This window comes from Oenanthe melanoleuca, chromosome 21 (assembly GCF_029582105.1).
Source record: "Oenanthe melanoleuca isolate GR-GAL-2019-014 chromosome 21, OMel1.0, whole genome shotgun sequence".
Classification (NCBI taxonomy): domain Eukaryota; kingdom Metazoa; phylum Chordata; class Aves; order Passeriformes; family Muscicapidae; genus Oenanthe; species Oenanthe melanoleuca.
This window is the reverse complement of record NC_079354.1, coordinates 4,631,395-4,915,081: the sequence shown is the minus strand read 5'-3', so window position 1 is coordinate 4,915,081 and position 283,687 is coordinate 4,631,395. Positions and strand designations below refer to the sequence as shown.

At 44.4% G+C, this 283,687-nt stretch overlaps 10 protein-coding genes across 19 annotated transcripts; 5 read left to right on the top strand and 5 right to left on the bottom strand.

The window, feature by feature from the left end:
• The first annotated feature begins 64,988 nt into the window (after positions 1 to 64,988).
• RER1 (retention in endoplasmic reticulum sorting receptor 1) lies at positions 64,989 to 72,678 on the top strand. Of its 2 annotated transcripts, XM_056508171.1 has the most exons (8): positions 65,355 to 65,417; positions 65,769 to 65,886; positions 68,545 to 68,630; positions 69,155 to 69,259; positions 70,117 to 70,216; positions 70,737 to 70,815; positions 70,922 to 71,057; positions 71,837 to 72,678. In XM_056508171.1, exons 3-8 carry the CDS (start codon positions 68,550 to 68,552, stop codon positions 71,924 to 71,926), a joined length of 591 nt encoding a protein of 196 aa, XP_056364146.1. In that variant the 5' UTR covers positions 65,355 to 65,417; positions 65,769 to 65,886; positions 68,545 to 68,549; the 3' UTR covers positions 71,927 to 72,678. The 2 variants fall into 2 exon arrangements, with proteins under 2 accessions (XP_056364147.1, XP_056364146.1); XM_056508172.1 differs by lacking the exon at positions 65,769 to 65,886 and having other exon boundaries at positions 64,989 to 65,417.
• Positions 72,679 to 74,926: 2,248 nt separating this feature from the next.
• PEX10 (peroxisomal biogenesis factor 10) lies at positions 74,927 to 77,955 on the bottom strand. The gene is made up of 6 exons (XM_056508170.1): positions 77,745 to 77,955; positions 77,526 to 77,606; positions 76,680 to 77,086; positions 75,863 to 76,038; positions 75,446 to 75,581; positions 74,927 to 75,157 (listed from the first exon to the last, which is right to left on the bottom strand). Exons 1-6 carry the CDS (start codon positions 77,851 to 77,853, stop codon positions 75,086 to 75,088), a joined length of 981 nt encoding a protein of 326 aa, XP_056364145.1. The 5' UTR covers positions 77,854 to 77,955; the 3' UTR covers positions 74,927 to 75,085.
• Positions 77,956 to 80,400: 2,445 nt separating this feature from the next.
• On the top strand, positions 80,401 to 153,684 carry PLCH2 (phospholipase C eta 2). Of its 2 annotated transcripts, XM_056507894.1 has the most exons (24): positions 80,401 to 80,745; positions 88,830 to 88,954; positions 89,047 to 89,533; positions 124,416 to 124,562; positions 124,890 to 125,133; positions 125,626 to 125,755; positions 126,744 to 126,914; positions 128,731 to 128,824; positions 132,404 to 132,607; positions 133,581 to 133,701; positions 134,938 to 135,109; positions 135,365 to 135,472; positions 136,648 to 136,806; positions 137,540 to 137,632; positions 138,097 to 138,197; positions 138,488 to 138,585; positions 138,897 to 139,079; positions 139,447 to 139,554; positions 139,722 to 139,846; positions 140,239 to 140,323; positions 140,810 to 140,956; positions 141,862 to 141,941; positions 146,069 to 147,116; positions 150,721 to 153,684. In XM_056507894.1, exons 3-24 carry the CDS (start codon positions 89,422 to 89,424, stop codon positions 152,433 to 152,435), a joined length of 5,445 nt encoding a protein of 1,814 aa, XP_056363869.1. In that variant the 5' UTR covers positions 80,401 to 80,745; positions 88,830 to 88,954; positions 89,047 to 89,421; the 3' UTR covers positions 152,436 to 153,684. The 2 variants fall into 2 exon arrangements, with proteins under 2 accessions (XP_056363869.1, XP_056363870.1); XM_056507895.1 differs by lacking the exons at positions 80,401 to 80,745; positions 88,830 to 88,954; positions 89,047 to 89,533 and adding an exon at positions 119,141 to 119,333.
• Positions 153,685 to 153,818: 134 nt separating this feature from the next.
• LOC130261562 (probable glutamate receptor) lies at positions 153,819 to 167,261 on the top strand. Of its 4 annotated transcripts, XM_056507897.1 has the most exons (12): positions 153,819 to 155,211; positions 155,298 to 155,386; positions 156,522 to 156,616; positions 158,211 to 158,242; positions 159,257 to 159,316; positions 160,603 to 160,782; positions 161,537 to 161,763; positions 162,025 to 162,122; positions 162,595 to 162,812; positions 163,273 to 163,498; positions 164,440 to 164,687; positions 165,619 to 167,261. In XM_056507897.1, the coding sequence occupies exons 1-12, from the start codon at positions 155,209 to 155,211 to the stop codon at positions 165,718 to 165,720; spliced, it is 1,578 nt and encodes a 525-aa protein (XP_056363872.1). In that variant the 5' UTR covers positions 153,819 to 155,208; the 3' UTR covers positions 165,721 to 167,261. The 4 variants fall into 4 exon arrangements, with proteins under 4 accessions (XP_056363872.1, XP_056363874.1, XP_056363873.1 ...); XM_056507899.1 differs by lacking the exons at positions 153,819 to 155,211; positions 155,298 to 155,386 and adding an exon at positions 155,590 to 155,677 and having other exon boundaries at positions 156,512 to 156,616; XM_056507898.1 differs by lacking the exons at positions 153,819 to 155,211; positions 155,298 to 155,386 and adding an exon at positions 155,595 to 155,677.
• PANK4 (pantothenate kinase 4 (inactive)) lies at positions 167,241 to 184,797 on the bottom strand. The gene is made up of 19 exons (XM_056507896.1): positions 184,608 to 184,797; positions 181,960 to 182,042; positions 181,293 to 181,501; positions 179,679 to 179,862; positions 179,077 to 179,169; positions 177,758 to 177,911; positions 176,876 to 177,057; positions 175,396 to 175,477; positions 174,187 to 174,287; positions 173,385 to 173,540; positions 172,451 to 172,563; positions 171,895 to 171,982; positions 171,470 to 171,621; positions 170,955 to 171,010; positions 170,435 to 170,484; positions 169,170 to 169,277; positions 168,928 to 169,028; positions 168,395 to 168,463; positions 167,241 to 167,642 (listed from the first exon to the last, which is right to left on the bottom strand). The coding sequence occupies exons 1-19, from the start codon at positions 184,723 to 184,725 to the stop codon at positions 167,429 to 167,431; spliced, it is 2,313 nt and encodes a 770-aa protein (XP_056363871.1). The 5' UTR covers positions 184,726 to 184,797; the 3' UTR covers positions 167,241 to 167,428.
• LOC130261563 (uncharacterized) lies at positions 184,687 to 189,059 on the top strand. The gene is made up of 2 exons (XM_056507902.1): positions 184,687 to 184,776; positions 185,575 to 189,059. The coding sequence occupies exon 2, from the start codon at positions 186,659 to 186,661 to the stop codon at positions 187,841 to 187,843; it is 1,185 nt and encodes a 394-aa protein (XP_056363877.1). The 5' UTR covers positions 184,687 to 184,776; positions 185,575 to 186,658; the 3' UTR covers positions 187,844 to 189,059.
• Positions 189,060 to 193,788: 4,729 nt separating this feature from the next.
• LOC130261733 (transcription factor HES-5-like) lies at positions 193,789 to 194,804 on the bottom strand. The gene is made up of 3 exons (XM_056508264.1): positions 194,739 to 194,804; positions 194,266 to 194,449; positions 193,789 to 194,054 (listed from the first exon to the last, which is right to left on the bottom strand). Exons 1-3 carry the CDS (start codon positions 194,802 to 194,804, stop codon positions 193,789 to 193,791), a joined length of 516 nt encoding a protein of 171 aa, XP_056364239.1.
• Positions 194,805 to 199,703: 4,899 nt separating this feature from the next.
• Positions 199,704 to 206,392, top strand: LOC130261667 (transcription factor HES-5-like). 4 transcript variants are annotated; one of them, XM_056508138.1, is made up of 5 exons: positions 199,704 to 199,814; positions 204,190 to 204,258; positions 204,524 to 204,853; positions 204,997 to 205,177; positions 205,306 to 206,392. In XM_056508138.1, exons 3-5 carry the CDS (start codon positions 204,791 to 204,793, stop codon positions 205,545 to 205,547), a joined length of 486 nt encoding a protein of 161 aa, XP_056364113.1. In that variant the 5' UTR covers positions 199,704 to 199,814; positions 204,190 to 204,258; positions 204,524 to 204,790; the 3' UTR covers positions 205,548 to 206,392. The 4 variants fall into 4 exon arrangements, with proteins under 4 accessions (XP_056364113.1, XP_056364112.1, XP_056364114.1 ...); XM_056508137.1 differs by lacking the exon at positions 204,190 to 204,258 and having other exon boundaries at positions 199,714 to 199,814; XM_056508139.1 differs by lacking the exon at positions 204,190 to 204,258 and having other exon boundaries at positions 199,724 to 199,814; positions 204,731 to 204,853.
• A 4,200-nt stretch (positions 206,393 to 210,592) lies between these two features.
• Positions 210,593 to 233,758, bottom strand: MMEL1 (membrane metalloendopeptidase like 1). The gene is made up of 23 exons (XM_056508121.1): positions 233,244 to 233,758; positions 232,939 to 233,102; positions 226,448 to 226,507; positions 225,701 to 225,862; positions 225,225 to 225,305; positions 224,631 to 224,726; positions 224,266 to 224,384; positions 223,558 to 223,623; positions 221,244 to 221,378; positions 220,561 to 220,650; positions 220,181 to 220,317; positions 219,629 to 219,722; positions 219,274 to 219,402; positions 218,908 to 219,006; positions 218,452 to 218,535; positions 218,090 to 218,193; positions 217,345 to 217,403; positions 215,319 to 215,438; positions 214,200 to 214,333; positions 213,718 to 213,783; positions 212,650 to 212,745; positions 212,300 to 212,376; positions 210,593 to 211,601 (listed from the first exon to the last, which is right to left on the bottom strand). The coding sequence occupies exons 1-23, from the start codon at positions 233,291 to 233,293 to the stop codon at positions 211,502 to 211,504; spliced, it is 2,322 nt and encodes a 773-aa protein (XP_056364096.1). The 5' UTR covers positions 233,294 to 233,758; the 3' UTR covers positions 210,593 to 211,501.
• Positions 233,759 to 247,163: 13,405 nt separating this feature from the next.
• Positions 247,164 to 259,308, bottom strand: TTC34 (tetratricopeptide repeat domain 34). 2 transcript variants are annotated; one of them, XM_056508337.1, is made up of 7 exons: positions 257,746 to 259,308; positions 257,408 to 257,633; positions 255,617 to 255,809; positions 254,058 to 254,224; positions 253,348 to 253,615; positions 252,624 to 252,838; positions 247,164 to 247,822 (listed from the first exon to the last, which is right to left on the bottom strand). In XM_056508337.1, exons 1-7 carry the CDS (start codon positions 259,272 to 259,274, stop codon positions 247,304 to 247,306), a joined length of 3,117 nt encoding a protein of 1,038 aa, XP_056364312.1. In that variant the 5' UTR covers positions 259,275 to 259,308; the 3' UTR covers positions 247,164 to 247,303. The 2 variants fall into 2 exon arrangements, with proteins under 2 accessions (XP_056364312.1, XP_056364313.1); XM_056508338.1 differs by lacking the exon at positions 247,164 to 247,822 and adding an exon at positions 249,600 to 251,256.
• Between the last annotated feature and the right edge of the window lie 24,379 nt (positions 259,309 to 283,687).

Here is a 283,687-nt window from a genome sequence, read left to right as displayed (position 1 = left end):
TCTGTGAAACTCAGCATGTTTTTTTTTGTGTGAACTTATAGATGGCAAAATACAGTAAATTGTTTTAAAGTGGGATTAAAACCAAAAGCAAGATAGACACATTATATTTTCTAAGAATGAAAGATTTGAGGCTAAGACTTCCCCTAGACTTTAATCTGTGGGACAAAGGTCCTCTGTGATGACTCAAGTTGGATTCTTTTTAAATGTTCTTTTACCAGTTTTCATTTTCACCCATTGCAATAACTAAATGACTAAAGCTTTACAATCTATTTATGATGCAGGAACACTCACACTGTGCTTGTGATCTAAACCCTCTAAAACCACTGACCTGGCAGTCTCTGATGGCCCAGACTGTTCCTAACTATGATTCATAATTTTGATGACACATTCATCACTTCTGGTGGAAGAGCCCCATGTGGACAATGAGTATTTCTACAGAGCCTAAGGTAGTGTGAATTTCATGAAATTCAAAATTTGATCAGTGCCCAAGAAAATTTCAGATAAGCTATAACAGAAATTCAAAATTAGTAATTGGAATTAACCCTCGGCTAATAAAGAGGAAAAGTGCTTTCCAATATCCTGCAAAGTCTGAATAATTCAGCATCCAGGCAAAGGCATTGATGTGGGAAGAAAGCCAAAGGATGCCTGCCCAGGCTGCCATCCTGGGAACAGGAACTGCAGGACGTACTTCAGGACAAAAACCAAAATCCAGAAACCCAGACTTTCAAGAACTTTGAATTATTTCCTTAAGGATAGATAAAAGAATTACCTTTTAATATCATACGGTTTCAAAAAAAGAGAATGACAGAAGCACTGATTTCAGTGACCCATTTTTATCAGGACTCACTGTTTCATCCAGCCCAAAGAATGACACACAGTCATTAAAGGCACCAGGAGAAAAACTCACTGCTTCAAACCCAGGGCAATGTGGGACAACAGCAGCTCCTCTAAGAGCAAGCAGAGGAGAGAAGGGAAAGAGAAAACTGCTGGCCCTGCATTGTCATAGAATCACAGAATATCCTGAGGAGGAAGGGACCACTGGGGTCATCCAGCTCCTGCACAGGACAGCCCCAAGAATCCCAGCATGCGCCTGAGAGTGCTGTGCAAACACCTCTCCAGTGATTATCAGCAAATACCAGTGCAGGAGTGATGAGATCCCTGATTTACAGTGCAAATCACTGAGGCCACACCAGTGTAAATCTCATGAGAGTGAAGGAAGAATCTGGCCTGAGAGAAAATGAAAGGAGAGGCAAACCCTTGGCCAAAGAGGGTTCTCTGCACCGCCCAGGACACGGTGTGGGTGGCTGTGGCACAGACCCATGGCAGCAGAGCACTGCAAGTCTCTGTGTCTATGGGCTCTACCTCTCCAAACCCTACATCTCTGAGGGGAGTGGGGAGAAATGAACTGGATGTGTCATGGGAACCCTAATTTCCAGTTAGGAGGATGGTTTGTGAGAGAAGGTGCCTGTCTCAGCTCCCAAAGTGTGGTGCCACCGCTCTGCCCCTGCCCTGGCCATGGCACTGTCCCCTCCCAGCCACGCTCCCATCCCTCTCACAGTGGGCTCTGTGTGTGCTGTTTCTTTTGAAATGATTCATGACTCCCACTTCTCACTTCATCTGCCTTTGTTTTGCTCTGCAGTGAATGTGTCTGGTACATGGCAAAACGTGCTGTGCTCACGCCAGCGCTGCGAGCGCTCCTCCAATGTCAAGGTAACAACGTCTGCAGACACAGCCCTGCCATGCAAATGGGCTGCACAGGCTTTGGGTTCCACTTCTTTGGCCTTGTAAAATTACACAGAGGAGAAATGCAAGCACTCTCCCCACTGAATCATTTTTCTTTGGTTTGTACTTTCTGCTGCTTGCACTACTGTGCTGCTGAACTCATCTTTAGCAAAAATCCCTTCCCAGTGCTTCAGCAAATGCCTCCTTCTTGTGACAGTGAAATCCAGATGTCACCCAGTATTTTTCTACACCAGCTCTCATATGTCTTTACAAAGAATCAGTGACACTCTGTAAGGATGGAAACACTGAAGCACAGAATCAGAAAGTACTTTGGCTGAAAGCACTCAGCAGGCTGCTGGAAGAGCGAAGAATAAAATTATGATTTCCTGATGTTTAGTCTGATCCTCTGTGAATGGGACTGCTCACGCTGAGAAGGTGCTCAACGATTAACTTTATTTATATATTTACTATTCAAACATGCCATGTTCTCACATCTTTTTTATTTTCATGTTAATCATGTTGTGGATCTTCTCCGCCCACCTCCCATTTCCTTTGGTACATTTGTTCTGTAGCTATTTGTGTAGAAACCGAGCAATTTCTGCTCCACCTGCTCATAAACACAATGAGAGAGAGAGAACACTGTGTTACAGCACAGCCACTGCCTTAGCAACAGATTACAGCATCCCTGGGAAGGAACAGGGACCTTCTGGAGAGGAGAAGTGCCCTTTATCTCCCTGAAAAGCTACCACAGGCAGGTTCTGCCTTTAATGGTATTTCTAGTGAGCCCCTCCTCAGCTTTAAGCAATCAGTAGTTGTTAAGAAAGAACCTAAAAACTGAGCAGAGTTTGTTCCTCGCACTCAGAAAAGCCAAAGTAGGGCTGGTGAAAGCTTGTGAGCAGACAGGCTCCAAGAGAACATGCAGACACATATTTGAGCACTCAGTCACTGGTGTAAATAATTCATTCTGCTTAGATCCCAACCCCCTGGTAGCTCCGTGTCTGGCAGGACAGCTCTCCTAGGGATGTACAAAAGGCAAGTACAGCACAGCCCACAGCCCTGTCAGACTACCAGCAGCTCTTGTATCTGGAATATCAAAATATATCAAAGTCAGGAACCCTCTAGCCTACAAAAAGATGCTGAAAAGCATCAGGCTGAAGTTATTTGACATAATGGGATGTGCAAGGGCTGATCTCCCAGGGGATATATGACATGAAGCTCACCCCTGATATATCCTGTCAGAAAATTAATCACATCTTGACAGACCAGTCATCTTAGTGCCATCTGAAAGTATTTTTAGAGAGGAAAATGTTTGTTTAAGAGCCAAGCTATTTGATTTTAGCCTTCTCCCAATCAATTTCAGTAGGTCACACATTTTGCACTGGGAGCTGAGGGTGATGTTTCTGTGTTTGCATTAACAGTCCTGATCCTGGAAAAGGTCTCTAGATGACATAACACAGCCCTACAGTAATAATTTACAGGTACAGGAGGAAAGTAGGGTCACCTACATTGGCAGTGATTTGTTAAAAGGATGAGATTTGGGCCACTTGACCCACAAGGAAGACAAAAGTCAGAGAACCACATCTTCCACATTGGAACCAGGGCTCTGGACTGACACACGGAAGCGATGATATAATGGTGAGTTATATAAAAGGTCAGTAGTGACAAATAACAAAAAAACAGACAAAAAAAATCTTCTTTTTCATTGTCTGAGGATTAGCTGTTTCATTAAGCTGTCTGCCCATATTAGAGAATTAAGCCTATTATCTGTTGAAGGATTTTGATGCCAAAGAAAAAGAGGTCTGGGCTTACAGCTCATCTAATCTTTTTATGACTGGAAATATGAAGCAAATAAGGACGAGGTAGGAGGCAATACAGAAAACCTCTGGCCTGAAGGCAAGAGTGAAAAGGTTGTGGGAGAGCAGTGAACTTGGATTTGGTGTTTAATGTTCTCATTTTATCTCTGACCCAACAGAGCCCCTGCAGCTGCAGAGTACCAGACCAAAGGCTTTAGGAGCTCTGGCCACACCACCTGAGGATGGAGCCCCTTTGCCCAACACAGAGAGCAGTGACAGGGACCCAGCTGGGACCCCCTGACCATCCCACCGTGTCCCACTGAGGGCACACGGCTGCAGCAGGAAACTTTCCACACTGCCGTGGAAAACGAGGTTTTTGTGCAGCCCCTGGCTCGGCTGGGCTGCGCTCGGCTCGGTGCCGGCTCGGGGGGACACCAGGGCTGTCTCACAGGGAGAGAGGGGCACGGGGCAAGGATCTGCATGGGCAGCCCACAGAACTCAGCAAGTGCCATCTTCCTGGAGGAAGTCCCTCCTTTGACGCACTGACACCACCTGTCTCTTTACACTTGATGGCATCTGTTGGCATTTTTTGTGTGCCAAGGCATTAATATCAGAGCGGAGCAGGGAAGGAAGATACCGAGCTCTTGGGGACTTGGAGGTGACAAACACCTCGGCTGTGCTGCATCCGGGCACGGGGCTGGCCGTGGGACCTCTTGTGGGAGAAACCCCAGGGGACAGCAGCTCTGGGGTTTGTCTCCACTTACTGCCACTTACACAAAGATAAATGGCAGAGGAGTGAAATGTTTTGCCATGGAGGAGTTGGGGGAGGAAGACAAATGATCTTAAAAATAATAAAGATTATAATGTCAGGATCAGGTGCCAGATGGGGAGTAGAGAAATCCTTGACTTGTCCCCAAGAAAGGTAAAGCAGACAAGCTTTGCTGATATTGCTCAGTCAGCCATGAGGAACCACCAAGAAGAGGCAGATGGTCATCCCAGCTCTGAAACTATCTGGTCCTTGGCCTCTGCTGGGAATATTTGTTGAGGTGCCAATTACCAGCACTTTGAATAGTGCCTTTTGTGAGCCAGCCATTAATTTAATACTGTACCAAGATCATAAAACTGAAAAAATGGTAAAAAAGGCAAGATACCAACAGGTTTTGATAAACATCCAAAATAAATAGTTACAAACCCAGCCAAAGACATCAAAAATAAATCAAGAAAAAAAAAGTGGAACGAATTGGTGCCATATAGCTGACAAGCAGTTCCAGTGAAGATCATGAGTCTTCTTTTAATAAGAGGAAACAGTTCAGAAACCCCTAATGAACCTCTAATCAGAAAAAATAATTTGAAGAGACAACTTCGTTCTCACTCCCTCAAAACATCCTGGAGAAGAGAATGTTTTTCAGTCAGGACAATTAGCAGGCAGGTAAGCATTGCCCCTTCCCATGGTGATTTTACAGACAAATGCAACAGTGCAGCCTCTAGTGCTGTCAATATGGTTCCTTTCAAAATCCACTAAAGTTTGCAAAAGATTAATGAAAGAATCTGAAACAGACCTCACATTCTGGTGCCACCTGTCAAGCCTGTCCTTGTGTGAAACTGCTGAATAAGTCAACACTCCCTGGTTTTTCCTTTGACAGGGAGGCATATTGCAGCGTGCTGTGCTGGGGCTGCACCCCAAATCTCCCTGTGAGCTGAGGCTGGTGCAGAGCAGGAACAGGTTCCCAGCACTCCAGGATCCATGCTGGCACCCTGTGGATTTATACCTGGGGTCTCACTATTTGCTGTTGACCAAGAGCATGCAGAAAATCCTCCCACTCTTTTCCTGGAGAAATTCTTCCTATGGGGGTGTCACTGCCTGGGAGGATCCATCCTCTCCCAAGCTCCAGGAACAGGCATTTCATGATCTATTCTGCAACAGCTGACCAAGGTTTAACCCATCATGAGGTGCAGCAGAGTGTGAGAGGAAACAGCAGTGCTGTGATTTTCTGTGCTTTGGGGCTCAGAGGTGGATGCACAGGGAAGGTTTATTAGCAGATACAACATGACTTCCCCAGTGGGATTTATTTCAAAAGATGGACAAGGATGATGTCTTTAGATAAAAGGAATCTAAATCCCAGTGCTATGGGATTTTCATTGTCTATTTAAAAAACAAGTAATGGCAAATTACAGCTTGTCTCCTACTGAGTTTTCCAGGTAGTTTTACATCAGGTTCAATCTTGCAAGGATAAGTAACAACAGTTGGGAAGATGCAAACATTTCAGCTTCTGAGCAAAGTCACCATCTGACAGCACCCTGGGGGTTCTGGTCAGGTTTTTAACAGACCACACTCAAGTCTCTGTGGTTGTTGCTCTGTCTAACTTGAATTGACTTGTGTATAAAACAGTTTTACCTGCCATGACAAAAAACTATTGATAATTAACTGAAAATAAAATGGCAATTTTGGTCTTTGTACAAGGTATTCTTCCACGGATGGTAAAAAAGAAGAAGCTAGATTTATTGGTTAAGATTTTCCTCTTACTCATTCTGGAAATCCAGGAAGTAATAATGTCATGATGGGACAATCTACTGTCATTAAGGGGGGAGTACAATCACATTAAAGTTCAGAGAGGCACAAAAATTCGGTAATACAGAGTAATACAGTAAACTGACAGCAAAACATTTGCAAGGAGAGTGGAGAAGAAAACCAACCTCATCTACCCTCAGTTCTCAGACCCAGGGTGGCCATTAGCACTATAATAGGAAAATCAAGTTGCTTTACAAAACAGCATAAATTCAGTCTGAACAGGACCCCCTAACTTCTGCAAAGACACAGGGAATATATTAATTAATGGCTTTAGTCATAGTTCTGTTGCTGGTAGAAGATGTTGAGACAAATGTGTAAACAGAGGAGCCCTGGGAATGTCACAGTAATTTAAAGTACATAAACCTTCAAAGCACTGCCTTTGATAGAGTGATACATTGTCTTATAATTGGGCAATTGCTTTCCTTCCATGATATAATTAGCACACAATTATGGTTATGTGAAAAATTGCTCCATCTCCCTCCCTTCCAATTTGTGCTGCTCAATCTAAGCAGAGAATGTCTATTTTCTGCTGTGTTTCCAGCAGGTCAAGTCCATCCCCAGTGCTCAGCTGCAGTGACACAGCCTCTTGCCTGGCCAAAGGAGTGATCAAATATTCAGGAGAGGAACTGGAATCAAGCTGTTTGTATAAAATATTTGCTCTTTTTTTTTTTTTTTTTTTTTTCCCCCCATCCTAAAAATATACCTTTGGCTGCAGCAAGATGAAGTTCTGTGACTCCCAGCACAAGCCCCAGAAGTGCAGCAGGATTTAGGTGCCCCCAGGGCACTGCCTGTGCTCTCTGTTCAAGGCTGGGCTATAAAGGCCACTAAAGGTTACAAAACCTTGTCTGAGGGCTGGTGTTCTATCAGCATCATGGAATCACTGGGGTTGGAAAAGACCTCCAAGACCACTGATTCCCGTGTGTGCCCAATCCCCACCTTGTCCCCAGCCCAGAGCCCTGAGTGCCACATCCAGGAATTCCTTGGACACCTCCAGGGATGGGCACTCCAAACCTCCCTGGGCAGCCCCTGCCAAGGTCTGAGCACCCTTTCCATGGGGAAATTCCTGCTGCTGTCCAGCCTGAGCCTCCCCTGGCACAGCCTGAGGCTGTTCCCTCTCCTCCTGTCCCTGTTCCCTGGAGCAGAGCCCAATCCTCCCCTGGCTGTCCCCTCCTGTCAGGGAATTATGCAGAGCCCCCCTGAGCCTCCTTTTCAGCATTGGTGTGATGTGAAGGAATGTGAAAAACTTTGGTGCTCTGAATGGCAGAAATGTCATTAATGGGCTGATTTCACACTGTGTCTACTGTGTCAGTGTGTGGAACACTGTCAAGAGCTGCTCCTCTCTTTCCATCACATCTTCCCTCTCTGGTGAATGAAATACAAGGAGAAGCTGCATTGCTTCCTCAGCCTGATCCAGAGCAGCATGTGCCAGAACTGAAGTTGAAATTCAGAGCTCCTGGGTTCCAGGAAAGCACTCTACAAGGTTATCTTTCCTACAAAATGCAAATGTTTTCATAAACCTTGTGATAACCATGTGTTTTTAAATCAACACCCTGTGCCCAAGTTACGACTCAGGTATTGTACCCTTGCTTGTTCATAGATATATTCTGTTTGTACTCTTGCCATAGGCTGTCTCTGCCAACTCTCATTTGATTCACTCCCTCAGAACATGCTCTGCTGTGAGGTTTCTGTGTTCCTGTGATCAGCACAGGATCAGGGCACTCTGGACACCTTGGACAGCACACGGTGCAGAAAACAATCCTGAGCTTTAATGGAATTACTGTCATTTCCTGCTGAGAGTCCTTCACCATGTGGAACTCACCTCTGCAACTCTTCAGGAGGAGTTTTTATCTTTAGCAGAACTGCCAGGATTACTCTTAATCAAATCCTCAAACCCCAAAATTCCTGGTGTGCCTGTTTATCCTGCAGAAGAGATTAATGCTGCCTTCACATTGCTCATAGACACTGACAAGCCTTTCTCCACAGATATTCCCAAAACTAATCCTTCTCTCTGCAAACACATATGCACCTATCACCAGATCCTCCTTTTTTTCCTTCCCACATGGATCCATAAAGAGGGGGCAGGCACATACAGAAATTTAAGGAGGGGGAAAATGCATTGCCGGTGGAAAAGAACAACAAAAACAACCTCTCACACTCTCTACAGTCAATCCTGTGGGAGATATTTATCCATGGGAAAAGCTTTACAAATTCTAAGTAAACGAAAAAAAAAAATTATATTTTCATAACATTTGGGAGGAAATGCATCTTAATGGAAAATAGCTAGAGAAAAATAATAGCAGCTAGTGAGCTGAAGGAACTATATTCTCCCTGACATGCAACAACAATAGCAGCTAATGCGAGTCATTTGCAGAAGGAAAAGTGAATAGCTGTGGCATATTTGCAAAGAATATATGGCAGTTTACCAAAGGCAAAGCTCCAAGGAATACCAGCTGGGACATAAGAAGGGAGCTATCAAAGGAGGAGGGAGGTATCACAGCATCATGGGATGGTTGGCAGCAGCTCTTTGGAGCCTTTCATGGAATGAGACAGAGCAGGGCTGGGAAATCAAGGTGGGGGTGTCACCCATGGGGGCTCGGGCAGGGGGCCAAGGGGTGCACCACAGCCACATGGGGGCTTTGAGCATGCCTCACATTTACCAGTTATTGAACCAGAGTTGTGAATTAGATTTCATTAATAACGAACCTCCTATTTTAATCAGAAAACATTTACTTCAAATCGTATTTAAAAATCAAATCCTTCTAATTAGAACACATGTCATTTGTGGAAAATCACATCCTGCTGGCTTTGTACTTTGACCTTGCTATCTGGAGACCAGGATGGCCCATTGCTTTGTGCATCAGCCTTGCCTCTTAGCAACACAAAGCTTAGTAAATGAGAAGGCGTCCAAAATGCCATAGTAACATACCATTTATCTGGATGCTTCCAAAAAGTTGATTTCCATGTTTGGATTTGTCTAACTAAGGAAGCTGCCTCTGCAATAAAAGAAAAGTGCATCCTAAATTTTGAAAAAAAGAAAAAAGGATTGATAAACTTATTTCTAGCTGAATTCAGACTTTAAGCAGCTCAAAACAAATTGTGCATGATTTCCACATCCCAAATAGCATTAATTTCCAATTCCTCAGTATTTTGTTTTCTCCATGAGATAACTATTGCAGTTATTAATAATTTAGGCTTTGAAAAGGGAGCTGTCTGGATTTGCAAGGGAAATTTCTCCATCATTTATGCACAAAGTAGAATTGGGAGAATACACTGGATAAGAGTTCACATCCAGGTGATTTCAAGTTTAGCTTCCCTCTGAAATGAACAGACTGCCCCATCTATAGAGGAGCTCTTGGACTCCAGCTTCTGTCCTTGGGGGTCAATTTGTCCAGATTAAATGCATCACCTGTAAAGAGAGAGGGCACTGGGGACAGATCTGAGGGACTGAAGAGCCCCTGAATTAAATTTAGAGGCAGGAAGGAACTGTCTTGCAGTCAATCCACTGCTCTCTGTCCTTCATGGCTGCACCTTCACCACAGAGCAGCACAGAACCTGGCCCAGGGACAGCGGCTGCCAGAACTCAAATTATGACACACTCAAATCCACTCTTAGAAGTTCTGAGGGTCTGGGTTTTATACTCCAGGATATTAGTGACAGTATATTTTGTCACTTCTTAAAGAACATTTGGCTACAGCTCCAGGATTCCTCTTTTTCAGAATTTCACCAAGGGGCTCAAAAATTGCAACAAATAGCTTCGAAGAGATAAAAAAGAATCCTGTCACTCTGCTGATTGTAGTTTCAGTGCAGTTCAGTGCAATGTGATAATTAGTCTCCTGGAAATCATTCCTCAAGTTCATACTGTGATATAGCATGAAATAAATCTGAGCCAACCATATAGTTGTAATTCCAGTGTGCTGCCATCAACTGGTACGTTAATTCCATTAAAATGAGCTTGTTGGTGAGAACAGAAGTTACACTGGTGGGAGGAAAAAGGAGGGGGTAAATTTCCAAGTATCAGTAGAATCCACTTCACACTCACATCTACAGCTCTCTAAATTACAGAGACAAGATCTTTGTTCAAATTACTGACAAGGTTACCAGCTGGAACTTTATACTCAATTCAATTATTTTATATTGTACCTTCAGGCTCCATTCCAAAGCGACTCTTAAAGAATAATCAGACTTATTCAATAGGCAATCAAAATGGAATTACTTTATGTAAGTACAACAAGGTTACACACTTGGTGCAGTCTATAAGTTATGTGCTGCTAATTTTCAATGCTCAAAAATTTTGACTGATTATCTGTGATGGGCAGGCAGCAGCCAGGACAGAATTTCCTCATAGTTTCACTGTAATCTCTTTGCACTGGAACACCCTGGATAAATAGGTAGAAGCCAACAGTGCAAATAGATTACAAAGCACTTGAAAGTGATGCTTTATCTTGTAGCTACTCATAGAAACAGCCCTTGATGGACTGGTCTTCTCAATACAGGCATTACCCAAACCTAACTCATACCTGTCATCCACAGAAGCACCTTATTAAGTTATTGTTCTTTGGTTTAAACTTCCAGATACTGCAATGATTTGAATAAAAATATAAAATTATATTCATTTTAATATGAAGTTAAGGTTCAAGCCTTCACAGTTTGATTTTGAGCCTTTTCAATGGGTGCCTATGGTAAAACTCCCAGAAGGACTGCTCAGGGGAATGTCCAGGAGCACATAAATTGTTATATCTTGGTTACCAACAAAAAATTCTAATGTGATTTTATGCATTAAACCCCTCTGCCTCTCTTTGAGACAATGGGAAGCCTTCAGACCTACAATGAATTTGTGACATAGAGAGAGAGCAGGGATGTTCAGCCATGCTGAGAATACAGAACTCCCTGAATTTTCCTATCAGCACATCCAGCCATGGCCACCAGAGCTTCTGAAAGCCCTTGAGATGTGCCAGTACCACACAGGAGGGATGAGAGTGCTTCAAGCTCTCCCTAGTGTACTTTTAGCCCAGGAATCTGTCTCTTGGAAACAAAACAATCCCTAACACTGAATTTCATGCACTATCCTGAAGCATTCCTGGGCCCTGAAACCGAACACCGAGTTATATTTGGTACGAATGGCAAATACCTCCCAGTTCTCTGCAGTGTGCACTCCTCCCATCTAAAATAGCATCTTTCACATGAAATAACAAACAGAAAACCCACACTCCTTCCCCAGATCCAGCCCCACCAGACTTTTTGGATGCACACAGCTGATGACATAGATCCTCTCCTCTGTACAAACAGGACAGCCTGTTTGTAAAATCACCTCATGGCAGGCAGACCCAGCCTCCATTAGCTTTGTCACAGGAATTCTCTTCCTGGCTTGGATGGCTCCACTTCCAGACTACACCAATCTCAACTCCACAGTCTAAAACTCCAGAAGTCGGGAAGGAATCCAGGCTTTGCCAGTGGGAAGGGATGCTTGAGCTGAGAGCACCCAAGGAGCACAACAGGCAGGAATGGTTGGGAATTTCAGCTTTGTGGATCTCACTCAGTCAGTGGCCCTGCAGCTTTTCCTTCCAGGAATGTAAACAGCTCTCCTTGCAATGTCTCTGTTATGTCTCTGCTCCATTACAATTTCCTGAGCAGGGCTGCTGCCAAGAGCATGGGAGTGGAGCCACATGAGGAGTGGCTCCATCCCTGGGATCTGGGATCCCTGATCCTGCAGGGCTGGAGCCATCAGTGGAGATACAATGAGAATTATTTCCACTGCAATTTATGTAAAAATGGTGAGGCTGGGTTCTTGGGCTAGTGACTCTTAAAGACATTCAGGAATGTGCTCAGATGAGACAGCATCCCTGTGGATGTACCCTGGCATCCCTGTAGAGGTGTTGATGCCTTATGATTTTAGATTTTAGATTTTTCATATATTTGTAAACCTGCAGTTCTTTAGTGTAGAACTCTAAACTCCATGTACAGCGTGAGCTGCACATTTCCCATTTTGCTAAGACACAACAATTCCTCTCTGGGCTGGGAATCAAGGACTCCTCACTGCCTCAGGCCCTGAGAAATGTAAACAAAAGTGAGCTTGGGGTGGGGGGAAACTTGGGGTAAATGACTTCATTACCTGGAGCTGTAATTGGAAGATTAACCCCCAGTCTGCAAATGGACCAGACTTATAAAAGAGTGAAAACCTGTGACCTATGGTGCATTTTGGGTGCAGCCCCTGAGAGGCTTCCTCTGCCCTAAATGTACCTGAAGGCCCTTCAATAAACAAAAGTCCTTTTTATTCTCTTAATTTTGTCTGGCCTCTGTTTTTAGGTAGCCCCAAAAAGGCATCAGTATCCCAAGGCTTTTATCCATCCTCTCCTGGCCACATCCCTCCCTGGCATTGGCCATGGGCTAAGGCTGGGTGGAATGAGCAGATCTGCTCTGTTAGACTGGCACAAAGAGGTGCTTGCACAGGGCTTGCTTGCGCACTTTGTTTCATCTATTTCAATTGCATTAAAAGGCTATAGAAAATTAATAATAAAAATGTGAATGCATATTAGAAGTGGTATTTTGCATTTATTTTGACTAAAAAATGGGACTACACAAGATAAGCTATTAAAAATGTTCTTAATTTTTGGATTAGTGGGATTAGAGGTCTGAATTTTTGAGAAACTTAGTAGTTTAAATGCACTGTAAAATTACAACATAACATTTGATTAAATCCATGAAGCTTTACAAAAGCTCTCATATTCTCTGAGACTCAACTATTGCTTTTGAAGGCCACAGGATGTGCAAACCCAGAGCTTAATGTGGTTATTATTTCCAACCAAACTATAAGGATAATGAAAAATTAGCCTTTGAATTATTAATCCTTATCCTTAAAATTACTAATTGTGTATCATTTTGATAAAAATTTATTAATCTGACTTTGACAGTGGCCATAAATAGGCTGAACAGTTTTCAAAGAATTTGCCTGTCCTCCCACACAGTGCTTTCCTTCATGACAGCAGCTGAAAAAACCAAACTCATTTTCTTAATACATTTAGACTTTAGAAATACATTTTCAATTAAGGAACCCATTCTTCCTCTTGGTCCATTGGTAATCAGGTTTACTGGCAGTGAAGGATCCACTTTTCCATCCAAATGGTTGCCTGCAAAGTGAGGGATGGAGCTGGGTCAACGAGCTGGACAATCTGATCCTCAGTTTTAGGGGAAAAAAGAGCATTTGCACAGGGGCTGATGGTGCAGAGATTTGGTTGAGGTAAGGCTGAGTCTGTCATGGTTTCACTGGTGGAAGGGGAAAGGAAAAATGAAATTATTTGCTCCCTCTGCCATGGTTCATGAGCAGGGGGAAAACCACCTGGTAAAGTCACTCATTTTAATGGAAAGAAGAGAGAAAAATACACAGTAATTAACAAAATTGGCTGAGATAAAACATCCCAGGCTCTTCATTCTCACCTCCATTTTGAGGTGCCTTCCTTGCCCTCACAAGGTTTATTCCAGTTTTACATCACTTGGGGAAGTTGTTCTGGCTCTCCTTTTTTCTCCATTTGATACAAATATGAATAATTTCTCTATCCCTCTTGTACACTTGGCTGCTTCTCCTGTTTGTAATCCTAACTAAAGATAGTTGGAAATAAAGACTTAAAAGATAAGTTCTCCTTAAGTTCTCACTTCTCTCTTTTAGCAGTTGTCTCAGAATTTAGTCCTTTGCCATTTAGCTACCTCCACAAGAAGTTAATGGCAACAACTTTTAAATTTGTGGATTTTTTCATTTTATGTATGCAAGCTGATTTAGCAGGAGAATAGCAACAAATGAGAAATGGCAATTAACACTCCCAGAGCAAAGCCTGTTATTTCTCCTGTTCCTCAGCCTTCCCTCATAAAATGCTTTCAGAAAGAAGGCAGCTGATTCTAGCAAGCAAGAATACACATTTCATAATTCCAGTCCACTGCTTTTCCAAAAACAAAAATATGTGGGAAGAACATTTCAGTGTAACTAATTAGCAGGCTCTGTGTCCTCATCCTTGTTAATTCAAGGGACATCTCTAAAAGCCTCCTCATCCAAGTCTACTTCAGGTAATAAAATGACAATGTTTAAAAGATTAAATTACAAATTTTTTTTACTAAATGAGAACCAGAATGATTTTGGAAAATGTAGGAAACATGATTCTCTGATACAATTTCCTTCCATGAAAGTCATAGAAATGATTTCTTTTTCTTTATGTGCTCACTAACTTGTTCCCCTCCTGCCCTGGCAGGGGGTTGAGGGCTCTCTTTGCTGTTTCAGTCATCTTTGGCTGCTGCTACAGATCCCCCATGTACAGAGAGCTTTGATAAGATCCAAAGAAGCTTCAGTGTTGTGGGAGTTGCTCCAAATCAATTATTTGGAAATTTCAAACCTTTTGAAACTGGTCCATCATTAATCTCTGAGATAACATGGCATGGAATAATATCTGCTTCACGTAGATCACACAAACAGGGGAAACATCTGTGGCCCTGTGCCTAAATAGTCTTTGTTCACTGCTACTTTGAACAGAGCCACGACACGTTTGGGTAGGGAAGAAGAGCTTAGCTTAAAAAAAAAGAAAATATTTGGTAATGCAGAGAATTTCTGTAAACTCCAAATCACTAGAGACTTCTGGGGCCATTGCTGTTTACTATCAAGCAAGCCAAATCCTCATTTCTGCATGCAGTTTATCCGTGCTATCATAGGCAGGCCAGCCACCAGATGCTCAGAAATACTCATTCCTCTGCAAATTAGTTCACCTCGTTTTGTGGCCAAATCACTCACTTGTCAATTCCCCCTTTGGCCTTTGCAGTTAATGGGATCTGCTCTCTGTCGGTCTGGGGGGATTTCTTACTCCCATTATGAAAAAAACCCCAAACCGCTCTGAATTCAAATGGAATTCATCTTCCTAAATATACAACCACAAGTTGCTGCTTCAGACTCATAGAAATGGGAGTGTTTTACATTGATTACAAATGAAAGATGACTTTAAAACTCAGAATGAAAAATGTGCTGGGTTTCATTCAAGCACATCCTGAAATGAAATTCTTTCTGGCTTTTTCTCAATATTTTTGCTTTTACCCCTCCCTTCTCTATCCAGGGTTAAAAAGGTGGGTTTACCTCTGGATGTTTTACAGCTGGTAAATGCAGGTTTGCAGTGTTTGCAGCAGGACAAAGACAATCCCTAGCACTGGTGTAATGTATCCTTATCCTTATCAAAAGCAATGTATGTTTTTGATGGTTCTCACCCTCCTGTGTGCTGGGTGCTGTACTGGGCCCCACACTTGGCACCATCAATACAAAGGACCTTGAGGGAGCTACTTCACAGTATTGAAAGAACCCCTGACACAGGTTTGTTCTCCTCCACTCTGCTGAGAAACTCTGCTACAAGCTATGGCCAAGAGACCCCTCCACTTTACACTTTAAATCTGGCTTTTGAGCCCTTCATGAATCAGGCCCAATATTTCATGCCAGGCATCCTGCCATGTGCCTCATGCAGTTTATAGAAACCTCCAGGGCTGGCTTTAATCTGCTTTTCCAGAGCCCCTGGGTTTGGAAATGTATGTTAGCAGGAAGAAAGAGAAGGGAAGGAAGGATAGACAAGAAATCAAAGCACAAAGTGAGTTCACTTAAAACCTCAGCCAGCCCTGATGTGAGGCTCATTTTGCTTTCAGGCCTCACCCTGAATCCTGAATCACCTCAGGTGCTGGATGAAGGGGGGACTGTTTTCCCCTCTGGACTGCGTAAATGAGGAAGCTGTTGACTGGTCCTGGAAAGACAGATGTGCTTCATTAGCTGGATTCCTTGTATTGTTTCAGCTTGTCGTTGCTGGCTGGGAACACGCAGCCTTGAGCTGTTCCCATTTTTAAAAAGCACTTTTTTCTGCTCAGGATTCTTGCCAAGTGGAGATTTAAGTGCACTATTACTTTTATAGAGGACTATTAAGAGTTATTAGATCCCATTAGAGCAGACTATGCTCTTTTAAAAAAAGAATACTTTCCTTTATTTTTGAACAACCATTTATATTCATTTAAATCTGACAGAATGTTTGTATCAATGCAAACACAGTTAATTATATCTTAGATCTATGAGAACCTTTCTTGTTTATTTTTTTAAAATGTTTTACTAGTCTCCCCTAAAGACTTGTGTGTTTTACTTGTGTGGCTTTAAAGCAAGTCTGAACCATCGTGGCTGTGAGGTGCACTGGGTGTTCTGGCAGGGATGGCATGAGAACACCTCGAGAAAAATGATGGAAACTGGATCACAGGATGATCTGTGTCCATGTTTTCAGCAGTTTTGGATGAAGTCCTCAGCTCACAGGCACCATCAAGGTGAATATTCCTATCAGTAGAAGCAGGATCAGACCCTACATTTCAGTGGGAATATGACCTGATTTTACTGGTAGAAGTCACTGCCTGTAAGAACTGCCCACATGCCCCTTCCTGGTGCTTGTGTTGTTGATAAGAGTGGATGAATGCTTGCACTAATTGCTGGCCCTTTCCAAGTTTACTTCATGCCTTCTCCTTTTTTCACAGTTTACATCAATTTCCCCAGATTTCTCTGCATTACTACTTTGTCTCAAGTCAATTTCAAATAAAATGAGTAAAAATTGTCTCCAAGGAGTAAAGAATTAGATGTGCTGACACTGTGTTTTCTGCAGAACGTCTGGGAGAGCAGCTCTGACGTTATCCCTTCCCTTATGGCAGCAGTTGCTGTATGGAACATTCTCAGCAGCCCAGCCCTATGGGTTTGAGCTGCTTAAACTCTAATTTGTATAACCCACTTTGGGAAGAATGATATGTCTTCCTGGAAAACATTCCATTTCCCTTCCCTTCTTGAAGACACACTGTGAGGAGATGACTAAATGCTGCCACAGGAGGGAGAAAAACAAACAGGAAAGAATTAAAAGGCCTTCGGATAGGGCATAAATTATTCAGCTTTTCCCCTCCCTGAACCCAGTTGCAGCCAGCACATGCACAGCACCTCCCCTCTGGATGAGGCTTTGGCATGAAGAGCAGATCTCAGCTCTGCTCCATCGTTGGCGATGACGCAGGATCCTCCCTCCACAAAACTCTGCAGGAACATGGCTGGAGGAGGCAGTGGAGGGCAGGGAGGGGGACAAACACCCTGCTTCCCTGGGGAATCATCTTTGAAATGGCTTCTTGGAACTTCAGGAAAGCCTAGGATTAGAAGGAATGGTTTAAAAATTTATCTGCCTGGACGATCACCTGTAGGGTTTGTGCAGGAATGAATGTGGCCCCTGTTTTTATCTCCCTTTTGAAGGCTGGCTGAACCAACTAATCAGCCACACAAAATAGCAAAGAGCAGAATCCTCACATTTGTTGTTTGACTTTGTTCTTAAGACATGGAAGACAGTTTAAAGCATGGAAGTTTTGTCTGCCTTAACTTGGTCCTGTTGTGCTTGGGTTTTAAAGCCCTTTGGTTTTGTCTAGACTAGGGAAAGAGTGATTTTTTCAATAATTATAGCTGAATTGAACTCATTTAACTAAACAAAAGCCAGCACTAGAACAGTGTTAGGATCATGTTTTAGCAGCTTTACCTCAGTTCAACAGCTGGAATAGAACCACATGAGGTCAATGCAACAAACTTCCTCAACTTTGTCCTAATTAGACAGTGTCAGACTGAACACCTCAGGAAACCTCTGAGCACAGACCAGGCTGGGCTTTACCAGCTTTCTTCCACCTGGTTCCACCTGGAAGAACAGGAAGAGGGAATCTTGACCTCTCAACCTTAATCTAGCCAGCAATCTATCTCTAAATTTGGTTTTTATCTGGCATTTGGGCATTGCCTGGCTGAAAAGCCATGGAGGAAGTAATAATATTTTCTAGATTACAAAATACAGTGGTAACAGGGCTGAGACCCACTTGACTTCTGTTCTGCCGGAGCCCTGGATGAGTGAATCATTCCATTCTTTCCACAAGCAGGGACAGTGCCATAGGATTAGCCTTTCCTCTGCTGCTCATTTTTGTTTTGAAATCTTCTCTCAGAAAATGTACAAAGTAGATGATAAATTATTCTTCCTACGCCAGGAATTTTCCATTTTGAGTTTTATCTGTTGCTGGGTTTTGGCACCATTAAACTGTTAAGGGTAAATTTAAAAATAATTGAGAATCTGGCTCCCTGGATTGTAGTTTGGGGCTTTCCTGCAGAACAGGAAAGGTTTGTGATTCAGGAAAACTCTTTGATTTTTGATGATTCTCACAAGAATGTGTTGTCCATGCAGATAATTAACTCCACCTGGGTCCTGATTGCCTTCCCTCTGCCTTCCCAGCTCTGCATTCTGTGGATTTTCCAGTATGACTGATCAGTTTCAGAAAGGCAGAGAAGAATTAAGACAATATGGAAAACAGTTTGAGGAGAAGGAAACAAGCAAGGAGCCTTCAGCAATGTGCTGCAAATCCTGAAACTTGAGTTGGAGATGCCAGAAGAAGACATGGAGCAACCCAGTTGAAAAGTTTTGGAAAAGAAAGAGAACAAGGATTTAACATAGAGGTCAAGAAGTAGATCTGGGAGAGTCACAAAACCTGGAAAGAATCTTGAATTAAGTGGAGAGCAATTTAAAAATATTTCTTTTGTATTCTAATGGAGTCTGGAAGTGAATATATCACTGTGAGTGATAATGTGCATGTATATGATCAGGAAATTAGTATTGCTTCAAAAAAGATTAAAGAACTATCATCTAATATCAGACCACAGGAAGACCAAAAAATCTAGAGTAGAAATCCAGCAGAAAATACCATTGCTCTGGGGCAGGCCCCACTGCTTTCCACTGTCCCTCAAATTCTACAATACAGATTTTTAAAAGAGTTTAAACTTCATATCCTTTACTTTCCTGACTGCTCTGTGTAAGCTGAAGGGAACACCATCTGGACAGGTCAGTTCAGCAGGAGTTTACAGAAACTGGTACAAATATTGGAATTATAGTTCTCTTTTTTCCTAAGGGAAGGAAAGGAATGGAAATGGAAAAAATGTCGGTGAAAAAAACCATGCAGGGCCCAAACTTCAGAGCTGAGGAAGTGTGCAATGGAGAATGTAGTTGAGACAGCTGTGCTGAGGCTTACCTAAGCTTGGGCTGACCAAGGGACTTCCATGATGTCATTAAATGAGCTCGTTGCTCCAGCCCTTGCTCCTGACACCTATTAAATCTACAGTGCTTGAGTTTGGGGTTGTCAAGGTAGCCCTGCATGGGACACCAACAGAATCCATTTGGGGAATGAGACAGGCCCTGCCCAGAGGCTCTTTGCTCTTTTCTTGGCTGCCTTCTCAGGGTATTTCCTTCTACTCACATCCTGGGATTGGTTTGGACAACCAAAGGAACAATTTACTCTTTGTCCTCTGTATGTGCCAGATGAAACTAGGGCAGCTGGTCTTGGGGCTAAACTTTTTGTTTGTCTTGTAGGAAATATCCCCCTTGATTTCAAAATAATAGAGAAAAAACAATTTCATTCCACAATGTTTATATTATTAAAATGTCACATAAAGGGTTCATCAATGTTTACAATAGTCAGAAGACCTTGCAGGTATTTGGTGTCTTGTCCCAAAGGAACCCAAAGTTTACTGCTCCCCTGTAGATAACAAGGATCTTATACAATATTCCAATTTCAAGCTACTTGCTACCCATATCACTTCTTGGACACAGGTCCCACCTCCTTTTCTTGCAGCAGGAGATCTTCTAAAGGATGCCAGAACCTTCTCAGTGACAGGCCCACACTGTCCTGAAACTTCACAGAAACTGTTCCCAGGGAACAGATGAGTCAAGAGAGTCAGTGATGCAACAATCCTTTCAAATGCATCCAAAAAGGATGGTCAAATGCAGACCTTTGACTTTTATTTTAATTACCCTCAATAAAGTTTTCTTTGGGTTGTCCTCTGAACATCCCTCAGTGTCTCTTGTTTCTGTCCTCCAGAGAACAGTTTCTCACTCCCTTGTTTATTTTTTCCCACAAACCTGAGTTAAAGGTGGAACTTGTTCCATACCCTCATTCGTCTGCCACCAACCCTAAGTCTCACCATCTGTTTCCAGTGGCACATCCAGAAAGTGCATCCTGCTCCTCTGTGGCTGGAGAGAGAGAGACGCAGTCTTGCAGTGGTCATTCTTCTTGACAAAGGTCAATTAGTTTGAGGAAGCCTTTTAATGGAATAAAAACTGACTAGGAATTAGGAGTCTGACTAATAAGTTGCTTCTCACTTCCACCAGGAGCCTTGAAGTGCAGGACAGAATCCAGGAAAGATTTTCTGGAAAACGAAGAGAGGCCCAGTAAAGTCTCTAAGCCTGGGCAAGTCAATAAACTGTCACAGTTGCCCAGAAGGAATTGGCTTGTCTTAGATAAACTTACAAAAGGCCCTGAAAAAACAGAACTTTTTTAAATGGCAGAGATTAATTTTCTGACTTCAAAGTAGTATTAATGCAGAGTTTGGCTGAGGTTTCCTGTGCAAGCAGTTTCCCCCCAAGCACTGATTTCAGAATCCGCCTTGTTTTAAGGCTGGCATTTGCTGCAGCTGCAGACCTGGAGTATTTTCGATCCCCTCTGAGTGCTGGAACACCATCCAACAATTAAACCACAACCCAAAAACAATCAAACATCTGTTTGGAGGCTGCTCAGTGACTGACGCTCTCCTGCCAGCATAAACACTGGAGCTGCTGAGTGATTCCTGTCTTGTGTGTGTGTATGTGCTGCTTGAGTGGGTTTTTGTTCTCCCAAGCAGGAAGATTCTGTGTGTGTAAATATGCTGAGGAGCATTTCTATTGCAATGCATGAATGTGCCCAGATAGTTTATTTGGGGAAGTGTTTTTGTTGACATGAGCACACATGTTTGAATATCTGCTTGAGATTGGTGTGCTGGAGGTGGCTTTGGAGGAAGCCCAGGAGGATGTGGACTGGGAGCCTGGGATCAGGTGTGTGGTTATGCAGTGTTGTGGGTGCTGGTATGTTTATTTATAGGCATAAATTGGTTTTTATTTGGGGAAAAATTGGCTTGTTTTTAGGTAAGAGTGTATTTTGAAGAATGTACATGTGTGTGTGGAGTGAACATGTGTGTATGTGTACAACTGTAGCACTGTGTTTGTGCTTTTTGGTGGATTTTCTATTTGATCTTTGAGCTCTGCCATGGAGCTGATGTCCATGGGGAACATCAGGGGCCAGGGGAGCTGATGCCTTTCACTGCAGGCCCAGGAAGGGACATAAGAAACTGCTGGCAGCAGTTCAGATCTGGTTCAGGAGAACAGTGAAGTCTGGCCCTGATGTGATCTCAGGCTCTCTAAATTAAAACCCACTGATTTCAAGAACTCTCTTGATTCTCTTCTCTCAGAGAATTTAAGGATGAATTGCCTCCAAGGCTTTGGGAACAGGGATGGGGTGATGAATACTGGTGTTAGGCCTGCCTGCCTAGACGACAAATTATTCTCCTTCCTAACAGCACTTACAGACCCATGCAGGTTGCTGCTTTTGTCCTTTTTTATTTATAGCCTCCAAATAACCACGGGCTGCTGATGGCCAGGGGAAAGCACCATGTAAATGGCATTCAATCCCAACAGGAACTCCCTCCCTATAAAACCAAGACCTGCTTTTGGAAAACACAATTGCTCCCATTCTGAGCCAAATGACAGCTTGTGCTACTCCTACCAGCTCCCCCCAAAGCCCCAGGGTCTCCAGGCTGCTCCCTGTTGTTCCTGGTGTCCCTCTGTCCCTCACTGAGTCACTGCCCTGGGAGAGGGAGAACAGCAGCACCACAAGTGACAGACTCTGGGCCACCCACTGCTGTATTCTGGGAGCATTCTGCTGGCCAGGAGAGAGCAGCTGGAGATTTTTGCTTTAGCCCATTTCTCAAATATCCTATTGCTGAAGTATAAGAACAGGCTGTTACAGGAAAGAAGGATTGGATGATCTTCCCACTGTGAGTCCTGCAGCTTAACTTATTGTTCTAATCACCTATTCTTTTGCAGCAGTATTATTTTTGTGTTTGCCAGTTCAATCTGAGAAAGTTCACTAGGAAATAGCTTTGCCTCAGAAAGTTCTGTTGCTTGGAGAGGGCAGAGCACAGAGGGCAGCAGCAGAGCACAGGGAACCAGAAGTTTTCTGTCATGGCTGCTGCCCAGGTGCTGCAGAGCACAAACCTCAATTTATCTCTGGTGAATAAAATTTTTGTACCTGTCAAATGGGGAAAGGACTTAGTGTGATGGGAGAGAGTATTGAGCAACGTTTTCTACTTTGAAAGAGTTGAACTCAAAAAAGCTACAGAAGAGCACTATGGTATTAACACACTGTCCTGCCTTCAGTGCATGGCTGTGCACCTGGATCAGAGAGAGCAAGTGCTGTCCACCATAGGACATGGAATCACGAAACGTGATGGTGGGAATCTCACTCCTCCTTTTTCCAACACAAGACCCCCCAACAGGGTATAAGATGATGATCATGACAAAAGGCCCCTCATCAACATTAGCAGCTGCTCAATTTCCAGCTCTTGTTTTCCCACAAACTCCAACTCCAGAAAAATATGAAGTGCAACTTAAGGAAGCTCTCAGCTGTCTATCACTATGTTCATTTCCATAACAGATGTGAAATAAACTTTGGTCTCTCTTCTATTCCTATCTTGTCTGTCTCTAAATTTTGAGACCTTGGAACTTTGAACTTTTCCTTTGACATTTATTCATTACTTGTTGCAAGAGTTTTGAGTGATATTTGAAACTCTTTTACTTTGTGGATTAACATATTTGTCTTTCCACTAATTAGTCTGAACCTCAGAAAGCCTCAAGTTTTGACTTTCAACTCAATATTCAGCCAACCAATAAATAATGTGAAAATGTAAAAACAAACAGTATGAAAAACTTACTAAGTGTGTGATGTCTTTAAAATAAATACAGTTCAGTGAAAATATAACAGGATAAATTCAGGAGCAATGAAATGAGACAAAGCAATAGGAAATATTAGTGTAGGAATAAAGTGTTTGAAGCTAGTGGAATAGTCTCCCATTGGAAAGGACAAAAAACAAGTCACTTGAACAGCTATGAACAAACTAATAAATGCTAGAAATGACATAGTTATGTGCAGAAGTTACTTTCATAAACACAGGCTGGAGTTGCAGCTCCCACAGTCACAAAAATCAAGCAGAAATTCCATGTGCTGCCAGCCCTTTGCTTCTCAACCCCCTGACATGCTCACACATCCTCAGCCACACTGTTTGCACATCCTGACCATGCTATATACAATTTCTCTTGTTAGTCAATAACCTGGATTGAAAATCTGTGTATTGGTTTTGCAGTTTGCTTGTATTATAAACTGCAATATTTTATAAAAGCACCCCAAGACATTCTGACATTCCTTTTGGGAATAACTTGTGTGAAAGAGCACCTGACCATCTGCTGGAGGAGCTCAGGTTATTCAGGCCTGGAAAGGTATTTGCCCTGCTAAGGCTCATGGAGGCTGAGAAAGCAGCTTCCCCTCCTGAGCCCTGGGGGGAGCAGGGGGTGTCAGATCCTCACATCTGCCACCCTCCTGCACAGCTGTGAGCTGTCCAGGGAGAGCCATCCCTGCTGGCCCAGCTGCCCTCCCATTCACTGTCACTCAACAAGGAGCTATTTCACAGCCCTTACTGGAAACAATAGGACCTTTCAGGAATGAAATCAGATCTTGACTCTGATAGGAAGGCAGCTGGGAGACACATGAAAGCTTCTGCTCAGTGTCTCTTCCTTGTCTCCCAAGGTTTGGATTCAAGGAATCAACCCCAGCCCTGCCAGAGAGGCCAGTGCTGCTGCCAGGGAGCCTCTAAAGGCACAGTGTCCTGCAGGAGGATTTGCAGCAGGCTGATAAACACTGACTTGGATGGATAGGGGAGGGGGTAAGTGTACATGGAAACAGTTCACAGAATAGAAAGGAAAGCAATAGGCTGAGAAAGAACATTGAATTTCACTGGTTTTGGATCCCTAAAGAAGACCCCCTGCTTATGGCTGTGAGCATCACTGTCCTGTCACAGCCCTTCTTTGATTCACTGAGTACAGGTTTGGGTTCCCAGCTCTGAGCTCAGGAGCTCATTCATGACCCAAGGGAGGAGCTGCTGGATCCCACCCCAGACTCCTTGCACTGGCTTCTCACCATCAGCTATTTGACCTGTTATCCCATAAATCTGATTTGGTCCCACTAGAGAGCTCACAGTTCCTCACACCAGGAAAATGAACGTTCCTTGCTCAAACTTGTTTGAAATGGGTTGAAAAACTGTATTACAGTGAGTGATTTCAATCTTTGTTCTGTCTGCTGAAGGCTCCATGCTGCCAGAAACACACAAACAAAACATTATTCCTGTTTACAGATGATACCAATCATTTTTTCCCTCAATAAGTATTGTACCTGGCATAATGGAAGAGTGAGAAATGAAAATAAATGTATTTAATAATAAAAAATGAGTGGTGTTGGAATATTATTTGTTTGCATTTGTTTTGAGAAATTGAAAGGTGGATCAATAATTCACACACTTTCTGCTTTGAATGGACGATTTCACTATGACAAAAGGAATTATACAGCAAAAAACTCAGAGAGGAAATAAAGTAAAAATGTGAACAATAATTACAAGTTATATAACAGCATTTACTTATTGAGAAGAAAGGCAATCTCACTAACACAATGTTAAGTTAGTTAAAACAAATAAAACCATTTATAAAACACCAGGGATGCAAAAGCAATCACAGAGCTAATTCTACAAAAACCATGGATGAAATAAGAGAAACTGATAGCAACAACTATAAATTAGAGAGTATTAGAAAGTGTAGGGAATTTGTAACAAAACCAAAGGGAAACAAGGAGAATAATGAGCAGCACCTATTACCTATAACAAGTATTGTTGTTCTGTGAGATTTATACAGAAAAAAAATGTGGAACCTTCACTTGTCATGACTTCTCTTCATGACTTGCATAGTGGGATTTGAGCAATGGGATCTTACTGGGAGGTGAAACTGGACAGACCAAAACATTTTATTTCCAATGAAAGGGCAGAAGGGTGATGTGAAAGTGAAATCCTTTCAATCTCATATAAAAGAAACAAATCTCTTTAATCTGAGAAAGCTGTTATAGATAATTTCCTTATAGCAGAGGAAAAAAATGTTCTCAGAAGATCTAAGTTGTTGTTTTGTTGTTTTTTTTCAAAACCACAAACTTTCCAAAGTGCAGAGACTCCTGAACTTTTTAGCTTAACTCAGAGCACAACTGCCTTTCCCAAGAGCACAACCTCGTGCCCTGCTTGCAGTGAGCTCCTCTGGCCCTGCCTGCTGTGCTGAACAAGACATTGGTCAGGTTGTAACACACCATCTTAGACTCTTTTATTGTGCTTTCAGCTTTTTGGGAGCTTTCCAAGAGTACCAGGCAAGGAAATGAAATCTTCATCCCAAGGAAAAGATCCCTTTCCAAAACTGTTAATCGTTCCTTACGACACATTTTGGAATACAAACATATCCAGAGGGGGTTCGCTCGGCAATGAGCTTGTTCATGTGAGTGATCAAACTGGGGCTGTTACACTGGTACATGTGTTAACAATAATTCAGACTTTTATTTGCCCTGTTTCACCACCACAGCTGCTCTTGGTTTTCCTGATGGCCCCACCCAGGGACACTTGGAACACAAGCAGACACACGTATGTATTACAGGGAGTGATGCTTTACATCGTTATTAAATCTAGGCTTCCCTTGGCATGCAACATTATCATAACAAACTCATGACTACACAGTTTCTGTCACTGTATAAATTCCATTTCTGCTGCCATCAGCAGAATTAGAAAGCAGATTTGGTTTCTACATATCATTTCTGATTAATTTTTCCATTACAGGGACTGAAGACAATTCCAGAGCCTCTGGATGATCCAGATTCCAGCCTTTTGCAGGTCTGTCCCACCAGCTCATTAGTGAAGCCATTTTAGGGCTCTAAAGAAATGAATAGAAAAGCAAAGACAACAGAGACTGATTAAGTTTAATATTAAAGTGGTTTTTAAGTGATGAGTATTTCCTGAAAAGAAATTGGAAAGATTACATACAATACAAAGAACTAACACAGGATGAAATTATTTGAGGTCTGGAGAAAATTGCTTTTACTAAGATAATTATTAGTCCAAGAATGTTATTTAATATCTCAAAAAGATGACTGACAGGTGACTTAAATAGATCATGGAGGATGGGAAGATATCATCTGACTCTTGAGCTTAGGAAGAAGAAATAACTTTAAGATGAAGCCAGAAAAATTCCAGATTTGAAACAGAATGTTTGGATTAAGCATTTCTTGCCCACAGAGATAGACAATTCTCCCAAGGTGAGTGTTGAATTCAGGTGGTTATTTTCTCTAATCTTTAACCTGCTTTTTGATGATTTCCTGCTGGGTGAGACCTTCTTTATAGGAATAGTTCAGGATTCAGCACTGGACTGGTGGCTCCTGCTCATTGTCTATCCAGGCTTTCATTCCAGCTTCCTCCCACTACCATTTCCCCAGCTGAAATCCCTGAAGAAACATCCAAGGAGGGAAGTCTTTGTTTGTCTGTTCAGAAAGAGAAAGCCTCAAATGGCCCTTGTTTTGTGACTGGGAAGTCAAAGGACTGAAACTCATCCCATGGCCAAACATCTCCTGAAGTGCTTTCCATGGGCTTGTCACCAAACTGCTTCTCAGTCCCTTCTCCTTCCCCATGGCATGTGTCTTCAAACAAATGAAATGCTCTTGTTTGCACCCAGGTACCACTGCCCCATCCCAAATGTCAACAGCTCAGAAATGGAACCCAGGAATGAGGCAAGATTCCAGTGGCTGAATCAACCTCTGCTGCTCTTCCAGGGATAACTGGGCTGTGCTGGGGTGGTGGGAGTGTTCACAGGGAGTTGGACATGTCAAGGAGGGATTTTTTCACACAAAGCAATTCCACAAATCCTTGGGCAGTGCCCAGAAGGCAGCACAGAGCTGGGGGAAGCTGTGCTAGGAGTCCTGTGTCTCATCTCAGCCCTTCTCCCTGTGCATTAAATAAAAGCACTGATTTAGCCCCAGATTGACTCTGCTTTGAGCAGCTCCTCTCTTTGTCCCTGCCTTGGAGCTCATTAGATGTTGTTTGGCCTCGGTGTAATTGCTGCTGTCTGCTGACAGGGCACTTCTGCCAACCAGATGGTTTTTATTTTGAGGCATGGCTATTTGATAAAACTGTTCTTAACTCATAAATAAAGGAGGAGGCTGTGGCAGAGGTTCTATTCCTCCCATTAGCAATTGAGATTACTGGATATAAAAAAAAGGTCATGGATTGAATTTGACATTTATGTGAAAGAACCAACACTTTGTATCAGTTAAAATGTTTCTGTACTTTGGTGGGCCTTGCAGATTCCCTTAATAAGTATTAATTTCTTGTTAGATGATAAAATGGAAATATCTCATGGATCTTGGTGAAAAAATATTTGCTGGCAGCAGAAACAGTTTTTGTAATATGCAATGCAGATATAGCTACATGGATGTGAAAAGCTTTTCAGGTTGAATCAAAAGTGAAAATCCCACAATCTTGATATTTCTCTCACTTTCCTTAATGCTTGTCTTCTTCACTGTTATTTTCTGTGTTTGTCCTGTGCTGGACACACTGGATAATGATCTTTAATAAGATATTAATTTTTAGCTTCTGGGACCATACAACTTCATATGTGTATACTTTATATCTGTATACTTGACTCCATAAAGTCAAACAGAATATAAACTAAATTTTTCAAAATAGCCAATATTGACAATTTGTCATTACTTAAATTTGAATGAAACAAATATTCTAATTTGGCACCAGGTGACATAACCAAAGCTTATTATTTTACATTGCATTTTCCCACCAAAAATATTTTTGTCACCCTGTTGCTACATGAAAAACTAATTGGAAAATAACACCACAGAAGAAATGTGGGGTGGCTCTTCCTAAAGTGTACATCCAGCAGACGTTAAGGAAGTGATGTCTTAAATTAAAAAAAAAAAAAAAAAAAAAGCATGAAAAAGTCATCCAGTGTATCCTGGAGGAGTCAGGATACCTACTGAGTGCCCAGAAAGGTTCAATACTCCTGGTTTTTCTGCAAATATTTACTCATTTTACCAAGGGAATGTTACTTCACCAAAACCTCGTTACACAATGTACAGCAGAGCCTGTGGAGCCACGAATAACACTTAATGTTATTTGGTTTATTCCAACTATGGTCTTCTCCAAATAAAAATGAATTATGCACTTGACTGGTTGGCTGTGCATTTTCCTGAAGTCATCTTACAGAAAATAATCCCAAGATGAGAGAAAATGAAAATAAATTAGACTTATGAATGATAATTGCTTTGGAAAAGGGAAAAGCTTATTGCCAGAGACAGTGAGGAGGCAAAGACCTTGGAGTAGCCAGTAGGGCAGATTTTACAGATTTTACATTTTTCTTCACAGGACTTTCCCAGGAAACCACCAGTAGTGGCATCCCAACCAAACATCTTACTGACAGCAATCTTATTATAAATAGATTTGGATTGCTAAAAACTATTCTTCCACAAATTAAATAATTTAACTCAAACCAAAATAAAAAATAGACTAAAAATGGTTTGCAAATGGTTGTCACTTGGAAAAAAGTACCCCTGAGGTTTCACAAAACTTTAACTATTCCCCAAATGATGTAATTATTGCAATGAATTGTCTGTGGAATAAGCAGCTGCTCAGTAGGAATTAGTGAGGACAGAATGGTGGAAAAGGTGGTTTCAAGGATGACTGTAAGTTCCTGATGCCACCTTGGAGAGGTTTTGCCCAGGATTGTTCCATGGCAGTGCCAAGCTGCTCTCCAGGCAGGTGACAGAATTTTTTTTGCTGCAGGTCCCTGGGGACAGTCACACCATGGGAGGATCCAGGATACCCTGGCAGACACAGGGGCTGACAAATCCCAAGGAAAATTAACCAACAGCAACAGAACCTTTTCCTACCACACACCTGAACATGCTAAGACAGCTTTCCACAGAGAACTACCAAATGACATGGGATGATCATAGGAATATTCAGGTTTAGGTAAGGATGACCAGTTCCTGGCTTGGTAGTGACATCTTTTAGTCTCTGTAAGAACCCTGCAGACACTGTGATGGGCACAGAACCCTCACAGTGCTCTCCACTCCCCTGTCATACTGATGAATGTGCTTCAGTCTTACCATTCCCAAGGGCCACCCAAAAATCTACCATCCCAACATCAGTATTTTCTACCTATAAATCAGAACTGCAGAACGACAAGTGACAAATGACCATCTCTATAATGAAATCTGATGAAAGGACCTACCCTCCTCACCCAGTTTTCTATTCACCAAGTATCTTCCTAATTAATTCTGACTTCAGTGAAAATCTCCAGCCCCTGCTTTGCAGAAATTCAGAGCAGATGATGATAAACTGGTCCTGTAGGTACTGGTCTATAAATCTGAGTTTCAGAGCCACATTTGGCAAGGGACTAATTAATGTACAGTGGGTGCCACTTTGCAATATCTGATTACTGCAGCAGCCCAGTGACAGAGGCAGAGCCACCCCTTCCAGTGAAGAAATCCTGAATATTAGTCTGAAGTCAGGAGCAGAGTTTGCTGAGTGAGATGGAAGCAAGTTCATTTGAAGTCCTTCCAGAATGATCTACATAAAGCATGTAGCCTGTCTAACAACATCTGAAGAGCTACAAAAACAGTCAATAGCTGCAACAGCTCTGAGACAGGAGTCCCACTGAGTCTGGACAAAATCATTACAAATGAGGAGAACCATGTTTGTGGAGAGGAAAGGATGGAATTCATTAGAAGAGCAGCGACAGCTCATATTCCTGACAATGAGGAACCAGCAGAATGGGAGTTTTGTTTGTTCCTTTGTTTATTAGAAAGAACTTACAGCAAAAAAAACCACTGAAAATTGAAAAATAGTTTACAGTGATGAACTCTGGTAAATTCAACCTCTTTTACAAGGGAATACCAAAGCAGATTTTAAACATTTGGCAGCTTATCAGGAGCCAGAGGAAGATTAACTATGTGAGTGAAAAATCAGGCTGAGAAACCAAAAACAGCTTTTCACAATGAAGGAAAGCCAAGAAGGAACAGAGTCTAAAAAGCATTTGTAAAGATATGGTAAGATCATCACACTCTTAGGAAACAGATCATCAAAGCAGGAGGAATTTGAATTCCTTTTGGAAGTGTGCAGGTATTTTTTTAAGACTTAGGCTGTCTAACAACACAGGGTCACTCAGAAACAATCCCAGGTGTAGTGGTCCTGCCAGAGGTGCTGTGGCTGGTGCTTTGCACAGACAGCACAGACATGGAGTGGTTTTGATAAAAGTCACCAAAATGGAGTGCCTGGTGCTCCCAGATTCCCTGTTGGATTTGGCAGAGCTCTGGTGAAATGCTCTCTCTAGCTGGGCTGTGTCGTGCTCATGGGATCTGGGGGTAGGAAAGGCTTCCTTCTGTGTGCAACAAAACACAAAATCCATTGCCACTTGATGTTATTAAAGAACAGCATGAAAAGTTTGGGTTTCCAGCTCAGTATTCAATTCCAAATACAACAAACATATTCCACTTCCTACATTCCCATGGAAATTCCAAAGCCTACAGACTCTTCACTTGTTTTTAAACATTCGTGTTTGATGTTTAAAAGCCTTGCCTTCCCTTTCAGGGGTGGGTGATCCCTGCATACCTCTCTCACTCTTTCCTAGAGGAGCTGGATTTGTAGAGTTCACAACACACTTGGTGCTTTTAGATCTGGATGGCTGCAGACACTAAACCACATCACTGTGTCCCTGAGCCCGTGTGGTGCAAGAGCTTTGAGAGTCCCAAAGATAAACAAAGGTTCCCAGGAAAACCTCCAACTTGCTGTGTTCCTTTTAAGGAATTTTAGATTTTCCAGTGCAGTTAGACGAGGCATTACACACATTTCAAACACACTTCTTCACATGGTAGAAAAAAGAGAGAGAAGGGAAGGGGAGCCAAAACCTCTCTGACTTCTCTCTGGCTGATCTCAACCATAGGAATTCCCCAATCATGAAAATGCTGGGCTCTAGCTAAGGAAATGCTGTTGATTAGGGAAAAACGTTCCAGATGTTAAGTGAAAGCAATTTCAAGAGGAAGGGAAAGTGGAAGAGGGAGGAGGGGTGTGAGGTGACCCCACCCTCGCAGGGAGCACAGCAGGGTCTCGTACCCTCTCAGGGCTGGGGAGCAGCCAAGTGGGAGAAGCTCTCATACTCCCCCCAGACTGTTCTTCCCCCTCCAGGCACCAATTACAGCTCCAGTTTAACCCCATCCATCCTTTGCATCCTTTCTGGTTGGCATTATTAGATAAAAACATAAATAAATCAGAAATAAAGTTATACAGGAAGAAAAAGAAGGACCAAATTTTCTTCACAACTCCCACACAATTTTTTCCATACATCCTTATTAGCACTGTGTCCTCAACAAACACAGAGGTATCTCCAAAGGTGTGGATAGAGTTAAATCAGCAAGAGAAGACACTGCAGTCAGAGTGAAGAGAAATGTCTTAGTTCTTTGTAAAGTTAGTTAATGTGATTTAACTCTTTGTGTGCTTAGGAAAGCAGCCAAAGCAAACCAGCTGCTCATTTCTCTGGGCTGAACTACCAGTGCCCACTGAGAACTCCTTGAGGCCTCACATCTGCACATTACTGCCTATCAGAATAATGCTGCTCCAACCAGATATTTAGGGAGAAGGAAGAAAAGAGCAAAGAATTAATCTCAAGCACGTTCCTGGGACAGCAGTGGCTGGGACAGGGGTAACTGAGGTTCACTGTAGCCCTGTGTGAGCAGAGTCTGTTCCTGTTTTCTAAAAAGTTAAAAGAAACTTGAGAAATTGAGCTCAGGAGTGGCAATGACTCGTTCTCATGATGAGACTGAAGAGTAAAAACAATGTACTGAGGGTGTTGTTCTATTGGAACCTCCAAATTTTAATGCAGGACATAGCCACAGTATTTTCCAGAAATCCAATCTGCACCTGTCACATAAGACTAAAACCAGGCCACTGAAAGATGCCCACTGAGAATCCTGGGAAAGGATTTCAGAGGAACTGTCCAGAACTGAGCTCAGCAACTCCCTGGAGAACTTCCTGCAGGGAGGCAGAGAGAGCTGGCAGAGGACATGGACAGGATGACCTAATAGGTTTTTTCCATCTCTGATGTCTGTGATTACGTAATTGCATCTTGATATGGGACCAGAGGAGTTGACAGTTACATCTGTAGTTTCTTTTAAAAAGTTATTGACTCTACCCATGCAACAGATCAAAAATTTAAGAGGAAAACATCACATGAGTATTAGGAATTGAGGGTGTGTATCACATTTGAGTTAATAATACTTCTTAAAAGCCATAAATGGGAATGAAGATGCAAAGAAAGCAAAGATTGGTCTTGGTTTAAGATATGATGAGATGATATTAAGCAGAAAGATGCTTATTATGCACAGTTTACCACTGCTACAAAGCCATGAATAATGGGTTAGAAATTTTGTGTTTTCCTCAGCATATAAAAGAAAATGTCTTTTTCCAAAGCAGAACTCATGTCCAACATTTCAGAACTTTTCTGCTCCTGCAGGTGTCCTTGTGTAATGTATTTTCTAAAGCATTTTTAAAATGAAAAATAATAAAAGCTCTAATGTGCTTTCTTGGCTATGGAAATCGGAGCAGTTATGAAAAGCAATAAAGCAGCCTTTCTCCTTTAGCTGCCAACAACTCCAGAAACATGTTTGCTGGAACTCTGACCCCTTACATAGAAAACATTAAAACAACTGCAACTTGATACAATTAACTGGTATTAGATTCAAAGTTTGTGAGGCCAACTGGCTTTTATGATATATTTCTTGGTACTTACATACTAATGGAAGAACTCCAAACTTTTGAAAAATATATTCCAGATAGGCTGACTGTTAACTTCCATTTTTAAAAGCAAATGCTTTAGCAACTGCTCATCCTGTCTGCAAAGAAGGAAAAGCAGAGACACAGAATTCCTCCTGCTGTACACCCAAGAAGCTTTTCTGTCTTATTCAGCCCTCCCTCAGAATCCATTAACAATGGCAATATTTGAGGTGTTATGGATAAAGCTTTCACTGCACTTCTCAGAATATCAGGGTTGTAACATTTCCCAATCCTTCCCTTCATTCCCTGGCTTATATTAAAGGAGGTAAATAAATCTCATTCTAAATCACAGAATGATTTGGGTTAGAAGGAACCTGAAGGGTCTTCTCATTCCACCCCTGCCATGGCAGGGACACTTTCCACTGCCCCAGGTTGCTCCAAGCCCTGTCCAGCCTGGCCTTGGACACTCCCAGGGATCCAGGGGCAGCCACAGCTGCTCTGGGCACCCTGTGCCAGAGCCTCTCTACTCTCACAGCCAGGAATTCCTTCCCAACACTCAATCTAAACCTCCCCTCTGTCAGTGTGAAGCCATTCCCCCTCACCCTGTCACTACATGCTCTTGTAGATCAATCAATCAATCCATCAATCAATCAATCAGAAAGGTTTCAGCTGTGGCCTTTCTCTGTGATCCTCTCCTGTGTGACAGGACAAGGGTGACATGGTCAGTGGTTACTGTGGCAGGATGATGTCACAGAAATGGAGACAGTCCCAGAACTGTAACTCCTCTGCATTCCTTCCACCTGTGTGAGGAAACAAGAAACAGTGCAACAGCTCTGAAAGAAATATCTTTAAGATACTGCATAGAAAAAGAAAATCCTACAGTACACATCAATCAGACTGCAACCCTGAAACCTCTTCCTATGCACATCTTCAAGGAGACTTTAAAAGCTGCAGCTTTTGGTGTTGGTTCTGAATTATGAACAGAAAAGGCATTTCTTATGGACCTGTGAATCTGTGGGATGCCAAATGAAACAATCCAACATCTTCTGAAACTCAGCTTTTCCTGCCTGTAATATGTGGTTCTTTGCTTCACTTTAAAAGGAGCAGAACACAGGGGATTTACTGTGCCCCTTATGGAAAATACCTGCCAGCTGCTCTATTTTGGGTGTGCTTTATCCAGAGGAAAGTCCTGTTAAATATTTGTACACCATGTGCAGGATAGAACTTGACCTACCATATATTATCTGTATCCTGGAGAGAAAACCAGAACTTCAGATTATTTGTTCTCTGGTATTTTTGCAGACAACAGTAATTTAACTTTTTTATCTGTTTCTAATTGCAGGGTTATTGTTTCTTTGTTTGCCTGGGTGTTTGCTGATTTATTTGTGGACTTTTTTAGAGTGTTAAAGACACAAACAGAGAAGAAGAAAGAAGGATGCTCATGATCAGATAGAAACATTTCAAATCCTGAGAGAAGTAAAACTGAATGGAATTCATGAACAAATTACTCCAGCTCTTTAAGTAATCAATTCCAATCACTATTAATAATATAACTTTTCCTTCAAAGAATTACTTTCACCTTATAAAGTCAAAGCTTGAAACCTCCTTAATCTTTAATAGAGCCTGCAACAATTACTACAGGCAGAGAGGACCCACAAATTGGAAGCCCCATGTGATTCTCTCCTTCTCCAACCAACTCTTCTGATGATCATAAATAACAGTAAAATTACCATAAAAATGAATAGTACTACAGTTAAAGAAAATCATTATGTAAAGGTTTATGAATTTTGCAGCCATTAATAGATATAAGTTAATGAGCCATAGGCCTTCCAGAATATGATATCAGATATTTTTCCACCAATGAAACTTTCAGAGTTCCAAATCCTTCAGAGGTCACCAACTTCAAAAATGGAACAGAAAGTTACTGTTTAACACTAATGTGAGTAAAAATGGAACAGAAGTATTAGGGCAAGTATCATCCATGGCAATTTGAAGAGTCTAAAAGAACAAGGTCAGGAAATCTACTGTGTCAACAACTTGGAATGAAGAAAGACAAAACTAAAATATCCAAGATGAATAAGTTGCATTTTGAACACTCTGTGCATTTTCAATTCACTTGTACACATCATCATTTTATTGTTGAAAACCTCTTGGCCATTAAAAGATCTTGATTGTAGAAGGCAAAGCCTCAAGACTGTTCTATAATGAATATGAGACTGTATAAGAATAGCATTTTAAAAATTATAAATCAATTTGAGATTCACCATTAAATGCAGGTGGTAAGAATCATACACAAGTAAATATAAAATGGTTTGTATGTCCTACTTCTTACACTTTGTATTACAATTACAAAAAATCAGATACCACATTTTAAACATACTTATACATTCAAATTTTGCATGTGCATTTTTTATGGTAAAACACAAAAGACAAAAGATAAAAATGGCTTCACTTTAAAGTGAAGGAAAAAAACCCTAACCCACCAAAAAACCCACCCCACAGGTCCCAAGAGTCAAGTTAAAGATTCAGAAGTCACAGCTAGGAGGGAAAAGGAAGATAAATAATTTAGCACTAAGCATAACTAAAGCCTGTCAGTCTGCCAGCTTTAAGAGAAATAAAAAGGTTTACAAGGATCCTGAGAGTTTTTACAGAGCCTCTGGGGGTTTGAAAAAATAAATCCAGAACAAGAAAAGAGTTTTGAAGTATTCTGCATAAACAGATTTTAAAGACGCTGATTAGACTGTGAGAATAATAGTAGGGAAAGATTCCTTTAGTTGGGAAAAAGGCTGTTCCCTGGGGTTTGCTCTCCTGTGCCATCACCAGCTGCTCCATCCGTGGATTCTCCAGGAGCTGGGAATGAGGAGCTTCCAGGAGACCAAACACTCCAGCATCACAAACAACAGGGATGAGCCCAGGTGTGGCAGCAAAGGCACAGGCACAGCATAGCAGAGACACAGCTACTCCTGTGCAGTGAAACTGCTCAAACTGCAGCTCTGAGTGTCCCTGAGCTGAGCCATTCCTGCCTTTTGGAGCGGCCATGGCTCAGCCAAGGCAGAGAAGGAAAGAAAAAGCTCAGTAAGCTTTAGCCCCACTCTTTTATGGAGGTGGCAGTGCAGGGGATGAAAGGGGAAATTTCACATAATTCCCTCCTACTTTAATTTTTCTTCCATTTTTTCCCCCCAAGAAGAATCTCTAGTAAGGTCCCTCGAATTGCAGAAATCCAGGAGTTAAACTGCAAAACCTGTATGTAAAAATGTGAATTCCAAATCATGCTCAGTTTTACTCCAAACTGAGATGTAACCTTGTACTTCACTGCTCAGACAATGTTAGCTGTAGGAGAATCATGGGAAGGAACCAAGTTCATTTAAGACATAAAGCAATTTTGAATTGCATTGATTACAGTGATCAGTCTATCACTTTAATGTCATCTCAGCTGACATTTATTAAAAAGACATACATGTGACAACCCATTGATCCTGAACACTGCAGCTGAGATAAAAAATCTATTTGCAAAGGAAAATTACTTCTTTAATTAGAAATGGAGTATCATTTTCTCTTTTCTTTGTTAGGACCTCTGCAGCCACAAATCCAACACAGCAGAGTAGTGGCTGCAGAACCTGGAATCTTCTTTGACTTAAGGATCTTCATGGTTAATCATTTAGAGTTGTGCAAGTGAGCCCTGGAGATGGGAAAGAAAAGAGTTTATTCCACCTGTGTGTGGGGACTCCAACTCAGTGTTGCTTGGGAAGGGTCTCAGATGGAGTAAGGCAGCAAACAAAATATTCCACAGAGTTCCTTCAAGGTTTCAATGAGTTAACTGTGGTTAGACATTACACCTCTCTTAATGACCAATTATTTGATGAAAAACAACCAGCAAATACTGCCAAGGAATAAGCTGCAGAACTGACTGAATACTGCAAGTCATTTAATGTATATACAAAAATTTATCTCAGTCTACCAGATAAAATAATAAAAGTGTCTGACACACTGTGAATGAAATGCTGCTCTAGAAATTCCAGGAGCATTCCTTGTTGGTGAACAGAATTTTGAAGCCAAGCTATTTAGTCTATGGACCTATAAATCCTATTTTTAACATTGTTTTCTCTTTGTACAAATCCAAAATTACATATTTGGAAAATGTTACATTTCATACAGTGTTGGTTGTAGCTCTAGGGTTGATCAGTCTGACCCTCTTTAGAGAATTGTCTTATTTCTATAAATTATATGAATAATTTTCTATCTCTCAGAAATGCAGGGGCACCTTCACATTCTACAAATGTAGGTTCCACTCTTCTGTCAGTTGTATTTTATACTCTACTTGAAAAGCATGTAATTCAACAGTTCTGGGTTTAATTTTTATAAGTTTACAGCATGAAAATCACAAGCTAATATTGAGGTATACTAGACAAGTAAATCTCCACATTCTTCTGTTTGTAGACTTTTTATATCAAGTGACATTAATTCTGGATAAACAACTCATATTGCATTTTCTCTAGTAATTAAAATCAGAAAAAATCAATGCCCTGCTTATGTCTTAGCTAAACACAGAGTCTATATGTCTGGCAAAAAATGTCCAGACTGAATGATTATTTACAACAAAAGTCTTCAGATTCTTCAGATTCTTTTGTACAGTATGTAACCTTTCAGATTTACTTAAATTGCTGCCTACAAATAAACTGACAGTAACTTCTCATCTACTCATAAAAATAACTTAATTGGATTGCTATTAGATATTTAATTGTCTTCACAATGTTGGTACAGTGTCTGCCTCTAAAACTTCAGATAATATTGCCTTAATTCATCTGAGTAAACTATCAATTCCCTTACAACAATAGACAAAAAATCTGCATTCATCTTTTAACTTTCCCCCAGGCACAGATTAAAACTTTCAGGTGGCAGATCTTTATTTTGCTATAAGCTTTCCAAATAGTTTAGAATTATGGAAAACTTTCTGTTCAGGGGAGTGGAATGATTTGAGTCAAACAATTTTTATATCCTTGGTTTACAAAAGATAAATTATTCCTGGAAGCCTGGGACCGTACAACAGAACAAGAGGCACCAAGAGCCTCAGTGCTCTAAACACAGGACACAGCTGAGTACAGAAGGAATGTGTAAAGTTGTGTACAGAAAGAATGACTTACATGAAAAAATTAATGGGTGGAATTCATACCTGCTCCAATTCCAGAGCCTTGTGTGGGATGATGCTAATATAATCTAATAATATCAGGATCAAAGATGAGTGGAATAAAATTCCAATTTTAGATGCTCTTTATCTGCAGGTGTGAATGTATAATGAATTCTCACCACTGGCTCCTATTATAAATCCAATGATTTTGTACTCTGTGACAGCAGTTTCTACAATTTTCTTTTGGCACAACCTGCTTGGAAGATACGACAAACCCGCGGGGTGCCAAAACGCTTCTCTAAATGATCTACTTTGCAAGACAGCTTCCAAGTGTGACCCTGATGAATCTTATCAAACTCTTGGAATAGAATAAACATGAAGGAAAGAACCCACGTATCATTTACTTAAGTGGGTATTTCATTGGGTTTTTTTACATCCTACTGCACAGCCATGCCAGAGGATTCATCCCAGCATTTGGAGCATTTTAAACCCAGGTTAAATAGAAAACCATTACTGGGTGGGATAGAATTGCACTGTGGCTATTTTTGAATCTTGCTGCCTCAGACAAGTGCAATGAATCAGTTGATGTCACCTCAATTACCGTGTTAGCTCTAATCAAGGAACTGCTCTTCCCATCCATTCTGTGTAGGGAACTCTCTGAATTAGATGGCAGATTTTCCAGGGGACAAAGCCACCCTCTGGCAGATTACAAAGGTCAGGATTTGACAAAATAAGGCTGGATGACTCTTTTTTAATTGAATATCAGATAATTTTAATGCTACAGGAGGCATTTCATTGCCACTCATAGTGACAGTTCAGTGTTTAATTGGGGAGAAGCATTTATGTGCAAAAGCTACACAAACATGGGGAGGGGATCATTGCACATCTGCCAAAATACTGCTTGGAATTAAGGCAGATTCCAGTTTGAAACACAAATTTCCAAAGGCTTCTCATTTTTTTCACCTTAGCATGCCATGCCATGCTGCAAACACCAAGGACTAGACAGTGAGGAGCAGCAGAATGCACTGAGAGGGTTCCCTGTACACAGGTACAGGGAAAAGTGAGCATGCAGAGAGTGAACTAGGATTGTTCCCTCCTCCACTGTTGGTGTAGGAACCCTTCCATGTGCTGTGTTCTATTTATTATTTCTGCATTGCATCAGGGGGGAAATATTCACACTGAGCCACGGGGATTAAAGACTGAAGCTCTAGAGAAGTCGGATCACATCCGTCATATCCAGCTGTTTTCAATTCCAACACCTCACACCTGCTTTTATTTATTATTCCTGGGCTAGACAAGACAGGGCTCATTTTTCAGTCTTTACAAGCTTTCCTAGAAAAGACACAAATCAATCTATTCCTTCCCCTTTTGCCTCTGCAAGAGAACATTGCAGCAAACTCCTGACACTGTGCAGAGCTGACCTACAGGAGCCTCTCATATCCTGAGGCTGGACAGCTCCCTCTCCTCTCCCAGCATGGGGACAGTGGCCCAAAATGGAACAGAAACATCATCAGCTACAGAAATCTGTGTCAGCACAGACTCTTAACCCCACTTACTCCCACAGATTTCAACTGCCTTGTCTTCATCTTGCATTGGAGATGGACTCAAGAGGTTTGAGTGGTGGTGAATGAACAAACTGATTCATGGAATACTTTAAATAATGGGTTCTCCACTTTTACTCATTTTCAACTTCCATTCCAGGAGCCTGATCTGGATCATTTTCCAGTTCTTTATCTGGAGATCACACTGCCTGAGCATTTGATTGTCTTTTTTATCAAGTACTTGATCCAGAGGGAGACTCACAAGTCATTCCTTTTGCAACCCTCTCTCATGTCAAAGGTTAGTCTTACATTAGGATCTTTATGATGAACTGTTCAGGAGTAGTAATCTAGACACATTTAAAATGCAAGCCAAATGTCCCAGGCCTCCTTGTCCTTACTGCACAAACACTTTCACAAGTGCAGTTGTTCCTCTCACACATCTGGCACACCAGGTTATTATTTGATGCAGCAAACTTGTGTCTTGATTGCCACTCATCCACCTCATTTTTTGAATCAACCAAATACATAGAAAACCTTCTCACACCATGCCCTTAAGTTCTTAAAAAAATTGAAATTCTTGCATGAAATTTAGCACTGAAACACAAAGTATTATCTTCTGTAATGAAATGTGTTAGGAGATGCTGAATACACTTGCTTTAAAAGGCAACTCTGCCACATTACTCATTAAAAAATCAAAGATACTCCATAACAAGAAGAACTGTCAGTCTGAATTCAAAACCAATCTGATTCCCTAACATTTGAAAGCTGTAATAAAACATACCTATAGCTGCCATAACACTGATGTGCTGTAAATCTACCCAGTTTTGGGAAGAGCAATGCACTTACCAGACAGACATCAAGGCAATTGCCCATGATACAATGTTAAAAAAAAAAAAATAGCTTGTACGTTTTGCAGTAGCATCAAGTCTCTATTCAAGTGTAAAAAAATTAATTGACTCCATCTGTATTGGCCTAATGACTGATTAAATGACTAATCACGGAAGTCTTAATTAAAATCATTTTTCTGTACAGAAGAGGATGGAGGGAGGAAGGCAATCATTAATGTGTTCTAATGTATGTCAGATTCCATTTGTGCCTTTTCCTAACAGCCACCAAATGAGTAATTACACACAAGGTCATTCTGTAAACTTTGTGCTCAAAGCACTGATTGGATCTGGGTTCTGCACGGGGCTGCTTCTTCCCCATCACAGAGCAGGTAATTAATAGTGCTCAGCATAAATAATAAAGGAAGCTGACATTTCCTCTTCCATCACCAGCCAGCCCAGATTCACACCCAACTTCCATCCACTGCTGGTGAAGTCCCACACCTCACACACTCCATCAGAATTCAATATTCACCATGCACTGACAGGAATCCCCATCACACAGGGAAATTCCAGGAATTTTTCCTGCATGAATAAAATGACCAGGCAATTAAAAGAATTCTTCTCAAGTAAAGCAGGATGGCAGTAGGAAACTTATTTTAAGTTTTATTTGCCAGCCACCTGACAACCTGATGCATAGTGACCTTTGCTATGGAAAAATAACAAGCTGCTTCCACCTCAACAGCTGAGAAGAATCTATTTAAAACAGAGTATTAAAATGTGTCATGGAATAAAAAAGTGCATCTTGAGAATGGATAAACCAACTTTCCACTGGCATGTAACCCTTACACAGCATCTACACTTTTTCATGAAGCATTGCATATAAAATATTAAAGTCCAAAGTACAAATTGTAACACAAAATATTTTGTTTCCTGAATGCTGTCCTGAAATTTTAGAAATTGTTATTTGCAGCCACAGCAAATCTGCACATCACCAGCTGCAACAGTTTTCCATATCCCAGATGACAATACATTATCACATATAAAATAACGGGTTTTATAAAAATAAAATCAAATGTTTTAATGGGGAAAAAAGGAGTTCGTACAGCCCTGTCACTTTTATCAACAAATATCCAGTTCTGCAACTTTATTTTTCTTCAAAATCCTAAATTCAAACGTGCAGCACTGCTGTGAGCTGCAGGTACAGACTTAGGGGCCAAGTAAGTTCCAGTTCTTCTAAAGTAACTGAACCAACATTTAATACGGACTGTTCAATTACTGTTTTTCCTAACCAGAAGGATTCTGACCCACAATCCTGATGAGGAAGATCTCTGCAGAGCCACTGGAAATGAACATCCTCCTGTGAACACACAATGTGCTGCTTTAGAGTGCCCAGCTGACTAAAAATAGGGCTCAAAATATGGAGGGAGAAGCTAAAGGCACAAAAAATATGAAAAGAATCTTAAGTCATTACATGACTCCATAATGTCCAATTACACTTCCAGCATGATTAAGCACTACCCTGTCTAAACCATTCAAAATCATTGAAGTCACAGAACAATGTAAGTAAAGCTACATCAAGCAGCTTCATCCAGATTTCAAGAAAATACGATTTTCAACTGCTCTGAATTAATTATAACACAATCTTGACCCTACTTACCACATAACAGAAGAAAACAAAAATATGTGACAACAACTCTCTGCTTGCAATAACTGTCAGTGTCACATATGAAAGAAGTTCATTTTACTAATAAAGGAAATAGAATTGAGTGATAGATTTAAAATTAAATTCAGCTATTCTATAAATGTCAATCAGAGTTTTAAGGTGGCTCTCAAAGCTTAAAACTAGTGCTGAGACTCAAACATGCCACTCTCTGGGCTTCTAGGGAATTAATGAAGCTCAGTTTCATCTTCCTTTGAAGACACACACATTTAAAACAACCACAAAATCCATCACCAGCACACCAGAACACTCCAAAATAAACAACATACAGATGGCACAGTAAATCTTTCAAAACCTGAAGATATTTTTATGGAATAATTCAACACAATCTGCACTTCTCTGCTAATGCAAATGAAAACTTGCACAACTACCTAAATTACAGGGTGGTGTGCCATTCTTAATCTTCTCAGAAATGTAGGAGTTCCTGTTTCAATCATTTCTATTGTTTGAAATGCACCCGGTGATAATGGAGCGGCTGCCACTGCAGGCAGAGAGCGACTTCTGGGTGAAGCAAATTAAAAACTCAGCTCTTGCTGCTGGCTGGAAGGGATCAGTAGAGAGAGGGGAGGATCGAGGTGTGAGAGAGCTGAGAGTGCCCTGTCCAAAATTCAGCACTGTGCTTTGTCTGCATTGATTATTTAGGTTACTCCTGGTCCTTAACGGTGCAAAATATTAAAAAAGTCAAGAATTTCAAGTGTTTCATTTCAGGGAGCTCTCAGGTAGATCCCCTCAGCACACAAGGACAGACCCTTCCCATCACAGTGTGAAAGCTGGATGAATAACACCCTTTGTACTTCTTTGCATTTCTTCAAGAATTAAAAAGTACTAAGAAATCTTATGGCCAAAGACAGACCACAGAGCATGATGGTGCCTTGTGAAGGCTGTTCTACATCTATAAATCTGGGAATTTGCAACTCTTTAAGCCATGTAATTGGATAAGGCAAATAGGTTCAGACTAAAGGGTGTGAATGCATACAAGTGATGCCATTTAAGGAAAAAATTCCCAACAGTCTACACTCAATTGCCTGGTCACACTGTAAAAATTAGGGACACAGTTGCTGCATATGGTAAATGAAGCTTTTTTGAATGTACTTTAGATAGTTCATGGAAACATGGAATCCCAGAATGGTTAGGGTTGGGGGGACCTTAAAGCCCATCCAGTTCCATCCCCTGCCATGGGCAGAGATTCCTTCCACTATTCCAGATTCCACACCTTGATTTCCACGATTTGCCAGTGCACATTGTCCCTTCTCTTGTGACCTAAGCATGACTTCTCATACTGGTCGAAGGTGAGAAAACATCTTGTCTGCAATAGAGAAACTACTGCACCTCAGTGACCCAGCCTGATCAGACGCTGGGACCTCTGCTCCTGGCAGCCAGTCCTGTTACCATTATTTGATGCTTTGCTATTGGCTGAACTAGTGGCAAAGGTGGAGAAAACCATCAGGGCAGACTTGCTCAAGTATTTTGAGAGCTTGTAACCCATTCTACAGCAGAGAAATTAAAGCAGACACTGAAGAAGTTACCAGTAGCAGGCTGGAGTAAAAGTCACTTTCATCACAACCCAAATAATGGGAAAGTTAAACAATACCTTTCTCTGAACTGCTGCAACTTCCATACATGTCAGAGGATTTCTATCTCCCTGCTCATTTTTTCAACTAAGAAATGCAAATTAGCTCTGCCCAATTCTTCTGTTTGTTTTGTACAGTGAGCACAATTTCTGCCTGAACGTCCAACAGTATTTCCATCCTCTTTGTGTCACACAAACCTCATTTACCAGTCATTCTTCTCCACATGAAGAGATCTATAATGAGGAGTCTTTCTGTCATTGCCCTGCTCCTCTGAGTCAGGAATTTTCATTTCCCCCTAATACTTGCTGCTGTAGCTGCAATTTCATTTACTGTCATACCACAGCCTTAATGTGAGCACATCTGTGGCTGGAGCATGGAAAAAATTCGGGATTGCTCTCTGAGCTGCCTATTGATTAAACAGTTACAACAAACCAGAGGGTTTATTTACCATGCTCTCACATGGTACTTGTAAAAAGGAAGGTTTATTCACTGTACTTGAAACGACAGTTTATTCTTCCAGTTACTTAATTCTCTCCTAAAGCAGAAAAGTGGAATGCTGGTACTGTTTTCAACCTGCAAAATGCACTGAAAATCTGCAGCTCAGGTTAACTTCTGATTCATTAACACCACAAAGGCTCATTATATACTTTCCACACTAAATTACATCCTAAATTTTCAGTAAAGTCAAACTAGTGCACCGTGGTGGTGGTTTGTTTGCTTTTTTTTTCTTGAGAGCAGGAATTTTCTGTGATCAAATAAACAATAATTTTAATATTAATCAAATAAATAATGAACATTGCCATAGTTCAAACCACTGTTGCAGAACTTCAGCAACCTAATAAGTAGAAGAGAAGGTTTTCTTCTCTATGTAATTCTTTTCCTTTTAACTATCTATATCCTATGCAATGCAATTTTGGAGGTTTGTTTAAACATGCCAGTTTTAAAGTGGCAAAGTTAGGTGTAATGGCAAGGTTGGATGGAATTACTCAAGTCTCATCAGAGCAGATGGTAAAACTTAGCTAAAAGGGCTTTCTCACCTTAAAAACATGTAAAGTAGATCTGATGACAATTTTAAAGGTGTGGTGAAACCCCTTCCCCAACCTGCTTCATTTGAGTGAAGGGGAAAAAAGCTCTACTAAAACAGGAAAAGCACTCAAAATCCCCAAGCACCAAAAGCCCCAAACCTCTCTAAAGTGAAGGACTGAAAGATGAAATTGCAAGCACAAGCCCAGGCTATTAAGGAGGTAAGAGGTGTAATGGAGTGAAATGTGAAGGGCAGTGTGACCCCAGAGTGCCCAGGTACCCAAAACCCAGGGCCTTGTCCAAGGGGACAGCAGCAGGGAGGGGAGGTGCCTTGCAGGGGGATAGAGGTGCTTGGGGCAGGCAGCAGCCTCCAGCTGAGCAGCAGCAATCCTGATTCACACATACCTGCTGCCTTCCCTCCTCTCCTGCGAGACTGTCATCTTCTCAGCTTTCTCAGCAGATATCCTGCCACTTGGCTTTTTGCCTCCTTTCTGCAGGAAAAAAAAAAAAAAGTATTTCTGTAGTGCTTCAGGGAAGTGCCAAAAATGGTGTAATTTATGATGTGCTAGTGTTTTCCTTTGCATTCTTAAGTTAAGAACAAATGCAAAATCATCAGCACTTTACTATGGTGGGTTTTGATTTACATACATTAAGATTCTCTTGTGATTTCCTATTATTTATTTCTGTAAACAAAATTGGATCCTGGTCACTAAACTATCAGCATCCCCTGCAGTGTGAAGACAAAAGCCAGAATGTACAACTCAACAGTCAAAAGAATTTGAAACCAGAAGTTGGAGCACATTATCTGATCTGAGACTCTTATCTGCTTTTCCTTTTTGGAACATTCTTACTGGGAGTGAAGTAAATAATTCTCTATAAATAGTAAATAGTTCTCTATAAATACTAAGTAGTCATCTATACCTGAACTTTGGGATTTGGCATATCTTACTTTCTCAGTTTGAATAATAGGATCTAGGCTTTTCCTCTAGAATATTCCCAATACAGCTTCAGCTATTTTCTGAACAAGTTATTTTCTGGACTATTTCCTGGAACTAAATGCATACACCATTGCTTTGCTCATTTTAGTGTATTGTATCCATGCAAACACAGAATTTTGCACTAAGGTTGGCACAGACAGCAGTTTAACAGCTTTTACTTTTCTTCCTTCCCCGAAATCTCTCCAGGATCTCACTGTAAGAAGTACTGCAAAGCCTGAGGAATTCTGTTGATAGAATTACACAAAATTGGGGTTTTTTCCCCCTTTTCACTCAGGTGTAATGAAATTGATTCCACCTTGCGTGGTTTTTGTCAAAACCAACACAGCAAGCAATTATGGAACACTGTGACCCCTCATGATAATTTTATACCAACACAGTCTGCAGGGACCAAAATTTCCCTATTAATTAACTTCTATTCCCTGTGAGACCTGCAGAGAGGCTGCTTTGGTCACGTCCTTAATGGGTGGGAGCTTGCAGCAGCATTTCACAACACAAACCAGAAGCCAGGAGAATGTTGGATGGGTCATCCCCCATCCTGGCAGGAATGTCTGGTGTTGGAAAGCTGTTGTTTAATATGAATCATTAACAGCACTGCTTGCCTCAAATTTTGTGGGGTAAAGTGGAAAGGAAGATCACGTTCTGCTGCAAGGCTTTATCTGAGCTAGAAGACCTTAAATAAGAACTTGCAGTTGGCAGTGCTGCAGTTCCCTCCACAGCACCATAACTTTATCATTATATGGTGTGATAAAAGTTAAGCCTTTGCCTCTGCAAGGACATTAAATAACATCTTTCTCCCCATTAGCTTTTGCTGTAGTAGCAGTATTTATTCTCTGGGCAATGAGTGAGAACCACACTCCTTACAGAATATCTCCAGGTTCTTAATGCACTAACAGTTTCAGAAAGGTTCCTGTGTCACTAAATTTAATGTGTTTTTAATATTATTATATTATTAATTGATAGCTCTTGTGCCACATGGCTTTAAAGGAAATGTTTAAGAGCCTCTTAAACATCAGTGAAGTCCTACATGTGGATAATCCATTTATTTAAAAAAAAATAAATTCTTCATGCCAATCTTTAGCTGAAATAATCTCAAAATAAGCAGCTATTCAAAGAAAGGTGTTCAAGATCAATGGTTTTGAGGTCCTGACAGGATTTCACATCAGTCCTATATCAAACTTACACACCTCTAGTGATAGCTCTGTGGTCCCATATTACAGAACACAGGAGTTTCAGACATCAAATGAAAATGTCTTAGGCTGATCATTAAAATAAATTCCAGTTTCACATGCTTTCAAGTGAGGCTAAAGCATCCAAATCAGAGAATCATTCCTCAAATACCCCCTTCATGTTAATTTTAATTACAACCATTATTACTACCAGCAAGACAAGGCTCATGTGCCACCTTGGAGGGCTAAATGCCAGCAGAATGACTCCTTCCATAACAACCCTTCAAGATAGGGCAGCCTGACCTCTCTGGGAGTGAAATATCAATTAATTATCTTTTTACAGCCAATTCAATTACAGCACACTAATCACTTGTGTAGGACATCAAGCCAGAAGCTGAGGGTGGGTGGGTGAGTGGTTGGGGAGAGGAAGGAAAAAAAAACATTGGCAGGGAAGGACCCTCAGTGAGGCTGACAGGGCAGTAACCCCACAGATGCAGCTGGCAGGTTTGTTAACATCCCACAAAGAGTTATTATCTGTTTGTAGCAGAATAAATGCTGCAAAATCATCCTCATTAAACTGGAGGTTTTTAAAAAGAAAGAGTTATTGGTCCTATGGGTAATAGACATTTCATTTAAAGGTGACCAGACACACTGCATTAGTCTTTAATGCTGGAGTCAATTCACCAAAGAGCTTTGTTCATTCAGGGGAAAAAGAAAAAGATAAAAGATGATCTATTCAGCAGAAAGCAAAATATATTTAATTTCTGTTAAATGAACTAGTATTAACTCAAGTTACCAGGGACTATTTCACCACTGTACTGTTGCCAAAGAAAATTATCACGTGTGATGTATCTACAGTAATGCACTCAGCAGAAGAACAGCATTAGAAGCAAACATGTTTTAGTTTATGACCCCATTAGCATTGCTACAGAGGCCAAACTTCTGAGAGCATGAATAAACACATTAGTATATGCAAACAACCCCCAAAGTTGGCTCTATTTCATTGATGGCATTGGCAAAATAAAATGGGGAAGTGGGTGTCCATCCCTTGTCCCAGGTAACAAGGGACAGGAGGAGAGGAAATGGACTCAAGTTGCACCAGGGGAGGTTTAGAAAAAATTAGGGAAAGTTTCCTGGGGCTGACCAGGAGCTGGATGGAGTTCTCATCCCTCAAAATGGTCAAAAAGCTGTGGCAGGTGAGGCCATGGTTTGGTGGTGAGCCAGTGGTGGTTTTGGGTTCACAGCTGGTCTTGGTCTTGCCCAACCTCAACAATTCTGTGATTCTGTGACTTCATCATGACTGTTCACTGCCTTCACACTTTTTAACACAATCCTTGGGAACCAAAATTGAATTCAAGTGGTTTTAAATGAAAAAAAAAATATATATTACAGTGAAGAATATGAGAATCTTCTATTTTTGACCCTAATTTTTCTTTTTTTCCTCTGTATAGTAACTTCAGCTCACTCAAGATATTTTTTGTGAGAATGACTCTCATCCATATTAAAGCATTCTGTGGAAACAAAGACTTCACTCAGGGGAAGGGTTCATCAAACCCACTAAAATTATAATCATTTAATAAAAGTAATGACTAGTCTGTATTTAAAATATTTTCCCAGGCAGCACTTTAGCATATTGTGTATTCCAAACAAAGTGCTGTTGCATAATCATTAAATCTGCACCATGGAGATCTTATGAAGAAAATAATAAAGATTTTAGTAAAGTAGAGTTTTTATATGGATAGAAAATGCACCCAAATGCCCACAAAGATGATAGGAGAGAGTATTGCTGGAGTTCAGAGCAGCCACAAGGGTTTGAGATGGTTAAAGGAAAAGCAATGTGTTATTTTATCCTGAGAATAGCAGGGCTGGAAGGAAGCAATATGTCCAGTATCACTCAGAGGAGCTGGGCTCAGAGCACAAGCCCTCTCTTTGCCTGCCATTCCCATGTCACATCCACTGCATTATGATGTTACACCAAGCAGCCTTCAGGAACTACCCCAGAAAATTCCTGCAAACGTCCAGGCCCACGGGGAAATGTTAAATACAACACAAAGGCTGTTGAACCTGAGAGTCTGCCCTGTGGAGAGGGGTTTCAAACTGCAACTATGGAAAACTGTCTTAGCAATTAGAGGAAAAATGTCTCCAACTCCTTTCTTTATGGTCAATATAATGTAAGGCTATCTTCAAATGCCGGATTTATTTTTTTAAAGTGTTCTCAAATCCAATTTGAAAAGAATAGTTTGAGACATCCACGCTGAAGCCAGCAGACAATAACAGTGCTGCAATTACCAGCACCTGCATTCCAATTCAGTGGATTGACATTCCCGAGGGGCCGTGGCAGATTCCCTACTGACAACAATTAGCATCAAAATGTTCCCCAGTGTAAAGCTGTGGGTGGGAATTACAAAAGGTTAACAGACTAAATATAAAAATCTTTTTGAATATAAAATCAATGCTCTTTGTTACCGAAATCTGGGTACTGTAATTTAACCAAAATAGGGATTAGAGTCTCTGGCAATTTTCCATGTGTGTGAGCTTGGCTTTTCTTTAAGCAAAATGCTAAGCAGCCAATCTGAAAGTTTAAAACAAAACAAACCCAAGAGCCAAAGGAAAGCATTCTATAGTTTTGGTTTTTTTCATTTTCCTTAGCACCAAAAGGAACACTACTCCTATCAAGGCTCACAGTGATCCAGTTACATGGTCAGACTCAAAATCTCAAATTATTTTAGTGCATAGTTTAGATAGGGATATATGTCAAAAGTGATAAAAAAAAGTGGTCAAAATCAGCCAGAAGTTTCTTTACTCAAATAAATTCTAATAACACACAGTTTTTTCCAAAGGTCATCACTACATCACTATATCCATATAGTGGATATCACCATATCCACTATATCCAGAAATGGCTTCTAATTCTCTGTAGCTACCAGGGACAATGAAAAAAAAAAATTATATGTTTTTATAATGCAACCACAGCTTTGCTTTATTTAGACTGAAGTTACAAGAAGAACAGATGAAAAGAAAAAAAAAATTGGTCATTAAAAATGAAAATGAAAACATTGAATTTGATGAGAATATGGAATTGTAACAGATATCAACAAGAAGGATGTTCAGTGAAAATACAGAGTTGATAAGTTTAAATTTATCTAGGTTATCCTTTTTGGTTTTGATTGAGAGGATAAGTGGCCATGCAGGAACTTTGGATCTAGATAAATTCAAAGTAAGAGCTTTGACATGAAAGATTAATTCCTGTTACCAAGCAATAAATGATCTTTTTAAAAAAAGAGTTAACAAGTCTCAGAATAACAACATGAGAGATTTATGCTGGGCTGTGGAGGCTGCAGTAAAGCAGAGCAGGTACGAGATTTGTACAGCGAGAGTCTGACTCCAAATTGATGCCTCATTACACTGAGTTAACGTGGATGTGCTTGGCACATGCTGGGACCCCTCTTATCCCAATCAGTGCAGCAGCTCCTGCTCTCCTCACATCTCTGAGAGAATCAGCATGTGCAGGACCAGCCCAAGGATTCTAATTGCTAAATCAGCAAACATGTTAATCATCACTTTGTTGTGAAATGAGATTACAGATGTGTACGAGAGATTATAGAGGGGAATCTGACAAATTGATTTAGCTGCAATTTCAAAACAGGGCTGCAAGGTGCTTCTCATAATTATATATTTTTAGCTGTAGTTCTGTAGGGCTCCCAGTGTGCAAACAGGTGGCTGAATGGTAAAATACCATGTGAGGTAACATGTTTTATAAGAAACTAAACAAGCACAGCACACACACACACATGTCTGTATGTACACATTCATACATAAGTGTGGTGCATTGACCTGTCATGGCAGGATCATTATTATTACTTATTTCAGAAATTGAGATGAGGGTTACCCAGGGTGGGCGCATTACTCCACACAAGCTTTATTTTTGCATTGCCAAAGCCTCAAAGTACTTGGAATGAAGTAGAGGAAGATGCAAGCTGGGAGGGACTGAAAGGGACATATTTGATTCCAACAGTAGAAAGAAAATAATGGTTTCTGGTTTGGTTTTGCCAAAATACAATTTCAAAAAGTAATTACAGATAGAAGTAATTATGGATAGGGGTGGTAGTTTTTTATTTTACACCTACTACAGATATGTCTGAGCTGCTACAGAGACCCAAAGCCATTGTGCCCTGGCCATGTGATTGTATCAGATCTCTGGTCCTGACACGTCTCCAGGGAGGTAAACGTGTACATTCAAATTCACAGAACTTATGTACACTAAGACTAATTTGTTCTTTCAAGCAGCCACCGTGTGGTGCTGAGAAATCCGTGGGAAGCAGTGCCTGGGGGAGGGCTGCATGCACAGCCATGAAATGCCTGACCCTGGGCTCCTACAGGGGCTCATTATACCCAAATGTCTTTCAGGCTCTTAAGAGAACTCAAAGAGAAACTAATAAGAAAGTAAAGTTATTGTAGACACTTTAGATATCAAATTTACATATTGTTGCTAATGAAAAATTACTTCTTCTTAGAGCACATTAATTTACATGAGTCCAACACTTAGTATTTCTTTTTCCATGTCATATGTGGAGAAGTCAGGCTTCTTTACTTTTGAAATATGGTAATTACTGCAGTGATGGCTTCATGCAAAATTCCAGACAAAATTATCAAAATTACAATAAATATCTATGGGCTAAAAGAAGCAGAATTGTTTGCTGAAATGCAGGTCAGATAAGAACAAAGCTGAATAATAAAATAGAGGGTAAACCTCATAAGAGCTGCAATTATTTTATATATATATATAATGACTGGACATGGGTCTCAGTGCTCTGGGCTGGGTGACAAGTTGGGGACTGGTCACAGGTTGGACTCGATGCTATTGGAGGTCTTTTCCAACCTAATTGATTCTGTGATTCTGTGATTCCCTTTGCCCTAAGCCAGGAAAATATATGAAATGTCAGAGTTAAAATAATCTGATTCTGCAGAAATTCTTTATTTATCCTTGCCCGCAGGAAAGAGAAGGCAGAGTCAAAACCTTTTTTTCAGCAGAGTATTTGTCTGTAGTGGAAATTACTACCAAGTGTTCAAGGTCTCTGATGATCCTCAGGCTACCTCGAGTCAAGTGTTGGCACTGAGGACTTCAGCAGATGAGGAAACATGTCTGGGGAAGTGGCTGTGAAGGAGGCTCAGAGGGGCTGACACAAAATAGAGAATAAATCATGTCAAGGCTTGATCACGCAAACTCCAACGTCAACAGTAAAATTCCTGTTGACTTCAGACATGAGCAGGATCAGTTCCCCAACAGTGAGCCTCCAAAAAGAAAAATCAGTAATTCTAAAAGGAAAAACGAGTGTTCCCTAATTTGTTAAGAAATCCAGTCATCAGGGTTGGGAGATTTGGTTTTGTTTTTAAATATAATTTCTTGCATTATTGTTTCAATGAAAAGGATCCTCTAAGAAGAACAATCCTATTTCTGAGATCAAATCCTTATTTGAATAGGAGAAAAATCATTCTTGCCACCCATGAAAAGTGTTCCTGCTTCTTCACTGACAGCACCAACACACATGGACTGACCCATAACATTTTCTTTTAAGATATTCTCTCTCTTGGAAATACAAGTGGTGAGTCAGTTGTTATGGTAACTATTTTTCTTTTTATTTTTTTAACTAACATATGACAGCCTGTGTGTCATCTGATGCTGTTCCTGAATTCAGTTACACACTCACTTTTGTCAAATAGTCTAAAAAAGGGCTTCTTGGATGAAGAAATAGTAGGGAGAAAACAGGATATTTTCCCCCATGCACATGGTTTCAATCCATGAAACCACTGATTATGTGATTAAATTTACGCACCCAGTCAACTTTTTCTAGTTCAGAGCTATGACATGATGACGTAAGGAGTAGGTCTCATTTGTCACCTTTTTTGTTAAGCAAGCTGCTGACAATTCCATGAGCTCTACTCCTGGAAATCCAGTTTTGTTTGCCCTGTCTCCTGATTAGCCAGTCATTTGAACGTGGGCCTATCTGAGTTATGATCTGCTTCATTGACCAAATAAAATTATCAGTGATTACATCATCTCAGTGGGTTTGGTTTCCCACTCAAGTCCAGTGTTATCAGTTATATACGCTGATGTTGCAAAATATAATTGGTAGTGGAATACTCACAACTGTAAATTGTGAAAGAGGTGATCTATTCAGTCCTAAAGAACCTTCAGGAAAGGATCTCAATTAGATAAATTTTAGTGGAACTCAGTGGAGACAGTGGGTGAAGGATGAAAAAGCATCCAATGCTAAGTTTGAAATAGATGGCAGAATACTTAAGGACAATACTTGGACCTAAAAACAGTAGGAGCCAAAACCTGAAATTTTTCCAGCTCCAACCTCCTGAACAATGACCCAGTGATGTGTTTGAGTTGGCTCCACACCCCAGCTCTGTGCATTCCCAGCCCTGGTTTCAATTGAAAGTTTGTTACTCAGTCTTGTAAATTCCCGTAAATTTAAGATACATTGGACCAGAACATTCTTCAGTCCAGAAAAATGAAAAATATTTTCGCTGATACAGCAGAAATATGATGATATGGAGCAAATGCAAACCAGAGGGATTACAGTGATCTGGACAAGCAACAATATTATGTCACTGCTATCAGTGCCTAGAAATTGTTTTCTTTATTACACTCTGATATCTTGTAATAACATCAAGAATCTGGAGGAGAACATTCCTTACCATGCACGCATTGCTTCCATCAGTGTGGCAAACTGAAATAACCAAAGGAAAATTGCTGCTCCAAGTCCATTTAGCAATGTATCTCATCCTACTTCAAGAAGCCTTGGAAAATAATCAATATCTTAACAAAAAAAAAAAAAAAAAAAAAAAAAAAAAAAAAAAAAAAAATTCAAAAATACATCACGAGTGGTAAGAGAAAGAGGAAAAAAGGAAAGAAAAAACCTAAAGAGCTGCAAGTGGAGGTCACTTGCTTGGCCAACACCATGAAACTACCAGAAATTAATTTGTAAGCTTTAAGATGTGTTACTAAGTAGTGACAAAAGAGGTTTTCCCTTTCAAATAACATCAAAAAGATCTTCCATGGGCTTGGATCTCATTACCTATTTGAAATATGAAAACCATCCATATTTAAACTATAGCTACACAGATATTATTACTAAACAGCAAAGCCTCTTGGAACTCTTTCACTGACAGTTCATCAATACTGGATGAAACTGGATGATTCTCCAACACTGAATGATTATATCCATACTACAGGCAGTGGTGCGTGAATGCCTCGAGGATCTCATCATTTACCCACCAGCAGAGGTTTATTCCCAAGGTATTTTGAGAGTTAGCCAACATTTCTCTCCAAAAGCAGAGATGAGAAGAATCAGAAGGGAAATCAGTAAAGCTATGCCCAGAGAAAAGATCTTTGAATAGATTTGAATAGAACTTTGTAGTCATTCTTATTTTTCCTTTTTATTTCCCTCCTTTTCTTTAAGTCCCCCAGGTGTTCCCAACTCCTTCTGCCCCCTCTGCCCGACTTACCTTCCAGTGCCAATTACCCCAGTGTCCCTGGCCAAACTGAAATCAATGATTAGTGAGCTCTGAAAAGCCCCAAGCTTTCCTGCCATGAACACTCAGAAAGGACAAAATACAATCACATGCACAGGAACACCCCCGAGCAGTGACACCAACACCCGAAATAGTTGAGTGCCCGTAACAACAGGATGACTCCAATCCCCAAAACAATCTTTAGCTCAGTGAACTATGTAAAACAATGACTGGGTTTTGTTCTGAAGTCCTAATATTTAAAGCCAAACACATTTTCTACATTTTCTCTCCAATGTCATCTTTCCAAAAACACCAAACTGCCTCCTCCTAAAGTGCTCTTTTTCCGTTGCAACATATGGTGCCCCATCCAGAGAGTCACAAGATATTTTGTTTCTAATTGATTAAATTCATGAGTCACACACAGGATTTGCAAATGAACTGGTTGTTTTTCAGGGCTTCCACACAGTAACACAGGTGGGACAGTCACCTCTGCAGCCACAGCCACCAAAAACCTCCTCAGAAGCATCACATTTCAAACTTAAAATCAAAGTCATCAAGCCTTCTGGTTTTTTTTTTTTTTTTTGTTTTGTTTGTTTTTTGTTTTTTTTTTTTCATAGCCAGAAGGATTTTGTGTGGTTTATTTTCTTGTTTGTTTGTTTTGGGTTTTTGTGTTTTCCCCCTAAACTTTCTGTTGCAATTAGGGCATCAAGAGAAAGTGCAATGTATCCAGCATTATAGTTTAGGAATTCCAGTGTTGCAAATCTCACAATATAAATAAACAGAACCCAAATCCACCACCTTTAGAATCTCAATACAATTAGCCAAATCGGGTGTTCCTGAAGGAAAAATGATTTTTTAACACTCAACTTCTCACTGCTTGGAGTGGCTACTCCAGCACCAAAGTAATTTCCAGGTTAAAATGGCTGTTCAATCACCACGAATTACAGATCAGACAGAACATTAAATCAGGAAAAAAAATATCAAACATTTCTGCCTCCACCATCTGCTTGAATACTTTGTAAAATGTGAAAATGGTTTTGCGTGGACATAAAAGCCTACATGCCTGAATATTCCCGATTTTCCCTGAAAGTAGAACTCCCACAGTTTAAGATCCTGTAGCTGTTGTATTTATGGGATCATTTCACAAGCCAAAGCTGTTATTGAAAGTATGTGAAGTACCAGCAGCGTTTCTGAACATCAGTGAAGGGAAAAATTCTGGGGTCCAGATTTACGTATTAGGTCCTATTTAATTTTTGGTAAATGAGTTAAGACTGCAGAAATTATTAACTTGAACACTTTTGATCTTATTGCACATCACTCTGTTTTGCCTGAATAAAATAACAGAGCAGAAACCCCAGGAGGGAAAGATTTCTCTTACAGAATGAAGTCAATGTCAAAAAATTACCATGTTTGTATTTATTGTGAGGAATTCAGCACTCTGCTAAAAAAAATCCTGCCTGTTTGTGTTACAAAGGTTGTTTCTTATACTCTCAAGTTATTTTACTGCAATGCAAAGATACTTTTTTATTTTTCAGTTAACTAGAAAGCTGAGCAGTTGACTAATCCATTATCTTTACTCACCATGCTGGCTGCTCGAAGCATCTCCTGCTCTATATTGGGTGTCAGACCCAGATTCTGGCTCTGTCTCCCTTAGGGAATGGCAAATCAGCCAGTGCAAATCCAGAATTGCTAATGACAAAAACAGGAGATTTCAGTTCCCAGCTTCCAGATGCAACATATGTCAAAAGATAGCTTATACACTCAGAGCCAGGGAGAGAAAACAGTTTTGACATTTTTGTTTGTTTGTGCTGATGGGTTTTAAATCTTAATTAAGTCCAAATATAAGGAAAAAATTCACCATGACATCCATTAGGTGCTCAGTATGTAAAATTTACAGCTGGGGATCCAGCAGAAAATATACATTAAGCATCTTATTGAGAACTACCTCTCCTACAACTTAAATCTATTAAGTTGTGTCAGACTGGAGATAGAGCTGACAAATGGGAATTTAGAATAATTTAGATGCCATTTTGTGTTTTCCAAGTCTTTTGAAATGCTGCACAAACTTAAAGTGGTGACTTTCCTAATAAACAAAGAATCAAGTTTCACAGCTTCAAAGAAATATTTCACTGTAGGGTCTATTTAATCAGGTTCTGTACTTCAAATAATTATTGTAGAGTATTTACATTCTGACATCAGCTATTACCCTTGACAAGGAAAAAAAAGAACAACATTGCTATAAAATATAGAGAGAAACCTAATGCTGGGTGAGATTTTTGAAACAAGTTTTGGTGAGGTTTAAAGGCTCCTGGCTTCTTAAAAGTACTGATATATTCAGCAGTTTCCAGGGACTTAAATACTTCAGAAACCAATGATTAATTTAGGACCACAAATCAGTGTTTAGAAGAATGATTTTTATGGTCCTAATTATTGAAGACAGAACTTGCTGTAATTCCTTCACTAGAGAATCCTGCCTTGAGCTGGAAACCACCAGCTGGGGCTCGGGAGGGCAGTGAAAAACCTGAACTCTTTAAAGGCTGAAAATTATATTATGAAAGTACATTTGACAATGACAAAAACACCTCAGCATGTAAAAAACAGTATTTTCTACCATTTTTTGTTGTGTAACACTTGTATGGAAGCTGTAATTTATGAAGTTGGCTAATTAACTACCTGGTTTTAGAAATCTGCATTTATAAATTAATGATGGGAAACATAAAGGAATTGGCTGTTCCCCACACCTTGTACACAGAATTTAACTGTTTTCCTCTGTTTCTTCCAAATAACTCAAAGCTGGTAGCAGAACTCGATGGAATTTTGTGGTTTTTGATGCAACCCTGGATTTCCAGATCATGACCATTCACAGCTGATCACCAAAAAACCCAACAAATAATCAGTTATAACCTGTGTAGTAACCATCTCTTACTGTTACCATGGCACAATGTTACAAGCTGAGGGAAAGCTTTTAAGTCAGAATATAAAACACTTTTACTGTACTTTTTACTCAAAAAGACAACAGAACTCTTTATTTTGGCCAACAGCATTAGATAGAGGAAGGTCAGTGGCTGAAGATGATGGAGGGTAAAATTAAGAGGGTTAAAAATTATGACTCAGGTGAAAGAAAATCTCAACCAAATCTGAATTAATTAATAGAATGACCCATTGAAGCTTTATTTGTTATATCCCTCATAGCCTTTGTGGTGGGCTGCCCAAAGCTGGTTGCCAGGTCCCCACCCACCTGTGCTCTCATTCCCTGTTCTCAATAGCAGGGAGGAAAATGAGATGAAAAGCCTCATGGTCAAAATAAAGATATGGAGAACTTTACTGATTGCCACTGTGAGCAAGACAGGCTCAGGGAAATTATTTATTACAAATTAAATTATGTTTGGACAGTCTTCCTGCCCAACTCAGGCCCTTTTTTCCCAGCCTCAACCTTATTCCTTCATCCCCTCCCCACAGGGGATGAGGAATGGGGGGTTGTGGCCAGCCCATGACATTCCCTCTCTGGGGCTCCCTCCTCCATTCCCTGCTCCAGCAGAGCTGCTCCACAAGCCACAGTTCCCATCAGGAAGCTGCTCCTGCTTTCCCTGGGCTGCATTTCCTTCAGGACACCTCCCCCTGCTCCATGGTGTGAATCTGTGCAGCTCTGGTCCCTCCTCATGGGCAGCACACAAGCACCTGCTCCACCACAGCTTCTTCCAGCCATTCCACAGGCTGCAGGAGGAAGATCTGCTTTGACACCTGGTGAAACTCCTTCCCCTCACCTCAGTCTCCACAGGGCTGTTTCTTGCTCTTTTTTCCCCCAGGTCCTCCCTGCTGTGCAGTGGTAAAGCAAACCTGTCTTCCCAGAGGGATGGAAAGAAGACAACATTCATTCCTTTAAAGGCAGTTTCTTCACAAAAGCCAAACTATCTCTCTGCCTGACATAATTATCTGGATGTTTAAACTGAAGTCCTGTGAATAACCTCAACTTCCACAAAAACGCATTTTAAAAAGATTTAAAAAAAAAAACAATTACGTTTTTGCAATAAACAGGAATATCATGCTTTCTTAATGCAGAATGTAAATGATTGCACTGCTGAGAAAAGGGAAAATTAAGTCTTCTAAGTACCCAATGAACAGGAGTGGAACAAATTTTCTCTCTTCAAATATATCCTTATAGTAATCTGAAGAGAATACTCCCATGATTGTGTAGCGATTTCTTCAAGACCTATTCAATTCCTTATTGTTCAGCATACAGTGCCAGAAAAAAGGGCCTGTTAAAGTTAACATCTGCTAACTAATCATGGAACAGACCATCCCAACATTCCACAGGGTATGAACATTGCTATGAATTTTGATTACTATCAACTTTGGCTGTATTAAAGAAGCACTTTACTGTGAGACTTTTGAAACTTATGAAAACTTATTCCTTTAGAGGAAATGCTTCTAAAAAGAAACATTTTCACTTTTGGTTCAGAACACGACCTAGCATTGCAAGCATGTCTAGTATCAAAGGTAGAAATAAATCAATCTGATGAACTATCATCCTCTGATTTTTTTATTAAGTATTTAATTTTGAGTGTGTTAACATCCCACAGTAGATTCTGACATGCAAATATTGTTTGGATGGGCTACTGTACAGATAGGTTCTTCTGAGTTCCATTCCATGTGTTTTGCTTGCCTGACACTGAGAATACATCCATATTTGCTGGATTCCCAGGTTTGGGGATCATTTTCTTTGAGGTGATACATTTATATCTGAGTGAGGCAATCCAAGAGATACTTAGGAGCACCTCTTCCCCAGCTGTGCTCCTGTTGGAGCTGTGTGTGCTGTGCAAACAGACCCCCTCTAGAAGTCAATTGGATTAGACAAGCTTCCTATGAAGCCATGGATTCCATATCTCTGCATTAGGATGGGATTCATTTGTACTTTATGCTTGACAAATTACAACCTGCTGAGCAATTCTTTACTGTTTCCAGTGTATAATGTGTAATTTACACTAAATGGGATTATTCTCTGAGAAACACACAAACCATGCATGCACACTCAGAGCTTGCTTTTTTCCTATTTTTCCAACTTTTTGATTCCAAAGTACTTTCCTTTTAAAATTATAAATCCACAGTATTAAACACAAAAACCACTCCCTCATTGCAAGAATAAAAATTCATTAGAACATTGGACACCTCACTGTACTTCTTTTAAGTGTCTTTTAAGGAATTTAAGTGGAATGAAGCTCATTCCCCTCAGGAAAGGTTTCTGCTGCTCCAGAGAACCTTGTGTTCTGGGAGAGCTGAGCACTCAGGATGCCAAACACTCCAGTCAGATCATATCCATCAAAAGAGAGACAGCCAAAGCAAAGTCCTGCCAGTAACTGGGGAGCAGAGTGAAGGGACGTCCCAGGCACTGAGCCCGTCACAGGTGTCACCACCACAATCGACCACAGCGTCCCGTCCATCCAGCACGTCACTGCTCCCCTGCCCCTTGAACAGAAATACACATGAAACTGAAATTTCGACACCACAGCTAAATTATAAAGAAGGGATTATTTCAGCCAATTTTCAATAGCAAAGTGGGTGGTCCTCAAGACTTTTTATAAATACCCTTCCAACATTTGTGTGAAAAGTTGAATAGGAGACCACACAACAACCAAGGATTATGTGGCATTGCTCTAAAGGGGAAAGGGAGGAGAATCAAACATTTCTTGCCCAAGGTTTGTTACTGTGGGATACTATTATGTGAAGCCCTTCAGTTCATATAGAACATCGCATTAAATTACATGGCAAGGATGAATAACTGCTTTGTCGCATACAGAATCACACATTAGTTTGCTTTTTAAAGATTGTGAAAAGTGAAATAGTGTACCAAACTCCATTCCAAAAAGCTTTGGTTATTTAAATCTAGTCTGCATTTCACTCAAGGTATTCCCTTTGCATAAAATTTTAAGGGTTCTTAAGGCTGAAAAGCCAAATACCACAGAAGTTTAGGTATGAGCCAATTAAGTTTCCAGCAATGTTAAAACTGGACACGTAAGTGTGCAGCTCAGTCTGACGTCATAATGAACAGTTTACAGCCACCATTTTAATGGCATTAACTGACAGCAGAGCCAACCAGGACAGGAGAGGTCACGCTCAGGAATACTGGTTTTAGTTCCTGCTGGGAGAAGAAACTAAAGGATTGTATATTGTGGGACAGCTCTGTTCCAAGATACATGTAAAAATCATCTTGAAGCCCAGAGCACTGAAATTTAGTGTGAATTGTTCCATATTATTGGAAGACTTTAGAATAAGAACTGAGATGGAAATAATCAGACAATGGTCAAAGTGCAGTCAACAGTCCAGGTATGGGAAATAAAACAGCTCAGTAACAAACCTCACTAAATCCTGTTTAGCCACCAGGCAACATTCTTCCAATCTCAGAGTGCAGAAGGAACTAGAGAATAAGAATATTTAAAACCTAAAATGATCATCCTTCTATTGTGTTGGATATTTGGCTTTTTATGTGATAACAGCAGAGGTACCAAAAAAGGGCTTCTACAATTCTCAAATGTGTGTGAACCCAGCTGAAGCACCAGATGGATTTAGTAGCCAAAGGTATAGCTGGGTTTACACCTTTAGCAGTTACAGGTGTGCTGGGGATGAACAACAAAGACAAGGCACTTCTTTAGAAACACACTCCTGACACCCAGTACTCTGCTCCATCCCCCCAAAGCACAGGATGTTTTCCTCAGCAGTTATCCCAGAATAGCTACTCTGATAGTAACTCGTACAAAATCATTGCAACTCATGTGTACAAAATCTCTACAAGCAACAACTCCAGTTTCAGGCTTCACTGGCAGTTCACAGCCTCCTCTATTGTAGGGGAAGGACCTCTAGACAGCAGCCAGCCACACTCCTGGATGGACACAACAACTGGAAGATCTAGAAAAGATGCATTTTCACTGGAACTGTATCTAATTTATAAACTGAAATCCCAGAGGCCTTCATCTTGCATCATGCAATGGGATGCAGCCAAATTCTGCTTCCTGCAGGGAGGGAAGAGGCCAGGGTGTATAAAATATGCCACCTTTCCCAGAGCTTCCTTATCACTACCTGTGAAGCATTGTGCCTGCTTTCAATCACTTCTGCTGATTGCCTACTATTAATGTCACTCATTCTCTTAAGCAATTAACCCACCTCTTTCTTAGATGTGCCTTTGTCTCTCCCTGGCACATTTCCTTGTCTAATCCTCTTTTCCAGATGGCATAAGGACGCGAGATAAGTGTTGCTAAAAGTTGCTTAGCAATGCAACACATGCAAGGTTTGGAAATGCTGACGTCCACATAAGCACTATCTCTACATCACACATTTCTGCAGAGAAACAAAGGCGTGAACACCCGCAGTGACACCCGGGCCTCCAGAAAAAGAGCCACCGGTGCCCAAAGGGAGCAGGGAGGGAAAAAGGGAAAGCTCCAAGCTCCCAGTGATGGGATGAGTTGTACAGCAGGGGGTTTGTTTGTGTTTGGTTTGGATATTGTGCTTTGAACACATAAGACCCCTTGTGTTTTAGCAAGGCCCTGTGTTTTCTGTGATTTAGAGACACGGGATGCCACAGACACAAAGCTGCTGATAAAGACCAAGCCAGAAATGGATGCTCCATCCCTGGAAGTGTCCAAGGCCAGGTTGGTCAAGACTTGGAGCAGCCTGGGACAGTGGAAAATGTCCCTGCTCATGGCAGGGATGGAACTGGATGGGCTTTAAGGTTCTTCCCAACCCAACCCAGTCTGGGATTCTGTGAGGAGTTCATGACAAACAGGAACTGATAAAGGTAAAGCTGTTTATCATCAGCTTGGTATCAACCCTACAAATCCTCCTCTTCTAAGAATCACTGATAGGGAATTAATTCCTGCAACTGCACCATGTAATTGTGGATTGTTTCTAAACTTTGCAGTAAATGTGTTTATATGGAATTTATTTAAACTACAATTAAATGTTACGGGTAATAAATAAGAACATTTAGTACATGAACAGTAGTAATTTCACAGGGTCATATTATCATATTAATTCATTTCTGCAGCAGCCTACAAAAACAGGTTGGCATGACTCATTTAGTGTTTGAAAAACCTGAGATGTTACGAATTTATTCATCATGGGGAACAACTTTGAAACAGCTAGTTCTGAGAAAACAACTGAACAGTAGTAAATGAATTACAGAAATTCACACGTAGCTTTACTCAGGGTAGTCTCTTACTAACCAGAAGTTACTGGTCCCCTCCAAAAGCCATTAAAATAGAGCTCAGCACTTACTAGTGGGGAGATTCATTCATGGTCTTGAAATCAGAAATAGTTTTTTATATATATTTACATCATATATCCTTATGTTGTAATCATAATCACAATCAAGATTTGGGAAGATTTATTGTATCTTCAAATGTCCTACTACCTACTCACAGGCAACCTAATACTAAATAATCAAAATTGCAGAAATTTAAATAATTTGCACTGAACTGAAGCCATGAGGAGTGTTCTGAACAGGTACCTGAGATGGATTCCTGCAGGTGAGGAAGCCCAGAAGGCTGGGCACCTGTTTGTGTGGTTAACAGGTGTGTCAGACAGCAGGGCTTCCTCAGGAACGAGGACAAACCACACTCAGCCCAAGCAAACAAGGAAGCAGCCACAGGGACAGAATGGAACGAGGCAGCAGCCAGAGAGGAGGGAGCACAGGGAGGAAACATTTTTATGGCAAAAAATGAGTGTTTTCCTTCATTAATCTCTGCAAACTTCATTCATGTGTCATTGTTTCCTTTCATTCTCAAACCTGTGCATGAAAACCAGACAGGCCACCACAGGCACTGGGGGGTTTATCTAATTATTTTTAAAATCAGCTTTCAGAGATTCTGTTCCATGTTCCCTATTACTTAGTTATAGTTTCTGTCTTGCACCTCTTCACAACATTTTTACTAAATGCAAAACCAGTTTTACTGTTAAAAAGTGGATAAATCAGAGTTGTTTGCTATTATTGGTCTCCTCTGTTGATAATTGTAATTATTGCATGTTTACTGGACATTTAATCGACCTGAATCTCTGAAGATTCCCAGACTGCAATGTGCTGTTAACTGACAGCATCCACTAAAAAAATTATTACTTGCAATAAATGATCTAAAAATCTGGCCCTGATGCTGCTGCAGCTGAAACTGAGGACAGATTAAACATTCATGACATGATTCAATCCATTTTATACCCACAGAAGTAATGTTGGGATACCCTAGAGCTTGAAATATTTGCTCACTTTTTCTTGCTCTAGCAGATTACTTAAGGATGTCCACTGTACTGTTTTGGGAGAGGGGAAAAAAACCCCAGATATTTTCAAAATCTGTAGAGTTTTACACATTTTTCAGGCACAGAACTATCTGTGACATGTCTGGGTGCACTGACTGATCAGCAATAACATTTGGTGTTCACTGAGATAATCTGAGCAAGGAAACAAACTTCAAAATCTCACGTGCAAAACCTTATGAGCACAAAGCAGACAGAATTTCCAGATCCATAACTTAGAAGATTTGCCCTTTTTCAGGCACTGAACCGAGTTTTGCCATTTATGTTACAACCAGGTTTGTGTCCCCAGCCATAATTCCTCCACTGATGAATCTTTAAGGTCCCTTCCAAACCAGATTCTTCCAGGATTCTCAGTCTTTCCCATGTTTACTGTTTATTTTCCAGAAGGCTGGTTAGCTCTCCCAGAAATCTATGATAATCTAAGCCAAGTAAATAAATATAGAATCCTAAACAGCTTAAAAAAAAAAAAATCAAAACCATATTTAAACTATTATTTTGCTTGAAAAAAGGGTATTTATGTTCTTATTGTTTAATGTTAATCTATGTATTTGAATGCAGTATGTGCTGAGGGATCACTTGTATTAAGGGAGTATCTTTAAAATTATATATAATTATATACAATTATATATATGTATATTTGTGTAAATATATAAAAATAGTTATATATTTTATCTATCTATATACATATTTTACATTGTTTAATTTGCATATTAATATATTTTTATGAATTAACTAAATAAGTATATTCATATACTTGCATACTATAAATACTAAATCAATAGATTTTCAGAAGTGTCAGAACTGTTTTTCTTGGCATCTTGTCACTTTTGAGTGCAAACTTTAGCACTAAACGCTGCAGCCCCGGAGCCTGAAGCATTTACTGATTCAGCCCCAAAACAGATGCTGGAGAGACGCCCAGCGGTGCCCAAAGGCGCTACAGAACTGCTCGGAACAGCCTCGTGGCAGCGAATCCGGGAAAATAAATTATGGTCCTTGGGGTTGGCTTATCAGTGTTTCTGTTCCACGGGAACAAACGCACCTCAGCACGTGTAGGGATGTTTGTGTCATCGAATTTGTGTCAACGAGTATTTCTTGTCTTCTCCTTTTGATCTTGATTCCCAAATGTTCACGTGCTCATGGAATAAAATAAACTGAACTGCTTAAAACTTTAAATCTTTCAACAGTCTTGGCCTCATCCCGTGAGGGGGCTCCGCTCGGCACGGTTCGGTTCGACTCGGCGAATTCCGGCTGCGCTCGGCTCGGCTCGGGCTCGACTCGGCCCATCTCGGTAGAGCTCGGTTCGGGCTCGGCTGAGTTCGGCTGGCCTCGCTTCGACCCCGCCCTTGGCTCCGCCTCCCCGCCCGCTGCCGTCCTGCCCTCTCCCAGCAGCCGCTCCCATTGGCGGGGGGCGGGGCCTGGCGCCCCCTCAGGGTAGCAGGGCGGGGCTGTTCAGCGGCGCGCCCCGTGCTGTCCTGCGCCGGTACCGCCCGGTCCCGCCCCGCCTCACAGGCCATACACACCTCCCACCTCTCCGCCGGTAGCGCCCCGCCCGCTCTCCGTCTCCCCTCACGGACTGCGCACGCCTCCCGCCGCCCCGCCCGCTCCGCCGGCGGCCAATAGCGGGTCAGCACCGGCGCTGTGCCCCGCCCCTGACCCCCGGAAGCGGAAGTGGATCCCCGTGCTGCCGCCATATTGGTCTGTGGAGGGGCGGGAGCGGAAGGCAGGACCGGCCCGGTGGCCTGTGAGTACCGGGACCGAGCAGGGCCGCAGCGGGGTGGGAGCGGGAGCGAGCGCTGCGCCTCGGGGCCGCCGGGCGCGGCGCTGACAGCCGCGGGCGGGCGGGGGCCTGGAGCGAGCGGCCTCTCCGGGAGCGCGGGGGCTGCTGCGGGCTCGGCTCCGGCCGGGGCCTCCCGGGGCTCGTGTCCCCCCTGCGGCCCCGCCCCACTCCGTGCCGAGCGCGCGGCTCCTCCCGGTCACGGTACCGAGCAGTGCCCGGGCAAGGGGAAATCCCCGCTTGCGGGCACAGGCGAGAAGCGCAGGTGCTGCTCAGCTGCTGTTGCAATGGATAAAATTAAACAGTGCCTTTTTTTAGTGTGAAAAACCAATCTGAGCGACCAATGGGCCCTTTCCCCGTGGTTGTCCGTTCACCCAGTTCTTAATAAATCACCTTAGTGTGTTGCTCTTCAAAGACATTTCTTCTATGAGATAAGGTAACTTGAACGAGCAATGTGTTTTTGTTATTTACTTGCTTCATTTATATCTAAAGTCTAAGAAAAATCTGTATCATGAATAGAGTTGTGCTCCAATTCTGCACTTCTGTGTGGTGATGTGAGGCTTAAAGTAAATATTCTTACTGCCGGAGGTTCTGCTTTTCAGAACTCAGTGTTTGTAATGAAATTACCATAACAATTGTGGGGAAAGCATAATTGTTCAGGCTGTACCTTCTTTAGCCTGGTGTTTTCAGTAGAGAAAACTGCAGTAATACGGTTTCGTTTTAGCAGCAGCCTCAGTTCTACTGGTAGGAAACTGTTCCGTCGATGTTTGTGTTAATCTCTGTGTGTCTGGCTGAGTGTTGGCTGTGCTGGAGGGGCTGGAGAGAAGCACAGCTCCTTGGGCTGGGCTGGCAGTGTGATGTTATATTTATGAGATAGATGGGGAGAGGCTTTTCACAAAGGCCTGGAGTGACAGGACAAGGGGGAGTGGCTTAAAACTGCCAGAGGGCAGGCTTAGATGGGATATTGGGAAGAAATCCTTCTCTGTGAGGGTGGTGGGGCCTTGGCACAGGGTGCCCAGAGAAGCTGTGGCTGCTTCATCCCTGGAAGTGTCCAAGGCCAGGCTGGACAGGGCTGGGAGCAACCTGGGATAGTGGAAGTGTCCCTGCCCATGGCAGGGGATAGAATGTGATGATCTTTAAGGTCCCTCCCAGTCCAAATCATTCTATGATTCCATGTTTATGAAAGAGAAATTGCAACTGTCTAGGTTTAATAATTTCTTTAAACCAACACAACCCAGTATTCTTAACTGTAAGCTGCCCTCAGAGCACTGCTAAGGATTCCCTCTCTTGATAATTGTTCATTACAAGTGTTCTCCAGCAAAGTTTTAATGTGATAAGAAGTATTACCTTAAATTCTAGTGTGTGTCTTGTGTTTAAACAAGTCCCAGAGAGGTTTGTCTTCAGTAGAACTGTTGTATTTATTGGTCTGCTCTGGAAGAACTGTGTGCATGATAAAAAATCATACATAATCATATAAAATGTAATATTTTACACCAAGCAAGATCCCTGCTCCAGCTTAAAGCCTTCAGTACTCTTACACACATGATTTTCCACTCGCTCTGCCCAGGGTAATATTTACAAGATTGTCTTGTAAGGTCTGCTTGTAGCCCATATTTGCTGTGAATGTATCTGTAGAATTAATTTTGAGACTATGAGAGTTTTCACTGGTCTCTGATAAATTATTCTGTGATTCTAATTAGTTGAATAACTTTTTGTTACAGCTTTATACTTCAGGACATTAAAAAATACCCCAAAATAAAGCACCAGATGATGCTCAGCTGAGAACACTGAACAATTTCTGCCCTGCAGAGAGTGGAGAGAAGAATTTTTTTTTTCTTTTTGCCTGTAATGGAAAAGTGTGTGTGTTGTATGACTTTCTACTTGATTCTTTTCTTTTAGCTGTAACTTGAATCAAAGTGGACTCAGCTCTTGAAGCCTCCTAATGAGGCCCCTTGGCTTTTGAAGTGTAAGAGGGATCCTTTTTTCCCTATTTTCTAATTATTCCATAGGATGTAGTTTTCAGATGTTTGCAGAAAAAAATACACACCTTTAAGGTTTTGTGCCTCCTCAGATTGTACTTGATCTTAAATTTTCTGCAGCAGTCACTGTATTGCAGCATTTAAGACAATTTACTTTTTTTTTTTTAAATTTGTGAATGTTTTGTACAGATTTGTTATTCTCTGAGGCTCTTGAGTAGGGCTGAATGTACTCCCAGTATCCCAGAGTTACATAGTCCCACCCACAGATGAGGATTCCAGGAAGTAATGCCAGGGATTGCACTTGGTGATGTGGCAAAATGTTTCTGTTTGGGATCCACTTTATTTGGCTTCTATCTTGAAATGAGCTATAAAACTCACTGATAAAGCTTTAAAGCTCTTCAACTGGTAGCAGAGGCATGGATTGAAAAATAATCCCCTTGAGTAACTTTTTTATTTTAGTTCAGGCTCTTGGCCCTTTGGTTGTACAGTTTTGCCCTTGTATAAAATTTTTCTGTCACTGCTCAGCTCCTGGAGTTCAAGAGACAGAGAAACTCATTGAATGATTCCAGCGTGGGCAGCATTTTGGGTTTGGTGCTCTGGCAGAGTCTGAAACCACTGGTGTGCAGAGGCCTGAATTTATTTCTTCACTGTGTAGTTACTCAGTATTTAAAATACTAAGTAGCTTTAAAAAAAAAATCTACTTACTCTGCTTTTGTTCTTTGCCTTTGGAGCCTGAGGTGGCAGGAGGGAGGTGCTGCAGTTCATGTCTCGCTGCTGAGGACTTGTACCTCAGCCTGTGCCTTAGCAAGGTGACAATGTCCAACTGGGCTCTTCCTGAATTTCTTTATGGACTTCTTTATTTTCTTCCCCAAAACACACTGGATCCTGTCTTTTCTTTGTAAAATGCCCTGTTCTTTGCTTTATTGGACAAGGAATTTTCATTCGTTTTGGTATAAATGTCCTCTTTTTAAGAACACTTCAGAATAATTTGTTTCAAACAGGACAAGCCAGAAAAATGTTGTGTGTAAATGCTGGTTCAGAGAATGTGCTTTAAACTTCCCTGAGCTTAGATTTTGTTTTTCAATGTTCCATTGTCCCATGTTTTGTTTCCACAGCCACCATGTCAGAAGGGGACAGCATTGGGGAGTCTGTGCATGGAAAACCTTCTGTGGTCTATAGGTTTTTCTCAAGACTTGGACAGGTTGGTTTTGTGAAGGATTTTTCTGACTCCTTTAGAAGCAGATCTCACTGCAGCTTCTTGAACTCACTGCTTGTTGACTGGGTTGTTGAAATGCTACAATCTATACAAAAGATTTCTTTTGAAGCCTTTTAAAATAGATAAATATCTATAATAAATGGCTTACTGGAATATTTAATGTGACATTGCACAGTGAAATTATGTTGTTACTGTCAGAAATGAGGAGTGAGTTCAGATTTCATTTCAAATTCATCTTAAGGGAAGCAACTTGCATAAAATCCAGAAAATTTAAATTGGTTTATAGTACCTTAAGCATTAGGAATTTTTTTTTCCTTTGTAAAAAATATAGAAGCTTTTAAGGATAATTCTGTATAATTTATTTGTAGTAAAACAGATGTTTCATGTTATTCTCTTTCCCAAAATGCTCCTCCCAAATGCTTTCTTTTGCCCATACTACCCTCAAATAAGCTTTATCCATTGTGCATCAAGTATTTTACAGTATTTATTATATACTTTGTTTGCTCCAGATCTACCAGTCCTGGTTAGACAAATCCACCCCCTACACCGCAGTGCGATGGATTGTAACGTTGGGGCTGAGCTTTATCTACATGATTAGAGTTTATTTACTGCAGGTAAGAGAACTGGATTTGAAGCTGAAGTAGATCCAGATATTATTGCTGGTCTGATTTTGATGTTAAGAGTGTTTATGAAGTGTGCTGTTGCTTTAGAATCATGTATGGTATCATTCAGCACGTGGCAGAAGGTAAACTAGTGTGAAGAGAGAACACACCTCTGGGTGTGGAAGCTGCTGCTGCAGAGAGAAAAATGTGAGAATACCTGAGGATGGCAATCTTAAATCAGAAAATAAATCTCCAAAACCTCTTGTTATGAAGTTTCTGCTTTTATATTAAAGCTGTGTAACAGCATGCTTGAAGCCAGGGGTTCCTTTCTGTCATGAAAACCATAAAGAATGGCTTTGTCAGCATTTGCCTCCCTGCAGCCAGGAGCAGACTATTCCCCACTGATCAGATGTTTCTGGTCCATGCCAGTCTTCAGTTCAGTTAAAAACTTGGAGCTGTTACTCCCAAAAGCTGAAGATTACAGAATGCAAAACATTTACAGGTGATAGTAGCAGGAACATTTCAGACACTGAAGGCTGCAAGAATGATTTAACAAGGGATGGTTTTATGCTCTTTTCTACTTTTGAAGTCCACATCTTGAACATAGAGAAGCTGGATGCCAGACCATGGTTTCATGTTCAATCTGTCACTTCCTGAGAGGTTTGCTCTCCTGTCACGTACTGAGACTTGTTTTGATCACTGAGAATTCTTGATATTTTTACAGGTCTAGAAAACTTTCAGTTAATATGAGGACATAGAAAAGCTTCTCAAGGAAGCAAAAAACCCCGGGTTGTTTAATCTTGTTTAAAAATCAGTATCAGAAAATGGTTTTCAGGAGGATTTTACCCTTGTCTGTTCCTCCCTTGCAGGGTTGGTACATTGTGACATATGCCTTGGGAATCTACCACCTCAACCTCTTCATAGCTTTCCTGTCGCCAAAGGTAGACCCCTCTCTAATGGAAGATTCAGGTATGAGGAAAAGTTCCTTTTTACCATCATTTAAAACTTGGTTGAACTTCCAGCTCCTTTTGGCTGACACAGTAGTGTAAAGATAATGCAATTTGAGCATTACATTGTATTTTTTAGACCTGAAAAAAATCTATACAACTTAAGATCAACAGTTGCTATAAAATTTGTCCTTTTTTGTGGAAGTTGAATATATTCCATATTGTACTAGTTTTCTGTGTTTTGAAAGGAGGTTTATGTGACTTAAGCTCTCCCCATAGTAACTCAAGTGGCTTAGCATTCCTATTCCCTATTTTCTTTAATAGAATCTATGTTAAGTTTATTTTAAGGAGTCTGTATGAACTTACATTAAACCAGCAACTCCTAACTGGGTTCTACATGTAACAATGAAAATTTGGTGTGATTTTATTTTGTGGTTATTTTTTTTCTTAAGATAGAAAGTAAAAGAAAAACTGGAGTCTGAAAAGTGTAAAAAACTACTGTGAGGAGATTTGTGGTTTGGTTTCTTTTCTGTCATTTTTAGATGATGGTCCTTCCTTACCTACAAGGCAAAATGAAGAATTTCGGCCTTTCATTAGAAGGCTCCCAGAATTCAAATTCTGGTGAGTAGATCCACCTGCCTTTGTTTTGTTTTTGAAAAATACAAATGTCTGCATGACATAAGTGATGACTGGGCTTGAAGGATTAATTGTTACTATTATTTTTCAGGCACTCTGCCACTAAAGGAATCCTGGTTGCTATGGCTTGTACATTCTTTGAGGCTTTCAATGTTCCTGTGTTTTGGCCAATCCTTGTGATGTACTTCATTATGCTATTTTGTATCACTATGAAGAGGCAAATCAAGGTAACTTGGCAAGAATGGAGAATTTGTGATGTCAGGATTTACAGCGTTGCTCCAAACTGGCTATTCAGGGGAGCCCTTCAGGGCTTAAATGTGCTGCACACACTTATTTTACTGCAGGAACTTCAATAACTAACATTAATTAATGAACATTAATTGCTCAGGTGGGGCATGTTTACAGTGTTGAGGAGATTTTCCGAACTTTATTCTTGTTTTCAAAAGGTTTTGACTTTAGAGTGCAATGTCAGGGTTTTATGCAGGTTCTCATCCACTCCCCGTGGCTGTTTTGGATGCAGAGGTTTTGAATCATCTCTGATGGGTGAAAAGGGAAGTTCTCACAAGGTGGTGTGAGGAAGTAGGTGGGGGAAAGTGATTCAGACACTTCTAACAAGTCACTTAAGGTTTGTTAGCATTTTAAAAAATAATTAATTTTTTCCCCATACATTCAGAATTTTGGACAGATACTGTGATTCAAAGGGGTAAATTAAAGATGAAAGGTAGTAAAGAATTAGTACCTCTGTGCTCTCTCTAGTTTCTCATGGTTCCCCAATCAGTAGTTTTCACTGTAGTGTACAATTTGTTGGGTAACCCAAAATCTGAGATTTATAAAACTGCTCTCATAGTCCTATTTAGATTAAACTTCTTTAGAATTGGCTATTTCATTACCTTTACTAAGAACTCTCTTTCTGGAGGACTCAGTAATTTGCAGTGTGTATTGTAAACCATTTTTCTAAATATTATGTAACTTTCTTGCCTCAACATCTGCTGTTTTCTCTTTGCAGCACATGATAAAGTACAGATATATACCCTTCACACATGGCAAGAGGAAATACAAAGGGAAAGAGGATGTGGGGAAGACCTTTGCTAGCTAGGAAGAAGCAATCACCTGTTGACCAATTCTACTGCTCACTAAAGGAACGATTTTGAGCCATTGTAACAATGCCTTTTTTCTTCATAAAAGTGATTAACAGAGTGGTGACAAAGCAGTTGAATTTTCATTTTATGAGGATCTTGCTATTTTTATCTGAAGTATCAGTTTCTTGAGGAAACTGGCATTCTAACCAAATTGCATTGAGTTTATTCTCTTTTGTAAGAAGTTGGAGAAGCTTTGGATAATCCCATGGATTTGGGATAACGCATTTCTTTCAAGATCCATTGCACTGGAGAGGTTAATGGGCTAGAGGTGGATATTTTTACATGGTTCTCCTGCTCAACATCACCCTGAAGTGCTGTGCACATCTGTGGAGGAAAGTGTAAGCTGGCACACGTGATGCTGTTTTCTGCTTCATGGCCGTGTGCTGTTTTCATAGAAAAATTCAGTAGACCTAAATTAGATGCAGAATTTAAGCCAGTTTCCTAAATGCATGGTATTACTGAGTTATAACCAAACAAGCATAGATAGGAATAAGAAATTACTAAATTATGGGGTTTGCAGTAGGGCAAAAATACTCATTTAGCTTCTAAAGCAACTCATTTGTGTTGGGTTTTAATGCCAGTTTCATTGTTCCATCTCCCAGCAGATGCTAAAATTGGGCTCTTTCATGATGACTCAGAACTTTGTTCAAACTTTATCACAATTTCCTTTGAGGACCTGGAATTATAAAAATATATATTTTAATTGTTATTAGTTGGAGTTTCTTTCATACTTAATGGTTTCTTGAATAATTGAAGTTGACTTCGTGCAGCCCCACAGGATGTACCCAAACTGGCCAGAACAGACAGTGGTGGGGGTTTTAACACAGATTTTCTTTTTTTTATGGGGGGAAAAAAAATGAGAGATAAATGACCTGCATGTAAACTTTTTCATGTGATACAACTGCAGTTTTATTAAGTGACTTTTTAATTCCAAAATTTATTAAAAGACAGTGTTCCCCTTTACTTGTTTTCTATCTTTATATACATCTCTTGATCTAACACTATTCATGACTCCTTTTCAATAATGGCTGCCCTCAATTTCCCTTCATGCAATGACTTTTTCAACTCTTCAGGGAGCATTCACTTGCAGAAGGTAGGAAGAGATTAGCTCTTGGAAGATTCTGAATGGAATTCAGCAGCTTCAGCAGACAGCTAACTGGAAAATGTATGTAGGCACATTTTCCTCTCACCTTGTCAAATGGAGGCTTTGTGGATCTCTGAAATTCAGTAATCCTGGGAAAGAGACAGGTAGTTTTAGCTCACATTGGCCTGTGGCTCTTTGTTGGTTTGCATGTGTTTGTTTTATTCCAGGAAGCACTTAAAATTAGTGAGACAGCACCCAGAATGGGCATTGTAAAAGTATCAGTGGTGGATGCTCATGGTTTGTTGCCTGAAAATCTGAAAGCTTTGACTTGGAGGAGCTGTTTTCAGACTTGCTGGAGTTTCTGAATATGGATGAATGAGAAAGAAAAATGTGCTGTTAATACTAAAATTACCCACTGAGATGACTCCTATGGAACAGGAGTGTTAATGACATTCATTGCAAATCTGACAACTTTACCTAAACTTTATTTTGAGGTTTAATTAAGGCAAGTTTAGGTTGATGCTTTCCTTTTGGGAAGGCAGATGTCCTGCATCCAGTGGGATTAAGTTTTCATTGTAGGAGCTTTGTGGCCAACAGTGCAATTCCCCAGCTGCATCTCAGCCTGCCATAGCCAGGCAAGTCTGATGGCATTTTGCTAAACTTTGCTCTGCTCTATCACTTAAAAATGTTAAAAATTAATTCCCCTTAAAGAATGCATGAAAAACTTGGCTGGACAGCTTTAAAAAGACTTCCTAGTCACCAGTTCCTTCCTGTTTGTTTACATGTGCAGCAAAATGTTTTTCCTTACTGATTTAGGAAGGAGCTGAGGCAGTGATTTCCTTAGGTATCTGTTCTGATTTGTCATATGGATTATTTTTCTTCCACTGTTGCCTTGACAGTTCAATAGGTAAGGAATGCCTCAAAGTTTTCTGGTGTGAGAAGGGATGGTGTCACTTTCGTACTGATGATGAAATGTTCACATAGTTACCAGTAACTGTTTTTTATTCTATTTATTGATAGGATGAGAAGTTAAACTAAATTTACCTGGTTGTTATAATACTTGGAGATTTAATTATTAGCTGGATAACCAGGATCTCTGCAGTGCAAATACCCATCTTAAAAGTGCTTTTTGTGTAGCACACCTGGCCCTGCCCCCGCCCCCGAGACCACATTCAGTGCCATTTTTGACAGATTTATTTAAACTGTAACTTATGATGCACAGTCTGGATCACCTACCTGTACTTGGAAAATACATATAAATTGATCTTCTGTATCTTCTATCATGCAAGAATGACAAGGTATGTTAACTAACAGTCTTTTTCCCTGTGCCTCAGGGATATTGGTAACACCCCTGGGCTTTGGAAAACACACCTTGTTACATTTCTATAGCCTCAATGTCTGGAATACTTGCTGAAAAGTCTCCATTGCTAATAGTGATGGAAAAAAATGAGTTTGGAAGCTGAATGTTAACAGATCAGTGTCCACTATCTATATTACTTGGGCTTTGCATTTGTTGCTTCTCTCGATCTAAGCAGATTTCAGTTTGTCAAATCACAGAATCCTGCTTTATTGCAAACACAATGGCACATGGCATTTATAACCAAAACTTCCACTGCTCTTAAACCCAGGCTTTGTGTACAGCTTCTGTTCTTTGCTTCTGAAGACCACTGCATGGATTTGATGATGTTACAGGAGAAAGGGAGTCTTATGATATTGCAGAAGAGTGGAGGACTCATTGTCTACACTGGTATTTTGAGAATGAGAATTTAAGTTTTCTATTGTCCAAAAGGAAGAAAACTATTAAACTTGTGTTAAGCATTTTTTAGAAACCCATTTTTATTACCGTCAAGAGACAGCAGAAGAGCCAGAAGGGTGGAAGAAGAAATAGCTTTATTCTGCCACACAGGAATGTAGAGCCACCTTGCACAGGGAGCTTCCAGTTTTAAAACCTTTTTCTCAGACCAACCCAAGCTGTAGGACAAGTATGAGAGGATGAGCTCGGGCCCTTGTCAGGAGACAGAAGAGGTTCCCTTTACATTTGGTAGTGCCGTAGGTAGATCAGTTTCTGAGGATGAAACTTCTCTCTGCACAGTGGACATTCTGCCTACAGAAAGAAAAGGGAGTAGATGGACAGACTGAATGGTTCTATTTAAAAATATGAATAGAACTGCTGAGCTACTTTTAAAAATTAATTTTTCAGTCCCAACTGTGGTACAAGCTCCCCTAAGCCAGCCCAGTTTAAAGTGTTCACCTTACTGCCCTCACCTATGTAATTGTCATAGTATTTCAACAACTGCCTAGGTGCTGGTCAGCTCTGGGTGTCCTAGTGAGCGCCAGGACACAGGCAGCCAGGCTGGGGGCACGTTGCAGAGTGGCTGTGCTGTGTACTCACCCTGGTGTTGCACCAGGCAGTGATGCACTCCCAGCAGAAGAGGTGCCCGCAGGGGGTGGCTGTGCTGTGCCTCCGCTCCTCCAGGCACAGCGTGCAGCGCGACTGGCGCCCGGCAGCCGCCTCCTTGCTCGTGCTCCTAATTAACACAGGCACAGTGGGGTTAATTGCACTTACCTGCTCGTCAGAAATGCTGGATAACACCATCCTGAAGTAAACCCCGTGCTCAAGTTTCAACCCTTTTCATAAAGGTCTTAAAAACATAAAAGCATGAAATCCAAGACATGCACAAAACCACGAGGAATAGTTTTGCTAATTAATTAAATGTTACATTACATCAGATTATAACCTAAACTGGGGTGTCACTCCTGTGCTGTGACATTCCCACCTCTTTCCTAGGAAGTAAGGACCACCTCTTACTTCTGGTGAGCGAGGTTGCGGTGCAGCCTCCACTCCTGCCTCGCTCTCTGCTTCTGTTTGAAGCTGTACATCTGGACTCCAATGGTCAGCAGAAGGTGGAAAAGGGAAATTATTCCAAGAAACTTGTAACTTGATCGGATACTCTGGTCTTCTCCTTGCGGTCCTCCAAAATGCAGCTGCAGAATTGAAGAGAGATGTTTTGTTACTGTGGTTTTTAGGAAACTTCCCCCTCTGCAATAAACTTGATTTGGGATTCTCATTATGTCCAAAAAATTGACATTTTAGGGGTCTCAACCAGCTGTCTTTCAGCACAGGCTGGAGTTAGCTGCTGTCTGCCCATAAAAATTGCAGCTTTAATTGGTTTGGTTTTCTTCTGTATCTCTGAGCAAACAGACACCTTTTTTTCACACTGATGCTGGGAATTGAGAACTTTTTTTTCTATACGCATTTCTGGGCCAGTATGGCTGATGTTTTTTTGGAAAGATACAAAATGATCTTCATATAGAAAAGTGCTACCTAAATTGGGTCTTGTTTAAAACAGTATTTCCCATGGATTTGTCAAGTCACCTCTCACTTCCAGTGTATGTGTGGTAGACAGATTGAAGTTACACAGGTGTTAACTTGTGACACTTGCCATCATGTTTATTACCTGTAACCTCTTGGCTGCAGGGACTCATCACCCCTCACATAAAGCAAAACTTTCCCTCTCATCCCTCTACTCTGCCTGTGTAATCAACCACAGCCAAATTCCTTATCCCTTTTACATGTGTGTCACCTCAGAAAAGGCCAAAATTCTGCATTGGACAAAACCACTTACATATGAAATCCCTGTGATCCTTTTGGACAGGTGGTAGAAGGTGCCCTGGATGTAGAACACTGCCAGGTGGAGCCGGTGCAGCAGAGGGATGGATTGTTTAAGGACATACACAATTTGGGAGGCTGTTTTCTTCTGTTGCTCTGTGAGCTCCCCAACCTGCTTCCGAATCCAGCTGCGAATTAGGGTCCTGCTGGGGAAGCCAAGTGCTGGGGGGTTCTCTGGGCTCCTGGATTCCTCAGCCTCCATCTGCAGCTCGTGTTCCAGGTGCAGCAGTGCCTTTTCCAGGCAGTAGGGTACCACGGTGTGCAGGGAAATTAAGAGTGCCCGACGAAGGAAAGAAGGCACCTTCTTCTTGCTCGGGTCAACCTGAATGATGTTCACATACTCTTCTCCCAGAGTCTGATAACCTGAACGATAAAACAGAAAACGGTGAGAGGGCAACTGCAAGATCATTCTGGTGTTCAGGCCACAACTGAGGCTCTGGAATTTGGAAATAGTCAATTTTTTTCTGTTAAATTAAGTTAAGTGTCATGGTGACATCCAGTATCTGCAGTTTTAGGCTTAAAGCCGGGATACTTTTCATGGTGTCATCTCTTCCTGCTTTTTTTTTTTTTTCAATTGCTTTTAGAAGTACATCTATCTGTGTTGATAAAGCGTGTTTAACCCAACCTCGACAATTTCATGGTTTCATATTTACCAGAAGGCATTTATCCAAACCAAACCAACTCGCTCTGCTGCTGGGCAGTCTCAGATGGTGATCACCAGCGCAGCAGCCGCGGCACCGGCCCCTCAGCTTTCAGATGTTGGGAGAAATGATAACAAATTATAAATGACAGAGGAGGGTACCTGACAGCGTGGTCAGCACGAAATAGGCCACATCGGAGAGCAGCTCCACCTCCCTCCTCCACTGCAGCCACGGCCGGGCACCTGCGGGACGGGGTCACTTTGCACCGAATCCGAGCCCTGCCCGGCCCCCTCTCCCCCTCAGAGCCCCATCCAGAGCCGAGGGCAGATCCCGGAACACCCGGGAGGGCTCGGGGCGGATCCAACCCCCGCAGGCATTACCCGCCAGCCCCCGCAGCGCCGTGCCCGCCCCGCTGCGCAGCCCGGCCCGGTACAGCTCGTCCTTCTGCCCGCACCGCACCAGCCGCGCCGGGCCCGCCGCCGCCGCCATGGCGGGCGGAGGGACACGGGGCCTGAGGCGGCACCGCGGCCCCGGCAGCGGCGGAGCACCCGCTGCCCGCGCAGGGATATCCCGTCAGTGCAGGGCGGGAAAAGGGGCGGGGCCGCGCCCTGAGGGGGCGAAAGGGGCGGGAAAGAGGGCGGGACAAGGGGCGGAGAGAGTGGGAAAAGAGTGATAAAAGGGGCCGTGAGGGGCGGGAATGGGAGCGAAGGGAGTGTAAGGGGAGGGAAAGGGGAAGGGAAGGGCCTGTGAGGGGCAGGAAAAGGGGCGGGAAGGAGGTGTGAGGGGTGGGAAAAGGGGCGTGAAAAGGGGAGGAAGAGCTGTGAGGGGAGTGGAAAAGGGAGGGAAAAGGAGCGGGGAGGAGCGCCGCGGTCGCAGCTGAGGTGTAAGAACACTAAAAATGAGATCTTGGGCCCCATTCAGAACAGTTCACAAATCACCGCTCCCAGGCAGGTGCAGCACTCCACGATCTTGTACAAATCCTCTGTCCCTTCCGCAGCCCGGGATCATTCAGAGGGAGCGTATTCAGTGTCCCTCCATTGCTGTTTTAACAGCTGCGGAAGCCTCCTTGCATCCCTCCAAAGACGAGCTGTTTATACGGGGAAACTGAACAAGCTGCCCTTTGTTTGCTGTCGAACATGAGGCAAACAACAAACACCACCTCCACACGGCAAAGCTACAAACACATCAACATGTCAGTGCATCCATCTCCAAACTCCTGGTACCAGGGGCTGCCAGGGTGTAGCAGAACTGGTGAGTTCTTCAGCAAAAAACAACAACCCAAACACCCCATTTCTTAAAAAAAAAAAAAAAAAAAAAAAAAATTTGACAAAGGTAGAGGCATCCTGTAAATGTTCACAACCTATACATATGTGTGTGTATATATATATTTACACTCTGAGGTCTGGTACATACATTTTTGCCAAAACACGTTTTGTTTTGGTTTTTTTTTCCCCCTAGCATTGTTATAAATTCAGTTTTGCAGCACGCTAAAGTGAAGGCACAGTTAAACATTTCCACATTTAATTAATTTATTTGACAAAACTATTTTCACTGGAATTAAAGTAGGTGTTTTTGTGAATAATTTATAGACTGATATGGCAGGAACTCACTGGAAAGTTCTGGGAGAGCCGGAGCTCGGTCGGTTTTTTCTTTCTTTTTACTGAGAAGCAAAGAAAGGCTCCCTGTGGCCAAACATAACCACAAATAAACTGGATATTTGTAATCCTTTCAGTAGCCTATTAGTGCCACATATCGTGGCATCAAAGTTCTAATTAAACTGCACCAGAAGTTGTGCTTGATAAGTAAACTGTGATGAATCTCACAGATAATCAAAAAATTCTTAATCCCTCCCTCCCTGTTCCAGGCGCTGCTCAGTTTTTATTTGTTAGGATGTATCGCATCAATGGAATCTCGGATTGTTCCCTCTGTAGCTGTGAAATTAATGGAATTAGGGGAAAAAAAATTACATTTTCCGTCACATAACATTAGGGGGCGCACCTGCATTAGGAAATGTCCCACGGGAAACTCGATCTGGAATGGGACAATTTCACTATTAAATCTTAGGGGCCTGCTGTTAAATAAGAAACTCGAAGCTGCCACCTTAAATTATAGAATTTTAAAAATTTACAAAATAAAAACTCGTTGGCCAATTCTTGGGTCGTTTTCTTCAGAATTACAGTGCGATCTCTCATGTTTGGACTTTTGTTTAAAGGCAGAGCTGTGTCTATCTCACACGTCCAACAGCTGATAAGAAAAATACCAAAATTATTTGTTGCCCTTTTACTGAAGTGGATAAATTTGATTTTCTTATTTTGTGGGTCAAGAAACTAAAGAAGTTATTTTATTTGTTTGTTTGTTTGTTTGTTTTTGTTTTTTGATTTTTTTTTTCCTAAGCTGAAATCTTGACAAATAACCACTTAATTATTAGATTGGAAACCATTTATAAAGCTGAATGTCCGACTCTGCCAGCAAATGTTAAAACATTAGAAGAGTGTATGTTCTGTGTATATGCCCATTTTGACTTATTATGTGGATTTTATTATATTCTAAAAGCTGTTTTGTGATGTTTTGAAGGGTGAGGCTCCTGTCAGTGTGTTTTGAACTGAGGAGGTGCAGCATGCCAAATAACCTTCCCATTTTGTGATATGCTTTCATATATATATTCATACATAGATATAAACACACACATACATAAAATGCTAGTTGTTACACTATGATCTGCCAGGAAAATCTGATTCTTCTCCTTTGTGTTCTGATTGATGCTGGTGACTTCAGAAAACCTCCATTATCTCTTAAAACGCAGCAGCTGTGCTTTTGATTAAGTTTTTGCAAGCCGAGCTTCTTGATTTCCATGCCATGCTTCTCTGCTTTTCCTTCTAACAGACTGACAGGGGAACGAGCTGACGTTACCACAAGGAAGCCCAAAATGTAAAAAAACCTCGGTGCTCAGCAATGATTAACTTTTCCTCCCACAGGCTACTTGTCTGTGCATCATAAAATCTGATTTTGCCTCTGCAGACCTGTTGGGAGACAAGAGGTTCGGAGCGCAGCTTTCAGCCAGGGCAGCGGGCAGATGTTTCACTTTCCAACCTGAAGAACAGGTTCTGCGGATGCAAAAGGAGCGAAACGTCTGCTCGGCATTGTTACCACCCTCCGATTCCTTTTGCCTCCTCCCACTTTGAACTTGTTACCCTGGAGCTGAGCTGTTTGAACAGTTTGTAAAGCTGCTTTGTGCCCGGAGAGCTGGGAGCCCTCGGATGTGAGATCCCGCCGCGGCTCCGCGCTCGCTCCTGGAGCCGGGTCTGTCCCGGCGATGAAGGCTGGGCACAGGAGCGGGGACAGGGACAGCCCGTCTGCGCTGCTCGGCCCGGGGACACTGAGGTGTGTGCCGCGTTCCCTTCCCGCTTGCTGCGCTCCTTTCTCCGGCAGCGATCATTCTGCTGTGCTTTCACCACTGGTGCTCACTCTTGGGCGTTAGAAACGTTTATAATTATAATAACAGCCTTATAGCTGTAACAGAATTTGTTACTACTTTGCACTTGTCTTTTTGAAGGAGGAGGGAAAATCGAAAGAGCATCATGTCTAATGCTTTTTAAAATTTTATCATGCTTTCTCCTGTTCATAAAAATGATCAGGAATCTTGGAATTCTGATAGTCCTAAATTTTTAGATTCTCTGAGCTTGAAGCTTGAGTTTAGGGATGAAGCAAACAGCATTTGTGATTCAAGTTTAGACTTTTCTAACTGGAAAACTGCTCTTTAAATGGAAGACTACTGCATTCATTCAAAATGATAACCTGAGCCTTGAGCTTTCCCAGGTGTATGGAGCCAAAAAGAAAACTGACTTGGATAAAAGAGGTTGGATGTAAAATAAACTTCAGATATTCAAATAAAATACCAGTTTAGCAATAGAACATGGCTGATTTTGACTGAACAGCCAAGTCTTAACTTGGGAGAAGAGACATGCATGACTTTGAAAAGGAATGCATGTTTTTATTTTTGAAATTTTAAATTTATTTTTTAAAAATTTGCTCATTTTTTTTATGGGCTGTGGAGAAATAGTTTCAGTTCTTTACTGGCATAAAAAATTGTGTAATGATTGCAGAGATGTGGAAAGTAGTAAGGATGGATTGCTGGGGCTATGTATGCTCCAAATGCCTTAGGCTTCAGGGTTCAGATGTAGGTCTTAAATACACCCTGAATCCTCGGGGTGATGATTTCCAGAATCATGTTCTGTTTCATGGTAGAGGTAAGCTGCCTGTTATAAAATAAAACAGAAGTAGATTAAGAGTCAGTGCTGATTGTGGTTGGTTTGAGGTAGGAAGTTGATGCCATGTTCAGAATGGAGCTCAAAGTTAACTTATTGTTCAAAAGAATGTGGTGAAAGTTTTGTCTACTGGGAAAGCTTTTTCTGTCCTTACTGAGGGTGCAGAAACCGTGCTGGGGAGAATTGCTTTTTGCCCAGTGAGATTAGCTGTGAGAAACTGTTCAGTGTGAGTGAGGGGGTCGGTGAGTGCCGAGGACGCTGAGTTATCTAAATGTGGGCAAGGCTGGGTGGTGTCAGAGTCACTGTGTCCTGGTGGCCTCAGGAATGGTGGGGGGACAGGGAGAAATGTTACCTTGGCTCTGCTTGTTGCAGACTCTCTGCTTCAGGCAATGAGGGTTCATTACAAAGCATACATGCCATGACCAGATACAGAAATATTTGTCATGGCAGAGCTGTTAACAGTGGGCTTTTTTATTCAATAAGCAACATTTCACCAGAACTGCTTCTGTCATACCCGATTTTATAATATAAACCTGTATAACTGAATCTTGAAGCACTCAGGGCTCACTGACTCTTATGTTTAATGACTCTATTGGCAAGATGAGCTCCTATAATGCAGTGTATTTTGATTATTCTCAGCCAAAGAACAAGTTTATTCTGGCTTTGCAAGAAAGGATGATAACATTCCAGTTTATAGCCATTTCCTTCTACACTGTCTGAAAAGACTTTTGTTTTCATTCATTGTTTCTATAATTTTTCTGAATTAGAAGCTACTCCATACTTAACCCAAGGCAACTGAGAGCATCTTAGTGAATGGTCCTGCAGGAACAACAGAACAATAAAATATGTGATGTGCAAGGCTCTTCTGAAGTCCTGTACACATAGTTTCAAAACAACACAATCTCACTTTTTTGAAATAAATGTTTTGAAATAAATGGTACAGAGCCCTCAGTTCCTAAATATAGCTCAAAGGAGACAACAAACTTGTGAATATCACTGGAATTTGTTCTTGTTATTGTCCAGAGCTGAGAAAATTACTGTATAAATGAATTTGAGTGGGCTAGAGGATGAGGCTGAAGAGATTTTTCAGCAAAGATAGCCTTGCAGTTATTAAGGATCATCTGAATTCACTGCAATACAATTTTCATGCACACAAATATCTCAGTTCTGCATTAGTTATCTTTAAAATGACCCACTTCTTCCCATGATAAGCTTAAATTGATCTGATCTTAATATTGAAATAGATTATCCAGTGTTTTGCCTGAATCTTCTTTCACTTCCACTGTCTTGACCACATTTGTGAGTTCACTTCTCCCATTGTCAGCTCTGGCCTCACTGGATGATGGCAAACCTTGTGTCCATCACTTGTGACAGTTCCTGGTGGCAGCTGTGACACGAGCAGTAGGTACTGACTGTGAATCCAGGCTCAGCTGGCAGAGAAGGAAAGCCCTGGATGACCTAAGCCAAGCCCTGCTCTGAGGGGACAGCTATCCATGGCCACTGTGTGCAACTCCTCAGCCCTGTTTTTGCTGCAAATCACTGAAATTCTGGTCTCCACACCACTGCTTAGGGCACAGACTCTAAATCTGTAGGGAATTTCCAATCTTTTTATTCATTGTTTAATCTGTCTTCATTTTGTGGGGGTGGAGCACTTCCCCTCACACACGTAGGTGCACAGCAGAGTCATGGAATAGGTTCCTGCACAGTGCAGGCTGTGACAAACTTCACACATGCTGAGACAAAGTTCTCAGCTTCCTCCTGCTCTTTGCTATGAGACTGTGCAGTCCTGAGAGACATTTTGGGTGCAGACATCAAGACAGGCATGACCTGAGTGAGGATTTCAGATCCATTTGCATCACAAATACAGCACGAAACTTGAGAGACTGATTTTGGTGTAGCTGGTTCTGATCTTGGTCCACATTTTTTATTTAATTAGGGAATGGCTCCTATAGAATCTTCTGGATTGCCTCAGACATGACAAGGGAAATCAGGTGGGAAGGTGAGGGATCTTTCCATGTTAACATTCCTGGGAGAGATTGGAAGTGCTGCACAAGCTCTGGAGTTCCCAATTCCTGAGGGTGTTTGCCAAGGGCTGTTATGTAGGAACTTGCAACAGCACTTTTTGTATTTGGTCTGGTGTTCAGAGGATGTCTCCTCTCAGCTTTCCTTGCAGGATTAGTTACTGTAAAATAACAGAAGTTCCTCCCTGCCTCTTCTCCCCTTCAACATAACCCTCCGCCCCCCCACCCAAGCCCTACAGCTTATTATTCCAGATTTCCTACTGCCCTTAGATGCTGGAATGAATTCTCTGGAAGTTTTCTCTTCCCTTAACTAAAAACATGTAATCTGTGTTTTATTTAATTAAAAAAAAAAAAAAAAAAAAAGGTAAGGAATGAAGCCTAAAGAAACAATGACAGCTGTAATTGAGGTGCCTGGAAGAAGTCCTATAGCCTGCAGAAGTGAACCTCAAAAACACAACTTTGGGATCAGTTATAATGGCATTATTGAATGGGATTGCTGCAAGGACTAAGTGAGATATTTTCTATTTAAACAACTTAACAGGCTTTTGTCTCCTACAGTATAAACTGACCTATCCCACTTCTTCCCCTCCTGTAATATTAGACTGAGTTAGATGAGGTTATTGAAGTAATGTTATTTATTGACTAACCAAGTACTAAAGTCCATGATAAGGTGGAGAGTGAAGCAGAGCTGTACTTTGATATTTATTGGATCAGGCCCTAAAGGCTTGCTGCCTTGTAATTCCCATGTGTGCACGTCACTGCCCTCTGTTTGACAAAATGAGGATGGATTAAGTGGTTCACAGACTCATTCCTGCTAATAGAGAAGGAGATTCATCATTTAAGAAATTGGTTTGGATATTTGGCAAAAAAAAAAAAAAAAAAAAAAAAAAAAAAAAAAAAAAAAAAAAATCAAATGGCAGCATCCTCTTGAAGTTGCCAAGCACAAGCGTGTTTTTCCTGTTTGCAATATTCTCCCAGTGTCTGTCTGCTGTGCTTGGGCTCTGGTGCTTGGCCCTACCAGGCATCCTCAGGAGCAAGCTGATCATTTGCCACTGACTTGTGAAAGGGGAGCACAAGTTGACACATTTTCTCTAACTCCCCCAGTATAAATTACTCCTTAATATCCAAGAGATTCATCAGTGCAGCAATAAGCTGCTGTACGGAACTGAAGCAGTTTGATTAAAGACATTGTTCTTAAAAGAAATTCCTGCTCATTTACATGGAATTGAAGAAAAAAAATTTAAAAAATCAGACTTCTGGAGAGTGACCAAGACTGCCAGCACAATTGACAGCATGAGCATTATTAGAATTATAGATCTGATTACAAGTGGCATTGGAGCCCATAGCCTATCCCTCCTCAATATGACTCAGAAATTCCCAAGTGCAGCAGAACCTTTTCCAGGAGTCCTCACTTTCTGTCTGTCTCCTAACAAGGAGATCTTCCTCCCCTCTTTTCTTCTCTGAGGCTTTTTGTTTTTTGTGGTCCAGAGTATGAAACTTTTATTTTCAAAGTTCTTTTGAGCCAAGCTGTTGGATGAGATTTAGGGCTTTGCTTAATTAGTTCCTTTTGCCTCCTAATAGAAATTGCCAGTTCTCCCTTGCTAATACAAAATGCAAATGTTCTTCAGAAGCAAGAGGCTGCTGTGTTTCCATTGTCACTTCAGACAGGTCTGGGAACTGGCTGGTGACAAGGAGTGATGGTGAAACCGAGAGGGGTTTTGGCAATTCAGGATAAATAGGGCAGGGGATTGCAAACAAGTCTATTCCTACAGATAGAAATCGTTAAAAATTTCACATTTTGTTTCATAAAGTGAATGCTAAGCTTGTATGACGTGGTCCATACAAACCTGAAATAAGTAATTTGGATTTAATAACAAGTCTGCTTACTTGCATAAGGAATATTCAGTTACATCATTCTACAAAAATGCAGAGCTCCTGCATGTGCAGCTCCAGCTCAGGCTGTAAGGGGCGGGTGAGGAAAAGCTGACAAATGTTAAGTGCTCCTTTCAAGTGGGATGACTCTGTTCTGCGTGAAGGTGAACACACCAGCCTGCCAGAAATGCATTCTGATGTCTCTTGACTGCCTTTCTTCACTTTCTCCTTTTTAACCGAGCTGTTTGCCATGGGACTGTGTTGAGAGTGAGCTCTGTCCCTTGGGAAGAGGAATGCGGGCTCACACCCTAAGGTGTGTGCTCACCCCTGGCTCCACGGGGCTGCAGCAGCCTCCTCTCCTCCTGGAGCAGCCCGGCTGTGCTCTGGCGTGCCCGGACCTGCAGGTTATCTCCTGCAATTCCCGCTGAATGGAGCTGCATTCCTTCAGATGAGCAGCGTGGCAGAGGCAGCCACACTGCAGCTTAAAAGCAAATCCCAGCTCTCACATTTAAATGCTTTAAAGTATTATTTTTTTTCCTCCCATTTGGTGGTACTTTGATCTTTTATCCATTGATCTGCTTCCTGATCAAACTATTCAGGTTTAAGTGATGACTTGGTTTTTGTGTGTTTCATCCACGGTATCAGTGTATCTGTCCTGGGAGGATATCAGAGCTTGTCTGAGTTCTGTGGATGCCACTCAAAACCTCCCTGAACAAAAGCAGGTCTTGTGGGGTTAAGCTTTAGATACTACAGTGATATAAAAATGGCTAGAGAATTGTTAATGGTGTACACAGCTTTTATTGTCTGTAAGTGATACAGATCCTGCCTCTAGGGTTTTAAATCCTCTTTTCCAAGGGAATACAGAACCTCACACAATAATCTTAGCCTGAGCAGACAGTTTAAATCTTGTTCATGTGGTCTGAACAGATACAATTGCTCTTTTTTGGCTGTTTGATGTCTTCTGTCAATGAGCAGTGCTGTTCTCAGAGCCACCGTGGTTCCTACTGTAACAGAGGTGAGGTATTTCCAGCCAGTGCAACTGAGATTTTCCATCACACAACCTTCACAACAGATTTTGGAGAAAAGCCAATTGAGCTTCTTTCATTTACTTTAATAGGAAATCTGGCCCCTGAATGTTGTTCTGAGATACCAATCTGTATTTTTAGGGATTCGTTGTGTATTTTTCCATTGGCTGCTTAGGATTTATGGGGATTGGTTTGGGAAGAGGGGCTCAGCTTTAATTTTTTTACCAACATAGGTATGCTGAAGAGAGGGAGGGGAGGAAGGGGACTCTGAGGACCCGTAGGAAGCTGTAAAAGGTGGGACTGAGTGCAGGAAGAAATCTTTTGCATGGAAAGTGAAGACATTCAGAGATCAGCTGCCTCAAAGTAGCTTCACTTTCAGATCATAACAAAGCATAAAGAACATGAATTTGACGTAACTCGAGATAATAAAATATTTAACAAGCCACATCAATGTAAAGCTCACCTGCTTTCACTGGAATGATGCTGCTCTGGCACCAGCAGGAGCACCCGTGCCCATTCAGTCTTCCTTGCCCTCATGGAAATGTTCTTTGGTGTCTAATGAGTCACTGATTGAACTTCCTACAAAGGAAATGGCCTTTCAAAAAAGCCCTGAAGCAAAGAGGTGAGAGAGTCTGCAAGGTAACTACCCACCAGTTCATCTTTCTGCAAAGGAAACGGGCTGATCTTGTCTTGATGTTAAAACAGTTTCCTCTGTCCTGTAAGCCTGTGATTCCTGGATTAATAATTTCATAATTTCAATTCTTGGGTTAAACACTCAGTGCACAGGTACCAGAAATGGCACTTTGTGGCTATAAAATTGTGGTCAGGAGTTGCCCAGATGACCAAAGCAGATGATAACTGAGGCAGTGCCTGTCATCTGCAGAAGTGCCTGCTCCAGAAATGCTGTTGGGTGCAGTTTTGGCTTTTTCACTGGACAAGTTGATTTAAATCCTGACATGCCTTCTAACATCTACTTTGGGTTCCATTCTAAATAAACAAGTCAGCTCTGTGTATGTAAGTGCATTTTGTGTATCAATTCAAGGATTAACCTAAAGGAAAAAACCATTAATTTTGGGATTCACAAAATGAATATATGAAATGTATTAAGTGAATACATGGAAATATATGAATTTATTTTGCTCAGTCTAAAGCAGAATGTTTGCTCTGTATTCTTTTACCTGTTTATGTATATGTCAGGAAATTATGAAGGGATACAATTACAGGTACAGCATGTTTACAGCATGTACAAAAATGAGTATTTGGGGGGCACAGGATCTTTGATAATCTATTATCTTCCTGTTCTCTCAATCCAGTCAGCTTTTGAAATTTGCCCTAAGTTTGTAATTTGGGTTTTGATTACTCCAGCTGTGCTCTGTAATAAAGATATTCCTTGCCAAATGAATGTCACTCTCTGAGATGCCCACAACTATTGCACAGCCACAGGGTGTCCTGTGAGATATTTAAATGTGGAAACAAATGATTGTAATGATACTGACTTTTTACAGGGTAAATTACCAAGTATTGCTGTCCCTTAGATGAAGTTGTCATGCATTTGGCTCCACATAAGGATGTTACTTCACTGACTGATGCTCCCTGTGAGCAGCTCGAGAATGGAGAAGGTGGGGCTTGGTGAAAAGATAATGGCAGGGAGGAAGTGACTTCCCAGAGAAGCTGAATGAGGGACCAAAGACAAGGAGAGAGGTACAGCTTCAAGCAGGCAGATGCTCTAGCAGGGCATTCTCTTACTCATTTTTTTGCTACAAATGTCTCAAACCCCCTCCTCTATTTCTAATCACTTTAATTAATAATGAGCTTCATTGCCCTCTCTCTTTAAAATAATGTCAAACTGGATCTGTGCTTTCACAACAAAACAAGTTAGGGCAATGTTTCAGAGCTCAACTTGTAATTACAAACTGAAGGAGACTCCCAGAGATTCAAACAGTTACCAGCACTAAGTAGGATCCCAGGTTTCTGTCTGGTGTGATTCCTGTTTTGGAGGGAGCTTTCTTTGGCCTCCTTTCTCCCACTGAAAGTTTTGGAAAGGTGAGTCCTCTGTATCCAGGGGGAAGGGAATGCCAGACAGTGACAGAGATACAGGATGGAGACAGCTGACAACAGGTAAGAGGAGCAAAGAGCTTTAAGGGAAGAGATGGAAGTGAATGAAGGAGCCCTCATCAGGCAGAGTCCTTTGGGGATGTACACAATACCTGCACTTGTTGTGCAGAAAGACTGAGTTAGAGTGTGTGTACATATTATATCTCTGTGTGTTTGTGTGTATAAAGTAATTAACCCCAGCATGAGTACTTTGGCTCCTGGAGAAGTTGCTGCTGGCCAAAGTGGAGCTTCCTCTGTCTGTGGAAAATCCTGGGGTGAGGGAAGGAAGCGTTGGTGCCTTCTGTCTGCTGAGGTCAGTCCCTTGTGCATCACCTAAATATGTTCCTGTAGCAAATATCTCACAGTTAAAGTAACTTCCACTATTTACAAAAATGTCTTCTCCAGGGTAGCCACATGCAAGAACCACTGGGAAGATACATGGAATGTTTGTAACTCCTGTGCTCCTGGGAAGGGCCCTCACATCCATCCTGCCAAGACTGAGCTCCGTGGCTCCTTCTCCACACTGATACTGCAAATTCAGTTGTTCAATGAGTGGAATATGTGTCAAAAGAATTAAACCAGGACAGTCTTCTGAATGTGGAATTCCAGAGAAGGCACTCACTGGCACTTCCAAAGCAAGCAAAGCATCAGCATCCTGAAATTGTTGCTTTTTCTTGGATATTTTCATTGCTTGACTGAAACTTTCTGCAGATATCTGCACTGAAGTGCTGTGTTTGACTTGGAGCAAGCACTGTTGCTAGGCTGCTCTGAAAGTTTGAGATGGCTGTGACTTCTCCAAAATCTGCAGCAGGGGATTTGACACAAAGAGAAGAATCCATTCTCCATGAGGGAAACTGCTGCCATTTCCTCTCTGCAAACATCCTCACAGTAGGTGAGTGGAAGGGGCCATCCTTTCATCTCATAGTTTGGTATTGAAAATGCACTTTTTTCTTCTCCAAATTTATTTCTATTGTATTGATATTTTGTATGGGACTGCTAGTTTCCCTTAATTTTGAGGGAACTGTGCTTATATATTCCTCAGTCCCTTTTTTCTGTGTAGTTGGTATTGTGACTAGGGTTTGGGTAAAGCATACTAAAAAAAATCCCCAAAACAACCATTGCCCTGTACACTGAGGAAAACTTTAAATTGTTCTTTCTTCTGTCCTTGCTTGTACAGTCTGTGAGGTTCCAGTCGTGTGAAGGGAACTTCATGTGTAGAATTTGTAAAACTTGTAAAAAATGTAAATTAGTATCCTGGGATGAGACTGACAAGAGATTGCAACTTTTTTCCTTGATTCTTTCCAGTGCTTCTGGAAAATCTTTTTTGAAGTTGATGAGACTGGGATTTATAGTGCCTCAGGTTGTGGCTCTGTGCCATGGAGTTGTCTGAACTGAGCTGGGAGATGCAGAGCTCAAAGAATAACTCTTGTTGGCTGTTGCTCTTTTTTCAGTGTTGACAGCTTGCACAGGGGAAAATGAGCTCTTCTCTTAGGAAGCTCTGGAGATTACAGATGTGATTGTGCACATCAAGTGTAGACTGGAGATTGGGTAGGAGGGAGGGAATTGTGCAACTGATGTCTGTGGCAGATGAATTTGTGCTATGGGAGACATCTGAGGGAGGAGAGGCTGGAGTTTTTTGCATTTAAAATAAATAAAAAAAAAAAAAAGAAAAGATTATTTAACTTATTATTTAAATCAAAACTTCATTTATTCAACACAGGACTCATTTACTTGAAATGCATTTAATTTACTGTCTACAATCATGAAGTAGACAGCACTAAAATTTTGGCTGGGTTTTCACAGGACCTAATTTTGTACTTTGGTTAAATACCCAGCAATTGTGAGATCAGCTTTGCCTTCTGTCGGCTTACAATTTGTACTGATAAGTATATTTTTTACTAGCTGTATATATTTATATTGAAGGTGTATTAGAAATAGCCTGTCAATGAAATAATCAATCCATGATTGATTTTCATTATCCTACTTCTTATCTTTCTCACACATTTGCTGATGTTACTTTTCCAAGTAGAGCCATCAAGCTGGTATAATTGTCTAAGGGTTCTTCTTTCCTTATACTGATTTGCAAGGAGTTTGGAAAAGCAAAGTGCAGAAATTTAGATGTGAAATGGGTGTATTACATCATTTGTGTGTCCTGGCACTGCAGAAGTGAGGTGATCTATTCCAGGTATTGCTATACCCATAAACTGACTGTTAGGGAACTTGTTTTTTATTTGTAGGATGGTGGCTTCTGAATGTGCATCACATATTCCTGTACATGAATCTCTGTCAGTGTGCAAACCTAGGACAAAGTGCAAAGAAAAGGCAGAAATAGCTGGAGGGAGAGAAAGTCTGCATTGTGCCTGAGCAGCACTTCCAGCATTCCAATGCAAGTGGGTCTGGACCTAAACAAAAGCTGGTCTGGGCTCAGGAATCCCTTTGCAGGCTGGTTCAGAACACCCACTTGAGCCTGGCCTTGAGTCCCTCATTAACTCTTTCCATGGCTCTGTTGAAATGCAGCTCTGATCTGGTTTTCTCTGCACTGTGACAGACTGAGGCACCTGCACAGACGTGGCAGAGACACTGCTGAGCTGCTGCCTTCAGAAATAACATCTCAGCTCTGTCAGGCCCAGGCTGCCAAATGCATGCTTCTCTTTTTGTATTTGGGTGAGTTTATCTGCCAGAAAACTTGGGAAAGGATGGAGCTGGAGAGTTGAACCACTGGTTGCAATAACTGCCATGGAGTTAATTAAGTGCCCCTCAACTGATCATTTGGCCCTACAGTGTCACAGGTACCTGCAATCTCCTTCTGTGCTTACTCATTTTCAGTGGCTTGGAACGCTTGGCACTCTTGTGCAGCTCTCTGATGTTTCATCAACTGAGACACTTTTAAAACCTATTGCTTTTTTGCTGTAAAATCTCCACTTTTCATTGTAGGTTGTACATGGATGAGGAAGCAGATCGCTATGTAAAAGGAAATCTGAGTGGAATGCAATTAACTTTTACATAATTTGGTTACATATAATGTCATTAGTGCTTATAACAGCAGCATTGGGAGAGTCCAAAATCAAGAAAGTATATGGCAAACTCAGTAATCCTCTATTTTTCAAATATGCTCTGGCATGTCTAGACTCACTTTTCCCTTGTAATCTGATGAAAGAGTGTTGTGCACAGACATGCAAAATCCTGTTTGCTGAGATATGTGGTACATCAGATTAGCCTGGAGAAGCACTTAAGCTGGCCTTCAGCTGGGGCTCCAACATCTGCCTGCCTGTGAGCAGCTGCTGTCATGGCAGGGCTTGGGCTGGGGCATCTCCAGAGGTCCCTTCCAGCCCAAACCACTCTGTGGCACAGGCTGAGCTGCAGAACAGACACACAGGTGATATTTTGTGAATTGGCACCAGCTGTCTGACAGGAACTTCAGTTAAAGTTAGATTTCTGTGAAACTGCCTATCAGCTAAGAATAAAATGTGACCTGATGCTGCAGTTTTGCTTGTTCTGTGTGTACAGGGAGTGAAGGAAGAATGGGACCTGGTTTAGGTTTGGGTTGTGTTGGTGCAGTTTGAATCCAGTCTGAACAGACACACTGTTATTCCTTTAATGACTGAACTCAAACATGTCATTCTCTTCAATTTGGTATGACACAGACAGCGCTGCTACAAAATTGTCACACCAGATTCTGAAGGTTTTGCACAGTCTCAACTGACAGTTATGTTTTCAACACCTTTATTCCTTCCTGAATGGAGGACAAGGCTGTAGTGTAATGAGCACTGAGAGCTGCTGTTTGTCCTCCCTCTTGCTGCAGAGGCAGAAATGCACAAGTGAGGTTTGCAGAATGCACAATTGTTTCCTTTGTTGGCAACATCAGCTTATACACATTTATGTTAATGAGTCCACAGACTGCTGTAATGAAGATATGAATCTAAGGACACAATACTGGACTGCTCAGCAAATCCAGATCCTAGTTCTGATTCTGCTACTGCCTTGTTGTTTGGCTCTTTTTGTAACTTCATTTCATCCTTATGTTATCTCTTATTCTGATTATAAATGGGAACTGCTGTTCCTGTACAACAGACACTTCTCACTCATGTTTAGGTATTTTTTATGTGTTCTGAAGTACAAATAATAATAATGTCCAACCTCAGCAATTCAGAACTGAAATAACTCTGGTAAGATCTAGAGAGTGACAATAGTGGGTGCTGGTATCAGCTGCTTGGGAACTGTTCTGCAACATGCAATTTGTAGAGCACAGAGGAGTTTGAACCCTGCAGGTTTTTAATCTTGGGTGGTGGTGGCCTGGAATTGATCTGAGCACTGATGGAACAGAGAAACTGAATCAGTTTTCAGTTGTTGAAAAGGCTGATTTTGGATGTCCAGGCTCATGTAGAATTATTTAACACTGTTCAAGTCTTAGAAGGAAAATTGTTTGAAAGCATTCAATCTTTGAGCATTTTAATATCACATTAAGAAATAACAAAATTGTAAGAAGATTTTAAGAAATTGTTCCTTTCTGTGAAGCAGAGTGCATTGTAAAGGACAAGGATGTGTCTTGAGGTCACTGCAGGCAGAGGTGACCTTGGCTGGGGCTCAGCACCCAAGGGCAGCTCTCAGCTCTGCCCATTCATTCACACTCCATAAATACATCTCCTGTACCTGATGGAGGGCAGGGGTTTGGGGATCATGTATGCCACAAGGAACCTGAAGGATGTCTGGCTCCTTGCCGCCAGCAAAGGGCTGAGCAGGAGGCTCAGGCTTAGGAGTCCAGAATGAATCACTGGAGCTCAGAACCTTGAACTTCATTATGACTGTGCTTAAATATCTTATCTTTCAGCTGATGTGACTCAGATTCCTTTTTCCTATCTTTGAGGAATGTATATTTGTTTCCTCAATGATTTTAGCTTGAATCAAGTGAACTTTTCAAGCCTTGCCATTTAACACAAATAGATTCAACAGGTAATGAAAATGTCTAAGGCTTTCTAGATTAACTTATTTCTTAGTGTTTTTTGGTTGGGATTTTTGTTTGCCTGTATTTTGGTAAAGTGCATTGTCATGTAGTTTTTGGAGGCTCTGTGCCAAGATGCCTCAAGGTGTTTAGTCTCCTACCTCCTATTCAGGCTCAGACATTCCTGCTGCAATCTCTTGGAAGGAACCTAAATACCAATGAATTGACACCTGCTATGGGGCAGGGAGGTATCTGCTTTGTCTCCAGCTCACACAGCCTCTGCCCTTGGTAGTGATTTTGTTTTAGCATCAGGAAATACTAATAACCACCTGTCTTAGTCTCAGTGGAGTTTGTCAGGATAAATGTTTAGAAGGTTGGAAATCTGACACGGAAAGCAGTGGGCACCACAAAGGTGCTTCTGACAAAGGTCTCCTTTGTTGGTCCTCTCCATGGTCTGTAGGAATATTGCAGTGTGGCCTCACCTTTCTTTGCTCTGTGCTAGTGAATCATGAGGCTGTAATAAAAAGGGGAGCGTTACCTGGATACTCAATTTATGTGATAGCTCTGCTTCTCCTGTAAAAGTTAACTGAGGAAAACGAGGTAAAAGGCGCTGACTGAACTCTGTTGCAGAATCAGTGATTTTTTTTTTTCTGAATTAGTAACTGAATCACCTGAATGTTACCATCTGTTTCTTCTTCTCTCTTCTCCTCTGCTCCCTCAAGTGTTCCTGCTCTATCTCATGTATCTGTAAAGATTTTGGACGCGTGTGGTGGGAAGTGGGACAAACCCAGCAGAATAAAAGCTCCGTGCGCTCCGCGTTCCCGGTCCGGGACGTCGCTCGTGCAATGGGCTGTGCTGCTGTTGCCATCTACTGGGTGAACCTGTGCTGTGGTCACACAGCTCCCTCCTGCCAGAACCCGCGCCTGGGAGGTTTCAGTGCCCTGTTCCTGGAGCTTCTGTACCTGGCATCCCTTGGGGGTTATAAACCAGGGTAACTACTGCTTGTAACCACTGCTCCCTGCAAGGCAGAATAGAATGGTAGATGTGCCTGGTAGCAGGGAAGTTACCCTGGTCTAATCCTAATAACAGTGAAACAGGTAAAAATCACGCTCAGTCAGATGGTTGGAATAAGTACAGTATGTTTAGAGGTAGTAAACCAACTTCTGGATTGACTGAACCAATGCTGGAGCAATTAAAAATAAGGTCTTTATAATGCTGCGAGAGGAAAAATATGTTCCTTTCATTCATTCATACGAGTGCTCAGCCTGTGTGTTGTCAGAGATGGGAGGGGAGCAAATCCAACACTCTCCAACAAAGTGCAACGATATTGGCATTATCTGTGGGAAGTTCTGGAGATGCTGCCATTAGCTGTGAATAAGCTTGTCAATCAAAGCCACTCAGGAGGATGCTGCTCTGGGAGGCTCTGTAAACAAGAGCCGAGTCTCTCCCTCTTACATTTTCTCACAAGTAAATTATTTGTATGTGCTGATAGTTCTGGTAAACTTAATCCCCCTGAAAGCCACCAAATGCAGGTACAGCCAAGTGACTACTAACCTGTGTGCCTTACAGCATGACTGGCTTTGGTTTGCATCTGGAGTTTGGCAAAGGATTATTTTAAAATCCTAGCACAATCCCTGACTGTGATACTGTGAACCTCCCTGGCTTTTGGTATTACTCACCTTCCCAAACATTCCAATGCCCTTCATCTCCAAGCAGTGTTCTATTTATCTTCACATCAGTATCTTATCTGTCAGTTTGATCTGAGGTTAAATGCTTCATCAGAGAGAGGAATGCTGTTTCTTGAGAGAACAAATGACTCCAGTTGTCTTCTGAAGCAAACCATAGTGGTTTTCTACAGTTATCAAACTATGAGGAACCACTTGATCTGTGGCTGCTGCCATCTCCCAGGCAAATCCAGGATCCTTCAGCTGCATTGCTGGCTCTGTAGAGAAGAAACAAGAATATTCTTGAGCTCATGATCTCAGAAGTACAAACCATGAGTTAAACCTCACAGTGTAGCCACTGTGAAGAGAAGCTGTTCTATTATGGCTCTTCTATGTTGAAAATGCTCTGCACAAAATAGAAGAACTGTGAATAATTTAGAGAAGAGTAAGTGAGATTATTTCTGACAATATCAGAACCACTGATATTTCCCTGAAGTAATCATCTTTTTCCCTGCTGAAATGCAATTGGCTCAGTGAAGAAGACAGAAGATTTTAAACCTGTTTGGAGACTATTCTAATCCCCTTAACTGGTGTCCCTCTTACTGAACTGAAAGGGGGGATGTTGATTCCCAGTAGGCCTGCAGGATTTGTGACTGGATCTAGGGAAGAAAAAACTTGAGGTTTGTGTCACAGTGAATGAACTGTGTGTTGACATATGCAGGTACTTAGAGCATGTGGGACCATCAGTGAAAGTCAGAGGAAAGTCATTCCAAGAAAGTGTCTCCAGTACCAGGCAAGTCTTTGGAATAGTGACAGATGCAGGAGCTGGGTTGCTGTCAAGATAATGCTCAAAAATCAAGAAATGAAGCTTAATGAAAGTTCAAAATGCTCATTTGCTAGAATTAAATATGAAAATAGAAATATGTTAGACGCATTAGCATTCAGATCTATGATTACAGAACAGGTTTTGTCCTCATTTACCAGCAGAAGAAGGAATAGATGGACTACAAAGTGCTGTTTGAAGTAGAGGGGGAAAAAAGGGTTTGTACTTAATCCTGCATGCTGTTCTCTGGAGGAAAATGGTTAGTGGGGAAAATCTAGTTAATTTGATTCGTTTTTCTCATAGACCTCTAAGTAAAAATTTGCATCAGAGAGGTTTTACTGTGGGCAGGGATTAAAAAGTTAAAACTCTCTCAAGAGATGCAAATAGCTACAGGGTTTTATATATACATACATACATATATACATGTATTCATTTATTTTTATGTATATCATAGTTCTCCCAGGAAAACACTAAATTTGGGGAAACTCTTGCTGACCTGGTTGAGTGTGGAACTGGTGATGGGGTGGTGTCACTAAACTGAGTTTCTTTTTTAGAACAGGTGGTTGAGAAAGTGAAGCAAGATCATTTGTTCTTACCTTACTGCAGAGGGATGAGCAGGATTCTGTTCTGTTACCTTGACAGTGTTTGGGGATGAAGGTGGTATGCACAGGTGCATCCACATTTCATTCTTCTAGCAGCAATGCATTTGGTTTTGTGGCAAATAATTCTGTTCAGTTTTGGATGTTCAGGGTTAGAGGTGTTAAATGCTTTACCTGAAGAAGCAGCAAGCATTAGTTGGTGGAGAATAAATCTCTATTAGAGACCTCTGTAAGTTTTAGAAGCTGTAGGGACTGGGGAACAAAGATAACATAAAAAGCTCAGAGATTTTGTGCCCCTTAGCCCCTCTGGGGCAGCTCATGTGGTTGTAGGAAATCCTGGCTGTGGTGGTGTCTGACTGTAGTTCCCAGTTAAGCAGTGGAAGACAAAAGCAGAGGAAATCTTAAAAGAAGGAACATGAACATTAAACATCTGTCAGAGAGAATCCCCTGTTGCCTCAGAGGAGCAGACATTTCAGTGTCAACTGACATGAGATACACCAGGAAGGAGCTGTCAGTCAGTGAAGAGTTAATTGTTCCAGCAAAAAGTAGTTTAGATAAAATCCTACCTCTGCTCTCTCCCCCGCTCCCTCAGTGCTGTGGAGAGGAAAGGAGCTTGTGCATCACAGAGCAGGCAGTGATTCCTCAGTGCCTGAGCTAATACACGGGATGAAATTCAAACTGCCTTCTCACACGGACACACAGAGACACTTGCAGAAGAGGGAGCAAGACGGAGGGAAAATGCAGAGTATTTTGACTTCCTAACACAGGCAATTGAGAAAAGCACTCATCTCTACAAGATGATGGATTTAGGAAGCCCATCGCAGAAACACAGTAGGTGGATTTATTCTTTTTACTGCATCCACTCGAGTTTTTGCTAGAAGATAAATTGTTCTTGTGCTTATGGGCTCAGTTGTTGTTCAGTTGTACTTTCATAACATCACATTACTCTTCCTTTTCCTCACTTGCTCAGAGGCATTCAGTCATTTGACCCTGTTTGTTAGAGGATAATATTTTTTAGTTCTTATCAGCTCACTATCATTTCAAAAGATCTTTTATCTTTAAGAAGGCATGTTTTATTAATTATGGCCATAGTATCTAGATAAATACAAAGACTGCTAATAATTGAAAATCCATTCCACTTACAGCAAGTGAAACATGTATTGCTTTGGAGAAATGATAATGCTAAGGACAGAGCAATTCCCAATCCTCTGAATGAATTGTTTACTCCAGAGCAGTTTCAGTAGCTGTAGACATTGTATTGGAGTGTGCTTGCAAAGATTACTGGTGGAGGAAGGGTAGGTTGGCTTTTAAACAACAGAAACTCCACCACTGTGCACTGTGCTAAACTCTGCCCATCATTTCTTACTGTCATTACTCACTGCTGTGTGTATGGAATGATTTCTGCTGCTGCACAGTGCTGATGGTCCTGCATCCTGTCAGTGCATGTGCAGGAGTTCTGCTGGTGTAGAGTATGCTGACCAGGTTTGATTGTGTGGTCATCTCCTCTTTACCTGTGGTACACAGTTCATTAAAGCCATTCCTGTGTGCAGTTCTCAGATGGTTCTGCAGTGCTGTGTGTTCCTGGGGCTCAGTACATGCATTCATCAGCTGCATGTCTCATGGCAAAGTGTGTTTGTGCAGTTCCTTGGGTCTATGTCTGCTGGAGGACCATGCTACTGCATCTCTAATGATGGTTGTAACACTCCAGGTACCCTGGGTGATGAGCCATTTGGAGGAGATAATTAATCATGTAAATGACTGACAAGTAAATTACAGCCAGCACTGAATGCATCTCACTGTTAGAAACACCTGCAGGCATTCAGGTGCTGCACAATCCAGGTCCTCAGTTCTATTCTGCATTTTCCCTCTCTCTGTGGGCTTTATATAACCTTCCCCACTCATCTCACATGCATTTGCACAGTCCTACTGAGATGATTAATCCTCAGCTGGAAGAGCTTTTTTAATAGTACAAGTACCAGATATTAGATTCAAGCTTCTTACAGACAACGTAGGGATAAAGTCTGGATTCTCTGCACAGTGTATCGTGGTTGTGACGTCCTGTGAACGTGGCTGCGATATCAGAGGGACTGTGCCAGTAACTACCACCAGAAAGTCTCTGGGTTCTTCACTGTCTGGTTCACAGCCTGATTTGCTTTCCTCCCTGAGTCCAGGTGGCTGGACAGGCAGTGCTCTGAGCAGTTTGCTCTTTGCTTCTCAGTCAAAGTTGTGAACTGACTGCAAGCACCATGCAAGATGTGCAGGTTTCCTTCCTTAAAGTTTAAAGCAATAATAAAAGTTAGAATTGTGAGGGAGTTGGGAAGATTCTATGCTTCCTTTTTGTTGTGAAAGGTGCAGCAGAAATAGGTGATTTAGGGACAAGAGACAATGCAGTGACAGATTGTGCCATTCATTTTTATAGCAGAGAAATTGCTGTTTTATCAGTCTCCAGCACCTGAACAGATGATGCTTATCTCGATGGGTCAGATGCACTTACTTGTGAGAAGAGAGGAGGCTCGGTCAAGTCCCTGGAAGACACTACCTGGATTTGGCACAGCTTTTTGTGTCCTGTAGTTCATGCAGCGCGCTGTGCACTGAATTCCTGTGCCCTCCCACCCGGTGGGACATTCGCAGGTCGGTTTGCATTTCCGTGAGGACCGAGCAGCCGCTGGCTGTGCTGCTCTCGGTTTCCCCCCGGTTTCCCCGGCCGGGAGCGGCTGGGGCGCGGTGAGCGCTCCGTGCGCCCGCAGCGCATCCCGGCGGCGGCGAGCGAGAACCGCGGCCGTGGGCATGGCCAGTGTCCCCTGACCGTCCCCTGGCTGTCCCCTCCTGAGCCGCTGCCGAGGCCACACCGAGCTGGGTGCTCCTCAACACACGGGGATGTTTCCAGCCTGACATCCAGCAGCGCTTGGTGCCAAGTTACAGCTCTGGAGCATGTGATGCACAAGCTTGTTATAGACTTAGAAACTTCTTCAGCAGCTCTTCTTCACTTTTTCCTTATTTGCAGACTTTATATTTTCAAATTGCATCAGTTCCCCTGACTGAGAACTGTTAATGAGAACTAAAAACTTATTTCTGGTGAGAATTATCAATTCACTTGTGACCTTCACTCCCAGTTCAGACTGACACAAGATAGCGAAGACCTTTGATACCCATGTGCTTCTGGCAAGTTTTTCACTTGCTATTTCATTCTTTCCCCGTGTTTCTGGGCCAGCTTTCATGCCATGCCCCTGCTGCTCAGCCATTCATGTTCATAAGAGGCTAGTTCCAACCCTCTTAAAAAATAAAACCCAGCTGAGGTCAAGCCTGGCAGTACAGCTTTGATGCTTGCTGCTGTAGCAGAGAATTCAAAGTTTAGTCCCCCACAGTTCTCTCCCCTCAGAGCAGTCTCTTCATTTATTCATACATTATTAACTGGTGATTTGAGTAACAGATGCGTATGGGGGGGCATCCATAATTTATTACAAGGATGAACAAACTGTGGCCTGTGGACAGTGAGGACAGGCTGAATTCCCTCTGCTGGTGGGGGCAGGGGATTTCCTTAGAGAGAGAGAGACAGGAGGGTTCCATGCTCTGGGACTAAGATCAGCTTTGAGTGAAAATTCAGATCCTGGACATTTCCAAGGGCTGTGCCTGAGAGGGCAGAGCAAACATGAAGTGGGCACAGGGTACCACTAAGAACAGAGAAGCTGCTGCTTGCAGGTTAATTTTTGGCTGCTCACACTGGCTAATCAGATAAACTGACTTCTGTGTTTTCATTTAATCAGTGGCAAATAGCTGAAAGGAGTGACTGTAATTGCAATGTAGCAGTGACAGGCAGAGATGTGCAGAGAATTGACTTGCAGCAAGCTGCTGTGCTGAGGCAGGAGCTGCAGCACCTCTGTGCTGTTTGTAGGACAGCCTGGGATGTGACAAGGCCTAGACTTGTGTCTCTTGAGCCCTCTTATTTGGTCTGCTGGATTTTGGGTCAGTTTTATGTGGTTTTTTCTGTCTCCAGTCAAGAAGTACTTGAAAAGTTCATCTTTTAACTGCAAGACTCAGGTCCAGAAAAATTTTATACTAAACATATGAACTAGAGGTGGCTTGAGCAACTTGAATGAAATCACTTACTTTGGCTCTATGGACCTTCACCAAAAGGGAAATACTTCGTAGAATAGAATTTTTTTTAGAATTTATCATGTCAGATTTAAAAGAAAAAAGAATTTCACTGAATGTTCAAATAAACCTATTTTTTCAGTTTTAGAATAAAATATGCAGATTTTTTGCATTGTTTTAAATCATCTCATCTCATTTCATTTAAATTTAAATTTAAATTTAAATTTATATATATCTAATCTATACTACATACTGCCAGGTACATCTAATCTATACTATATATAAGTAACATATACTATATACTATCTCATGTGCTTTTTAAGCCAGTAACTATTTTGATGAACCAAAACATGTTGTGATTCAAAATACATGACTTATTTTGGGAACTTTCCTTAGTAGAAATCCTGAAAGAAAACCTTCCCATCTCTTTTCACAATTCTCTGCTGCAACACTGCCCACTGATTCTTCCAATACCTGTAAGAAATCTAAGCAAATATAGTTGTTACAAGACATGAACTGTGACTTGTAATAGGAGTAGAATAAATAAAATTGCTAAAAGAACAAACCCTTCCAGTCCCATATGTTTTAATTCTGCCTGTGCCAGTCTGCATTTGTGTCATGGCTGAGTCTTTGGTTCCTTCATGAGGTGATCCAAAGGAAGACTTTGGCACCCTTAGTGGCTCTTGGAAAGAAACTTGAGTTTTATTCTTGAGTCTCTTCCATTTCTAACTTGAAGCCCATCTGTGAGAGCCCAATATCCTGGGTTAGGATTTTTCAGCACAGATCTGTTATAATATTCTGATATTTATGTGCAGAGGTGGCATTGAAGGAACTGAGGCACAGTCAATTCTTTCACTGTCAGGTTTTATTAATGAACAGCAAAGATCACAATGTCATTTTTAATGATGTTCTCATGGCAGTGTGTGTGTTAAAACCAGCATGTCTGTACAATTCAGGTCTGGAATTGGAGCAATCCTGGCTCTGTCCACACCCAATATGTGGCACAGCAGCCCCTGCAGCAGGCTCTGTGAGGAATGTTTGCACCCCAAACTGGAGAAGGACACCACATTCCCTGAGCAGGGCATTACCTGGTACCTGAGCACCAAAAATCCACAGCTGAGGGGAGAAAATGGGGGACAGGGATTGCAGCCCCCCAGAGGGTGTGTGAGAGCCCAGCAGGAGCCACCTGGACAGGGAAAGGCTCGGGCAGAGCTGCCTGGGCACATGAATGCAATTGCTTCTCACAATAAAATGGACTGGGTATTTTGTAATAGTCTCTGACTGACAGCTGGGAGAAGGGGGATGAAAGGCAAGGCAGGTGAGCTAGCTTGTAGGTATGAAACAGAGCTCAGGATTTTAGCTGTGTAAGGCGGTTTAAATTCCACATCTCTCTGCATCATGCAGAGAAACCTAATTTTTTTAAATCTCCACAGGCTTCTCGGAGACAGAAGATGCTAATTTTAGAAATGTGGCAGCTCGTCTTCTTCCCCACCCCCTTCCATTTGCTGCCAGAATGCTTAACAATCCAGTAAACAAGCTGTAGGAAAAAGGGGAATAACCTCAAGAGCAGAGGTTGGTGTTGGCCTCTTGTCCGTGGCATTTTTGGGGAAGGATTTGCCCCCTGCCTGTGGGTCTTGAGTTTGAAACCGATTTAAAAATAGAAGAGTAACAGTTGAACTGACGGTGAAAGGAAGTATTTAAAGGTGCAGTAATCGTGGCTGGCAGCCCCTTGCTGACCTGATTAATTCTGCACCAGTACTCAGGATAGTCTAAATTAAAGCATTGCATAAGGAGAGTGCTGGGAAGTAAAGGGACAAGCCCGAAAATTTCACTTAGAACTTGGATATCTCATTTCTGATTTCTCTACACACCGAAAACCTGACACAGAAATCTCATGTACCTGCTATGGGAGTTTGTTCTGATTGCCAAATACAAAGTACACTGCAAGAAGGTCTGATTTGAGACATCTTCTTACTGTGCAAAAAGGTGAGTCAGTTCCTCTTAATGAGTACCCAGAGTCCTCATTAGTGCAGATAGTGAACAATCATTTCCACACTCTATACTGATCTTCTTGTATTAATGCATCTTCATCCTCTGCTTCAATCTTGTGTGGGCAAACAAAGTTTGGACAATGTTTATCCAAGCCCAAATGAATTGCAGTTGCAACCATCTAATTATCAGGCCTTAGAGTGCAAACTGTCTTGTTCTCATTTTGGCAACAGGTGGAGTGATCTGAGTGTGTTAGGTGGAATTTTCGTGATGAAACTTTTTTATTTCATAAGTTCTGATGGAAAGTACCCAAAATTCCTTTGACTTAAAAAGATCCAGCACATCTCCACTATTATTATGCAAGTCTTTTATTGTACCTGCTCTTGTGAGCACTTGAAGCTGTGTGTGCATAAATATATAGGAAAATGTTTAAAATTAGGCATTAATTGCTGCTTCAGAGCATCTGTATGACTAAAACTTTTGTGTTAGACCTACATAAGACACATGTGTGTGTCCAGTCTAGAAAATCTGCTATTTTTAAAGTAGGAAATGTGAGGCAGTGAAGTGTTCATTACATTTGGAACACGTGGATAATAAATCTGCTTAAATTTAACATGCATCATAATTTCAAACACCCTCGAGTGTCTGGAAAGTTTAACAAAGCATGAATGCCTCATCTACTTTGTGCCTGCACAGAGCAATGCATTTATCTTTTCCAATTTATTTGGGACAATGGAGCAGAGTGCAGCACAGCTGTTTTCTATGGTTGCAAGCATATGTGTCTTCTATTACTAATTAGTAATCGATTCCACCCCACCGTGCAGTTTTCATGGCTCAACTGTCTGAGAACTGTGTCTGTGCTCAGAAATCCATGTCACAGTTGTGACTGAATGAATTGCAAGTTTTGATTTTGGGAGAGAATTAGCTCAGGAGATTTTGTCATATGTGTCAGAGTGCTGTCTGCTGAAAAATGAAATGATTAATTTATTTCTTTCCTCCATTCCTGTCTTGGGTATCTTGTATCTTGTCCCCAGCACACACTGAAGATGTGATTCAGCCTGAAGCAGGTTTTTAAGTGTTCATAGGGACAATCCATGTAGTTTAGGCAGCCATGATTCTCTTCTGGCTTGTGCTTGTTTTGTGCCTTTTCCACAGCTCTCCCACAGTGCTGACACTGGATTCTCAGAGGCAGCAGAGCTTTGCAGACAATGGGCTGCAGGGTGGAAATGTGTCAAAAGCAGTAACAGGAGCAGGAGCTGTGAGCAGGCTCCCTCCACTACTAACAGCAGAAACATGGAATAAAGCAACTGTGCTGGGCTGCACTCGAGCAAGAATATTAATGCATTTCTATTTTTAAGGGGAGAAAAAAAGGTTGCGTGGAGAAACAAAGGGATCTGAGGTAATTGAACATTAATCTTTGTGAACTGTGTCTCTGTTGCTTGGATGCATCTGGGATAACCAGACTCACTGGAGTAACTGAGGTTTAGCACCTCACAGGGGGAGTTGACAAAACCAACTAGAAAAGACAGGGAAAGTATTGTGAGGGGGGAACTACAGTCCCAGGGAAGGGAAATGATCTCCAGGATTGTACTTCAAACACAACTCCTTCCTAGGACACCTGGAAGATCTGCCTGCCCTAAGGTGTCCCAAGGGCAGGTGAGTGTTTGCCTGACAGCTCTGGCTGTACAGAATTCCTGCATTTGGGAAACAGCTCTGGCTGCAGGTGAGGCACTGCCAGGCAGGGCAGCTTCCACCTGTGCCTGTGATCTGCCTGTAGTTTGTCAGGGATTTAATGATCCCACAATGAGAGCAATTGTGCAGCAAGATATGACACAGAGTTTGGCTTTTCAGTTATAAAGCTTGGAGGGACAAAGAGGAGCAGCAAGCCAAGGGATTTTTACATTTCCCTTTTAGTGCTCTGAAGAGAAGTAGCAGGAATTCCAGCAGCAAACACGTGTCTGTCTGCAGCTGTCACTGCAGCACCTCCAGATTTGTCACCTGCACACAGTACAAACTACTTAGTGAAGTGTTTGTGTCTAAACAAAGCTGGCCAGCCAATGATCTTCCCCTCATTTTCAGATTGTTAGTCAGAAGTCTGAAAACGTGTTGAAAACTTGTTTATAAAACACTGCAGGAAATAGAAGTGCTGCAGAGAGGCTCATGGTGTGTGGGGCTGGGGTTGTGGTGCTGTGGACTGTTCTTTTCACTGAAGTGGTTGAGAACTCAGGACTGGTTCAGTCTGGTTGGTAGCTGAGCTTTACCTCTAAAGGCTTTCTAAAACCCTAAGATCTATTTGAAACTGTTTTTGCTTTCTTTCATTACTGCCTTTCCCCTTTCTCTGCTAGACATGAGCATCTTCCCATCTTATGTAACACAGAGTTTATTGGAAGAATGTGTGTTCCCTGAAAACCTCAAACAGCCAAGATGATTTATGGGTCTATAAGAAAATAGGCCACCAAAACACTCCACTTCTTCTAATCTCCAAATCAGAAAAAGATCTAAGACTGAAATAATAAAGATTGTAAATGTTTATTCCGAAACTGTGCGGTGAAAAAGTCAAGTTAAACCAGCTTGGTTCAAACAACTTTCTCAGTGTTCTCTTTCCTTCTGGTGTTCAGTAGAAGTTTTGGAGAAGGGGATGAAAGGGAGAGGCAGAGGAATGGTTGATATCTCAGAGAGCCAGAGGATGGTTGATATCTCTGTGTTATAAACAGGCTGGTGAGCCCCAGGGAGGTGAGCTGGTCAGGGACAGAGGTTTCAGGAGCAGGTACAATTTAGCTGTTAAGTTTTGGTTGCTGTTCTGCTGTTGGACACATGACAGGATGTGAACCTGAAGGACATTACCTTGGTTCCTCTGCCTGAGGAGAAGCAGAAGGCAATGGACAGCACACAGTACCACAGTGTCTGATTTTATTACAGAAAGAGTCACAAAACTTATTTATGCAAAGCATCTCCTTGGTATTTACAGCACATTCAATGCAGTCATTTTGCCCTCTATTTGAGTTGACAATGGAGAAGTTATTACTTGCAAGCTGTGAGAGTTTTGATAGCAGCCTTTGAGTCAATTGTTGTTTAGGTTGAACAGACTGTTGGTGGTTGTTTTTACTGTTTCTATCCCACAAATATGATTTTATTTGGAGAAATCTATCTTGTACACAGTATGCTAGGCCTCTTCACCTTTTCTCTGCAGAAAGTACATGGGAAGATATCCAGGGACCCAGGGAGAATTTCAAATTACAAAGACAAAATTCTTGCTGCACTAGATTGTGCAATCCCATGGCATCATCTGATGCAGGGCTGGAAATTGATCATCCTACTGGATGCTGAATTTATTGTTGACTCAGGATTAAATGTATGGAAGGATGTTACAGTTTTCCAATCTGATAGTGTTTGTCTTAGTTACTGTCTGTAAACATTTTACAACAAAACCTTAATTTGAAACTTCCCAACTCTTCTTATGTTAAAAGAATGGTGATTTTGTTCTATGTCTTGCCACCTGCTGTTCTCTTCTGTGGTAAAGTACATTGGTAACTATGGGAACAAAAACTTAAGAACAGACACCCACATGTGTTGAAGTTGATTTATAGAAGGTCTTGAAGTGATGCCACGGATTGTGAGAGATGGAACTCTCTGGATGGAGTTTGATGGCTTTCAACGAGGGCTCAGCATTCGACTTTCAGAAGTTATTTAGAATGTCCCTGGTGTTGTGGATGCTCCATTCCCCATTTAACCATGGTGTAATGTGGTGGTGCTGCATTTCCCAGCTGGCTCATTCTGCCCCCAGCAGGGCTAACACTCCTCCCCTGTGCTGGGCAACAAGATCTCTGTTATTTCTGCCAGGAAATAGATCTTAGGATGTGATAAAATGTGGCAGCTGGAGCCTTGGGATGAAGGATGTATGTGTAGGTGAATGTGTAGTCAAATGATAATGCAGCCTTCTAGTGTGTGCCACTGTGACCTGACAAAGCTGTGCTGTCAGTGGAAGCTCGGGTGATTTGTGTTTCTCTGGGAGTGCCCTGTTCCTTTCCCAGGCAGCCAGGATGGTGCTGTGGCTGTGGCAGAGGTCTGGGACAGCTCAGCATCCTGTGTGGACAGTGCAGCCACACAGCAAGGGCAGATCTTTGTCAGGCTCAGCTCTTCTAACCAGGCTCAGCTGCTCACTCTGGGCTTTCTCTGCATATCTTGGAAAGTCCTGGCCCCTTTTAGTCCCTTCTTAGGACTTAAACCTTTGTGATGTGACAGCACCACACTACAAGTCACTCTTCTGCTCTGGTTGGTAGAGCTGGAGAGCTGGGAATGGAGGCTGAAGGAATTAGGGCATGCTATGCTTTGTGGAATATGGAACTGACAATGGGGTGAGTTTGCTCCTGCCAGCACTGTGCTTTCCAAACTGGAGTGCTGGTGACCTTTCCCAGTCACAAATGAACTTCTGGTGTGAACCAGAGTCCACAAAAGCCAGATAAAAGTTTGCCACTGATTGTAAGAATCAGCAGATTGTCTTTGCACAGAGAAATTTCCTGGTTTAGACCAGACGTTACTTGGAATAAGAAAATCTTTTAATGTAAAATTCTTTGGTCTCGATGATAGCACAGTCTGTGTTCTCTTTATTTCAAAAAATTTGCATGTGTTGTGAAGGCATTCAAATGTTTCTCTGACGTTTGTTCTGTGACCCTGTTCTAACTGCACAGCAAGAAACTCCCAGAGAAACAAAACATTTCATTTGATGAAATTGATATTGTACAGTAATTAGGTACTGGTTCTGAATCTCTAATGGTCTCAGATGGGAGTATATTTTTCTTCTAAAGAAAGCATAACCTGGTGAAGCATTAAGCTTTGCTCAATTTGGTGGGATAATTAGTGAATTAGTTGATCATCCTTAGCTGTTACCTTTAAATTTGCTCTGTTTGTTGATCAGGTTGTGAGAATAGGTGATGTTGAATGGGAGGTTTGTCTCTAGGCACTGAATTGAGCCTACCCTGCAGTGTGAAGGTTTCCTGCCCTGGGATTCCCCAGAGGAATTGTCTGACAGGCATTTTCTGGGCCTCAGCACTTGCCCATCTTCTCCCTTCTGATATGAGACAGAGATTTGTTGATAACCTGCACTTGCCAACAGGAAATAAGAACAGAAATGAGAGTTACTTTTAGGATGAACCTGGCACATTCTCTGCAGTGTTTGCCCTGATAAACCTGTGTTAAAGCACAGTGGCTGCAAGAGGAATTGCCCACATGTAATGTGGTGTAAATACATGAGGCCCCAGAGGCTCCTGCAGTAAGTGCTCCTCAAGTGCTCCTGGATGGGTTGCTCAGGAGATGAGAGCTCAGGGGACACAGCTAGTGCTGAAAACCACTAAGCAAATAGGATAATGTTTTATTGAAGGTAAACTTGAGCCAAATCCCAGAGTCATTCCTTAGATGGCAAGGACCATGGGATTCGTGAAAACTGTAGAGGATTGTGTCAGATCTTGTAAAGATCTTGATCTTTCTGCAATAGTGACTAAAATGCAAAGATGGTGTAGGGTGGAAAGTGCAGGACAGCCGAGCTGCAGCAGCTGGGAGCTGTGAAGGAGAGCCAACATTCCCAGTGTGGAGAGCTGAGTGGGGTGGCAGAAAGGTGACTCTGTGAGATTGCACAGCACCTCATGTGCTGGAGTGGGTCAGGATGGGGAGGTACAAGGCAAGAGGGCACAAACAGATTGGCTCCAGTTCATGCAGGCAGGTGGGGCGAGGATCCAGAGGAGCACTGATGAACCTGTGTGAGGTCACTGCCTGCAGGGCTCCATGGCAGATACACCCTGTGATCCTGCCTACCCTGCCCCTCAGCACCATTCCTTTCCTAGAGAGGAGACTAACTTTTTTCCAGTCTTTTGTCATTCCTGTTTAATTAGATTTCAAATCCTCAAAGGAACAAATTGTTTTATTCTGTGTATTTCAGTGGCATGTAGGAGGGGCAGGAACTATTCCTGGTTGGAATTTTTAGGCAGCATCCTCATACAAAGATGCTGAAATTCTTCTCCAGGATTTAGACAGAGCTCAAAGGTCTGTGTCTGTCAGCACTGTGCATTGTTTCCTAGCCATATCCCATTAACTCTGCATTAATATTTCCTTGCAAGTTAAAAAGGTGGAAAATATATCATCTTTTCCAAGAAAAGGAATTAGAAAGAAATCCAAAGAGAACAGCTTGCCTATTTTTATCAGTAGCTGTAGACTTGCTTTCTAAACTTAAGCAAGTCTGGGAGGATCCCATAACAATGTGTAGGATGCTGAATGGACACAGGGGAGGCATTAACATAAAAAAGAGCTTGGGTTATTTTCCCTTCCTAAATGAAGTAGCACCTCACTGACGTTTACTGCCTGCTGCAATACATCCCAGAGGAAATAAAAGTGAATTATCCTCTGTGCTCCTTTGCTGACATCCACAAGTTTTTCCTGCAGCTCTTTTCCGAAGCAGTAAGGCAGAAGACATCCCTGAGAGCAGGGAGGCAAAGAGTTAACAAACAGTTATCCCAGGTGGCTGAACACTTGAGGTGCAGGGAAAGGCTGGGAACATTCATTGAGCTCCTGTGCTGGTTTCTACCTGGCAGCAGCTCCTGATGCTCTCCTGCACAGGGAATAGAGGATGAGGCTGCTGAGAGCACGGGCAGCACACAGCCCTGGGATGCTGCAGTGAAACCACGGGCACTGCTCGCCTCCTCATTCTTCACAAGAGTCTTTGGAAAGATCAGGGATGTGCATATGGTCCTTGCTGCTTCCTCTGGTGTTTTTACTTGAATCTCTCACTGGAATATGGATGATGCAAGCACAATTAAATGCCTCAGCCCAGAAAAAGGTAAGGGGGGAATGTTTATTTTAACCACCTTTCTGAGGGAAATTAGTTTTACTGTAAAGTGTAGTTTACAAAGCTTCCTTGGACACTTCTCTTATGTTTTTCAAACTTGAATGCTTTGAACAAATACAGCAGGTTCTTAAGGGAGCTTTTGCTGTACCTTTGGCTCCTACTATCACTAAAGCTTAAATAATAAATGCATCTCTAATGGCTGTTTCCTCCTGTATAAGGTGTGCAACGAAGGAGTGCACCAGGTATGTTCATGTTCCTTTTCTGCTTGCTTGACTAGCTGCTGTCACCATAAGAAAGGCTTTCTATTTTTAACCAGAGACCTTCTGCTACCCACATTAGAAGAGAGAAAAGAGACTCTAGTACTGTTGTGAGTCAGCTGTATTGTTTTAATTTTTTAAAACAGGTGATTTGCTACTGATTAGATGTAGTTTCTTTACACCCATCCAACAGGAAGAGTGCAGAGAATCAGTGGGGGTTGAAGTTGTCCCTGGTGGGATTAAACCAGGGGTAAAGTCAGGGAAGTGCCTCGAGCTGGGAAAACTGTGCTGCAGTGTCCTGCATGCTGAACTTGGAGCTCATCCCTCCTGTACTGATGGCTGCTGAGGGAATCTGTGTACTCAAGACCAATTCTCAAAAGCCCAGTTTTTATTTTTAAAAGCTTTATTTCCTCGTGGATTTACTCAGGAAAAGCCCTGAGAGAGAAACCTTTCCCTGTGATGTATTTTAATTGACTCCAGTGCCCAGTTGCTTGTCTCTATGCATTCTGTATTTTATGCCTCGTAGGCATGTGGCTTTACAGGAGTTATGCAACAAGTAAAGAAGGATGTCTTGGGTTCTGTGTGCTCAGAAAAGCTGCTCTGGACACTGGTCTGGACCCTGGTGTCTTTGGGAAGGCAGAGCAGTGTCCCTCACTCCCTGTGTTTCCAACTAATCAGTGCTTAGTGCCACGTTCCTCAATCCCCTTTGAAGGAACCACTCTTTAAAGTTCTCTATTCTCTTCTAAAAATCATTTCTAGATGAAAACTTTACCAAAGTGGAAAAGTGCTTGACTCTAACCTCATACCTGTGAGCTCTGCTTTGGCTTTGCCGTGTCCTCTTTACAAAAATAACAAAAATAAGCTCCAGCATTGCCATTCACTGAGAAAAGGACAACAGGTATCTCAGAGAGGTGTGGCTGTACCTGTGCAGTCACTCCTCACTGCAGCAAATACTGCTCCAGTAACTGAAGAAGGATGTGCATGTGAAAATTACAGCAAATTGACTTTAAAAGGCCCCACTCTAGAGCAGAACTGTAATAAAAAACAGAAGAGGGTGGCCATAGAACATCATATGGGAATTCTGTTGTACATAGAAATGGTCATAGTTTTATCCATAGTTTTATGATAATTTTGGAAATAGTTTTATTTATTTATTAAATTAATATCAAATCCAAGAATACTTCTAGGCTGCAACAGATTTAATGAATCTGAGAAGTATGCAAACAATTCAGGTAAATAATGAGAGAGTCTCCATGTGCATCACAACAACAGACAAATGTTAACCAGTATTTCCTTGGAGATTTGTTGAGAATGAAGCAGAGATGATGAGATGCATTTGGGCATTGTCAATATTTATTTAAAAAGCAAAAGAGCAGATTTTAAAACTTGGCATAAGAATTTATTTACCTGTACCATATTGCTGGCACAGAAGCTGGAGATTTGGGAGCGTGGAAGCTTTAACTGAACAATGTGCTAAATGGGGAGAAATGATTCCCTATATACAAGAACTTTTCTTGTTCCAGGGAAAGAAGATGGCTTTCTTAAATCTTTAGAACCTGTAAATTCTTTCCCAATATCCCATCTCACCCTGCCCTCTGGCTTTGGAGAGCCTTAACATGCTTTTAATGATTGCATTTTCTAACAGAAGTGTTTCAGGAATGAAAACCAGAATAGTTTGGTTCTGCAAATGTCATGATGGAACAGCCTGGGTATTCCTGATCCAGTTGCTGTTCTCTGAAACCTGATGTACCAGTGTGCATCAAACAGACAAGGTCCTCAGGGAAGGTGTATTGGAGCAGGAATTGTGTCACCCAAAGTCCTTTTGGCTTCTTCCTACTGGGTTCACCTTCCAACTTCTGAAAACAGGAATGAGAGAGGAGGGCTCTCACCTGAGGATCTCCCTGCAGATCATCCAGGCAGCAGTCACCAGGTTTATTCCTTGCTTGCAGCAGGGAAGTGCTGAGGCTGAGATTGAATCTTTGTGATGAAACCAGCTCAGTGTTTCTGCCAGATGGTGTCGTTCTAAACCAGCGAGTGGAAACACCTAGAGAACAAATGGGGCACCTGAAGGGAGCAGAGGTTCCATGGTCAGGGGCTTCTTGCTGTCATCTGTAGCATTAAAAGGAAATGGGATTCTCCTCCCACTTGTATAAAACCAGCCATGATGCAACTGAAGGCAGTAATTTCCAAGTGTATGGAAGCCTCCAGAAGCCTTTATATGATGATCTATTCAAACATTCATTGAGGCACCAGCATTCAGGCTCTCAAGGCTTTGGTGCTCCAGTGACTTGCCACTCTCTTTTTTTCTGGCTGACTAGAGGCTAAGGAGTCATTCAGATCATCATTCAGATGATGATCTGAAATATTCCTTGCTTCCAGTAATTCTGAAATGTTCAGCTATCACTGAAGAAAGAACTGGTAGTGTCAGTGCTATTGGGAGAAGAATGAGCTATGTCCTGAGAGAAGCATCTTGCCTGGGAAAATCCTTAAAAAATGTGGCAGTCAGCAAACGTCTTCCAGTGGAACAGCTCATGAGATGTGGCTGCAGAATTTCAGTCTCCAAACTGCTCCAGACTCCCAGGAACAGCATTTGCACAATGTCTCTCACTGGGGAAGATCAATATTCAGGTGTTCTCTGGTTCTCCAGCATCATTGCTCCTGATTTTGCCTTGTACTGAAGATGCTGTTTGTGCTGGTCTAACCCTCAATTAGAGATGGTTTCCAGATGCCTCATCTTCAACTTGATTTAAAAAAAAAAAAAAAAAAAAAAAAAAAAAAGTAAGGAAACACTGCAAAGAAAATGTCACATTAATGCTAAGTGGACAACTTCAAATTAACTGGTACCATACGTGCAGATTGCTGTGATTCATATCCCTTCTGTCCCTGACAATCATTTGTGGGGAATGTGAATCAAGTCCAGCCAAATGGGAAAGCTTTCCCACTTCAGGGAATTATAGAGGGATAATCAATATTGGCCTCTGCAGGATAATCAACACTGGCCTCTGCAGGTCTAAAGACATTATGTGGCAGAGAGCAACTAAATTTTCTGGCATGATGTGATCTGACATGGAGTGAACGTGGACCTGCCAGTATGAACAAAGTCCAGAACCACTGTTAAATGTGGATCTCTGTATGATATTTTCCTGAGAGCCCATTTTTCCAGTTCAGCCAGCGAGCTGACACTTTCATCAGCCTTCAAATGCCTGCTTATCTTCTGGCTCTAAGCCCTGGGGAGAAATGAATCTGTCAGGATGCTTTGTTTCAAGCTGAGGTGGATATTGGAGGCCATAGCAAAAGATAGAAATACATTTCCTGTAAGAGCCCAGGAGCAATTACTTTACTTCCTGTACATTTACCTGAGCCCTGCTGAATCCAGGACCAGATGAAATTGGGCAATCAGCTGTGAGACTGCAGCCCCTGACCTTGCTGTGGGCTCCAGCTCAGCACCCTGCACTTTCTGAGCTGCTTTCTGCTGCTAACCATCCCCTCAGGGGTTACAGCAGGTGGCTCCTGCTCAAAGGAAACCACAATTATGGTCATCTTCCAATCTTCCACACAGACCTGCCATTGGTTTCTGAGATTTACAGATGCTGGGTTCTGTTGAGTGATAATTTTTTGGTAAGTTAAGGAAAATTTAAAGAACAGTCTCAGAAGGCTGTCTCTTGGATGTCACAGAAGCTGAGAAAAGCACTGAATGAAGACAGACTGAGTTATTCCTAGAGCCATTGCAGCTCCTTTTTTCCCCATCTTTCATGAAACTGGTCTATATTTGAAGGAATAGGGAGTCTGTCGCATATTTCAAAACGTACATGGCACAAAAGGAAGGTCTAGAAGAGTTCTGAATTTATACAGATAGAATACATTAAAATTCATCCCAAATAAAGAAGTAAAATTTGTGAGTTAAAATCACTTTGTGGTGATTCATTTCAGTATCAGGTGTCTTTTCTGAATATCTTTCAACCTGTCTTGGATTCCTGTGCTCGTTTTGCTTTGGATTCTTGAATTCTTAGAGGGGTTTTCCTAGAAGGAATAATCATGTTGATGGATTGCTTTCCTCCCAACCTGCCCTAATCTCCCTCTCTGTGTTTATGGCCCATGGCCCTGAACAGATGGTCAAGCACTGAAAGACCTTTAAATGTAAAGGGTTTATGATCTTACTTCAATTAAGTGTGTAGGGACATTTTCTTATACGAGTTGGTGGTTGGAGACAAGGTGACCTTAGAGCACCATTTATAGTCTTAAATTCTTATTTTTATGCTGACGTTTTTCTACAACTGACAAAATTTGTTTATAACAGCTTTGCCATGAAAAGACTTCAACAGCTCAAATCACAATTAAAATAATTGAATCATTTTTTTCCAGATGAGGCCAGGAGAACTAAACATCATGGCATGAGGCAGAGTAATTGTTATTAAATTAATGCTCTTGCTGCTAATGGGCCCCCGTTCCACAAACAGTCTTTCAAGTGAATGAAGTAATTTAAGGGATTTCACAACTGGCTCATTTTAATAAGGGGACTTTCTAAACAGTTTTGGGGAGCCCTGGGAAGGTTCATGGTTGTGGTTGCCTAAAGCAGCTGTCCCACTGTGAATTCCAGCAGGAAAGGAGCACCAGGAAAATGTGAAGTTACAGCCTGTCCCAGTGGAATCACTGCCTTGTCAATGGATGGAAACTGAAAACAGGTGTATTTCAGACAAGCTAAATAACTTGTTGGATATGCTCTGAGCCAGTGCACAAATTTATACTTGGAGGCCTGGTGGGTGAGGCACAGAGGCCAGGGAATAACCTGAATTCCACTCGATCTGGGCAAGATGTGCAGCGTTAATCTCGAGGGGGGATTACTGTGCTTAGAGGTGCTGTCCAGATGGTCAGGCAGGCTCTGCCTGTGCCCATGGCACAGGGCAGCAGGGTGCAGCTGGGCTAGAATTAGGGAAAAGGCAGCTTATGCACAGTTGGGGAAAGGTTGTGGCCCAGCAGGTGCTCTGGCCTTTCTGAGCCAAAACCATCTGAAAGCGATTGGTTTAGCCAATCCTTAACAGAACTTACACAGATGTTTTTAGTTGAAAGACAAAAATATAAAATGTGACAGTGAATGTCTTCTCCATCAGCATCTGCTGCCCAAATCCCTCTCCTTGGGAAGAGACCACACTAAAAACATGGGCAGCTGTTGCAAACAGACACAGCTGTGAAAAAGCAGGGAGTGCATTGGAAACACAAAGGCAAATGACTCCAGCAGAGAGAAGAGAAACTGCAGCTGAGCTGGCTGATCTGGCTGCCCAGTTCATGCTGCTTTAGACTTCCTGGAAGCAGCATTTCTGGGGAAAAGGGAAGAAACATAAATCACATGTTTAGAAGTAGTGAATGAGCATCATTCACCTTTGGTTCATCAAGTCCAGTCATCTCGTGCTGCTTGTGTTTGTGTCCATGTATGTGGGGTTTTAAACTTTAACTGAGAGTATTCCTGGCTTGTATTTAGAGATGTGCACATCAATGAGATGGATTTGCTTTGGTATTTCAGAAACATGGTTGCATTTAGTCCTTCAGAAGGTGGTAACAGGCTGACTAACTCCCATGAAGATCATGGGTAGCTAAGATGTGGCTGTAAAGGGAGTTTCTGCAGTTTTTACAGGTCTTCTGACTGGGGTTTAGAGCTGAAAGTGCAATGGGGAGGGAAATGTAAATGAGAGAGAGAGGTGTGCCAGAAGGCACCAGTCTCTTCTGTTTCCTCCTTGTATTTTATGACTCTGTTGTTGGCTGGCAATCATTTTCTTGGGGTTCTACAACCATTAGGAGCAAGATTTCCCTGGGTGGGAAGTAGGAAATGGGAATACCTGTATCAGAGTTCTGTGTGTCGCTATAGCTGCCCATGAGTGGCCCAGGGTTTTAGAGCCAGCCTCTTGTGACAAGGTCAGTTTGTTAATCTGGCAAACTGGGTCTGCAGTGTCCATGCACAGGTAGAGGGGTGCATGGCTGGGAAGTCACAGGTCTAGTCCTGGTGGTTAAATGCACTGCCAACATCCAATGTCTTTGGCAGTCAGGATATTGAAATTTCTAGTTTTGGTTTTTCTACTTTGAGGGCTGCAGCTGTTTCCCTATGTGTTACATAACTGTTCACACTTTTTCCATCCCTCAGCAGCCAAGTGAATCCCTCCATCCTGAAGGACTGCATTAATGATAAACCCACTTATCTCAGGAGGATCTCCATCCTGTTCCCTTTTCTCCATCTTCCAAACCATATGTGTGTTGTGCTCCTGTGTCTTCCTCAAGATGTTCTTTCTGTGGGATGGAGTCTGGCTCCTCTGGCACTCTCCAAGTGAATTTCTTCCTCTGCAAGTCTTTGACATTCCAGCATTGTTCAAGTGTTCTGAGTTCCATTTTTAGCTGAGCCACAGGCCAGCCTGGAGACTCAGACATTGTTGGTTTTAAAATCTATTTCGTGGCTTGAAAAGGCTTTGTTACACTCAGACAATAATAAGTTCCTGAAGTGCTGTGGAAAGAAGTCTTTAATCTCTGTGTTGTGTCAGGTGAGCAAGATTTCTCTGAGGATGTCAAGTGAGGCAAGAATAGAAACCCATTTCAGTAGGCTTAGATCCTAAGCCCTCAGCTCAGTGTGCTTAAGAGTTGGGAGAGGGATTGTGTCCAGTTTAACCCTTTGTTATTCACTGTTCCTTTTCCATGCTGTTATCCAGTGTCCAACATAATAAATGGAGGAGCCTTCTGAAAGATTTTATATTTCTCTGTTTCCATGATGATTTTCTTAGGAGGCCTGAAGGGGTGTATGGATAGTGTCAACTGAAATAATTTAAATTAACCTCTGTGTGGTCTTAGGATTAAAAATCTAGCTTTAACTTGGATATTGTAATAGTTCTTTTCCAGCGCTATAGATCATTGGCATTTCTCTCTACTAAAATGAAACTAAATCCACATTTGAAGCTCTTCTTGTGCAGAATTCTAATTCTGAACCATCAATCCAATATCTTGAGCAATGCTGCAATGGGAGTTACATTTCAGTTTTCTCCTCTCTTCCCCTTGTCCCCAGGTTGATATCACATAAATGAATGCAGACTCTAGGATGTCCTAGAACAGATATTTGAATTTTGAAGGGAGTACCTTCAGCATTCTGTGCCAGCCACTGATTTTGTTGCATGTACAGTCTGGAAAACTGCAAGGAAAAAACCTGATTAGTACTGCAAGAGGGGGAAAAAGGAGCTAACCAGCTGCAATACTTTGGGTTTATGCAGAAATTTGCCTTAACTCTGTCTTGTTGTAATTGAGAGCCTCCAAGTTTAGTTCTCTCTCCTTCCCTATGAGGTACAGCACTGACATTCTCACAATTTAAGGTGTTATTTCTCAAGCAGGGACATTACACAAAGATGTTATGGGTTTATTTGAGGAATTCAGAGAAGCAGGTGAAAGAGAATGCACCAAAAATCACAGGTCCCAGCTCTCATCCTGGCCCAGGCATCACATGAAGAAAGGATTAGGATCTTCAGGACAAAGTTCCCTTTGTTCTTCCCTTCAGGGCAGGATGCACATATCCTTCTGAGCATTTTACTGGAGAAGTTGCTCTTTCCCTGATGACAGTTTGCAGTCATCTCACTAAATTGCTCTTGAAAGATGCCTTAGGAGGGTGGAAGGCTGTGGTTGAAATGTTTGAATAAATAGTGGCAAGAGTGTACATAGCATCACTGCCCCCTGTGGTGCAGACCCAGTTTGGTTCTAGTTTGGAATTAATTTGTGGTTAAACTCAGAGTCAAGCCCAGTATAAGAACTCTAGGCATAGGTGGTGAAATAAACAACTTGTAATTGAGAGTGAATCATCTCCAGAATTAACTACTCCAAAGCTTTTTTCAAACTGTGAAAGGAAGAGTAGGAAGCACTTAATAAATGTGTTTTTAAACGAGCAATTTGTGTTTAGCTCATCAGGGTAGAAGCATATGAGGCTCCTTGTACAGATCACAGATGGCAAGAGAGGTTGTCTATAGTATTAAAAACTTAATGTAGCTTAAGTGGTTGTGATAACCTAAGTGACAGATTTCTGTATTTGGAGTTCAATGGGTGCATTTCAAATGGAATCAGGTAGTGACTTAGTGCATTTTAAAAATTAATCCTCACCTGCTTTTATCTGTCAGTCTTGGAGCCCCCTCAGTGCTCCTGGTTCTGTTACAGCATTTCTGGGCACAGGAGCTGCCTGGCTCTGCCATGAGCAAGATCTTCCATGGCTGTGTCAGCTTGCAAAGACATCCCTAAATAGATTGTGAGATGGAAAGGTACTGGGGAAGAAGGAGAAGAAGGAAGAGGAGGAGAAGATGGAGAAGCAGAAGAAGAAGGAGAAGAAGGATGCACTTATTTGAAACCTTTTTTTTTTTTTTTTTTCAGCTGTAACATGTCACCTAAATCCCCTGACTGGATAGGGCAGGAGCAGGGTTTAGGATTAGTGCGTATGATGGATTTAGGATTTGAAGCAAACATGTGTTGCTGTGTTTCCATCGTATCTAGTTTTTGCTGCCTAGGGAGAAATGTGCTTTCTGTTATCAGAAATGTCCATTAAAATAGTGAGGAGAACCTTCAGAGGAGAGGAGAAGACTGGCATGAAGATATTTTGAAGAACTGTATGAGAAGAAAATGTGATTATTATTTTTTTTCCAGCCCTGGAAAGAGACTGAAGAGCTTATGCACCTGGGCAGATCCCCAGTGAAAGGCAAGGGTGGCTCAGGAGGGCAGAGAGAGGAATGGATTGTGCTGTTAACTGTGCATTATTTACTGCAGGGGATGGTGTTGGTGGGTTTTGAAGAGCAGGTGGAGGCCTGGAAAGAGTGGGACCTGCAAATCTGTTTGTAACCAAAGAAAGGAAAGGGTTTTCTCTTTGTGGGAGTCGCTGTCAGGAGGAGGAAGCGGTGGAGGAGCCAACAACTAAAAATTGTTGTAATGTCTTGATGATGCCGAGCAGTTGGGAAAATACCAAAGGAAGAAGAGAATCAGCAGGAGGAAAAGAATATCATCAGGAGGCCTTGCTGTCCAGAAATGGCTCCATCTACATGCCAAATTGCCTCATGGTCCATCATGTGTCTTTTTAAAATCTTGAACTGAAGCCCACCCGATCCTCCAACGTAGTCACAGGTACATCACAATAAAAAGGATTTTATTGGGATTTTAATGTTCTAAATCAGGACTGTGAAAGAGGCCTAAATTAGCTGAGAAACTGCTCTGAAACAACCTGAAAAATACTTGAAAAATACCACTGGATTTTGGAAATCAATGGCTATTTTCTATTTTTCTGATAATATCTTTATTTTATTACATGGAAAATGTGTCCTACAGAGTTTTGATACCTCCTAAGGCCATCAGTGCTTGTTTTCAGCCCAGCTCTGAGATGGATATCTCAAAATCCCCCTTGCTTCAGAACAAGTTCTCAGTGGCCCGTCTGGCTGAAGACTTTTTCTGGGTTGGTGGCAGCATCGTCGCTTCTCCGAGATGGAAAATCGGCCACTTTGGTAAGATGCTGAGCCCTGAATGGGATGAAATGCTGACAGCTTTAAATCTTTCATGGTGAAATCTTAGTTAGTGGCAGCGTCTTTGCCAAATCTTTGTGCAGCAGCAGCGTGGGGAGCAGAAAGGAAGGAAAGGCTTGAGGCAGCCCTGGTCAGATGTTATGTTGCTTGGTTGGTAGTGCAGTTCTTTTTGTCTTCAGCAAGCCCTCACTTATAATTTCAAGATTGATTTATGTTCTTCAGGACAAGCTAGAGCAAAATTGTACATTTTGACATGTTCTGACCTTTTAAAATATTCTGTTGCATAGGTTCAGTCTCCTTCTCATTACCCACAGCAAGACAGGTTTGCCATCTGCCACTATTGTACACCTCTAAACTCTTACATTTTATTTGTAGTTTAGAGTTTTAAAAATGAGCATTTGGAATTTTCTGTGCTGTCTTCATCCACACCAGGTCACTGGACTGTTTAGAGGTTTGTTTTCTGAATACTGATACACAAAAATCTCAAGCTTCACTGTTTCTGTGAGGAGGATCCCCTTTGGGTGCTCACAGCAGCCTTTCATTTAAATAGCTAATAAACCCAGCAAACCTAATTAGAGATGGCCAGAGAAAACAGATGTTCTAGTAAAAGCTCTTTAGTAACAATCATCTTGAGCCACTTCTGCATGTCCAGTGAGGAAATCTTGACCAGAACCACCCGTTCCCTTGGGGCAATTTTGTGTCCTATTTGTCTGTCAGCCTCATCGATCAAAGAATACTTTTTTACAAGAAAGTTGGACACACAGATAGCTCAGCAAGTGCTGGGAATTTTTGTAGAGCTCAAGAAACACCACCCAACTCTGCTTCTGCATTTCCCTGGATGCAGGTGCTGATGGAGGATGGAGAGCTGACACCTGAACTGGAATCACGCCCTGATTTCCACAGGGTTAAGAGCATCTCTTCTCCCATTAACACCTCATTTATTCGGGGTTGTGTGCTTTAAGGATGGATTCCATCATCTCTTGTATACATTGTCCCAACCACTGCTGGCAGAATTATAGAGAAATGTTCTTTTCCAAAGAGACTTTCAGATTTTTTTGGTGAAATGAGCAGAACAGTAAAGAGTCACGGGCTTCAGTGAAGCTTGAGCCATTGAGAGCCAAAAAGGGGGAGAAAGTGTGCTAGGAATAAGATGGTTGGTTTAAAACCTGTTCATTAATCTGGAGGGATGCAAAATGAAACAAATATGGTTTAGATATAATCTATTTTTTTACTGGACCCAGTGTAGTGATGTGAGTGATCCTGGTGCACCTGGGCCAGGAGCACCACAGACAGTTCTTAGGCAGGACTGGCAAAATATCTTCTGGACTGTTCAGCTGGACAGAATTCCCAACACACTCTGCTGGATACATTATGTACTTGGATATATTAAATATTTTATATCATTATATTGATTTTAAAAAGGATTTTATGCCTCCTGTCTAGAAAGAAAGTGATATTCCTGGCAGGAATGGCTGGAGCCAGTCAGCTCTTTGGTTTATGTATTGATGAGCCACTTATAGCTGTGAAACCATTTCCAGTGAGACTTGAAAAAAATGGGGCAATCATTATGTCTTCAATGGATTGGCAGTGCTGAATGTGTGACAAGTGTGGGAGTCCTCTGTGTATGTGTGGGAGATATTTTAAGGGAACAACTTGCCCTTCTGGTGCATGTGTACTGGGGGGTTCCTCTGGGCTCACAAAAATCTTCTGGAAGCCCTTGAGAGAAATAAGCTGCTGGAACCTGTTTTCCTCTCCTGATGTTGTTTAGGGGGTGGTTGTTGTGAGGCACACAAGTAGGATTCATCCCTCCAGGATCTGTTCATGGGGCAGAACTCAGCAGAGGGTTTGATGCTCACTGTCCTAGGGCTGGCTGGGGCAAAGGTGTGTGACACAGCCTGGGGCTGCCTTGAACCCAGGGATGTGGATTTTTGACAAAGCTGGTCCATGTACAAAAATACTCAATGACTCAATCTCCTGACTTCTTTTCATCCCCACATGCTAAAATACTCCCACTCCTTCACACATTTATATCAAACTCAGAGACTCCTAAAAGACAATAATGCTACTGAACCATAAATAATTAATTTGCAGACACTAGAACATCTTTCTAACAATAGGCATGAAATTGGTCTCCTTTTCCCCCCCTTGTTTCAGGACAAATTGTAGGGTTTATGGTTTGTGTAGTTTTGCTATTTATTGTTACTCAAACACTTTGTGTAGTAAATATAAATGTTATTAAGCAGCATGAGAAATCACTGTGAGTCTTTTTGCTGCATCAGGCCGGTGTGGAACTGGGTGTTCCACGTTTCTATTCCCTGCTCTGCTCTGACAGAGCTCTGTGCTGCAGTACAGAGATCCATCTTCTCTCCACAATTTTTTTTTTTCCAGATGCAAATTGAAGCAACTCATTAGATCAGAAGAGAGCTGAACATAAGCTGAATTCTGAAAAAAAAAAAAAGGAACTAATGAAGTGCAAAACAGAAAAGCTGTAATTCAGCCTTAATTGAAGATAGTTAAGAGTCATTTCTTCAAAAACCTGATTCATTGCAAGATTGAGAGATTTTTAAGTGAAGTATAGAAATGAATCCTTAAAGAAGAATGTGAACAATGGCAAGGAGAAGCAGTTCTACTTCTCAGCAGTGTGCCCTTTTCACTTGCATGCTGTGAAAGACTTCAGAAAAAACCAGTATCATTTTCTGTTTGATATAAGCACCACTAGGATTTTTTTTCCCTCCAGTCTCTCTAAACTCTCAGTCTCACAGGGGAGGGGTGTGTGTGAGTGCCACACACAGGGACAGGTGTGGAGGTGTCCCTGCTCCATCTCCTCCTCCTGCTGCCCCCAGCCAACACCTCTGTGCTCCTTTTGGGGTTTTCCTTCCCACTGCATTGCCAGGATCCAGAAAAGCTGCTGCTCTGACAGGAGGAGGAGATTTCTTGTGCCCTCCTTGCCTGTGTCACCAGCCCCAAAAAGATGGCAACACTGAAATGCTGGGGCCGGTCATGGATCACCCAAGATGAGCTGGAGCTGCAGCAGGAGGCTGTGAGGTGCTCAGGGTGGCTTTGGGTGAGAAATCCTGCAGCATTCAAAAAGCAATCCAAACATGCTTATTAAAATTTTAACAGCAGGGAGCATATTACTACTTCATGCAAAAGTGTTTTGCAGAAAGTGAGTGCTTTTATTTTGGTGCTTCTTCTTATGTTCTGCTTTGTAACAGGTGTGATCTTTGATACTTTTCCCATTTCTACTCTTCTCTTTTTTTCCAATAAGACTATTTACTGCTATAATTCCCAAAGAGGAAGTTGGAAATTTAGTGTGATTTGAAGTGTGTGTGATTAGTGTTCAGAGAAATTCTTTTATTAGCTATTCTGATGGATTTTTTTTTCAAAACCTCTATAAACTTTGTGAAATGAAAGTAAGTTCAAGCTTCCCATAATTCTTATCTCAGTAAATCTGAGAAATATTTATCTTCTTCTGAATTGGAATGAAAACAGATATTGAGAAGATTGAGTGTCTGGGAGAGGGTTGGGCTGGGTTTGGTTCTGATGCTGCAGTGAATTCCAGTGATGTTTCTGGCACAGCACTTGTCTTTATGGCTGATACCTGCTGAATATTGATTTTCTCTAGAGGCATCTGTGACTGAAGCCAAGGGCCCAGCTTTAAGAAGTAAAATGTTACACGAGGGATTATCTTGTTCTCAATTCCACACTTTCTCCCCATGAATATTTTATTAACATGGACAATGAACTTTACAGAATTGTGCCTTTAAATTAAAATTTCCTTTTATTGTACAGGTCTGCCTTCAAATGAATCTATTTTGCTGAACCTTTTCCAGAGTAAATTAATTGACTTTTTCTGAACATGAGCTCTAAGGCACAGGAACATCAAAGCTTTTTCCCATTTCTTTTTACTTACCTTGCTTTTGCTTTTGTCTGAGAGGTGGACTTGAATCACCCCAAAGAGCTGTCTTGGTGCTGATGAATTTTGGAATACATGGAATGAGTGTTCTCATTTGGACTCAGTTTCATCTTTAATCTTGACTGATAAAAGACACCTGACCTCAGAATCTCCTTGCATTTATTTATGAACTAGAATGTGCATTGCATGTATTAATTCTCATTCTTCAATTAAGAACCTCAATAGTAATTTTCACTTCTCATCTCTAGCTCTGAAAAAAATGTGTTGAACACGGTAATAGTTTTAATTTTACTTAAACAGATCAGGCAGAAAGTCAGAGGAAAATCAGGTCACAGGCTCTGCTCTGTCATCAGGGGAAATAAATAGGAGACTTGGCAGAAAATGTGAGTCTGCATTTATTCCTGGGACAGAGCCAGCTGCTCACAGTTGGATTGAAGTTGTTGAGCTTGGTCCTTGCAGCAGCTGGAGCTCAGAGCAAGGCCCTAACCCGGCTCCCAGGGGCTTCCAGGGCCAGAGCCTGGCTTGGCAGCAGCTCCTCAGGAAGGGCAGATCCCTGCAGGGGCAGAGCAGAGCTTCCCCAAACACTCATGGCTTCTGGGGCCACTGCCTGCACTGCCTGGGATGCTGCCAAGCCCACAGGAATGGAACAGGTCCTGAGGACCAGAGGCAAAGGATGACACAGGTGAGAGGTTCCTGCTAGGAAAGTGTGGGTTTGGGGGAATCTAGAAGATGAAAAATCTGTGAGGTTCTTGCTAAGAATATCTATAGGATGAGTGGCTTAATCCACAGAAGCAGTGGGACCTTGCTGGCCAGGGATTGCAGTTTCCAGGTGAAATTTCACCATGTTGCAGGAGCTCAGAGTTGAGATGGTCTTGAGAAAGGTACATACCTTGTACTGGTTCCAACATGTGAACATTTCATATAAATCAATAAGGGAATGAAAACTTTCACATTTACAGGTAAGTCCACAACCACCAAGAATCTTTTCTTTTGGATCTTAACTCCTGACCTCTTATAGCAGACACTACAGGAAACCTTGTCCTTTGACTCGAGCTGTTCATTTGGCAGCTGCTGATGTGTTTTCTTCCTGTAAAGGCAATTCCAAAGGGAGCAGGTCTGACTCACTGCTCTCACTTCATTTTTCTCAGTGGAAAGATGCATGAGCTCCATGCAGGCAGGCACCCAGATGATCAAACTCCGTGGTGGCTCCAAGGGGCTGGTCAGATTCTACTACCTGGATGACCACAGGTCGTGCATCCGCTGGAGACCCTCTCGCAAGAATGAGAAAGCCAAAAGTGAGTGTTAGCCACAGACCCTCCCCTCTGACCCCTCCTGGGACCTTGTCCTCTTGTGAACGAGCAAGAATGAAGGGTCTGCCTCAATGGGAGGTTTTAAAGGGCAGTAAATGACTTTATGATGGGTAATTTATGAAGTTGAAGTTGCTGCAGTCGGCTGTGCAGGTTGCAGGGGTGTGGTGTGCTGTAAATGAGCTGGAGGCTCCTGTGAGAGCCCTGCAGGGACATTTGGGCTCTCCCTCTCTGGGATTTCTCTGTGGGATGAATGCACCTGCCCAGCCCAGGTGTGCTCAGAGCCATTAATGAGCTGCACTTCTGTCCCTGCAGTTTCCATTGACTCCATCCAGGAGGTGTGTGAGGGGAAGCAGTCAGAGATCTTCCAGCGCTATGCTGATGGCAGCTTTGATCCCAACTGCTGCTTCAGCATCTACTATGGGGACCACATGGAATCCCTGGACCTGGTGTCCTCCAGTGCTGAGGAAGCACGGACCTGGATCACAGGGCTGAAGTACCTGATGGCAGGGATCAGTGACGAGGACAGCCTCTCCAAACGCCAAAGGACCAGAGACCAATATCCTTCCTGTGCTGCCTGGGGGCTTTCCCAGCTGTGGAGAGTTGTGGATGAGCTCAGGATTCCTTACAGTATTTGCTTTGCTGCCAGTAAGCACCAGGTTCAAAGCAGTTCCCACTGTATTCCCTGTTTCCAGAGACAGGATTGTTCTGGGCAAGATTTGGAGACGAGTGACTGCAGTGGAGTGAAAAACACACAGATATATTCTTCAATCTCACTCCCAGTGTAAAACCATCTGTTTAATTTGGTGATGTAACACTGAGATTCACTCAGAAGTTTCTCTTCTGTGCTGTCAAATAGGCACAGAGCACATGTGGCATGTTGAGCACAGCAAGTTCTCTTACTGAACTAACATGAGGAGAGTTAGATATTAGCTTGACCTTTCATTCCCAGTCTCATTTGCAGTGTTTCCTAATGTGAAAAAAATAATATATCCATGATGTTCAGTAATATCCTTCGATACTCCCTGCTGTTCCTTAACTCCTGTTCAATGTGGTTGAAGCAGACATTTGATGAGGCAGATAAAAATGGGGATGGCAGTCTGAGTATTAGTGAAGTGCTCCAGCTCATGCACAAACTGAATGTGAACCTACCCCGACAGAAAGTCAAGCAAATGTTTAAGGTAAGAATTTTTTCTTTTCCTGAAAAAGCAAGGATTGAACAGGAAACCCAGTAGGAGAGATTGCAAATACTTCAGCAGCTGGTTTGTTTCCACTCTGCTGAGAGATACTACACAGCCCATTTGGTAAATTGGAAAGAGCTCCAGAAACACGTCACAGATAAATTGTTATGCACAGAAAAAGGCAACACACCAGGTACCTTCTGGTGTTACATAACATGAAAACACACAGTACCAAGACTGCTCTTTTGCTATACCTTTTTGATCAGAAACTCAGTCATGTTTCCTCCTCTGATTATGTTCTCTCTAACAAATCTCTAACAAATATTACCTAATAAAGTATCCAATATCCTATGATAGCTGGTACTAATAAAATACCCAGCATGCAAACTTCTGATTTTTGCACTGCTAAGAGCTGTTTGTTTTACATTGCATTCTGCTGACCTTGGCCCAGTTTAGTGAGCAACAATGGAGATGTGTAGCTTTTGTTATCACAAAGTCCCTGCAGGGACCAGCAAGCCTTTATGTGAAATCCCTGATGATTTTTTCTTTACTTGCAAAATTAGTATTCTTCCAGATCTTATTAGTTTATGGCCATGGATTTAACAGATATCCTCTCAAATCCTGGGTATAAAATTAATTTCAAGATGATTTGGGCTCCAATGACCTTCTGAAGATGTGAGTGGATAATCTGCCACACACATACATTGTTTGAGGGAACCTTGTCTTTATTGATTGCCACAGACAGAAGAAATTCTTCAGTGGAGTTCTCTGCAGAATAATTAAAACCTTCAAAATTGTTTTTTGGCTCCTGCACTGATGTATCCATAGGAGAGGTTCAAAGCTGTGCAGAGGATTCCTGTGACAAGGCTGATAGATCAGTCAGGCAGCTCCAACTTGCATTTAATTCCAGCACTTCACTCTCATGCAGGGGTTTGTTTATCTAAAATTGGTGCAGGCAGTTGGGCTCCTGACTGTCTCGTTGCTGCAGGAGGCTGACACAGATGACAACCAGGGCACACTGGACTTTGAGGAGTTCTGTGCCTTCTACAAGATGATGTCGACGCGGCGCGACCTGTACCTGCTGATGCTCACCTACAGCAACCACAAGGATTACCTGGACACAGACGACCTGAAACGCTTCCTGGAGACTGAACAGAAGGTAGGGCCCAAGCCAGGAGCAGAATTCCAGCTGCATGCCTTCCTGCCTGCCATTGGGAATGAATTCCCTTCTAAAAGGAGTGAGGATTTTGATGCTGTGCATGTTAAAAATGGACAGAGTCTTGTTTTCATCTGTAGGCTGGCAGGACTATTTCTTGAATCTTCTGGCTCTCACTACCTTTTTTTCCCTGTAGGGTCTCTTGGTGTGCCCCTAAATACAATCTCTAGAATTGCTTTCTCTTTTCACGTGTTCCCCTCGAGCAATCCCATCAGCACCTGTCTGTTCCCAGTATTCAGTACCTTGGGGCAAAGCTGGTGTTCCTGGCTCTGCTTGTGACCTAGTGCACAGCCCATGATGAAACTCTGAATTACTTTGTCACACTATCTCAGTGTGCAAACTGGAAGATTATCTTTCAAAGAGCAGTTGAGAGGATGATTAATGTATAGGAGAGTTTTTGAAACACATTGTAGTGCCTAAGAAATTTTTCTCTGAGTGATTTAACTCCAGTGCTGCAGGAAGAAATGCTTTGATTTATCTTTGCACTTTTCATCTCATGGTCTCCTCTGAAGCTTCATGCTTGTAAGTCATAAATGTCCAGAGTTTCAGTCATTGTCCATGAAAGGAATGAATAAAATATCCACCTCTCTGGCAGTTACCTTCTTAGATAAGGGGTGTGTTTCCATTTCATTGGTCAATTGATCCTCCAGATGGTGAGGGGAAAATGAACACTCACCACAGGACTCAAATCAACTCAGCTAATTACTGATATGTGCAAATCCTCCCTGGGGGGCTTCTCTCCCTTGCCATGGTTCCTCATACAACATGGACAGGGAAAAGATCTTTACTCCATTCCAGGAAAACCTGGTGTTCCAGAGCTTTATCTCTGGAACCCAGTATCAGTGATGTTCAAATGCAGGGTTAGAGGTTTTTGTCTTCTTCTTTTACTTTTATTTATTAGGTTTTAAATTATCTCCAGAAAAGGCATTGATCTTGTGGTAGATGTGCTGGTGGTTTCATTTTCCCCCAGGCAAAGATTCTGTGTTGCCAAATTGATGGTCACTTTATTGCACTCTGATGACAAGGACTGTGTTTTCATGCCATGTACAGCACCTAATAGAAAGGATTTGCTGGACCACTCAGGACAGGAGTGTTAAATAATATCAGGATAATTGAGAATACATAAACAGTTAATAGCAGGAATATTAACTGTGTTAAAATTAAGTTACTAAAACATTGCATTATGTAAAAAAAGTTACAGCTCAACATTAATGGCCCTGGTTTCATAAATGACAACATTTACAGACATATATTTCCCTTTGTACTTTTTTTCAGTTGAGAATGCAAAGCAACCTTGAAGTTAGCAGATTTCCTGAGAACATTATGTCCAGATTCTGTTTCCCTGCTACTAACAGATTTTTCTGTCTGCTGCATAAAGATGAGACATTTTCTTGTTTTATTTTAAAGGAAAAAAACCCTTTGATAATGCAAACTAATCCTCTAATCCTACAAGAGAAGAAATCCCATTGGTTTGTGACAAAGCTCGTTCTATTTGGATGCTCTGTGGTGCCTAACAACAGATCTGACCTACAAAGCAGAACTCTGTCATCAGGCAGCTGCCAATAGCACAGAAACTTTTCACAGAGCACTTCCCTTCTGATCTGACCTGACACTGATTGACAGGAGTGAGAATCCCACTGGGGAACTGGAAATCCTGAGTCCCACTATGGATAATCTGCCCAGTTGGACTGGAGGCAGAGGAGAGAGCTCAGAGAAGCTGTGATTAATAGTTAACACTGCATTTTTGCTGCTGTTACAGATGACAAATGTAACTAAGGAACATTGCCTGGAAATCATCAGCAAGTTTGAGCCATGCCCAGAGAACAAGAAGGAGGGAGCCCTGGGAATTGATGGTAAGCTGGCTGGTGCAGATTTGTGGGGGAAAGAGAACTGTGTCAATGCTCAGGAGAGCATTGCTGCTGCTTGCAGAATATATAGCTGTAGAATTTTGTCATGTTGTATTGAGCATGTTTCCAGTCTTTTTTGCTATTTTTTTTTTTTAATATCTACCATTTACTGAGGAACCTAAAGGGAAATCAGATCTCCTTGGAGGAGTTTTGAAAGGTACATATCAGGATGAAGCAGCAGCCATTGAAAGTCAACTAGAACTGGAGGTGTCTCTATCTGTGCTTTTGCAAAATACAGTTGAATTTAGTTGCATCATTCCTGCAGGTATTTTTGGAAATCATTTAAGTCTTAATATAAGAGGAGTGATGTGATCCAGAGTAAATGTGAGTGGGATGATAGACAAAATTGGTCCTGCCTTCCTGACCTTTGCTGCTGAAGCCTTCTCTCTAAATATATCAGTGCTGTACCACCAGGCTGGTAGCTGTTATTTTGGGGGCTGGCTGTAAGTCCTTTCCCCTAAATAGTAAATCTTCAGTCAGATCTTATCTTATTGACTCCAGGAAGGGAATACATTCCTCAGGAATTAGGTTCTGTGCAAAAGTTCTTGGACCTTTAGAAAATCAGTCTTGTCCATTTCTGTGGGTGTGTTGTCATCCTGAAAAGTGGCAGAACAGAAGTTGTTTGGTTTTCTGCAGGAAGAAGTGGGTAGTTTCTGGTACAATGTGTAAGGTGGTTGCTTAGGATGGGTCAAGGTCTGTTCTACTTCCAGACTAAATTTTCAATTTATTTTAAAGCTTATGCTAATGCCAGTGAGACAGCAGATGACATTCTTTTCATTTTCTGGCTTTTACAGGCAGTTGCAGTCAAATAAATAATGAATAGGCGAGTTCATTATCTTTCCTTCCTCATACTTGCAAAAGTAAGAGTAGGCTTTTCAAACTATTGTAAGTTTCCATAGAGGAAAAACAACAAGAAAAAAAAATCTATACAATTGCTTTACCTCAGAATGGATGATAAAACATTAGAGACTTTGTGGGCTAGGATAAGAGAGAGTCCAGCATGCTGACATTCTTCTGGTGTCTGCTACAGAGCTCCTGATCAGGGGAAAGCAGGAGGTGAGGAACTTTGGAGACAATTGGAAAAAGCTTTGTGACCTTAACCCCCCCAGTAACTGGCTGGAAGTGAAGCAGAACTGAACAGATCTAGTCTAGAGCTTAATTAATGCAGGAGATTCCTGCTAACATCCAACCAGAGGGGACTGAGGAGCTGGCAGGGGAACACTGCTGGGCTGGGCTGACAAAGGAGGAAGAGCAGCTTAAAAATGATAAATCTGTGTCTGCATGTACATCCTGTATGAACATGTGCACACACACACACACACACACACACACACACACACACACACACACAGGAGCTATTCCTCTCTTGTCTTTGCGTGGAGTTGAGACTTTAGATGTCTCCTATCTCCCAGAAAACAAGTCCAGTGTTGCCCTGGGGACTGAAATGCAGAGCCCTGGAAGCTGAAGCTGCCTGTTTATTCCTCAAATGGGTACAGCCCCGACAGGAGCATCCTGCCCACACTTGGCTGCACTTCAACAGTGGTGAAATAACAGTACAGGGTTCTTTGTCCTTCCCTGTTCATTCATGTGCCTGCACTGCCTTGTGTCCTCAGCTGTGCTGGCTTTTGTCATGGAGCACCTTGGACTGTGACAATGGGCTCATACACATCTTGTAGAGAAACCTTTACCTTTGTCTGCTGATCAAAGTGACACCAGAGCACCTTCCCTGATGTGACACTGCATCCTGTGGGACACCCTGACAGCACCTTCCTTCACTCCTGTTTCTTCCCCCTAGGACTGATAAATCCAATTAGTGTGAACTCATTACAACCATCATGACATCATATTTTAACAAGAGCTTAAAGCAAACAATGGTGGTGTTGCAGCAGCTGCCCTCCCAGTGCTGGGTGGAATTAATTTTGCAGCAGCTGATTGGTTTGCAGGAAGAACTGACTGTGTTTGCTGACACACTCTCTGCTCTATCCATTTTCCACAGTGGCTGCTCTGCCTTGGTTCATCTTTTGTTTTCACCCTGGCTCTGTCACTGATTTGCTCATTGATCATGGTGTGTGCTCCAAGAGACTTCAATATTCAGCTGGGCTGAGCTGAATTCCCTGGCACTGTGTCCCAGTGTATTGTTCAAAAAATTTTGGCTGCTATTTGTGTTTATCAGCTCTTTTCCTTTCATAAAACTTTTAACACAAAATGTGTAGCCTAGAAGGGCCATCATAAAGGTGGCATTTTATTTTGTCTCAGTCAAAGTGTGTTAAGACCTTTGGAAGTTTGGCAGGATGAATGAAATGTCAGGAGAATTAGAAGTCTTGAAGCAGAAACCTATTGATCAAAGGCATCATCACTGTCAGCAAAGTCAGGGTGTGAATGGGAATCTGGGTCTTTCCTTGGTGGTGAAAGAAAAACCTTTGGGAGAGATTTGAAGTGGAGTTACAGTGCTTCAAGAAGTGTCTGTGATATGTGCACAAATGCCTGCTGGGGGTCTGAGAGCGGCAATTTCACACAAAGATAAAATCATAACTTTATAAAACTTTGCTTCTGAACAAGAGTAGTGATTGCAATACACAGAGGTGTATTGATGATGTCTGCAGGATTTACAAGCATCCCACTGCTCTGAAAATAAATTCTTCTGATAGCATCACTGAAAGCCCCACAGAAAACTGATATTTCAGTGTCAAGTCTGGAGTGAAATTCAGTCTCTGAAGTGACATTGGTGCAGTGCTGCAGAGCTCCCCACTCCACAGGCAGGTTTGTGTGTCATATCCAAATTACAGAGTGTAACTTGTACAAGCCAATGTGCACTGCCATTATCCTGGTATTTTTGGGAAAATACTGCAAATACTGCGAGAGGAGAGGAGAGGAGAGGAGAGGAGAGGAGAGGAGAGGAGAGGAGAGGAGAGGAGAGGAGAGGAGAGGAGAGGAGAGGAGAGGAGAGGAGAGGAGAGGAGAGGAGAGGAGAGGAGAGGAGAGGAGAGGAGAGGAGAGGAGAGGAGAGGAGAGGAGAGGAGAGGAGAGGAGAGGAGAGGAGAGGAGAATCTCCTGTTGAGCCATCAAAAAAAAAAAAAAAAAAGAAACCAAATACATCAAAACCTGTCTCTTTGCAGCCCAATACTGCAGATCTTACAGGATTTCACTGAGGAGCACCTCCAGGATATGACTGCAGATTTTTGGAGGCTTTTATATGCCATGTGACCCAATGTCCTAGCAGAATCTTTTGACACAAGTTGTAAGGCTAAGCAGTTTGGATTAAATAGACATATTTTTCTCTGGAAAGGCAGAGCAGAAAAATGTACAAAGCAATGAGAAAAGCAATAATTGCACTTGGTCATGGTGACAATTTGGGGGTAATGGTGCTATTTCTTTATCTTAAATGTTGATGAATTTAAATTAAAATTAAAATTTAAATTATCTTAAATGCTGGTGAATATAGGCATGCATTTTAGGCTGGTTTTAGGAAGATTACAGCAACAGAAAGGATGAACCTGTATTATTTCCAGTGCTGTTTGTTGGCAGGTTTCACCAATTACATGAGGAGTCCATCGGGGGACATATTCAACCCAGAGCATTACCAAGTGAACCAGGACATGAGCTACCCTCTGAGTCACTATTTCATTACCTCTTCACACAACACCTACCTCATGGGAGATCAGCTGATGTCCCAGTCCAGGGTGGACATGTATGCATGGGTGCTGCAGTCTGGCTGTCGCTGCGTGGAAGGTAAAGAGCAAAAGGAGCTCTCAGGGGGCTCTGTAGACTTGTTTCTCCTCCCTGAAGAAAGATTTCTGCAGGACATGGTAACTGAGGAGAGGAAAAAGCCTTGGGAAATGGTGTCTTCATAAAGAACAACAAAATAATGAGATAGAACAGAGACATTTTATTGAGCGTGGAAATAAAACAGATATTTGAGGAGTGGTGTTGCTGGTAGCGAGGAAAAAAGTTATAAAGCTCCTGTTGTAGAGAGGATGCTGATGTTGGGCACAATGCACTGGTGCCTGCCCTGCCTAGCCAAGTGTGGGACAACCAGACTGGCAAATATGGCAGAGTTCCTGCCCCATTTAAGAGGAAAGTGGATATTTCTGCTCAGGGAAGTATTCTGTGAAATGGTGAGAGTCTCTGCAGTGACCAGGAAGCCTTTTTGTGCAATCCCTCCTGATCCCTGCTGCCTTCCTGAGATATTGCCTGTTTCATCGTCATCATCTTTAATGTTCTGACCATCAAAGTGTTCTCACAGTTTTTCAGAAGGCAAATACAGTTTGCTCAGGTTGGATGGCAGATGTGCCATTGGCTTCAGAGAAGTAAAACATTTCATGGAAATATAATAGACAAGTATAGAGTCAGGCAAAAATCCAAGGTGGCCAGGTCTTGGATTGGTCTGTGTTGTGAGCAGCTTGGCTGAGAGTCTCTGCTTTCCTTTTCATGTTCAGCAGGAGCACAATGAAAGCAATGCTCTGCTCTGTCATCTCTCTCCCTGTCATAAACTCACCAGCACTGTTAAAAGAGTTTCTTTGCTTGGGGATTTCTCAGTCAGTGGGAACAGGCACCTGGTCCCAGCACAAGTCAAGGCCAGGAAGTTCCTTCCCAGGAAGGATGTTCAGCACAGTGAGGGTGGGAATGAACCTGTGCCCTGCTTTGGGGACACAGATGCTGCCAGGTTTCCTGCTCTGATGGTGTCACTGTTTCTGTCCCACAGTTGACTGCTGGGATGGGCCGGACGGGGAGCCAATTGTCCACCATGGATACACCTTGACTTCCAAAATCCTCTTCAGAGATGTGATTGAAACTATCAACAAATATGCCTTTATCAAGAATGAGTATGTACCCAGCCTGCCAACCTTTGAGTCTCAGGGCTATGAATGGGAGCATCCTTGTACAGGGAGTGAAAATCTGACCTGCTCCAGAATTCCAGACAGAATTTGGAATTGTTTTCTGGGGGGAAATCCTTCAGATCCTTCAGAAAGAAACACCAAGGCAAAGCTGAGTAGGGACATTCTGCACAGATGTGTGGAGCTGCCTTTATTGAGCTTGTACAACACCTGAGGAACAACAGGGTTTGCCAGGGAATGTTTTTAGTTAAAGGCTGACAGCTGAACCACTTTGTCTCTCTGGATGTGCACTCTGGTGCTGCCAAGGCTACACCTGTGTGCTCCAGGGATAGGAAACAAGGCAGGGAATAAAGAATCCAAAGAGACAGTAGCCTGATTGTGGACAAAGCAGAGTGTTCATCAGAAAGAGATTATTTTCCCTACAGGTACATAGCTCAGAAAATCAATATTATTCATGGGAAGTTTCATATACCTTGACAGTTACTGTTCTTCTCCTCCACAAACAGTGAAAATGTGTGTGCCAACTTTTTTTTTTTTTTTAAATAGAAATTACTTTATGGCTGTAAAAATTTTCCAGTAGATCCCCTAAAGCAGCCCATTGCCTTTACAAATAGAGCTAAATTTGCACTAAATTTTCACACCAGGTAAACTTCTTGTGAGCCTGAGATTTTTTGCAGTTTGCCTGAAGTCATGGTAAACAAATCAAAGCAATGCTTATGAAATGGTTCAGTTTTTTTTTTAAACCTTTGCAAAAATGGTACCTGGGATCACATCATCAACTGTTGGCGTGGCTGAAAGTCTTATTTTTCCTGATGAGGAGCTAATGAAGGCCAGATGTCAGGATAGAAATAACTGATTTTTTATTAATGAATCTGTGATAGTTCAGTCCTGCAAAACTCCTTTATAGTCTGGCTGTTGTGCTGATGTTAAAAGAACATAATCTCTGAAGAGAAATCCATCTTCAATGTGGTTTTACACTGTACTGACCACACTGGAGTAGATGTTCCACAAGTCTTATCTTCAACCAACCAGGCATTGCTGTTCCTTGGCCTCAGCCTGGATAATCAACAATAAATGAAAGCTAAAAATAGAAACAACACTTGTGTCTTTGTAGAAGAGGCTTTGTCTGCAGGTTTATCTCTATGACACTGCTCTCTTGTTTGTGGGAAAAGTCTTCAGGCTGTAAAAGCCAAAACTGCAGGTGATGCTTGCCTGTCTCTGCAGGTACCCTGTGATCCTGTCGATTGAGAACCACTGCAGCATCGTGCAGCAGAAGAAGATGGCTCAGTATCTCACAGAAATCTTGGGAGACAAACTGGATCTGTCTTCTGTGCACAACGATGACTCCACAAAGCTCCCTTCACCAGCAAGTCTTAAAGGGAAGATCCTGGTTAAGGTAAACCCTGCTTCGTGTGTCCTTTCCCTCCTCCTGCCTGTGGTGATGATGATTTCTGCCTGGTTCTCACTGCACTCTAACTTAAATCATTTCACACAAAGCAGACCTTAGGAAACTGCTACTTAAGGTTCAGAACAAATGTCTTCTCAGTCAGTCAGAACCTGGAAAGATGCTCTGAACAATTTGGGATTTTTTGGAATATGTCATAGCAAGAGCTGCATGCTCCCCTGCCTCTGTAATAAATTTATCTTCTAGGGCAAGAAACTTCCAGCTAACATCAGTGAGGATGCAGAGGAAGGAGAAGTTTCTGATGAGGACAGTGCTGATGAGATTGATGATGACTGTAAACTGATGAATGGAGATGTAAGTGCCCCTTTGAGTGTAAATGTCTGGCAAGGCTTCCCATCCCAGTGGGAGGAAACCTCGTAGGAGTTCTCTGAATTGTGGGTGTGATCTGATCTTTGGGATTCATCACAAGTGGTTCAGGTTCTGAACCTTCATGGGGGCAGATTGACAAAAGTGCACAGAAAGCAGCACCTGCTCTAGGGTTGATGTTTCAAGTTTAAAATTTTAAAGAGTAATATCTCATGATTCTCCTGTGTATCACTGTGTGCTTGCCCTAAAATGCAAAAGAAAAGAAAATATTCTACTTACATCAAATTGTGGTCATTTTTACAGAGCATCCCTTTACTTTGCTGGATGTGGGCTTGGTTGATTTTTACTGTAAGGAAAATCTCTGCTGGCTTCAATCTGAAAATCCCTTATTTCTTCATCCTTTTTAAAAGTTCCGATTTTTTGTCACTTTAATCTTCTGGCAAGTTCCACTGCACCTTGCAGAAACAATACAAAACACAGCAAAACCATTTAATGACATAAACCTGATTGCCTTGGAGAGAGTTTGCATTCTCAGTCCATTCTCCCTCAAGCTATTTCCTCATTTTGTATTATAGATCTGATCCTTTTTATCTAAAAGAGAATATTCTTTGTGAATAAGACTAGTAAAGGAGAAAAATAATTTCTTGGCTTTTTAGAAGTTATTACATGTCAGCATATCACTTTGCAGTATTTTACAGCACCATCTCTGTTATTAACAGTTCACTTTGCTGAGGTTTACTGATGCTTTAAATCTGAGATTTGCTACACCTGGTTTGCTTTCCAAAATGAATATTTGAAGAGTTCAGAAAATCAGAACTTGATTCATGATAAATGTAACTGGGAATTCTTGAGGCCTACTGAGAGAACACAATCTGTCACCCCTTAAAAGACCTGAGTGAAATAGAAAACCCTCAATTTTTATTTTTAGTTTTATTTCCCCACGTCCCCACAAGGGCCATGGTGCACACAGAGGAGGGGACAGGACTTCTCTTGCATTTTGCCTTTGATGTGCTGAAAAGAGGATTCTAAAGCATCTCCCATCCACTCCTCCCAACAGATCTTGCACCTATTGCAGCTGCAGAGTCAGCCTGGACATGGCACAGGGCTCATGTGAAGCTTTTTTCATCACTGCCTTGTTTAATGATTTAATGTTTTGTTTGCAGGCATCTGCTAACAGGAAAAGAGTGGAGAATATAGCGAAGAAAAAACTTGACTCACTGATAAAAGAATCCAAAATCCGTGACTGTGAAGATCCAAACAATTTTACAGTTTCTACTCTACCATCCTCAGGAAAGGCTGGGCTGAAGTCTGAGAGTAAGAAGGTGAATTTATGTTGAATTTTACTTGTGTTTCATTAGATTACTAAATATATCTTATGATATTAACTTCAGCTTCATAGCTGAACTCATGCAGTTAATGATGGTGCCAGGTGAACATCACTGTCAGATACACAAACTATTTATCTTGCTCACACAGCAATTGGAGCATGAAATGTACTCTGAAATGACTTTTAAACAGGAAGAATTTGATTTTCCATTATAAAAACTGCTTATGAAAGTTGGGCTCTTTTTGTTCCCCAGTTCTCTATGTTCTATGCATTTTCAATATATTTTAATTTTATATTAACTCTAATTTATAAAAATGTACTCAGCCCACAGACTACACTTATGAAGTTGAGGCATTTTCATTTGAGACTTTGTAATAAGCCACAAAAAGTTTGGGAAGATTGTTCCACACAAATGAAAACCAGTGGAGATCTGCCAATAATAAGCAGGTGTAATAACCAGGGATTAAAACTAAACTAGGGATGAGAACTAAAAACCAGCTTCCCAAAACATTCAGTGGGGTGAGTTTTGGATCTATTTTAAACCCAATGCTTTACATGACTTATCAGAATTTTTGTGAGAGCCACTGCAAGGCCAAGGCTTGGCAAACCCCTTAGCAGAGGTGTTAGCCAGAACAGCCAGTGCTAAAACCCCCTGCTGTTTGTGCTGATATCCAGAGATGTCTGAGCACTCTGTCTGAGCTCCTGTGTTCTCTCTCTGGCTGTTTCAGAGTAAACTGGAGGATGATGTGGAATCTGGGGAAGATTTCAGTGCCAGCAAAAGGCACAGCCGCTCTCTCATGGGCAGCTTTTCCAAACGCAAGGTGAGCCCCTGGCAAGGTGAGGTCTGCACCAGATCTTGGATTCTTGGAGGGTTTTTTTTATTTTTGCACGCAGTGGAGATGAATTTCATCACTGCAGCATCTGCAGTACCTCACTCTGAGGCTGCTCACTGAGCAGACAGGCTGGGGAGCTGCTTGTCACTGTGCATACAGCCCAGATTCTATTTACATGGGGGTCTGAGAGAGTCCAATATCTAACTGAGAACCACAAAAATTAATTTACACTTTTATCTGAGGATTTGTCCTTCCATTATACAATGCTCAGACCTTGGGCTGAGTTTTCCCTACGTGCAAATCTAGCTGCAGAGCCGAGTGTTACGAAATCTGTCATTTTCCATTTTCCCTAAGTAACACACTCATTGGCATAACAAAGCAGAATTGTAGCCAGATGCTCAAACTTTGATTACACAGTTATGATATTATGGTTTTATTTCCCTCTGGCACAGAAAAAAGGAATCAAATTGAAAAAGGCATCAAGTCTGGAAGAGGGTGAAGACGATTCGGATTCTCAAGGGAATTTAGCCAGAAGCTCTGTACATTACAGCAGGTTTGTTAACAAGTGATTGGACAACTTTGTTGCTGAAATATGCCTGCATAAATGCACCCACTAAATAGGTTTGCTTCTGGTCTAGATGTGGGAATGTGGGGAGATGCAATGTCTGCCACAAAATCACCAGAATCATCTCTTGATGCTATTCAGACTAGCAAAGTTTTGGACTTTAATGCATTTTGAGCTCTTATTGCCCCATATATTTCTTTGCCCTGATTTATTTTTAAATGTGAAAGATAACATTTACCCCTTAATTGGTGGGAAGCTAATTTGTGTTGTCTTTCTAGGGTAAACAGACAGAAGAAGACAATGAAGCTGTCCAGGGCCCTGTCTGACCTGGTGAAATACACAAAATCTGTTGGCAGCCATGATGTTGAAACTGAAAGTAAGTTGAACTAAAAGTTTGGTGAAAATAATTGCTACACAAAGAAATGGAAATGTTTAATTAATGTTTTCATTAAAAGAAGGCTTCTTAATGAAGATTGAAGTCATCATCACATTCAGCTTCACTTTCCCAACCATAACTGCACAACAAGCCCAGTATCTGCTGTCATTTAAGGAAAACAGAGTTCCCTCTGAGTGGCATCTGCTGAAATGATGCTTGATAGTTAAAAGGAACTAATGCTCTGCACTTTTGAAAGCTTTATCTAGATAATAAATAATGAATAAGGAGATTACCTCTAATCTCCTCTGCAGTCTCTTCCAGCTGGCAGGTTTCATCTTTCAGTGAAACCAAAGCCCACCAGATCCTGCAGCAGAAGCCAGCCCAGTACCTGCGCTTCAACCAGCACCAGCTGTCCCGCATCTACCCCTCCTCCTACCGAGTGGACTCCAGCAACTACAACCCCCAGCCCTTCTGGAATGCTGGCTGCCAGCTTGGTGAGCTGAAAGGAAGCTTACCTATTTTTTTTTTCGTTCTATTTTGGGAGGGATGTTTTTATAGGAGTGCTGGAATCACCCCTTAGGACACTCTCTGCTTGTCCAGCTTTGCTGACCATTGAGTCCTCCTTGTTACTGTCCCTGGATTGATTACCTTCAACATGTGTCTCACATGCAAGGAGTTGCCTGGTAAAAGGAAATAAATGAATTTCTCAAATGAAAGAGGGCTTCAGAGTTCAGCTGTTTTGGAGAGCTTCTCTCCCTGAAGCTGTACTATATGTTATATAAGAGAATTATTTCCCATAAGATATCTGATTGTTTGCATCTAAGAAGTCAAATTTGAATCCGATTTATTTTTTTTTAATAGTTGCACTAAACTACCAGTCAGAGGGGAGAATGCTGCAACTGAACCGGGCCAAATTTAGTGCCAATGGGAACTGTGGCTATGTCCTCAAACCCAACTGCATGTGTCAAGGTAAGGAAAACCAGCAGAACCAGTGGTCACTGACTGCATGGCAGGATTGAGTGGTACATTTTATTTAAAGATGCATTTCTGATGCCAGAAGCAAACCAGCCAGAGGGTATCTGTAATTAAAGTCATGCTGCACTTCTTCCACATTATGGGACTCTTCATTCTTACAGGTGTCTTTAATCCAAATTCTGAAGACCCACTGCCTGGTCAATTGAAGAAACAGTTGGTTCTAAGAATTATCAGTGGTCAACAACTTCCCAAACCACGTGATTCCATGCTGGGAGACAGAGGAGAGGTATGGGCCAGCTGTGATTGTTGTTTTGTGATGCACAAGGTTTATTTCCATTCTGGCTGAGCTGAGGATGAGGATTTCACATCCTGCAGTTACTTATCAGGAGACACAGAACATGAATAAATTAGGTCATGAACATCCTACATATTCAGGTGGTTTTCTTTATTTTTTAGCATCACAGCAGTGGTTTGATGGTTTCCCTCCAACTGCCAACACAGTACTTCCAGAAGCAAAAAAAAAAACGGAGAGAGATCTTATCAATTTAATAATCCACTCCATAAGGCTCAGGATCAATAATTACCCAGACATTCATGTACAGTGCCCATATTGTAAAAGCCATTTGCTTGGGTTTCATCTTTGTCACTCTTTAATATTTTTTGCTTTTTCTTTTTCAGATCATAGATCCATTTGTTGAAGTAGAAGTTATAGGCTTACCTGTTGATTGCTTCAAAGAACAAACCAGAGTAGTTGATGATAATGGTAAGATTATCTGGGATTTAGGGTTTTATGATTGAAGCATCCTCTTTCAGGCAAGTCTTTTTCATAAGAATAGGAGTAGATAAGATTTGGTACCTATTATGACAAAACATTGAAAATTGGATTTCAGCATTTTTAATGTTAATTAGACTTGGATTTTGACTTGTTTGACTGAGTTGGTATAAATATGCTGAAGGTCTTGGTGTGAAACAAGACATTTGTTTCCTCATTATGTGTGAGAGAGGGGTATTTTGAGCTTGCTGTGGTCAAAAGGCAGCTGCTGGAAGCAGGGCCAAATTTAGGTTAGACCCAACTCTGTTCTCACAAATCCTTGTGCTGCTCCTTGTGGGAGTCCTGGATTTTCCAAGAACAACACTCAATCTGTCAGGAAAATTCGAATGTCACTGCAGCTTAGGCATTCCCTGTGTAGGCAGACTTCTTGTTTCTTGTGAATAAGATCCCTAAGGGCTGATTCTCCCCCTCTGCAAGGTTTTAACCCCATGTGGGAGGAGACCTTGGTGTTCACAGTGCACATGCCAGAGATCGCCCTGATCCGATTCCTCGTGTGGGACCACGACCCCATCGGGAGGGATTTCATCGGCCAGAGGACAATCGCCTTCAGCAGCATGATGCCAGGTGAGGAACATGACATTCCACATCAGTGGGCTGGGACTTTTCCTGTGAAAATTAAAAATTAGTGTATCTGCTGCAGAAGTTTCTGGTTAGAATGAGAGACTGGAGTTTGGGCCCCGAGTTCTCTGCCTTAGTCAGCTGCTGGCTGATACAGTGATGAAGACTAAATCAATTAACCCTAGACTTTTGGGACTAGATTTTGTAAAAATGGGTAAGATTGTTAAGCAGGGTGGGTAGATACTGTGGGCTTGGCAGGCTGCTATACAGGATCATTACTCCTTAAGTGCTTTTTTCTCTCTTTCTTCACACTAGTTTTTAAAAAAATTTCCAAGTTTTCTTGGTTTTATGACTATGAGTAGTAGTTTAACACAGAACAGAAAATTACCTATTCCTATGATAGGATCCAAGTTATTAAATGCCATTTTCTGACAATTTCCTCTTTCTGTTTTCAGTTCAGTCTTTCAGATTAAATCTTCTTGTGTATGTATTTTTCTTTCCTTTCAAAGGAAAGAAAAACGTTTGTTTTTAGGATAAAAAAACCAAAACATCCAGTCTCAGTAAACTGACCTTGGATGAAAGGTTTGCAGTCTTAATAATGGAATGAAAGTCCAGAGGAGAGAATGTGGTCAAGTTTAAATCATGGATTGACAGCAGGAATAATAGACCCTGGATGAAACAGGACATGGGTGTTTTATGAAATAATGACAAAAAATGCGGGTGAAGTTTGCAAGTGGTGTGGCTCAGGTACCTGAGAGTGGCAAGGTGATGCTCCAGCCTGGATCCTCACTGTGGGGAGAAGCTGGGAGAAACCTGCTTGATCCCTTCTGCTGCTGACAAAAGGAAAGTCTCCAGCTGCTCCTCCTTTGACCTGTCCCAGCCCTGAGCCAGCTCTGCTCCCTCTGTTTCAGGTTACAGACACGTGTACCTGGAAGGCATTGAAGAGGCTTCCATCTTTGTGCATGTGGCCATAAATGACATCTGTGGTAAGGTGAGTGTCTCTGAGGTGTGCAACAGCCCCACAGGAGCTGCCAGGATCTTGTATCACACCAGGGAAGCTCCCTGGGTGAAGGTCCAGGCTGACATTTTCATTCACTTTGAGTAAAATTGATCCCTGTGCTTCTCATCGTAGCCTGAGATCTTTCTGAGTATCCATTGAGATAAAGGCAAATCATAGGGAAAGTTATAAAAGAGATTCTTGCAGTGTCTTTTAGAGGAAGCCACAGGGGAAGGTTAGTTCATTGCAAGACACACATTTATATAAATAATGTGGTTGTGTCCAGTCCTGTGAGTGCACCTTGCTGAGCCAAAGGTTACACACATTAACCCTGAGCACTTCAAAGCTGATGCTATAAAGGCTCTGCCTGATGTTTTGAATTTTAAATTTAATTAAATTATTCAAGCTTATTTGCTTTGGATTTTTTTTTGCCATAATAACTCTTAAAATGCAGAGGAAAGGTAATGCTAGTAATAGTTGGGCATATTTACACTCCTTGCCTGTTATTAAGGGTGTCTTTGCTCCACATGCAGGAAATAACTCTCAGGCTGCCACATATCAATTTCCACGAAAGCAAAGCCCTAATTTCAGATTTTCCTGGGCCAGATAAAAACGAGAGAGGCCGTGTCCCCTCAGTGCAGTGCTCTGTGCTGTTAGTGCCAATGAAATCAGGCACAAAGCACCCTGCAGGGTCGCAGGAGAGAGGTGCAGTGGCAGCACCGTGGCAGCAGGAGGAGGCATCCAGGGGCTGGGAATGCCCAGCTCCTCCTGCCAAGGGCAGCTCCTGCAATTCCTGAACGGGAAATCAGCATTTCTAACTGCTGCACTTCAATCACAGCTTAGGTACTAAACTCCATCAGCTTCCAAGTCGCTGCCCTTGCCAGCAGTGTTTAAAGGAAAGGACAATATTCATCCTCTGAATGTTTGAAGTATTTTATATTCAAACCTCTTTTGGAAAATTCTCTATGTTTAGCCTTCATTTCCTAGCCTTTCAAAATTATTTGCTCTTACTAACTCCCTCATGAGTGACTGGCTGGTGATAGTTTGCAGAAGTTTGTCCATTTAAACTCTGGCAGTAATTTTGGGATGTAGATTTTCTTGGTGTTCCCTGCAGAGCACTGTCTCTGGGTTTGCTGGTGTTGAGAAGTGATTCTGTGCACTGACAAAATAGAAGGATTTGGAAGGATAGCCTGTATGTGTTGTGGTTTTGTTTTGGTTTTTTTAATTTATTTTTTTATTTCTAATTTTTAATGAAAACTACTGAAAATGTGGAACAAATATTACACATCCCCTTCTGGTTTGGTCTGTCTGAATCCATTTTTGCTTTGAATTTTGGTTAACACAGTGCTGTCCAAATAAGAGTTCTTTATTTTCTCCTGTCTTAATTATGGGCAGAAAAATCACCCCAGTTATCAGCCTGGTTTTACCCATTCTTTATTAAACCAGAGATTCTAATGTAAACATTTACATTTCTGGACTTATTTATAAATGGAGATATTCCACCTGCTCAGTAGCTTGGTATTACTAAAACAGCCTTAGAATTTTTTTTTTTTTCTCCTTAACTTGTGTGTGGAGTCTCTTTCAGATTGCTCAGTTACCTGGAAAGGCTTTTCTTTGTTTCTGTCTCTTCTGTGGTCTGCTCATGTAGTGCAGAATTTCTTGTGGTTTTTCTAGATGTGCCTATCTCTGAGATCCTCCCTCACTGTTACTCTGCCTTTACTCTGTCTGTTTGTGATTTCAGTGGGCTTCTCTATGTCAAAAAAGTCTCCTTTTAGAAGCAGAGCGTTTTTAGACGCCTTGAAGGTACCCCTCCTGCCCCAGGGAGGTGCAGACACCACCACACACCTGCATGCCTTGAGCTGGTAGCTTCATTAGCATCAACGTTTCCTCGTTAGCATTTTCGAGCTCTCCAACTCATGGAACATGAACGGTGACATTTGCTCCTGTGGGGTCATTGACAGCCAGGAGCCCTCCCCCTGTGAAGCAGATCCAGGATAAAAGTTCTGCCGTGCTCCCCCTTCCCTGAGCCTCTGCCTCTCCTGCCTTTTCTCTTGAGGGCTGTGATTCAAACCCCTTCTTTCACACTGAAAAGAGCACTAACAGTGAATCATTTGCTAAATTGTGGGAAAGCCTCTTGTGCTGCTTTTCCAGTCTGATTTAGAGAGTGAAACAGCCCTGTAAAAGCTGGGCTGGAAGCTGAAAGCACAATGTCCTGGATCTCCCTCAAAACTGCTCTTTTATTTTTTTCCTTCTTTTAAAACTTCCCCCTCACCCAAGTTAACCAAATCTGCCTTTGGGTTCTTGAATCACTCCACTGATTCAAGCAACAGTGTCCAGCTTAATAAAGCTGCACCAAACAAGCCAGAATGACACCTGGGGCCCTGCACTGCGTGCCACCCATTCCATCAGTGCTTCCTTTTTCCTTTTGGTGGATATTGGTTTTTTGTGTTGTTTGTATGACAATTTTTTCTGGATTTTGCAAATATTGTCTGATTTTTATAGCAATAAATCAATGTACTTGCCAACTTGTCTCCCAGTAATCCAAGCAGACTGTTCAATAGTCTGGCTCTCACAGAAGATTTTTCCAGTATTTAATATTTGCCTTGCATGGGAAAAATCAAACCCCACCATCTTTATCTTATCCTAAAGGTAATTTTTGATAATGCCCTACTCACACTGGAAATTGGCATGTTGGCCAGTCAACTATAATTGACTAAATATCATATCAAAAAATAATATTATGAGCACTTTTATTGGTCCTTGTGTCAGCCTGCCCACTTGGGCAGGACACTTGGGGTAAAAGCAGCCCTTAGGCCAGGCTCAGTGCACAGGGCAGCCAATATCTGTCCATTAAATCCTGCACAGCAGAATTGGAAATGCACGAGCATGCACTCAAATATTTATTTGGGGGTGAAAGACTATTGTAAGTTAAATGAGACACTTCTGTGCCATTGTTTGGCACTGCAGAAGTGTGACCTCGTGTGACATCAGAGGGCAAAACTGGAACTGACAGCGAGTGCCAGCAAGCGTGGCTGCTGGTCAGGTTCTGTCATGGGCTTCTGAAAATGCACTTCAATCATGATGTGCCCTGGGTTTATTCATTCTTGATGCTACAGCTGCTCAGAAGTCTGATCTGACTGGGAAATAAAGAGAACAAAGGGGGAGAAGTAGATTGAAAGAGAAATACCTTTCTGTGCTTCAAGTGATCTCTGTGCACAGAGCAGACCAGCACTGTCTGAGGCATCAGCCTCTGCTTGAAAAGTTGGCAAGTACACCTGGAATGTTTGCAGGAATGCTGGAACTCTTTTTCATTGAAATGTAAATCAGTTGTATGGTGGTGGGAGATTTATGATGGTGAATTTATGTGTTTCATGCTTAAATAATTACTGAAGACAATGGAGAACTGTATAATGACACTGACTAACTTCCCTTGTTTATAGTGTGTTTCCTCAGTGCTGAAAACATACACCTTGGGATAAATGTTATATGGTAGGAAAAATTACCAAAATGTAATCACAAGGTAGAAATTGAAATACTCAATGATCTTTTGTGTGTGTGTATAGTTAACTGCTACTCATGACAGTGCTCAATTCAATTGAAGTGTAGATCTCCTTTATACTGAAAAATTCTATTTTATGGTCAGTGTTTATTTCCCAGCACTTCCTAGAAAAAGCAAGGACTTTAAATACATTTGCTTTGGGTGAAACTGAGAAACTCTTCAGCTTTCAGAATGAAATCCTTGTAGACAGAAGTATTTATCTTTTTTTTTTTTTTTGTCTTTTCTGTAGCTCTAATGTTTACGTAGACGTTGTAAGTAGTTATGTGCTAGAAAGAAAATATGACAAATACAGAGATAAGTGTGGCTGGAAAATGTTATCTAAAAACACAGCTCAGGAAAAAAAGAAGAGATGTGTTATTTTGCAAGGCTGCTGTTAGTGATTTTTTTCATTTTTAATGCCTGTCCTGTTTCTGGGTTAGTTCTCATGCTGATGCTAGAATACAGCAGGAGACTCTGTATGTGAACGATCATTTGTTCATGAGCTCCTCTGCCCAGAGGAAGAACCTTACATTTTTCATAGGGGACTTTTTACATTTTGATTCTTTTCTTATTTCTTTTGCAGGCCAAACAAGCTCTAGGTCTAAAAGGGCTGTTTCTCAGAAATCCAAAGCAGGCCTCTCTGGACAGTCATGCTGCTGGGCAGCTCCATCGCAAACATTCCTTTAGCAGCCACATCCTGAGACGCACGGCCAGCGCACCCACCAAGAGCCAGAAGAAGAACAAGAAGGGCTTTCCTGAAATCGCTTTTGACACAAAGGACAGCAGCTCTGCAGGGGCTGGAGAGGGGAGGGAAGTGGAAGCTGCCTCCCAGCCTCGCTTTGTGCAAGAGCCAGAAAGTGCTTCCCCGTCCCCAGCGCCCCGAGACGGTGCCGGTGGGGAGGCACCTGGCAAGGGCTTGAAAGGTAAGGGCTGTGCCAGAGGGCCAGGGCAGAGCTGTGCCCACCCCGGGGCTCCTTTCAGCGAGCCCTTGCCCAGGGCACACAGGGTGAGGCTGCAGGAGCCCCAGGGCGAGAAGCAAAGCGTCTTCGCCCGCTGTGCCATCAACAGCTCGGGCAGGATCGGAGTGGCCACCAACTGCATGAAATGCATGGTTGGCTCCAAAGAGAGCCCTGACCCAGAGGGGCCGTGGAGTGACCACCCTGGCAGGCCCATTGCTAGAGACCCCCTGCACCCTGGGCAGGGCAGCAGTGCAGAGGAGAGGGTAGAGCTCAGGACCTGGGTTGTCAGAGGGCAGCCCAGGCCACACTCAGATTTGCAGCCTTGCAGCAGCCCTGGAACTGCAGGTGACCTGACAAGGAGCACTCAGTCCTTTGTGACCCCAGGGAAGACGAGTGGTGACTCTAAGGGTCATGGAATGAAGGCTCATTCCCGGCAGCGCTGGCAGTGCCAAGCAGGTGGCAAGTATGGAAGCACTGTCAACTTGGTTACAGCCAGCAATGGCTCTGTATCCTCCAACTCCAGCAGTCTAGAAAGCCTTGGAAGCCCAGAATTCCCCAAGCACTGGTCTGAACCCTCTCGAAGGCAAGTGGGCACCCTACAGAGGGAAATGAATGCCTTGTTCGTTCAAAAATTGGAGGAAATTCGAAGTAAATCCCCTATATTCTTTACTGGTAAGACCAGATTTTCTTCACCCTTCTCCACTGTAGATCACTTCATTGTCTCAGCTTCTGCATAGCGTCCTTACTTAGAAGCTCCTCTATGTTGTTCAGCTGTCAAAAGGTCTTTTTTTTATTAATTTTGGCAATGACAGAAAAAAAAAAACCTGCATACATATTTTTATTTTCTTTTTTGTAGACGTGTCTGGTTTAGATTAGTCCCTGCCATGCCTAGTTAACCATCTGCAGTAGTGACACTGTCAGTAGTCCATAAATGTTGGGGTTGTTCATTCAGGGCTTTTTGTTTCCTTGGTTTTCTTAGTGAATGTGGTATGATACTAAGTAAATTTTAAGATCCAAACCAGAGCATTAAGTGAGATTGAATATGGGAAACCCACATCAACAAACAATATTTCCATTATCAGCCTTTGTGTTCTACTGAGGGATAACCACATCAGGAATGGTGTCTGATAACACTAAACCTGTTCCCTCCTCAAAGATCTTGCAAAGTCACTGCTGTCAGTCCAGGAATTACTGGATGGAATTCTCTGCCCTGGGGTGTTCAGGAGATAATATTTTATAAACACAGCAGCCCATTCTGGTCCCAAATGTGTGTGCAAACATTTGTGCTGTGCTGTGATGTTGCACACACGCCCCGAGGGCAGAGCAGGGTGTGAGATCTGCTGCTCCCTGACATCAGCCAGGCTGGGGCACTCCTGGCATTCCCCACTGCAAACCAAAGTGTGCCAACCTAGAGGAAACTTCCTAAAGCTGCAGCATTCTGTGCTGGTTTCACACCAGGAACAGGAGTGTGGTCAGTGGCACTGTGTGACTGCATCTGTACCATGGACTGGGGGTCGTAAAGATGGGAAATCAAAGGAAATTTTTTAATAATGAAAATGGCATTATCCTCCTGGCTTGGCAGGCATGAGAAAGAAAGAAAGAAATTTTGATAAGAATTTTCAGCTTCACAGAATTGTAAGGAGAAAGTGGGAAATACAGCTTTTGGCTGTGGCTGCAAGAGCTCATCTTCAAATCCCTCACCCTCCTCGTTAACTGTCCAAGAAATCTGGACACTGATGGTTACATTTTTAGGAATAGTGAAGTGACTTTGGTGCTTTTTCTAAGATGTAATCCCTTTTTCAGTGACAGATTCTAACTGCCCATCTATAGTGGGTTTCTTTGAAAGCCTCATATAGAAATTTGAGATATTTTTATTTATTTGACCAATTTCACCTGGTTAGGTGTCTGCAATTTACCTTCTATTTTTTAATACTTTTTTTTTTTTTTTTTTTTTTTTTTTTTTTTTTTTTTTTTTTTTTTGTGTATTTTTCCAGTATCTACTTTGGGTTTTTAGGAAAATACCAGGACAATGGGAGGGGCAAAGTTTGCTGGTTCCCGTGACTTGCAGTTAATCCAAAGCAGCAGAACTCTTTCTATGCCTAAATTATTGGCATTGGGCTTTTCACACACTCTGAGTACTGTGACATATGAAACCATTTCCCATTATCAGTGCCAGCTCCCCCGCCAGCCCCCCAAGTCACTAAACAAATATTGTGATATGCTTGAAATTTGATTAAATCCATCTGACTTCCCAAGCATGGAATAAGCAAACCCTTAAAATGGTGAAATGGTGCCTTGGACTGGCTGCTGCTGGTCCAGTGACAGCCCCTCTGTTTGCACAAACAGCTCCCTTTCCCATCCTCCTGCAAGGCCGTGCCCTGGGCCAGGAAACCAGGGAAACCAGCTCCATGGCTGCAACTGGGAACTGGCATTCTGCTGGGGAAAGTGCCCCCAGGATAAGGCAGGAAACTTTAGCTGGCCCTTTAGGGCACCAGCGTTACATTTTCCAGTGATTTCCCTTCCAAGTGTGCCCCAGTCTGTGCTGGTGGATGGGGAGAAGGAGAGTTCACAGGTCTGATCAGCCCTGGGCTCTCCCTGACACTCCTCCAGACACTGAGAGTCTGGAATGTTGGATTTGGATTAAGGGCACATGTGCCTGATTCCCTTCCAACATTCCCAGCTAATGCAGGACAGGCAGGGAAGAGCTGCTCCCATCCTTGAGTTCCTGCACTGGGCTGGAAAAAATCCTGGTGCCAAAGGAAAGTCCTGGTATTCCCTGAGCAGGGTCTGGGAGTGCAGGTGATGTTTTCCATTAGGAAAAGGCTTTGAAGGAGTCCAGCAACCTGGAAGATGTCCTTACATCCTGTCAGGGTACTTGAAACTTGATGATTTTTAGGGTCCTTTCCATCACAGCCTACTCTGTGATCCCCTGATTCTGTGATTCCCTGATTCTGTGATTCCATGACTCTGTGATTCCATGACTCTGTGATTTCATTTTCCCATCCAGTGGAGTGTTTCTTCAATTCTAACAAGTATTTTCATTCTTCTATGATTAAAAAAAAATGAACTTAATATCTGTCCATGTGTGGATTCCATTGAGTGCTCTGGTTGGTCAGAAATTCTTAGGATCCTACAACCATGTGTGAATATTCCTGTACATCTCCTTTCCCTCCCTCAGCACTATTTTATCCTGTTATCTGCACCTGCCTTCCCCACATTAACTGGATTTTTTCCTCTGTTCTGTCCTATTATTCTACATGCACACTCTCTCTCTCTAGTTAAGAACTGAAAGGACAAGCAAGTCAAAGGTAATGTCTGCTGAGTGTCCCTGATTCGAGCACCTTGTTGCCTGTAGTCCTGGTTTTGCTTGTTTGCTGCCCCATAATTACCTGCTCCTGTATCCTTAAGGTCATGGTCTGGCTCAGTGATGCTTTGTTAGTTCTGGGATGCATGTCTGCACTGTGCTTTGGAGATATGGGACATAATCTTTTTGGCATGATTGCTTTGGCTCCCAGGGTGCAGGTGATAAAGATTGCAGAGAATGGAACATTTTCTCCAGGTAATTGGTGGCTGTAGTGATTCTCCAGGGTTGCACTCTCAGCCTGCTGTTCATGACCCATCTGTCTGTAGAGTTTTTTTAAAATAGAAATTACTAAGTTTTTTTTGGAAGAGCAAAGTCTGTTTAAAGCTTTGGTTTTGTTTTTTAAAGTCCCAGTGCCAACATTCCACTGTCTGCAGATCATTTGTAATCTGCTCCACAAGTCCTGTGCTGCTTCTCTTCTGAGTGGTTGGTCATTGGGATCACATCTGATGGTCAAACTGGTGTTTTGATTATTGTACATGCTCTGCTTGTGCTCTGATACCCTGACCTGTTTGAGTGCTGGAAGGAAGGAAAACTGCAAATCAAGTGGTGCTGAATGGTGGAGGAAGCAAAGTTGGTTTACAAAAGGGGACACAAAGGGCAAAAATTGCTGGGTACTGTTGTTGTTTGATAAGAAAACCAGAACAGTCACATGGTGCTGCTGTGCATGGACTGAGATTTTGTGGAGCAACAGGGCTTTGTGCAGCTAAAACTGAATGTGCAAAATGTTTTGCTGCCTTTGGTCAGGCATTTGAAATCACATTTTTAAAATCATTATTAGCATAGGCAACTAGTACCTTGAGAACAAAATGGTAACACATAATATGAATGAATAAGTAATTTGTAAGAGATAACTAACCCTGTATCTCTGTTTTTCTTGTTTCTTTCTTTTTCTTTTCATGCCTCCCACTCCAGATGTCTGCCACTTCTCAATCCAGAGGTCAGTCACTTCTTTATGCAGCCTAGAAACAATCACAGAAGAGCCTGTCCTTGCCAGTGAGAACCATTACTGCAGCCTTCCCTTCCCTCTGCCCGTTACCCCTTGCAGTGATTCTGAGGAAGGATCTGGGTCTGACCATTCCACTGAAGCCCCATCAGAAGGAAGCAGCACACCCAACCAGCCTCAAGAGCCCCCACCCTCCAGAGAACAAGGAACAAATCTGGCTACAGAAGACCAAGGGCAGGATGTCCCAAGAGCAGCTGACCCAAGTTTAGTAGCCCCAGAGGATGAGAGGACAAGTGTGGCAGGATGTCCCACAGAAGGAAATGGCTGGACACGGTGCAGTGAGGCTGAAGATCAGGGTGGATCAGCAGCAGATCCCCAAAAAGCCAGGCTGGTAGAGGCAGCAGGTCACAGTGCTGGCCAACCTGTAGGAAGCTGCCAGAAGCAAAACAACCAACCAGGTCAGGTATTAACAGACAAGAAAAGCACCTCCGAATCCAAAGTGCAAAACCTGGGTGCAGCAGCTGTTCCACCCCAGCAAAGCAGTGTCATTACAGGCACACAGGCAGACTGTCCCCAGAAAGGCCAGGCTGCACAGGCTCTCCCTGTTTCTCAGACGAGCTCTCACACGTTGGCAAGAAGGGCAAAGAATGAAGGACTGAAGACGTCAGACTCCTCAGCCTTAATAAAAATTCCGAGCAGCCTGTCTCCAGCAGCAGAAGTGTACTTTGATGCCACTGTCAACGACCGGATCTGGAGCAAGCTGGACTGCAGCAGCCACCGGGACAGCATGTCCTCCTCGTCCAGCATGTCCTCCAACGACACCGTCATCGACCTGTCCCTGCCCAGCCTGGCTCGCAAGAGCCTCCCGGACCTGGGCATCCGCCAGGACAGCCTGGAGCCCCTGGCCATCAGGAAGGGCGTGCGGCCGCGCTCCGCCACCGCCTGCAGCCACGAGATGCCACCGGTCAGCAAGAGCAAGTCCAACCCCAACCTGCGCTGCGGGCAGCTGCCGGCCGACGAGCTGTGCCCCCGGCCGCTGGCCAGGAGCCCTCAGGACGCCTTCTCGTCCATCCCGAGGAGGCACACCTGGAGCAGGCTCTACATGGAGAGCCTCAGGCAGTCCTCCAACAAATCCAAAGCGCACGACGCGGTTGGGAATAACCAGGCAAAGTCCAAGAGCCTCGGGGACCTCACCTCCGACGACATCGCGTGCACTTTTGAGAGCAAGTACCGCAGCATCAGCAGGAGCTTCGTCACGCGCTCCATGCGGGAGCAGCGCCGCTCCTCGGGCCTGCGGGGCCAGGCCAGGCCCCGGGACGAGCTGACCGAGCAGCTGAAGAGGCTGACGGCCTTTCAGCAGGAGAACGACATCACGTCCCCCATCAGCCTGGAGCCCAGCGAGTCGGAGGAGGAGGGCGAGAGCGCGGGGCTGCTGCGGCGCTCGTCGTCGCGCAGCCAGAGCCGCGTGCGCTACATCGCCAACCGGGCGCGGCAGGCCCAGGAGCGGCAGCGCCTGCAGGGCCGGGCGCAGCTCGGGGGCAGCCCCATCGAGGAGAGGGGCAACCCCGAGGGCGCCTGCAGCGTGGGCAGGGCCGGCTGCAGCGACGCCGCTGCCCAGGGCGCCCCGCCGGCCTCGCCCAAGGGCCAGCCCGACACCGAGGTGTTCTTCATGCTCAAGCTGTGACCCTGCGGCGCTGGGCGCTGCCTGCACTCCTGTCACAGCAGAACTCGGCCATCTGAGGGGCCCCAAACCATCCCGCCGCGGCTCGGTGCTGCCCGGCCTCCCCTGAGCCCAGGGGCGCTGAACGTCACCCAGAAGGACGGATGAGATTCGTTTTTAATTGCGCTTTGCCCAGCCTCCGATCCGGCCTCCTTTGTGTGTGACCACTGCCGGCGTTTGCAGTTTGCTCTTGGTCTTTACCAATTTCAAAAATTCTTCTGACAATAGGTAACCTTGGTGTTTAATAGCTAAATGTGATGCTAAGGTAAATTTTGCTCTTAAAAATCATGGATCCATGTAAAGAGGCTGGACCTAGAATCACGTTTTGTTTTCTGGAAGAGTTTGAGGCCTCTGAGGGTGTGAATTAATAATGTGATAGATACAGTCCATCTTCCATCGTGGACCTGCTTATTTCAGTGAAAATCCACATTTTCTCTTTGAAGAAGAGCTCTCCTGTTCCAAAGCAATGCTTTTATAAACCCAGCCTGTTTATATATCTATATCTCTATATATCTATATATATATACACCTGTGTGTATGCAAAGAGATGTCTGCACATGTATGTACACATGCACACCCTGAAACTGAACTGTGACTGTTCCTTGTCTCAAGGCATTGTCTGAGGGAATTGAGACAGGGGAGAGAAGGGAATGGCTAAAAATAGACAGGAAATATCTTCTGACTTTACTTCAGAAATGGCTACGAAGCATGTCAGTCTTTTCTTGAAACAGCACTGTCCCTTCTTATGGTATTTTAACAATGCTGCTGTACATAGCACTTTTTGGATGAATTTTACTATTTCTGTATTGCACTGCCATGCAAAATTTTCAATGATATGTTTAAAAAAGAGAGATATTTAATTTTTTTAGATGGACATATTTAGAATTAAATAACAACCTAAACAGAGTAATAATTTTTCCTCCCCCCCTTTTTTTTTACTTTTTATTTTTAGAGATGTTGTCATGTGTCCCCCCAGTCCCCAATTATGATGTCATTTATTATAGATGTACATTTTATCAGTGATGAGAAGAATGTTTACTAAGATGCATTTTAAAGAGAAACAGAGGTTTAATTTTATTTCAGGCTGCATAGAGTCCTTATTATTGAGAGGATATTTTGCCTTTGTAATGATTATTTTGTGTATATTGCAAAATTTAAGAATTTGTTTGTAAAACCACCTTACACTACTAAAATAAACATATTTAACCTTCCAGCTGGTGACTCTAGCTTTAACACAACACTGGAGTTTGTGATACACAAACATGGTTCATTCTATCTGCTTTTTTTTTTTTTTTTTTTCAACTTCCTTTGTGGATAACATTTAATTTTACTCTTTTACAGAGGGGTAGCCAGCACAGACCCAGCTCAGATTTTCTCAGGTCCTACCAGAACACGTGCAAGGATTGGCAGAGTGACATTCTGTGGTGTGAGACCCAGCACAGGGGCAAGGATGCAAGGATGAAAACTCTAGTGGAATTAGTAGCCAAAGAGACAGAAGGAGCTGATCCATCCTGGAGCAGCTGTACAAGTAACACAGATGGCCCTGTTTCATCACTGAGGGCTTTAAAGCCTGGCTGAAAATGCTGCAGCACAATTTTGCTCTTCACCTGTCACTTGACTGAAAAATCACTTCTATTCCTGTCCCAGCAAAGTGCACAGTGAAAGTGCATTTTACATCCTTCACACTCCTCCTGGAAGGGTTGTCACTTGTGGAGCTGGAAAGAGGCTCTTGCTTCTAATTTTAGAAGCACTTGGTCACAAGAGTTTAAACTCTCAGATACCAAAACAGTGACAAAATTCAAACTCTGAGATATCAAAATATAAAGTTGGGGGCGTTAAATTTTCTGATTGAATCTTTTCAACTGCTCTTCAGCGTGTTTTGTCTGAAAATATTCCCTCGGTTTTGCAGCCTGGCTCAGATGTGCACAGCCTGCCTGCAGATCCCAGGAGAGCTTTGTGCAGCACAGGTTTGGGATGTGCACTGGGGTGACCCCACGGAGTCACTGCAGGCTCTGAAGGGAAGGAGGTGAAGCTGCAGCAGAACGTGTGATCTGCCAAGAGGAGCCTCCCATTGTGTCCCAGCACAAAGCAAGTTTCATTAACATTCTCTGGATGAAAAAATCATTCTTGTAATACTTTAATTTCGGGCTGAAAAGCTGCAGGGAGTCGCTGCTTTTGTAAGTTTAATGCTTCTGCAGCTTTAATGTCAAGTACATGCAACTTGACAGCTTTGGAAAGTTAATGTTTAAAAGGCCTATTTGTGTCTTCTCAAAGGAGTCTCACAATCAGATGATTTTCATCTTTAATTGATTAAGCAATACTTGTTAAATTAATGCACCTCACAGCAGGCAGCATCACATAGCACTTCAAAACATTTACCTTTGTTCAGAATTTTAACCAAGAGGATCTGGATTTAACTCGTTAGGGTAAATGTGAAATTTGCCCTCTTGCTTTCAAATTAGTAGCAACCACTTCTACAGCTTATTTTGTGACACTGCATAAGACCAGCCATTCATCATGTATTTATTTATTCCTATAAGTGGAATTTATTCCAGCATTTAAGAATTATTTGGAATTTAAGTCAGCAGAAGGTGACAGTTTTGTTCTTCATTCTCCTGCTCTTCCTGTGCGTCCTGAGATTCCTGGATGTGGATTTCAGTTCATTAAACTGTAGGATCTGAAATCCAGAGTCTCCAGATCACCAGCAGTGTACTGGACATGGCTGGACGTGGGATTTATGGTCTGTATTCCTCCAGCCTTCAGGAACACTGGTAATGAACATTCCATTGTGTCTTTCAAAGCTGATTTTGTCTGTGTGATCAACAGGCAGGAAAATGGGCACAGCTGCTGCCCAGCTGGGACAGCTCCAAAGGGAGGAATTTTACAGGAACACCACGGGCCAGTAACAGAATTCTGTGAGTCTTGATGCAGCATCAGCTGCTGGACTGAGCTGCTTCCAAATCCTGTCCTTGCTGTGGTCACCCCTTCCCAAAGCCCCGGTGTCCCCCGGTCCAGCTGGCACCTTCAGAGCCACTCCTCCTCCTCTTCCTCCTCCTCCTCCTCCTCCTCCTCCTCCTCCTCTCCCGGTTATTTAACCCAGCACGGGATGCTGGAGCCTGTGGGATTCCCACTGCTCCTGTGCTGGGCATCCTGAGCATCCTGCACGGACAGACAGACAGAAGGACAGACGGGCCAAGGGACTCTCTGTAAGTGAGAAATGCCTTCAATTCGTGCTCTGGTTCTGGCAAGGGGCACAGCCTGGTGCCAGCTCCTTCCTGGCTTTTAAACCCACATTTGCACCCTGTTTGTGCTCTCAAATATTAACAACTTCCTTTTCAGGGTGATGCCAGCAATCTGTTACCAGCTCTGGTTAGTTTGGGGTTTTTTAGAGGAGGCCACTTGAAACAAAGATGGTTTTGTTGCATGTACCAAACTGTAAGGGAAAAAGAACAGGAATTTAGAGGTTAAGCCTGAAGGTTGCTGCTGCTTCTTTTCCTTTTTTCCCCCGTGTTTGATGCAGCTGCTCAGTTTTTGTGCTGCTCTGGCAACAGCCAAGAGCCTCAACTACTTTGTCTAAAAAGTAGTTGTAGAATAAAGTATAAAGTCAGTGTTGGCTGATGTACAGCTCAGACTTCAGCCCTCTCCTCTGGTCCTTTCACAAGGGTCAACATATTCCCCTTTGGCAGCATTTTTTAACAGCAGCAACAGCAAAATCAGCACTGAAATTTTACCTGGAAAGATTCTTCTGTGGAGGTTTTAGTTAATCCTCTATAAAGGTGAAAAATACAGGGAAAATGAGTAAGGGAAAGTACTGAGTTGTAATGCTAAAAGTTTTCATAGGATGAAGGACTGGGGAAATTTCCTAAAAGCTGATGAGGTAAGACCACTAAATCCAGTGTTTTCTGAGTGTCAGTCAGCAGCAAGTAATGCCATGTGTAGTTCATTTTTGCCTACACACTCTCATAAATTGTAAGTTTTCTTGGGCATTTTAAATTTATTTTTTTATAATTTCTGGTGTAATGGTTTTTATTACTTTTGAGGTTCCTTTAGAGCAGCAGGAATTTCTGCTCCAATGGATAAAGGTCTTCACTTCACAATCTGTGTGGTTACAACCGTGCTGCTCCTGAGGGAATCAAGCCAGGCAGGTGAGGAAAAGGATCCAGAAGTGTTGGCTGCACCCAAACCTGGTTTTGTTCTTCTTCAGAGCATTAATTCCTTCAGTTTTTACCTGCCAGTGCTTGCAGGACTTTGTCTTAATCACAGAATCTGCTTTCAAATGGGTTATTAAGAGATTCCCCAGGGCTCACCTTGTGGCTGTGACTTTGTGAGTGCTGCCACCAAGTGTCTTTGATGTCCCCAAGTGTCTTTGATGCCACCAGTGTCTTTGATGCCACCAAGTCTCTTTGCTGCTACAGTTGAAAACTGATGACAGAGATGAGGGAAGATGAAAAAAAAAAGCCAAAAAGAAAAGAAAAAGGATGGGTTTAGGTGTGGTTATTGGGGTTAAAGCTGCACTTCTGTGAGTTTATGGTCCCTTGAGCTGCAGCAAGATGTGCTGAGGATGGGGGAGAAAACTGAGGTGAGGTGACCTAGTCCAGAGCCAGGAACCTTTTCCCCAGGATTCCAGCAGGAGCCTCCCTTGGGAAGGCTGGGCAAGCTCAGAGTAGCAGGAGCAAAGAAAAAGCTGATTTTTTTACAGCCACCAAAGGGAGGGATGAGCCCTTCCCTTTGTCCTGTGCTGCTGCAGCCTCCCAGAAAAGGATTCCCAGGAGGATTCCCTGGTGCTGGGAGTGTCCCTGCCATGACCTGGGGTTGGTGCTGCAGCCCCATCACCCCTGGGCCTTTCAGGAGGGCTCACAAAGGGGCTTTGAGCTGGGAGCTGGAGCCCTGAGAAAGCTCTGCTGGCTTCCAAGGAACCCCACAGGCCCTGAGAAAGGGGCTCCAAAAGCTGCTGCTGGCTTTAAAGGGGTTTCTGAAGAGAGACAAGAGAACTCCTTTGTGAGCATTTCCAGCCCCCATGGAGAACTGTGGTGCAGAGGGGAAAAAACAGGTTTTGTTTTACAATAATGTGGAGTTCAGCACAAGGCCAGCAAATGCAACACCAAAGAAGGAAAAATAAATACATAATGAATGAATATGCTGTTATATTTAGAGAAAAACTCACAGCTTTTGCTTGAAAGAGTGAAAACACCCTGCATTTTTTGGTTTATCTTGAGGGGCTTTTGTGCAGTGAATTCTCTGAGTCCAAGGAGAAATGCTAAGCAGATTCTAGAAGAATCATCCCAGGCAATTAATAAGCAATATATTAACAAAATTGTGATTTTTAACTCTGCATCTCAGATGCAGAACCTGCCAGCAGCAGGGGGAAGGAAGAGTAAGAATAAAACAGTGCCTGGAAGTGGGTGGTGAGGAACTTTTGGCTTTTGCTCAGGGGAAAATGGGGCTTGGCAGGAATGGGGGCAAATCTGGGCTGTGTGGGGAGGGAGAGGAGCTGGTGCTGCCCCTCCTCAGGATGGGCTGGACGTGCAGGATCCATCCCCCAGGCTGAGGGACACGAAGTGACATCATGAAGTGACATTAGAACCTCCTGCACCCCACTCCTGCCTGGCTCTGCCTGCTTTTGTGCCCTGGGGAGGAAACAGGGAGCTGAGATGATCGCTCTGATTATTCAGTGCACTGTGAAATGAGGAGCTGTAAATGCCAGCCCCACACAAACCTGATCTTGTTGTGTTTTTCCAGGAGCTGGGAGGAATGATGATGCTGTGAGTAAGGTATGTGTGAGTTCATTAGTGCAGAGCTACTAACCAAGGCATAGGGCAGATGATCTTACATATTTAATTCAGAAACAGTGGTCAGTGTACAAGGATTTTCATCTGTGAAGAGTTGTTATTTTAAGTACACTGCTCATGGCTGGCCCTGTTTCTGTGCTGTTTTTGTGGGATTTTTTTGACTGAATTTTTTTGTCCAGAGTTTAAAATTCAGTGGTGTCCCAGGGAAGAACCTGCCAGTAGCCCTGTCCTCATGGGTGGTAAAGTTGGGGAACTTGTGATCACAGCTTCCAAAAAAACCCTCATCCCTCAAACTTCCATTTTTTGGAATCTCTTCCATTGCACAGAGAGAAATAAAACAAGATCATTTGGCTCCTGGAAGGACTGAGGTTTCTTTTGCACATTTTGTATTGCATACATATGTATATATTTATATATTCACACACAATATACACAATCTCTCTCTCTGCCTAGAAAAACCACCCTGTAATTTTACAATAAGCAGGTACATTTAAGACCAATAACCCTCACAGAATTTGACACTTCACTAGAAAATGCTTAAATTGCCCTGAAGTGGCTTTGATGAGGAATCCTCTGGAGCTGGGTGACTGTAAAATCTGAAGATGTATCTTTAACTCACAGAAGTGAATCCACATTTTCTTCTCCTCCTCCTCCTCTCAGGCTTCCAACTGTTCTGTGTCTCCTGGAATTGCTCTCTAATGAGACCTTAATTGGCTGCTAATTCTTTTGTCTGCAGCAGAATTGGTCCCTTGGGAAGGCTGTACACACCATCTGAAGATGTGCAGCAGCGTTTGCAGTGATTTTTGTTTGCACCAGGCAATGAAGTGAAACGCTGTGATCTATTAATTAGTTAATTAGGAAACAGCAGCAGTCACTGCAGCTCTCGGGGCGGGTTTAGGGCTGGTTTAACTGGGGCACATCCCAAGGTAAGCCCAGCCTGGTGGGGCTGTGCCTGGGACTTGGAAACCCAACTGTGGCTCAATTTCTGCTTTGCAGGGCACAGAGTCACGGGGAGCAGGCGAGGGTCTCCCAACCCTGACTGTCACAACCATCCTGGTAAGGCTGAGACAGAGCCAGGGACAGCTGGGGCTGCACTTTGCCCTCCACATCCAGCCAGGGATGTGCTGGGCTGTTCTGGACTGGTCTGACGAGATGTTCCTGCTCTGGAATGGTTTGGGGGCTGGCCCAGGGGTGTGGAGGTGCCAGCTGTCTGCAGTGGGCACAGGGGGTTTTGGGGGCACAGGGCTGTGTCAGTGCTCTGGGGAGGCAGCCAAGCCCCTCTGCTGAGCTGCATCTGAGGGGCTCAAGCCTCTGTGTGTTGTGTCTGCCCTGAGGGAGGAACAATGTGAAGGTCACACAGGGACAAAAGCAGGTGAGAGAATCCCCCAAATGCACCACCAGGTGCTCCAGACAAGCAGGATTTCAGGAGAAGCTGCAGCAGTGAATTTTCTGATCCTGTTATCAGGCCCTGCCCAGCCTGTGCCCCTCACCTGAGGCTCTGATGGGGCCAAAATGAAAATATCCAGCTTTTAGGCTGAGAAGAGATTTTTTCCCTTATTCCTGTGGTACCTGTGACCTGCAGAATGCAGCTGCCCTGGTGGTGATTCACATCTCCAGGGAATATTTCCCAGTCTGGAGCTGTCCCTGCATTAATGGGAGAGGAATAACGGGGAGGGTTTGCCCAGGCTGGGTTTAACTCCTCTGAGTGTCCCCGTGATTTACCAAAATAAGAGTATTGGTCTAATACTGATACTCAACTGTGATGGACAAAAGACTCTGTAACAATTTAAAGTTAGAAAGTGAATGTTTATTCAGCACTGGGCAGCAGCATGAGATAATCCTCTAATAAACGCTGCTAAATCACAGGTGATCACAAAATCTATTTACTGGCAAAGGATTCAAACAAATACATATTCATAATAACAGCCCCTCCCATCCTTCCTATGGTAATTAGCTTGAACAGCTATTAAGCATTGATTGACTTCTTAAATTAAGTCTGGGGTCGTTTTTGTGGGGAGGGGTCTTAAAAGGAGGAAGTAAGGCGAGTCTTCCTCACCCTAAACTCTTGACCTTTTCTATCAATGACAATACAAATGATTTCTGGGGACAGTCCAGTTTTTCAAAGAATGGGTTTCTGGTTGCATTATCTATGTTTCACTAGTTTTGTCTTTTCCCATTGTAAGTGCAGCTCAGCAAACATAAAACGACAGACAATCAATTATTTAAGTTTCAGATAACTACTCTCTTCTAACTGCTAACTATTTTCAGCAAAGTAACTAAAATCCTAATTTTCTAAGACCGGTGTTTGACCTGCGGAACTGCAGCTGTGTCCGTCCTTGCAGGAGGACCCGTACGTGATGGTGCGGGGAGCGGAGCTGGAGGGATACTGCATGGAGCTGCTGGCAGCCCTGGCGGGGATGCTGCGCTTCCAGTACCGCGTCAAGGTGGTGGGGGACGGCCAGTACGGAGCTGTGGCTGCTGGGGGCAACTGGAGCGGCATGATCGGGGAGATCCTCCGGAGGGTAACGCCGGCGGCTGCTGCTGCCACACCCTGCAGGGACAGCCCAGCTCGGGGCTGCTTGGGGTCTGCTCAGGGACTGAGCTCGGGGTTATCCTGCCTGGGGTGTAGAGCTGATGGGTGACAAGACCCGGAGTTGGGTTTGGCTTGCAGAGATGGAAATAAGGCACAAGGAGGCTGGCCACAGCAGGAAACCCCTGTTAGAGCCAGGCACTGCCAGGGCAGCACTTGTCTGTCTCAGACACCTTGGCAAAACTTAACCCCTGGGTGAGACTCACTTCATTCAGAATGGCAATGCCCAGACTCTTCAGGAGATGCTTGAATTCACATTTCACCCATCAGGTGCATTCCCTGTGGCTGTTCTGTCATCTGTGGGGAACTCTTCAGTTAAAGCTCTTTGCCCCTCTGAGCTCAGTCTGTGCCCAGCTCTCAGCCAGAGTCAGACAGGAGCAGCCTTTTGTTCTGGGGGAGCAAACCCAGCCCAGCTCCTGCTGCAGAAGGAAACCAGAAACCCCAGATACCAACCAGCTCCTCACTGTGGAGGGTTCCACTGGCTGGAATTCCAGTCCAATGATTTCCATGGGAAACCTGTCCTGGTCCTTGTGGCTCAACAGCCTTGGGATGTGACTGGGGGAAGTGATGCCATTCCAACACCTGCCCACTCAGCCAGGGAAGCACCTGCTTGAGGGACAGAAAGGTTTGAGGGACAGAAATGCCCCCTGGGCTGGGTGGCTGATTGGTTTTTATCTCCCTGGCAGGAAGCTGACATTGCAGTGGCTCCACTGACCGTCACCTCAGCCAGGGAAGAGGTGGTGTCCTTCACCACGCCCTTCCTGCAGACTGGCATTGGGATCTTGCTGAAAAAGGACACCACCTCCCAGGACATGTCTTTCTTCCACTTCCTGTCTCCCTTCAGCAAGGAGACCTGGACTGCCCTTTTATTTGCTTACCTGCTCACCTGCTTCTGCCTCTTCCTTGTCGCCAGGTACAAATGCATTTGTTCACAGATTGTGTTCAAGCCAGTGGATTTCTCACCTATGAAGAGATTAGAAAGTCCCAGGCAGCATTTTGCTTTGAGGAACCTCCTGTACAGCTCCAGTATAATGGCTAAGAAAGCTTAAATCCTGTCAGATTAAACCAGCATTATGAGTGGGATCTCCCCATGAGGAACACCAGATCTCTTGATGGGGATTATTTTTATTTTTTCCCTCTGAATGCCTGGTTTTATCCTGTAATTTTCCCACAGGCTGAGCCCCTGTGAATGGAATGAGCCAAAGAATGAAGAGAACCACTTCACCTTCCTGAACAGCCTCTGGTTTGGAGCAGGAGCACTGGCCCTGCAAGGTGAGCTGGGGGGATGCACCAGAGCAGCTCTGGGAGCAGCAGGGTTTTTAGGATGATGGTGCACCCAGCTCCTGCTGACACTGGGTGAAAAGGTGTCTTAGTAGGGACACTTGGAGCACTAAACCAGTTTGGGGAGGTGTGGTTGCAGACCTGCTGGGGTTGTACAGGTGATTGCCTCTGGCTGGGGAGCGCTTTCTGCTCTGGGCAATGCCCAGCTGAGCATGGCATGGCTGCTTTGTGCAGCTTTGTTCCACTGCTGCTGCCCCAGCCCTGCACTGCAGCCTTGGTGCTGCTCAGACCAGCACAGTGGGGCCCTCCAGGCTCGGGCTCTGTGCAGCTGCAGGGCAGGGGCTGCAGTTTGCCTTTGCTTAAAGAGAAGTCTGTAACTCAGGCTGGTGGATCTGCAGTTCTTGGTGTGTCTCTGGCCCCTCCTGTGTGATTTATGGTGATTTTTTGGCTCCCTGTGGTGCAGGTGCCACCCCCAGGCCCCAGGCACTCTCAGTGAGGGTCATTGCTGTGGTCTGGTGGCTCTTCACCCTGGCCCTGCTGGCTGCCTACATCGCCAACTTCACAGCCCTGCTGAGCTCCGGCAGCGAGCAGCTCCCCATCCAGACCTTCGAGGACCTGGTCAAGCAAAGGAATCTGGAGTTTGGGACCCTGGAGGGCTCCTCAACTTTCTACTACTTCAAGGTGAGAATCTCCTTGTGCCCTTACACAGGGGCTGTAGGATGCTGAGCTGGGCTGTCACACAGCTCAGGCCTTATAACCCCTATAACACCCTCATCACCTTTGACTCTCTCAGTTTCTCTCTAATACTTCAAATAATATGATTATTGTTCTGTTCAGCCCTTTCTCCATGTCTTCTCCCAGGAAAGCAGGCACAGAACTTTTATTTTTATTCTGTATTGTCCTTTAAAAAAAATCTCTCTACTCTTCAGGGGCTGCCCTTGTGCGTCTGGAGAGTAGCTGACATCTATGACACTTGTACCCTGTGTGATGCTTGTCCCTGGTGTTGGGGACAATCTGTGCTTGCAGGGCTTCACGTGGTTTAAGGCTCTTCTCTAAACTGTTTTACAATCCTTGCAGCTACAGGCAGATTTTTATTTTGTTGGTGGTTGTTGAGCTTGACACTTGGATTTTTGGGCGGCAGAACTCCAAGAACCCCATCCACCAGATGATCTACGAGTACATGGAGAAGAGGCGGGAGCACGTGCTGGTCAAGACGTACCAGGAGGCCGTGCAGCGCGTGATGGACTCCAACTACGCCTTCATCGGCGAGTCCATCTCGCAGGACCTGGCGGCCGCGCGCCACTGCAACCTGGTCAGGGCGCCCGAGGTGATCGGGGCGCGCGGCTTCGGCATCGCCACGGCGCAGGGTGAGCCCCGGGGCTGCTCCTGTGCTGGAGGGGCAGCACCAGCAGGACAGCTCCTGCTGCTGAGGGCGGCCAGAGCGAGCGCACTGCAGCGTGGGGTCGCTGCTCTGGGGGGAATTAGCGCTGGCGCTGTGAACTCTCACCCACAAATGTTCCATCTCCCACCGTGTCCTTGGCCCAGGAATGCTGATACCCTAACGCAGTGAGCAGGGACAGTCTGCTCACGTTCTTCCTAAAGCACCTTTGCCCTGCCCTTATCCCACAGCTATAAGGGCATTTTTTTAATATATATATTTATATATGAGTGTGTGTACATATATATATATATATATATATATGTGTATATATATATATATATATATATGTGTGTGTGTGTGTGTGTGTGTGTGTATATATATATATATGTATATATGTCATGTATATATATATATATATACACACATATGTAAGTATGTATATATGTATATGTAGGTCACGTATATATGTTTATATATACACATATATATGTATGTGTGTATATATATATATGTAGGTCATGTATATATGTATATACACACACATATATATGTATGTGTATATATATATGTATGTCATGTATATATATATATATACACATATATATGTGTGTGTATATATATGTATGTCGTGTATATATACACACACACACACACACACACACACACACACACACACATATACATATATATATATATATCTGTGTGTATGTATATATATATATATATATATATATATATATATATATATTGTCTATCAGGCCCTTATTCCACCCTCTGTGGCCAGGGCAGGGTGGTTGCTAGCCAGAAAATCCTCTGGCAGGCCGGGCTGTGTTCAGTGGCACCTCTGCCCCGGTGCCCATTAACAATGTTTAATTGAACCATGCCTGGGAGCTCTCCCATCCTCCTGTCCCTCCTCTCCCTGCCCAGCCTCCCCCTGGACCAAGCCTCTGTCCATCGCCGTGCTCAAGCTGCGCGAGGCGGGCGACCTGGACTACCTGCGCAACAAGTGGTGGGAGAGCAGCTGCCCGCGCCAGAGCCGGGAGCGCTGGGGGCCGCTGGAGCCGCCGGCGCTGGGGGGGCTGTTCCTCACCCTGGGCATCGGCCTCGCCCTCGGCGTCCTCGCTGCCCTGGCCGAGCTCTCCGGCAGCAGCCGCCGCGCCGCCGCGCACGCCAAGGTGGGCGCTGGTTCCTGATCTACCCCTGTCCTGCCTCCCCGTGTTCCTCCTTCCACCAACATGAGATGTGGATCCTGCATTTATTCCCGTCCTGCCTCCCCGTGTCCTTCTTTCCACCAACATGAGATGTGGATCCTGCATTTACTCCTGTCCTGCCTCCCTGTGTCCCTCCTTCCACCAACATGAGATGTGGATCCTGCATCTATTCCCATCCTGCCTCCCCGTGTCCCTCCTTCCACCAACATGAGATGTGGATCCTGCATTTACTCCTGTCCTGCCTCCCCGTGTCCCTCCTTCCACCAACATGAGATGTGGATCCTGCATTTACTCCTGTCCTGCCTCCCCGTGTCCCTCCTTCCACCAACATGGGATGTGGATCCTGCATCTATTCCCATCCTGCCTCCCCATGTCCCTCCTTTCCAAGGTGTCCCCCAGCTCCTGTTCTGCCTCCCCATGTCCCTCCTGCACCAGCCAGGCCCCAGCATTTCCACCCTGACCTTGGTTTTCTAAGGAAAGCCATGCAGTGGGGCAGGGGTGAGGGGAGGCTGTGCTTAAAGATTCCTTGAAGTGACATTTCATAGCTTGGCCTGTGGGATGGGTTTGTAGCCTGAACAGCATAAATATAATAAAAATAAAGGAACTCCCTAGCACCCCTTCCCCCCCAAAAAAAAATGAAGAAGCATTCCCTGAAATCCCAAACTGCAGTCCACTGCCTGGGTGTTAGAGAGGACAGTAAATGATCCATAACAAGTTTGTTTTCAGGGGTGGCTGTTCTTTAGTCATTAGACAAAGAAAACACACACTCAGAAACTGCACCAGTGTCTGAGTGTGCCCCTTGGTGCTCCTGCTCCCCACCTTCCCAATGTGCACATGGAAAATGTGGATCCACAGAACAATCCACCCACAGCCTTCTCTCCCATTTCTCTTTCAGAAATCTTGTTGCTCTGTTTTCACAGAAGAAATCTGCTCTCGTCTAGGCATAAAAGGAACTGCCAGACAAAGCCAGGAGACATCAGGGAAGGCAAATGCTTAAAGGAGCTTTTGCTGCAGGAATAGGACCTGTGTTAGGGTTGTACCATGTCCTAGGAGCTGTAGGAAGATGTTTTTTTGCTAGTCTAGAGTGTTAGTTTGCTAATTACACACACAGAGAACACTTCTGGAGTGGTGGTGGAGCTGCAAACACAAGGAAATTAAATGGCTTGGAAGAATTTAAATTGATAAGGGGTAGAGTGGAATTGTGACAAATTGCTAAACTGGAGCTGAGCTGGCCAGGATGGTGGATCCATGTTTGAAGTTAACCCTGTAAGTCCATGAAGGCCTGGAGAAGGAAGTGACTAGGGACAGGTTAATGTGAAGCCTCTGCTACTAATTCCTGTGAGGAACAGTCGTGGAACATTAAAGCTCTTGTCTGTCTGCTGTAATCAGAACAGCAGCTTAAGCATTGCAGCTATAAACAGCCTCACCCTGCCCTGCCTGAGCAGGAGGTGCTGGGCCCTGGGAAGGCAATTCCTGAATCAGAGCTGATAGTGCTGCTGTGTAACCCCAAGCCCCATAAAGGGAACCCCTGCCACCAAGGAACCACTGGAGCTAAGAAATGCCAGGCAGGGCTTGTCCTTTGTCCCTTCCCATCACAGGGTAAGGGCCACTGTTGGGGGACAGAGAATGTTTTGTTCTCTTTGTTCAAGAATTGAGGATTGACAGTGGAAATCCCTCAGTACCAGAGCAGGGAGGGAGTGTGGGGATGAGTCAAACACAGCACAGCCCCAGCTCCCCTGCAAGGGGAGATGTGAGGGTGTTCTGCATCACTCTCCTGCTCTCAAAGAATACTGAAGTTCAGGGGAACAGTTTTCTCAGCTGCATGTTAAACACTTTCCTCATTAAGCTGTTTTCCCTTTCAGAGCTAGGATGACTGAGGCATGTAAGTGTTAGGGCAAATTGGTGGTGAAATAATTCCATTTATGAACTGCACCGCTGAAGAGAGAAAAAGCAAATTGGGCTCCATGGGAATGGCTGTAATTGCACTGCAGGAACAAAGACACCAACCCTTGTCAGTCCTAGCAGGGAGAACTGAAGGCAATAGAAACCAAGGGGGCTCAGGCTGGGAAACTGTGGGTGATCCTGAATCCAGCATTGCATGTTCCCTGTGAGGAATTCAGTGTAGCTGCAGGACTCCCTCCCATGTCCCTCCTGCTAATGGGAACAAACAAGGGGCTGGGAAACCAGGGCTGGTCCTTAACTCAGACTGCAACAGCCCTGGCTCAGTCACAGCCTGAGCAACGTTTGTGGGAGCAGCCCTTCCATCAACTGAGCTGCACAGAGCAGGAGAGATTTAGGTAAGTCTAAAAGCTGAAAATGAAATGTCAGGTTCACTTAGCAGTTAAAAACAATTTTGTATGTGCCGTGTCACTGCTGGCAGAGTAGGCAGAGATGTATAAAAAAGGTTTCATTGACATTTAAATATATTTCTATATGAATGTCTCACAGAACAAAAAAATAAAGTCTTTTCATCACAAATACTGCAGCATTAAAATAAACACTTACCAAAATAAACAATGAGTGATATACATATATATATATTTGAGTGTGTAGACTATAGAGTGAATCATATTGTCGCTTTTTAAGTCACAAAAGCACAATATAAATACGGAATTTCCTGTGAACTCTTGTCCCTGTTGTAATAAAAATACATTCTTTACAGTTAAAGTAAAACTAGTGCAAGTCCATGGGCCGTGGCAGCTCCATCATTTACAGGGCACTTCGTACTTGAAGATGACGCTGAAGATTTTGCCCCCGAGGCGGTCGGCGAGCCACGAGTTCTTGATGACGGCCAGCTTGAGGCTCTCGCACCTGAGCACGGCGTAGTAGTTGGTGTGGATGGCCCTGCCCATGCCCTCGATCACCACCAGGTCTGTCTGCCGCTCCCGCACCAGCACGGCCAGGCCCTGGTCCAGGCGGCTGCAACACAGGGGTCAGAGCGGCCACGCTGCGGCCACCACACCATGGCCACACCATGGCCACAGTGCTGCCAGGCTCGGCCACAGCTCGGCCACACTGCAGCCACCACACCATGGCCACACCATGGCCACAGTGCTGCCAGGCTCAGCCACACTGCAGCCACCACACCATGGCCACACCATGGCCACAGTGCTGCCAGGCTCGGCCACACCTCGGCCACACTGCAGCCACCACAGCTCGGCCACACTGCAGCCACGGCTCAGCCACACCTGCAGCCACACCACAATCACACTGCGGCCAGGCTCGGCCACAGCTCAGCCACACTGCGCCCACCACACCATGGCCACACCCACAACACCATGGCCACACCTGCAGCCACACTTCAGTCACACCACAGCCACAGCTCAGCCACACCACAATCACACTGTGGCCATGGCTCAGCCACTACTGTGGCCACACTTCAGTCACACCATAGCCACCACTGCGGCCACAGCTTGGCCACACCACAGACACACTTGCACCTCCACCTGCAGCCACACCATGGTCACCACTGCAGCCACACTGTGGCCACAGCTTGGCTACCACTGTAGCCACCACTGTGGCCACACTTCAGCCACACCACAGCCACACCACATCCCTGCCTCAGTCACACCTTGGTCACACCATAGCCCCACCTTAGCTCCACCTGCAGTCACACCTCAGCCATACCATGGTCACACCTGCAGTCACACAGTGACACTTGGCCCACGTACCTCAGATCCAGGCACGGAGAACTGGAGCCCGTCTGAACCAACAGCAGTTTCTCATCCTTCAGTGCAGAGCTGTTTAAAAAGACAAAAATATTAAACAGCTGCTTCAGCAAGGCCTTGCACATATGGGAATAAGGCAGAGAAGCAAGAACACCGAAGCCTCTTTTGCAAAGGCCTCCTTTGCTGCAGAGACTTCACCAGGAAACACAATGTTTCCTTGAGCACAAGGATTGCTCAGTCAGCCCTGCATCCTCTCCTGGGGACACTCTGAGTGACATACATGGATTTGCCACTATTAACAATAGAAAATTCCTGGTAGAGCAGCTGGAGTGCTTGTCAGGGAAGACACAACAAGAATATAACTATGGGTGTGCCAGCAAGACCCAATTTCTAAATTTTTCACTTTAGCAAAAGCAAATGCTCTGCCTTGGGCTGAGGCTGCCAGTACAGATGCTACTGAGCAGTGAAATGCAAAGGCAGGCTGTGGCCAGGCCCTGCTCTCCTCCCCAGGGAGGTGTGACAGAGGTGGTGCTTACTGGATCACGGGGTCCATGGCTGCGATGCGCTCGGTCACGATCAGGGACTCGCTGTAGGTGACGTCGTTGAGGGCAGGGCCAGAGTTACAGGCCAGAATCACCTGGGGGAAGGGGCCACAGTCAGGCTCTGGTGTGCCAGCTGCTGGATTATTCCCAGTTTGGCAGAGGAGTGTCCTGCTGGTGGGCAGTGCCACCTTCCAGCAGTTACCAAAACTCCAGAGTTCAGAAGGAAAACCACTCACCTCTGTCCCTCTAGAAAGGAGCTCTCGGACAAAAGGAAAGACTCCTAAAATTATGTCTATCCCACTGTTATCTGCGAAAATTAAGGCACATTTATGAGGGGGACCCTCCTGCAAGAGAAAACCAATGCATTCAGGATGGAGCACCACTCACCTCAGGGAAGTTTGTTATTCACAGCTACTCCTCCAAACCCCCACATTTTACACCCTCAAAACTTGAGCCTTTGGGTCTGGATTGTAGCAAACTCCCAGCACACAGCAGTGGCAAACAGGAGGAATGGGGCTCCCTGATGGTGTCTTTGCACAGGGGTTTAAAACAGCCTCAAGTCCTGTGCTGTGTTTGAGACAGGGCTCTCAAACTCCAGCAGTAAAACCTCCACCTGCCAACTCAAGCCAGGCCTAACTCCAGTCAGGCTGTGATCCTGAATGTGCTGGGTGCCAGCTGGACCTACCTTGGAGGGTGTTTTAAGCCAGCCTGGTGCTGGCTGAACAGGATTTCCTTCTGCCAGGAAAGGGCAGCTTGGACTGTGGGGGCAGTGACATCCTAAAATGAAAAGATAGTGCCTATTCTCCATTAACCTCTTCATTTGTTCTCAACCTGGGGTTATGAAACTTAGTTCACTCCAGTTCATACCAGTAGAAGAACTGAAAAATGCTTAATTCCTAATAAAAACTGACAGAACAGTGCCTGTAGTTCCCTAATTATCCCTGTTACACAAGATTAGCTGATGCTTTGTTTTAGGATGGAACATGTAATGATTTGCCATAGTCTGCTCATCCCCAACCTTTAGGCTGCCATTTCCAACAGAGAGATTTACACAAAGACACAAAAGCTTTTTCATTAATCTTAATTAAATGGTAAAAGAAATCACATGGGGGAAAAAAATAAAGCAGCTTTGCTAATTGATAAGTTCATTACTTCCAGCAAGCTCCTACATTAATGCCAGTTTAGGTTGGTTACTCAGGGGGAGGAACAACTCAAACACTACATTTGGCCCCAGGTTTTTTAATTCAGGGGTCTGGGTGTAAGGAAATAAGAGCCCTGATAAGGAGGGGAGGCTCTGGAGCACCTGGGCTCCAGTGGGAATTCAGGGAAGCAGCTTGGGGAGTAACCACGTTTTAGACTAACTCCTTTAGTCCCTCATGGTGAATTACTGGGATTTGTTCTGGGCTGTCTGAACAGAGTTCTGTTCAAACCCCACAATTACTGAGGTGGTTTGATGATTAAGGTGTTTAATTAGTGGGTTTAGGGGCAGCCAGGGTCGTACCTTCAGTCGCTCCAGCCACTGGCTGTAGGAATCTTCCAACCAGGGACGTTCTGTGTAGACAGAGCAGTGTCAGCATTTCTTACCAGCAGCCACTACCTCTTATCAGCACTCACTCTTCACATGGTACAAGCAGGAGGTTCATGCTGCACTCACTGAAGCATTGAAGCATTTGAGCTCAGGTTTGGACTGTTAAATGTGTAAGTTCACAGAGTTCCTGAGCTCTCTGTTATGGGAATGGCTCCATGAGAATAGGGCTGAAGTGGAATTTTCACACTAAAGCTCTGGACTGGTGTGGAAGTGGAACCCCCAGGACAACGTTCCCTGGCAGGGACACAACAGTGAGTGACCATCTCTGCAGGTTTAATTCCTTTGGAGCATTACCCAAAATCTGGGTCTGCATTTAAAGAACCCTCACAAGTCCCAATGATTCCCTGTCATCCAGGCAGCAGAACCCCCACAAACATTCCCACTCCATCCTCTCATTCACATCCAGCTCCAACCAGCATGGATCTCCCCTTACCTTGGAGCTTTGACTTGGCTTCTTCAAACCCAAACTGTGGCTCAGACTCCAGAACACTGGAACAGGAGAGAAACAAACAGCACACAGTTCAACTCCTCCATCTCACATCAGTGGAATTCAAACATTTCTTTAGCTTTAGCATTGCCCAGCAATTTTACTGCACTCTTGTACTGGGGGTGTCTGTGGGTCCCAGGACTGGGAAATGTATTTTGTGATCATGTTAAAAACAAAAGGCTCATCAGGACATTAAATCAGAGTTCTGATGCTACAAGAAAACAGCCTCAGCAATGTAGAGATGTTTGCAGGCAGTAGGCTACAGGCAAAAAAAAGACATTTTTTGTCTTTTTTGAACATGAAATGTTCAAAATTAAATGTAATGACTTAACCAGCTGCAGGATGTAACAGTGCTGTACAAAGGCTGATGGGGAGATTGATGAACTATATTTTTTCAGAAAAAAACCCACAACTGGACATTTTGTAGCTTAAAGGGTGCTGGTAAAGGATGTAACACCTACTCTGAGACTGCCTTTGCTCCCCAGTCAAAGACATTCCCTGCCAGAAGTCCTTTCACCAGTGCAAACTGCCTCTCCTCCCAGCCCAGGGAATCCAGGGACTCGATCACACTCTGGAAACACTTTAAGGCTATTCCATTTTCTTTCTGCTTTACCTGTAAGACAGACAGGAAACACTGGATTTACAGACCAACATTTCTTACCTGGCTTCTCAGGCTGTCAGGCAGCTGAAGCTGGTGATATTCTTGGTTACCATTATCCTCTCCAGGAGTCTGTGCAGCTGAAGGGGTTTATGTCCCACTCCCCAGTGCTGTTTCTCCTCCCCCAGCTGCTCACAACCAGTGCAGGAACTTGGTTCTAATCTCTCCCCTCTGAGCCATCCATCACTTGTACAGTTTCAAAGTATTGGAAAAGTGTCTTGAACTCACCTTGGAATAGGGATCTGGAAAATTGAACTCATTCAAACAGTGTTCCCTTGTATCCAAGAGACTTCTGACTGTTAAGGTACCATATGCACTTTAGAAAGGAAGAGGGGGAGAAAAAGCAAATCAATTACTTCAAACAGAAAAGGTTATTTTTCCATCTGTTTCCTCTGTAAGTCACAGCCCCTCACATGAGCACTAAAGCTGAAAGTCACAGGTGCTAAACCCTGACTCTACAATAAGATTATTTATTGTAGATTCAATAATCTTAAATCTACAGTAAGATTATTTAAATACAGGGAGGGAGAATGTTCAGAATTAACCTGCTGCAATTTTTAATCGCCACGTACAAATTTTTAGTAACAAATTTTCTGCCAAGATAGAATATCTCTGCTCAACTCCAACACACGAAATCCAAAATCTCTGTGCAGAGGATGTGATGTTTGGCACAGAAGCTTGCCTGTGCCTTCAGCCTACTTGTCTTTGTTCTGCTTCACAACCTGGTTAGCTTTTGATGAAGAGAAGCAGCAAGAGATGCAAAAGGGAAAATAAAACCACTTACAAGGGCTGCTGCCTGAGTGTCTGGAGCTTGTTCCAGTATTTCTGGCGGAACTTCTCAGCTCTCTCCTGTGCATCCACTGAGTCTGGCTGGCTGGCTGCAGCTCGCTTTGCCACCTGGCAGAGAAATCAGGCAGCACTGGAGTTACCAAATTAACTCTTCCTCCTGTAACTGATGTGAAGTTCAGTCTGAGCAATAACCCCTCCATCTGCCTCCCTGTTCTGTGCCTGCAGCCTGGCTGCTCCCTCCCACACAGCACCTCCCAGCCTCCCTTCATTCCAAACAGTAAACAAGGATTATAATGCCTCTTTTTATCCCAAAAGATTTAAAGTTTGTTTTCCAGACTGTACTGTCAGAAATTAAGCACAAGTTCTAACTACTTAGAGGAGAGGAAGAAAATAACAATGCACATACACTAAGGGAGAAACAAGCAGAAATACAATGGTGCACGTCGACCCCTTGTGTTCTCTTTTTGTTTACTCCAGTGAACTGCCTGAATCAGCTTCAGTGCAGAAAAAAATATTAACTTGTGTCTGGTTCAACTGTGTTCTTCCCATGGAAAAGTGTCTGTGAGGCAGCAGGACTGCTCCCAGAGTAGGAACAACCCAAGGATCTCTGACCTTTGGTTGTGTAACTGTCCTGCTTGCAGTTCTGTACAAAGAGGTCCAAGTGACAATAAAGGGAGAAAATGCTTTGAAAACACCTTCCAGAAGCTAAAAAAATGCACCACAGAAGAACATTTCTACCTTTGAAGGGCCTAAGCCCTTCCTTAGGATACTGGGACAATATCAGGTGCCTCTGTTACAGGGAAAGAGGGGCTGCACTTCCAGAGAGGTGACACAGCAGGAGTATTTTACAGGACAAACATGCTGCTTCACACAAGATTTGTTTCCTAAATACCTGTGTCACCCACACAGGACTGTTCTGTGACACTTACCCCATCCAGTGCCTCCTCAAAGCAGGTGAGCCAGTATTTTCTGGCCATGGCATCATCTGTGAGGTCAACAGTGTCTGGGATATAGGTGGAGGGGTCTTTCAGCAGTGGTAGGTTAACAAGTGGTCTCTCCAATCTGTCCATTTCCAGCATGTCAAACTAGGGGAGAAAGGAAAGAGATGGGTTAGAACTCCCTCAGAAATTAATTCACAATGAATTAAATTAGCACAAGGGCTGCAGAAGCCCAGCCACAGTTAAGACTGACAGATTTGCAGACAATTTTAGGTCATCATAAATAAACCAGTGCCCTCTGTGGATTATTCTATCCATGCCCACCCTATAGACAGAAATTAACCAGTGTGAAAATAATCCACTGTGAAATCAGAATTGCTGTACTGTCAGTGACTTTAAGAGATGACTGGGCTTGTGCTCTTCTGTCTAATCTTGTATTTGTCTTCTCACAGGAAGCAAATTAACACTGCTTAAAGATGGTGGAACATGAAATTCCAAATTCTGAGGTATTTCAGCAGCAGCAAAATCCAGCTGCTCCAGAAAAAGGGTAAGAGACAAACATTCCCCCCAGTTTGGTGAAGGGGGGTAAGACAAAGCAGCAGCCAATCTGTTTTATGAAACATTCCATCCAACACCACACAGGACACAAGACAACACCACACCAGGCACCAGACTGGTCACTTCTCTGGGAAGCAGGAGCCCCAGGGGCAAGAAGCAACCAGAGAATCATCACTTCTGTCCAGGTCAGCACTGCCAAGAGAACACACACAGGTCTAGAAAAGACAGCACATACTGTACCACTCCGTGTTCTCTGCATGGGGTAAACATCAGGGGATGTGCTCATAAGCCCAGAGCTCCCAGCATAATTCTCTCCCCAGCTGTACTGGTTTGGATCTAGAAAAGAGAAAGACACAGACACACATAATCTGAAAATAAAACTGAGAATACTCCTGTGAGTGAGTCTAGAGCCAGCATCCCTCTGAGCAGCTGCTGCACTACACAAGCCAGCTCCCCTTGTCTTTAAAAGCAAACAAAATTTTTCCCTTTAACCCCCAAAAGAGATGTTTCAACCACTCAGTGAATTACCTGCTCCAAAGAGCTTCAACCTGAATGAGACAAGAGACAATTTAAGTTCTAAAATAATTCTTTTTAACCCCATTTCCTTGCCATTAATCAGCATGCCTCCAAAGCACTATCACTGAGCATCTCTTACTTCTAAATCTAGATCCATTATTAACAAAATAGTATTACAGAACTCTCAAAGCACAATGTAAGCTTCAGAGAAACACTAGAGTTATTTCCAGATTTGCTTTATTTGAGAAAAGTTTAATGAGCTCAGATGTACAGTACATGCTGCAGAAGCAATGTCTTTAATTCCTCAGTAGCTGGTTCCTTGCCCATCTCTATCAAATGGGCAGGAAAAGAATTCCACATCCAATTTTTGGAGGTGTATTTGATACTTACTGAGCTAAGTACCATTAGCAGCCTGTGGCTGTGCCACTGTAACCAATGTACTGCCTGGCTTGCCAGTACATCAATGGGAAAAGGAAAACTACACAGGCAGAATTCCACCAAAGCACCCTGGATCCAAGGATCTGGACAGAAGGGGCTCCTCTGTGAGGCTTTTCACTCTCAAACACAGTTTGGAGATGCTGGTCTTCCTCAGTACATTAAAGAAATTCAGAAGTGGCCTCTTAAAGAGGGGGAAGCTCTCCAAACCCACATTTCCCCAGCTGGATTTAGAGCTGTGACTGCTCTTTGCAGAATGCAGAGAAGAGAAGAGCCCAGTCCTGCTGCCTTCTCAAAGGTGAGCAGGAATTCCAGTAAGAAATTAAGATGTCCCTGCCAGAATGTATAAAACCAAAGCCCAGCATCTGTGTTTATTAGTGCCAAATGGATTTATTTAGGCAACAGCTTACATGCAGCCTCTTAAGAGAAACTTGGACAGTACACTGACATTTCAGAACACAGCATATACAGAACAGAGCAGTGCTGTACTTACTGTCTTGTTCAGCTCCTTTTAAAAATGCCCCAATGGCTCCCAGGTAGCCTTCATGTCTCAGGAACAATGCCTGAACCTCTCCCTGCCACAATATGAAACATTGCAATTGGATGGTCCCTGAGGGCTAACAGGCACTTCTTTGTCACTAGTTTCACACTTTAATTTAATAGAAACAACTAGAAGATGGTAACAGTCATTTGTGCTACATTCTCACACATTCAGCAACTTTAATGGTGCTTCTGGAACAGCTCAGGGAGGAATTGCTCACACACATCATTCCCAGTTACCACACAGCTGGAAACACCCATGCACCAGTGGTGTGTGCTCTATGGCCTCCCCTGGAAAACACCACTGCATCATTCCATGAATATTCAACTCCTCTTGCTTCAACAGGCTGGAAATGCAAGGTCATGTGATGGCCAAGGTAGGTGTGTGCCACTGCAGCCAACACCTTTGGGACACTGCTCATTGCTTTATTTCATTGCACTGCTCCTCAACACCACACAGACACTGTGCATTAGCCACGGGCAAGCACTCCCCCATCCAAAAAACTCCATTATTAATGCAAAATACAGGAATGCTGGGGAGGAGAACCTCCACCCTCAGAGCAGGGCCCCTCAGCTTTCCTATGCTGGGTGAGACACAGCCTTTTCCAGGAATTCAGCAGTGGCTTGGGAACAGCTCACCCTGAGGGGGGCTACAGGGAAACAGCAGCTCCAGCTCACAGGGAGCTTTGGATTTAAATCCTGGCAAAGTGTCTCTTACAACCTAAAGCTGCAGTTTTGCAATAGCTTTCTTGGAACTCAGCAAGTTTTACAGAAAGGGACAACAATGGTGAAATAAAGAGGGGGGGAAAGCAGCACACAGGAGTCTCTTGCATGAAGCACTGAGATGAGAAAAAAATGCTGTCATCTACTCTATAAAATTCCCAAAGTGCAGGACTAATCTACCTGTAACAACCATTAAGGAGCTTGTGGATTAGACCTTTTTCCTAGTCAAAAATCTTCAGTATTTTCCACAGCTTCAAAATCTGCAAAGAACTTCAGCTTAGTTGATTTGGGGTTTGATTTTTCTTTTTAATAACAAAACCCCACTGATGCCAACTGTCTCAGCAGAACAACCCCACACTGCATGACCTGGGGGTGGAAAGATGCAAATCAGCAAGAGGAATTGAATAATGATGGTGACTATCTAAGAACACAGTGGAAACTCATTACTTGGAGCTACAAGACAGACTGTCAATCAAAAAGTAATAATAAAGAGAGAGAGAGGGAGGTAGGGAGAGAGAAAAAGGGCCAGACACAACTCCCAGGCATTTCACATTGATTTCACCCTCCCACAACACATCCCTGCCTTACCTACCTAAGGAGCAGCCTTCTAAGCTTATTTCATGTGCAAATTCATTTATGAAAGTATCCCAAGAGCCTAGAAAAACAGCTAAGAAGTGCCTCTGCTGTAGGGAAGGCTGTGTTTTCCTTACCTTGGAGAAGAAGTTGATGCTGTAGGTTATTGTGCGCATGGTGACGGGGTGGCCCCGGATGAAGAAACCTCCAAAATAGATTTTATCCAGGTTGTGCAGTTTGGCATAGAGGCAGGCCAGCTGACCAATGTCATTGCTGATCATGTGGAGCAAACTTTTGGCCATATCTTCTTTGGAAAACTCTGGAAGGGAAGGAAGAGTAAAATAAATTACACACAGACTGAGAAAACTCCAGTGGACTGTGATTTCCTAACTGAGCCTGCAGTTGGGGAAAGAAAAATCCAGGGGTGGAGCAGTTTTCCTTAGTGTGGAAAAGAAATGTGTCACCCCCTACAAAAACCTCACATACAAAATGCACTTTCAACAAGGAGTGTGATTTGATTGAAGATATCAGGGGAAAAAAAAAACCCCAATAAGCCTATGTGAAATATTTCTTGAAAAAAAACTTCCTGGATGGCAGGAAACCATTTCTTCTCTCTAGGAACCACGGGTTAGGGTTCATCCATCCCTCTTGGCCTGAGATGCACTGCAAGTACTTCATTAAAATACTGCAAATAAACTGAAAATTGTAGTAAATCACTGCCAAAGGGCCTTTCTGGAGCCCAGAAAGCCACATCTATTTCCCACAGGAATTAATTAATCCCAGGCTAACCAGATAGCTATTTTTAAATTTTCCTTTGGCTTAGGCAACCCCAAAAAGAAAATTTAAATGTCTGCTTATAAAGCAGGACTACATAATATCTTTAATCAATACTGTGCAGGCAAAACACGAGATCATGAAAGATGCTGGTGATTATTTTCAGTTCTATTTGTTTGATCAGTATAAAGTTGATTGCCAAGAGCCAGAGGAGATGTTTGGGTAGATCTTTTTGATCCCAGTACCTTTGTCTGCTGTGGTGGACTTCCCAAAGCTGCTGGCAATGAGATTCCCACTGAGCCCCAGGGTCTGGTAGGCACCTCCATACACGTCCTTCACCAGCATGTCCACGTTGGTGTGCTGGCCCTTTGAGGCCAGCTGCAGCAATTCATCAAATTTCTGAGGGTGAGAAGCACAGTTACTACAGCTGGCCTGGGCCAGAGCTCTGCAGCATCTCTACTGAGCAAAACCAGTCTTAGAATTAACCAGGCTATTTCTAATTACAAGGACAGATCCAGACTCCCTATCTGGTCAAACACACAGATCTTCAGTGGAGCTCCTTTAAAAATGAACACCACAATCAAACTCTTTCTTATCTGCAGATATTTTGTTGAATTTCCCCTGAAAACTAGAGTGGGTCAGCACATATAAAACAGTCAGAAGGCTCATAGCATCCCTTATCTTAGAAGTCAGAAATATAGGAACTAAGAGGAAAGAGAATTTTGTCTTCCTGAAGCACAGTAAAATAGAAGTTTGAGAAAAAAGTCTCAGTGTACCTTTACTGTTGCAGGATGTGCCACTGTCCCTGAAATTAAACTTGCAGGCAAGCTCCATTATCCCAATACTTAATTTTTAATCCTGCTAATTTTAATTTCTTCTACAAAACCAAGAGAGAATTAAGAGCAGGCACTGTCATGGTCTAAGATTTCTTCTTTAGGAGCATCCATCAAAAAGCACAGCCAGGCTGTGCCCTCCCTTTGACATTTCCCTATCTGGTGCATATGTAACTGTAGCTTTTCCTACTCTGCTGACATTCAGGACACTCATTTAAGCCACATGGCTCTTTGGCAAGCCCAGCATGATGTCAGAGCTGGGCTGGCTGAGCAGGACTAAGTCAGGCCTTGTCCATCAACCCAGGATTTAAACTCAAGTTGGCAGCCAAGGAACCAACCATGAGGCAAAAGTTCTTCTCTCAGCTCCCAGACATTTTGCAGCAGTTGTGTGCTCCCTGCTCTCTTCTGCAGACAGCATTGCAGGAACTGGGCTGGCATTTTAAGTTGAAAAGAGAATAAAAAATTACCAAACCACTTTGAGGAGGTTCTTGTCCATCATTTGTCCTTAAGCCCCATGCAGGATTGCTTTTGGTCACAATAAGCATCTCCTAATTCTTGTCCCTATATTCCACCATAACTTTTCCATGTAAAGCTTCCTTTTACATATCAGAAGTATCAAAAATATGAACACAAGTCCAGGACTCAGCCTTGTTACCTAACATTCCAACATTTCAGACTTCCTCCCAGCATTTAATTTAATCCCACTCCCTTTAAAAGAAAGACTTGGATACCTTTGTTTTGGTGAGCAAAGCTCCAAGACCCCAGAAGGTTCCACCTCCAATTGAGCTGCCCCCAATCCATTCAAATTTGTCTTCTGTTTCTACCTGTGAATCAAACAAGGCAGATTTATTTAGAAAGTCCTGTTATAATGTTTAACACAGATTTAAAGGTCAGAGTGTACAGTTTTGGAACAGTGGAATCAGTGGAGATGGAATCCTTCCATTGTGGTAGTGGCAGGTGAGAAGGGCATGTTGCACCACAAGCACTTTTGGAAATATCTGTATTTAATTCTTGGCAAATAATGCTAAATATAGACATTAAACTTGGTCTCTTCACCAGTGTGATCAAATAAATATCAAAAATCACTTTGATCTGACAGCCTTTGTCCTCATCAGGTAATGTAACCACATCAAATTAAATGTAATTTTAAAAAAATCAGTGAATGGAAAAGCATTCATAACTCTGCAATTACTAGAAATAAACTTTAAAAAAGGCACAATTTTCTTTCAAAACCTTGCATTACCCAAGAAGAAACAAGTACAAATCTGAACCAGTGAGAGGTTTCAGATCACCTTTACTAAATCTCCAACAAGGCATTTTGGCCACCACTCACCTTCACTATGGAGACCCCTGAGCCAATGTTCACCAGCAAATAAGGGAAAATGTTGGGGTGGTTTGTCTGGAACCGGAATTCTGTGTCTGAATCCTTCTGGTAAGCAAACACCTCGTGGGGGATGTTCCTCAGCACAAAGTTGCACCCCTTAATTAGGCAGGTCATGACATCTTCCTTATCAACTCTGAGGGGGAGGAAAAAACCTTAAATAAATGTCCCAGCCCTCCTGATAAGGCAGTTTGCTTTTGGAGCAGTTTGCACAGACTTTGCAGACTGGAATTTTCACACCACGTGGCACAAGCCCAGCTCCCTGGAAACATGAAACCTCCATCTGCACATGGTCTGGGGCTCCCCTCCCATGCCACAACTCCAGGCTGGAGTTCTGTTACACAGTAACTTTAATCATGTTGTCATTACAAATAATCCTGTTTGCTTGTTTACACTGCTCCATCCAGCCCGGCTCCTTTCATGGTCTGTGCACCCCTGCCACAAAGTAGGTCAGGAAGCTTAGCTGGAAATTAACCTCAGAAAACAATTTCTCAACATGGAATAATTATCTGTTGCTCTTCCCCTGCCTCCTAATAAAGCACAAAAGGCCTCCTCAACATTTCAGAACTTGTTTGTGCTAGATTCAATGGACTGGGAGTAGCCTACAACTGGGATCAACAAACACAGAAAAAAAGACTTCTCACAAGAGTAGCAGGATTCACAACAGGACATATCCAGTGTGAAGTCTGGGAATGTGATACAAAATTTAGAGATGACTGGTAAGTCAGCTAACACACAGTGACTTCTGTGAACTTCTGTGCCTCTGTACTGTTATTGATTTATGGAAATTCTTACAGAAAATATCCTGAGGCTTGTTAGAAACAAGACACAAACTCATCTCAGCTACTGCAGAATGATTCGTGTGTTCCACGATGGAGAAGCTGCTCTGGTTTGGACCTGGGGATCAAGTGACTATGTCAGAACCAAATGAAAACCAAAAGCAGGTGCAGCAGATGAGATAAGAGGGGAAGCTGCCTCCTTATCTTGATCAATTGATTATTAGTAAATAACAGCCAATAAGGCACTAAAGGGGGCTAGTGTGAAATAAACAGATAACAGAGTCCAGCTTATCAGGAGAAATCAGTAATTTGCAAAGACATTGTAAAAGATGAGCTCAGGCCCTCAGGGGCTGAGGAATGTACTCCACAGATCACAGCAGGAAAGGTGCCTTGAAGGTCTCCCCAGTGATGTTTAATATTGGGGCAAATTAATGTTTTTCTACACTTACAGCATAGAAGATGAATTTATAGGCATCACCATCTGTGGCTTTGATGGCTTTTGTCTCTGTATTGATAAGATGGCCTTTGATGAAATCTAGGTAGGTTTCAGTGTAAGCTTTTTAGTATTTGGTGTTTGATAATGGTGTTTGAACAGTAAATTTATGAGGCTGTAAATTCATGGGGCAGCCCTTTGTTCTCCTGCAAGCCTTTGCAGAAAGTTTAGGTAGGAGCTATACAATAAATGACTGTCACATGAATTAGCTCTGAGCATGCCCAGGAAAATGATAAAAGCTTTTGGAGTAGGTGTAAGTTAATTCTTTACAGAATAAAAAGCAATTCCACTTACTTCAACCCCAGCTTCTTCTCAATAAGGTCTTTGAATTTGTAGGCACCACCACCAGTGGCTTTGATGACTTTTGTCTCTGTATTGACAAGATGGTCTTTGATGAAATCTAGGCAGGTTTCAATGTAAGTGTTTTCAAATTTAATGAAGTGAAGTCGAGCTGTAATCTCCTCCTGAACAGATATTTCATACAAAGGTTCATTGTCTATGTCCTTTAAGAGAGAAAAGGATTTCTTAAGAGAATATTCTTGCAGAAACAAGGTTAAATGCTGAACTACTGAACATCAGTACTTGTGCTTTTTTTTGCCCTTGAAACTGTGTTAATGCCATTAAATATAACACCTCAAGCTATGTCAAAGAAGAATAGAGTTTCACAGGTCTTAATTCTCCTTAAGCTGAGAGAATCAATTCTCCCATGCAGCTGACATGCAGGAAATCCCTCTGCATGAGCAAAGTTATGTCTGCACAGGAGCAGGTATTTTTTTTACAAAAGTACCACACAATGTATGGAAAATAAATATTTCAAACAGTATCTGGCAATATAAACACTTCCCAAAAAATTTTATATAGAACAAGTTATTATATATATTTGGTTTGGATACAATTTCTGTTCTACCCAGTCCAGAATATGAATCAATCAGATGCAGCTGATCCCTGATGGAATTCTCACCTTTCCAGAATGATCAAAGGATCTCACTCTTGCCACTTTGTGCTGTACAGTTGAGTAATAAGCCAATTTGGTTAATGAACCACCTGTTCATAAAGAGATGACAAGTTATGATTAATGCCTCAACTGGGAGCAAACAATAGAACTTATGTTTATGTCAGCTCTTGGCTCTCCAGGTCTCCTCAGTTAAAGCCAGAGAGAATTAATGGAAATGCAGAAAGAACATCTGTTAAGGAACTGCTTGGCCTGCTTAACCCCCAGGGCATCACAGGAGGGAAAAGCTCCATAAATTCAGTTTGTGCCCAACTGATATGGGATGAGGATGAGCAGTGGAAATTCTTAATTAGCCAGCCCAGTACATGCTCTGCTGATATTTACTGTGTTTGGAAACTTTATGAAACCTCCCCCAAATCTGTACCAGGATTTTCTCAGCTGGTTTGCCACCACTGAGCAATGCCCCTCATGTGCACAGAGGGTTTCACCAGCAACACCTAAATAATATTCTTACTCTCCTTTTAGGGACAAGTCTGCAAACTCATGGCTTGGTTAGAAAATGACCCTCTGTACTGAGTAATTATTTTGCAAGATTGGTCTTGGCTTTGGGGTAAAGAATGCTCAGAGTGATGTTTCTCAAGCACACAGCAGTTGCAGATATTACCAGTGTGCAAGTCTGAGCAGAGCAGCCCCATCATCCCCTTCAGGCCTCCAGTCTGTTCATGGCAATAAAACTTTCAACTCTCCCCTTGAAACACAATTCAATCCCTTGCCCTGTCTTTGCATCTGACCTGCAAAAGTGGATTTCTGGGGTTACACTGTATAACTTCAATGTTTTCCACAGTGCTCCAGGTCTGAGGGTAACTGTGATCCACTACTGGGTTATCATTAAAGTCCTGAAAGCAAATAAAAACCTGGCAATGTTAGATCCTAAATAATGGCTAAATTCGGTGGCATTGCACTCTGCTGCCTAATAACCAAGAAATGAAGCAGCAGAGGTGAAAGATAATCCCTAGAGTGTGTAGCTTTCCCTTCATATCAGCACTGTCAGCTCTTGCACAGTGCTCAAATATTTTTGTTAGAAAAATAATTTGCAACCAGTAGGAGAAAAACAGGCAGTTTACTCCAGGAAAATTTAAGTGAGGTCAACGTAGAGTGACCATGGACAGACACTTATAGTAACAAAAGCAATAAAGCTTCCCTGACCTTGGATCTGATTTCGGTGTCCCAGCCAGTACCTTAAAGTTTCTGGTAAACAAAACCCACAGTCTGTTCTGCTAAAAGGTGAGGGGTTGCACAGTTTTTTTTATGGAGAAGCTTCCCTCCACACCTCCAAACCGAGGATCACAAAGCCCGTGTTGGAATGTCATGTGCTTTATACCAACAATGACACAGGTGCTGCAGGAATTCATTACCAGACCCACGGTATGCACAGCCATGCTTTCTGCATTATCCCCTTCCCCTCGCAGTTTTTAAAGACTTAAATCCACTCAGAACACCAGCTGAGACATGTAACTGGGTTTTATAACTAATCCCACGCCTCTAATTCCGTGCTGACCCGCACAAAGGCCAGTCCCGGCTGTTACTGTAACCAGCAGCTCCTGAGGGGCTGAAGGAACTGGCGACACAAGGTTTTCTATTGGGGTGCAGGTTTTCTTCCCACTGTCCCTGAGCCTCCACGACACACAGCAGCGTTCACCTGGACAGTAAGAGCTTGTTTTTCTTTTCCCTGGCTTTTCTCATAAAAATTCCACTAATCTCGAGACCGTAAAACGGAAGGAAAACGCGTGAAATGGCACTTTTGGCTCAGTGGGTGTCCAGAGAGCGACTGCTGATCCCTGCACCAGAGGAACTGGAACAGGCTCAGCCTGTCCCTGCACAACTCCCGGCTGTGGCGCGCAGGTGTCACCCTGACGTGTGTCACCCTGACATGTGTCACCCTGTGGCTCGCTCAGGGTGTGGGAAATCGGGAATGTCGGGTGTTTTTGGGGGTGACTGAGGCAGCAGTGACAGACCCCGTCCCACTCCAAGCCCCGCAGCCGCCCTGCCCTGCCCGGGCACTGCCACAGCCGCCGTCCCCGGCCCTTTCTGCTTTTTCCAGGCCGGTTTGGGGAGTCGGAGGAGCGCCCGCAGCATCCCGCGGGCCGCGGCCTGGGGAGGGGGCGGCCGAGGGGCTCCGCAGTCGGGCCTGGCGCACTGGGGCAGGGTCTGGCGCGTTCTCAAGGGGTGCAGCCGATGCCCCCCAGTCCCGCCGCCCCCCGGCCGGTCCGGCCGAACCCTCCGGGCTCTCCCCCGTCTCCCTCTTGGCCGCCAAGGGCAGCCCCGGCCGGGCCGCCCCGCCCGGCTCCCCGCGGCCCGTTACCCGCGCACGGCCCGCCGGGACTTGTAGTGCTACTCCTCGCCCGCGGCGCACCGACACCGGGCGGCGGGACTACAACCCCCGTCGTGCCCCGCGCTGCCCACACACCGCGCAGCCCGCCGGGAGCTGTAGTGAGCCCGCGCCCACCCGCGCTGGCCTGCGCGACGCGGGAGACTACACTTCCCAGCGTGCCCCGCGCCAGCCCGGCCCGGCCCCCCGCGGGTCCCCTCAACGGGGCCGGAGCCGCCGCCCGTTCCCCACCGCCGCCTGCTCCCTGCAGGCCCCCACTCCCGGTTACCGATGTCTATGGCGAAGCGCTTGGCGTTCTCCAGGTTGCGGAAGATCTCGTCGGGCGGGAGGGTGATGCTCTTGTCCAGGCTGCCGTGACCGCTGCCGCGCCCGCCCCGCTCCGCCATTTTGAAGGCGACCCGCTCCCTCCCTCACCCCGGCCTCATCGGCATGCAAATGTATGCGCATAAATCTGCATAGGAACGAGGCGGAGCCGCGGGGATTGGGCGGGGAGCGCGCGGCGGCCACGCCCACCGGCGGGGCGGGGCCTGAGGGACTGTGAGGGGGGCGGAGAGACCCCGGGGGGAAATGGGGGGACACCCTGGGAGGGATCGGTGAGACCCCAGAGAGGGGAATTGGGGGGCACACCCCGGGAGGGATCGGGGAGACCCTGGAGGGGGGAATTGGGGGTACACCCCGGGGAGGGGGGTTTGGAGAGGGGAAATGGGAGGGACACCCCGGGAGGGATCGGTGAGACCCCAGAGGGAGGAAACGGGGGGACACCCCGGGGAGGGGTCGGTGAGACCCCTGGGGGCAGCGAGGGGAGACGGGGAGAGATCCCGGGGCAGAGACCTCGGGAGGAGCGGGGGGCGGAGGACAAGGACAGACCCCTGGTGGGGAGGAATAAGACCATGGGGGAGGAATTTGGGGGAGATAGGGAGAGACCCCCGGGAGGAATTGGGGACAACGGGCAGAGAGACCCCCGGGGGGATCCCCGGTAGCTCCACACAGCCTCACGTGTGCCCCCTGTAGCCGAATCCCTGAATTTTAACAACCTGCGTTTTTCCAAGTGTTTTGTGACCCGGACGCATCCCCAGGAATGTGAATTGTGCCGTGAGGTGCCTTGGAAAATTTAATCTCTTAATCAAAAGCGCTTTCTGGGTTTGGTGTCCCTGCCTGTGACAAGGGGTTGGAATTAGATCACGTTTAAGGTCCCTCCCAACCAAACCATTCCATGATTTTTTTCACACTTGCAGTGACCTTTCTTGGCTCTGAATTCCCAGAGAATTTGCTGCTGGGGCGTGCTGTTATTTTTGTCTCACATTGAGAGAGCTGGGGTTTGATATTCCCGAGCCATGGAAAACAGCATTGCAGGGCGTCCCAATGGACACAGAACTGCTGGGGAAATTCGGTGTCAAATCTGAACATCTCTGCTTTCACTGGAATCTGTCTCATGTCCATTGACCACAGGGAAACCAGCTGTAAAAACTACTTTAAAAAAAGAATAACTTCGGATTGATTAAGCAGATTTTTATTTTTGACCGTTAAAAGTTTCTGCAACTTCTGACGTTCAAGATAACTCTGGCACAGGTCATACATTGGTGCAGCTTGCACAGAACACATCGTAACATCCTCCAAGGACAGTAACAAATTCCCATTTTCCCCTGGCAAAAGGGTACCCAAAAGTAAATATAATTTATACACCTGCCTTTCATGAAAGACTTTAATAAATATTTATTTTATAATCGACAGCACAGCTGCAACTTTCAGTCCTATAAGGACAAAAAAAAGATCTCCTGCCTTTACAAAAGGCACACACGCATCCTGAACCTCACAAACAGCCCTGGCTCGTGAGCAAGACATCCCGAGGAATTTCCTCTACATAGTTTGGGATATGGTTTAACCATTCTCAGAGCGTGCTCAGTACAGACTATAAATATTATAGAACCTCTCATGGCACCGTGGGAAGGCCAGATTCCCAAATGTGTCCAGTGAGACCCCGGGGCATTCCAGGTGGGGAGCCCGAGGAGCCAGAGGAAAAGCAGGGACACTTTTGGGAATTCTGCCGGTCCCAGGGCTCACAGCTTTCCCAGCAGAGCTACACGCACAACCTCGCAGAGGTTAAGAACAGCCGTCGTTCCGCTCCGAACGACCCCTGCAGCCCTCCCAGCAGGAGGATACAGCTCACATTCCCTCAGAACAACTCTGTCTCCGCGCGGTGGGATCCTCGCAGTCCTTCTGGGAGAAGGGGAGCTCACATCCATGCAGAGCAATGACCTGCAAAGGGGAAACATTCTTCCCTACTCGTGAGAGGAGTGGGGGCGACTTGTACAGCAAGTCATGGTCTCCTCTGGAACACGGGAAAAGTCCAAAAATCACGGAATCGTGAACTGCCGGTGCCCGCGGAGGCTTTGGAATCGCTTCGGTGCTGCTGGTTTTGGTGGAAGCTGGTGGCTGGAGGAAGAAGCAGAGTCCCCAGGTGGCACCTGTGCCCTCCGGGAGCGGCAGCTCAGCTTCCCCCGCGGTGCTGCGCCCGTGGAACGGAGGGACGGGGGTTGCAGAGCGGCTCTGGGGCTCTGCCCCTCAGGATCATCCTGCCGCGGGCTCTTGGCTGCTAGAGCTGAAAGGGCAGGAGAGGAGAAAAGTGTTACACGGGGAGGAGCCGGCTGGAGCTTTTCCCAAAGGAAAGGGCAGCGAGAGAGATGGGGATGTGATGGGGAGCACTCACCTCGCCCGTATCCCGGCTCGCTCACAGCCATCCCCCCAGGATTTCGCCTTCCCCCAGCTCGGAGTTGGGCCGGTGTCTCTGAAATCCCTTCTCCAGGAGCAGTTCCAGCTGCTGTAAATCCGAGCCGGGGTTCCCGGAGCTGTAACACAGAAGGGGGAGAAGGGAAGGTGAGCAGCGAGGCTTCCCCTCCCCAACAACACCCCAACAGCTCTCAGCACCCCGGAGTGCGGCCCTTCCCGGCTCTCCAGCAGACACTCACCCTGTGCTTCCTTCCCTCCGGGCGATGGGATGTCCAGGGAGAGAGCATCGTTATCCCAAGGGCTGCTTTCAGCTCCGAGTGGAGAAGGGAGCCGGGATCTGCCCTATTTATACGCAGGAGCCGCATTACAAAAGTCTGGGTCCGGAGCGACTCGGAGTTTCCCACAGTCTCCAGCCAATCCATGCGTGCCCGGGACAAAGGGAAAGCATCCATTACAGCATGGCAAATTGACTGTGAATTGCCTGGGGATAATACCCCGCTCCCAAAGGAGCAGGTGGGCTGGGGAGTGTGGGACACAATAGGGTTTGGCATCGCGGCGCTGGGCAGGGAACGTGGGAAAGCGTTCGTCGTCATTATCATCCAGCTTCTGCCTGATGTTGGGAACGTCAACATCTCCATGTGCTGCTTTTTCCCAGGCTGGGTTGAAATCAAGCACAGAAGACTGATCCCAGGAAGAGATAATGCTCTGAGCCCCAAAGAGAGGTTGAAAAGGGAAAGATGCAGAATTAGAGGGACTAAACCCTTTCATCGACATTAAACCGTGCTTAGATGAATACAGTACCAGATAATTTTCAGGCAACGAGAGACTAAAATCGAGGGAAGAGCCCTTCAAACACTTAGCTTGAAATATTTTCCTCTCTATTGTTTAAAATCCCTCTGTAAGTTATACCCAGAGCTCTTCCTTGCTTTTGTTTGGGTAATCTGGGCTTTCCTACAGCAGCCCGTGACATGTAATGATTGTGATGTCTTTCCCAAACATGTCCTGTTTAATTTCATGCCACTTTGTAAATGCCTCACTGTTCCTGAGTCTCCACCTAAATATATTTCCCATTTACAGACAACTGATAGGGAGAGAGAGGTCAATTCTTGCCTTCTCTTTTGCTATATTATCCCCTTTTCAGGAGGTGCTACAGGTGTGAGGCCTTCCTGTGACTTTGCTCAGTCTTGGTTCTTCTCACCTCTGTGCCACAGGTAATGAAGGGGAAAGAACCAGACAAGATTCGGGATTGGAGCTGCCTTGTAGCAATATTTTAATTTTCTTCCAGGATGTTTTATGCTGCCAGCTCAGGTCTGCTGCCCCCTCCCAGCACAATCCCAGTCATGTTTGGGATCTGTCAGTCAGGCATGGCAGGCCTCATGCAGTTTTTGAATACCTGTTTTTTTACAACTACAACATTGATGATAAACCCTGCTTATTTCTTGTCTCTGCCTTTCAAAATCAGACAGGAAACTTCTCATTTTCCTGTCAGTTGCAGGCAGGCAGTTCCACCTGCCCTCAGCATCTCTCTCAGGGCCAAACCTGTGCCATGGATACCTGGATAGCAAAATGTCCCAGCACACAGTGAATAAAAAGACATAATTCTGCAAAAGATGATCCTGTAACCCATTATTAACCCGAAGATTTTAAGGCCTTTTTCTATGCCTGGATCCTCGTGGATATCCATAAGCCAGGTCTATTCCCGTCCCAGCCCAAAGACACTTTATCTTTAGATGGATCACTTAGGGCACAACAATTTTAATTCTTGATGGCTGTCAAAAACTATAACTGAACACAGACCATGAGTCCCACTCAAAATCAGTTTGCTGAATTATTTTGTCAGCTTGTAATCTGCAGTATTCCTTGGGGTTGGGGCTATCCCTGGCTGCATGTGCTTGTGCTGTTACTGCAGAGGGAAGTGAAGCTCGGGATTCCTGGAGGGATGCAGGGACAGCAGGTCCTGCCACGCCCCGCATGGGAAGGAGGATGCTGGCGGCACCCGCGGCCACGGCGAGAGGGGAGAGAGAAGCTCTGACCCAATTTTCAGCCCTGAAAATTTGAAATGAGCGGTTTTAAATAATGCCACGCTGTCCGCAGCACAATGCCTCGGCCTCCAAAGGGCTAAACCAGCTCCCAGTGATTAAAGGCTGATCCCTTCCTTGAAGGGCCGGGCAGATGGTGCCGCAGGCGTGGGCTCTCCCCGGGACCCTCCCAGGCACACTTCTTTTGTGGGCAGTTTAACACCGTGAATGCGAAATCCTGGGAGCTGCGGGCTCGCACCATCTGATGGGAATGGTGAATCGGGCACCCTGCCCTGCTGCCAGCACACAGAGCTCCCAAACCCCGGCTCCCTGTCCCTTGGAAAGGGATCCCAAATCTTCCATTCCCCCGTGCCTGCCTCAGCTTCCCTCTGTGTGCTGCTGCGGGGTGAGAGAAGCAAATATTCCCCCTGGTTGGTTTGGTTATTAAGGCCTGAAAACTTAATGGCAACGGCATTTCCCATCTGATGGTTGTGAATAATAAATTGTCTAGACTTGGACTGTCCCTATGGTATATTCCTAATGGAGTGCAGAAAGGATTTCACTAAGGACAAATCATCCTCTGCTGTAGGAAGTCCATTTAGTCTTCGTTAAAAGTCTGTAATTGGTTAGCTCAGTTTGGTCTTTTTTAAAAATTCCACTGTTAGTGCAGCAGCCTGTCCCCCTAAAACATGTTTGTGATCCAAATCCTTGTCCCTGTGTTCCATGTCCTTGGGAGGAATTTGTGCCTGGGACTGTTGCTGCAGAGCCAGAAAGCTGGGCTGTCTGAGGCTCAGAGAAATGATTTTCCCTGGTTTGGGAATGAAGGATCAAAAGAGACAAATCCCCAAAATTGCCAAACATGGAGTTGACTGAACAATAAGACACAATAATTCCCTTTCTTGGAGGGGGGTGTGAGATCTGAAGATGCTGTGGGCAGAGGCTGCTCCTCTGTAAATCCTATCAAATCCTGAGTTGCACCACGAAGATGCTGTTTCCAAAAATCACAACCTGCCAGGGGCTGTCCCTGTATGCTCTTGCAGGAGCCCTGGCTTTCCCCATGTTCATCTCCAGCTGGAGCTGCTCCCTGGTGACCCTGAGCTGTGGTGGAAACCTGGGGATTGCTGTGAGTTGAGAAACAACCACAGGGGATCCAGGAAAGGATCCAGCCACCCCAAGCCTGTCATTATAGGCTGGTGTCCATGACAATCCATCAATCAGAACAGCTGGAAGTTCTCCACCCTGAGGAATTGCTGCTGGGCCTTTCTGCTCCTGGTTTACAGGTGGTGGTTTCAGTCCAGGTTTAGATTTCCTCCACACACAGTTTGCACAAGAGCTGCTATTGCTTGTAATACCAATTGGCAGCTTAGCCCACCTGATCCATAACTTTCCAGAGGGGAACTCTGTGCTGCAATGGAGCAACAGGTGTGGAGGGGGGTGGGCGACCAGCAGAGAGTGTGGAAACCCAGAATTCCCTTGTCTGTGTGATGCAGATTTAAAAAGCAGTGCCCTGTGCCTCTGTGGCTGTGCTTCCAGCACACAGCTCGATGGCTTGCACCAATTTTAGAGCACTTTTATTTTAGACCATTTCCTACATTCATGCCAGCCTGTCTCCCAGATGCCATTGATGGCGGTTTTTTAAAGAAATAATTACGATTTTAAATGTTGTTTTTTTTCTTCCCCGTGCCTTCCTTAAATGGCTTAAAATCTTTCTGACAACCCCTCTTGAGACACCTATTTAGTGTCAAAGAGCATAACGTTCCCAAGTTTTAAAAGGGCCTTCACATAATACTGATCGATCAATGTGCTCCTTGGGAAAATAGCTCTCCAGATGGTCCATCGGGACAGGAATTGCTGCTCGTCACAATGCCGAGCCAAAAAGCGTCACTAATGTGGGCTGTTGTGAGGCACGCTTCCTTTGTGGGCCTCTGAATGCCCTAAATAGGGAAGAAAGTGTGGGAAACTCCGAGAAACTCAGGCCCACACTCTGAGGTTAATAGGGGCTTTGTTGGAGAGTATTCCTGAGCTCTGGGATCAGCATAATAAACAACATCTTCCCTAAGGGTGGGAATGTGTTGGGAGCAGGGGACAGTCACCCCAGGGGCCGGAGGAGCCCTAAGAAGCTTTGAGTTCAATTATGAGAAGTGATAATAATTAATAAATTGTAAACATAACCTTTGCTGTGCAGGGGCCGGGCAGGCTGGAGGTCTGGCTTTTAGCTCTGGGTAATTGGTAAATTAAAGCCCAGAGGGGCAAGGCTGTGCTTGATGAAAAGCAGAAGGGGAGCACTGGCACCACGGTGGATCTGACTCCTTGGAGCACAAAAAGCAGCTTTTCCAGTAGGGTTTGGTCCCTTCCCACTGCCCAGGGAGGAGGAATTCATTTTTTCTCTCCCTTACACTCTTTTTTTACATACCCTGCAGAGGTGCTGCCAGCTGTGACCCTCAAACGTGGTTTCCTCGGGTGGAATCCCATTCCCCAGAAGAGCAGCAGCCTGCTCAGTGCCACGTGTGGCTCTGTTCCCAGCGGGGCACATCAGGCTGGGCTGGGCTTTGGGGCACATGGCACTCCAGCTGAGCCTGAACTCCCCAAACCGCCCTCATCAGGCTTGATTTAAAACCCCACAGGCATGGGCAACAGCTGGGGTTTGCTGGCATGCAGCAGTCTGTGCTAATTGACAAGGACAGGTTGAGCACAGCGAGGTTGAAGTGACTTCTTCAAGCTCACTAAGCAGCATAAAACTTAAAAATATCTCTTGTGAATTATTTAGCAGTTCATTGGGAACAACAAATCTGGAGCACTGGTAGAGACCTGTCCCAAACCCCCCTTGCACTGCACTGGCAGAGAGGTGAAGAGCACCCAACCAGCATGTGCACAAATAAAAACCAAAATGATCCATGGCCCAAAATGAGGCAGAGCAGCACGTCCCTGACATGGCTGTTTGGCTTTTGGGGCCTTTCTGTGTGGTTAACAGAGGATTTCACCACAAACCAAACAAGGACTGGGCAGGTTCAGTGTTGGATGAAGTTTGATCTGTCAGCTGAGCAGGTCTCAGGTTGCCCCGTGCTTTTGACAAGATCAGGTATTCAGTGTTTCCTTTTGTTTGGGAGCAAACCCTGTGTGCTTGAAATGCAGCTTTTCAAGGGCACCTCTCCCAGGGATCTGAGCAAAGCTGGATTGTTGACCAAATATGTTTAGTGGTGTTTCTGTATCTCTGGGACAAGGAGAGGGTTCCCAAATCAGTGAATTACTGTGGTTAGAGAATAGTTTTGTGAAATGATTATTTGTGCAGATTTAGTTTGAAGAGAAGGTAAAATGGAAGGAAATAATTTAGGAGAGGAAATGCTTCCTCAGTCTCTCCTATCTAATTACACTTTTAGCCATATATGGGCTAATTTCACTTCAGTAAAGGGAGCCTAACAGAATTAGTGTCATAAAATTAAAACAGCAAAAATTAATTCACCTCATTGCAGGTGGTTTCAAAGATCCCCAAGCTGAGGCAGGTGCCAAACTCTTTGGAATTTGTTAGGAAATTTGCACAATACTCCCTCCCAAACAAACTGAAAGCACAAGGCTGATCTCAGCTTGGTGGAAAAATTAGTGGGGGAAATGAGATGGCTGTGGAATGAGCAATTTGTTGGAGGCTGAATGGGTTGCTGTTAAATCTGAAAGGTTGACACTTCTCAGCACCTCACTTCCATTTCACTTCCATTTTGATTTTTGATAATTTTTCCAGAGGTTGCTTCCTTACCAGATCTGAAATCCTATTCTGCCAAAGGGATTTCACAGATTTAATTCATGTATTGGAGTGAAGGGCTCAGAACTGACACCTCCTGATGGCTTCCCCACTGCAGGAGAGCCTGCATGCATCCAGTCCAGCAGTGTCAGCCCTTTTAATCATTCCAAAGCAAAGCATTAATGACTAAAACCATTTTTATTGTATTATACAGTGAAGACACACAAGTTGAACATCACACAGGATGAATACATTACAACTTTATAAAAGCTTTTTAAGCTCCTTAGCATGCTCAGTGAATGATTATAAAGTCCTTATTGCCTCCCTTCCTCCCCCTTTTCCTTAAGGTATAGGAGAGGTATTTCCTTTACAAAAGGCACCAATTATCCCTCAAATGAGAGCAGCAAAAAGTGACATGAAAAGAATTGTCCCTAGAGCTCTCTGTGATCATCACAACTTTCTGTAAGAAGGATACTAAAAATAGCAGAGGAGCTTCAGAAGAATCAGCATTTCTTAATAACATCTTTCACTCAAAAGTGAAAGGCTCAATCCTCTCTTTATGATACAAAATACATTCTCTTCTTGAGGAAGGTCAATACATTATCTAGAGACAATGGAGCACTTGAACCTGTGACCCAGGCAGTCAGCAGAAAGATTTCCACTGACAGCCACCGGCTAGGCAGCCTGTGCTGGAAACCAAAGGGCATTTGCTCTCTAAATCACCACAGAACTTGGTCCTGTCTTTGGCCAGGAGCCACCAATAAAAGCAACAAATTTGCTGCAAGATACACCCACAGTCCTTCACTATGAAGGGAAACCACCCAGCGACCCTCATTTCTGGTGACAGAAAAACAGTAACAGCCCCCTCCTCCCACCTTTGGAAAGCAATGTTTCCTACTTCAAAGAGGAACTAATAAACCACGGGTCCCTCTAGTTTTTGTAGCAAAACGTGGGAATAAAGTTCAGCAGGTCTACCAGGGTCTCCAGATGGTCGGAGCAGCAGCCACGCTCTTCTGGGCAGGCTGTTTTCTGGGAAGCACACAGGGAGAAAGGCTGGGGCCACGCAGAGCTGCAGAGTACGAGGCACCTGCACCCAGCTGAGCCTTGCAGAAGTGCTTGATGAGCTGGACCTGGGTCTCCTTCTTGGGCTCGTAGTAGGACAGAAAGTGCATGGCTTCCTTGAGGCACCGCAGGTACCCGCTGTTAAAGTCCTGCTCTGGGTTCTTGTGGATGAACGCTGAAAGAGAAACAAAAGCAAATGCAGCAGGTTAAAATCGTGACCAAAACGTGGGGCAGTGATGAATTGTGCAGTGATGAATTGTGCAGTGATGAATTGTGCAGTGACTTTGATGTGCCTGGGGCTGGGGAGCTCCAGCCTCTGCGTGCTCTGGGGTGTCTGGGAGGGCACACACCTGGGACCAGGTGTGCAATACCTGCCCTGCACTCACTTTTTTGGTCCTGCAGCTTGCTCTGCTGCTTCAGGTAGCTGACAGCCACTTCCAGGATGTCGGCTTTCTCCAGCTTGGAGTTGGGCTGGTGCCTCTGGAACTCCTTCTCCAGGAGCAGTTTCAGCTGCTCGATGCTGCTGTTAATCCGGTCCCGGCGCATTTTCTCCACCACCGGCTTCCTCAGCTGGGAGAGACAGAGCAGATCGTTATGGATTCTGTGACACCTGACCCAATTTCCCCTCTGATGCCCTGATATTCAAAGATGCTTTTTTTTCTTTTCTTTTTTTTTTTTTTTTTTGGCAAGAGAGTTGTGTGATGCTCTTTACCCATGCCCCACTCATTTTAATTTTTAAAAATATATATAATCCCCCTTATCTCTCTTTAGCATATTTGCTTTGCCCCTCTTCTCCCATGTTATATTTATTTGTTAGAGGCAGGCCAGCCTTTCCAATGCCCTCCGGGGCTCCACTTACTTTATTCTTTTCCTTTGGCAGCAGCTTCTCCTCCACGTGGATCATGAGAGCATTGCTGGGAGCCATTCCGAGCGCTCAGCCCTGGGCACAGACCCCGGGCAGCTGCTGTGCCGAGCGTGAGGCGATGCTTGGGCAGCTCCCAAGTGCCTCTATTTATAGCCGGGGAGCCGGGGCAGATACGTGAGTTTCGGGATCGCCGGTGTTTCCCACAGCCCGCAGCCAATCCAGCCCCGCAGCGGGACAATAGAGGAAGCATCCATTAGTGCATGGTACATTGATCGCCAATGCCCCGGGGAGAATAACCTTCTGCCCACGCTGCTGGTGGAGTGTGCGGCGTGGGGAGCTGGGAACGCACGGACTCCCCAGCTGGCTGGGCTGGGATCAGCGGCATTCCCGGGGCTCCGCATGTGCCAGGCACAGTCGCGGCGTGGAGGAGGCACGCTTTTGGGGGAAGGTGGGAAAGGGAGGGCAGCCCTGCCAGGGTTCAATCACCAGCCCCCGGGACATCTCTGCCCTTCCCAGAGCCTGGGGAATTTCTCTGTGTGTGTCTGTATGTGTGAGTGTGTGTGTCCATCCAATCATTGCACTTTCATGGGTGACCCAAAGTGTGACCACACGTTTCTTTGCACGACATTTCTAAATGGCTGTTTGACCAACAGCAAGAATAACTAGAGAATTGCACTCCACTTTCTCTCTTCCCCATAACACACCAGGGTCTGTGAGCACGTTGCACCACTGTCCCCACACCTCCCAGCAGAGCTGGGCCATGCACAGTCACCCCTGTACCTCTTGCTTTTCCTTTTTCTCTTTTATCTCTTCCATACAGACTTTTCCAGGTTAAGATGTGCTAAAGGATAACATGAGGTTCAACTCAGACTCCTGGGAAGTCTTGGGAAACCAGAGGTGGGCCATGATTGGGATTTAGCAGCTGAGATCCTCAGCAAGGAGGTCGGTTCTGCCTCTTGCTGAGGTTTCAGGTATGCTGAGCTCTGACCTGACCTTGCTGCAGCCTGGCCCTGGCGAGTGTTCTGAATGTCAGATCTCAGACACCATGTGCCTGTCTCACTGTGTAACCCTCAGCATGTCATCCCCACTCCATTTCCTCATCTGGAAAATGTGCTGCTTTCTTGTATCTGCATGGAAACGCCGGGATGAATGAAGCAACCATTTATTTTGTGATAAAGGCAAGAAAAAGAATGAAGCTGTGAGGGCACTGGAGGTCAGTTCTGATTTTGTGATGTGAGTAAAATATCTGCTTGGGTACAACCCTTGAGGAAGCACCAAAAGTAACCCAGAAGCTACCTGGGGAAAGCTGTGCTGCATCCTGCCACGTGTGGATCCATCTTGGGGTGCCCCAAGCAGAGGTGTGCTCCTTGTCTGAGCATCTGGCCATGGCAAGGGAGGAGGGAAGTGTGTAGTGAGGTAAAAAAGCCAAAGAATTTCTTTCTTGGAAATGCTGCAATGAAGCCCGAGGGGAATGGGCAGTTGACAGGAAGGAAGGAGGTGTCACTGCAAGAGGCAGTGAGTGGGACTCATTGTAGCAGCCTGAATGGACTCAGCTCTTTGTGAAGGGCAGATGTTGTCCTCGGAGCCCTTTATTCCCTGTGTGGTGGGAAAGCCAGGAGACAAGACATCTCATGAACGCTTTGAAGCAGTCAAAGGATTATGATACAAAATAAGACACAGCTCACAGACCATGCCCCAGCTTCTGGCAGCTTTAATGAGGTGTTGCCTGTTTTCCTGTGTTCTCTGGCTGGCCTTTCTCCAGGAGCTGGTATCCCAGGTTATCCCATTCCTAGCAGGGGAGCCATGCTGGCAGACCTTGCAGCCAGGAGCTGACAGGTAGGCATGGACCAAGCTGGTTGAAGACTCTTCAGTGTCAAAAACCATCTTTTTCCCAACTCTTGAGAAGCCCTGACCTTTATTGCTGTATTAGAACTGATAGCCAGATGGTCTTTTGGGAGTTGGATTCTTTCCCTTTAAATCATTCAGGCTCAAGCACCGTCACTAATGTCGGGAGTAGTTGCAAGGCACACTTCTATTGTCCCAGCAAGAAATGTTATCAATGGGGGAAGAGTATGGGAAAGGCAGAGAAATCCAAACCCACACAGCCTGGTGCTAATAACCCCTTTGTGGAGCTGGGCTTCTGCTGGGGCACCATGAACTCTGTGGCTTTTTCACCCAGGAAGGCTGAAACGGGCACATTTCACATCCAGGGACTTCTCCTGGATCCGTGTCACAGGGAGAAAGGAGTGACAAGGGGCAGGGACACCAGTTCATGCAGGGGTGGCTGCAGGAATGCTGAGCTGCAGCTCAGTCTATCCTGGGGCTCTGGTTTGTTCTACTGTGCCTCAGTTTGCTCTTCTGGGAAATGGGGGAGTAGTGCTGAGCTGTTCCAGAGAGCCCTCTGGGAGCTGGGATCTGATCTGTGCCTGTGGTGGGAGGCAGGGACAGGACTGACGTGGCCCTTGTGCTTTCCTGGCATCACCTGGGAGACCTCAGGGAGCAGTGGAGGAGCAGCAGTGCTTGGGGTGCAGAGAAGGTTTCTTCTCTCTGTCTTGCAGAGGGGTTTCTTTTCTCCCTGTCTGTTGGGAGCAGTGCTGGGAAAGTTTTTTTACCCAGGGAAATGGAGGGAGGTCAGGGTCAAGCCAGCTTTGATCTCAGTTTAATGGGGAATGTGCTGGTGGCAGCACCACTGAGGGACACAGTGGTGAAAACACTGCCAGTGTCCCAGGCAGACACACCTGAGTGGGAAATATTACCTTTGAGTGCTATTCAAAATGATGAACCCTGGTGAACTGCTGGGTCTGTATGTCACTGCTGGGTGGACCTGATCTAATGGTTAAAATTCACAGATTTCAGCACCACAAATCCCTGCAGTGTTAGCACAGCCCTTCATCAACCTCATGTTCTCACAAATTCTTCTCTGGAGGTTCTTGGCCAAGGTGTGAAAAGACAGGGAACCTGTTTGAGGTGAGCCCTAATGATCCTGTGACAGTCCTTAATTGAGGAGCCACTGCTTCCTTTGGTGTCTCTTCTCCCAACCCTAACCCGGCCCCTAACCCTAAACCCTAAACCCAGCCCTAACCCTAATCCTGCCGATCATGCTCTGCTCAGAGTCTTTCAGTGACATGACATTCTACACAGAAAATAGTGCAAAAATCGTTTGGCTGGAAGGCAATATGTAAAGAAATAACCATGTAAAACTTGTTAGTCAGGACTGGCTTCTGTTCCCACATGGGAATCATAACTCTGCATGTGAACCAGTGGAGTGGAAGTCGAGGGAAATCTGCCTCTTCCAGGGGAAAAGGTTATGTTGTTATTAGATCTATTGTATGAAATATTCCATTAAATGTCATTAACATGGCATTATCTTGCCTCCTTGAGACATCAGAACCCACTCAAAAAGGGGCCTTAATACTGTAAAGTACATTCTTCACAGATTTAACCTTTTTTAATTAGTTTTTCTTCAAGACCAGAATGTTTAATATGCTGCCATTCCCAGGTGCATGAGTGAAGGAAAGTGGACTTTGATCATTAAGAAACATCTGAGACAACTTGATCTGCATTTTAGGGTTGTTAGAGGCAAAAGCAATTTCTATAGCTGCTTGTGTGGTGACCCCCAAGTAGTCATGCCCCAATGACATAGTCCTGTGTGTATCACAAATAATTAAAAATTAAGGAGAATTTATTATTTTTCTGTCCAGCTGAAATTCCCACAAGTCACCTCTCGGCATATTCAAGAGTGCACAAGAGGGATTTATTATTTCCTGGTATATTGACTCTGAAAGGTCTGGGGATTACAGCTGCTTTGCACATGAATAGCTGGAGTGTGTTGTACAAAAGGCACGGTCCGTGGGATAATGGGGTTGGATGTGGGAAAGCGCTGACCCTGGGGGAGAGCAGGCTGGTGCCTGATGGCAGGAATCAATTATGTCTCAAAGGAACACATTGCCCTGGGAGCAGGCTTGGCGGGAGCCACCATGTCCTGTGTTTACCACCCTCCTCCTCCCAACCCGGAAAAAACAACCGCGGGATGGATCTATCCCGTCCTTCTGCTCCTTCCCGGGGCTCGTGGCGCTCAGTGCTGAATTACCGGGGATTTTGGAAACGCTGCTGCTCCCCGTCCCTGGGATGGGGCTGAGGGATCTCCCACGTGCTGGGTTTGAGGTTTCTCCCAAGCATCCCGGATGGTGCTGAGCTCACTGGGAGCTCCCTGAAAATCCTCTGGAATTCCCCATCAGTCACCTCCCCTGCCCTGGTCAAGGACTCTCACTGACAATGCAGAGAGGGCAGCAAACAGAAGCTGCTGGGTTCATGCACTTCCTTCATTGTTTGGTTTTGGTTGGTTTTTTGGGAGGCAGTGGCATTCAGCTCTGACAATGGGCTCTGCACCTCTGCGGGTCTGGCAGTGCTGCCAGCCTTTCAAATGTCAAAATTTGGGATTTGAGGAATGAACACATCACATCACATAGGTTTAACAAAAAGAATTTAATGCTTCTAATACAAATAAAAACATTTTGATGCCTTTTTTTTTTTTTTTTTCCCCTGAGCATTTTGACTTTGGATAGACACAATGAATTTTTTCTCTTTATAGAATTATGAGGCTTGGATGTGAAGTCCTGCTGAAGGTCCTAAGCATTATAAGTCTCCTGATAAAAGTCACAGGAATCAGCAAACAGTGCTGCCAAGCTTTTGGCAGGGAGCAGGTAACCTGCAGAGAGGATATTTCAGCAGAGCAGGTTGGGAATAGGGAACGTGGCTCCTGAGCTCTGGCCCCAGCAGCCACTTAGTGTCATTAACGAGAGGGGAATGGTGTGTCCCTGCCAGACAGGAGGGCAGGCACCTCTCCCCTGACAGGAGCAGCAATTAGTCCCATCTGCATGAGGCAGATATTTAATCAGTCAGAAGCCAGCGAGGGCAGTGGTGGGAGATAAGAGCCCCAGGTTTCCTGGGTGTCCCCTGAGCCTCACTTGATTGTCCCTGCCTTGGGAACAAGTCTATAACCTGAAGCTGACTCTCCCTAATGCCCCAGTGGATTGCTCCTCTTCCCTTGAGCTCAGCCTGAGTTTTGAGGTGAGTTTTGGGTGAGTTTTGGGGTGTAAGCTCCCACTGGAACCCATTTTCTTGTGCTTGGCAGTCATCAGTCACCAGCTGCAGAGCACAATGGATGTGTCTGGGAAAAGTGTCCTGGGGCTCCTGTGAGGTCCTGCCCTGCCAGGCAGGTGGGTTTTGGAGACATCTTTGCCATGCTCAGCTGGCAGCAGAATGCAGAGATGGTGTCTGATAAAAGCAAGAAGGGTTTTTCAGGAGGTGGATAACCTGGTCCTGAGCCAAGCAAAGGCCTGGCAGAGGGGCACACACAAGAGCAGCCAGGCCATGGGCAGGGGTGGGTGCCCTCATCTCCACCCACAGGGCAAGAAATGTTGTCAAATTTCCTCATATTGTCTCAGGAATCCATGGAATTCAGGGCACATTCCCTCCCTGAGGAGCTCCAGTCCCAGGATAAACCATACCTGCTGGGAGCAGCTGAGCAGAATTCAGTGGTGCTGACAGACAGACAGACTTGATCAGGGAATAAGCACAGCTGCAGGTCTGCAGGAGTGAGAATAAGCAAATGAAAACTTTGTTTACTTTCTGGAGAGATGAAGTTATTTTGATTGAGGCATCTTCCTTTTCCAGTTTCATGGGCTTAGAAAAATTATATTTAATAATGTTCTCAAGAGCCACTGCTGAACTGGAGGGCAAAGGAGAACTTTGGTATCTGCTTCTCCGGGTGGTGCATGGCTGTGAGTGTGGTCCAGCCTGGAAATCCAAGTCCTCCCATAAGCAAAGGAGCTGGCCCCATTCAGAGATGCCAAAGCTAATTAAAACAAAAGTGGGTGCTGAGCATTTTTGCAAACCAGATGTCTCAAAGAGCCTCTTGGCCATAGAAGCCTGCGACCTGTAGGCTGTTTGAAATCTTGAAATCTTGGTTTTCTTCTCTCAGCCTCATTTTCCCGCCTTTGTAAAACACTGCTAATAATACATCCTCACCCACAGAGGAGGTCGCTGAGAATTCATTAGCTGGTATTTGTAAAGCACTTTGAAAATGCAAAGCCAGTGCATTATCCTACTCTTCTGGATGCTTTCCATGTTATTAAAATCAGGATTTCAGAAAGGCTTATCTGGGATCAAAACAGCATCCCAAACTTGAAAGGAAGCAAGACTGTTAAACCATCAACTGTCGCCTCCCCCTCCAGCCAGATGTTAAGCCCTAAAGAGCTGAAGTGGCACAAGGAATTACTTTCCCAAGTTCCCCCAGCTGGGCTGACAGGCCTTGATCAATGGTTTTCTCCACGGTGAGGGCTATGCAGATGGTCTGCCCAGAGCAAGGTTTCTGTGGAGTACAAAAGGAAGTCAAACACCATTTCTAATTCAGCTTGTAGCATGGCACACTTCCTTTATCCTGTGCCTGAATGCCCTGAATGGGAGAGCGGTGTGGGAAACTGGAGGGAACTCCACACTCACCACGGCTGTGGGGCTCTGAGACACCCCTGTCCTCAAACCACATCTGCCTGTGACAGGCAGGGGGGAAAGGAGTGACAGATCGAAAAATCAGATTATAAAACCTGCATGGAGGGAAAGTAAGGCACGAGGAAAAAGGAAAAAAACAAGGGAAGGAAGCTGTGCAGGCAGACAGAAATTGCACCAGCCAAGCAGCAGGACAGGGAAGGACAAGGAGGAAATGACAGGGAAAGGAGCTGCAGAGCAGAACCCTGCTCATCCACCAGTCAGGCCAAAGCCAATTGTCCCACTGGAGGTGGCAGAGGTGAATTCGATTGCACTGAGAATTCTGAGCCACATCTCCTGTTTGCCTCTCTAACTCCCCAGTCTGTTCAATATGTCCCAGGAAACGCAGCAACTCCTGTGGGCCATGAGGGTATTGTGAGAGTTTTGTATGACCCATGTAGAGCTATGGGAGCTGAGCCTGACTTTTAAGAAAACTCAGTCAGCTTTTATACCAGCAATACCAGGAGGATGAGAGAAATGGGAAACAACAGACCTGATTCCTGTTTTGGTATTTGGTAGGAAAAAATTCACATTTTGATTAGGTTTTGATAAATTCTGAGGTAGGCCTGGAGATAATTTGTATTTACAAGTTTACAGAGATCAGGAAATAGCTCCAGAGGTAGGAAATCTGCAAAAAAAATCTTGGAGTCCAAATTCTCTGTTGGCCTCAGTGTGGATCCCAGTAAGGCCCTTGGGATTGGACCCATTTTATTTTCCACTTTAGGATGCTCTGCAGAACTCGACACTAGTTAAATATCTCATAGTTTGCTGTCTTTCCTGTTCCCAGTTCATCTCTACCCCTGCTCTCCTTTCAATGACTTACTAACATACGGCTGTGGAAGTTTGAGTGCTCTGGAGTTTCCCACACCATTCCCTAACCATATTCCCTCCTGTCACAAAGGAAGTGTGCCCGACTACAAACCACATTAGCAACGGTGCTTGGCTCTGCTTTGTGTTTAGTGGGAACCCCCGCTCCCAAAAGGCCATCTGGGCAGCATGGCTGGGAGGGAAGCACTGGGAGCAGGGAGCATCTCCCCAGACTTGGGAAAGCAGCAGCATCCTCAAGGCTTTCTAAAGGGCTAACATCTGGCAGGGATTGTGGGGCAAAGCCGTTGTTGGTGCCCTGTTTCAAACATCCAGATCCAGTATCTTGGGATCCTAATGAGCTTTCTGTCCAGTAGTGTGTGTGTTTGGAGTAGGGGATGTGTAATTCCAAATGAATTCTTCTTTAACTTTTCATAATAGGGAGGAATTTTTGATACCACTTTCTTTAGGATGCCCAGCCAAAGAAGAGCATCTATTTTGGGAAACTGAGCATCTATTTTGAGTAATTCTTCCAACCCGGTCAGTAATTGGCTAATTTTTCCCCTCAGACCTTGTGCAACCAAAGAGAAAATAAAAAACTGGTTTAAAGACATGTTTTTATTTCTAATTATTTAAAATTTGTGTGTGACACAGAGTGAGGATGTAGGAACCTCAATGGATTTCCAACCCAGGGGAGACTTCGCTACGTTCACTTCATTATAATACATAGAATATTGTAATTCTTATTATCACACCCAATTTAAGTATGCAGGGCTTCCAGCCTCTCCAGCAAAAGTGGAATGCCACAGAGGATTATTTTGCATTCAGCCTCCTCAGGTGCAGGCTCTGGGTTGGTTTGGATACTGGTAGAGAGGAAATTCTGAGCACTGGTCTCTTGACTGTGCTAGTGCACAACCACTCCCAAAAGCAAGGAGGGTGAGGTTGGCATGATTGTTCCCATGGAATTAATGTAGTTTTTATCTGGGTGTTGAGTGGAGAATCAGAGGAAAGCAACAAGAGAGAAACAGCAATTGTCTCTAGCAAAACTGCCCTGCCCATCACAGGACTGGCGCTTTTCTTCTTCCTGTGCTCAATTAACGAGCTGGAGAAACGAGTCCCAGCTCTGGAGTTTCTGTTTCAGGGAATCTCCCCGAGAGGGATGCGCAGAGGGCAAGATTGGTTTCAGAGGTGGCATTACATGGGCTCAGAGATAATCCACAGGCTTTGAGGAGAACATGTGAAACTGTGTCACAAAAGCTTTCCCACAACTTGACATAAAAGACCCGGAGCTCAACAGCTGCTGCTCTGTGCCGAGAGAAGGGAGCCCATTCAGGGCAGCACAATAGGGATGGAAAAGCAGAGCCTGGAAGAGGTCACTGAAGCCTTACCTGGTGCACCAATAATGAGCTGCAGAGTGAGAGAGAAATGTGCCCCTGTGCTCTGGGTGTGTGTGTTCACATTAAAGGCTGTGTGTGACCACACACACACATTGATGCAAAGGTGAACACACCTATACATACATTAATGTGAATACAACTGGTGTTTATTTACTACAGTAAGAGCTCCACGAACATAAGCCCTGACACTACTTGATGGATAAATTGCTGGCAGATCTGGTTCAAGATTTCCAGCAGGAATCCCTGGCTGTGTTTTTATCAGAGACTGTCAGCTCTCCCAGCTGCAGGCACCTCCTGAGCACAGGCTGTGCATCAAACACAGCAACTGGCCCAGGGGAAAATAATGAGGAATCAGGAATTCGATGTCTAATAAGTTTATGAGGATATAAATCTCTTCTGAACTCAACTTTCCTTTAGTTTATAGACTAAATGAAAAAAGTTAGAGCAAAATGTATTTTGGGGAGCAAGTAAGAAGCAGCACGCGATACTGAACTGATCCTGAAACAATCCCAAGACGCTTCTCCACAAGTAAATCGTCTTGCAGGTATTTGGAAAGACAAACATAAAGTTCTAATGACTTGGCTTTAGAGTTTTCTAAAGGGTTGCATAAGTACTGAGGGAAAGGAACAAGGATCAAACCAGAAAATGTTTTCAATAATTGCGCGTTCTTAAAATTAAATGTTTTTATTTGCGGTGAGTCAAAGGGGGAAAGCCGTTTTCTGCTTCCCACGAGCAAAGCTGGTGCCAGAGGCGCCTGTGGAAACCAGGTTAGTGAATTTTAGGAATTGCTGGCGTGTGCGTGTGCCTTGTGCCTGCTGCAGCGTGTGCCTGGGCGCGCTCCCGGGCGCTGCATTCCCGCCATGGGCAGCTGACCTCCTCCTCCTCCTCCTTCCTCCTCCTGCTCCTCCTCCTCCTCCCGCATGTGAACCCCGGGCTGCCCCTGGAATGCTATTGATCCGCGGCATTAGTCAGCAGCCTTTCCCGTTGAAGGGCAGCTCTTTCCCAGCTCCTGACACGTAACTCTGATCCCAGCCTTTGAGGGAGCACACACTCCCCACCTGCTCATCTGGGAGAAGGTCATTATCCGCGAGCTATTCACCGCCACTGGAGCATGCAAGAATAGCTGCTTCTCCCATTGTGCTGCCCCCGGCCCGGATTGGCTGGCGAGTGTGGGAAACGCCACCGAGCCGCAGACTCACACACTCGCCCCGAGCTCGGACAGTATAAATATCCGCACAGGCAGCTTCCAGCAACACGTTTCTCCTGGATTCCACTCCAAGACCTCTCTGCTCAGGACAGATGGCTCCCAGCACCGTTTTCTTGGAGCCCGACAACCTGCTGACACCAAAGGAGAAAAACAAAGTAAGTGCAGGCGCAGCAGAGCAGTTTACAGCAGTGAGACCTTTCCTCACTGTTTAGGAGCGGTGGTGGGCAGCAAACAGCCCTGCGGAGTGTCAGGGAGAGGATCCTTTAATAACAGGTCTCTCTTCCTTTGCTTTTTACAGCTGAGGAAGCCGGTGGTGGAGAAAATGCGCCGGGACCGGATTAACAGCAGCATCGAGCAGCTGAAACTGCTCCTGGAGAAGGAGTTCCAGAGGCACCAGCCCAACTCCAAGCTGGAGAAAGCCGACATCCTGGAGATGACTGTCAGCTACCTGAAGCAGCAGAGCCAGCTGCAGATGAAGAGTAAGTATTGAGGTTTTCTTCATTCTCCATTTTACCACAAATCTGTGACTGTTGTATGGATCTCTAGCCATGAACAACTGTTCTAAACTATACTTTCTTCCCTCTCCCTCTTTTCTTCCCTTGTCTAGCTGCAGGATCCTTCCATAAAAGCTCCCAGTTTGACTACAGAGAGGGCTACTCCAGGTGTTTGCAAGAAGCATTCTATTTCCTCTCTCTCCACAAAGTCCGAACTGAAACACAGACCAAACTTTTAAGCCACTTCCAGAAGAGCCAGTCAGTTGCTCCAGAGGTGTCCTTCTCCCCTGGGAACACCAGTGCCCTGAAACAAGTGTCTCCAAAGGCCAGCAGCCCTCTCTGGAGGCCCTGGTAATCGGGGGAGTCCTCACTGCAAGGACCTGTGACAGTCCAGAGGAGGGATCTGACTGCATCTGATAGTCCAGCTCTGATCCTCTCTCCTGTAGGGAATTTTATTTCCCCCCGTATTTTATTTATGTATGAGAGATTGCCTTGCTTTTGACCTTTTTGGGAATCTCTGGCAAAAGTTGAGGTGTTCTGTTTAGTGTTGAAGCTGTGTAAGCACTGGTGCAGTGCTGCCCGGGCAGGGGCAACGTCTTCAGAATGAAGGAGGGTGTTTGTAAATGTTACAGTTTTGATGGAATTGCTGTAGGAGATTTTCTCTAATATTCCCAGTAAGAGCCATCAGCTTTGCTCTGGCTTGACTGACAACTCTGGTTGGCTCAGTCACTCTGGAGGATAAATTTATTCCCTTTGGTTCATGAACACTTGGTTAAAATATTACCCTCTATTTGCTTATCAGTTGTGCAGCATCAAAAACGGGTTTGGTTTTGGTTTGGATTTCTCTCCCATGGCCCTTTCATAGTCCTGTATATACAGTGTGAGGGATGACCAGGAGTTAGGAAACTATGTGGAATATTTCTACTATTTGATGCTTTTTTCAATTTAGAAAAAGAGTATGTTACTGCTTTATGTTAAAGAAAAGTAGTAGGTAACAGGCTTGATTTGTCAATGTTATACATTTTGGGTGTAAGCTATGCTTTTTTAGCATTTTCATTATAATAATGATTTTTTATCTGTATTGAGTGATTGAATTCCTGGTGGATGGTGTTTCTCCCAGTGCTGGGACTGCCCTATGGCTCACCTGCATACTGTGTATGCGACTGTGTGTGTAGAGAGCAATAAAATGCATTTGTGTGCAACTTCTGTGTCAGTCTCCATTTGAAGGATCTGCAGCTGCTTGCTCCCCTGAGAAAGGTTAAGTCATTCTGAAGAAGTGGGTTTTTTTGTAAAGCTTAAGGAACTCTCATTCATATTTTCTCTGTATATTCTCATGAATCCCACCATGTGAGTCACCCTGAACCCACAGATTCCTGCAGAATCCTACTGAACATTTCCTCAGTCACTGCCCTCCTGTCCCAAAACCCCTCACCTGATCAGCAATGTCCTGCACCTGCCCAGAACCTGAGTCCTCCTTCCACACCATTTATTCACAAGGTTAGCCCCTAAGCCGAGTTTTGAGGGGTGGGTTTGTGCCAGGTTTAGAGGGGTTGGCTTGCCAGGATTTGAGGGGTTTGTCAGGCTTTGAAGAGCGTCGGATTTTGAGGGGTTTAACACAATTTGAGGACTTTTTCAGGCTTTGAAGAGTTTGTCAGGTTTTGAGAGGTTTGACACGATTTGAGGGATTTGTGAGGCTTTGAGGGGTTGATTTCCCAGGATCTCAGCGGTATCTCAGCCTTTGAGGGGCTTCTTTGGCACAATTTGAGGTATTTTACTGACTTTGGGCGCCGCCAAAGCCTTCCCTGCTGCCCGGCCGGGAGGGCGGGAAGCGCTGAGGGAATCTGAGCCGCACAGCCCGGCAACCATCCTTCCCGTCCCCTTTCCTTCCCGTCCCCTTTCCTTCCCGTCCCCTTCCTCCATGCCTTCTTTTGCTTTGCTTTGGCGTCCTGCGGGGACCCCTGCTGGGGCACCATGAGGATGGCGGGTGGGGACAGCGGGGACTGTGAGGGAACGGCCTCAGGGGCCATGAGGGACACGCCTGAGGCAGCCAGATGAGGGGCCATGAGGGCCCCGCCTCGGTGGCGTGAGGGAACCGCCTCAATGGCGTGAGGGAACCACCTCAGGGCTGTGAGGGAATCACCATGATGGTGTGAGGGAACCACTGTGATGGCCGTGAGGGAACCACCATGACAGTGTGAGGGAATCACCACGGTGATGCGAGTGAACCCCTTGAAGGTGGCACCTCGATGGCCGTGAAGGAGCCACCTCGGTGGTCATGAGAGAACCACCATGGTGGCGTGAGGGAACAACCTCAATGGTATGAGGGAACTACCTTGATGGTCATGAGGGTCCTGCCTCGGTGGCCATGAGGGAGCAATCATGGTGGCGTGAGGGAACCACCTCGGTGGCCATGAGGGAACAGTCGTGGTGGCGTGAGGGAACCACCTCGGGGGCCATGAGAGCCCCACCTCAGTGGCATGAAGGACCTGCTTCAGTGGCCATGAGGGACCTGCCTCAGGGGCCATGAGGAGCTGGCCTCAGGGCCCTGGTTCTTGTGTAACCCAGACCTTGTGTCCTCACCGAGGTGTTGGTCGCGCTGTTGGAGCGCGGGCACTGAGTGTGATGTGGCCAAGAACTCTGGATGCTTTTTCCTTGCATTAAGGCAGAAGTGTGTGAGCTGCGGCCCATGGTGAAGGGTCTCTGCAGGAATCACTGGGTCACAAAGATTATGCTGAACTCCCCTTAGCCAGAGCTGTGGAGAGAAATCCAGTGGGCTTCTCCCTTCTTGGCACAAACCTCAAGGACAGCGTGTGTGAAGTTTGTCCTCTTGGCACCTTCACCACAGCCTGCATGTCTGAGACCTGCACCCCACTGCCCAGGGAAGCAACTCTGATTCATTTTGGGTGAGTGAGGCTGCTGGGTCTGCATTGGTCTCTTCCAAACAGCACCATCCACCTTCCAGTAAGGCTCTGAGTGTGGAATCCTGTTCCTACTCCTGGGAATGGCTGAACTCCTCTGTTTATAAGCTCATTGACATGACAGATTAAGTCTTCAGCCTCTCATCCAAACTTTGAGAGCAGGGGAGGCTGTTGTGGTGGCTCCAGCAGAGTTGGATCTGGAGCCATGGAGAGCAGCAGGTGCACTCCTGGTACCTGGGTTTCAGGTGACACATCCCTTATCTAGAGTACAACAGTTGACAGTTTCCTTCTGAGGAGAATAATTTTGCACTTACAAGCATTAAAGCAAAGAGGTAAGAGCTAGCTCCCACTTGGATTATCCACCAAGTCAGGAAGACCTTTGGGAGAAGAGATGTGTAAAACAGGGCAGCAGTTCCACTGGCAGGTTCTAACACCACAATTTCTTCTTTTCTCACATCACACCTGAGGAGCAGAACACTTCCCCAGCTCTACCTCTGACAGCAGTCATGGCAATCCTTGTCTCTGTGGTTCTGCTGGATGCTGCAGCTGCCCTCACAGACATCTGGCAAAGGAGGAAAAGTTATGTGCCCTGTAAGTATGAAGAATATGACTGTAAAGGGGTAGTTTTGTAATAATATCCTGGAGAATGGTCTTAGCACTTCAGCTGAAAATTCCTCTCACTGCTTGTTGGTGGGACTGTTTCCTTCCCTTTGCAGCAGTGCAGGAGTCAGAGTAATTCAGGTAATACATTAAAATCTGATTTAAGAGTGACCCAACAGTGGTTCTTGCTCTTAAGAGAGAATCAGAAGCCTGGCTGTTAGTATGGAAAGAGTAGGATTTGCTGATAAAAGCTGATAAAAGCTGACTGTTCACACACTGTTTTCCTTTGACGTGTCATGAACAGCACGGAGAGGTTTGATGTTAATGAGGAGAAAGGGGATCAAACAACTGCTCCAGTGCAGGAAGTTGGTGCAGAACCCAAAGAAACCAAAGAAACCAAAGAAAGCCTGAATTGGACATTGTTTGAACTGTGACAGACAATGAGGATGGTCAAAAAACCCAAGCACATCCTTTTTTTTCCCTTAAATCATCATGAAGAGAAAGGCAGCTTGAAAATGAAAAGGAGGGTTTGCAAAGGAGTTAATGAAATAGCCCAGTGGCATCTTGTGAAGCATCAAAGTCTGCAATAGCTGAGTGATCAAGGCACTGGGAGTGTCTTCAGGGGCTGGAAAGCTCTTCCCTTTTACATCCCCTTCAGGAGCACTGGGCTGTGTGGAATGCCTGGGCTTTTCTTCTTCCCCATGGACAGTTGACACTTGGTATGCATTAATTATTCCACTGTTGCTTGTTGGTGGGAAAAAACTGGCTTTTTTTTTTTTCATTTTAAACATTCTGCATAATACACAACATAGTTTCCAAATGCATTTTTGTACAGAATCTTCTGCTTTTAGGAGAAAAGAAGATATTTCTTGCTGGGAAAAGAAATTGTGCACATGTAGCTTTTAATAAGGAAAGTTAATATCCTTTGTATCCATTTTGTCTAAAAATCAAGTTTTTACTAGAGAAAACATATTCTCTCTGTGAAAGTACTTTCCTGGTACCTGCAGAAGGGAAAACTCTATGTGACTGTTGGCTTTACCTTAAGGAAAAGGATTAGTCTGGAACAGCATCCCTGTGGATGTGCAGCATCAACCAGGATCAGCAATCTACCAACTAAAAATGAATTTTTTTGCAGGGTTTGATGTCTGCACTAACTGTGGTTCGACAGAGTCTAAAAACTGCTCCTGTTGGATGTGAGTTTTAGTCTTTTAGGAGCTGGAGAGGGATTTGTCACCAGGTGGCAGCATGGGAGAGGGAAAGGCTTTGGATTCCTGCTGGGAAACATCAGGATCTTCCTTCTGTTCCTAAGTATGGAATAAAGCTTCTCTGAGGCTTCGTTGTCTAAAGTGCAGCAAAACACCTGTGGGTGCAGAACTTCCCGCAGGGAAGAAGCATTTTTACATTGTGGAAAGATAACACAGTGATCAGTAGGAGTTCAGGGTCGTGTGTGGGCACGGCACCAGCGTCAGTGGGGCTGCAAGGGGAGGTCGGAGCTCGTGCACCCGGCACTGACACAAACTGGCAGCTGGGAAGTGTTCTGCAGGTGGGAGATGGGATAAACTTCCATGAAAAAATAGAGTAACTTCCATGGGCTGTGGTGGTTGTTTGGAATTAACCCTCTCAGGTACCCTTTAATTATCCCTTTAACAGTTACATTTAATGGCTCATTTCCAGGGCTCAGTGATTTTGCAGAGTCACACAGGCAGTTACTGCCTTGCTGTCAAGTGATTCCCGTGCTAGAGAGGAAAGGATTTTTAAAAATAATATTCAAAACTCACTATTAAATTGGAAGTTTAAAATATTCTCATTGTAGTAGGATGCTTACCAAGGAAAGCCCCCCATACCTTTCCATAGGAAATCCTTGCTGAGTTGGCCATTGTGATTTTTTTCTTTTAAATTTTATTAAAAATTAATACATGTTACATTTTCAAGTGTAAATACTGAAAAATAGCCTATGGCAAAATAAAAAGGCACAGGATTAAAACCAGCTTAATTGTTTCCATGGATACATGTCTGCTATTTGGCAAAAGGTATTTTATACACTTTCTACAAGAATAAGCATCATTTTAAATATATCTCTGAAGGGTGGGACCTTGCCATTTAACCATAAAGACAGAATTTGTACTCCTAAAATGTGATAATTGTAGTGATGCCTCACTGGAAGGGGGTTCTTTGGAGCAGGGGAACTCAAGTGCAGGAGGAGAGTGCGATAGGCATCTTTACATAGAGCTCACTGTGTGACATGTCACGACAAATAGCAATCCATGACAACAAAGCAGTGATCAAAGTGCAGGGCACAGACAGCACGAGAGTTTACACCAGCTCTAACCTGATCTGGGGGAGAATGCACCAGAAACGGAACCAGAACACTGGAAACGGAGCAGTGGAACATCTCAGACAGCATTGCTGAGCCCCAGAAAGAGGAGCTGGTATATTAAAATTATTATTCCTTTCTAAAAAATAGATTCGTGGCGGCTTGTTGGTTTTGTTTTCGTGTAGGAATTAGTCCTTGTAACCCTGATGCAGTGTCCTAGTAACAGTCAGGATGTCATTGGAAACAGTCGTTGTGCCCGGGAGCACAGCGTGGGCTCTGGCACCGCCCGCCAGCCCCGGGATCCCCCGCTGGGACCCCCGGACCCCTGTGTGCCTCCCTGTGTGCTGGGAGAGCTCAGTGCCTCCTTGGCTCACTGCAGCAGCTGCCCCGCAGCCCTGGCTCTGGCTGAGCAGCAGAACACCGGGCACATCCCTGCCACCAGCTGTTTGTGGTGTCACCAGAGTGTCCCATCCTTGGTTACCACACCCGGCACTTCCCTGCGGGATGCATGGCCGTGCCCTTCTTACAGTGGAACACCTCGGAGAAGGCTTCGAAGTTCTGCAACGAGCCCATCACCCTAAACAAAGAGAAGGGACTCATTTACATGGAAATTGCTCTTCTGGGGAGCAGAAAGCAGTTTGGAGCTTCAGAACTGTTGTTGGATACTACTGGGAGCCAGGGAAAAAGCAGCCTTGCAGCCTTGTGTTTCTCAGGCTGGACAAGGACAAGAAGTTACGACAATGATTAAACACCTGCATGGTGCGTGAGAGCCGTGTGGGTGCCTCGTGATATTTTGCAGAAAGTATGTTTTCAGAGAGGTGTTTCTTTGGACCAATGAGTCTTTTCTATTTTGTTTTTCACATAGTACCCTACATATGTGTAGTGTTTCTTTAAATAAAGCTCTTTCTTCTTCTGCTTCTCCATTGCATGAGGAACTATGCTGCATTATCCTTTTCACCGCTCATCTATAGCCTAAAATGCAGCACAGAACTAGATTGCAGTTCAGAGTATGAGATGCTTTAGGAAATATAGGTAATATGAGCAATGAAATGCCAGAACAGAGTGGGTTTGGTCCTGCTCCATCCCCTATGGATTGGCAAATTCACCAGGGCAGATATAGGTACGTGCTCTCCAGCAGGATCCTACAAGCCATGGGAGAAAATCTGGAAACCATTCAGAATTTATCTTGTGTGTTATCAGACTCTCCTTCTGTTCTGTCATGGTGCAAGGGGTTGAATGAAGTGAGTTGTAAGTTAGTAAATGAGTAAAACCCACCTGTACTTCAGAGGGCTGTGAACGTCTGTCTTTATGGACTGACTGGCATATTCTGGTCTGTAGGAACCACACCAGACCTAGACAGGGACATTCATCATTAGTGGGTCAGTATTAAAAAAATTCATGTTGGGAACCCTCTCAGTGGCTTTCCTGAGAACCATCCCAGTTTGCTATGGTATCATTGGGGTATGTTTTATAGTGAGGCAGAATAGATGCAATTATTTACTAATTTATCAAGGCCTTGGACCAAGATCTGCTGCTCTGGGACAGATCTATCTGCCCTTGATTTTCCCCAGGTGTTTTCTCCAACAAAGTCCAAGGGCCTGAAGTACAACCCTGTGTGTTCTCACCTGGGCAAAGTTGAGGAAGAAAAGCTGTTTGTGGGACAGGTTCAGTCCAGGCAGCTTTGGCTCCTTCCCTTCCCGTTCCAGCCACTTCAAGTAGGCCTGGAAATGATCAGAGATCAACTGAGAGGAGCAGCAGCAGGAGAGATGCATTTTGAATGTTGTTTTGGGAGGGGGGATTTTAGTCACCATATGCATTAACCAGCGTGCTTCTTTTCTGTATTTGTGTAAATTTTCTCCCACTAATACAAACATTGCAGAGAATTTTATGAAAAAGCTGTCAGCATAAGCACTGTTGACTTCATGGACTCTTTCTACAGGAATTTGTATCTGGAAATAAAGTGTTAAATCTCCTCTGCTTCTCTACAGTGAAGATTTTTCTCTCTTCAGGTAACTGCTCATTAAATAGCAGATAACAACCTTGCTCAATGTTAAATCCATTACCTGTTATTGTTATACATTAATTGGCCAATTTGCTTTTTTTAGGTATATTGACATGATGGAGACAAGTTAATGTGCCCTCATGCTGGTTAATTCCCAACATTTTGTTTCTGCAGCCTCTCAGGTGCTGAGACAGTCCCAAAGCATGAAACAAAAGGGAGAGCTGAGGGTAAGAAGAGATCCAGCAGCACAGAACATCCATGGATTCCATGTGCAGGCAGTTTGTGTCACCCCACATGGCTCCTCCACGCCTGTGATGGCTTTTAGAACAATCCTAATGAAGTAATTGATTGGAATGGTGTCCCTTAGGGCTGGAATTTAGATTTTTGAGATTTCAGGATGTTCTGTAAACACCCTTAACACCATACTCAAAACACCAAAGATAAAAGGTTTTACTGTGACACCTGTCAGGGTTCTTTGTAGGGAAGAACATTCCCTGCTCACACCTGAGCTCCACCTTTGGGCTGCTCCTGGCTGCAAGGCAAAAGTCTATGAGCTTCCAGGTGTACAACTGAGGCTTTAGCTTTTGGAATATGGTAATAACATATTAATTGTCAATTTTTTAGCACAGAATATGTCCCCCCCATTGCTGGATGCCAGGTGAAGTTAACTCACAGGGTGTTTGAGGATTACCTTATAAGCCTGTCGGACTCCTCCATTATCTGCAATATTTTCTCCTAATGTGCTTATGCCACTGACCTGTAAAAATAATCATTTATTTACTCTATTGTCAATAAAATTAGCAACTCTAAGAACCACAGGTCAGTCATACAACAGCCTAATGTGCCTGGAACAAAGGGAAGCTGTGACTTTGTGCTGGGATAAGAAAGGAGAGAATGAAATTAAACAAAGCACAGGGTAAGAGCTGCAGATTGGAAGAGAACACACACAAGTATAACATAGATAGACCTTGGGCTGCTGCTGGACAGAACATCGCTGCACACAGACCCTGGCCTTTCTGGGCCACCAATGTCCCCAGTTCATCACAACTCCTGTGCCTTGTTCCCCAGAGCAGGTACCTGTAGTAGCTGGGGTTTGTGCTGATCCCCCCAGGGATCCCCAGTTAAAGTCATTATTTGTACAAACCCAGAGCTGTGGCTGTGGCTGTTACTCACGTTCTGTCCCCCAGCCAGCTCCCAGGTGTAGTTCCCATACTGGTGCACCATGCACAGCGACTGCTCCTTGAAATGCAGTGCTGAGAAGTTGCTCCACCAGTCCAGCATGTTCCCATCTTTGTCAAAATTCCTCCCTGCAGGAAAACCAAGGCATAAAAGGAAAGTTTTGTGCGAGATTTAAAAGCCACCACTCTTCCAGTGTAGCACATGGGATGTTGGAGCTGCACTCCCTTCCTCTTCCCTCCTTGAATTTAGATGCTCAGAAATACTTTGGACACAGTTTATTCTCTTTGTCACAGGAGAATGGAATTGTGGTTATATAACTCTGTTATTCTCTGATTTCCTGTTCAGTCAGCAGCCCTGATTTCAGGTATAGCTCCAAGGCCTGGTTTTATTTCAAGTGGATTTTGCAGATACTGTGTAACAAAGCAATCCCTCACCTCTGAGGTGTCTGAGGGGCTGCTCTGTGTGGCCACGTGACAGAACTGAGATTTACAGAGAATTAAAAACTGGAATTGCAGTTCTGGAGTTTGTGTTCTTGGCTCTCTGACTAGAACAAGCCTTTTCCTTGCTCTAGAATTCAGTTTCTGAGGCTGTGCTGTGACATCTGCACAAACTTAGTGAGCATTAAAAAACAACCAGCCTGAAGAAAACCCATGTGGAAGAAACTCCTGGTGTGTAGTCAGAAGTGAGCTTTTCCCCCAAATTCTTTTACATGGCATTTGAGAAAGTTAAAAAAGTCAATTTATTTAAGCATTTGTGTTGAAATTCAAAGTCCCCTGGGATTTCAAGACAGTACTGACATTTGTTTTATGCCAAAAATGTTTTTCACAGATTTCACTGCATTCAGAAGCCCATGGATCTGCTTGCTTTGTGTTTCTGAAATGAGGATGCTGTAAAAGCAACATTTTTTCCTGAAAATTGTCATTGCCTCGATTTGATTTTAACATTTGCAGGAGACATTCTCTGCAAAACCTTCCACAGAGTGTTCCCAGTGTGCTCCTATTGCTGCTGAGCTGGATGTGACTGTGCAGAGACCTTTGGTCCCCGTGCACTTTAATTCCTGCCATGCCACGAGTTTTAGGTGAAATAATAACATTCTTTCAGTCATCTCCTCACCATTGTCATCGAACCCATGAGTGATCTCATGCCCAATAACCATCCCAATCCCTCCAAAGTTCAGGGCCTGGGGCTGGTGTTTGCTGAAGAAGGGGGGCTGGAGAATCCCAGCAGGAAAAACTGCAAAGACAGAGAGAAAGAGGGAGATGCTGTAAAGTGGCTTTGCTTTTGCATCCTTGGCAGACAAATTGTTTTCTTGGTGTAAGGGTCAGAAAGGGACAGAACATATAAAATGATTACAAACAAACTCATGCCTCACGTGAAATTGTTTCTCTCTTGATAAATGGAAAATGACAAGTTAATAACGGTTTAATTTAGCACATCTGCAACTACAATATCTCCCTATTTGAGGACCAAGCAACATTTACATTAAGCTTAGCCTAATTTGGTCCAGAATGTTTGCTGCAGTGAGTCAAGAACAGAATGTTTAGGAGCTATCCTTTGGAGACAGCACAGTTTGTGTGTCAGAGCCATTTTATAGGGGAACTAATGGAGGTTTTATTGCTTTATTTGGGTTAAGGAGAGGTTAGAAACCATCTGCTGTAGGATGTGATTCCTACAGACCACCAAGGCACTCAATGCCAGTTGAGGGGGGCAATATGAGATCTGTTCTGCCTCAGTCTGCTGGCAAAAACCTTATCAAAAACCATGGGATTTGCTTTTCACCCCTTCTACACAAGCTGAAATGCTTCTAGAGGAATTCAGACTGGCAGTAATTCACTCTAATGAGGTATTCGCTATGAAGGGAGATACTGAAATTATATTGCAAGTACTTAATTCAGAGACAAAACCCTTTTGGCTACAGAGGTTTTATCCATACAATTTAGTGGAGAAATGCAGAAGCCAGACTGCATTTAGAGCAGTGTGGAAAACTGGTTTCTCAAGCTAGAGACATGAAGAAACAGAATTTAACTGACATACACACTATTGTGGGTGGTTGTGCTTAGAGTTTTACACAGGCATATTAATCTACAAGTTGCTTAAATGAGTTACTTTTGTATGATTTATAAGGACAAAGCTGGAGAGGACCCAGGTGGCTTCAGGACTCGAGTTCCCTGCTTGGAAAGCTGATTCCAACCTGTGTAAAACCACTGGGGATAAACTGGATCTGAGGCTGGCCACCAGTAAAGCCCCCAGGAGAGCTCTGCTGTGGCTGAAGGTCCTGATCCTGCTGTACCTGCAGGATGGAGGTGAGTGGAAGCTGCACAAAGGAAAACAGATTTTGGGTGAGGTCAGAGGGCTAAATTATCAGCAGTTTGGATGGTTCTGCTTTTAGCAGTTATAGAAGTTTTCTGCTGTGACTGTTCGTAGATTGGGCTGTTTCCACTCCTGGCCTTTGCCCTGGGTGCAGGATGCAGTTGCTGTCTGGCCTAAAACCCCAGGGATTTGTCCTTCTGTGGTATCAGGAGTTGAGTAGCAGATCTTCCTGGCTGTCTGGGAATTTGAATGAGCACTTCTGGAGGGAATTATCTACTGTCTCCTGATTGGGGTGCTCAGAATTCAGCAGAGACTCAGCAGTTCTAACCTGAGCTCATGTGTGAGGTCTGAGCTCAGGGAGCACAGGGAGCCAGGCAGGCTCTGAAGGGCTCCTGTGCTAAGAGTGAGGAAGGGCAGCCCAGCAGCTCTGCAGAGCTGACACAGCTGATGCTCTGGGGGCAGAGGCAGTTTCTGCAGCCTGGGGTGGCTCTTAGCAGTGTAATTCCAGTGCCACGTACACAGGGCAGACTGGAGAGCTGCCCCATGTGCTGCCAGGATGTAGGAACAGGAGCAGGAGCAGCCCTGGAGCATTCCCTGGGTGCTGGCACTGGTGATGTCCCAGGCTTTCAAACACAAGGCTGTTCAGTGACAGGGTGTAACTACACCTGCCAAGGAGGGGGAGCTGAATATTCATCAACAGAGTGCTTCAGCTGAACAGCCTGGCAGCCCTGCCCAGAATTCCTGGATGGGCATGGGCAGGTTTGCCTCTGGATGCAGACCTGCACTGTTGTGTGGATAAAATGAGCTGGTTAAAAGTGTTTAAACCTACCTATCTGGTTCCTGTTGGGGGAATAGAATGCATTGACCACTGCAGCTCCAATTATCCATCTAAAAATAAATGTTGCACATAGTTAGTCATGATGGGTTTTTTTCCCCCCCAGACATTTTTTTTGAAATTTAATTCTGGTTATAAAATGCTAGGTATATAGGAAAGGATTGTAAGGATATAATCCTTTCAGGGATTATTTATTTATATATATATATATATATATATATACACACACACACACATATATATATATATACATATATATATATATATATATATATACACACATTACACGCATGTATATATATAAATCTAATATATATAACATATATATATGATATATATATGATATATATATCCTGATATATATGATATCAGGAATGTGTATATGGATATATCAAGAAATAAAATTTCCTTGTTAGGAGAAGGAAGAACCTTGTAACAAAAAGGAAAATCCTTATAAGGAGATTGCATAAGGGAAGGATTAATATAGGAAAAAGAGTACATTGATCCCAGCTATAAAGAATTCCTGATACCAGGAAATACCTGGTCGCTTCTTTATGGGCAGCTTTCATCCCAAACATACAAAATTCAAGGGGAAAAGCATTTTTCACTTTACCTTAGAATTGTTTAATTCCTTGATTATGTCAGTCACAGAATTCCCAGGTACCCACAGCATGAGTTAAACACCCCCACCATTAACCCAGAATTTAGGTTGTGTCTGTGGCTCTGTATGGAAACTCACACATCTTGGTCAACTCTCTCTCTCAGCTTTTTCAGGCTCTTTTGGGCTCCAGCTTGCAGGTTTTCCAGGATGTTTTCAAAGTAGTTGTGTTCACTGAAGTTTAACTACACAAACAGGGATCCAAGTACATTGGTCAGCTGAGCAGGAAGAGGAACTCCTCGTCCCACTGAACGCCCTCTAAAGAATGTTTTGATTGCATGGTTTCACTGAATAGTTGGTTCTTTGCACCAATTATTTATTAATATGTTCATTTTAATGTCCTTGGAAAGGACAGTTGCACAGGTACAAATATTCCAGTGGCAAGAAAGCAAATGCAGGTGTTTATTTTGAGGTATTTAGTGAGATATGCACAAAACACTTACATTGGCATATTCCAGGTCCAGCTTCTCATTCTGATCTTCCAAAATGTAATCTGGGTAGCCAATCTGTTCTTTGATTGCCATTGCCTGGAAGAAAAGAATTCAATGTTTCCTCTTAGTTGTGGCTTTTGTTGGTGTGCTGTTGTTGGGTTGTTTTCACTGAAATTTTGATACAAAGAATAGTTGAATGTTTGGGGTTTTTTCTTGCCTTTGGAATGGTGCTGATGGTCCTGAGGTCAATTAAAAGTTGGAAATGTTTTTTGGGGGGGGGAATTGCATTGTATCCAGTTGGCATTTTTATTGATGTGGGCTAACAAAAGATTGAAAGGAAAGGACAATGTAACAGGATAATAACGTCCTCTTTTCCTCTTGTTGGTGGAGAAACTGGAAATGGTAATACTACAGAATTCCAAGTATTTCATGTTCATAAGGGAATACTGAAGTTCCTTGTTGTCTGACCTTCTCACGAGCTTTCTCCTTGGACGCCTCGTCCATCCACTGTAACTCATCCAAAGTCTCCACGAACACTTCACGGATCTTATCTATTAAATCTCGGACCTGAAAGAGATCCAGGGAGACACTCATCATTCACATGCCCTATTCCCAGGCACAGCTGAGGAAAAGCTTCCTGCTGGAAGGCGACATCTCCAAATTCTGTGCTCCAAACCAGGGGACTGAGCACCTAAAAGAGCATCACAAAGGAGCTCTTGCACCTTCTTGACTGGTGGATAACTCTCCCAGGCAAAAACCAGGGAGCTCACACCAGAGGGAATGGGCACTGTGGGCTTGGTGGAGGTACAGGAGTATGAAGGGTAAACTACATACCATCCTCTTGCTCTCACCAGCAAAAGTCTCCCGGACATACATGGCTCCCACCGCGTTCTCCATGTTGTTGTTGACGTAGCTCACGCACTCCCTCCAGCGCGCCTCCTCCAGCGTGGTCCCGTACAGGGCCTGCAGCAGAGCCCAGCCTCAGCCCTGCCCTGAGCCCAAAGGAACCAAAGCTGCCCACTGCTGGGACTGGGCTGCTCTGAGCATTCCGTGTTGGAACCACAGAATCTAGAATGGTTTGGGCTGGGAGGGAGCTTAAAGTTCATCTCTTTCCAAGCTCCTCACAGGGTTATTGTGCTGCTGGATTTGGTGGCAGCTGTGCTCTCCTCTTTATGAAGAGGGGAAATACCTTCCTGTAGCTGGCCCGGGCGTCCTTGAAGCGCCGGCTCAGGCTGCTGACCCGGTCAATCACCAGCCGCCAGATGAGGTAGTTCTGGATGGTGCTGTGTGGGAAAGCAAAGCTGAGCTTAATCCCCTGCAAAAACCAGCACTAGTGCAGGCAGTCAGAGGGGAATCTCAGTTTTGGATGCAGACAAGGAAGGAAATCATCGCTGACAGTTCTGGGTTTCACAGCATCTCATTTAACTGCAGAGTCATCCAGCCTGAGGACTGGGCTGTCATGTCTGTCCTGGGATTAATTTCTTTTTTTCCTTCCTTCTAGAATGTAACAAGAGCTAAGCCTGTCATGTATTTTTTTCCTCCCATTTAACCTTTTCCAAGCGAGCAGCAAATGAGACACCTTGTACTGCAGTGCTTGGATTTGAAACCTCAGAGGCATTTCCTGTATTTTACAGGGGTGTCAGTTTTCCTCAGGAGCTCAGAACTAGCAAGACTATCCCATAATTGACATTTCAGCAATTCTTCTGTGACTTTTGTCCTACCTATCCTGCAGTTTCTTTACCTGGCTGAGTACTTGGAGATAATTGCTCTCAGCTCTTGCAGATATGGCATCCCATACACAACCACCTCTTCCTCCGGCTCCACCTGAACGCTTACTGAAGACATGACACGCTGGATGAAGAAGGTCCAGTTAAATTCCTAGGCAGACAGAGAGACATTCCAATGTTGGACGATTAAATGCCTCAGTAAATGAACTTTTGACAGTCTTATGAGTTGCAGCTTTTCAGTAGGACAAAGCTTTTAAAGAGATTCTGGAGACAAAATCAGGAGTGGGAATGATTTTACACCTCTTTGTTGAAGCACTGATAAATTCACAAAGCCATTTCCAACTGGCATGGAATTAAGAGACCTGAAGTAAGAGACTGCTCATGAAACACTTACATTGAATGCAAACTTTTCCTGCAGCTCTGCTAAGGTCATTTTGTTGTACAACAAGGTCACATCGTGCCTTTCCTCTGCTGGGGTAGTGGCCTGAAGACATTCACAAGGTTATTACTGGAATCAACTGACAGAAAGATCAATGGCTGAAATCACATGCAGGTGCATACATACACACTCCAATAATATTCAGATTAACCAGTTTGTTTGGGAAAAGAAAAATTATTTGGTTGTCCCCAGTCCTTCTTCCAAAAATTCAGTACAGGAACCTAGGTCCCCCTATTCAATAATATTTCAGGGATGTGTTGAGCCAAGTGTTTTTTTTCTGTGCACTTTAGAATAGAAGCCTTCTCTGGGGGATTTTCAGGGTGCTGTAGGTTATTAAGGATGAAATGGAGCCTGCCCTGGTGTTATCCCAGTGCGTGGTTGGCAGAAGGTGAATTATCCTGCTTTAGAAGAGCTCCAGATAGAAGTAAGGCTGGACTGGAGTACACAGCAGGCAGAATGGGAGACACAGGGACTGATTTTTGGGCTGGCTCATGGCACAAAACTCTTCTTCCCCCACTTTTTCTGTGCCGTGGGTTTTCTGCTGCATTGAGAACTGCAGCACAAACCAGCAAGTGCCTCTTCCCCCTCACCCCTTGCCCCCCACAGCTTCCTGAGGAGTTCTTGATCTCTCTACTCACATTTGCAATCTCTGTTTCAAACTCCATGACCTTTGTCATTTCCTCTTGGACAAAGGAATCATCTTTGGACACGTTCTTGTCCTCCCGGATCATTTTGGCAATGGTGATCATGAACTGCAAATAAGCTTCTCTCACCTGCACTCAGACACAGAACGTGTAGAAAAGGTTTGCTGTGCATCATTTCATAGAATCCCAGAATGGCTGGGGTTGGAAGGACCTTAAACCCCATCCAGTGCCACCTCTTGCCATGGCAGGGACACCTTCCACTGTCCCAGTTTGCTCCAAGCCCCAGTATCCAACCTGGCCTTGGACACTTCCAGGGATCCAGGGGCACCCACAGCTGCTCTGGGCACCCTGTGCCAGGGCCTCTCTACCCTCACATGGAAAAATTTCTTCCCAATATCCCCTCCAACCCTGTTCTCTGTCAGTTTGAACCCATTAGCCTTGTCCTGTCACTCCAGGCCATTGCAAACAGCCTCTCTTCACTGTTTCTATAGTTCATCTTCACATTTCTCATTCAGCAAAGCATTCTCTGTGTCATGAATACCTCACAGGGCACTTGCCAGCCTCAAAACACACTTTCTGTTTCTCTGTGCCACCCAACCCTGGCATTTTGAGTTAGAATTACTGCTGGGGCAAAAAGGAGGCTCTGTGCTTTGAGTTACACTATGGGAACAGTGATCCAAAATTCCATGGTGAACAGGGAAGGTTTGAGCACTCTGAAAGTAATACCATAAATCTTCTCAGGTCTGGTTTTAGTGTCTGAAAGAAAAGCTCTGTTTCAGACAGTTCCCAGTGACACCTTTGCTTTATTCCTGACAGGAGGCTCTGACAGATTCATGCCTCAGAATGGGCCTTGAAAAGATATTTGGCTGATCCCTGATACAGGAAAACTTGATGCTACCTGTTCTTCTCACATACTTTTCTTCCTCTGTAGACCCTGGAAGCCAGATAAACAGAGTGACTGTGGTGAAATTGAGTCTGGGCACTTACAGATGATGATTTGTGGTTTTAGGCTGAATGCTGAGCCTTAATCAGGCCAGACTCCCCCAGGCCTCAGAAGGAGTTTTGCCAAAAGATGCTGGACTAAGCACAGGGGGAGTTTGGGTCATCAGAGTTGGGCCCATTGTCTGGGGGCAGCGAGCTGGTAAATACAAATAAAAAGGGGTTGTGTCTCCTCCTTGGTCATTAGGATTAAAAGCACAGCCTCAGCCCCCCTGCTTTGTGCCTTCAAATTAAAGTTGTATTGAGCAGAACTGGTTTTCTTTCACTAATTTAGGATTGTCTCTGCACTCTACCTGATTTCCTATCTCCTCCAAGTCAATCTATGTCTGACCTTCATGCCCCAATGCATAAATATCTCTCTCTTCTGCTGTGAGTGCTGCTGTGGAGGTGACACTTGTAGGGGAGATTCCTGGGTCAGCAGCTCTCCACATTTCCCAGCTTCCAGGATATTGTTTAGTCCCAGGACCTGGCAGCTCCCAAAGGTGCCCAGAAGGTGTGGGGACAATCCCCTATGAACCTCCCAGGGCTGTATTTTAGCTAAGTTCTACATAAAGTGTAGTCAAATACACTGAAGTGAGAAGAAAACTCTTCCCACTGATGTTTTCATCTGCCTTTACAACCACGAGACAAAAGAGTCTCAAATGCTGATTGTCATCCCTCTGTATTCCCTTCCATTCTTGTTAGGAAAATTGGTTTGATGTTGGGCTGCAAATACTCTTTGTTAGCAAGGCATAATTGAGGAAAATAAAATGTACTAAAGCAGTATTTTCATCTTGGAAACAGACAAATTATCTGGCTCTGTTTGCAACAGCTTTGTGTGTATTTACAGAAACAGTGTTTTTGCAGAATCAGTGTTTTTGCCCTGAACATTGGCAGAGGAAAGCATTTAGAAAATAATCTCTCAGAATTTCATGTAATTTTGGGGGAAGGGGAGAGTAAGTGGCAGCAGATTCTTACTTGCTGAGCAACAGGGATTCAGAGGAAGATACAAGCAAATCCTCTGCACTGAAAATGTGAAGCTGCCCTTCAAAATGAGAGACTGTCTAAGCTACAAAACATGATTTTATTTTCCCTTCTTCATGAGTTGGCCAGTTCTGGGGAGGCTTGGTATTTACACAGTTGTTCAGTCCTTCTGTAAACTTCACAAAATGTTGGTTTAATTAGGAAAAAAATGTAGCAGTGAATATTACAGTCTAATTCTGATTGTTGTATAGCATGAAGATTCATGTTTTGTGGTTTTAGAAAGCACAGGAATAAGGAATAAATTTTTTTTGGTGGCACAGAGTAAATCAGTACAAGGGATACTTACTCTTTGATAGTTGCCCCCATTAAAGTAGTAGTCCCTGGATGGCATTCCCAAACTTGGCTGGTCAATCTGAAGGAAAATCAATTTCTCTGGTTAGTGGTGAGCAGGAGCTGGGGTTGTCCCAAGGAATCCTTGAGAGGCAGCAGGAAATGTTGTATGTGCCACACCACTGCCAAACACCCAGAGGGCTCTCCTGGGTCTGGGGTGAGGTGGAAATATAACTCTGGGTTTCCAGGTTAGGACAGGGTGGATCATGGTGTGGGTTATAAAGCAAAATCTTTCAGTAATCATGGAGATCCAAGAACAAATTTCAGTATCTTTTCTCTGTTGCTTGACTTTAGGGCTGGATTTCTTGTACATACATTCAGGAACAAACTCTGGAATACATGTGTTTTAAATGCAGGGTTTCCTACTATATATTATAAACTTCATCATCATTTTTTTAAGTCACAAGAGTTTGCAGCCCTTAAATGCTATAAATCAACAAAGTTCCATTCATTCTTATTTCTTCAGCTGAAACAAAAATTATGCTGTATGAAACATTTCCCAATATGTCTTTGAGACAGATCTGACACTTGAGGTACAGAACTGTTGCCTACATTTTACCACTATTGTTCTTTGGGAAACTCATCTGTCTGCAGTGTAAATAATTATTCAGAATAATATAATTATTTTGGCATATAAATATTTCCCTGTCATTTTTTTTCTTACATAAATGATGTGTCTGCTGGAGTCCCGGTCATCATTCCACACGAACATGTCAATGAGGACACGTTTGTTAAACCTGGAGTTCATTATGGAAAGGTTTTCCTCCATGCTCCAGCTTGGCTCTGGGAGATAAAAGGGAAAATAGAGTTAATTTGTCAATCTGTGGCAGACTGATTGAAATTGTACAGTTCACAAGCTGGCTGCTGAAATTTTGGAGATCTCTTTAAATGGATCAATGAGTGCTAAATGTGTGGTACCCTGACTTCTGTTTGGGAAGAGAAACTGAAAATGAAGGATTTAATTTGGTGACAGTGGCCTCCCTGATTCAGTAAATAATTCTGAGTGAGCCTTTCTAGTCCCAGCATTACCTTTGGTCTTACTCCAGTCTGCAGAAGCCACTGGCCAATCTCCAACCATCCTCAAGGCCTGCAGCAGAGGCAGGGAATCTCGTTTCTCTATAAGACCTGAGGGAGGAAAGACAAATTCTGTGTTGTTTTCATTCAAGAATAAAATGAGGAAAAATAAGTAATGGGCCTAACAGTTTAAATTGCAACTGAATGTGGCATAGCAAAAAAAAAAAAAAAAAAAAAAAAAAAAAAAAAAAAAAAAAAAAAAAAAAAGAGATATCATGAAACCATTTTATATTAGTCTTTAGAAAAGGAATAAAAATACTTCTGTGGCTCCAGTGCTGATTTGGACTGGATTGGTTTGGGAAAGATGAGCTGGGACAGGTTTGTGCCTTCTGAAGGAAAGGCTTTGCATCCCTCCTTTCCACATCCCAAATGGGTATATTGAGGTTTCATGAAATACCAAGGCATCTTCATCCATCTGAAGATGAATTTTCCAGGCACAGCCACATGGATTAGACAGATATTGACTGGATTTTGCTTAACAGCACTTTGGTTTTCTTACATCTGATTTTGAATCAATCAGGTGAATCGATGGAACAAGAAGACACTCACTCTCATTCATGCAGGACTTGTAAAGGATTTTAGCTTTCTGAAATGCTTCTCTGTCACCTTGATCTGAGGTCTCCAGCACACCTGGGGAAGAAACCATTGCCATGAGGTTTTTGCCCTGGAGATCTTTGATCATTTTACAGAAATCCCTGAGGCTCAGGGCTGTGAGAAGCACTTGTAGGCTGCAATTACTGTCAAACTAGAGAGCTCTTCATGCTATTAATGAAAAAAGTGTCAGGAGGAAGGACATGCAGACAGCTTGTCCTGCTCCTTTTGGAGTTAGTACCCAATCACCTCTGGCTAATTTTTAGTGGGAACAGGATGTTCCTACAAAAGGTGTAGTAAGAGATGTAGAGATTAAAAGAACCAGAGAGAAAAAAATCCCCATCAACACTTGTCTGCAAATTTATTTCTCTGTTGATGTGCAGTCAGTAAGCTGTGAAATGAGCAGAGGTGCTGGGATGGCAGCTCAGCCCTACCTTTCAGGATGATCTCCAGCTCGTCCCTCAGGGTGTCGAAGATGCTGTACCTGGAGCTGGTCTCTGGGATCACGTGCCGGTTCAGCCAGCCCCCGCAGGCGTACTGGTAGAAATCCTCACACGGGTCAGCTGTGGGGTCCATGTTCTGGATTATTCTGGCAGCTGGGCAGCAAAATTGGGGAGATGAATTCTACAGACTGCCCAGGAATCTCTGGGATTTGTGGAGTCTCTCAAGGAGCTGCTTGGTAAGGCTCATTCCCACATATCATGATTGAGGAATCCTATTTTCTGCTTAGAAATGGATCTGGATGGCAGAAGAGTTGTCCCTGAACACAAGGTCTTGCAGGGAAGAGTGCCCAGTGCTCCCCTGGGCTGCAGTTTAGGCACTGCCCAAGAAACCAGTGCTTCCAGGGGCCTATTGGGAACACCTGTGCTGGAGTCTCACTGCTCTTGAGGTATAAATACCAAAAAAAGAAGGTAAAGACCCCATGAGAGAGAAAATTAAGTCTAAAGGGAATTTTATTATGCTTATAGACACAGATTGTGTTGGTCAGTCCATGGCTCAGAGCCAGAGCTCCTGGCCATGCTGGCAATTTTCCTGTGCTACTTATGAATTATAGTCCTTACCCAAGGGGAAACCTCATTCCTTTTCCTCTATTGCAACCTTAAACTCTGAATTCTCTCTCATTCGGGTTCAGTAACATAAAGCCTCCCCTCTGCAGCAGTAATCCACAATAACCCCTTTACCTGCTGTCACACACCCTGGGGTGGTGCAGATGTTGCCTGAGTTGGTGCCATAGTGGGAACCTGCAGGGAGAGGAGAGGAAAGCAGATGGAATGACTTGTTTTGGAAGGAAATTGCTCCCCAAGTCACTCACCAGAGCCCAGTCCCAGTGACAGATCTGCTTGCTTTGAGAGCAGCAGAGTGAATGTTGGTGACAGTCAGACATCAGATGACAACTGTGAAGAAATCTGGGGATTTTTTGAGACAAATTCATTGGCAGCAGCATTACAAGTCTTGACAGTGAGTTTTATCTCTCCTGGAAGGAGAATAAAACCATCTTTTCTACCTACTAGCTGCCTCCACAGTCTACTCTGAAAGTAAGGGATCCTTTTTTAGACAACCTATTAAAATGTTCTGAGCATCTTCAAAGTCACTGAGACTGAGAGGTTTAAACAGGGGGCAAAAAGCCCAGAGCTGGGTTACTGCTGCCACACTGCTCTGAGTCACCAGGACCACATTTAGGAAAAGAAATTACTTTTGTTTTTCCAGGTATTTGTCTGCTGGGGAGGGGCAGCCTGTCACAGACTTGTTTGGCCAGAGTTTTAAGGCTGGTCCTTGCTGCTCATCTGAGAGGTTGTCCCTAATATGGAATTTTCAGGGCTGATGGAACAGTGTAGGAATAAGGAGACTGTGGATCTGTGCTCAAATTTGCTCTGCCTTGAGTTAAGCACAGACAAGGCCACTGAAGTCTTGCTCTTGGCTATTCATTTTCTATTTTTGAGTGCTTTGGTTTGTGAGGTTCTCCCAGCACAGAAGATCCCCAAAAAGCCTGTGCACACATCATTTTTGATCTGAGTATTAAAGTGAGTGTTCTTGTGATGCTGGGCAGGTGTCAGGTCCCTCCCATGCTGTTCCCTGCAGAGCTGCAGTGGGAGGGATCTGAGCCCCCAGCCTCAGGCCTTGGGAGAAGGAAATTCATTTTAGTTTAACTTCCCATTTGAGAAACTGGAAGTCTTGGTTTACTACCCACTTATACCAAATAAGTGATGCCTATTATATCAAATATGTGTTTCCACTCTGAAAAACAAAATCTTGGTACTTTCCAGCAGATTTAGCCATTTTTAAGCTTTGTTTTTGATCCTTGTTTGCAGAAAAGAGTTACTAAAAAAAATTGCTTTCAATGCAAGTAAGTGCTTTACATGAGAGCAAACAAGATTACAGTAATTCTGAGAGAAATAAAACAGTGGGGGAGAAAAGAGGGCTTTGAAGTTCATCAGTGGAAGTGACATAAAAAGCCCCCACTGTGCTGGGGAATGTTCAGGGTTCAGCTGAGCATGGAGTGCTGGGTGGGAGCACATCTGCATGAGGAAAAAACTCTGTCCTGCCCTGGCTGGGGTCTGGTAACCTGAACAGGAGAAAAATATGTGGAACAATGGGAAGCTTCACAGAGATAGTTATCTTTTTTTTTTAAATTATTATTTTATTTTAATTTTTTTTTTGTTCTTGTTTCAGCATTTGTTGTGATTTTTCTTTGTGTGCTGGATGAAGCTATGTCCAATTTTTGAGGTTTATTAAACTCTTCCATAATTAAACAATTGGCAAAATCAAACCTAAAAGCCCAGGGTATCTCCAAGGAGAAAATAAAATACTTGGAGGAACAGAAATGAGTAGTTCAAGGGCAAAAGGAAAGGAGCAATAGCAAAGGACAACATGAGGAAGAAATAATTGTACAAGAATTTTGTGCATGGCCCATTGTTTCCCAGGGACCAGGCAGGACTGAAATGGATTCTTTTTTCTTTCATTTATTTATTTATCTATTTATTTATTTATTTATTTATTTATTTACAAATCAAAGCTTCTCTCTTTACTATAACCTGACAATGTCTGACTTCAATTTCTGGCACCAACTGCTTTGAATGAGGTTTGAACTCCCCTCCCTTGCCCAGCCCCTCGTGACTGTGATGCTGTAACTGAGCAGGATGAGCAGAGAGCCAGAGCTGGTTTGGAATTTGAGGGCACACTCAGGGCTCTGAAACTCTGCCCCAAAATCAGATCATGGGAAATGGCTGGGGAAGGGATCTCAGTTTACCTCGAAAAGTGTCTCCTTTGTTTCTCAATCAATTCTGTTCTTTTATTCTTCAGTTCCCTTCCTGCCACAGGCTCTGGGTATGAACAACTCTGCCCTCTTTGGCTTTACAGTCTCAGATCTTTGCTCACTCAACTGGAGCTTTGTCACCTGCACCTTCCAAAAACTAGAAATGAGCTTAAAATGCACCTTCTGAATTCTCAACAACTCTGCCTTTTGTTTTCTCAATTACTCTTCTAGAACAACAGCCCAAGTTTTCAGCAGAAGCACAGGTATTTCTCTATTTATTTTGCTCCTGGTTAAGCACTGCTGACAGGTTGAGCTGCAGTGATAGAGAGGCTCCTGCTTTGACATCCATTTCAGTCTGCTACAGCAGCAGCAGACAATTGATCAGGGAAGAGAAGCTTTAATGGAGATAAATGAGATAACCTGAGCTGTGGGACTCCTCCAAATGGAAGAAAATGAGGGAAATTAAACACCCCAGATGCTGCTTCAGAGGTGAACTGCTCACCTGAGAGATGGCAGAGCTTCAGACCCCCTGGGGTCACTGTAGAGAATTTGATTGTCTTAATTTGGCCTCAGAAGGAGCCACTTAGCCCTGTCACATCTCCTGGCCAGAGCAGGAGCCAGGAGGGACCTGAGGGATCTCTGGGTGCCAGCTCACCTTTGGGAGGATGCTGCTTTTCAAAGCCAAGGTGCTTTTCCAGAGCTTTACTGCAGCTTTTTCAGAGAACAGAAGCCAAGCCAAGCCTCGTGCAGGGCTCTGGAGGACACAGCTTGTGCTTGGTGTCTCCCCAGGGCGCCTTTGGAGGAGCACAGATGGCTGGGGATGGCACACATGGAGACAATTAGAGCCACAGTTGTCACCAGCCACTCATGTGGGAGCTTTTACCTCTCAGCCCCTTCCCTTTCCTGAGATCTCCTCTGCAGAAGTGCTGTTGGCACTGCAAGCTGCCCTTGTGGCTCTTACAACAGAAATTTGTTTGCAATAAACAGGGGAACTGCCAAATTCAGGTTTTCTTTGTCAGAGAGGGCTGCCTGTGCCAGGTGTCAGCATTGTCAGAAGGAGTGCAGAACACAAATGTTTGGTTTTATCCCACCTTTCCTGGGATTTCTTACCTATAATCATGGCTGAGCCAGGATTTTGTGTGAGAATCAGTAAATTTTGTGTTTATTTGCCCGTTTTGCAGCCCTGCATGGCCTGTCACTCCCCATTACAGCTCTGCATTCATGTGCCTCCATCTGACTATGACTGAGGAGAGTCTTGCCACCCAAATGTCATCATGACTTGTGTGTTAGCTGCCACTTCTTGAAATTCTGCATCTCCCCTGAATAGCTGGCTCATTAATGAAGGTTCCTGACGTCAAAGGACATTTGGGCACCAGGGAAGGAGAGGAGCCAGAGCTCAGCCACAACCTTGTCTCAGATTTTAGTGTAGGTACTGCTCCTGCTCAGCAGGCTCATGTAAATCTGTTATTTAAGTGTCCAACAATCACATTCAGCACAGGAAATGCAGGAGAAAAATGTGATTTTTAAAAAAATCCATCCCCAAAGCAAAGTGCTGCTTGGTTTGTGTTTCTGGTTGGAGCCTAAGAAAAGAGCACAGGGCTGTGACCTTGGGCTTCCTGACAGCCAGCAGACACAACGTTGGGGATGCAGACACAAAAATATCAGTGAATCCTCCTCCTGAGCAGGCAGCTTGGGAGCCAGAAAGTCAATGGAATACAGAATTAGAGGAGCAGCAATTAGGTGAGGCTGGAAGTTGTTTGGAGCTGAGTTGCTGGAGGATCTGCTGAGTGATTTGATGTTACAAATACAGAGATTTTTGATTTGATGTGTCAGTACAGAGAGGCTCAAGATGTTCCTCAGGCTGTGACCTTTGCAGCAAGGGGTGAGGCTGGGGTCAGTAAATCCTGAGAGGGAGCTGTGGAAAGGCTGCTGGGGTGGAGGTGTGGGTGTTAGGGAAGGACTGAGAACTTGGTGTGCTCAGATCCAAACCCACTCCTGCTTCCCTTGCTAGCATCACCCAAATACTACTTTATTCTCTCTATGTTTTCTTTCAGCTTATTTAGATGAGGGTGTTTTTGTGCCTGAAAACTTCCTCGGATGTCAAAAATCCCCAAATTGTGGCCAGAACTCTGTAACTGCACTGCTGTGAGAGCTTGAGTGTTTTTGTTGGCTGGGAATAGAGATAAAAATCCCAGTCAGCATTAACAGAACTCCAGGAATTATTGCTGTGCCCACAGGCCTATTTCATGCACCACAGTGCTCTTCTGCAGGATATATACAAGCAGGAAAATATTCTCCCTGAACCACAAAGCCTAAACACTAAACATGCCTTTAGAAATTAAAAAAAAAAAAAGTGAATTCAAAGCAGGACAAGCAATGCTTTAATTTTCTAATCTAATTCCTCATTACAAGCTAAACAAAATTATTTTTAGAAGCTTGGGTAGTGTCCTTCTGATCAAGGATGTATCAAGGTGAAGTGAGAAATCTGAATATGCTCTTAGTGAGCAATCCAGTGTCCCATTCACATCCCAAAATTAATTAATTAATTAATTAATTAATTTCACTGAAATCAGCAATAGAAGAATCCCAGGATAACATTGTTGGTTGTATCACATGAGTGATGCTCAGCCAAACTGTTTTTTTCCTGTTGTTCTGTGGGATTTATGTGGCACAGCTTTGAGCTTTTCCCTTGGGGAACCTGAGACTTGAAGCTTTTGGTTGAGCACTGGGAATGGGCTGAAGTGTGGCAGCAAAACAGAGCTAAGGGGGACTTTGGGACAAAACTTTTCAAGACAAAAAAGATGTTTCTGCTGCAGGAAGAGCTCTTATTGTCTCAGCTCTTGACCCAGGCAGTGCATGTTGACACTACTCTGTGAGGATGAAGCTCCTGCTGCTCATTTCCCACCTGGAATCTCATTTCCCACCTGGAATCAAAGCTCATGGCTGCTCCAGCTGTGTCCCAGATGGGGACAGAGGCTCAAAGTGGCTCCAGGACAGAGCTGAGCACACCTGGTGGGGTGTGAGGAGCACAGGGCAGGCAGAACATCAGCCCTGCACTCTGAGCTCAGCCTGCAGAACACTTCCAGGGAAAGTTTAATTGCAGATGTGAGCCTGTGAAAATACTCAGGTTTTAGATCTGAACTTAGACCTGAAACCTCTCTCACAGATAAGCCTCCCATGTAGTGAGCACAGAGTCTGCCTCTGGGTTTAGATAAGACCAGCCCTTGGGCAAATATTATCAATACCTGAATTCTGGATTGTCTGGACCCAGCAAACGATGTAGGGCAGATTTCTCAAATCCTTTATGCAGGCAGCAAACCCCTGCCTAGCTCAATGTCTGATACAGAAACTCCTCCAGGACCTGGCTCTGGGCAATTTCTTTCCTGAGCTAATAGAGTAAACTTTCTGATGAACTTTATGAATAGCAAATACTCAGATTTTGCCCTGCTGGTGGCAAAAGGACTGAACAATAACAATGCTCTTTTAAATGAATTATTGCTCAGGATTGTGCAGTGTTCCACTCACAAGTACTGAAAATGCAGCTCCCAGCAGCAGGGGAGGCAGAGAGTGTGAGGAGACAGCAAAGCCTTGCTCCAGTTTTGCTGTTCCCACTTTGATTTTGTTCTCCAGTGTTTTAACAAAGCTCCCAGTCCAAGAGACTTTAATGGAAGTGACAAACATGAGGCAGAGCTGCTCCTGAGCATTTGATGCTCCACAGGGTTTTCAAGTGGGACTTTGCACTTGCTGCGCCAGTGGGAAAACTTTGGTTTTACCAAGTGTGCTCTGCAGTTAAAATATTTAGGCAAAACACTTCAAAATAATGTGGATCAATGTCAGGTTTCTGGCAAGATATTTGCATTCAAGTCATTGAAGCAAATCACACTTAGAGATCCAACTGCCGGATGGAATATTTAAAAATTCTCCTTTTCCTCAGCAGCAAGTGGCTTTTTTTTTTTTTCTTTTTCTTTTTTTTGTAAGCTTTCACAGTGTAATAAGCAATTTTTCCTTCAGGGATATTGTTTTTAGAAGTGTTTTAGAGCAGCTGTTGCTTTAAAAACCCTGACAATAATGAATCTTGGCTTGTGCTTGGATAAAATAAGGAAATGTCAGTCCTCACACACAGACACACACCTTTCCTCTAAAACAGCACATCAGCTTTGTCAAAACAGCTCTGAATTCAACAAATTGCATGGAACTAAATAAAAGCATTGAATCTTACAGAGCATAACTCAAAATTTAAGTAAAAGCCAACACAATCTCTGTGCACAAACTGGGAGTGAGGCACAGAGAGCCCAGTCCCTCACAGAGTGACCTCATAGTCTCCCCGTATTTTTGTTTTCATTTTGCTCAGCGAAAAAGAAAAAAATGACTTTTTCTGCTGTTTGCAGAGGGAAGGGAGGATTATTCCCAGGTTCTTACCTCTGCTGCTGGCATAGAGGATCACCAGGGCGACGGCAGCACAAGTCATGAGGAGCAGCAGGACAGCCAGCCCGATGGCCACAAAGCTCCAGGGCTTCTTCCCAGATTTGGTCGATTTTTCCACAATATCCATTTGACTTTCTGATTTCCCCATTATTGTAACTCTAAATCGGGGAGGGGAGGGCGAGAAAGGGTTAACAGCGCGGCTACATCAGGATCGGGAGAAGAAGCGCATGAAGAAAAAAAAAAAAAATAAAGAAAGCAGAATAAATGCAAAGAGAGAAAGAAAACTTCCAAATTATTACATGTATTTGTCCATTTGATTGTCCACAGATTTGCTGAGCTCATTCTCCATCTCCCGTGCCTGCGTGTCCGCTCTGGGGAGCTGCGCTGCCCCGGGCTCTCCGTGCTGCAGCGGCAGAAACTTCAGGAGCCTCTTTGGGAAGTGTGGAAAAGTCTCATGACCAGGTTGGGCAACTCCTTTCTCCCCAGCAGAGAAGGAGGGGGGCAAACTGCCGCCTTGCGCTGCCCTCTTCCAAAATCTTCCCTCTGCCGTGAAGAATCCCGTCCGTGGCGCTGGGCAGGGCTGTGCTAACAGCCGGGAAATCCGAGGGATCCTCCCAGGTGCGAGCGCCCTGGGGCGGCTCGGCGGGTGCGGGATGGGCTGCGGGGAGCCGGGGCGGCTCGGGGGGGCTCGGCCAGGCTGCTGCGAGCCATGCGGGAGCGGGGAGCCCAGCCCCGAGCCCTGCCCGGCTCAGGAGATGCTCCGGGGAGGAGGGAGTGGCATGGGCTGCAGGAGCTGCGCGCCGCGGCGGCTTCTCCCGGGGTTCTGGGATCCCTGGAATATCACCCGCTTATCCTGCCGTGTTCCTGCGGCTTCTCCCGGGGTTCTGGGATCCCTGGAATATCACCCGCTTATCCTGCCGTGTTCCTGAGGCTTCTCCCGGGGTTCTGGGATCCCTGGAATATCACCCGCTTATCCTGCCGTGTTCCTGCGGCTTCTCCCGGGGTTCTGGGATCCCTGGAATATCACCCTCTTATCCTGCCGTGTTCCTGCGGCTTCTCCCGGGGTTCTGGGATCCCTGGAATATCACCCGCTTATCCTGCCGTGTTCCTGCGGCTTCTCCCGGGGTTCTGGGATCCCTGGAATATCACCCGGTTATCCTGCCGTGCTGCGGCTTCTCCTGAGCTCCCCGGGATTCTATTTTCCCTGGAAATACACCCGGTTATTCTGCCCTGTTCCTGCGGCTTCTCCCGGGATTCTGTTTTTCCTGGAGTCCCACCCGCTTATTCTGCCGTGCTGCGGCTTCTCCTGAGCTTCCCGGGATTCTGTGATTCCTGGAATTCCACCCTCTTATTCTGCCGTGTTCCTGTGGCTTCTCTCGGGATTCTGTGATCCCTGGAAAACCACCCGGTTATTCTGAAGCGCTTGTGGCTTCTCCCGGGATTCTGGGATCCCTGGAGTTCCACCCGGTTATTCTGCCCTGTTCCTGCGGCTTCTCCCGGGATTCTGTTTTCCCTGGAATGCCACCGGGGTGTGGTGGGAACCTGCCGAATCTCCCCGGCTTCCCGCAGCTTTGGGGTGGGATGAGTGGGAGAAGTGAGCGCGAAGGGGCTGATTTCTGGTTGTTGCAGGCAGTGCACACAATCCCCTCATGGATATCTGGCCGGGAACGACTGGGGAAGGCAGTGAAAGCCAGGGCAGGGCAGGCGTGTGCTTTCCCCGCGGTTTTGTGTCACCCTGCTGCAGGACGGGCTCCGGGACGAGGGACAGGCTGGGAGTGTGTTGTCCCGAGCTGGGGGAGCTCAGCTGCAAGAACTCAGCCCGGAGAAATGTCCGGGCTGTGCCTCCGCGCTCCGAGTTTTGTGTGAGCGCAGGAGGAGGTGCTGGGGGCAGAGCAGGGATTCCTTTGTGGCTGTTTGCTGGGAATGGACACACAGTGTTCCAAGAGTGGGGAACAATGAACACCAGCTCCTTCTGCCAGGAGCCCAAACCTCCTCTCCCATTCTGCCTCAAACCCTGGGAGAATTTCCCTCTCATTTTTTTTTCTCCAGAGTCATGTTAACTCAGGCTCCTGGCAAGTGTGTAGGCAGCAATTCTCGTCCCACCAGCTGAGGAGGAGTAGGAGAACACAGGGATGTGAAACGTGCCTTAGCAGATCCTGGCTGTCCATATGGGAAACAGAGCTGCAGAAGGCAGGGTCACTCCCAAGGACAAAGATATACATTTAATTAGGATTTCAGTGATCTCTCATTTCTGCTTGTAGAAATTTCTACAGCTAACAAAGATTAGTTTCCTGTGTTTATGGGAATCTTCCTTGTTGTTGAGCAGTTTTACTCTTACTTTTCAACATAGCTGGCTCCAAGTAGGATCTACCTGGTTGACATCCATAAAACTGCAATAGGCAGGTGCCTCAGATGATTTAATATGGCATTGTTTGTAGACTCAATGTAATTATTTTTGTAGATTTAATGTAGTTATTCTCATAAATTTAATGTAATTATTTTTGTAAATTTTATGTGGTCATTCTTGTAGGTTTTATGTAGTGATTAAAATAGATTAAATGTATTTATTCTTACACCATGGCTATAAGACACTGCAGGGTATGATTTTGCCCCATTTTGGAGGTGGAGAAGCAAGATGCTAAAAATCTAAGAGCTTTATTCCTTCTCCTGTGCTAAGTGAAAAAAAAACAAACCAACCCAACTCAAACAAACAACCCAAAGAAATCCAAGAAGCCCCTTATTTTCTGTATGAGGAGCACCAGCAAACTGTAAAGGACATATTTGCAGAATCATTAATTTTGATTGTCTTGAGCAACTTGGAGTAGTCACTGGAATGGAGCAATCCATCATCCTGACAGTGCAGCAAGGTCCCTGTTCTGGTCACTGCCTCGAAGGGGACAGACCTGCTTTGATTTCTGACAGTCTCACTCTCACCTTGGAGCCTCTGTGGCAAAGACAACTCGATACTGTGAAATGGAATGGGGTTGCTTCATTATTTATTTTCCCCTAAATCTCACATTCAGTTAAATTATTCATAGTTTAATCACTGCCTGCAGAAATTCTCATCTGCTGGCTCATTCCACCATCCATTAGTCCCTTATTTTACAAATGAGCTTTAAAAGCTTAATTCCTCTTTGCAGTGCTGGGAAGGTGAACACTGATCTGGGGATTTCTTCTTGCAGGGATTGAACAGTGGGAGTTTTCATTTCTTGGAAAACATCCTCTCTCCCCAAAGCAGAGTAGACTCAAAACATATGAAGCAATGAGGCATCTGCTGTTTAGGTTGGGCCACTTTGAAAGGATTTTTGCTTTTTGCTTACTTTGTAACTTTGCAGAGGCGGTTCTCCCGTTACTGGAATTTGGAAGTGTAAGGAGCTCGCAGTGGCGAGGTTACAGCTTGAAAAAAAAGCCCCAAATCAGGGATTTTTACCCTTGGATCCTGGAGGGATGGGGCTTGAGCAGCCAGCTTGACTGCCTCTCTGTGGGATGTGTTTGCACGTGTGAATATTTCCTCAAAAGGTGCTTCCTCAGGCACAAGGATCCCAAACTGCACAGAACAGAATACAGAGAGGGAGCAGCTCTGGGGGTTTATGCAGTGCTTTCCTTCCCTGGAAAAATACTCAAGTCTGGGGGGAATTTAGGTCAGAGGTTCCAGCCCTGGACAGCAAATATTTGAGCTGCTGCCTCACTTGTCTGGGAGACAGCACTGGAATATTTTTGTCTTCATATTTTCCCTGGAGAGTCTGGAATAATGACAGCTATACCTGGACACTGAGCTGGGATGAGACTATTCAAGGATATTTAACTTGCTCAGAAGTTTGGTTTGTTGTGAATGTCAAGTTGACCTTCAACTCCTCCTTTAGAAAGAATTGATTCTGCAGATAGAAATTTCAGGAGTTGTGCATTTTTTCCCCTCTGCCTGTGTTTTATTATATGTATTATTATATGTATTATTATTATTATTATTATTATTATTATTATTATTATTATTATTATATGAGAATATATTACCTACTTTAGTTGCCTGCCCGATGTTTGCACAGTTTTTAGTCTTAATATTGCTGTGATTGAGTGCTCTGGGTCACCTGAATAGATGATCCCATGGCTGCTGCTCCCAGAAATCCAGGGAGTGGATGTGCAGCAGGGCAGTGATTTCCCAGCTGGAGCTCTGGGGTTCTCCTGCAGGAATTAAACAGCTCCACCAAATGTAAAAACAGCTCCATGTCCTAAAGCAATCTGAGCCAAGCAGGACGTGTCAGCATCTTTAGTGTGATTTGTCTTAAGAGTTGTTGCCATGGAAACAAGGTCTCCATCTCTATCTGGTACATCCTTATAGAGATCCATAGTGAGATTTGAGGGAAATTCTCTAACCTCTGGGTGTCAGGGTTTGTGGTTTGCCCTGAATCCTTTGCCTATGCCAAAAAAAAAAAAAAAAAAAAAAAAAAAAAAAAAAAAAAAAAATTATTTATGTCAGTGGAAGTGCAATTCCAGACCTGGAATCACCTGTGTGTGAACTGCAGGTTAGGAATGATCAGCTCCTCTGTGTGAGGGACAGAGGTGTGGGGAGCAGCTCCAAAACTCCTCCAAGGCTGCTTAAAATCTCTTCCATTATTTACCTTTTTGGTTTTAGTACAATAAAGAACCACGAGTCTGGAAAGAGAGCTGTTACCTATTGTCATCTGAGTTTCAATGTTCAGGTTACACAAAGACCTATTTATTCTGTGTATAGAAATTAATCTCAACAGGAAAACTGACCTGAACCAAGATTTATAATGTATGTGTGAAATGGTCAGCTTAATAATCTGAACAGTGCCCATTATTCCAGTCAAAATGTCAGCAAATGAGATTAGTAAACATTTTTAACTTAAATACAGAAGAAAATCTGAAGCTATAGGGTGACATTAGAACAAAAAAGCCCAACCCAGCAGCCTCTCCCCAGTGAATCAGCAGATGCCTGGCTCCAGGACAATGGCTGGATGTAGCCTGTGATTTATTGTGGCAGGGATGCTGCCCACAGAGGAGAACTCATTGTGCTCAGAAATAATGGGTTTGTCTCTGAGAGCCAGCAGAACCCTGTCATCTGTCAGCCAGCAGAAAAGAAATAAAGCTCAGCATTGAAATATCTTCTTGGAGCAGGTTGGCTGCCAGCTGTGTGTGGAGGAATAAGTCCTGGTAGAGGCACAGCTGAAACAGTTTAGAACTGGGAAAACCTCGAAGTTTAGGTGATGCTTCAAAACTCTTCCCTTGCTCTCCCTTTAGAGATGAGCATCTTTGGAGCACCCTTAGAATTAAAAACTACCAGACATCAGTGGTACTGTGCAGGAAAGGCACAGCAGAATCATCCAGAAACTCCTGCCCTGGGTTTCTGGATGCACTCACTGCAGAGACAAGCAGTAAAAAGGTGAAGGTGTCTTACCTGGCTCTTGTGGAGGAGGTTTTTCAGCTGCAGAGGTGCCTGGAGCAGTTTCTGGGGTGGAACTGGACAGTTTGTGTTTCCTGGCAGTCAGAAATAAATGTTTATTCATGTTCCCAGCACTGATCCCCTTCCAGGCTCTCCCCAGGAATGGTTTTTGCAAAGGCTGTGCCCAAATCTCCCTCTCTCCCCCTCACTCACACGCAGGTGGCTCCCAATGCCCAACGAATTAAATGCTCTGAGACTTCTCAGGGATTTAACCCCTTCCAACGTGTCTGAAACCACTTGGTTTTAGACTGGAAAATAGGGTGTGTAAAAGGCTGCCTTTAAAAGGACAAGGTGATTTCCTGGCTCCTTAGCACTTGGAGAATTCTCTTCTATTACAGTAATTAATTCTTAGGAAAGTTCTCATTTTCCATGAGGTGCTTTACCTTTTTCCCCCAAGAGGCTTTTCAAGACTTCTGGAATGCAGTGTCTCATTTTCACACCCAATTTCAGTATTGTAATTATTTCAGTACTGCAATTATATTCTTAATGAAAAAAAAAATGCTTCAAAATTACATGCACATGACTTGAAAGGTTTATTTTTGCCTTGCTTTGCTGTATAGGAGGACAGATTCCAAACAAAATAGATCTCAGATACTTTACCTTGAATTATTTTCAGTTAAAGAGCACATGCAAGTTTCAGCTGTTCCACTAAATGTACTGCTTGTAAAAATGACAAGGAGATAATTCCTGTTTCCAAGAAAAGCTGTTCAGACCAGTTGAAAAATTAGAGTATATAACCCTAGTCCTGTATTTAAACACCAGGCACATGTTATTTAATGCAACACAGAAGTCCAAGCTATAAAATCCTGCTCAGTAAATCATTACACTTGGTTTCAGCAAGACTGTGAAGTCCTGGATTATCAAAATGTTTGTAAATATGCTTAACTTTCAGCAAATTTCCTATTTCACCCAGCCCTTACCCTTTTCTTTCATCCCCACTTGCAATTAGTATGTTATGGGGGAAATCAGGGGCTTGCAAGGGCTGAACTTGGCCCTGAATGGAGAATTGGGGTGAGAGGGAGCAGAGTCTGGTCAGCTCTGTCATGTAACAGCTGCTGAAGGTGCCTCAGATCCCAGAATGCCAGAATGCCAGAATGCCAGAATGCCAGAATGCCAGAATGCCAGAATGCCAGGATGGTTTGGGTTGGAAGGGCCCTCTGGGCGTCACCAATCCCCTGCCTGGAGCAGGTAGCACAGGAAGGCATCCAGGTGGGTTTGGGATATTTCCAGAGAGGGAGATGACACACCCTCCCTGGGAAGCTGTTCCAGAGCTCTTTTTTCTTTTATATATATATATATATATATATATATGGATATGGATATGTAGATATATATGTGGGGTTTTTTGTTGTTTTTGTTTTGGAGTGTTTTGGTTTGGTTTGGGTTGTTTTTGTTTTCTTTCCTCCATGGAAAAAAGCTCTTTGTCAGGCTGAGGTGGAGCTTGTTGTGTTTTAGTTTATGACCGTCCCTCCTCGGATTTAGGATTAGGAATGGGCTCTGGCTCTGGGGGTGCAGAGAGGTGCCTGGGTGCCCTCAGAGGAGGGTTTGGGTTCTGGGTGCATCTCTGGTTGGAATTTCCCATCAGTTCCCTTTGGAATGGCCAGCTCTGGCTGCTTCCTGGTGCAGCTGGGGCTCACACAGGCAGGGTCAGGCCTGCACAGGGGATCTGTTTGTCTTTATTATTTCTCCAGCTTTGCCATTGTCCCAGGCAAACACAGAGCTGCACTGGGGCTGGATCCTGCAGGATGCTCAGGAGATTTCTGTGTCCCTGCTGAGGGTCTGAGCTGGGGCAGCTGTGCCAATACCTGAGCAGGGGGTGACCTCCAGCAGCAGCACTGGGGACAGGGCTGGGGACAAGGGATGGGGACAGGGACAGGGACAGGGGCTGGGGCTGGGGATGGGGACAGGGGCTGGGGATGGGGACAGGGGCTGGGGATGGAGACAGGGACAGGGGCTGGGGACAGGGGCTAGGGGATGGGGACAGGGGCTGGGGACGGGGACAGGGGCTGGGGACAGGGACAGTGGCTGGGGATGGGGACAGGGACAGGGACAGGGGCTGGGGACAGGGCTGGGGACAGAGACAGGGGCTGGGGAGGGGGACAGGGGCTGGGGACAGGGACAGGGGCTGGGGACAGGGCCTGGGGCTGGGGACAGGGACAGCGACAAGGGCTGGGGACAGGGGCTGCTGACAGGGACAGGGACAGAGACAGGGGCTGGGGACAGGGACAGGGACAAGGACCGGGACTGGGGACAGGGACAGGGGCTGGGGATGGGGACAGGGACTGGGGACAACGTGCAGCTCTTCTCCAATAATGGAAATTGTACAAATAATGTCATCTTCAAAGCACCGTGTACCCGGAACTAAGAGGTACTGGCAAGCATCTGAAAGAGAGAATTATCCCCATTTTACAGATGAAAGGGAGTCACACAGAGAATCAAAGTCAAGATTAGATTAATAGACATTGATGCCAGAGGAGCTATTATGTCTTGTCTGGCATCTGGCAGAACAGAGCGGGGAATTTCACACAGATTGCTCCATTAAATCCCTAATCTCTGTTTGGGCTGAGGAAAAGACCTCCAGAGCTGGCACAAAGACACTGCACCATCTTCAAGTGGTTGCTTGTGGGTCTCTACTGGAAGTTCACATCCTATCCCAGTAGGAGTTTATTAACTTCCTGCTGCCTCAGCTAATTTTGTTGGAATAATATTTTTAAGAGCCTCCCTCCCCTCCCTATATCACCTGAAATCTCCTTTGCATTTGTGCTCCCTCAAGGGAGATGAGGATGTTGGAGTGGGAAAAGATGAATCTTGATAAAAGAATTATTATTTTTTCCAGTGAGAATAATCAATCACTAGAAGAACCTCCCCAGGGACATGACAAGGCTCCCCTCACTGGAAGTTTACAAGATTTCCCAGTCTGGGCAGGGGCTGGATAATTTTATCTAGGATCCCTTTCCCATGGGAGCGTGGCTCACATGACCTTTGGATGTCCCACGCACCCTGGGCTGTTCTATGATTCTGTGTAAAAGGTTTTGTGGATAGGAACTGATGGAAGTATGTGCTGAAAAGTTGTGTTGGATCAGGTCTTGGGGACCAAATCCAGCCCAGTTAGAGTGAAAGTTCCCAGTTTTCCTGCTGAGAATGATTTGGATCTTTCCAAATGACACAGCCTATTCTGAACTGTCAGTTCCGTGGCATTTTCCTCTACATCTGTGTTTGATGTGTGATTATCCTGCAGTTCATCAGGCAGGTTTATTAGGAGACTTAATTGGATTGCATTAGCTGGCATTTAAGCCATCCAAGCCATTTGAGAATGCAATCAATTAAAACATCCAAGCACATTAATGATGTGGACACAGGGCAATTTCTGTAGATGGCTAATTACCTGTTTACTTCAGGAAGCAGAGCAAGAATGGCCAAATGATGCACGAGAAGAAAAGAAACAACATTGCAAAAATCCTGTTGGCAAGGCTGCAAAAATGAGCACATGGCAAGGTATAATTGTTTCCATTGTTAAAGTCTACAGCAAGAGAACAAACTAACACCGTGACAGGCACTCAGAGGTGTTCCCAATAATTTCACATCTGAATGACTTCCAGAGAACAGATTGAGCACATTACCAGCGCTGGAATGTCTTATAATGGCACATCTGAGCTTTCTAAGCAATCAAGAAGCTCTCTGAGATGGTCATTTCAAGTGGGGAAGTGCTAATCCCTCTCAGTTTTCCATTTCATCCACTGCTGATCTGGATCTGGGGCTGGGGCTCCGTAGGGACTCCAGGTCCCTCACTCTGGGTGACCCCCAAGGAAGAGTTTTTGGTGTGGCAGCACCCACCTGGAGATGGGAGCACAACTGAGGGGCAGAACAAAATGCAAACCAGGCTGGGATGGAATCATAAACATCCTCCTGTGCTTCCTGCTCCCCCCTACAATCCCCCCTGGCTTTACAGCTCAATGTTCTCATTTACTGCTGCAGTTCAGGAATGGAGCATGCAAACTGATCATGAGCTACTGCTCCTAATTTCCATTACAGTCCAGGGGGAAATTCTTATTCTTGTTCATTCTCTGCACCTCCTGACTTTTTGGGGTTGTGTAGGGAGCAGACAAACACAAAAATGATCAGGTTGGGTGGTGACACACCTGAAGTCACAGCTGCTCTGGCACAAGTCCCCAGTGGCTCTCAGGGACCCAAGGGAGGCTTGCCAAGGTTTCCAGGAGGTCTTGGCCATGCATCTCGTGCCCAGGATAGACTCTGGAAGTGAATTAATTGAAAATTGCCCAGTTGCACATGTCTTAGAGGTGCATTGACCCAGAGGGTCAATGGCACCAGGACAGAAGCTGCTTTCTCACTTCCTCACTTTTCTCAATTGCTGGTTCATTAGTGAGGAACTAAAAACAGCATCACTGTGATCATGAGTGGTTTCCACTCTCTGCTGACAGCTTTGGGACTGGCTCATGTTCTCCAGCCTCCCATTTGGGGTGGAAATTTGTTCCCCACCTGTCCTCAAATATCCCCAGCTGCTGAGAGCTCCAGCAGAAATATCAGATGTTTGTTTTCTGCTTTCCAGGCACTTCTGGGAGCCAATAAACCACTGCTCCTGTCTCAGGGCTGTCTGTACACACCTGTGGGCAGGTGCAGGCTCTGCAGCATTGACAGAACCAACAGATATGGAGAAGTCATTCCTGAAATCCTCAGCAGCAGCAGGAGGGGAAAGAGCCCCTGAATCCCACAGCTTTGGGATGCTGTGCCTCCTAAATAATGCTTTCCTAAAGGTGCCACACAGTAATGGCTGAGTGCAGCAGCAGACCCAGCACAGAGCAGAGAGGCTGAAATCCAACTGAAGCAGCCAAGGCTCCAAAGGCAGGCTCCAATGCCAGTGACACATTCAATTTCTGGTGACAGCGACTCCTCGGAGCCCTGGCAAATTGGAAACTGCAGGATGCAGCAGCAGCACAATGATAACAGTTAATCTTCTGCAGGGGCATGATGGTAAAAGAAATGGCTTTTAGATTAGCTGTCATTAGAGTGAAACATCTGCCCCTGCAAGCCAAGGACTGTCCTCACTGGGCAGTCTCATTAAATCCCTGGGTTTGCTCCAGAGCCACACGTCCACCTCTCTCTGGAGCTGGGAAACAGTGACTCGGGCTGGAAGGCAGCAAGATCAATTCCCTGGAGATGTGTCAGCTCCCAAAGCAGCTGCACAAGTTGGTTCATGTGTTTAGATTCCCTTAGTACCTGGGAGCACACAGTGAAGTGAAACAGGAAAAACTAATGGGAGTGATGGGGTTTAAAAGGAAATTAAACCTTCTGAGACCACAAAAGCTCCAAGTTTAGCTCTGCCTGAACTCTGAGGAAAAGCTTCCAGTGGAATATTTAATTCCAAACACTTTGCCATCATTTCTAAGCTGTTCTTTGCCTGCTGGACTGCAGAGCATGAGGTCAGGAAACTTCTCTTGTTTAACTCTATTTGTGATGCAAATAGTGCAAATATTCTCACATCTGATTTTCCTTTCACTTACTTACAAGGAATGTTGAATATTTCAGAGGGGCAAGCCTGGCAGGGCACTGTTAGTGCAGGAACATTCTCAACCAAGATCTCAGTTTTCTTTCACTGTTCATTACCTGGTGATGATGTGTAACATGATTATAAAGGCTGCAGAATACTTTAAAGGAACAAAATTTATAGAGAGCAAAGAAATAGTTGGTAATTCAGAGCTGGATAAACTACAGATATTTAAGCTGTAATTAATTAATGACTTCAGCTTCAAGCTGGATAAAAAACCAGGTATTCAGTTTCATCTTTTATTAGGCTGCATTTTCTTCTTGATTACATTAATCTTGATTAATAGAAATATATTTGAATTCTTCCCAGTTGTGTGACATTTACAGCAGAATTCCTTGAGGGTATGTCCTACAGCACATTGTACAAGGAGCAATAAAGCTCCTTTATGAAGTATTCAGCCTTGGGCTGCTTGCACTGAGTGAGGGAAGGGTCTCACAGCAGTGGGAAAGAGCTCCACAGTCCCCAGAAACTGCAGCTTCACATTAAAGAAAGGTACAGAAATGATCACTGCAGCTTGTGCTGCTTTTTCTGCCAGATTCTTCAAGAAGTAGAATCAGTTTGTTGTTTTTGTTGTTTTGTTTTTTTTTTAGTTTTAGGGTTGTTTGTTGTTTTTTTTCCTAATCTAATCATAGAATTAGGGTTTGGGTTGGGAAGGACTTCAAAGCTCACCTGCTTCCACACCTCCCACTATCCCAGGTTGCTCCAAACCCTCTCCTAGAAATTGGTTGGAAGAGTAAGAACACAACAGAGAATTAAAGAATAAATCAGAAGCTTGGGCACAGTCAAAGGACTTTAGTGGGCACAGAAATGGGACAAGGAAAATAAAAGAAGCCAATGAAAATATTGATGAGAAGAGTCAGGAGCTGCTGGGAGAAGCAGCCATTCCTCAATGGCCTTCCAGTCACCTGAAAAGGAATTTTTTTCCTCAGGATAACTCTCTATCAGTCTTGCAGGGATGCCTGTGGTCCTTCTTTTCAAAGAAAAAAAATTCTTTAGGAGCAATAAATGCATTCTGTCCAGGATAATGCATTGCTTAATGAAAAGAACAGCCAAAATAACCCAAACTTCCAGACTGATGGAGGGAATGTTACCCTGAGGGACAGCACAACTGGATTGTCTTCCCAGTGCTTTCCATGGTCTGAAAAAAGTGAGATATCCTGTTTTTACATAATGAAAGGACTTCTAGAAAAAAATCCAAAGCCCTAAACAACCACTTCTCAAAAATTCCTTGAGACACAGAGAATTTCCTGTCTGTTGGTTCCTACTTGAAGGAAAACATGATCAATTTTTTTTTTTCAGCTTTTAAATAGAGCAAACAGTTGTTTAAGGATGTAATTTCATGCTTGGAAAGAATCTCTCCCATAGCATCTTGATGCCCATTAGGGGATAAAATCCTCATCAGTGTCACTAGGACTAAAATGGAATTTGAAGGGCAAGAAGCCCAACCCTACCTGTGCTCTTAGGGCAGAAAAAGGAGCATGCAGAAAAGATGGAAAGGTGGAAATTTCCAGGTGGTGTCACTGCTGAGGGTGATCCCATGGCTGCTGAATGAAGCTCCACCCTAGAATGTTGACTTTGAGACAACAGCACAACAAAAAAGACAATGCTTCCTCTTCCCTTTCATCCTAATCAAAGCAGCAGAGCAGTCCTCCCATTGCTTTCATCTTTGTTTTCAGCACTAGTTTCTGTTTTTCTCCAAGGTTATATTACCACACTCCAAAAACATTGGGACAACTCCTTTGGAGCAGCCAAAACAAAGAAAGGAGCAGCTGCTCTGGGCCCCACCTTGGATCCTTCCTGCTTCTGGACTGAGCTGAGGCTCCCATCACACAGGTGAATCCCCAGGATGTCCCAGCACTGCTCTGGGGGACAGGACAGCAGGACAAGCCCTCCTGGGCCTGCCAGGGGCAGATTCTGTGCAGCCCAGCAGGGAGGAGGAGGAAGGGATGCTGCAGAACTGGGGCAATCCCATCCTGGGTGCTGCAGCACTGGGGCAATCCCATCCTGGGTGCTGCAGAACTGGGGCAATCCCATCCTGGGTGCTGCAGCACTGGGGCAATCCCATCCTGGGTGCTGCAGCATTGGGGCAATCCCATCCTGGGTGCTGCAGCACTGGGGCAATCCCATCCTGGGTGCTGCAGCACTGGGGCAATCCCATCCTGGGTGCTGCAGCACTGGGGCAATCCCATCCTGGATGATGCAGCACTGGGGCAATCCCATCCTGGGTGCTGCAGCATTGGGGCAATCCCATCCTGGGTGCTGCAGCACTGGGGCAATCCCATCCTGGATGATGCAGCACTGGGGCAATCCCATCCTGGATGATGCAGCACTGGGGCAATCCCATCCTGGGTGCTGCAGCACTGGGGCAATCCCATCCTGGGTGCTGCAGCACTGGGGCAATCCCATCCTGGGTGCTGCAGCATTGGGGCAATCCCATCCTGGATGCTGCAGCACTGGGGCAATCCCATCCTGGGTGCTGCAGCATTGGGGCAATCCCATCCTGGATGCTGCAGAACTGGGGCAATCCCATCCTGGGTGCTGCAGCACTGGGGCAATCCCATCCTGGGTGCTGCAGAACTGGGGCAATCCCATCCTGGATGCTGCAGAACTGGGGCAATCCCATCCTGGGTGCTGCAGCACTGGGGCAATCCCATCCTGGATGATGCAGCACTGGGGCAATCCCATCCTGGGTGCTGTTTGATCTCTGCTGAGTCTCAGCTTCACCTTATCTGTTATTTCACTGTTCCCTGGGCCAGCAGAACATTTATTTGGCATTTGTCATCCTGGCAAACCCACTGCATCCCCAGCAGGGCAGATCCTTCACCCAGGAGAGGGGCAGGAGAGGGGTGTAACACAAATGGGCCTTCACAGACACCTTGCAGGAGTTACTTTGGACTGATCTTTTTGACTGGCCCATAAAAATAAGGCAAATTGATGAAACAGTATGTGTTAAAGCTCATCAAATACTTGCTAGGAAATGCATGATTATTATTCATGAGCTGCAAGTGATTTGAATGTTTTCCTTCAGTAGGACTGGAACCCCTGTGTTAGAATTTGTTGTTTAGCCAGACAAAAAAGGCTTTTTTCACAATAGGGAGTTTACATAATGCACAATAATTTTCAAGAATCCTGAATCTGCAATTTGCTTTGGTTCCTCATTGGTCTCTTGGTCAGTTCTTTTTGCTGCCTAAACTTTCTACTCCTAATGCTGCTGTCCCATGTTCAGTGTAATATCTGTTGCATATTTATCATGATCTTCTCATCTTTCCCTCATTCTTGCAGCCTCCCAAACAAACCAGAAAGCAATCAGACTGGAAAATCCCCAAACAGAGAAATCAATGAATGCTACAGCTCGATGCCTCCCTTTTGAGTCTTGCTTTCAGTTTCTGGAGCTCAGAACTCTTATCAATTCTCAGCCCATAGTCTGTGATTTTCCAGGCCTCTTCATAGCACTGCTTTTCAAAGTTACACTGTGCAATTTTGTGAAAAGTTTGGGTTAAGGATTGCCTGCCAGGGCAGGTAGTGATGGTGCCCAGGGCCAGGGGCTCGTCCAGCTGCAGGGCCTCCATGTAGTGCTGCACTGCTGCCTCCTCCTGAGCCAGGGCCAGCAGCAGGAAGCCCTGGCAGCAGTGATCCCCAGCCTGTGTTTTTGGGCTGTTACAGCCATGCCCCTGGATCACTTTCTCCATGTCTTTCAGAGCTTTTTCATATTTTTTCAGGTGCATCAGGCAGGCAGCCCTGCGCCGCAGGTGCCTGGGGCTGTCCCTGCTGGCCAGCACAGCCAGGCTGAGGTAGCCCAGAGCCTGCTGGTGCTCATGGCTTTTCATCAGCTCCTTCCCTTCCTGGGCTGCTGCCTGTGGGACAGAGGGAATCCATGTTAGTTAGTCAAGGGGGAAAAACAGGGGAATGTCTGCTCTTCACTGGTCAAATACACAGACACTAAGAAATCTAATTTATTTTATCAGATGTTGGAGTTGCATCTAGCTGGAGAACTAATAATTAGTGTATTTTTGCATGCAGATAAGATATAAAACTCTTGGCTCACTGGGAGCTTGCTGTTATCTCAAGTGCTTCTAAAATCCTTTGTTTCTGCATGTTATCCAGAATTTCTTCTGAATTTGTTGACATTCCTTAGGAATGATGAACAAAAAGCTGCCTGGACCAATGACCCCAGGTGCTGCCCCACAAATTAATTTTTTTTGTCTCTACTGGAGCTTACCTAAACTGTAGGAAAAAAAAAAAGGCCAACTGGTGGCTTTGCTAATTGTTAATCTCGAGTGCAATTTGAACTCTCTGGCCTCATCTGAAGGAAAAAACAACCAGAAAACAGAGAAGGCTGAAAGAGCCACATAATTTTTAGGTTCATGGAGGTCAATAAAGAAAACTCCATTAGAACTATTGGCCTCAAATGGATTTCTCATTATTTCCCTTCATTGGTAATAAATAAAGCTTTTAACCTGCTGCAGCAGAGTGAATATTCAGTTTATAAACAAGGCTGCCATCACAGCTGAGGGCTCACAAAAGGCTGGGCCAAACAAGCTGAGGCTTCAGAAAAAGGATAAATGCTTCCATCCTCCTCATTTCATGGGGTCACTCCTGCTTGTGGATGCAGAAATCCAGTTAGCCCAGCCACTGTCCCAGTAGCCACACTTGACAGCCAGGTCAGGTCCTCCAGTCCCTTTGTGTGTCCCTTTGATTTTGGCTGGCTGAGGTCAGAATTGATTGCTGTCTGCCAGGTTCTGCAGGAAAGGGATCAATACTGCAGGGCAAGTCCCAGCACCTCATCTGAGAGCAGTGGCATGAAATAATTTAGCCTCTCCTCATGGCTTATGAGGAATTCTGCCCCAGTTATTTCGTTATAATGCACAGGATATATATATATATTTTGCTATTTTGCTTGACATAGTAATATTTATTAAGGAATCTCTCAGTTTCCAAGTAGAGAAAATAGCAATAGGACCCCTCCCCAGACAGTGTCAACCCCTGGCTTTAACTCTGGCTGTAAATTTTCAAGCAGCCAAACCCACCTCAGGTGTGTTGTGTACATTTAAAGAGCAGCACATTTACTTTGTCCCTTGAAATGTTTTTAAGACAACTCCTCAATGCAAGTGTCCCCTCTGTGGCAGGAATTCAAGGTGGAACTGCAGCTGCATGAGGAGCATCCTGGCAACAGAAGGTGTTTTTTTCCCCTAGAAATTCCAGAGTTCTGGATCACATTGTTCCAAGGAACACAGTGCAGTTCCTCAAGATAGCTTGTGTTTGTGTAGTTAAATTGTCACTTTCAGCCTCTGAGGTGCATATGTTGTCTCAGAGGCAGAAGAAAACACAATTGTTGTTGTGCTGAGTGCTGAATCTGATGCTGGAGGTTTCAGTGCTCTAACCTGAGGCATTTGGGGTTATTGCACCACTGCAATATTATATTTATTCATTGAGCCACTGCTTTGACTCCTTCACATTTCCCTGAGAGTCCCCAAATCAAGCCATGAGATTCTGCCTTTCCTGCCACACTTGGAGGAAAAATCCCATCTGAAAATAAAGGATTCCCTTTCACCCTTGCTGATGGAGCAAGGTTGGGCAGCTGCATTCTGGATTCTCTTTTGGCTCTGACTTGAGTGACCTGAGCTGGGACATTTTTGGCTTGTAACAGGGAAGGATTAATCAGCAACTTGCACATCATCTCCTAACAGAGATAAAGATGAAAACCAGGCTCAGGGAAGGAAGGCAAAGGAAGCCAGAAGGATGTGGCACAGCTGAGTTCAGCTGCTCCCTGCACGTGGCCTTGGAGAAGCATTTTTGTCATCAGCCTGATTGCAGGTGACCTGGAAAGGCAGGGAAATCTGGGGAGTGCATTCCAGGGGAACTCGAGTCCAACCTGTCACTAAAAGTTTGATTTTGGTGTCCAGACTGAAATAATTCAGGTGCCATCTGGAAAGAGCCATGAGTGGATTCCTGGATTAGGTCTTTTTTTTCCATCTTTTTTCCATCTATTCACCTCTCTGAGTGTGAAGGACTGAATACACATTTATTTTTGTGGCATTTTTGGTTCCAGTCCCTAGGGACCAATCTTATGATATGACGAAGGCTTAATTCCTCAGAAAGAAAAAGAGTGAGGAGTTTACTGGACATGGAATTATGGCCAAGGGTTAAATCAGTAAAATCAGTGATCAGTAAATCCCAGCAGATGGAATGATAAACTCTGAGCTTTGGGACAGGGTTGGCTGTTTCCTGAAGAGTTTGGAGCAAGTCTTTCCTTCTCCACCTGCACCTGACATGAAGGGAATGTGGAATGGCAACTTCACTTAATTCTGGCACAGACCATGGAGTTTTGGAGACCCTTTTTGTAGGAATCTGGATACCCATAGAAGCTGCAGCCCTGAGGATCTGGTGAGGGGTTGGGATCAGTGCATTACCCCGACTTAGAAAAGCCAAGGGTTGAAGCTGCACGAGCAGCAAGCAAACTCCCTTCCTCTGACCTTTTGCAGCTTAATAAATCTTTCAGATTCCTATTCCCATGGGGTTCTCCCAGTTGTTTACAAATTTCTCAGCATGGGACCCCTTCGACTATAAATAATGGGAGAATTTTATTGCTTTGTTTTCCATGAGTAAAAAAGAGTACATCAAGGAGCTGTCTCCTTCCTCCACCCTTTCCTATTCAGCTTATGGAGAGCTATTTTTAGCTCTTCAGACCTGGCTCCAGGATAATGATGACACGTTTTTAAAATGCCTCTAATTCCAAATACTCGAAAAACAATATGGCAGAAATGATTTTGTGCTGGAGTGCTGAGACTGGGTGTGAGCTCTGAACTCTCCTTTTCCTACCTGGGAAATTCAGGACCAGAGCAAACTCTCCCTCCCAGGGTAGGAACCCTGGCAAAGTCAAGGCATCATTGGGAATTTTAGCACTAATCCTGTCTGTGAGCTTTTGAAACTTTGCTTTTACTGAGATCTTCCTTTCAGAAACCACAATAACCTTGCAGGCAAAAAGAAGTGCTGCTGGGAAATCCTTTGAGACACTGGGCAGGTGGATGAAACAATTCCTTCCCCACCTCAGAGAGCACACACTCCTCCCCTGGTTACAAAACACATCTAAAAACCCCCAAGTGCTGGAGTTCAAACATTTACTAGTTGAACAAAAGCAGGAGATGAAAAAGAGCAATGCTTTCTTTTTCCATTTCCAGCACTGGTACTGGGCTCCAGGTTTGAAATCAGCCTGGTCACACCTTCTGTCTCAAGCAGAGGGATCTCTCATGATAAATCAGCCACAGTGAGGGTTTTATTTCAGCCACAGCTGCCAAAAGGAGACAGAAATAAGTTTCTCTCCCATTTTAAAACTTCACTTGCCTGTGGCACCAGTGGGTTCTCACACATCAGTGCAGTATAAGTGACACAAATGTTAGTGTGCTTTTCTCTTCTCATTTTTCTTTTCTTATTGACAGCAAAGAACATCCCTCCTGTGTAGCCTTGGGAAGCAGCATGGGTGGACTGGGCTGTGAGAGCCCCACAGAAGGAGTGATGTGGCAGCAGGGGAAATGCAGCTGTGAAATGTGTCTTCATTTACAGACACCTCCTCAGGGCCTCCCTAGTCACAGTCTCAATTGTTCCTTTATCAACTTTCTGAAGTGGAAGATTACAAATTGCCTCTGAAATCTTCCAGCTCTTCCCCTAAGACTGAACTTTTTACATTATTTAGAAGAGAGGGGCTTTTCTCTGTAATGGGGTATGTCTGGGGACTGGTAAATTAATACTTGTTTACTTATATCCTCCTGCTGTTCTGTTCAAATACATTCCAAGGGCTCCTCTTGCTGCATTAAGGATATCAGCATGTTGTTTGTTTTATAACCTGGGAGAGAGCATAACAATATAGCTTCTCACCAGGGTGCACACCAGCAACAAATTGAATAAAAGGAAGCAAACTGATTCTCAGAACACAGAGCTTCTGGGTAATCAGAATTGCAGATGCTTGGTTGAGTGTTAAAACTCTTCACCATCAATCTGACCTTCTCCTGTCTTATTGTTGGAGATACTTTCTTTTTGGGAGAGAAACTTGAAAAAAATGCTGAATAATAGATATTTGGTGGGGGGGCAGAGATTTGTGACACTGTTGTGTCAGTATTAGCTGAGAAAATCAGCCCCAAAGCCTTTAATTTTATGAAAATATGAACATATTAAAAATCCTAAATGATGCACAAAAGAGCAAGAAGGATGGAAGCACTTAATATCACTGAATTGAAATATTCAGTATAATGTTACCAACAAAATGAACAAAGTATGAATCTCCCTTCCCCATGAGCCCCATGTATCCCCAGACTACAACAATTAGCAATGATCTGTTAATTCCTGCCTGCTGTCCCTCACACCCCCTGAATTTCAGTGTGAACATCACCAGGTCTTGTGCCAGGGAGACCAAAAAGGAATCCCAAGTGTGCAGGTGTGGCAATGATGTATTGTTAGAGACTGATCAAGGTCACTGCAGTGGAAGAAGTTTGGTTCCAGCTCCCTGACCTGGCTGGAGGAAAAGCCAATTTGTGCCTTGTCCTGATAAAACTCTTCCCACACACTTCTCAAGGCAGGGAGAAATCCCTGCAATCCCACTTTTGCTTCCCAATTCATTCCCCACTGAATCCAGGGATGTGGGATCAATGAAAAGGGCTGTACCTGAGCGAGATGCTGCTGGTGCTTGGTGTCTACAAAGTTCAGGAGAAAGGCCAAGTCCTTTTCATCTCTCCTGGCCAGGACACTGAGGGGAGCAGCTGCTGCTGCCACGTTCCTGCCCTGCAGCTGCAGCACAGCCAGGCGAGCCCTGGCAGAGTCCTCAGCAGGACACGGGCCAAAGGCTTCCTGCAGGTGCCTCAGGGCCTCTTGCTGCCTTCCTGTTGGGGAACAGCAGCACAAACTCCATAACCCATCCCATGGGGAGAAGGGCACCCAGAAACCTCAGCAAGGCAGGTTCAGGCAGCCAGTCCATGTCTAAAGGTGTTAATTATATCATATCCTGCCCCAAAAATGTTTTCAAACTTGGATTGAAAAGCACCATCCATCACCATCCAGCACCATCCAGCATTACCTAACACCATCCAGCATTATCCAGCATTATCCAGCATTATCCAGAACCATCCAGCATTATCCAGCACCATCCATCACTGTCCATCACCATCCAGCACCATCCAGCATTATCCAGCATTATCCAGCATTATCCAGAACCGTCCAGCACCATCCAGCACCATTCAGCACCATCCAGCACCATCCACCACTGTCCATCACCATCCAGCACCATCCAGCATTATCAAGCACCATCCAGCAGCACTCTTGACATTCAATATTCACTTTATCCATTTTCTGCTTGCTCACCTGACCAGTTGTGCTGAAGGACTCAACTCACCATTTGCCATCAAAACATCAGTGTAGAAGATGTGATGTTGTGCACTCCTGCAGATTTTGGTCAGTGCTTTTGCCACCATGAGAAGGTCACCGAGGGTTTCTTCTCCTGGGAGGTCTTTGGTGGCCATGAGCTCAGTGAGAGTGGCCCTGCCATGCTGGAGGAGCCACCCAGTGACCAGCCCTTGGGTTTCAGGCTTCAAGGACAGGATTGCTGGGATCACTGCTCCTGCCTCCACCTTCAGTGCTGAGATCAGATCTTGCACTGCCTCCTGTGGAAGAACAACACCAAGGAAAGAAATGGAACCAATAATTAAGTATTGATCATTTGTTCTTTCAGCTGCTTTCTGTTCTCTGCTTTACCATGGAAAAACTTTGCTCTCCCCTGTCCTTGTGCTGCAATTTTTTCATTTTCAAAGTTGATGGGAGATCATAAAGGCAGGTTTGAAAGAGTGTTTGCAAAGTATTTTAAACTCCTTGGGTTATCATAGAAAATTATGGCCAAGGTTTAGTCTTCCTGTCTTTAGGCTTGGGAAATAAAATCAGTAACCTCAGGTGGGCTGTTCATGCACCCAGCCAAAGCCAGAGCCTTTCACTGCCCAAATTCCCTGAGAAACTCCTGATTCCAGTGATTCCACAACAAATTCTGTGATACTTTACACTCACATGGTTCAATACCTCAGAAAAACCAGCAAAGCCCTGGATGGACAGTACCTTCTGCTGCCTCAGAGCCAGGTGAACAAACCCTCGGCCGCTCAGAGCTTGTGCATTGTTGGGCTCCTCCTTCAGGACAGCATTAAAATCAAAAATGGCCGTTTTCATCTGGCCCAGGCGCCCGTAGCATCGGGCCCTGGTGAGGAGGCAATCCTCAGCATAACCACCTGCAGGACAGGGATGCAGCCATTACTGCAAGGACACCCACAGGAAGATACAAAAAAAGCTCCACTTGGCCTGAGGATACCTCAGGATGAAGTACAATGAGAGTTTGCTTAAGTGGAAGTTTCCTTTATTTTTGTTGCAAGTGGAATTCCTACCATGTGTTATCAGCTGTGAGCTGAAAGGAAAAAGGAATCTGTGTCAGGTTGGAGTGGGAGCAGCACAAATGAGAGGAGAAAGCCCTGAGAGGGAGATCTGTGACTAAGTGAGAGTGGAGGCACGAAGCCATTTGGCTGTTTTAATGAAGTGGGGTCAGAATCACAGAATAGTTTGGGTTGGAAGGGACCTTAAAGAGTCCCCAGCCCCCTGCCACGGGCAGGGAAGGTACACATTGTTTTGGATAAATTACTTATCCAGATGGGACTGACTAATTCCCTGCCAGAATTAATATGCACTGGGACTTGTGATACTGAGCTGCTTTTTTTTTCTCCTCTGTTTTCACACAAAGTGCTGCCCAAATAAACACTTAGAGCTGTCAGTGAAAATCCTGGTCCCTCCACTCCCTGCCTGCAGAGCATTTCTCTCCCTGCCATCCACATATCCCTTCCTTCCAAGGCCATTTCGATAAGGATCTTAACATGCCCAGGGTTGAAATCAATAACTGTGGCATCCAATATTGGATGATAAATCATCAGTGCCACGGGAAATATGTTTTCATAGGGAGGTCAGCAAACGCAGCTGCCTGCAGGGATCAGCAAGCAGACAGGCTCCAAGCAATTCCTCTGCAGTAATGAGCCTTTTTCTCCCTCCTGGTTTACTCCAAAACTTCTGTACCAAAGGTTATTATCACTCTGGAGCTCTACCAGTTGGCTCCTCTAAAGACAATATCTATTTCTTAACAAGCATCTGTTCTAGCAGGTGGGGAGCTGATAAGCTGGAATGCACGGGCTGTGAAATGGAACCATCTCCAAGCAATTAACAGGGTTTTTATTCCATCTCCACGAGCCAGTCTCTCTTCTTCTCTGTGCTGCTGTCATAACATTTGCTCAGAGTGAAAGGCAGATTTCCATACAAACATGGTTTCACTTGGAACATGCCAGCAGCATTTCCATGTCAGCCTGGTCTCTCTCCTGAGGGAAAGCTGGAATAGTGAAATGTGTGAGGGGCTGAGTTCACTTTGCACTGGGTGAAGAAAAGGGACTGATGTGCCTGCAGAACTGAGCTGAACCCATTTCAAGGAATTTAAAACTTATTTCCTTATTGTTTAACTACACCACTTCACTGCCCAGGTGATCCTGCTGGGTCAGCCCTCACCAGGGAGGTGAGAGAGGTGATCTGGACATCCTGTGCCAGATGATTTCCCTTAGGAAACCCCCAGGGGCAGCCTGGTGTCCTACCTGCAGCAAGGATGGCAAAGGACAGGTGGGCAATGGCCTCTCTGATGGCAGCAGCCTCCTGCCTGCCCTTCAGGATGGCCAGGGCTCGCCAGCGGCAGTGGCTCTGCAGCAGCCTGCGCTCCTCCTCCTGGAAAATGTCCAGGACTGGCAGCAGGCAGGAGGAGTCTCCAATTCTGATCAGTCTCTTCAGCAGCTGAAGGATGGGAGAGGAAAAGGCAGCAGAGAAAGTTGAATGTGAGGCTGTGTGGGAAATTACTGTGCCCTTCCCCAGCCTCCCCAGCTCTCCCTGGGGCTTCATCCAGCCCAGGACCACAAACCCTGATTTATCCCCTCAGCTGGCCCTGGTGTGAATGCAGGTTGCACAAAACAGGAATTCTTATCTTTCCTCACCACCACTGCAGCTGTGAAAATAATTCTGGGCAAATAACTGGTGCTGCCTGCTTTGTTTTGGGCAGCATCTGCTCCACATTGGCAGTGGAGTGTTTTTATAAATACAGGATGATTGCCCAAAAAGAAGAGAATGTTCCTGTGGAACACAAGGATTCCAGAGACCTTTTGACTGCAAAATCAAAACCAGTGAATTAATGGAAAATTAGGGAAGAGCTGTAACTTATTTTTAGTATTGTTATTGGGAATCTGGGAAAAGCATGGATTCAAACCCAAAAACTCCTGCTCTCCTGGAAAAGAATCCTGTCTGACCTTTGGTATCTTTGCCTCAATAAACACTTTTTAAACTGCATTTCCAATGAAAATTAATCAAAAGATTGTTTTTATAGTGCTCAGCAGGGACTGGATATTCAAATCTGAGCCAGAGAAGCCTGGACAAGAAAAAAGGTATCCTGGTGTACCAGACACATCCCTTGAACTCATAAATTTCTCTATTTTATTAATAGATAAAAGTGATTGGCATCTGACAGGCAGGCGGGATAAAAATACATTGAAGAGAAATTTTCAGATGTTCCATGAAGAGCTTGCAGCAGAAGCTGCAGATGGAAATCCAACTTCCAAGGGCAGCACACTAATAAAGCCACAACCTTCATTAACAACCTTCCCAAAGGCAGCAAATTATAGCAAACTTTTATTTTTCATAGGGAGTAGTGAAGTGCTGACAGTAAAATCTTTCTCCTTATCAGTTAGAATTTATATGGCATTTTAAAAAAATACAATAGTTCCCTCTGATGGCAGAGCCTGGGAATTCAGCTTTGTGATCCTGGGTGTGAGAACCAACTTGCTGGAATGGCTTTCAGGGTTTCAAACACAATTTGTCAGCACTGGAGAAAGAAAACTGCAGACTGTTACTGGAGTTTCTCTGTGTGTTTCTTCTCCAATGCTTCATTAGGATAACTGGGGAGGTGGCACTTGTGCCTTCTTTTCTCCAAGGGAACATTCCCAATCCCATAATGTTGTCCCCAGGGACAGGATGCTCTGCCTCATTAAAGTGCTGAGAAATGCCAATAAAAAGAATGTGGGGAACGAGCTGGATTTAGTTGGGAGTCCTTGTGTGGCCTTTTTGGACAGAAATTCACGTGATTCTATGATTTTATGGCAATATCAACCCTGTATTTACACCTTCAAAGTTCTGCTAGAGGTCCTGCATGTGGGCTCCAAATTTCACTGTGTCACAGCTCTCCCTGTCACTATTCAGGGAGCTCCTAACAGCAAAGTTTGGTTATAAAGAGGAAATGCACCCAAACCACTGAACACAGGGATTAATCTGTAATTTCACTGTGGTCTGGGGCAAAGCAGCTGCCGAGGAGGGAATGAATCTGATGTTTTCTAGGAGCTCCTTACCTGGTTGCCATCGTACACAAAACCTCTCTTGAGCTGCAGCAGGGCCAGCCTGGCCAGCACAGGAGCCCTCTGGGGGTTTCTGGAGAGGACCAGTGACAGCATCTTGTGGGCTTCTTCCCCACGGCCCATCTGGTACAGGGCATCAGCACACAGGATCTGGGACGTCTCATCAGAGCTGTCCAGCTCCACCAAGAGAGAAGCCAGCTGGAAAACCCCAGGGGCATCTCTGGAGGGGAAAAAAAAAAGCCAACAAAACAAAACAAAACACCTTCAAGGTTAGGAATGTGGACAGCCCTGTTTGCTCTCACTGAAAGGAAACTCAGCTGCCTCCTGGGTACCTCTTCTTCTGGAGCATCATCTGTCCTTCCTCCTGGAGGACCTTCAGCAGCAATCCCCTCTGGTTCCACGGCACGTAGGACTTGATGGTGAAGATGGTCTCATCCAGCTTTAACTGGCAAGCTGTGATATAATCCAGGGCTGTCAAGTAATTGCTGCCACCAGAAATGCGGATCAGCCCACGGCCACACAGGGCTTTGATGCAGCTGTTGGGATGTGGGGAATTGTGCTCAATGACCCTCTGGAAGTCCTGCAGGGCTCTGTGGGGGTCCTGGGCGTGCAGGGAGCAGAAGCCTCGCAGTGCCAGCAGGGTGTTGTGGTAAGTGCTCTGCTCTGCTGCCAGCAGCTGCTCACACATGTCCAGGGCGGCCCCGGGGTGTCCCTGCAGGAGGTGACAGTCTGCCAGCCGGACTCTGAGCTCCCGGCTGCACCCTGGGCAGAGGTGCAGCAGCAGCTGGATTGTCTGGATGACAGCAGGGAGCAGCTCAGTGCCATGACTGCCCCTGAGCTCGGCCCCAGCACGCACAGCCTCCCTGTAGGCTGCAAACCTCCCCTCCAGGGCAGCTCTGGCCTGCTCCTCGATCTTTTCAGCATCACTGGGTGAGAAAAGCTCTTCAAAGCATTTCATTGCCTGAGCAGGGTCTGCTGCAAAGGCTGCTGCCAAATCCTGCATCATTTCCTGCGTCCATCCGCCCAGGAAGAAATACCCAGCAGCTCGTTGCAGCAGCAGAGCCAGAACATCCTCACCTGTGAGATTCTCAGCTGAGCAGCCCTCGAGGGCCTTGGTGCAGACAGCCACACACTCCTGAAACTCTGCTGCTTTCAGCAGGTGAGCTGCCCGTGCCCTGCACACCCAGGCGTGCCCCGGTGCCACCGCAGCCAGGAAGGTGTAGCAGTCACCCAGCCACTGCTCCGAGCCTCTGCAGCCTGGGCTGTCCTCCTGGCACCTGGACAGGTGAGCAGAGAAAGCCTGCACCACCTGGGCCAGGTGCTCCCTTTGCCTGCTGCACACGTAGGCCACCGCCTCTGTTTGATACAGCACAAAGGCCTGGACATAATCCACGATTCCCTCCCCAGGCTGTGTCCCTGAGAGCACCCGAGCCAGCGCCCTCAGCAGCAGCAGCTCCATGGGACGGCTGCCATTAGCCTGCAGCAGTAGATTGCATTTGCTCACCACCTCCTCCGAGCAGCCCCGCCGGAGCTGGGCCTCCAGCTCGTACACCGAGGCCACCACGTTGTTGGGGATGAGGCTGGAGAGGAAAAGCGCAGCTATTCCCACGCTGAGGGACACCACGGCCAGGTTCCTGCTCCGGATTTTGGGGATCTGAGCCTTGCCTTGGCACCAGGCCTCCAGGGTGGCCACCACTCGCTGGCAGGGCCCGTGGCCCATGGCGCTCACTCTCTGCACGGCCGTGGGCCCACAGCAGCTGAAGGCAGCCAGGTAAAAAGCGGTGGCAGCTGGAAATTGCTGCTGGGAGAGCTGCTCGTCCCCTTCCCCACAGAGCAGGGCAGCCAGCTCCTCGGGAGCCATTTCCTGTGCTTGGGCCTTCAGCGAGCGGCATGGCGGGGGGAGCCGGGCTGGGGCCTGCGGAACACAAATCAGGGGCTGTGGAGCAGGGTTTGAATAGAGGATAATCAGTGAGGGGCTGTGGAGCAGGGTTTGAGCAGAAAATAATCAATGAGGGGCTGTGGAGCAGGGTTTGAATAGGAAAAAAATCAGTGAGGGGCTATGGAGCAGGGTTTGAGCAGAAAATAATCAGTGAGGGGCTGTGGAGCAGGGTTTGAATAGGAAAAAAATCAGTGAGGGGCTATGGAGCAGGGTTTGAGCAGAAAATCAGCAGTGAGGGGCTGTGGAGATGAATTTTAGCAGAATATTAGCAGTGAAGGGTTGTGGAGCTGAGTTTTAATAGAAAATAATCAGTGAAGGGCTGTGGAGCAGGGTTTGAGCAGAAAATAATCAGTGAGGGGCTGTGGAGCAGGGTGTGAGCAGAAAAATAATCAGTGAGGGGCTGTGGAGCAGAGTTTGAATAGGAAAAAAATCAGTGAGGGGCTATGGAGCAGGGTTTGAGCAGAAAATCAGCAGTGAGGGGCTGTGGAGATGAATTTTAGCAGAATATTAGCAGTGAAGGGTTGTGGAGCTGAGTTTTAATAGAAAATAATCAGTGAGGGGCTGTGGAGCAGGGTTTGAGCAGAAAAATAATCAGTGAGGGGCTGTGGAGCAGAGTTTGAATAGAAAAAAAATCAGTGAAGGGCTGTGGAGCAGGGTTTGAGCAGAAAATCAGCAGTGAGGGGCTGTGGAGCTGAGTTTTAATAGAAAATAATAATGAAGGGCTGTGGAGCACAGTTTTAGAAGAAAAAAAGCAGTGAGTGGGTGTGGAGCACAGGTTTGAGAGAAAATCAGCAGTGAGGGGCTACGGAGCTGAGTTTTACTAGAAAATAATCAATGAGGGGCTATGGAGCACAAGTTTGAGAGAAAAATCAGTAATAGGGGACCATGGAGCAGAATTTTAGCAGAAAATCAGCCATGAGAGGCTCTGGAACACAAGGGAGCAGCTTTTCAAATGGCAGGTGTCAGCAAGCCCAGGTGCTGTGAAAAGCCGGGGTTTGGCCACTGCCAGGTTTTTGGGGCATTAAAGGCAAGAGGAGAATCATCCCAGAGGTTGAGAGTGGCCAGGCAGGTTGGAAAGCACCCACAGCCCCTGGTCAGCGTTCCCTGACGGATAGATCTTTAATCACCAGTGTCGCCACTGGTGGGGGACACGGAGGAGACAGAGCCACACCTCAGCCTCACCCACCCCTTACCTTTTTCCTTGGCTCGGAGAAAGGACAAAATCCGCTGATTTCCACCCAGCGGGAGGGACGCGGCTCCCGCCCCCCATCGCGCACACCTGGGCCCTGCAGGTGCGGGGAGCGCGGACACCGAGAGGGGACGGGACGGGAGGGAGGGATGCAGGGAAGGAAGGAGGAGAGGAGCGAGGGAGAGCAGCGCAGGAGCGGCCGCTGAGTTGCCTGGAGACCGCAAACACTGCCCCGTGTCCTGCGGGGCGGGACCTGCCCGAGCGTCTGCATCCCCATCCCGAGGGAGCGGGCGGGATGCTCAGGGCATGGCCAGGGCAAGGATCCCCCTGACCTGACTGAAATGATCCCTCACCCTGGGGAAAGAATCCCCAAAGCTTTGGGGAAAGGATCCCCACACCTTGGGGAAAGGATCCCCCTCACTTTGGGGAAAGGATCTCACTCACTTTGGGGAAAGGATCCCCCTCACTTTGGGGAAAGGATTCCACTCACTTTGGGGAAAGGATCACCATCACCTTGGGGAAAGGATCCCACTCACTTTGGGGAAAGGATCCCCAAAAGCTTTGGGGAAAGGATCCCCCACACCTTGGAGAAAGGGCCCCCATCTCTCTGGGGAAAGGATCCCCATCACTCTGGAGAAAGGGTTCCACTCACTTTGGGGAAAGGATCCCCATCACTATGGGGAAAGGATTCCACTCACTTTGGGGAAAGGATCCCACTCACTTTGGGGAAAGAATTCCCCTCACTTTGGGGAAAGGACCCCCTCACTTTGGGGAAAGGATCCCCCACACCCTGGGGGAAGGATCCCCCTCACTTTGGGGAAAGGATCCTCTCACTTTGGAGAAGGGGTCCCCATCACCTTCAGGAAACTCCCCCAGGTCATGACCATCAGCAGGACAAGACACAGGGAATCCTTATACAAACCAGCAAACTCTGTGATGCAGCCTAAACTTTTAACCTTATTTTTTAATTAATAAGCCTTGTTTTTAATTATAAATGTCATTTTTAATAGTAATCCTGATTTTTAAATAACTACTCTTACTTTTTAAATAACAACCCTTACCTTTAAATAATAACCCTTATTTTTAAATCATAGCCTTTGTTTTTTAACAATTAGAGTATTTTCAGCAGTAGATTAATTCTATTTTTAGGAGTGTTTAGCCTGATGATGTGTCTTTAAGCCAGGGCCACTCTGAAGTCCAACTCTTTCTTTCTCCACATTCTTTGACATTCAAAAGAGTAAAAAAACCCTCTATGATGGATAGAGATTTTTTGACATTTTATTAAGAGTTTGCCCATTAAGTTGATTTGATTACTTTCACTTTAATTACCCTAATTAGCCATCAAGATATAATTTAGCATTGCTGTCACATCAGGCCACAGGTGATATTGCCAGGAAAAGACTCAAGGGCACGACAGAAGCAGTTCTGAAATAGAAATCACATTAAGGGGAGCTGGGTTGATCAAACGCCTCTGCCCCTCCTCAGAGGCTCAGGCAGAGCTTGTGGGAATAAAATTGGGACTGGAGCCTCTGATGGAGCCTGGTCCAGGCTGCAAAAATCATTACCCATCATCTGACTGTGCTGCATGACTGAGTGGGCTGGAAGTTGCTTCCAGCCACGTTTTGCCCTGTAGACACAGAGAACGTGAGGGTGGCATTGTCCTCCATCCATCATTTCCAGTGAAAAGGGCTGGTTTGGGTAAGGATCCCGTGTGCTCCCTGCTGTACATGAGTGGTTTAGGGGATGCTGTACTTGGCCAAAAAGGCAGCAGCCTCATGAAATGTTATTTTGTTGACTTTAGGTGAGAAAAACACAACCAATTTTATGTTGTGTATCAAACTTCAATCAATTTAGGTTCCTGACTTTGGACCTCGAAGGAATAAGAGGAGCAACATCTAAGGAGCTCAGTGGAAAAAGAATATTTCTCTGTGCCCTGGTGAAATCGCTGAGAATGTGAGTGTATAAACCTGTTGCTGTAAGAGATGGAACTAGCAATGCCTCTTAAACACTTAAAGGTTCTTCTCAAGCCCCCAGAAAATTTGCTGTGTGTCCTGTGGGGTAGGTAATACCAGCTCCTTTCCTGGAAGGATCACAAAAACACAAGGGAGGAGGGGAAATTGTGGAGATGTCTATCTAAACATTAAATATTAAATCTGCTACACACTCATTAAATAGTAACTCTACTACAACAGCTCCTCAGGGTGTCTCTGATTACTGATGAATTTTTAAAGGGAGGTGGATGAGGAGGGAGTAAATACAGAACAAGTTTGCAAACTTTGTTTTTCCTGCTTTGCAGAGCAAGAGGTGCACAAACAGATCTGCAACAGCTTTTCTCAGAGAGGGGGCTGAGAAATATTGCACTTCTTTCTTTTACAGGCTCTCAGTTCCTGCAGTGCAACAAGTCCCTTCTCTTAGTTCTCTTAAGGCTGTTAAATGCCACTTGTAGCTAGGGCTGAGGCTGACAGACCAGCATTTTGGGGTTGAAAATTTGGATTCAAAGGAGGATGACCTTTCTTTGACAGAAAGGAGCATAATAGGGCAGGGTATTAATAATGTAAAAAAATCTTTGATTTATGTGGTGACTATTTTTCACTCTGAGCTGTACCTGGGCTGGAGAGAAGACACCAAATTCTGCTCTCTTTAGGCTGCTGTGACCATTCAGGCTGGGGAATGAAGATGTTTCTCCTAAATGATGCAGGCTGGGTGCCCAGGTGCCCTCCCCACTGAAGCCCAGGAGCTCTGCTGGTGTGTGAAGCCACAGGATGAAATTTCATCTTCAGCTCCACGCCCCCAGTCTGTTGGGAGAGCTGGGCTGAGGGAGCTCTGCTGTCAGCCTGAGGCAGGATCTCCTTCTCCTGTGGAGGGAATTTGCAGCCCTGGCACCGTGTCCCCATGTCCCCACAGCTGCTGCTGCTCCTTTGGGTCCCAGCAGAGTTCAAATGGAGATCTCTAAGGGTTGTCAGTGGCAGATCTGCTTCCTAATGCAGTCTGGTGGGAAATATTTTCAGGATGTTTTCAATCTTTTAAATGCTGTTTATATCACAGAATTTTTGAGGTTTGAAAAGATCCCCAGGATCAGAGTCCATCCTGAGCTTGATCCCCACCTTGTCCCCAGCCCAGAGTCCTGAGTGCCACCTCCAGGAATTCCTTGGACACTCCCAGGGATGGGGACTCCAAATCTCCCTGGGCAGCCCCTTCTGAGGCCTGACCACCCTCTCCATGGAGAAATTCCTGCTGATGTCCAGGCTGAGCCTCCCCTGGCACAGTTTGGGGTCATTTACCCTTTTCCTATCCCTGTTCTCTGGGAGCAGAGCCTGACACCCCCCAGCTCCACCCTCCTCCACCAGAAGGTCCCCCCTGGACCTCTTTTTCTCCAGGACTTAAAATCCTATTGTAGAATATGTTAGACAGCTCTTTGGTCAAACTTCTCTGCTCTGCAGACAGCCACAACCTCCTGGGTGCATGCAGGTGGCACAGAAAGCCAAGGTGATCTCTCCTTGCACTGGACTATTTCCATCTCTGCTCACACAATAAGAATGACAGCACAAAGGATTGCAGGCATCCTCGATAAGGAGCAGGATTAAGATGCACTTGAGTGAGATTACAAAAGAAGTGTGGTTTTTCCATTAGAAAAAGGAATAATCCCTTTGTTTATGTTCTGGAGATTAAAGCAGTGACAGCAGAAAGCACCCAGAGGTCACCACACACAGCCTGTGCTGTCTCAGGGGCTGTTTGGGCTGTGAGTCTGGGATTCAGCTGTGCAGTTGCAGAATTTAATCTGTTCTCATTGTGCTGGGAGTTCTGCAGTGGCTCCATGTGAGGCAGGGAAGTGGCTCTGCCTATTCCACAGGCAGAAGGGTGTGCTTGACTTGGAGTAAAAATCAGTGGGGCGAATGAAGGAGGTTCCCCTACCATGTTCATGGTGTTCCCACCTTCCCCTCTGATACAAAGGCTCGAGGGCAGAAATTTCCTGCTAAAATCACAGAATTATGAGGTTGGAAAAGGCTTCCAGGACCATCAAATCCAACCTGTGACCAGTCACCACCTTGTCACCCAGACCAGAGCTCTGAGTGCTAGGTCCAGTCATTAAATTGGTGTTTAAGTGACGTGTGGGTGGCAGGTGGCCCAGCTGGAGAAGTTTTAGCCTGGTCATTTTATGATTGACCCAGTCAGTCAGGATCTGGCTGAGTGTTACAAAGCTCACCCCCTGTAATCTCATCCTTTCCTGCTCTGAGTTACTCCACTGGCATGTCCCAGCCTGGCTCTGCAAGTCCAGGATTTTCTAGATGGGAAGTTCTGAAATGAGGAGCAGTTGGGCCATGTGTGATGGGGGACCAAGACCAACCTCTGGATATCCAAACACTCCAACATCCCACCCTCATAATTAGGCTGATTTTCCATCTGGCTTAGCACCTCCCTGTCCAGTGTGGGGCATTGGAACAAATTCCTCAATATGCTGAGCAAGGGGCATGAAAAAAAAAAACAAATAGCCTTGCCCTCTGCTTCTGTTCTTCCCAGTGCAAAGAGACAAAGCCATCCCATTTCTGAGGTGTGATGTGCTATTTCCCATGTTTATTTAGGATAGAAGGATTTGAGGCTGAGGATAGTGACGAGTTCAATGGGCTGAGCCTCAGAAGGGGCTCCCAGCAGTGCTGAAACTTGGAATAACAGACCATGAGGGATAAAAAAGGGAAGCTGTTAATGTTGCCAGCTGAAATGGAACACTGTTAACTCACCCACTTTATCCCTCCTCTGTTAATATTGAAGCTTTCTGCTCTTATTTCTCCTCATTCCTTCCCTGCTTCCCAAAAAAACAGGGATAAAGGGATGTTGTTAAGGGATAACTTGTTGGGTTGTGCTGTTTCCAAATCATCTTGGCCTGCAGTAAGTTTATCAACCAGCCATGGCAACATCAATCACCCAGAAAAATAGCACAGAGTGAAATGACTTTTCAAAATGTCGTTGGTATAATTATCATCTTGGCCATTACATTAAATGCCACCATTTATAACTGTTATGTTTAAGTATGCAAACAGTAATTAACTTGGTAATGAACTGAGGACCCCTGTGCCTCTCTTCCCTCAGCTAATTTGCATGTTAATTATCATTAGCAACCAGGGAAACAAGTTATAAACAGCTTAATTAGCAGCTTAATCATTTTTACAAGAAAACGTGCTGCACTTTGATACACGAGCAAGAGTTGGATTAATGAAGTCAGACAAGGGAGTTCTCCCTGTGCTGGTCCTGCTGCAGTGCTGGGCTTGTTTTGGGTTCATTTTGGGCAATTTGGGGCCCCCAGATGTGCCCTTGCACAGCCCTGTGCACACTCAGGCTCTGGGCACTCTTGCACAAGGCTCTCTCAGCCTTCCTGATTGGTATCTACTTAAGAAATTCTGAATTTCCTAATGAAAACTAATTTACTTTAGTTTTACCTCCATTTTTTTTTTTTTTCCTTTTTGGCAGAAATTTTCTGTTGATTTAATGGAAAATTTAGGTATAGTTTGATTATTTAAATCTAATTTGATTATTTGGTTGTATTTTATTGGGGGTTTTTTGTTTGTTTTTGTTTTTTGCAGGTAGTTATACTACCCTCCCCCAATTACACTATAAATAATAATTGTATATATTATATTCTAATACAAATAATAGCCAGCTCACATGCATTTCGAAGATTTTTTTTTCTTCTTTTTAAGATTTTTGAATTACACCCAGAAGTTTAACAGAGAGCTGGAATTGAACATAATAATTAAATAATAATTAAAGGAAGGCAAATCCAAATAAGAAGGAGAAATGCAAGCTGTGGTTTGTAGGAGGTGCTGCCCACTCTGATGGCAGGTGCAGTCACCTGTGTGGATTTGCATTTAGGAGATTTTTTCAACATCTTGGATGGGTAAAATCTCCAGATGAGGCTCACCCTGTTCTTATCCCTTGGATAAAATGTCATTCTGGGAATTATCCCACATTGTCCTGCCAAGAGCACTTCTCACTGGATCAGGAGTCAGTCATTGGATGGAAAGCAGCAGGAATTTTGTCCTAAGATGGGAACAAATTATCTGAGGAGGCTGTGGGATCTGTCACCAGGGATTTTGGGAATGGGCCGTCTGTAAAAGAGGGTTGGGGCATTCTTGGTGCTGGTTCAGGACAGCAGGGCGGATCTCGAGCCTGGAACCAGACTGGGATGAGGCTGCAGAGCGTCCCTGGCGCTCCATCGGGACATTTGGGATCAGAAAAAACCGCAGCTTTGACCCCAAATCAGGGCTGATTTCCCCATTCCGCGGGAATCCAGGGGTTCTCTCCAGCAAGATGAAGATTCCCGTGGTTATGACGCGCAAAGAAGTTGGGGTTTGTCCCCAAATTTGGCTGAAGAGGTGGCGCAGCCTGGACTGTCACCTGAGTGCCACCCTGCCATGGCGAGCCCTGGCCAGCAGGGGGGGCCAGCGCACCGCCAGAAAGGGCAGGGACGGGCCCGTTTGGGAATATTCCCTTAAATTATTATTTATTTTGATTTTCTATTAACACAGAAGCAGGAAGCTGCCGCTGCCTTGTGGGCTCAGCGCACGGAACTCACCCACAAGGCTGCTTGCAAAATCCTGACTTTTCTATCCAGAATAAAGGACTTAAGTTTGGCAGCTCAAATGCCTTAAATACCTTTGCTTCTTCCCTCTTTTTTTTTCCCCACAGACAGAAAGATTTTGATTTTTGACCTTTAAATTTACCTGCTGGCACATCACTGCCCCTTATTAATTCAAGAGAGTCTGTAAGGATGGGTGAAAATCTGAAAGTTCCCAGCTCAGGCTGGCAGAGAGTGGCTATGAAGGGTACAGTGAAAAACTGCTGTCCTTGGAGGTTAATGTGTAATTTTAGCAAAGAAAAGACAGAGAAGGCTGGAAGGGGAAGGAGTTGCTGCATGAGACAAGGGTGGAGTGCTCCAGCCAGCTTCAGACCCTGCCTGGCTCGGGAAGGGGGTGAAGGGGGTGATTTACAGCGATTTTATGTGTGTTTTATCTGCTCTGCCACTGCCCCCTTCATTTCCTAGCGAGGGGCACTGCCCCTGGAATGGCAGCCAGCAAAGACAGAGCTTCCTGTGCTATGTTCCATAAATTCTTTATCAGCTCTGTAATCAGAGAGTGTGGCTGGATGTTGATTTTGTTACGGTACCTGGAGCGAATCTCTATATGTTAATTTAAAGCCATAAAACTACAGCTTAGGGTTTCGGCATCCTAATTGAAACTTCCTCTTCTTGGAGGCATTCATTCCTCTGCAGAGGAATAATAATCATTGGGAAAGACAGGGAGATGCAGAGAAAATGAGAAGGGATTGTTCCCTGGAACCCACAAATGCCAGGGAAACTCCAGCACCCAGTGTCCAGCACCAGGATCATACTCAAGGATCCTCACTGGACTTTCTGTTGGATTTTATCAGCAGTGCAGTAGAAGCTCCATGAGATTTATTGTCAGAAATGTGAGGTTGGGTCTTTTTCTCCTGGAGAATGCCGTTGTTTGCACTGTCACTGCCTGGGGAGCACCAGAGCTGGGCACAGCTGGCCCAAGTTGTGCCATTTCATTGTCCTGTTGGCTCTTCTGCTGTGGAAACGCTCACCAAAAGCAGAATATTTGTTCTCAAGGTGCTGAAACCAGTCCAGGCAGGCACTGACAGCTGCAGATCACGTCCTGAAAGTGTTCCAGCCCTCAGCCAAGAGTGGGATGGGAGCATCACCCCAAGGGACGGGCACAGAGCGTGGGCACTGGGCTCCCTCCTGTTGTTCTGGTATTTCCTCAAGCTCAAGGTGTAACTTCTGCTCTTCTGCACCCTCCAACCTCAGGGTTCTGTGTCCAAAAATGCCATTACAGCCCAGGCAGGGTGTGGGACCTCGTGCTTGGAAGCGAAGCAGGAAGGATAAGACAGCAGCAGCTGCCAGACTGGGAGCCAAGGGCTGGAGCAGATCAAAGGCAAAACTAAATTATAGATTGATAGATGCCTTTAGTTTATAAGTTATTAAGCACCAGGTAACAGTTTAGATTAATATTTTGCCTGGAGGTTTCTTTTTTGCTTCTTTTTTTTTCCCCCCTCTCTTTCTCCTTTTTTAAAAATTGGAGAAAACAAAATATTTTTCTAATTAAGTAAATCTACAGTGCTTGCTAATGGGGCCCGTCTGTGTGCTTGTCAGGGCACAGGGAGAGCTGGAATAATGATTTTATTTTTTCATTAAATAGAATTATAGGCAGTTACTCAAAGCAACTGTGAGTCTAATTGAAAGAAAACCATTTCTTCTTAATTTACTTTCACGGTTCTGGATGATAAAAGAGTGCGTTCGCTGGAAAATTAAATAAAAAACACAACATGAGGAAGCTTGAAATAATTCTGCTCAGGCACAGGTGGGAAGAGGGAGCACAGCCCTTTTCCTGCTTGTTATTAGTGCAGATACCAGAGCTTCCTCTTACACCCAAAAAGTGCATTTTTGCTTCCTAAGCTTTCCTTTCAACTTCCCATTTCCATTTCCAGGACATCCCTTTGTTTTCCAGTTTTCCACCCGCCACGTTGACCATGTAAGCTCAGCCCTTTTGCTGAGTTAGATTTCCCCTCTCCCCCCATGGATAGCAGCAGTTTTTGTCTGTATCTCAGAGATTCCTGGCCAGTTCAGGCACTGGGATCACTGGGATCACTGGGATCACTGGATCAGCAGTCATGGGTGGGATTTCAGCAGGGGGTGTAGGGAACAGCCCAGGACAGGGCAGGGCTGTGCTGCCCAAGCCCTGAAATCACCATAGTGAGTCTGGGAGAAGCCAGGTAGGGAATTGAGGGAATTAGAGCCACTCCAGGAGTTATTGCAGGGACAGAGTGGGAGGTAGGTCCGTGTAAGGATGAGTTCCAGGGTGTGGAGTCACATCTATCACAGTCCTGGGGCTGGGAACTGCATCAGGGCTCTGCAAACACTGCCCAGGTGATAGCACAGCCCAGGATCTCCTTCTCCTTCCTTCTCCTTCTCCTTCCTTCTCCTTCTCCTTCTCCTTCTCCTTCTCCTTCTCCTTCTCCTTCTCCTTCTCCTTCTCCTTCTCCTTCTCCTTCTCCTTCTCCTTCTCCTCCTCTCCAAGCTCCAGCCTTGGGCTCCAAGGGCACTGGGGATTTCTCAGTCTCCTGTGTTACTTGATTTCTGTTCCCTCAGTGGCCAGGAAAGGTTTGCCCGTGCCTTTCTCAGCCTCGAGTGGCTGCAGGAACCCGCAGGCTCGTTCAGAGCGGCCCAGCACGGGCACGGGAGGGTTAAACAAACGGGAACTGATTAATTCCAGGGCGAGGGTCCCTCCCTGGCCCTGGTGCCACATCTGGCAGGGTCACAGCAGCAGGGCCCGGCTGCAGCAGGAGGAGAGGGTCTGTTTCCACTAACCAGTTCTGCTACTTCTTACACTAAGTACTTCCTAAAAGAGCCCTGGGATAAGGTTTCACCGGGGCTGCCGTTAGATTTACGGGGATCCCATTTGCTCCAACTCTTGGATTCACTCAGCCTGGGACAAGATTAAAACCAACCCTTCAATTTCCTTTTTTTTCTTTAGGAAATGAACTGTGGCTTTTCTGCTAATGAAAGTGCAGAGACACTGAACTCATTCAGGCTCTCTGCTGGCTCTGGGTGTGTTTGATGTGTCTTCAAGGTGCACCTGAAGGAAACAACAAGTTAAGGCTATTCCTGACAATTAGCACTGAACATTATTTTCTGCCTTTTATCAATGCTGTGCATATAAGGAAGCCAGAGCAGTGCTTGGAGTTGTCACTTTGGGAAATGTTTAGTCTTTTCTGTTTCAAAATATGGTAAAGAAAATGTAGTGAAACTTTCCATGAAACAAAGCTCAGTATCCAGATGCCTCCTGCATCTTCCTGTGATCCTGTGAGGCTGAAAAATCTGTTTCATTCCAGTTTCATCTTCCTGCTGGTAATACAAAACTCAAGAAATAATTTCAAAAGAAAATTGGGATCTGCTCTTCTTATTTTCCTGAAATATTTCTAAGGAATGGTGTTTGTAATTGAGAAGAGATTTTTCTTACAGACTGTTCTGCTGCTGATGCCATGAGGCTTTCCAAGGGAAAAACTTCCTTGTGATACCCCCTGATCAGCTGTGCCTTGGATCAGGATTATTCAGAGCAATGGGACAAGATATTTGTATTTTTCCCACCAACAGATTTAGTTGGGATTTTCCTGACAAAAAGGGTTTTCATTGCTAAGTGCTGGTTCAGCCAAAATTATTTTTCTTCCATCTCATTCCCAGAAAACACAGCCTCCTTTGTTTCCATCTGCTGCTGGAGGATCTGGGCCTCTGGGATCAATGGTTCCAGTGCTGTCCCAGCACAAGCATTTTCCTCCCTTTGGAAAATATGAAACCTTCCAGGTAGTCTGGAGGAGAGCTGGACACCACAAAAATCCCCATGGAGGCAAAGGAGCTGGGATTTTGGGATCCAGCTGAGCTCTGGCTTGAGTCTGATCTGCAGAGGACTTGCCAAAAGAAGGCTGTTGGGGTTTGGTTTTTTTGTTTGTTTGTTTTTCCTCAGTATCTGAGAGGATGGGGTCAGGTGAAGAAAATCCCCAATCAATGGGCTCACTGTGCTTTACTGATAATTAAAACTGGGAGGAACCATCACCAGGCCCTTGGAATTAGGTGCTAATTCCACACTCTCAGTCCATGTTAGATGAACTAAAATGAAGACATGCTGCTGAATCTCCCATTTTTATTAATGTGGAGGCTCCCCTGGGTTCTGAACATCCCAGTGAAGTGCTCTGAGGAATAACCCATGTCCTGGGAACTGCCTGATAAATGCTTCTTTCAAAAGAAAGATTTTTTTCCCCCCAAACTCTTTAATACCTTCCTAATCTGAAGGACAATTTTTCTCCTCTATAATCACTATATTAAAATTTAATAGAGAGTATTAATATAACATACTTAATGGCCACCTGAATATTATTCTGGACATATCTGCACTCCAAAAGTTCCAGGAGCTTGAACAGGAGAGGATTTAACTCTTCCCAGGCTCGTGGGGGTAGCAAAGGTGTTTTTGTTGCTGCCAGACAGAGCAGAGCAGGGAATTTTGTTGGCAGGTGGCAAGCAGGGAATGTGTCCTCTCATTTTGTCTGCTGGGATTGTTCCTGTTCTGAAAATTCTGAGCCCATTTTTGTAGGGAATTTAGATGGCAAGAGAGAGAGGGTGCAGCTGTTGTGGAGGCTGTTACTGAGATGTCTGTGCACAGTCATGGCAGGGTGGAGGATGGAGAAGTTTGGACATCCCTAAAAAGAAATAACTGAGGAATAGAAAAGGAAATGTTACTGTCCCACAGAACAGTGTGGCTGGGCTGTGTCTGGGGTTCCATGCAGAACTCTGAAATGTGGAAAAGCCCTTTCCCACCTCTCTCCTTGTGCTTTTCTCCCTGTGCTTCTCCAGGGAGCAGATTCTCAAGATCTTGTGCTTTGCTCACCCTGGAGATGGCCCAGCCTCACCAAGGAGCCTAAAAGGGGAATCAGCCTCCAGATGATGAGATTGGCTTCAAGCCACAAGATTACTGTTGAAAGATTGTTTTAAAGTTTGGGGTTTTGAAGGTTTGTATTTCTAATGTTCAACCTGTGGTCCACAACTTGCTGCAAAGGAAAACTCAATAAACTTGTAAACACAGCCAGGCAAAATCTCTGATTTGATGCAAAGTGACAAAAATTTGTGTGGCTGACAAAGCCATAAAACCTCAGATCCACTTAGTGGAAAGAACACAGCAAACAAATATTTCTCTGCAGGTTTGGTTCTGTGGATCCCTTTTTGCACGATGGGCTTTGTGTGAGTGTGTTCTGAGGGGCTGAAAATGGTGAGAGTCAGGGCTTTTTATACAGCATGTTTTTACAGAGTCACAAGGTAAAATATTCTCACCTGGAAAGAAATCTGTGCTGAGGTGGAGGGAGGGGAAAGAAACTGGGAAAAGAAAATAAAGCAGCAGGCAGTGGGTGGCAGAAGGGAGCGGGGGACACAGCGGTGAGTGTGAGGGATGACTTGGAAAGGAGAGGGATGCTATTGAGGAACAGCAGTAGGAAGGAAAAGGGGGGGGTGAGGGGAAAAGCAGGAGACATGGTAAGTTAAGAAAATTCACATTTATTTCTGCAAGAATTTGCTTCAGAAGCTCTTCCTGGCCTGCTGAAGGCTCGCTGTTTGGACGCCCTCCCTGCGGGGAACAAACCGGCTCTGTTGGAGCGCGGGGGTGAAGCCCCGGTCATGGCACCTCAGGCTGCTGTGCCCCACCTGAGCAGCACATGCAGCTCCTCCAGAGCTCCCCCAGGCCCTGCTGAGCCCTGGGCTGGCCTGCAAAACCCAGCCCTGCTGCTGCTTACCTCCAAGAGCTCCCTGGAGGAGCTGGTTGTGCGCCCTGGTCACCTCCCAGTTGTACTGGTGTGTTACTGTGCAAGGCTCCTGAGCAGGGAAAGGACTCAGCAACATGGCACTCTCCTGCATGGTGCAAGAAAGAACAAGAAATTCAATTATTTAATTCAATTCAATTTATTGATGGAAGCCATTGCTTTAAATAAGACACTTGTGAAAAACAAAGTACAGATGGTTCATTGGTCAGAGAAGGAGGCACCTCTTGTCCCAGGCTTCTCATGGTGTTTTCTTTTGTTATGATTCTTTCTCTTCTGTTTACAGCTTGAGAAAAATCCTAGCTGAGCCTGAGAAAGCTAGGCTGGAAAAATCCTTTAAGATTCTCCCTGGGCCTGTAATGGCCACACTGGTGGTGTTTAAATTCAGGATGGGCACGTCAGGCCAGGCAGCCAAAACCCCATCCCACCCTGCCAGGGGATGTGCTCAGACATGGTCCCTGCTCTGCTGAGGGCCCTGGATATCAGGCTGGATGAAAGGCTTTTCAGCACCAAGGAGGACAGCAGGGCTTCCCCCAGCTCCCCTCCCTGCTCACACACAGCAGGTCTGTCCCAGCTCCTGGGGACTACAACAGGCCATTGTTCTGGTCCAGGGGAACAAGGGGAGACATTGTGGGGCTCTGCTGCTGGGGGGTTTGGAGTGTGAGTGGTGCTGGGAGGGCCAGAGCATCTGCAGGGTGGCTCTGGAGATGTTACTGCAGGGCCTGAGGAGGCTCCTTCACACAAATCCCTCTGTTTTAACCAGGACTTGCATTCCCTACAGAATCCTGCCTGTTCTCAGCTCTGGTGGCTTCTCTAGACAAAAGCTGCAACCATTTAATGATCAGAATTTGCAATATTTTACCTGCTATGGATCCCAGTCATAGCAGTTGTGATGGGCTAATACAGCCCAGCAGAATTAGCATTATATTTATACATACATTTTTTATTAAAACTGGTTGTTCTGGGCCACCCTTATTAATCTGTTATTTTTAAGTGTAAGATCTTCTTTCCTTTAAAATATGTTGTGTAATGACATTTAAGAAAGAGCTGATCACTTTCTGTGCCCATTAAAAAGTACATTTTACTGCTACACACCCATTAGTGTTTTATGCAGGAGTGCTGTAATTTTAAAGAAATTTTAGAGATTTCATTTGAAGTCCCCTGCAGAATTTATTTGGCTTTGTCACCTCAGTGAAAGGCTTTGACAGATAAATCCTGAGTGGCTTTCTGAGGTGGGAGCACCATCCCATCCACATGAGCTGGAGGAGAATCTTTCAGGAGCACCAGCACCACTGGCCAGTGGTCTGACAATTAAATCTAATATTTCATCCAATGCAAGTCTTAGTTCCTGTAACAGGAACCCTCCTTCCAATGGGTAAATTTCCCATTGGGATGTAGGATCTGCTGGAATTTTGAACCAGGGGCTGCCACCCTGTATCTCTGGCACTGGCAGTGATGCCAAGCCTGGTTCACCACAGATTTCTAGGACAGGTCAGTCCCTCTGTGAGAGCACCAGAATCAGGAAAAAGTTTTTATAATATGAAGGGGGTGTTTTTAGGATTTATTTTTCTGTGTGTTGATGATTTTTATTACTTGGGTTTTTGGTTTTTTTTTTGGGAGGGCAGCTGATTTATTCAAGTATCCACTGCCAGAGGCTCCTCTAGCCAGGGATGCTCTGAATGACCTGGAAGAAATCAGAAGTTTTTACCTAAATTTCAGATTAATTATCAGAATAACTGATCAGTAACTTATCAGTTAACTGCTAACTGAAATAACTAAGTAACTAATTAATTATCAGTTATTAAAGGTGGAGGAGGCTGCAGCAAGGGGTGCTCCTCATGCCATTCATCTGTAAAGTTCCTGGTGGGCCCTGCTAACCCAGAGGGCTCCAAGGCAGCTCCAGCTGGCTGACATTTCCCACACGTTCAGGGTGTCCCCCCAAGATGTTCTCCAATTAGTCACCATCACTCACAATCTGTTTTCCATATTCACCCACAGTTTACAGTCAGGCAGAGGAGCACAATGGCAGCACAGCTGCTCCCAGCCAGACACAAAGGTTATGGCTCTGTGTACATAAGCAAGCTGTGAAAGTTCCAGTCCCAGCCACCCAGCTCCTTCACCCTCCTGTGCTTTTAAAAGCCAACAGAAGCAGAAACAAACAGTGAGTGCGCCTCTCCTCTCAGCCCTGGAAAAACATTTGAAAGCATGGAGTGAAAGGAGGGATTTTTGTTTTTCTAATTTGATTCCCATTGCTGCAGCTGCAGCCAAAACCTTTGGGTTCTGGAAAAAGTTCAGAAAGTGCTGCTTTTTGGAAGAGGTCGTGTTTATTGGAAAATTACATCTTGCCCAGTAAAAACTGACAGTGTAAGTACTCCAGTCTATTAAAAGCTCCAGAAGACACAGTTAAGAGTTTATTTAATGATTGCTGCAGATGGGGTTTGGGAACTCAGAGCCCTGGCATTGGGAGTTGGGCTGGAGGTTGTGTTGTGGGAGCACAGAAACCATCATTGTCATGTTAGTGACCCCTCTCATCCTCCCTCATGCCTAAAGCAGAACCCAGTGCCACAAGCAGGCTCTGCCTGGTGACTTGTAACTCGTTTTTCCTGAAGGAAAAGGTGTCAGGGATCAACCCAGCAGCTCAGTGAGAGAGGGGACACACCACAGCTGAGGGAGCCCAGAGCTGGCAGACCTGGGATCCTATTCTGGGAGCAGACTCTGGCTCAGACTGGGGCATGACCCTGTGAAGTTTCCTGGAACTCTTTGGACTATGGAACAAAAATACACTGTGGAAAGAGAGGAACTGCTGCCCCAGAGATGTTAGACCTGACCTAAACCCCATCAGAATGTTGTGAGCTGTAGGCAGTGATTGAACTGAGCCCTTAAAACACAACTGCAGAGCTCTCCATGGAGGGGGGAAGTTCTCAGCAAAACCTCCAGGGAAGGTCTATTCCTCACAGCTCTGCCCATGAAGAAGGGAACAGCCTTCTCCTTTGCCCAGGGAATCCTCCCAATCCTTTCCCCCAGCTGTTAGGTCTCTGCAGAGCAGTAGAAACCCAGCTCAGGTGTTTTGCGTGGCTCTCACACACATCCCACATCTGCCATCCTGCTCAGCCACACCCAGCTGTGTGAGCCTTGAGGCCGTGGATGACTGCAGCTGTGCCAGATGTTGGAGTCCAGCCCAGCCCTGCTGATTTCCTCTTTCAATTCCATCCTCTGCATTTGCTGCAGTGGTGCCCACGGTCCTTGGGCTTTGCTCCCTCTGACAAACTTCTCACCTCGGACTTGCCTGCTGCTCTCAGCCTGTGGGCTGGGCTGGGACACCCAGTGCTTGTGCCAGGGGAGTGGAATTGCTGTGAAATTCTGTGCTCTGGTTCTGGGGTCTGTTGAGACTCCAGGTACCCGGGGAGGTTGTGCTCCCTGAGACTGAGCTGGTGCTGGATCACCTGCAACTGTCCAGGAATCCTCTCTTCTCACTTCACTGGCTCCTGAGGCCTGGAGAGAGTGGATAGAGACTTCCTGTGCTGCCTTTCCCCTGAGCATCAGCTGCAGTTTCACTCCAGCCAGCAGAAATTGTGTGTGTGTGTGTGTGTGTGTGTGTGTGTGTAAAGATCTTCGTGTCGTGGCTGCTTAGAACAAATTCAGTGTAATTCAGTTTTACAAGCAGTGCTAGGCTAAATCCAAATCAACATTGCTTTCAGCAAAAGGCAGTTAGAATTCTTTTTGGCCTGCTAGCAGAGCATGTGTTGCCACATTTGTCTTTCAGAAGTGAAATAAAATATGACATTTACTGACAGGCTGCTTCCAAAGTAGAACGGGCTGGTCTCAGTTACACACAGAGGCTCTGGAGCCAATCCATGATTGCTCCTGATTCCCTGGGCTGGAGCTGCCATCAGGATGGAACCTCTGCAAAGAGGAAAACTCATCTAGCAGCAGTCTCTAGTAAGGAGATGGGGATGTTTCTTTCAGGAGGGATATTTTCAGCTCTAATGATGGAGTGAATTTTGAAACTCCTCATGCCCTGGGCTCAAGTCTCGTTCTCAACCTGAAAAGTCTCAAAGGCAGCTGTAATTCAGACAGTTCCACTGCTGAAAACTGGAGAAAACCCAGTCAGCAGTGTGTGGAATATTGTATGGCTCCAAGGACATCCTTGGGGAGCTCCCCTCAGATCCAGAGTGCTCACTGTTCACTCAGCATCTCTGTTCATTTTCTTGGAGTTCCTTCTGCTCATGGAATGGTTTGGGTTGGAAGGGACCTTAAAGCTCATCCCCTTCCATCCCCCTGCCATGGCAGGGACACCTTCCACTGTCCCAGGTTGCTCCAAGCCTGTCCAGCCTGGCTGGGACACTTCCAGGGATGAGACATCTCCAGGGTCTGACTTAGTTACACTCAGTAACCATTATAGGGATTTGTTCTCCATGATGATTTATTCTCCATGATGATTTGTTCTCCATGACTAATGAGGGAATAACCTCATTAGTCCACTAAATACCCCCTTGCAAATCTATTTCCCTCCCCAACACCAAGCCTGGGGAAAAAGAGGGAAAACCAGAGGTGCAAGTGCACACAGATTTATTCTCTGTCCCTCTCAGAGCTGCTCCCTTCCTACGCCCACCTTTGGACTCTGGACCTTCTCCCACCCAGCCACTCTCCCGGGACACTTTTCCTTGGAGCAGGTGCCAGCCCCACTTAGCTCTGCAGTATTTGGGCAAGTGAGCAGCTGGGACAATGTTGGCTGCTCTCCTCCCATTATTCCAAACCTCCTCAAGCCTCGTGTCCTTACTTTGCTGATAAATAGTCATCATAAATTCTTTAATAGGACGAAGATAGGCTATCCCTCATCCCAGCCAGGCTGTGGGAAGGTTGTAAATCTGGAACAAGAGCCATTCATTTGGTTGGAGAATCCAAAGCTCTGCTGTTTAGAAGGATTCATTTCCACCCTCCCCCTCAGTTAATCATTCTCCAAGTCCTCATAAATATCCTGGGCAAGGGAGAAGAATGACCTTTTCTTGCTGTGCCATAAATGGGTGGTGTTGTGCTATGAGTTTTTACTCCTCAGCTCACAGGTGAGAAATTCAGCAGCAAGCCAGAGGTTGGAGTGTGGGGGTTTCTTGCTGCCTCTTCTTTCTAGGCCAAAAGGAGGGGAAATGAATGTGTTCAGAGACCACATAATCTCCCAGGAGAGAGAACAGAGACAGGCAGGATCACATGTAGGTGTGTATTGATGTGTTTTCTCTTTTTGAAATTTATATTGGAGGTGCAAACTTAAGAAAATACTGCACCAAACTACTTCAGCACCTCTACTGGTTAGACTTCAAAAAACCTCAATGATTTCATTATTTTATCTTTTTTCATTCAAAATGTGAAGATGGGAGGAGTTTTCAAGGCTGACTCTCAACTCCAGAAGGCAAAACAACTTTTTTTATTGAAGGGAGACATTTTCAGGCATTTATTGAAAACATCTTCTGAAAGAGGGGAAAATAATGAGTCGTGAGGATTTCCATACTGAAAAGAACCATGGAGAAAAGCCCTTGTTGTATTTCCATTTTAAGGGAAGGTTAGGAGGACTAAAACCCAACGTGTGAGCAGACTTCACCCAGGAGCAGCTGAAATAGCCACAGTTTTACTCATGGCTGATTCCTTGAGGATCCAGCTGTGACTCTGCTGCAGGTGGAGCTGCTGCTCACTTGACCCCAGTCCATGAGTTAGCCTTGGCCAAAAATTCATTATCCAGGTGTGCAAGGTATTGTTTTCCCTAAAAATGCCATTTTTCCTCTTGAGAATGGTTTCTCACCAATTCTTGACTTGAATTGTGTTTTGCAAAAAAGCTTTGAGTTTGTCAAGATGTGCTGTTTTGAAATTTTAAAGGGTGCAGCTGTCATCTTCCTGGTTTAAATGACTTACTGCTTTTGAACTTTATTGAACTGAAGTAAAGATACTCAAAAATGTTCAAAAATGAGTATTTCTCTAAAGTGAAAGGAAACAATATGAGAAAACATGACTTTCTGTAGGCAACTAAATGTCCTTGGTGGTTGTGGCCAGCGAAAGGCGAGACTTCAACTGAACGAAAAATCAGCAGGTTGGTGGTTCCTGAGTTGAGCTGTGTTTGTTTTGGTGATGAGAACATCTGTCCCTGGCAGTAACATCTGGTTCCTGGCAGTGGTTTGGTGGTTTTGGTTGCTTGCAGCCCAAATTGTAGAACCACTGGTGATTATGAAGACCACACCTACTATTTAATGTGACCACACATGTCCTCCCTTCATTTTCCTGTCACCAGTTGGCTGAGCCCTGATTCATCTGCTCTGCTGTGGTGGAAAATTTTCTTCTCTTGTGTGACTTCTTGGAAAGGAACCTGAGGTTGGGAGGGTCATTCTTGGAAAGCTGCAAGAAATCCAGAGTGGCCTTTGGGGATGGGAAGGAGGGAGGTCACTGTGGTGGTGCTGAGAAGTTCAGTGGAGCAACCATTGCCACGGATTCATGACTTTGAAGCTGTGCAAGAAATCCTGGAACACAGGATTTATTCCCTGGGAGTCTGCAAGTTATGAGAAGGAAGTGTAGAGGGAAAAAAAAAATAAAAAAGGAAGAGAAAGAAAATAGTCTATTTTTAATAAATTGCTTGAGCTTCGGTATTAGCGGACCAGGGATTAGGAGCCAGCTTGGGAACCAGTCTTTGCCTTCCTCTAACCTCATTAACTCTGTAATGTTAAACACATTCTCAAACCAGCCTCCTCTCCCTGTCCTGCCTTCCTCCCAGGGCAGCAGCACCCACCCCAAAAGCATCTCGGGGGGAACGCCGGCGCTCCCTTCTTAGCTCTTATTGTCCTCACCCGCAATAACTGAGCAGTATCCACCCAAATCCAAGGTAAACACTGCCCTGGCCTCCCGCTCCTGGCAGCCCTGGGCTGCTCTGAAGCTCGCCACTGTGCTGGGCTATCGTGGCCTCTATCGCCTCCTCGCAGAACGTAATCCACAAAATGCTTTCATGGTAACCTTAGACAGCGGCGAGCGGCGATAACATCTCGAGGCCCCCGTGACAGACAGGAACTCGCAAGCATGGAGTTAATAATGCAAACTTTCAAAAAATGAAACTGGCAGAAGGAGCCGAGGAGGGGAATAAAAGGGGCCGGTGTGGCTGTAATTGGGACCATGTGAGCTTCCTTAGAGAGGGATTAAGGGAAAGAGACAGGCCTCGCCCGCGAAGATTAGTTTCAATTAGACGGGCTGGAGGCGAAAGTCAGGACTTGGTGAAAGATTAAAACAAGAAGGGAGAAAGTTTCCATTGCTTTTGCTCCAGGCCTACACAAGAGGGTTCAGTGAGATCATGCTAATTGAAGGCAAAGCTTGCATGGAAGTTCGGAAGAACTCGCATTAATTGATTCGTTGCTGCAATTTTTTTCCTCCTTATCCGCAGTGTTCTTTTGGGTTGTTCTTTTTTTCTGTGTTTTCTTTTTTTTTTTTTTTTTTCCTTTTCCCTTCCAAAACCACCCCCAACTTTTGCTGTGGTTGCAATGAAGAGAAGTTGTGGATACCCCACCCCTGGAAGTGAAGGGACAGCAGGGGACAGTCCCTGGTGCCATCCAGCCAGTGCTGCTTCCATCTCCCTGAACCCCTCCCAGTTTAGCATCAACTACCAGAACCAAATTGATGCTGTCACTGTTGCTGCTGCACAGCTGAGCTCCTGGTTTCACAAATTAAAAAGCCTCTTCTCTTGACAGATTTGTTTTTCCCACACGAAGATCCAATTTAGGGCATTATTTAAAAGTCCCTGCTGAAATTTACAGTGTGAGAATCACCCAGGCTTGTGTTTTTTTCCAGGTCTGAGGTTGAGTTGGGCAAACACGTGGTTTCCTCGTGGCTCCCATGAAAAGGAACTCCTCAGGAAATGGGAAATGGTGTTTGAGTCCATCTCTGCCTGGCTCAATCCAGTGCTGGTGTAACTGTGATCCCAGAGAGGAAATTCTGCTGCCTGCCTCCCTCCTCACCACTTTTCCAATTTCAGTGAAAAAGGAAATAATGGAATCACAGAAATTGGAACGGGGCAAGATGGGCTGGAGTCAGCTGGTGCAGAGCCTCTGTCTGGCACAGCCCTCGGTGCTTTGTCTGGTTTGCAGTGCTGAAATCACAATTACACCATTTCCTTGAAGAGGAAACTATTCCAAATATGAAAAGGTTTCCATGTTAAGAATTTTCTCCCTTAGCCCCTTGACAATACTGAAAGTTATAGGAAAATGTATATCCAATCTTTCTATATTAGATCAATATTTTTATTCCATTAAACTTGTCTCTGAGGAGCAAGAGACATCATCCTTTGCCAGATTTCTGTATCAGATTGTCACTTGGTGGGTTTTTGTTGCAGAAAGCTTTGGAATTACAATGCCCAGTCAATTAGAGTTAAATGCATTTTCACAGCCAGCCAGAAAAACATTAGCACTAATCAAAACCATCGCGCCGACAGGGATTCCCAAAGAGATTTTTCTGTTCTGTTGTGCTTTATGAAAATGTTCTCTCAGCTAGAAACATCAAAAGGCAGCCACGAGCATGTTCAGCTGAAGTATGAGGATGAGAATGGGAGCTGGAGCTGCAGGGGGATCTTTCTCAGCTGCTGCAGGATTTTTTCACCTGAGCTGTTCTTGGGGAGGTCCCTCCTGGCAGCCCCAGGGTCTGATCACACCTTGCTCCATCCCTGTCCTCAGCTCCACACTTCGCTGCATTTCCCTGTCCTGGTTCCTGCTGCATTTTTCAGATTCACAACAAAATCAGATCCTGGGGCTGATTGCTCTGTGCCTTTTTATTTTCCATCTTGGGAAAGGCCCAGCTCTCCCTGTAGGATCCCAGCCCATGGGCCATGGGATGTGTCAGTCAGGGAAAGGACAAACTGCAGGGCTGATCCTCAGAGTGGAGCCCTGTGGGTACAGTGGGGATGTTTTCTTCCATAAATATCCCTTTTCAATGCACACATCACCTCAAGGTGAGGCCTTAGGGTTTAACTTTTATATTTTTCAGATCCTGTACTGCTTTAGTGTGTAACTCTAAAACTCCATGGCCCATCAGCTGCTGTCCTCCCATTTTATTCAGACAAAACAATTCCTCTCTAGGCCTAAAACTCAAGGACACCTTATTGTCTCAGGCCTCTAGAGATGTAGACAACAGTGCATTGAGGGGGACAAACCTGGAGTAAATTACTCCATTACCTGAAACTTTAATTGGAAGGTTAACCTCTGATATGTAAAAGGACCAAACTTATAACTCTATATAAACTTGTGACCTTTGTCCACCCTGGGTGTAGCCCCTTGGAGGCTTTTGACTGTACCCAAGGTGTGTTTATTTAAGGCCTTTAATAATACCCACTTAATTCTCTAAATTTTGTCTAGCCTCTGTTTTAGGTAGCCACTCCAAGGCATCAGAGGTGTCACAGAATCCCTTTCTCAGAACACTCCAGCAGCAGCTCACAGGGATCTCTGAGAGTCCAGGACCTGTCAGGTTTTTCCAGCCATGGAAATGACACCATGGATATTCCTGAAGTGGATTTGGACTCATCTGGGCTGTGAGAGGCTGAGGTGTGTAAAAATCTGGGAAGTTCAGAGAGTGGGCTATTGTTCAGATTGAGAGCACTGAGCAGAACCAGCTGACATCATCCTCTACCCCCGAGTGGCACCTGGACACAAGCAGCACTTTGTAATTACAGCATTTCTTTTACATGGAAACACTGACAACATCCCAGTGTTTCCCTGTTAAAACCCACTATCCCTGTTTCCCTCTCCCCCACCTACCTCCCTCCAGCCTAATTTTTTGGTTTTTTGGGTTGTTTTTTTTTTTGGCCTGGAGTTATTACATGGAAGCCTGATAAATGGATGCTGTGAATGAATGTTTTCCAAACATTGTAGGAACTATTAAGAAAGTGGTTTTCCTTCTCCTTTTTCCTTCCCACACTCCTCCCCCCTCCCACCCCACAACTAATAGCACACAAATAGCACTTCATGCAATTTTGGCTACTCTCCACTGTTCCAGGCAGACTTCAGGAAATCTCTTGATTTATAGTTGGGGCATCCAAAGGCAGCATGCTGCCTGCTTCCTTCAGGGATGCCTGTTGGTGACATTTGGTGGGCTTGAGGTGCAGTATTTCAAGTGGGCAATATCCATATTTTAGTCAGATAACTCCATGTTTATACTCATAAATTGATTTAGTAATGAAATAAGCTCCTTTCATGATGCTTGCTGGCTTTAGGGGCTTTGTTATGGTATACTCAGACTTCCTGAAGTTTAGTTTACCAAAGCAGAGCCAAACTTTTCTCTCCATATTCCCACAAGCAGTCCAAGTGAATTCAATAGGGCCATTCACATGAATAGGGAAAGCAGGATTTGGGACTGGGTTCAGAAAGCCCCTGGAGCATGTGCTGGGGGCTCAGTGGCCTTTGGGCTCCCCACTGCTGCTCTTGGCTGGCCCAGGAACATCATCCTGAGATGCTTTATGAGGCTGGAGCTTCCTGGAGCCCTGTCTCAGATGGATGCTTGGAAAGGGGCTCCAGGCCAGACCCAGTGCTTGGCCCCTGTTCAGGGTTCTGTCTCCATGATCAGTGACCCATAGCTGGGAGCAGTCCCCAGGAGAATTCCCTGCTGCTTGGAAGGGTCAGGACTCAGAACTGGTCCTTCAAGGAGGAGAAGTTAGTTGTTAGTTGTTCCCTGGTCACTGGGGGCTGGCTGTGCCCTGTGCCATGGGAAAACATGGAAAAACTCCTTGGGATTGCTATTATTTAACTTGCTTGCTTTTAGTGTGGGT

Excerpts from the sequence above, each read along its gene's own strand:
- RER1 (XM_056508172.1), top strand. The coding sequence starts at position 68,550 with ATGTCAGAAGGGGACAGCATTGGGGAGTCTGTGCATGGAAAACCTTCT. Across the intron at positions 68,631-69,154 it reads TTTTCTCAAGACTTGGACAG|ATCTACCAGTCCTGGTTAGA; the intron begins GTTGGTTTTGTG and ends TGTTTGCTCCAG. Across the intron at positions 69,260-70,116 it reads TTAGAGTTTATTTACTGCAG|GGTTGGTACATTGTGACATA; the intron begins GTAAGAGAACTG and ends CCTCCCTTGCAG.
- PEX10 (XM_056508170.1), bottom strand. The coding sequence starts at position 77,853 with ATGGCGGCGGCGGCGGGCCCGGCGCGGCTGGTGCGGTGCGGGCAGAAG. Across the intron at positions 77,607-77,744 it reads GGCGCTGCGGGGGCTGGCGG|GTGCCCGGCCGTGGCTGCAG; the intron begins GTAATGCCTGCG and ends CCCGTCCCGCAG. Across the intron at positions 77,087-77,525 it reads CGTGCTGACCACGCTGTCAG|GTTATCAGACTCTGGGAGAA; the intron begins GTACCCTCCTCT and ends TTTATCGTTCAG.
- PLCH2 (XM_056507895.1), top strand. The coding sequence starts at position 119,141 with ATGGAAAATGTGTCCTACAGAGTTTTGATACCTCCTAAGGCCATCAGT. Across the intron at positions 128,825-132,403 it reads GGGAGCCCTGGGAATTGATG|GTTTCACCAATTACATGAGG; the intron begins GTAAGCTGGCTG and ends GTTTGTTGGCAG. Across the intron at positions 140,324-140,809 it reads CAGAGTAGTTGATGATAATG|GTTTTAACCCCATGTGGGAG; the intron begins GTAAGATTATCT and ends CCCCTCTGCAAG.
- LOC130261562 (XM_056507897.1), top strand. Across the intron at positions 159,317-160,602 it reads TGACTGTCACAACCATCCTG|GAGGACCCGTACGTGATGGT; the intron begins GTAAGGCTGAGA and ends CCGTCCTTGCAG. Across the intron at positions 162,123-162,594 it reads AGGAGCACTGGCCCTGCAAG|GTGCCACCCCCAGGCCCCAG; the intron begins GTGAGCTGGGGG and ends CCTGTGGTGCAG.
- PANK4 (XM_056507896.1), bottom strand. The coding sequence starts at position 184,725 with ATGGCGGAGCGGGGCGGGCGCGGCAGCGGTCACGGCAGCCTGGACAAG. Across the intron at positions 175,478-176,875 it reads GCATCAACTTCTTCTCCAAG|GGAGAGGTTCAGGCATTGTT; the intron begins GTAAGGAAAACA and ends ATATTGTGGCAG. Across the intron at positions 171,983-172,450 it reads ACACTCAGGCAGCAGCCCTT|TGCATATGGTACCTTAACAG; the intron begins GTAAGTGGTTTT and ends TCCTTTCTAAAG.
- LOC130261563 (XM_056507902.1), top strand. The coding sequence starts at position 186,659 with ATGGTCTCCTCTGGAACACGGGAAAAGTCCAAAAATCACGGAATCGTG.
- LOC130261733 (XM_056508264.1), bottom strand. The coding sequence starts at position 194,804 with ATGGCTCCCAGCAATGCTCTCATGATCCACGTGGAGGAGAAGCTGCTG. Across the intron at positions 194,450-194,738 it reads TGCCAAAGGAAAAGAATAAA|CTGAGGAAGCCGGTGGTGGA; the intron begins GTAAGTGGAGCC and ends TGTCTCTCCCAG. Across the intron at positions 194,055-194,265 it reads CAAGCTGCAGGACCAAAAAA|CGTTCATCCACAAGAACCCA; the intron begins GTGAGTGCAGGG and ends TTTCTCTTTCAG.
- LOC130261667 (XM_056508138.1), top strand. The coding sequence starts at position 204,791 with ATGGCTCCCAGCACCGTTTTCTTGGAGCCCGACAACCTGCTGACACCA. Across the intron at positions 204,854-204,996 it reads CACCAAAGGAGAAAAACAAA|CTGAGGAAGCCGGTGGTGGA; the intron begins GTAAGTGCAGGC and ends TGCTTTTTACAG. Across the intron at positions 205,178-205,305 it reads GAGCCAGCTGCAGATGAAGA|CTGCAGGATCCTTCCATAAA; the intron begins GTAAGTATTGAG and ends TCCCTTGTCTAG.
- MMEL1 (XM_056508121.1), bottom strand. The coding sequence starts at position 233,293 with ATGGAGAATGAGCTCAGCAAATCTGTGGACAATCAAATGGACAAATAC. Across the intron at positions 233,103-233,243 it reads AATCAAATGGACAAATACAT|AGTTACAATAATGGGGAAAT; the intron begins GTAATAATTTGG and ends TCCCCGATTTAG. Across the intron at positions 219,403-219,628 it reads CCCGGGCCAGCTACAGGAAG|GCCCTGTACGGGACCACGCT; the intron begins GTATTTCCCCTC and ends GCTCTGCTGCAG.
- TTC34 (XM_056508337.1), bottom strand. The coding sequence starts at position 259,274 with ATGGCTCCCGAGGAGCTGGCTGCCCTGCTCTGTGGGGAAGGGGACGAG. Across the intron at positions 254,225-255,616 it reads CTTTGCCATCCTTGCTGCAG|GTGGTTATGCTGAGGATTGC; the intron begins GTAGGACACCAG and ends CCTGTCCTGCAG. Across the intron at positions 252,839-253,347 it reads TGATGTTTTGATGGCAAATG|GAAGGCAGCAAGAGGCCCTG; the intron begins GTGAGTTGAGTC and ends GTTCCCCAACAG.